This window comes from Acanthochromis polyacanthus, chromosome 10 (assembly GCF_021347895.1).
Source record: "Acanthochromis polyacanthus isolate Apoly-LR-REF ecotype Palm Island chromosome 10, KAUST_Apoly_ChrSc, whole genome shotgun sequence".
NCBI lineage: Eukaryota > Metazoa > Chordata > Actinopteri > Pomacentridae > Acanthochromis > Acanthochromis polyacanthus.
This window is the reverse complement of record NC_067122.1, coordinates 13060115-13265237: the sequence shown is the minus strand read 5'-3', so window position 1 is coordinate 13265237 and position 205123 is coordinate 13060115. Positions and strand designations below refer to the sequence as shown.

Sequence of the window (205123 nt, the reverse complement as noted above, 5' to 3'; positions counted from 1 at the left end):
AACCTAATTTTACAAGCAAAGTGTTGAGATATAGGCTGTAAACTGAAAACACTGACACCCCATTTAAAAGTTAATTTGAAGAATGCATTAGCCGAAGAGCAAACTAAACTCAAAAATGAAGCCAACATGGGAGTGCAGAAAACCTGCAGTTCCTCGTATGGCCACTTGACACTGGCTCCAGGGTGCGTCAGAACCAGTCCAGTACCCAGAGACGTTTGCAACAAAGTCTTTGGTAACTTTTGGATTCAGCGGAGTCGGGTACTGGCAAGATTGTGACACCCAGAACCATCACTCTAACCTTGAAAACCTATGGCTGACATTGCAGATCATTCATCTGTCGTTATATACAGTCATTGGATACCGACTGTAGCACACAGGGTACAGTTTTCTCTTTAGACTAGTCCTGATCACATCCATAGGCCAAAATACACTCTTGGTCGAAACGCCACCTGGTGGACATGCATGGACTCGCCGACCAGCAAGGATGCGAGAACCCATCCAACGCTGCTTGCAGCTTTAATTGCTTTGACTTTTTCACTCCATTAAGAGGCTGCTATCTGTTTCAGGAGCACGGCCAGATGGTTTATCGCCCCGGATCATGGCAGCAGTGTCGCCAATGGACTGGAGAGTAAAATATCAACAGCAAGCATGAGAAAAAGCCCACAGCTGAGCGGCAAGTGTGGAGGTACAGAAAACCTGGCATAGTGTGGAAAGCAGGAGTTCATAAATCAAACTGCTGTTCTTTTGATCACCTGTTGAAAATGGAAAAGAGGAATGACATAAAAATGGATCTCCAAACTTTTGGCCTCACGTACATCAGGTGCGTTTGTTTACAGTATTTCTAAGCTTCCATCGAAGAGCAGCGACGGGACTTCGTTCTAAATATTGGCAGCCATCGACTATGTGCTGAAAATAAGGCTGCTGCATTGAGCAGTAAAGCCAAGAGCAGCGTCAAATGCTAAATTAGAGAAAGCTGGCACTGGGGACACCCAGGGACACCCTCTGCATCCTCACCCCACCCCACCTTCATGCCAAACCTCCATGACCTAGGCCATGATCAGTAACGCAGTTTAAAGAGGATGGACTGTAAATAGAGACGATGGATCCTGCCGAGGAGGAAGTTTTGACCACTGATGGCCTCCGACTGGAGCGGCAGCATCTGATCAAGTCGAATGTCGATGGCTGTCAGTTTGCTGAAAAAAATGCATGTAAAAGAAAAACTGCTGAGCTGACACACTGATTGAATGGGTTAAGTCTCGGTATAATCCAACCCTGCAGCATAAATCTGAGCAAGATTTATATGTTTTTTTGAATGAGAAAACCAACCAGTTTTACACTTTTGTATAAACCACATTAGCAGATAGCATCTTGTCACCTGAGTATATATTTCTTTGGTGAAAACAAAAGCATTACTCACCCACATTTACACAGCGTGCACATCAAACGCAGCACTTGGGGGAAATGCAGAATGTGTAAGTCACAATTCTGCTTATCTCACATGTGTGACAGATCACATTTTAGTATATGAACCGGCCCATTACCACCTCTGTAAGTTATATGCAACATCAGAATGTGCTGAACCTGGAGCCGGCCAGCTGCTCGTATTAATCAAACAGCCCACTTCCCTTTATGACACCAAGCAAATAGTCATAAATGCTCTTATCGGTCTTTCTAATAGTGGACGTTACAATCAGATTCATGGTGGCGTAAACTATTACATTTCATCTTTATCACATCAAGCGATCACTTCTTTTTCACGGGTTTCGTTTATAACGGCCGGACAGCTTCTTGCATAATGAAATTCAAACGACCAGGGAGATCTGGCACTCCGTTTACTTATATTTACATATATTTTGTTTTGCTGGGACACAGAGCTGGTCTGAAATCAGGCAACTTCCAGGCTCTACTGTAAAGTCTGGAGAGTGAACATTTTATTCCGTTTTATCTCATCGTGACAAATAGAGGCTCTTTTCTTTAAAGCGCAGTCTGCAGATGGCAAGAATGTGTTAATTTCTTTGCAAAATAAGGTGTTAAAATATGCAGTCACATGTTTTGTTACAGCCACAGCTTAGGCTGTGAGCTGTGGCAGGGCTCTCTCCTATCTTGGCCTTGCTCTCTCTCTCTTTGCAGGTGTGTGCTGTGCTGATGAGGAGTCTAGGTGGGTGTCATCTGTCATCAGCAGATCATGTACAGGTGGAGGCCAGCTATTCAGGTCCTGGCCTCCTATAAGAACCGTCGTTAGTCGTCGTTTGATGCTGGACTCTCTTTGTCCCTCCATGCTGATCTCTGCTTGCTTTTGGTTACCTGAGTCCTTCTGCTCCTGGTCCTCCGTGGATTCCGCTGGGTCAAGGGAAATCATCACATTTATCTTCTTCTGTCTCCTTATTCTTGTTTTTCTTTTCTTCAGGTGTAAATGGATGCATTACGGCATGTGTTCTCTTCATCTCAACAAAATTGATTTGGAGTAAGAGGGATAAAGATCTGAAAGCAAAAACATTTTCAGTGTTGTTTCAGAAACGCAACACAGACAGTTACTGAAGATCCATTTCACCAGCCAGATTTATAGTAGTAACATTCTTTCCTGAATTATCATAATCCTCCTTTCTGCATACTCGGCTAGCAAGCACACCCATATGTGATGAGTTAACATTCGGAGCACATCTGTTTTACAGCTACTGAATACTGTCTGCAGAGTTTTGCTAATGTGACAGACATGAAACAATTGTCAGCAGACTAAATAGTGTCGCGCTGCTCAAAGGGGCAGAGAGCACGCCAGCTGGTCAGAGCTGCTTCACAGACATAAAAAAAAGTGTTGAAGCCATTATGGTGGATGCAAAACATGTGGTAGCTAATAAAAAGATTTAAGCCTATGCAGAAATTAGCATCTGGCTTATGTTTTAGAGACAGAAAATAACTTTCAGGACTACTTAAAGGATGGAAACAAATCAAATACAATGTGCATGTCAGTGTATGATTGATAATAAATCTTTGTCTGTCTTTAACCACTGGAAAATGCACATTAGAAGGATAGAGCACCCAAATGTATTTTATTTTTTGATTTCCCACCTGAATATGTATGTGTCCTAAACAAAGAATATAGCCCATTGCTTCATCTAGTTCTCCTGTTTCAATTTAGTAGTCTAATATTATAAATCAGTCTGTTAATCCTGTCTATTTAACCCTATTGCCTGTAGCCATAAAACCCTAATAACTAGTATTACATTGCTAAACATGGTCTATCCTTCTTGCTTTAAGGAGGTTAGTCCTTTAATGGGTAATTAGAGCCAGGAAATGAAAGTGGGTTTCAGAAATGACACCACATAACGAAAGGTGACAGGAAGTATAATTTCAAGACCTCATTAATCCTGATGGATGAGATGGTGCATATTATGGTATCAGTCTCACAATCAAGTGTTTATAATATCAGCTTTATTACATCCTGGGGGACAGTGTACACTCCAATCACTGTGCATTTTAATTAACTACTTGGCAATTAATGCCACAATGAGAATTAGGTTGTATAATCGCCTTACCCCTTGGCAATTTATAAAACAAATATCTGGCAAAGCAGTGACGTGAAACAAACAACTCATTCCCTATCATAGCTGTGGTGTATTACTGCTCAGTGCCGACTTTGACTGGGGAGCGAAACAGCCTCTGGCATCTTGAAGTTAAGAGGGAAAAAAGGAGCTATTCTGAATGAAGTTTGGCGTAAATACCCGTCCAAATAAATTAAAGTTATGAACACTAAAGGCAGAGCAGATGGTGAAAACTTTGAGAAACATTCAGTCTATTCTATTATGCATGCTCACATTGCAGCTGATTTACTCCATTGACTCTCTTGCTGTGAATTGCAGCCATTTGCCACAAAGAGTGATGAATTCAGAAATGGTGAGGAAAGCCTTTTTAATGACATCTGACATACAGACTTCCTGTCTCCTTTACCTGTTCCTGCTGGCCTCCTCCAATTTGCTTTGCTTAGTGGAGTGGAAATGAAGAATGATAGGCCTTGTAAGTGTCCGGCCTCGAACCACTCTTTATAAACTGCTCTCTCCACAAGTGTGCCACTTATTTATAGATGACGGGTACGGTGGATTAACAAGAATCCCCAAGACTACAGTTTGGAGAAATGACTTTGAGGGCTTTTTGGCAGGGTCCAGCAGCCCATTTCCCAGCACAAAGCCCAGCTGAGCCTTTGGCCAGGGTTATAGACATGGCACTCATTGGTTTTAGTCAGTACATGACAGACTGATGCCCTTGGAGAGGGGTTTAGGTTTGTGCAAAACCCTGATGGTTACAGTAGAGGTTTATTATTATGCCATGGAGAGGGGGGATTTGTTGTGAGTCACTGTTGTCACATTTGGACGGCACATCATCCTGATATGTTGTATGCATTCTTTCTTTTGATGTCGCTAATGAACAGAGCTGAAAATATGGAAATTAAATACAGTTTTTAGGAGATATCTTCCTGTTCTACAGTAATTTATGGACATACCATCTGTGAAAAACACCCCTGACTGGATGTGCTACTGTTTTGAAACAGTGGTTAGATTCACAGTGAGTCAGCTCCAAAAAGCAGCAGTAAGGCTTGCACTGGATGTGAGTAAATTAGTGAAAACTGTGCCCTGTCCATGCCTGTCTGTGCTAGATTAGTTCTGGGTGACAGTACGTCCTGGCAAAGCTCTGGGTCTTGGCACACGTTGGCAAATCTAAGTAGAGACTTTGTCTGACAGCATTTGGCACAACTGTACAGCATCAACACGCTAGCTGCAACATTTTCACTTCTCTTCAATTTCATTTAAAAAGGACTGAGAGGTTCAAACAGCATTATGGCTGGCCGCAACATAAATCTTGAATTTGCTTTCTGCTTTTCTTCCATGTAGATAAGCAGGGCTGCTCTTGGTCTCACTCGATGCTACACATCCTTTCAGTCCTGAGCAGAGATACAAAGTGCAGCCATGCAAAGCAACCCGGGCGCTTTCAGGTAGTAGGGCGATATTTTATATTTATCAGCTTTCCAAAGAAAGTGCAAGCCTTGCTATATACTTACAGAGCAGGACAAAATAATGCCTTCTTCCACCCCTAAAGATGTTTGGAGGAGCAAATACAGAAAGTCGTTCTCCACTTATTTGTTTATTTATTTTGGATGAAGACTCGTTAGTCTTTGATAGATTTTAGTTTTTAGTGTGTTAGTGAGGAAGATTTGGACAGTGGGAGGGTGATGACAGACGACATTTGAGATACAATCAGACTCAGGTCAGAGCTAAACAAGGCTGTTCTCCTCTAATTGAACTATTATTTCATCGGCTTAGTTTTATCAATTTTCTCTCTCATTAGGCCTGGGGGAAAAACTTGAGTGGTGTAAGTAAACACACTAAAGCCTCACAATTGGCATTTTACGAAAATGTAAAACAACAACTCATAGGTTTAGAGCTTGCCACTCTTATCTCTCTCACTGCTCTGATTAGCATTATTTTTAGCCAAGTGGGCACTGAAAAGAATCTGCTTTCAGTGAAGAGATCAAATAAATGCAATGTTACATAACTATCACAAAAATGGCTGACGAAGTTACACAATCTGACTTTGGAGCTAAACAGCAAATTTCCTCCTGAGCCAGTTTAGACCAAAACAAAAGCAGAGTAAAAAGTCAGATTTACATCCATCGGGTTTATCCAAACATCACAAGTGAACTGTAATGTTGCTCCATACTGGTTTTACTTAAATAAGCATTTGATTGTCTAACAAGTTTACCAGATCAAGTTACAGAACAGTGTATCAGTGGTATGTTTCCAAGTTGTTTTTGCTGCCCCAAAGAAGCAGAAAAAATGAAAAACTGCAGGTTTAAATGTTCTGTAACCACCAGCACCATTGTCGAGGGCAAAGGCAAATGGGCAAAAATGGGCTATACTTCCATTTTCATTTGCAATCTTAAAATGCATTAGACTTGACCAAAATAATCCAGCACCAACCATTAGCTTGTGCTAGCATTGTACGTTACATCAAACGGCCAAAGGAGTTTTTGTGAACCTGAATTATGTGATCTTCACTTCACCACTCTTCTTTTTTGCTAGTGTCTGTTCCACTGTGTGTTTCTCTGCTTCCACAGTCCGCCAGCCCTGTGAAACAGACACATAAAAACTGGCGTGGAATAGACATGCAGTGAAGCAGCACAGTAGAGGCTCATCGCTTCAGTAGAAACTCTTACAATAAACTGAAGTGAAATTAGTGCACATATATTAGGGAAATAACATTTCGAAAACAAGTTATTATTTTAAAATTCCTTCGAGTTTCAGGCCCTTACTGAACAGTGGACTGCCCTTTTCCTTTCCAGCATAGGAGTTCATTCTTGATTTGTTTATCATCACATGGAGGGCCAACACTTTCAGAGGGAGGGACTCATATGCGCTAACATGCACTAACATGCACACACAGCTAAAGCTGCTGTCAAAACATAGAACATAGAAACTCAGATTCCAACACACTCAGAGCTGGATCACTCCACTGTATCTTTACATGGCAGATAGTTGCTATATGTATGTCCACAATCTAACATATTGCACCTTTAAAGTCTTCAGACATTTTGCAGTGAGTTAAAGCTGAACAACTTTCTAATTTTTACCTAATCTTATCCACATTCGTCATTATTTGCACGTCTCAATCCAGCAGCTTTATGTCAGGATGACATTTCACTGTCCAGGATCATTGACTGAAATCTCCAGAATACTTCCTGGATTCCTTCCAATTGAACACTAATGCAACATTTATTCAACACCCCAGTATCATACACTGGCTGTAAGAGAGAATAAGGAGAAGTGCTGCTTCTATTTGATGCAATCATGTTGTGGCGATCAGTGGTGTATCGCACAGCTCAAATCTGTGTGCTGTAGGGAATTCTCATCAAGGCTTTAAGATTATGCTGGTTGGACAGAAGACAGTTTCTGATTTAATCCTCTATGTGATAACTATCAATTTGGAGATAGATCACGCAGTACTCTGGGTGAGTCACTCCACACACACAAAATGTAAAGAAGCACAAGCTCAGACTTTACATTATTTTTACATAAAATGTTTTTCCTCTTCTGAATATTATTGCTTTATCTACTTGGAAATGGTATTTAAATGTTTTACATCTCCAAGATGAATCCCATAGGATCGCTTTAATGGATTTGTCCCCTCAGATTGTACATATGCTGAAACATATGCTTAAAGTACTCCAACCTCACACCTGAGGGAATTCTTCAGTAACCTCAGAATCTCTTTAAACATTTCCTCTTGCCCACAATTAAGACTCAAAGGACATTCCAATGCAGATTCATGCTTCAGCCACTTCTTCTTTGTATTTAATGGGGTCACCAAGAAACTGAGGCTGGAGAAAAAAATCCCATAGAAACTTCAGACCTCTACTATGAGAACTAACTCAATCATTTCCTTCAACTTGCCATCTACTTCACCTCCTTTTGTGAGAAACAGCAGTGGTGCATGTCCCTCCTCCCTCTGGCCTCTCCAGTAGTTTCCTGCACAGAAAACAGTCAGAGCTGAAGATTAGCAAGCCCTATGTGAATGTGCTCATGCTGCACATTTTCCTTTGATTACAGTATAGGGGGAGCAGCCTTGGCTATGGGATATTGCACTAGAGGGGATGGAGAAATACTTTAACTACTCCCTCACAAATTAGTCCACTGCATAAATGAAAAGAGCCTGCGAAGGAATGAAATGAGGCCAGGCTATAGTCCAAGTAATATGTTTGGCATTAATTATTTAGTATTATTTACTGCTGTGGGTTAGCCTAGCCGCGCTAGACAACCCACGAATTTAATTCTCTACCAGGGTGGGTCTAGTTACCCTCCATAAGGCTCGAGGTTGGATGCTCCTAAAACTGGCCGGACCAATCACCATGAAGTGTAGAGTCAGAAGGCGGGCGTAACTAAGTGACGACAGAGGCGCAACGATTCTGACAGAAACAATCGGAAACAACTAGCCTAGCCGTGCTAGACAACCCACGGCAACGAATTTAATTCTCTGCCAGGGTCGACAACAAAAACGACAACAGTCGTTGAGCTCCATTAGCACCGACTCTGAATAATCTTTCTGTTAACATGTCTGTAATATGCTTGAGCTTCACCCATTGACTGTATAAATTGGCTTCACCGAACTCCCGCATCCTCTGATTTCCGGCGCTCTAGGAACTATGTCAGCCTATTTGTTGCGCTGATTGGTTGTATACCTACCCAATTGCTGCAGAGTGATTTGAAAGACAACCTTTTAGCCCGCCTCCCTCCCTGCCGAGGGTATCTAGACCCTTGTGTCTTCAGAGCTGGGTCTAGCGCGGCTAGCTGTGGGTTGTACTAGGACACAATTTTGGAATTGTGCTACTGGTAGAGTTTCTTACTATTTAGCTGCGTACTTAAAATGCAACACAATGCATGTACAAGTGAAGTATCTCATATCTGATTCTGTCCAGCATATTAATCACAAACTACACAGAAACATGTATTACCAGCAAGGATATGGTGTATTCTCTCCAAGCTGATTTGAATGACATCTCCTCTATAAAGTACACCAGGTTGGAAAACCATCGGTGGGGGCAGTCTGTTTCAATAGCAACGGATCCTTGGGGATTTTAGGTGGATTACTACGTTATTCATTCTAGATGTAACCCCAACTGTGTTTGTGTGTATTAAGAAAAGTGAGAGCTTTGCTGCAGCTTGGTTTGTTTCACTTGTCTCTGGTTTCAGGAGATACTTTAATCAGCACTGTATGCGGTGGGGAAATTGCAAAGCTTCGACTCCACAATCCTCATATGAAGATTAATTGGTCTATCAAGCTGGACAAACAATTGCTATCAATATGACATTATCTTCTGCCCTCTCTGTGGGCTGATTGAGCCTTCAGGTCAATCAAATTCATACACAGAACATAGTTGGGATAAATTTAGCAATTCCATCTTTGACAGGGACAGTTGGACAAAACCCACGGACGAGTACATGTTTCAACTCAGAGAGATCAGAGTACTCTCGGCAAACTGGCTGACTGTGCAGACGGCGGCATCATTTGACAAGGACACCAAAACACATGAAGTGAACAAACAGACACAGCACACCACAGGGCCCAATTTATCAGCAGGCATTTAAATATTCTCTTTAAAGTGCTGTGCAGCTGCAACCTTGTTGCACCTTGGTAGCAGGCGGGAGGCCTTGGCTTGCATTCAGAAGACGGCAGTGCCAGAGAGAAGTCTCACACTGCCACAGTGAGTAAAGGCAAAGCAGCCACTTCAGCAGGCATGTTTTTGCCAAGTGCAACTCAGTTTTCCCTGCAGTTTTTCTCCATATGATGCCTTCTGGTTCCAGGCACTGTGAGATGTTATTCACCAAAGTAGTGCCATTCCTTGTAATATTTATTTATTTAGATGAGTACTTAAGTGTTTGAAGTAACAGAGTGCGAAATGAACTTGTAATTTATGCTTCTGGTTTGTCTTGATGAGGTGCCAGCTAAGCATTGACTTTTTTTTTACCATCTCTGTATTCCAAAAGCACAGTCCTGCAATTGATATGTAAGTTCTTTTTAGACATGAAAAATAGTAATTTGTACATAACTGACTGTGAATCGAAGTTAAATGTGTCTCAGTCTGATGATGCCAGAGATCGTCAGTGTGCAATATTTAATGTTATGTTGTTTCTCAGATGTCACTGGGAGGCTGGAAGATAAATATAAAAGAAAACAGTAATAATACTTAAACTTGACCTTGCTGATATGGGTTTGTAGCAGATCTTTCAATATAAAGTTGAGGTCTATTACCAGTTGTTCTAATAATGCCTCAAGACAAACTGCAAACACAACAAACCTTTCAGAATTAGACTTGATTTTAAGATTTCACCTATCATCTTTAAAGCACTCAATAGCTGGGATAGTTACGTTGCTGAATGATGCAGTCTAACTAAACAGAGCTCAGCCTTGGATCCTTGTGCAGGGCTGTTCTGTCTGCTGTGTCCGTAAGACCTGGTTCAAGACCAAAGGAGAGCAGGCTTTTGCCGTCTGCCTGAGAAATCCACCTTGAGATCTAAAGCTTGCAGAGCCAGTGACATAAAAAAATATTTCTTTTTGATTTTTATCTGTTTTGTTGTACGCCATTGATTTTTGTACATGTGTTACCTGGGTGTTTAGTTCATCCATTTATTTCTCCTCACCCTTTGAAATTAAAATGAGTCTTTTTAATGATAGAGGAATTAGGGTCTGGTGAATAACTGAAAATGGATCTGGATAAAATGTTTCATCTCAGTAGATATTGATAATTATTGCTATTTTTAATGACCAATTTTAAATCATTTCTTTTGTAAACACAGTAGAATCATGAAACCTGGATCTACTCCCCCATTCGTCCACATGGCCTTTCCAATGAACCTACCCACGAGTCTGTATGACGACAGGTAGCTGGCATTACCTTGGATCTTTATTTTTTACATATCTCGAGAACGGAAAGTTGGAGAGACTCGGGACCAAGACTGGTGTGTTTAGCATGGCTGAATTATGTCAACGGACCACACTACTAAGTGTCTAGGATGTTCATTTTGGGAGATATTTGCAAACATTTTTGCCCATTCACTTTCAATGGGGATATCCAGAAATTACTTTTAAGTGTGACTCCCCAGGTTCTACTATGGTTTGACAGTTTGACATGTTCAGGCATTCTTTGTGTGAAAACTCAGAGATTTCATGAATCAGAAGGTGGTTTTCAACTTTCTTTGTTAACTATATGCTTCAACTTTAAACTAAATTTACTTCACTAACCAAGCCCTCTGGACTTCCAGTAAGCTGTGTTCCTATTGGCTGTCCAGATGGCTGCTTGGTGTTATCAGGAACACCTGAGCAGCTCAGCGTCTTCCTGCCTTATTTGGCAGCAAAATTCCACTGCTTCTCTTCACTGAACTGGGTTTGAAGTTTGTTCTTTAGGCAGCTTCCAGCAGTCTTTAATGTGTTTCTTGGTGTGTTTTAGGGCTTTGTACCGGATAGTTGTCTTCAGGATTTTATTATCCATCTTATCTGTGATGCAATTTAAATGTAATAACTGTAGTGTTCATCATTACTTTGGACATATTCTGGGAGGTTATTTTTCCAATCTACACTGCAGGAAGACGTACTACAACATGTGAATCAGTCATTAAACAATGTTAACGACTGGAGAGTACAGTTACCGTTTTCTCCAGTTTAACTTAAGAGATTAAGCAGATATTCAGGACTACTGACAACACAGAACCTTAACCTTACTATTTTAAACACATTTAGGTTTTCTAAACCTCACATTAATGTGAACCAGTGTCTCCACTGACAGTTTTATTAACTAAATGTACCACATTACACAAACACAACACACTTCAGCTGTTTACATGAAAACACTACACAAACATCGTTAGCTTAATGCTACTTTAGCTTTAATCAGGCTACCACTGAGCAGCTAGCTCGGTTAGCATCGCTAACATTAAAGCTAATATTTACTGGATGTTAACTTTCTTTTCTGGTCAACACACACTGAAATAAACTCCACCAATATCTGGAGTGCAAATAAACACTTACCGACCAATCAGAGTCCTTTCAGCGTCTGCTGGTAGAATCAGCCGAAGGTAGAAAATTGGTTAAAACAAGCCAACGGGCAGAAAAACTGTGTGTAGAAGAGGTTCTGCTGCTCCACCGATAAATAAACCAACAGTTATTATATCAAAATTAATCCAAACGAGGAGAGCAGAGTCTGGGTTGTCTCCTCCATAGGACCTGTCAATTATTCCAGACCGGGCTCTCAATCCAGTAGCGCCTATAGATATCAGTCTATATGCTGATGTGCTTGTCCAAGCATTGCTTGTTCTTATTTGAGATACACACACCTGCTATTACAGGACATCAATAAGCAAAGTGTTTGTGACGTGAGCATGTGAACATTTTACTGAAACATAGATCGAGGAAGGGGTTGATTGTCCACCCAGCAAACAAAACAGCGCAATGTCAATGATACAATGGTGCGGAAGACAGAGAAGAGTGAAATTACACCTCGCTGTTCAATGAAATCAAATCAATAAGAGACAATGCCAGAATATTGAGCTCATTCATTACGTCTGATTGACCTCAAGCATTTTCCATGGAACAATACATCTGTGGATAATTAAGCTATTGGAACAGAAAAACACGGAGGAAAATAACAGTGAATAAACAACAAGACAAGAGTAATCTGTACTTCTCATGAATGTGTTTGGAATAACATGAGTACTTGGACTAGCACACAGATACGACTTATAAGTGGTCCAAGCTTTGGTATGCATCGAGCTGCCGACTGATTAGCACAGATACAGTGTTGCTGTGCATGAAGACGTGGGTTAATGGAATAACGCGATGTGGCGAGCACTACAGCCTGCAAGCATAATGCAAATATTTACCTTTCCACTTCAGCAGAGCAGGATGAGCCAAATATGCATCTCATTTACATAACAATGCTCAGTTTACAGGAGAGACAACATTTAGGCTGGGACACAAAGGGGGAAAATCAGGTCACTTAATTTATACCCTCAGGAGACACTTTTCTTCCTCATATGGTGCAAAAATTTGCCAAGCACAATGTCGAGCGTTACTTATTGACACCATTTCTTGTGCTGTGCTTGTACTTTAATCCTTTGCTCCTTTTCACAGTAAAAAAAAGAGGATTTCATTCAGTCTCCCCAAGGGTTTCCTAACACTACTGATTTGCACTCAGTATAAAGATATATTTTTTATCCAGTTCTATGGCTTCAGGCAACAACAAATGGCTCCTAGTTTTGCCTGAGGCTGCGTTTATCAAATTACCCATCTGCCTGTGGCTTTCTTTGCAAATGTGGTCTATGGATATGCTGCAGCTTCATTACCTCTATATATCTGTCATTTGTTTGACAGCGTAGAGCTGAAACAAACGCACATTTAATGGCTAAAATCTTAATGAGGGATTGAAAAATTCATGAAAGAGATGACCATTAAGGTTAAATCCTTGCTGAGGTTACCCCTCCAGTGTGCTTCTCCAATCGCTTATTAATAGACCTCTTGCATGTTTTTGACACTGGCTGTCAAAGAAGCCATTTGCACTCTTAATGAAAGGGGAGCTTTTACATTCTGCCAGTTCTGCAGAAAGGTGGCAGAGCACAGGAACAGCACAACATTTCATTTTATTAATCCATCTCAAACAAGAGAAGAGGGACAGAGAGAGAGATGTGAAATGGCTCAAAAAAACTGCAGACACAGAAATGCACAAACTGATAAGACCATTAAAAGTGAATCATATCTATTGCAGCTGCGTCATCTCGGGCTCCATTTTGGTGCTCTTTTGTGCATTTCCTTTTAATCTAGATTAACTTTCTAGAAGTCTGTCACTTTGCTGTGTAAAATGCAGTGAATAGATGTGTTTTCGTACAGTAAACAAAGACGGACAATCCAGTGAGAGAAATTAGTTAATGTAACCACACACTGGCATAAACTGCTGGAGCTTCCCTTCTGTCCTCATTGATATGCAGCACAGGTAATCTGCTTTTCGACACATTCTATTCACTGTCACTTGGATTCAAATTAGTATTGTAATTTCAGGTTACTAAATGACCTATGAACAGTGGCACGCAGAATAAAAAGTTGATCCAGCTTCAAGGATGGGAATCTTGATACAGTAAATCTCCCCCCCCCCCCCCCCCCCACACACACACACACACACGTGTCAGGTGTTATTCCAGCATTAACACTTCCTGCTCCCATTTGTCCTCTTTCTCCTTTACATGTCTTCATTTCTTTCCCAGAACAAACTTCCATGCCGGGACGACTGAAATCCGATGTGACAATCTTGGCGGGATTTGAGGCTCAGAAGTCATTAGAGCGAAACTCGTATTCAGCACAAAGTCATCGGGAATGAAAATTAAACGAGGCCCACATTTGTTCTGTTTCCACCTAAAGAGCACTGTCAGAATCTTTTCCTGTTTGTTTCAGCCTACTCTTCCCAGCATTAGACTCTCAGGAATTCAGTCTGTCAAGCCTACAGTAGCGTAAACTTACCAGCAGAACGTCTCTGCTCCTAAATTAAACTGGATAGCAAACAACAACACTGCTAACAAGAGCAATCCCTGCTGGTTTAATTCAAAGCAAACACTCATCTCATCTTTTTTAAAGCATCTTTTACGCAGAGATGTGGGGGTTTCAGAAAGGAGTCAGTTCAAACAGTCACATAAATGCACGCTTACATGCATATATACTATACATGCACACACAAGACGTGATCCAAAGATGAGTGGCAGACCGATAAGGCAGAGGTGACACTCTGCTAGGCTTGTTAGTCGCACACACGCATGCATGGAGTTCCCAAGCGTGACTCGCCGTCTCCATCCAAGAACATTAAGAGATTTCACCACACCAAGGCCTTTTTCTCGCCGCCACGCTCATAATCGCTTCCCTCATCTCCCAGTCACCGTATTTGTCAGCTCTGTTTTGCTGGTGAGCCTCAGAGAAGGGTCCAAGCTGGCCTCATCTGTTCACACGATTATCTCAGCGAGGGGAAATCTCGCATCTCACCTTTATTTGTCTCTCACATGCACTCTAGCTCGCCCATCTCTTATCTCGGTCCCACTGAGAATGTTAATAACTGTATGCCTTCGCTTCAGGATTTTCGGACTCTGTGTAGAGCCCTTCCTTATTGCTGATTAAAATCATCAAGTACAGAACATGCCAGAAGGGTTAAGAGACAGCATCGCACTGCTCATTTATTTTTACACTGATAGCCCTCTTTTTTTGGAATACAGCTCCTCCGAATCATATTACAACCTTGTTATGCCCGTTCTTTATCTTTGCTCTTATACTCTACATTCATGCAGAATGCACATATTGTACGTGAGGTGTTCAGAGAGGAGCTTCAGTTCTTTCAGAGCAGGTAGGAGTTCATTCTTTCTCAAGGAGACCTCAAGGACACATCGAGTGTCTGCAGAGGAGATGATCCTGTAATTCCTTGAAATTCCCCTTTCACAGACTGCAAGTTTCTGGTAATGCAGTGAAGTGCATATTTGGTGAAGGAGAACACAAAAATTGCTACTAAACCGAAATACCTATGAAGCACTATTCATATAATCTTCTTATAACCAACACGTTTTAAAAAATATGTGTGTGTGTTCTATTTTGAGGTGCAACCTGCATTCTCACCATAAATGCCAGAATCTATCATGAAAGCATGACCCTTTTTCTCATTAGTTCTTCCCAAGGAAAAACAATGAGCTTTGAAGTGCAAAATATGATCCCTCCACATCTGCTGCAGAAGCTCGACTTCATATATAAATAAGATGTTAAAGAGATGAAATCCATTTTTCCTCACTGTATGCTGCAGCACACAATGTGGTGGATCAAAGTAAATGTATGGTTCAACTGAAATCGGTTCATTGACCAGTTCTTTTGGGTTAATATAAAGGGAATTACTCTTCCACAGGTCAGTGACAAGGAGCCCATTTGTCAGTGTTCAATGATTAAGTGCTGACATAAGGTCTATGACCAAGGTGTCCTTACAAATACATTCATTATAACTCAAAAGGTAAAACTGAGTCCAAAAAAGCACATTTCTCGCAAGACATTTTATGAACTTGCTTTCATAGGATTCGGTTACATTGTGTGACTATCGCTTTGCAAAATATACACTCAATCACATCAATCAGTTCCACTGAAAAATGTGGGTTACTTGTTGTTGATTGTCTGTGATGTTTGACCTCCACTGTGCAGGAGTTTGACACTACAAGGAGGACTTTTTACAGCCATCTGCCAAAAGGAAAAGTTGCTCTCTGCTTACTTTAAAGTTAAGTTTAGGACTTATGGTCCCAGGTGGGACTTAACACTTCAACTAAGATGGAATTCAGTATATCGTTTAAAATGAAATTTCCTCCCCTCTTGTTTGTAATCACTAAATGGCTACTCATAAAAAATATAACTGTTTCTTTATTATTACTAATTACATATACCGTCAAGAGCCAACATAAACGATAAACCCTGCAAATGAATTATTGGCTCTGCAGATTTGTTTGGACATTATAAGTACAAAAACAGAAATTCTGCTCCAAACGTTGCAGTATCAAAATATTTCCACAAAAACCTACTAAGCAATTGAAGAAAACCATTTATTTTTTATGCAATTGATGCCTCCAACAACAATGTGCGCTCTCCATAGTTAAGTGCAATGTTAAATTTAAGCTTTATACCACATACAATGAAAAGGTATTTTTAAAGAAAATCATAGTAAAACTATATGTATTAGTTCCATTTTGGACATAAAAATGACCTGCATACTTACACATTCTGTATTTTTCAATAAGGACATAGAAGTAGACGTCATTTTAGGAATGTCAAGCAATGTAATTAAGCTTTTTTTGGGACATTTCATATTCCACAGTTAATTTTCAGAATGCGGAATATTTTTGGAATTCTTAAAAACTCTCTGCACACAAATGTAAATAGCTCTAAACAGTAACCTTCAAACAAACAGAAAAATTCATGATGTGTTTTTGATTATAACTGGATTACTTATTGAACAACTAGCTTCAATTTAGCAAACTAATTACAGGTTAGGGAACCAGCTGAATGTTTCTCGGTGAGCACGGTTAAGGAAGGTGCTCCGGCTTTGCAATCTACCCCAACTGATTTATACAGCAGATAAACGAGACACCTTCAACACTTTTTAAGGTTTCCAGTACAGGATGAAAATCCAGAATATCTAACGAGGCGTCACACGCAACCTTTGTCTGCTCATCCGCTCTCTTACGTAACATTTCACCAGACTGAGGCGGTGACAGAAACTGTCAGAACACAACTGGTCCTGTCAGGCCCAAACATCCAGTCGAGGAAACAAGACGATCAGGACACTCGACGTTTGGGTGTTGGAACTGAGCCTGACAGCCTCCCAGCGAGATTTGGCTCCACTGTAGCACAGTCACCTCTATCTCCTCTCTCTTTTAGGGATAGTTATCTGCTTGTCAGGAGGAGGACAGGACAGACGGAGAAGAGTAGGAGAGAGAGAGGCAGAGAGCTGTGAGGGCCGTCTTCACGTTCTGGGACTCCTCACTTGATTAATGAAACAATTGACTCAGTGATTAACACCTGTGCAACGAGTTACTAAAAAAAGCCCAAAGAGACCTGAAATGGCAAGATATTGATTTCCTCTCTTCCCTAAGCGCAACACCTATCTCCCCGTCTCCTACCCTATGACCATGAGAAGCTGAGCACAATGCAGTCTCTCTAATTAATGAACTCATTTACATAGTCACTGGGGTTACTTTGCGTTTGATCACACTTCAGATCATACAAGACGCCTGGCCCCTGTATTAGCATGAAACTCTAAGGTGTGAAAAAGAGGAAACTGCTCCCGACACAGCCCTGTGTTTGTATAGTTAAATGACAAGAGGGAGTGATGACTTAATTATGAGATGAATGGAATGGAACATTTGCATAGCTCTTAAAAGACGTGGAAAACAAGTGCTCCAGCTAGAACAGTGGATCCTCTGTTCTATGCAGTTTCCTACAACAGCTACTGGGATTTTTGAGGATTTTGGAAAGCTGTAAACTCGCGATTCTCAACAGTATTCTTGCCCACAGTCTGTTTTCTTTTCATAATCTAATTCCTACAGTAGAGACAATAAATAAATGTTATCATGGTCAAGAGTCAGGATGTACATTGCGGCTGTCTTGTTGAAAAAGATAATTCCATTATTTAGTGGTAACAAGAGACTTATTCATTCCACTGATGAAATTTTGAGCAAATTCATGGCAGCAAACCAGAGACAATTACTATTTTAGGCTGCACCCAGACATGTGCCAAGAGATGTGCATGGAATTATGGAATTTTATCCCCTCTACGCATAAAAAAAGGAGTTGTGATTATTATTAATTGCATATACTGTCATGGGTCTATAAATGCAATCAAACCTGCAAATGAACTCTTAGTTCTGCAGATTTGTTTGGACAATATAAGTACTCCCAGAGTTGCAGTATTAAAATATTTCCCCCAAAAACCAACAAAAACATTAAAAAAAAATAAGAAAAACAAGAAGGTGATGCCTCCTGCAACAAAATACTTACTGCACTTTACTACAAAATGAGGATGACATGGAGAAATACAAATAAATATAATAATTACATGATACACAGCAGCAGAAGTTTGGGTTTTAATTCTCATTTAATTCTCTTAACTCAGGTTTTTTTTGTGTTTTTTAACCGTTTTTATGTCACGAATGAGGTGGCAAACCCAAACAGAGACCACACAGCAGAGGCAGAGGTACGGTGTGAAGGACTTTATTTAAGGGAAGGGGTGAGGGAGTGCGAGGGAGGTCTGGAGGGGTTCTTGGAGGGTGAGGTGAGGTGGAGATCAGGGAAGGGGTGACGGAGCTGGGTATGGGTGAACAGAGAGGGGTCCGGTCGGGGAGGTCCGGAGGTCCGGCCAGGGAGATTCGGAGGTCCGGCCAAGGGGATCCGGAGGTCCGGTCAGGGAATGCCGGTCTTGGAGGTCCGGAGGTCCGGTCAGGGAATGCCGGTCTTGGAGGTCCGGAGGTCCGGTTAGGGAGGTCTGGAGGTCCAGCCAAGGGGGGTCCGGAGGTCCGGTCAGGGAGGGCCGGTCGGGGAGGTCCGGAGGTCCGGCCAAGGGGTGTCCGGAGGTCCGGCCAAGGGGAAGCCAGAGGGGAACCACGAAGCAGGAGGGAGCCTCGACAGGGAACCAGAGAGGGACACGGTGCAGGGGGGAACCAAGGTGGGAAGCCAGAGGGGAAGCACAAGCAGGAGGGAGCCGAGGCGGGGAACCAGAGTGGGTCGCGGTCCGGTTGGCAGGGCAGCGCTGGGGAGAGAGAGAGGGAAGGAGAGAGAGGAGAAGGAAGAGAGACAGGAGCAGGAGTGAGGGAGAGAGGAGAAAGAGGAGCACAGAGGGAGAAACAAGGGGGAGACAGATAGGATAGGGGTATTTGGGATGCCAGATGGGGAGGACGAGGGTGAGGAGGGAGCTCTGACAGTTTATGTGTCAATTTATAAATATTCTTCTTTAAAATCTTTTTTTTTTCTAAACACAGAGTTAAATTTCTGAAGTATTATAGCCTGCAACTGTGTAGAATAGAAGGGTAGAATAGTTTGTGTTCGAGCAGGTGTACTCCAACTCCAGCGAGTAGAGGAGAGGTGGGTGGAGAAAGAGGTGGGACTTCACAGAGGAAACAACAGTGTGCAGTTTCATCTGAGCCATTATAAAGGACAATATGTAATTTTAATACATGAAGCCAAGGTTTAAGGGGATTAATCAAGGATCAGAAAGGGACTTTAACTGCATTCATAAAGTATTTTTACACTTTCTAAATCCAACAATGGTTATTTCTGAATTCTTAAAAGGCACTTTAATAAGTGCAAACACGAGCAGTTGTAGCATCTTAAAAAATTTAAACAATCATTGTTGATTCTAAATCATTATGTTTTTAAACTTTCATTTACCCAGGAAGTCCCTTGAATTCAAAATCTCTTTTTTAAGGGAGAGCTGGCCAAGAAAACACACTATAAAACATTTTTGGTGAGGAGCCGGACAGAAAAACTTGTTTAAATGTAAATTGGTTTCAGTATGCTTGAGTTTATAATCAGTGATTGATGGAAAACCCCACAAATCAAACACAAGACGACACTGACAGACAATGACCAAGCCTTATGACACAATGTAAAAGATAGTTTGGTGATTTTCATTTGAAATGTAACGTTAGCAAAAGAATATTATTGTATTTTGTAAACATTTTCTGAGTAATTGAGCTTTTAAACAGTGTTGTGACCACACTGCAGATGTAGTTTAACAAGGTGATCTGCTCCATCTCCACCCCAGTGATGAGGTGATGGATGAAACAGAATGAGGAAGAAGAGGGGGACGGTCGTAGTGCTCACTGCCATCATTTACATTTGCCCATCCCTGAAGGTAAAGCATTATTCTGTCACATGTATAGATCAGAGGGGTCAAAAGTGCCTATCTCTTTACACAGGACCAACACCTCCTCTCTCAGCACTCTCTCATGAGAGACGTAGCAGAAAGTGTGGATTCATTAATTGGAATTCGAGACCTGAGGTGATGTGGGTGCATGGAGGCTTTGAAAGTGAAAGTTACTGGCAAACTTTCAATGTGAAACTTAGTTGTTCTTTGTACTGAGACCTTGGTAAAAAATCCACTGTAAGTCTTTCTTTGCTAGCAAAGTGTGACGACTATGCAATTTAGATATGAAAATTACATATTACAGACTGCATAGTGTGCAAAACAAAATGGTAAATGGCTTTACTATACTTGCAAGGTACCCAAAGAGCTTTACAAGATGCATCACATTCACAGCAGGAGCTGCCATGCAAGGCGCTAACCACGACCCATCAGGAGCAATTAGGGGTTAGGGGTCTTGCTCAGGGACATGACAGGCCGAGGATCAAACCAGTAACCCTCCGGTTGCAAGACGGCCACTCTACCCACTGAGCCATGCCGCCCCCTAAAATATGTGTGACGTTTTTATGTTATATAATGCTTTTTGAACTGATGGATCACAAGAAAATGTGGATTGATGTGAAAAAAGCTACTTTTAGAATGATGGACAATGAATTTCTCCTCCATTACACTTGAAATTTAAATTTGTCGGTGTTCTAAAGAAAAAAATGCATCACCATCTAAGCTTTATTCCAGGATGAACAAAAGGAGTCTGTGTTTGATAATAAGGCAGAGCAAAGCTTTTTAGTCATTTATTTAAAGCTTTAAAAAACGTCTTTGAATAATGAGAGTTGAATTTTGTAGAAGTTTATGTCATTTTAAAAAATACCAATAATAAGACATAAAATGTAAAAAGTTGTTCAATTTTCCTTCCACATTGCAGTTTATTTGGTGCAAATAAAGTCATCAGCCTGTAATGTGGAACACTGTTTCAGAGAATAATTCTCACCAGCCTGCATGGCCTCCAGATACATTTTGTTTCGACACACATACAGCAAACTACGTGCAGTCCTCGAGAGGCAGCGGCAGCAATATCTCTAATGCAGCCACTTCTAAACAGTCAGAGACAATTGCATTTTATTAACTCCGGCATGTTTATTCTAGCTACTTTGATAGAAGGAAACTGAAAGCATCAACAAGAAGCCGGCACATTACATAAAGACAGACCCTCAGTGATCAAATTGAATTGTGACGGGAAATAGGATATAAGCAATTTTGTTTTATTTGGATTTTTCATGAGGAGGGTATCAGTTTGAATATGGAGCAATCATATGAGGAAGCAATTGTTTCTAAAAACGATTTCATCACTGGGTGTTGCTTGTCTATAATGTTTGCCTCCCAAGAAAAGTGGCAGCATTAGTCGTGTCATCAAATCCTCATAAGCGACATTAGGTTCAAGCGTTTCAAGCAACAAAATCCTTTCTGGAGCAAAGAAGGAAGTGGTTTTACAATGTTTTCAAGTCTTACAGTTCATGGAGGGAGGAGGTCAGAATGGACGAATGGGTCAATAAAACATCGAACTTTCAAACTAACATTGGAGACGACTGTTCTTTTTCAGTTTTTTTCAGCCTGGTATCAAAATGTAGCTTAAAATTTGACCAATCATCTATACAAAATGAAGATATGACTCTTGAAATTTGGGTTTTCGCCAATGAATTATCAGAGAACATATGACACACACAGGATAGTGATGCCAGCTTGTACTACTCTATACCAAAGACCCTACACGCGTGGACAAAATTGTTGGTACCCCTCAGTTAAAGAAGGAAAAACCCACAATTCTCATTGAAATCACTTGAAACTCACAAAAGTAACAATAAATAAAAATTTATTGAAAATTAAATAATCAAAATCAGCCATCACTTTTGAATTGTTGATTAACATAATTATTTAAAAAAACAAACTAATGAAATAGGGCTGGACAAAAATGATGGTACCCATAACTTAATATTTTGTAGCACAACCTTTTGAGGCAATCACTGCAATTAAACGATTTCTGTATTTGTCAATGAGCGTTCTGCAGCTGTCAACAGGTATTTTGGCCCGCTCCTCATGAGCAAACAGCTCCAGTTGTCTCAGGTTTGATGGGTGTCTTCTCCAAATGGCATGTTTCAGCTCCTTCCACATATGTTCAATGGGATTCAGATCTGGGCTCATGGAAGGCCACTTTAGAATAGTCCAACGCTTTTCTCTCAGCCATTCTTGGGTGTTTTTGGCTGTGTGTTCTGGATCGTTGTCCTGTTGGAAGACCCATGACCTGCGACTGAGACCAAGCTTTCTGACACTAGGCAGCACATTTCTCTCCAGAATGCCTTGATAGTCTTCAGATTTCATCGTACCTTGCACACTTTCAAGACACCCTGTGCCAGATGCAGCAAAGCAGCCCCAAAACATTACTGAGCCTCCTCCATGTTTCACCGTAGGGACAGTGTTCTTTTCTTCGTATGCTTGGTTTTTGAGTCTATGAACATAGAGTTGATGTGCCTTACCAAAAAGCTCCAGTTTGGTCTCATCTGTCCAAAGGACATTCTCCCAGAAGCTTTGTGGCTTGTCAACATGCATTTTTGCAAATTCCAGTCTCGCTTTTTTATGAGTTTTTTTCAGCAGTGGTGTCCTCCTTGGTCGTCTCCCATGAAGTCCACTTTGGCTCAAACAATGACGAATGGTGCGATCTGACACTGATGTACCTTGGCCTTGGAGTTCACCTTTAATTTCTTTGGAGGTTGCTCTGGGCTTTTTGGATACAATTCGAACGATCCGTCTCTTCAATTTGTCATCAATTTTCCTCTTGCGGCCACGTCCAGGGAGGTTGGCTACTGTCCCGTGGGTCTTGAACTTCTGAATAATATGAGCCACTGTTGTCACAGGAACTTCAAGCTGTTTAGAGATGGTCTTATAGCCTTTACCTTGAAGATGTTTGTCTATCATTTTTTTTCGGATGTCCTGGGACAATTCTCTCCTTCGCTTTCTGTTGTCCATGTTCAGTGTGGTACACACCTTTTCACCAAACAGCAGGGTGACTACTTGTCTCCCTTTAAATAGGCAGACTGACTGATTATGAGTTTGGAAACACCTGTGATGTCAATTAAATGACACACCTGAGTTAATCATGTCACTCTGGTCAAATAGTTTTCAATCTTTTATAGAGGTACCATCATTTTTGTCCAGGCCTGTTTCATTAGTTTGTTTTTTTAAATAATTATGTTAATCAACAATTCAAAAGTAATGGCTGTTTTTGATGATTTAATTTTCAATAAATTTTTATTTATTGTTACTTTTGTGAGTTTCAAGTGATTTCAGTGAGAATTGTGGGTTTTTCCTTCTTTAACTGAGGGGTACCAACAATTTTGTCCACGTGTGTATATTGGTGCAGTTGTGCCACTGAAACTATTACACACATCATGATATTGATTCTCAAAATCGGGTATAGAAAAAATGTGCAGAACCAAAAAGAGATTTTGGTTTTAGATCGTGACATCTCAAGTAGATGTAAAAATTTCTTGGCTGTGGTTTGTAGCAGAGCTCAAATGTGTTTTTCATCTCTGAAAAACTCCATTTGTCTACAGTCTATGGTGTATCTCCTGTGCTAATGTCATAACGAGGACTCAAAACTACTGAAAAACGTAATGTAGGGGGAAAAAAGAGGGATTTTGACCCATTCCTGTGCACTTGAAGGGCCTGTAACTCAAAATATTCATTGTATAAACAGAAAAATTTGCATGGCTTAATTGAATATACTAAATTATATTAAAAAATATTTTAAATATACTAAAGTTAATGTACATAATGTAAGAGAAAAACCTCAAAAATTTGAACACAACAATCAGAAGGGAACAGTGACATTTAATATATACCGAAACTTTCGGAAACTTTTGGTTTGCTGTAAAAACTTCATGAAGAACCTTAGATAGATGGCTACGGCTCAGCAAAATACCAGCAGTGACAGATTGTGAGTTATAAGGCCAAATAACTCAAATTCTTTGATCAGAAGATGGTACTCAAGGAGGAGAAACTAGGCATCACTGCAGCAAAAGTGACAGCTGGACTTTCAGCTGACTCTGGCTCCCACATTGGCAGATAGAGGACAGCCAGCTGCCCAGATGTACCCTAAACAGAGTCCCACATGGCCCCCCTGCCCATGAGGCCTGTTAGCCTCAGATGGTGCTATTCCTGCTGCCCGTCCACACTGTACATCTCCACTAAGCAATGAGCCAGTTACGGTGGGACAGACAGATGTCTGCGATCAATTCATCAAACTGTGCAGATGCACCTCAGTGGACCTGTGGCTCATTGGCCAGCTGACACAGGTATCCGTATACTCTGCATCTTCACACTGACTCCAGGACTTCATATACTGAAGACACCTCATGCTTGACCAGACACACTTTACCTGGTGTTGCTGATGCTCAGTGAAGTAGGAAAAGTGCTCACTCAACAAATAGTCATTTTTCTGCTTCATCTCAGTTGACGTGTCTCTAAAGTGTTGTGGCATTTGAAGACTGAACAAACGATAAAATTAGATGAATAGGATGTATGAAACAAATTTAAGAGCTAACAACGATAAGATCGGAAGACCTAACATGTCAGCTGAAGTTATGAGTACGCTCGATAATCCTGTGGAAAGCAGCAAATCAACTGAAGCCTGTGGAGCCCATATAAGGCATGAGACAGGCAGTTCATGCCATCTCTACGGCTGCTGCACGCTGAGTCAAGCAGAAATAATGCCTACCTAGCAGAAATAAAAAAGAGGAGGTGGTCTAACTTTTGGTAAGATTACATCATATACATTTTGATTGGGTCTTAAGAAAATGGGTTGGGACTTTCCAGAACAGAAGAGGTGTGTTTTGAAGGAATTTGCATAAGTATAAAAGATGATGTATCACTTTGTGTAGTCAGTTAAAATCTCAAGATTTTGCCCATGTTTGTTCTTACAACCTCTGTATTGAATAAGCATTATTCGCATCAGACTCTGAAGACTGTTTGAAGACTCTTTCTTGAAAACTTTTTGAAGACTCCAAGTTTTGATCCAGAATTGATTTTTGATGATGTGTGTGACAAAGCTGCCTGATCATCACTGGCTCTTAGCAAGCAGACTGAATCACAGCAAAAGTCGAGTTCAGACAGCACAGTATCAGTGTGGAAATTACCTGACCCAAAATATGTAGGGGATCAGGACTAAGAATGACCCATTGGATTCTATTCTGTGTTGTGTTTTCATCGGAGACATCAGACACCACATGAGATACTTCAAGACGTCTCAACGTAAAGACTAGCGTGTCCGAATTTTTTGAACCTTTTCTTGTGCCAACTTTCACAACACACCCAGGACCTGTTCTGCACAAAACACAGAGACATAAATGATAACCTAAAAGGATACTGTCCTCACAGCTGTCGCAAAACTACGATGTTCAGGGTTCAGCATGCTGTCTGTCATGTCTCTGAGCCAAGAATGTATGGAGTTGTCTAATGTGAAACAAAGACTGTCTAGACTGACAAAACTATAGAGCAGTCTGAACCTAACACAACCATTTTTTTACCAAATTGTATATCCCAACCTGAATCCAAACTTAGATTTTAGGAGAATATCTTAAAATTCAGTGAACTCACACACATTTGAGAGTAAAATGTCCATCAACATTAAAAGCTCATAAGTATATTAAAGTGTATTTAAAAAAAAAAGAGGAATGAAATCAAGAAACAAAACCATCTCAACAACACGCCTCATTAGTTAAAAAACAAATGTATTTTGTTTTGTTCTATTTACTATTCAGCCAGCTCATTCACTATTTGTACTGCCTTCCATAGCAGGCTGAGATGCAAATCACTTCTGAGAGTGATGGACCCTTCTTGGTTGTGGGTGGGTGAAATGTGGGTGTTTGGGTGTTGATGGTTTATATGTTGATCAACATGTATGTTGTTTCTAAAATCAAAAACATAATAAAAATTACAAATCATAAAAAAACAAAAAAGACCAATATGGCTATTAAATGAATGAAATATGGTTAATGCTATGCTCTGTCATGAAGGCATCAACAAGAATTATGAACATTGAAAACAACAATATAATGAACTAGAATAAAGAATAGTAGATAATAATATAAGTACATCAGTAATCATCACTGACTGTGAATCCTTGCCTAAAACTACACTTACTCTTTTATTAGCAGCCAAAATATGCAAAAATGTTTTGATATAATCTATAAGCCATGAGGAAAAAAGCTTCTCTGCCATTGTATCCTCAATAGAAACAGGCAAATATCGGATGGAGGAGATGAGTCGTGGTTCTAAAATGCAATATAGTTATAAGCTCTATTCAAAAAGGCAACATGACTGCTGCTGTAGAGTTTTACCGTATGTACCATTATTCAGAGTCAGAGCTCACTAAGAAGACTCCATAGAAGACAAATACAACAGATGGTAATAAAATAGTAGTGAAATGAAAAATAATTTTATTAGCTTCACGGAAAGCCTTGAGGCATCAGAATGATCTATATTGCTGTCACGATTTCATCACGTACTGCGAGGTGTGCATTGAATTTTTCTCTGTCTCTCTCCCTCTCTGGCATGGAAACATGACTCTGTCATCTGTGTTTTTGCCTGCAAAAGCAAAATGTACGCTTCAGCAAAACACTCAATATTTTTTGTAGCAGTTGTCCATTTTTTGTGCAACAAACATCCTCGGCATTATGGGTATACTGCAGGTGAATACCAAAGAGGGAAACACTCACAAATCAAAGCTCAATTATTGCTTGAAACCACTTCTGGCATTGCTCATCAGTTTGAGTAACAACACTGTTGTTTTCTCAAGTTTCGGATGAAAACAGACTCAAAGGAGGCGAATGTGTGCCCTCCCAAATTTATGCCTACTTAATGCCGAGCAGCAGCTGAAAAACAAAGCCCACAGCTTTCGCTACCATCAGTACAAGTGCAGAAATCCATGTTTTTTTCCCCCCTCATTATGTCCACGAGTCTTCTCTCAACACAGAGTGAAAATTTAGGAGAGATGATAAATGCTCCTATGTGACATTCTGTGGCTTGGATTTCCACTGGAATTAGGAGAAAATGTATATCTTGAAGCTTTAGAGTTGAAACAAGAAACATGTTGGTTGTTTCCTTTAACACAAAATTAGGAGGCAGTTTTCTTCTTTGTCTGTGTTATTTTGTCTCAGTGTATTAATCAAAGGACTGAATATGTAAAATGACATGCAAACTGACCTATTTGTAATATATGCAGCTTATTCCACCAGAAAAAAAACAGCACTTCCTCCATTTCTATTGTGTTACATATTTGGACAAAGACATTCTTCAGGAGATATTTCCAAATGCTCACATCACAAGATAACAGCTGTTTGTTTGTTTTTTTTATTTAAAAGATGTCTCACCCACCTAATTGTATAAGTAGTTCTTTCAGTGACAAAGCGATTCCCTGATGCTGTTTGTGTTGTTTTTCTCCATGTGACAGAGGGCCACAAAGGGGTCTGTTTGCTGCAGACATGTCACAGTGATTGCAGAAGCTATTAAATGTCGCTACACTGACAGCTGTTCAGGGTCATTCATCAAATGATGGAGTGCGAGAGAAAGTTGGAAAGATGAGGCGAACAGGAGGGGATGCAAATCTGCTGAGGAAGGAAGCGCACAAGTTGATGAAACATTCCTTGGACGATTACCCCCAGGTTCAGCTGCTCCCCGTTGGCCATACAGACATTTCTCGCTTTTCTTTACAGGGAAGTTAGTTTGCGCTTCTGTGCTGTGCCAAACTTCACAAACAGAGAGTGTTTTTAATCTCACCACACAGCAGAAAGTGTCATGTTAATGTCACTTTAACTCTGCCTCCTAAAATTATGTTTCTATTCCTTTTTTAAATAATAAATGAAACCACCACATTTTAACACAGAGTCACATCAAGGTTGTCATTTGCATCCAGAGCTCAGGCTGTGATTAGATTTATTTAACACAAGCAGTTTGTTTACATTTAGGAAAAGGTGTTTAAATGTGTACCAAACCAGACAATGATCTTTTCCTTAACTGTGAATACTTAAACACAATCATAAACAAGTTTTATAATGCTGTGGGCTCCATTTGTGGATGTCGTACTTTGTCAGTGAACGCATTACTGATACAGTCAGTGTCAACATTTGTGTTCATTTGTCTTCAATCTTTCAGGCCGCCAGCAGGTTTGAAAAGGATGTCTTTTAAAAAATTGGCAACACAATTTCATTTTCATTTTTCAGAGCTTGAAACCACAGTGACAGTCAGAATCATTGGATTTTAAACTTTCCAGTGATGTGCGGATTAATCATTTGTGACGTGCCACTCCACAGAGACAATCGATCAAATCTAAGCTTAAAATCATATTTCATCTGTACGTCTCATTAACATATTTACCAAAAACAATGAATTTACAATAACCAGATTCTATTTATGACTACAATTCTGTTCACCTCTTTGTAACTTTTAAGCTATTATTGACTTAGCTGCGACCAAGAGTCACTTTACAAAAACTCAAGGGCTATTTGGCTGAACTGTAATTTATGTTTACACAGCACAGAAAGGTGACAAGTATGGAATCAAATACAAAATGTAAAATAGTTAAAGTAAATTATCCCTAGTGTGTAGAGCCACCATTGCGCACTTGGACAAATGTTGCGCACATTGATTCAAAAAAATTTCCAATTTTTGTAAAAGATATCAAACAATCCCAACAATTTTTTTCTTATTTTATGATTTTTGGGATTCTGTTTGCGTTATACTGCTCAGAATGCATTCTTGAGTTCTCTCTACTTCTAGTCACAGTTGTGCTGTTTCCATAGAGGTGCAGGACTTTACATTGCAGAGAAAAATGAGCCCACAGTGAATAAAAACATAGAAGCAGCACCCAGAACTACTTGGGCGTCCCACATTACATTGACAGAAAGCTTGACCATCCAGATGTGTCTGTTGTGGTTGTGTAGATGTACTGGAACATGTTAATTTCCGGGAGACATTACATTAAACTGTTTTTTTTTTTTTTACCTACATAGAAAATCAGTTTTACTTCCATGGAAGTCTGGTAAAAGTTACCAACCAGTTGTGTCCCATTGGATTAATCAGGTCTAACATTTCGAGTACATCCTGATGACATCTGCCTGGACCACCTTGAACCGCAGCCTGATTAGATGTGGTCGACACTTTCTCTTTCTCTACACAAACACACAGCTGCATGCAGAAATGCTCCCATGTCCATATGACAAAGACGGGGATCATCTCATGCTGTTTACTCTTTATTCACCTCTCAAGGACACAGACCTTTATCAGGGCTGACCAGCGCTGTGTGTCCCACCTTCCTCCCCTCCAATATGCCACTGAGTTATGGAGCGCCTGCTGATGGTCCTTAAAGGGCAGCAGGACGGCAGAGAGATGCAGCGTATGCCTAACACTAAGCCGATGGCTCCAGACACTCCCCATCCATCACTGTCTGCCCCGAGCAACCTCTTTTTTTCCTGCAATTCCACCACTGAATTGCAGGCCCTCCAGGCTATACTTATATTTAGTGAAATTATGCTAACCACTTTTCTGGAAGAGCAGTCATTTAAAGGATTTCTGGTAAATATGAAAGAAAAAAAGAAACATACTGCACTTGCAAACAGCAGATTTCAGGTATGTATGTACAAAAAAAAAAAGAATCTTCAAATGAGCACAAACATCTCTGTTGCCGTAGGCATGAACACCTGACGCCTGAGGGTCTGTGCAAAAATGATGGATTCAGTTTAGTTTGGAGTGACGCTGAGTTCTTCTTTTGAAGATACAAAACCTTTGTTGTTCATAACTGTGTGGGCTTCATTTAGTAAAACTGCTTTTATCTAAAAATGCAAGGAAGCTGCCTTTTCTTTTCTTTTTCTTGTTGATCAACCTACTTGTCTAGACATGAGGTAATACAATTACATAACGTCCCTCATTATATTTTTAAAGCTCCAGTTTCTCAACCTCTCTAATGACCATTGTGCAATTAAAACTATAAGACTGTTAGTGCAGTAACATCGAGGGCCATTCTGAGGTGTTGCAGCAAGGGTAAAATAAAATTACTTGTCAACCGCTCAAGGTTACAGCTCACTTGGCGATGAGGCTAATTTCTGTTTGCTTTCAGAATGTAAGGGAGAACTCAGGCATTCCAATCTCAATAATGTATGTATCGTGGTGATGGCGTAGGCTTACGAGATTATGATCCACCCTAATTGGAGGCCCGTGTCATTCTCACTCTGTGGGTTTGACTCCGCTGGTCAAATAGAATTTTCTCATTAACACTGCTGGACTTCGGTGGGAACTAGTTCAAACCAGTGTGAATCCAAATTAGTTGGAATTAAGAAAATTACTCAGTTAGTGGATATTTATTCACAGCTGCACACTGCCCAGGGAGGCAATTAACCCATTTAATACCAGAGTATGAGTCATAGGTGTATGAAACATCTAAATATGTGCAAGAAGTGAGGAATAAATCATGCATGTGTTTGAGCAGAGAGAAGCTCTGATGACTTGCTGGGATGAGTTTGATAATGAGGAAGGAGAAGCTGCACTGTAGCACTTTTTTTTTTGAAAAGCATGTTGGCTAGATGATCATTTTCACTGCAGTTCTTTACATTTTTTGTTGTTGGACAGTTTGAAAGAAAATTATGGCTTTAAATAACTTTGGATTTATAATGTTGGCCGTTGTGGCAAATAGACTATACTAGGCTGAAATTGGAAATGTGATTCCAGAGGGGAAAAAATGCAGCAAGAGCCACGATTTCAAAATATACTTTTCATAAAGTTTTGCGTTAATTATTTTAAACATTTTCGTATCCAAATAACGGTATTGGAGCTGCTATCCAGAGATCGTCAACTGGTCACCTGACCAAGCTAGAGGCTTGTTTGTCAGCTTGCAAAGTAGCTTCACCTGCAGTCATTCATTAATTGTTTTAATTCAACAAGACAATGGTAGAAAACAGCAAAAGAAAACTTTCACTATACATGAAAATAAAGAGGGACTGAAAAGCATTTAAACAGGCGGATTTGAACCTAAACCATCTTTTTTTAATAAGGGGCCTTAATTTGGGACACGGTGACTGAAAACTAAACTCGAGCCACAAAACAATGCGACCCCATGGGACTCCACTTGCCATGGCTGAAAATTTCTCAACTAAAAACAAAAAAGAAAAGCTAGCTGTCTCCCTAGCTTATGGCTTTTCATGTGAAGTGAATTAGTTTTTGTGCTATGGGCCCATTTGGCTACAAGTATGTGCAAAACTACTCTGTTACCTCAAGAAGAGCTAAAGTAGCATTTGGTAAACCTTCCTCTGGTCTTCTTATTTCCTGCTGTTTTTGGGGAACATCTGTAGGTTTCTTTTGTTTTCTTGGCAACAGCTACAAACATATATAGAAAACTGTGTATTTGGATAAATGTATCGTAACACTTTCCCCTTTCGAGATGAGTTGGATCACGGCTCCTGATACCTCCATTATACCAACCTGCTAATGAAAGGTGCCACGGAACAAATGGCATGTAAATGAAGTACTTTTACATCAGAATGCCTCTTGTAGGTGCCTTTAATGCTACCTTCCTAAGTACCTGGGTAAAAAAACAAAAATATTACATTGTTGCTGCCTGGCGCTATGGGATTATTCACTGCACAAGATCAACATCTTAGTAGTATAGCTGGTTAGGTGCACCTACCCTTTTGTGAGAAAGAACGACACTGGGATCATAATTTGTATGTTAAAGAGCAAACCCTGTGAAAAAGAATCAAACAAAGCTTTTTGGTGTATGTCGCCCTCGTGCTGCAAAAGCAGTTCTCAGTTGTAGGGCCATGGAGGGCCTCTTGGGGTGTCCTGTGGTGTTTGGAATTTGGAGGTCAATCCTTTGGGTCCTGCCGGTTGTGAGGTGGCCTCGGTGGATCACGGATGTTCCAATACATCCCACAGATGCTCAATCAGATTGGGATCTGGGGAGTTTGGAGGTTGAAAATGGTTTTCAACAATGCATAGATATGTGGTACATGTCCAAGTGACATCAACAGGAATGCCAGGACTCAAGGTTTCCCAGCAGAATGAAAAGTACTGCAATAGAAGACAATTGTTATAAACTTCACCTGTTTGTGGTTTTAATGTTGTGTACGTTTGTTGTGTTTGAACTTGAATGTAAAATAGCAAAGCGGCTCATTTACAAGTGAAATTATTTAGGCTAGTCAGATAAAGTTGAGATAGTTTAGCATTTCTGTTATGTATTATGTCATGTTTATGTACTATTTTTGTGGACTTGCGGTTTTGACTCGGTTCAATTTCAGGTTTCCACTCAGTAATAAAACTCCATCTCCTTTTCTCTCTGTTTTCTGTTTACAGTATCAGCATTTTGCAGGGTTTATACTTTTTATTCACTTGGCTGCGGCATGGATGGCAATAGTGCAAACTTTGCCTGGAGTCTGTGTCTTCTTCCAGGTGCTAATTAAAGTGACAAAGTGGATCACTTGCTGCTCGCTCATCTATGCAAGTGAGCGCTGAGTTAATGGGCAGCGGGAAATGGAAAACTTTTGCTGCAGGTCCATGTTAATTTTGACGCTGCAAACATGTGAATGGTTTCACATTTAATGTGTTTTGTCACCGGTGTCACTTTGGATTGTGTTTGGTGTTGAGACGTGGTTTACAGTCATGCCAGAAGCCTGTAAATATACAGGAAACGTAATGTTAGCTCTTGTGGTGTGTTGCTGCGTGTTTGTGTTGTGTTTTCAGTGATGCCAGCCCTCATCTTGTCTCGGCTCTTTATTCACTTACTGGTAACCTACAACCTACAGCAGGCGTCGAGGCAGAACTTCATTGTTGTGCACCCGTCTCAACGTACAAACTGTGGGTAAAATCTGTGCACACGCAGGCGGCTCTGTGGTTGTGATGCCTCCTGCAGACTCAGTGTGTTTGCACATCACAGTCACTGTGCCATTGATAGAAGCAGTGAGAGGGAGGCAGAAAAACATCACTACTATTGATGTGTCTCAAATTCACAAATATATACAGTAAACAAAGGCAGACAGCAAAATACACACTTGCACATGAATGCAACCTTGACCCTCTCCTTCAGCACTGTTTACGAGGCTCCTATAAACCTCCTTTTCACCACCTCCAAGCACACACACTATAGATTTTATGTTATGGGGACCTCTCTGTGATTTATGATAAATGCTGCATGTATATGTAACACATCCATCTCGAAGACCAAAACAGTTGTGTGGCTTCAACATCGCACTAGAGCTCGACAGTTTAAACCTTGTATTGGGCTCTACTGAACACTGAAATGATTTTATAGCAGCTGCATTTCAGGTATTTTAGGGTGAATAAAGCAGCACAGGTTTATACAGCAAAACTCAGGGTGCTAATATTGATACATTTGTCCCTAAATATACACTTGTCAAGGATGAATAAACAACACAGCCCGAGCTTTGAAGCAGATTTTTACGACTTTACTGCTTCTTTGCTCAGGCGTTTTTAAATTATTTCACCCTGCAAAAGCGGAAGCACTGATTTATAATAAAGAAGCTTGATAATTCAATAAAGCTGTCTGCGGGATGATTAGTATAATACCCGAGCTCATCGTCCAAAGGGATTATAAAACATGAGAACAGAGAAGACCTGTTTTCCATTTAGTTCTTTAGAATTTCGCCTTTATCCTCATTTTCCTTCTTGGAAAATGCACACTACGGAGCCAGGCATAAATAACACTTTGGCTACTAAGTTTTACTGGTGCCTCATTATTACAGCTTCCAGGCCCAACCATGAATCACCTTTTACAGTAGCAGAAAATGAAAGCAAACACAAACTAAATATTTGCATCAAGGAGCCAGAACCATCACACGTCCACCAGGATCTACATCACCTCTGGGGTGAAGGTGTCACATAACCATATTTACTATAAACCAACGGGTGTCTGCGGGTCTTGTTTCATGGTCGAGGAAGGCGAAAAGCTCTATTGGACATTCCCCTTCAGGATGTCGCCATCATGACTGCTGGAGTGGAGCACGTATGAATGAAACTGAATTATTCCAAGATTGCATCTCGCCTCTGCTCCTCTCACTACCCCCTTGTGGCCCTTGATGACATTTGGAGCTGCTTGCTGCTCACATTCCCCCAGATATAAATGCAAAGACAAGTCGTCGTTTGAGCTGTAACAACACACACAACCCCATTCAACAACACAGCCTTGTACAAGGTTTAACAACCTAGAGCAGGGCGATTGGCAAAAATGTTGCCTATAGCTATACAAACTGATTGCTTCTTGCAGTTATTTGGTGGTACCACATGTACAGTAATTTGGTCAACGCTGGCTGTTTTGAAATGTGCCATATAAATAAACTTTATTGGATCTTGACTGATTTATGGGTCTGTATGAAAAAGAAAGCAAAAGCACCAGTCAGTGCAGGATACAACACAGGTTTGTGTCCGTGTGCAGCATGTGTGTGTGTGTGTTGTTTTTCTGTTTTTGAGGGAAGGCTTTAAAAGCTCCTGGTTACCATGGAGACCAATACAGAGACTCATGGGTGGAACAGGTGCAAAGGGAGGCATCACTGGTCTTTGTGTGGTTATTGCTACAAGACATTTCCTCCCTTTCTTCTGTTTGTCATCTTATTTGAACATGTTCGGATTCAGACATAACTAACCTCCACGCACCCCTTCCAAACTCCTTTCACTGATCTTTTGTTTTATGGTTTAACACACAGCTTGGTATTCTGTCCATGTGTAACCCCTCCACGCGCTCCGACTTGTGTTCCCATTAACCATATTTATTGGTGTAATTCCTCACTCGTAAGACAGGAGGAGCAATATTGCGTTCCCTGGTGTCATTTGCTATCATTCCATTAATGTCTGCTGGTTTCACTGTAACACAATAGCAGTGAGAACACACAAAACCTATTGCTTGTCCTGAGGAAAGTGAGATTTAAAATTAAATATCCTGGGCTTCAGAGATAGTTTGTGGCAGCAGCTTAAATTTGTCATCCAAAAAAAAAAAGTTGTTGTGCTTTTCCCCCCAAAGAGACAGGAATAAAAAGAAAAGAAAGCTTTCCTCTTTGGCAGAAATAACACAATCCAAACAGAGCAGACCATATCAACAAACACTGCTTTTATTAATCAGAGGAGGAAAACAACTGAGGTGTCAAAAGAATGCCTGAGTTTTTCACAATGCAGCTCCTCATTTCCCCTTTCTGCATGACAAATCTAGCACGTGAGTCATTTCTGCCTTAGTCTTTTATTTTAATTGTTCTATTCACATCCTCACACACTCTCCCCCCTGAATCTATATGGTCATCACAGCAAAAGAAAAAAAATCCAAAAACGAAACACTATGTGGACATCCGGCCTAATTAAGGGATTAGATACACTTCCCTGGTCTTGTAGAAAATCCCCATTTATTTCTTCTTATTGAATTTTCGTTTGTGATGTTTCTGTTTTATTCAGTTGGACGCTGCAGTTTGTATTCATTACAGGGCAGCCGAGAGAGTCAGTGGGCATCCAAAACAATGCCACGCAGAGTTTAAGTAGCTCCATCGAAGCATTGATCGCAAAGCATACATGCATTACCATCTAAATGTTCCTGACTCTCCCTCCATCAAAGACGGCATGCAGGCCTGGCTCACGCAGTGTGTAGAAACATTCCAAGGCTTTTATTTTTGCAATCTGAATTGGCTGCTGGATCAGAGAGCATCAGGTAGTTTGTCGATTACAGTGATATATTCTGGAAACACTGCACTGTATTCTGTGCTCAGATGCCTGTAGGATTGTAGTGCCAACTCTGTGCAGTGCAGCAAAAATCCTTTCATGATAAACTGCAAGCGTGCAAGAGTAACATTTGTCAGTCATTTACGCAAAAAGCCGAAAGCGACACATTTTTATGTCCAAGTGACGGAGGCCGATGAAGGAGTTATGACTCTATTAGCAGAAAAGGAGAAAACGGTGTGCAGTAGAGCTAAGTCTAAATCTGAATAACAAAACACAACAAGTATGGCTGTTTGTTTTGATGATTTAATAGGTGTGCCTTGCTCTTTATTGTTTTTGGGGGATAATGTTGAACTACCATATGGATGTGTCAGAATAATAAGCCAGGCAGCAAACATGTATTTCTGTTCACAGCAAGCTTTTTAGACTTTTTTTTTGTATTTCACTTTGTGTGATTTGACAAACATAAAAAAATTGCTGAGTTTAGAATTAATTCACTGTACTGCCCAATATAACAAAACTGACAACTCTAATCTCTATTAGGGATCAACTGATTGTCAGCCTGGTCAATTATTGGATCCGAAATTAAGAATTTTAACAAATTATTGCAATGAAATGAAAGAGATTAATTTTTAAAAATATGCTACTCTGATACAGAAGCCTCCATCTATACAATATGACTGGTTATATATCACGATTAAGCTGTTTTTTCATTGTAAGTGTGCATGTAAAACATAACTTAACGAAGGCATTTCATTTAAGTTTTGTGTTGGAGTTTTCATTATAAAAAATTCTTGGTGTTAGGGCTTCTTTATCAGTAATCATTGATGTCTACATCAGCCTTAAAAAGCAAAACAGGTTGACCCCTAATTTCTAGGGGTCCTTAATTTACCCATTGTTGCTTAGTTTGCCCTTAGCTTTCCCCGTTCATTACTGTTCTCTCTCACAGAGTTTGTTGTTAACTTTGAAGATTCATTGATTCTGATGCATTATTTTTTATGCCATGTAACATTTACCAAAAAAAAAAGAGCTACAATCACAACCGTAACGGTAAAGGTGTCCTTGTCAGAAAACACACCATAAAAATACATTATTTTCTACTTTCAGAGACATATTTTGTTAATAATTGCCAAATAATCCTTCATTTTTAGGATTTTAACCTTTAAATGTCAGTTTGTTTACATTATGCCACTGATGTTTATTTTTTATTTTTATGAAACAAAATGAAAAAAAAAATATTTTCCATATAATAATTTTCATAAAGATATTTTTGAAATTATTATTACAGGTTGGGATGTGTCAGTTACAAACACCAACATTGATTCTGATGCATTATTATTTTTTTATGATGTACCAGATTTTTTTTAAAGTTACACTCAGGACCTTAAGGATAAAACTGTCCTTTAAAATGTCACATATTAATATTATTATCCACCTTAAGAGGTCGAGTAGTTCACCACTTATCTTGGTAAATACTTCCCTGAAATGCAGTAAAATCTCTTCAAGCCCATTCAGATCTATGACGACTTGCACATACAGCTGCATCACTGAACAACACTCAGCATGCTATACGTCAAAGCATCTCAATGTCCTTGTTACTGCATCTATATGAAGCAAGTCTGCACCTTACAATTCATCTGAAATTCCGATGCTCAATGCCAGTGCTGAAGGAGTCATGAATCCTTTCTGAATAAAAAAGGAGTATGAAATTCATGATCACATTATTCTTGACAAAAAGATATTTTCCAGGATTTTTTTCATTGCTCTACTCTCCATACTGTCAAATTACAGTTGTAGAATATTATGCTTGAATTTGTAGAAATTTAAAAGGTGCATTTCATTCTATTGGAGACAGACGAGAAAAGGAAGCGGCACATTTTTCTTAGTAAGAAAGAGGATACTGTCAGTCAGTTGCCCAGCCTTATCAGTGTATCTCAGCAGGGAGGCCAGAACCAATCTACAGCGACTGGGTTTGTCAGGATCCATGCCACGTCGGGCTTTTGTTTCTTCTGCTTCCCTGGAGAGCTAGCCATGAGCCTGAGAGACACGACTGAATGTCAGCTTCTCTGAAAAGAAGATCCCGCAGGTGTCTCAGCAGGACACTGTTTAAAGAAGGCCTCCAAGACAGTCAAGCACAAAACCCACAAAACCCAGCCTGGAAGTCATATCTAGGCAGGGCATCATGCAATTTTGTGGCCTGAAAGGAAGGTGCTGAGTTTTCGTGAGTCGTAAAATTAAATTGACAGAAGAGTTCATAGAAGCAAAAAGGAGTGAGAAATTAAAAATAGCAGGATATTTTTACACCAAATCAGTCTAAGCTCACCTCATCCTTGTTGCAAGCGGAGACGTGGATTTAAAGATGCAACTTCTTGGAACTTGGGAAGCGGCAAGTGTTTTGCAAATTTGAGAAAGGCTATAGTGAGACAAGTCCCAGAGGGTAGCTGTCATTTATGCGGTATAAAAAAAACACAAAGGTACTTTTGAGGCATGAAAACCACTGTTCAAAGATTTCAAAGGAGGACGGCGATAATTGTGATGAAGATGCAAACATGGCAAACATTCGAGCTGGCAGCAGGGTGTGATTGTCATTAACAAAGACATTTATCTCAGAAGGCAAAAGTACAAGAGTGAGCACTTTTGAATTTTAACAGACGAGTGAAGCAAAACGCTCCAGTTTCTTGCGGTCCTTCTTGAGTGGGTGGTGGATCCTACAATGGAGACATTTGCTGCAGGGCAACCAAAGTCATCTTAACTAAAGAGGGATGAACTAAATGTTCATGTACAGACTTAGTTATTAGAGAGATTCATACATTAGACTGAGTGTATTATTTTGTCTGCAGAAGAAAAACAAAAAGAAAAGTTTTCCTGTCAATATAAGGCGGCAGACACAACAGAAAGCACAACCAAACTACTTCAGAAGGAGAATCTGTAATGTGAAGCCGAGATTATTTTGATATCCACGGAACCTGTACTTATTTCCAGACAGTGTTCTGCATTTAGATTGACTCCCCATTAATTTTCAAAATAAGATGTTGTGCCTTTGCATGTCATAAACCTAATTACTCATGATGGATGTGAGACAAGTTTCTGACAAGAACTAATAACTATGTTGATCATTCCCTGAGAGTCTGCTGCTTCCTCTTCCTCCCACATCCAAACCCTGCCCTTCATCATGTCTGGGGATGCTTTGACAAAATAAACCCACAACATGCTGATGAATTATTCAAATTTGACTCAGTGATGTATGAAGACAGAGTTGCGAGTGAGAGATGCAGTTATCACTACCGGCGAACCCCCTTCCTGCAGCCGACTGAACCTCCAGTCAAACCAATTACCATCCACACCCCTCCAGCTCTTGAGCACCATGTGAGGAGAAGAAATATCAGCGGCTGCCTACATTATTCTAAAGTTGCTGCAGTCAAAAGTGCTGCAGTGCAAAGATGGAGGTGATGGAATTCATCAATTCATAGTGGATCGGAAAGTGAATTACCATTGTTCCAGCAGTTTGTCAGCGGCAATCTTCTCCACTGAGAGGAGCGGGGAAGCTGATATGACGTTTTTCTCACAACATAATTTGTGTTTCCATGGGAAATAATTGTGATTCATATTGACATCTTTTTTTCCAAAGACACTCAGTTTGGTCCCTGGCAGTACAAGTGCACGGCTCTGTTTCGTTTATTAGTTCCTATCCTCTTTGGTTTTGTTTAAAAGCTAATCTCTTAGTGGCTGCTCCAGAGGATTTTATGTCACTTTCCTTACTTTCCTCTGCTTGCCATCTCTGTCACGCTGAAGTCACATCGTGTCCCTACAATTATACCACACAATAACACACAGGACTGTGGATGTTGTTTTCACTGAGGGAGATTTCTGAGCCAATTGGAGGCACTCAGATACCACTGGCAGGGACAATGAACACAATGCAACAGACAGTTAACTCGCTCGAAAACATGAGAAGAAGATCATGATGCCTTACTCATCAGAGAGTTCATGGCACTGACTGAGATTAGGAACTTATTTTGCAGCTTTACTAATTACTGTTGACTTTCATAGGACAACAAAATCATAGAAATATCCCTTTTACCCTCACATTCACAGCCAATTAAAAATCACCAATCAAACCAGTTGAACCTTCTCCCTGTGAGGCGATACACCACTGCACCACTATGCTGTATGTCAGTTGTCCGATAGTTTGAATAGAAAACCCTAAAATCGATCCATTTGAACCGATCTAGTGTAGAGGTGTGAGTGAACAAGCAATCATAATTAAATCATGGCCGGTAGGCAGCAGTACGTGGAGGTCCCACAGGCTGACCTATTGCACCAGTTTACTTTCTCTTAAGCACATGCTGTATCTGCCTCCTGCTGCCCACTGCTCGGCTAAGAATATGACCATCACCACCCAAATCTCTCACTCTGCACTCCTCTAAATTTCAGTTCCTCTCCCATTATCCCAAACTCAGACTGTATGCTTCTCTCTCTCTCTCTCTCTCTCTCTCTCTCTGTCTCTGTCTCTCTCCCTCCACCATGTGCCTCTGGCTGTTGGTCTGAAGCTCTCTTAAATATTCATAACCAGGGAGAGGGGGAAACTGATGAGGAGAGCAAAGAATCACGCTCAGAAAAATATACACCAGAACCGTACCTTGTGCAGTGCTGGAGCAGTAAACTACACTGCCGTTTCTTGCAAACCACCTCTCGGAGCCAAATGTTACATTTATCAAAACATGTCATATGTGACTATATCGAAAATGTGATAACTTCACTTGTCATCTTTAGCAAGAAATTGTACATACTTCTTTTTTGACACAACTACTGGAGAATGAAATTGCAGCTATAAATGATTGATCATTTAAATCAGTCAGCAAAAACTTCGTAGTTTCCAGCTTTTCAAATATGAAAAGTTTTTTTTTTAAATATACCGACTTGGTCTTCAGAGAATTGTTTTTCTTTTTTAGTTTTCCGGATCCAGAGAAACAAAATAATCAGCTGATTCATTAAAAATGAAAGCTGTCTTTGATTGCAGCTTTGATGCTTATTTTACACTAAACCTTAAAAATATATTGTACTTTCGATTCTAAAAAAAAACACCAACAATACACTTTTTAAAGATGTAAACCTTTTGGCTAGAAGTATACGATGTGGTGTGAAATAATCAGTGTAAACACTTAAGCCTCCCATAACTTTCATACAGGCTGAATCTTTACAATATATACAATATGCCACACTATATTTTGTTGTACTTGTGGCTAAAGTACTCTTTTTGGTCTAGTTTTGGTACAAACATGCACTATTCCTGAATCTTTATTTCTGAGTGTGCAGCAGTGAGTGCTCAACTCAAGTGCTAGAGAGCAAGCCTTCCTCCAGATTTTCTTTACTTTCATTAAAATACCAGAGGTCATGAGTACTTGTGTTGTTTACAGTGCTGTTCAATCTCCTGCTGTATTCCAGCTGTGGGCTTATTTTGGTGCCAGTGTGAGAACACAAGCAGGTGAGACAGATGAAGGTCACGCTGCTCAATACTTAAAGAATGTTTGTGTTCATCATTGTCTTCTTAAGAGAACTGAGAGAAAAAAAATAATCATCTTTTTTGGAACTTCAGCTCCTCTGGTTGGTAAACAGTTCAGAATCGTTAATGTGAGCGTTAAAGACAAACTGAAGCTCACCTTTTCTCCGACACCCTCGTGGATTCATAACTTAGAAATATCTCGAGCCTCATACCTTCCCTCTAAGAAACTCACATCTCAGACTAGAAAGAGTCTGAGTCTAAGACTCTGAATTACAGTGTGGATGTAGCCGTTGTAGCTCTTTGTACTTCCTGCAAATCAGACGAATACTATATCAGAGTGAAATGTTTGCTACTGCTCATGAGAAATCCTTATCTTATCCAAAGATAAAACACCCACTAAGCTGTTTCCTCATTTTTTGTTTTTTATCTTTCGAACACAGATTTGCTTTACTAAGGAAAGATTATGATATGGTAGAAATGATTAACAAATTCAGATTGCAGTAAGAAAAGTAATATATGTATACCATAAACTACAAAGTGCAGCGACATGATTGGGTAGTTTGAACTCAGGATATCAGAAGTTTGGAGAAAACTTTTACATTTTCTCCTGCAATAATCTCTTGGAACTGGAATGACCCTATGGGTGACCAGCTGAAACACAATTAATCATGTGAATGATAAAGTACAAAAATCTTTTTAGTATATCTGTAACCTTCAGTGGGGGTCTGGTACATCCCGTACCACCTCACGTAAGCACATTCCTGATACTGCACCATGAATCATCCTCTCTCCATTTACTGCTCTTGGTTTCCTACTCTCTTGTTGCAAGCACAACTGTTAGTTATCCTCTCTTACCTCAGACTATTCTAAAATGAGCAGCATTACTTAACCATCTTTTCTGCTTTTGCCATGAGCAGCAGGTATATAATGAGCAAAACAAAGGATGTCTGGGTAATATCTGAGCTCTGTTACCTGCTAAAATGGAGGACTACAATGCCAACCTTTTCCATTATAAAAAGATAAGGTGCAGTTGCCCCTGGTTTCATCATACTACATGTCAGAAATTTCTTGTTGAACTCTGCAGGTTCTCTCCTCCTTGTCTGGATGTGTCTGGCAGCTTAGAGAAGCTGCTGCCTTGTTTATTTTATGTAACAACTCAAATCCCTCTTAGACCTATTAACTGAGAAACATTTTCACATCCCACTGCATCAATAACAGTTGAGAGCAGACAAATGAACCTGTTAAGATTCAAGGATCCTGACCAGAAAGGGGTCCATCAACTGTGTGTTAACTGGCTCTGTTTTCACCCTGACTAATTTTGCAGCTAATTTGTATTGCAGCTGAGAGTCACTGATCAATTATGAAAACATTTTCAGACTGCATGCACTCATCCATCATTCAAGGTAGAAGATGAATAATAAGAGCCCATCCATTGTGAATTATTAATTTGCATTTAAACAGACAAGTTCATTTTAATTACCCCTGTTGGTTGGTTGTGCTCTGGTCACCATGGAGGATGGCTATGTACCCCATGCAACATCCATCCATTATCTAAACACTGCTTAATCTTCATTAGGGTCATGGGGGAGCTGGAGTCTATCCCAGCTGACTTAGGGTGAAGGCAGGGGACACCCTGGACAGGTCTGCAGTCTATCATAGGGCTACATATACAGACAAACAACTACACTCATATTCCAAACTCCATGTAGAAAGATCCTGGGGAGGCCGAATCAGGGATCTTCTTGCTGCAAGGCGAAAGTGCCCTCATGTAACATTTGTATTTTTTTTTCCTGTCTGAAACGCTGACCACAAAGAAGATGGAACTAAACCAATTTTGGTTGCATTTGCTACAGTGGTTCTTACTGAATCTATGCAGGTTTCCATAAACAAGCAGGACCATTATTCATGTTCAAGCATCACAGCCATCTTCCCAAGGACAACAGCTACTCAATCAGACTGTGCCAGACTAAGTCAAATTTGATATATAACCACATAAAGCCTGAACACCAAAAACAATTTAATGATAAAGCTATGGTAGGCATAAATCTGGAAAAGGCACACAAAGAAACCAAAAAATTCTCCTGCATTCTTACCTCAGGTTTTCTGTTTCTGTCCTAAACTTCTCACACCAGATTAGCATATGCATATGCTGCATACACAACACATGCTCGATTGTAAACATGAACAAAAATTTGAAACTGAAGGAGCCACAGATGCAGTATTGAGCCTTTGTCTATGGTTAGCAGAGAGCTAAACTACGAGCAACATTCAATATGTCCCACATCCCACATCACTTACTTTGTCATTTTCCTTTTAATACACCGTTTTCACAAAGTAATTTCGGTTGCTTATGGCTGGGACATATTACTTCATTATAACTTTATACCTGGCTGTGCGTTCTCAGCGATTCAAGCCTGTTACTGAAGCGAGACATCATGACATATTTTGCACTGCACAAAGGACTGTGGGTCAGAGTGGCCATAAAAGCATGCCAGCTTACAAACTACAAAATGTAACTGGAAATTCTAAGACATTTGGCATTCTACATGTGACATATTATGAACATACTGACTCTTTTACATAGTATGGTATTGCGGGTATTAGAATTCACCCATAGCCTTTTATCATTAGCTTGCATGGTAATTCTACCTACACAACTTAACCAGTTAATCTACACAATAAGATATTGGACAAAGCATCCGTTTACAAGAAAAATGGCAAGCTCCGAGTATAGAAGTTACTGGATAAAACAGCAGTTCTTTAGCACGCAACACCAATACTGACATATGTTTTATTGCCTTTATTGTCACATTTTGTTTCAGACTCTATTTCTGATATGCCCTTCCTTCTGTTCCTGGGTTACTTTTCAGCATCGGTAGTTGTTGCTAGTGCCAGGAGAGCAACATCTCCTGCCGGATTTCCACTATCTGAAGGGATGGGATGTGCATTTGTGTGTGTAGAACAGCCTAAAGGAACAAAACCTTTTCTCAGCAAACACCTGGGATTGGCCCAAGTCTCCCATCATGGGGTGGATTTTCTATGATGGCAAAAAAAAAATCAGCATACTTCAGCTTTAAGTCAGTCCTAATACAATACAATATGCACATTGAAGGAGTTACTGGGCCTTGCGTCAGTAATGTCTTTAAAGTAAATATGGCATCTGGGTATTGTATCTATATAGACAAGAGTGTATTGAATGATTCTTATATATATATATATATATATATATAAATATTCTTTTTTTTACTTTAATACGTGTGTTTTTACTAGAAAAATGAAAAGACCAACCTCATTAAAAGCTATAGTGCATGTGTGTATTTGGAAATCCCAAAACAATACTTGATTATTCAGAGATTTTACAATCAAGAAAAGAATTCTGGTTCCACTGAGCTCCTATATTTATGCTCACTACTTTTTCCACAAAATGCAGATGTTAAAAATTTATACTGTCAGCTGCAGGTATGAATCATACTTCAGAGACTAAGTGAACTTGAGAGCATCCATGATTGATTATAAATCTAATTTCTAAAGATGCACCGGCACAGGTTCATCCCTAGCCTTCAAGAAAACCATACAGAAAATTATGGCACTGTAGATTCCTTACTGTGAGGGAAAATGACAACTGCGAGATTTTCTTAACTCTTCACTGCCTCCGCTAATTAAATTTTAATGCATTACCACTTTACTTTGCATTCTCTTCATTTCCATCACAAACTCAGAGCAGCAACATGAAAGAAGCTACAGGGCACAGTATTGTTGTCTCTCACTGTTTCTATCCCTGCGAGTGTCACAGGCATAGCGGGGAAAATAGGACATCCATTGAACGCTCCTTCAAAATCCACTCCAACAGAAATGAGTCACACAAAAGCGGTTTAAATCTTCAAAAGTTCTTTTATGAGCCGTCTTACATTAAATAAAATAAATAAAAGATCTAAATATTATACTTGAAGAAACGGTTCCATGCTCAATTAAGTACATTTGTGCCTCAGTAAGAGAACAAAGACAGTACGGAGCAACTTATTTATGGCTGCTGCGTGTCTCTGTGCCATAAAGGTGCACACAGCTGCACATTCAAGTCAGCACGGCAGAGTTGTATTTCATGGCTACAACTCTTTGATACAGTGTCATAAAAAGAGATGGCAATTAAAACCCACAGCATCATAGTCAGAACGTGACTCGAAGCGTACCGGATTCAATCTGCTCAGTATACAAATCATTTCAATTGATCTGTGGAGGATGGTGGCCGGGTTGAGTGTTTGTGTTTGTACAATAAAAAAAAACAAAAAAACAAGTGTGTGTGTCTAGTAAAGGATACAAAGACAGAGTGCATTTGCATTCAGTTTAAAGGCACAATTAGAGTTTTTGTTTGTTTGTTTGTTTATAACATATAGTACGTTAGGATGCAACCTTTGTCTAGTTATAAGCAATTTCATCATTCCTCAATTAATCGGAATTAACTGATAAGGAATAAGGAAGAGGGACCTCCTGTGTTAAAATGTGTGACTGATCCATCCACTCTGAACTCTAAATCTCTATTTTAACATATTCTCATTTTGTTTTTAGAAGATTTTGTCTATTTTTTCATAAATATGTCATTTTGAGACACTTACTGGCTAATTTTGTGCTTTTTCCAGACTAATTTTAGGACTAATAATTAAGATTTCATTGTGTTGTTAAAAGTCAATAAAATTGAAACTGATCATAGGGTCTGATCATAGTTAAATACACATTTGTTACTAATTTCTTGCACATCATTTTTGATTTTGTACCTCATATTGTGCCTTGAAATTCCACATGCATGTGTGTTCATGTGTGGCCCACATCGTTTAAAACCGTAGTCAGGAGGCAGGGCTGTAAGGTGAAGGATGAACAAATTAAACATCACCCGGGCTATCTCTGTAAGGCTGTACTGCTTGTTGTTCCACAAAACAGGAGGATGTTGTCGAGTGTGGTGATTTCAAAGGAATGCAAATGCAGGTGCAAGGGGTTACATGGTGTCCAGAACTGTCATTCATTCTCACCCCACATGCAGCTGTTTTATCAGAGGCTGAGAAAGACTCTTCAGCAAGAAATAAGGCTGTAGAAAGAGTGTTAAAGGTACAGGGGAGAGCTTTTCTTCTTTGAAGGACGGAACAGAAGTGCTGCTCAGGTTTGAAGCTCTTATCTGCTACTGAGCAAAGTGTTCACTTCACTATTGTATGCAAGACCAAAGCATCAGTGTCTGTCCACTTGGAGGAATGGACCACAAAACACCTGTGTTGTTGGAAAAAAATAACGCATGTGGGTGTACACATGACTGTAGCATTTAAAATAGTACAAAAATGTCTAATTCTGTCAAACACAATTTCTTCTGATAAAGATAATACACATGAATCAGATACATTATCTAAAGTACATTGGAATGGGTTTGTTATGTGTACATATTATAAGGCAGCCTTTCACTGCAGGAGCTCAGGGGAGGTGCATAGCAGGAGAAAAGTTTACAGGAATGGCCCTTCTGTTTCCATTGTGGTGTAGGATCGGACTGCTTCAACCATAACATTAACTCCTGCGAGCCTCCAAAACAGCAACAAATAGTAGTTATTGGATAAATCTCCAGTTCTATAAGCATGGAAAACAACAGAGGGTTTATTATATAAGTCTACATGGGGAATTTTACATTGACAGTAGCAATGTTTTGGAAATAAAGCCGTGACAAGGACATTGAAAGGGCGGGAAACAAATGGCACTTGACGTCATATCCTAATTCAACTAATAGACATTTGCATTCTATGAGTTTAATCAATCAGCATTGAGACCCACACGGCAGTTTCAGGGTTACCTACTCTGAAGGGGGTACTTTTTTATAACCCTGACAGAGATTCAGGGGTGTCTCTAGTGGTCAAAATAGTCTGCAAGTTCCTGCAGTAGAAAATGGTTTATAGATATCAAACTTTGTGGAGTGAAAATGGTCATTGCATAATTGAAGCATGCGTGGTATTATGATACTGGCCCTCTTATCAGCCAAACGGATTGTTTAAACAACCTGGCAACAATGCCATCCAAACTGGTTGAGTAAGAAGAATTGGCGTAAAGACTTTTTGGACTTGCTATCAATGCTCAGGCTTAATTAATTCTTCAAGGCGAGGACAGGCCATCTGGATTTGATGGACTCTGGAACTTTATGACCTCATCCGACTGTTTTTTGGTTTTTGTGTCTTTATCATTGTATCCATTAGAAAAAAAACACTTATCACTTGAAAATATGCTCCATAGCATACAATATGGACAACACAGGAATGCAAAAGACTGAAAGGAGATATGAGCTGTTTTTGATTAGGCCTCTGGGACCTTTCCTTCAGTGGCCTACCCAACCTGTGCCACCATATTCTCGTCTGTCAAAGTCTGACCTTTTCTTTCCATTTTAGTCTGTTGAGCTATTTATGCCACTGTTAAACATACCAGGGCCGGCCTCTGTTTAGCTCCATACAGTTGTTTGGCAACATCAGTAGATGCTGTGCTCCTCTGACAGGGGTCACAGACTGGCAGCGGATCAGATGGATGAAGCAAGGAGCCTTCAGGACGTATTGTAATCCATTTATTCCATTCATTCATCTTTAAAAGACTGAGTTACAGTGTCTTTGAGTTGAATTACACTGGTGTAATAGGTGCTTAAAAGTTGGTGGTTTGAAGATAGGCTTTCATATTTTGGTCTAATATTAGCCCTTTATGGTCGTAAAACAAGACATGGCAGGAATGGTAAATATAACTGTACAAGAGTGCACAGGAAGGAAGGATGAGCCAATAAAACCTGGGTAAGTAGGTTAGGCTAAAGATTAACCAGGAGGCAGCAGATATGTTTATTTTAAGAACAACACAGCAATCTTTGTTTTCATCTTAGAACTTAAACTTTAGTAAATTTCAGTTAAACTGAAAAGTTATTTCAAAGTTGTACTGTTACTAAGTCAACGATGACATATACATTCATTGTTTTGTTTATTATTGCAGTCCCGAATGTCATCACAACTGATATGATGACCAAGATAATGGAGTTTTGCTGAAAACGGCAAATTTTTGGGAAATATGCTTCTTTGCTTTCTCGTCAAACAATTAGTGCAGTCAATGCCACTCGAATATAGTAACTTTAACTGCAGAGCAAGTTTCAGACTGCTTCACAATAAAGTCATTGTCCAGTTAGACAAATAATGAAACCAAAATCAAGTAATAATATCGCAAATATGCAGCATAATCGTGATAAAATAGTCTTTACCTATCAAGATGTTTTTATGTAGCACATCTATGACAACAGCTGCTCCGCCAAAATGCCTTCTAACAAAAAGGATTACGATTGGTGACCAAACATTGCAGTTAAGACCCTGTAGTGTTAGTTAAGGTGTGATTATGCCCAAGCTATTTACGTACTAGTGATTCAATCTAACAAAAAGATTTAAAATACTACTTTACTTGACTGTAGCATCTGTAGCATACCCTGCAGAGTCATTAATTACAGAGATTAACATAACTACTAATGTAATCTACTACTGCAGTGTGGAACAGCTGGTACAACATTCACCAAAGGGAGTGAGACACTGGGTCAGTGTTGTTTACATACAATTACATGTGCAAACTCAAGATTAAATCAGTCTAAAGGCATTGCTTCATTCTTAAAAAGGTTTCCATTTGTCGCCGTCTAAAGCTGTAGTTTATGCTGACTTGTACCTCGTCTGCAAACTAATACTTAGCAAAACAATTGGAATTTCCTTTTTTTAAAAACAGTCTTTAAGGGAGATTGTGTCCGAATGGAGGGCTGCAGCGCTGCACTGAACTATGTGCTTGGAAATCATAAAAGAGCTTTTGACTACCTCGAATAAGAATAAAATGTAGAGCCCATATTGTGTTAAACTTACTTTGACATTGTAATCTTCCAATAATTTGGCTGACTGACTCTGTATTGCCTTGTCATTTACTTTGTGGCGACCATGTCCCTCTGTCAGAGCCTATCAGCTCCCTTTTGGACCGGCTGTCTTCTTTGGCTTGTAGTACGAATTGAATGGATGCTTTATGCATGCAGACGGATGGTCATGTCTGTCTGGATTATTCCTTCACTTTAGACATCTGTGAAGACCTGGAGAGCGTTATCTCCACACATTTATGTCCACATGAGTGAGTTCATCCTTAAATGTTACAAATAAAATCACACACATTTCTTTTGCATAAAGTTTCAAATCAAGTTTGTGGAGTTGAAAAGACGACTGAGCAAACAGCAAAGGCCATGAGGATTAGACTGAAATGGGTTGAGTCCCATATTTATGTATGAGGGGGTTAGATATGACCAAGCACGTTCTGCATTGAAAGATGGGTAGTTCTTGAATAGGGTTATCCTTGTACCTTATCAAAAAGTTTCCTACACATACATTTTGTTAGCAAAACATTTTTTAAATACATAAATGCTGCTTTTGATTTTAAAGAAAAATTCCACACTGAACTTGCTTCAAAGAGGTATTTGCATCGACATGAGACCAAACATCGCCGTCTGGAAAGAGGTGCAGAAACACTGCATGCCAGACAAACCGGCTGAGGAACAGTTTTTATCCACGGGCAGTTAGACTTTTAAACTCAAAGGAGTAACCCCCATAGATACTTCTAGACAATTTTCTCTTGGCCAAACATGGAACAGGGCAACATGAGTTTGTGTACACGTGGACTTCTATTGGATTATTGTATTTTTTTGAGTGCACCATGGGGAAATGCTCCCACCCATTTAGTTGTACAATTTTTGTGTACAATGACAATAAAGCTATTCTATTTGATAATATCTCTGAAGACTGTATTCTTTAAAAAATGAAGGAAATAGCTTGATGATTGAAAAGAAAAATTTAAAAAGAAGATAAAAAGAAAAGAAATAGAGCACAGTGAAAAACAAATATTTAGAAAGTGGAGAAAATAACTACAAAACTGGCTGTTCAACTCCCTTCTGCTTTCTGAAAATTGTCTATTAGATAGGTGCTGTTTCTGCAATCTATCCTGAAATTCCATTATTAATTAAAAATATACAGTAGATATGAAGAAAATTGTATTCAGGAAAACCATGTAAAATAAAACCTAATAAAAAAAAATCGAAAGTTTCATGCCCATGTTTAAAAACAAACAACAGCCCTCACACAAATTAAAAGTGACGGAGAAGCGGTGAACCAACATGTGTCCTCTCACACTCTGGAACAATTCTGCCTATTATTAGACCAAACAAGCAACTGATCTGTGTAACTGCCTGATCTTCCTTTCTGCTCTTATTCATCTGAAGTGTTTTTGTGCTTCTGTGCTGGTGACAGCTGGAGGCGTAATGCTTCATCCATCTCGTTTTTGTAAAGGGAATATCTCAGGAACACCTTGAGGGAACGTCAATAAATTTGGCTCAGACGTTTGCTTGGACTAAATGATCAACTGATTTTGGTAGTCAAAGGTCACTGAGACCACACAAATAGACTTGTCAACCATACTGCAGGAATTCTTCTGCTAATTATGACATAATTTCATATAAATGTCTAATAGGACTAAATTATAAAGTGATTCAATTTTATATCCGCAAGGTCAAAGTTCAGCTACACTGTCACATTACAATGTTCTGCAAAAACACTTTCCTGGTTATTATTCAACACTATAACTCAGGAACAGAAGCAGAGATTGTTGATTTGTTGACACTAGTCTTGGGTGTTCATCTTGCATAGAACATGTTGGTGAAGCATTAACATTTTAGAATTTGAAGCTTCATTGCAGCAAAAGCCATATTTGATGCACTGTCTTCTGTCATGGCTACAACTTTGCGTTCTAATTAATTTGTAATGACAATCAAATTTTTCCATTTGAAAGCACTTTGGTTTAAAGTGTGTTGTTTGTATGTGTAATATAAATAACAAAACTGACCAAATTTCACCATGCTAAATGTATTTCCTCTGCAGCTCTGTCTCCTGTCCTCTGCAGAGATGGGACCAAGTCACACATGTGCAAGTCTCAAGTAAGTCTCAAGTCTTAGCCTTCAAGTCTCAAGTAAGTCCCAAGTATTTTTTTCTTGGGCAAGTCAAGTCAAGTCACAGGTTATGTCAATTCAAGTCAAGTCAAGTCCTGTAATAGGTCAAGTCAAGTCCAAGTCAAGTCACATTATTGTAATTTTACCTGCAGAATATGATCTTAATAAAGTGAAAAGACAAGATATAAGTAACTATCAGTAAACAACACTGGCTAATGTGTCCAACATGTTAAAAAGACTCTGATATTAATAACAAATTGACAAGCACTTATGAAGAGAATAACATTTTTTTTTAAGTATTATTGATTGTGTGACAGCACACTTTACCCAAGGCAGCAGCTAATCCCCCTACTCCTTACTGTTATATTAGCTAACATTAGCTAAAATGCTAACTAACCAGACAATGTAAATAGGGTCTGATATTAAAAACAAATTGACAAGCACTTACTGGGCCGAATGGGTCTTCAAATGTCGGACGTAATTTGACATTGTCGTCTGACTGTCTGTGATTTTCACGTTGCACGTCTTGCAAACTGCTGTTCGTTGTTTACCGTCTTGATAGAAATCCTGATACCCGAAGGTGACGATTACCTTGGGTACGGCTGACATATTCATATCCGGGAGTGGGCGCTGCCGTGGAGGCCTACTAAGGTAGCCAACATAGAGAGGGCGGGGCTGATTGATACGGCAAGCCGATTTCAAATTAAAAGCCTATGTTCGACTATCCAGCATTTTACATATCAACAACATCATTCAAACTGAAAACATGATGTGAATAATAATAATAATAACACTCAAGTCATTCAAGTCATCATGTCTCAAGTCAAGTCAAGTCCCGAATCTCTAACTTCCAAGTCCAAGTCAAGTCGTAAGTATTTTATTTTTTTCAAGTCAAGTCACAAGTCATTAAAACAGCGACTCGAGTTGACTCGAGTCCAAGTCATCAAGTCTCAAGTCCCCATCTCTGCTCATCTGTACTCCGTTTCTGAGCCATGCTGCATCTATTTTATTGATCAAGTAGAAGTATTGATCTCAGCTTCTCTTGTCATCTCCTCTCTGCTTTGTGTAAACACAAGCTGCAGTTCACCAAAATATCTCAGCTTTTTTTGTTATGTGACAGCTGGTCATAGCTAAGTTAATCATGACTTCTTAGTTGGATCTGGTTACTGCAAACTATTTATTTTGGCAAATTTTGATTGAGGCTTAAAGTAGAAAATCACTTTGATGAAATATCACAATTGTAATCTTATTTTTGATTAAACTTCCTGATCGATCGGCACCTAGTACATGGTACATTCGTAGGCCGTCAGAAAGTTTCCCATCTATCAATTCTCTCCGTTTCAACAGAGTCCATTATTGAACTTTCTCTGTTCAATAATGTAACTGAACACATGATGAATGTAAATAAGACACATGTTGTGTTGTGACAATTCCATTAGCAAAACAGGCCAAACAGTTGCCATCAAAGTCCTGTCAAATCAAAACTGCTCCGATAAAACCACACAGAACGGAACCTTAACCTTGTCTCCATGTAGGTTTCTCTAAACATTTTGAGGATGATCACCTCTTTAGGCCATAAACAGCATGGACCAGTGCACAAAGCTTTTTGTATTCTCCCACACCAACAGCCATGCAGAATGTTATTTACTCTGCGGCTGAGGATAAGGAAGAAGTTAGGTCACAAACAGCCACTCCAGCCACAGGTCTGTCCCCCAGGGGAGACCTTGAGATTGGGATTTTGTGCCAGGCTGAGCAGCCATTTCTCTTGGACTAAGGTGATAAAAACTCTCTAAGGTACAACCTACAGTATGCAGCTGAAAAATTACAATCGGTGAACATGATGGCAGTACAACAGAGTCAGACAATTACATAGAAATTTCAGAGCAATTTCCACTCAACTGCATGGACATGCTCCTAACTAAAAGCACAGTCTCGGTGATTTCTTTCAATTATTACAGACTTCAAGTAATGAAACAAGCGTGCGACGTCACATGGGGAAATATTAGAGCCAATCTACCACACCGTCTCCTTAGGTTACTGTGTTAAAGGTCAAGTTTGGTATGTGACCATGAATAAAACAGAAGCATGGCTCATGGTTCTATTAAGGAAGCGTTGGTTGAAGAAGACTTTCTCTTTGGTTGTGTGGGTGAAGGAGAAGAAGGCTGGAGTGATCGCCACAGCTGGAATGTGGCCATAAGCATGCCCGTGAATTTACAAAGCTAAGATCGGGGCCGTTTGAGAAGTTACAGAGTGACAGGGAAGGTAAAAGCTTAACATTCTCAGGAATCACTTTATAAATCACTTAGGTTGTTGCTTATTATTCTTTTTGCACAGTTGTTTATATTTATTGTGCAGCAATGTGAAGGTGGACACCAGTAATTTCACAATTTTTGAAATAGTGACATCATGCTGTCACTTAGTTTAGTTTTAGGCCGTGATCTTCAATATGATTTGTCAGCTGACTTGGTCTTTCTTGAGTGGGAATGTGGGTGCTATCTTGTGCGTCAACCTGACTCAATGGCAGGTCAATAGTGTAATCCACCACTGAAAACAGTCAGTGTTCTTTAGACACTCTTGAGGGTTAAACTGGGTGAACCAAACACTTAACTTGACTAAAGACTCACTCTAAATAAAGCTGAAAACGCCTGGTAACCTAGCAAAAATAAGGCCACAAACAACTCATAATGCAACACTCTCTGTGTCTGTCTGTCCCTCACTACTCATCTTTCCTATGTCTGTATCTAAAAGGAAGCATTGTAAAGTCTTGATCATGTATCATGTAGTGAACTGAGAGGGCTTATGTTGGGAATTGATGCAAATAAATAAATAAAACTGAAATTAATGAGAATTTCAACCAAAACACTCTCTCCATTCAAAAGGAATATTTGATCTCAACAAGTAATTGTTTTGACCTCTAACCCTCATGATGGCCTTTTCAAACTTAATTTTTAGGAAAAAAAAACACAATCTTAGTTGTGTAAGATACCATACTTGAGACCAACAAAGCAACAAAACCTGTCTCTTTGTTGTCATATCAGTATGAAAGGCAAACATCTACAATTCTACAATTTCATTTAGCAGACGCTTTTGTCCAAAGCGACGTACAACACAAGCAAGCATCTAAAATATTCCAATTTTGCACACTTAAACATTTGGATTAATCTATACAGATTATGTAAAGCTTTAAATAACAGAAATAAAAATGCCAATGGCTCAAATTAATGACTCCTACTGGCACTCGAACTGGCTACAGCTTAATTTGTGATATCCATACCTGTGGACTGAACACAAACGGTGAAGGTGTACATGGTTCCATTTGTACCACAATTTTAGGTACGCATCAGTACGGAAAGTGGATTGCACATGTGCAAAATAGAACAATGATGCAAAGGATGCCAAGCGTCATTAGTACTTTAGGATGTTGGCCTCAAAGTCTAAAGAACCAACGTGCTGCATTGACGCTCACGTTGATCACAGAAAACACAACACCCATGAAGGTTTTCGGCTGCAATCTTTGTGTTTTCTAGCTACAGAGTGTTTCCAGCAGCAAATAGAAGATACCTCCCAGACAAGCATTCACTCGCTTTAATTCTGGGCTTCAGGTGAATGTCGCGTTTGGACCCTTGAGGATTTCAGGAAATGACAAAATTTACAGACCACACAGACATGGAAAGCATTAATTAATGGATTAGTATTCACCTGTATGCGGTGTGCAGTCAGCAGTGTTTCCCTTTGTAAAAAAAACCTCATGGGTGCCAGTGGTCTGTAGGAGGTGACTCTATGCTCCCCAGATGTCAAAACCCACGTTGGAAGTCCTATAAGGTCACCACCGTCTAAGAGAGCAGCAACAGCAGTTTATCTTTTAACAAAAGAATTCTTTATTTTCTCGTGTCCTCTGTTTCTTTCTCAACCATCACCTCCAAATCTACTCACCCCTCTTCACCTTCCTAATCCTTAGCACACTCACTGCACTACCAAGCTGGCATCTCAGATTCCTGCAGCTGGTGGAAAATAAAAAGAAAGGCATGACAGTAGAAAAAAAGCAGATGACTGCACTGGCATCCGAGTATACTTAAACTTTTAATCAATGGAAAACCACGGAAGACATTTCTAATCGACTCAATAAATCTAATATTTCATGCCTCCTGACCTCTTTTAACAATGATCAGTCTGCCTAGCATTTCACATAAAAAGAGTCAAACACGAAAACAGCATCTGAATGCTATTAATAAAAACCGCCGTAAATTAAAAGAGGCTTGTGATTTGTTAGTCCTTCATAAGAACAGAGAAATCCAATGTATCTTTGATGGCCATGCTTTAGAGAAAGAGGAACAAGAAGACTGAGTAATTGCATAAGATGAAGGTTAATCTGCTGTGTTTTCCCACACAAAAAATGAAAAATGGTGATCCCTTTGCCAACCTAAAAAACGCTGGATCTGCTTGGTGGAATAAGTGGGGAAGATGAATGGAGAGAGAAGAAAAGGCAATTTGATGGTCAAACCCTGAGAGTTATGTGTCACATGTGCCCTGTGATTATATGGAGATGTTAATGGCTCCTGAAAATGTGCGTACACTTATCTATAACCTGAGACTCTGCACTGCCTGACAGATACTCAGGAGATTTATTTTCCAATGAGGAACACAGAGTCTATTCATGTAGAATGAATGTACTGCGACTGTGGGCTTGATGTCTAAATAATGTTTCACCACTTATTGAATTACAAGCAAAGAAATTGAAAGATAAAAGTTTAATTAGTGTTTCAATAACATTTAGTAACCACAAACTGTATTTGATTAATTACTAAAAGCTTTTTCTTGGATTCAGAATGCTCCAGAGTAGTTTGGATACAGTGAACATGTAAATTGGTGTATACCTTCTATGTCAAAGACTTGCCATCAAAACATTTCATTGTTGCTTTTCTTTAAGCACACAAATGCCCTGTCTCCAACAAAAAAACATCTTTCGGTGTCAAAACTTACACCCATATTTTTAAGACATTTTGTGGAATTTGAACATTTCTGACTGCTGCTGATAGCATCATTGTGCAGCTGTGGTAGAAATCAATGCACACAGCTCCCACCCAACAGTCAACTTTCTGATTATGTGGTCATTGAGGCACAGTAAAACAAGCTGAGGACCCAATATTGACATGTTATGAAAGGAGAACTCCTGGGGCCCGTTTCAGAAAGCTGGTTCAACAAACTCTGACTCTCACACTGAACTATGAGATGACTGACCCTGAGGTGTGAAACTCAGAGGTTTTCGGTTTGTTCTGCAGTTCAATATTTTTGGTAGCTAGTTCAATAAAAAGCTCACTCTGAGTTAGATGTGTGTATGGCTGAGGGGAAAAAAGCAACTGTCAGTGGAGCTCAGATACTATGATTCACCATCACAACAGATAAATAAAGGGCAGAGACTCCATTTTGTACCAGTGAAGCTAGAAATATGACTATTTGTCATAAAACAGGAGTGGAGGAAGGAGTCAGTAAGTTAACAGTGATGCATTTCATTCAGCATAGTCTACTCATTCATCCTTTAGCCAAAATAAACTTTTCTAAATGGATGGTAAGGGAAGAATCCTGCTGAAATCATGCTGTATATTACATTTAATTTTAAAATATATTTAGCCGTAACCTGATGGGTACAAAATGGAAGTGACAGCAGCAGAAATATGGATCACAGTAAAACCCAGTACAGTCAGACCCAGCAACCCAGATTTAATGGTGTGCAGTTGAAAAGGAAGTAGAGGATCAGAGGATTTAAATATGTTGCTGAATAGTATTTAATGACTTTCAAATGTGTGTAAATATTTCAACATCAACTGTCGTCAGAACACATCAAGACTACATGCAGCCTATATTTAAATACTCACTTTTGCACTACAGTTAATCCAGTTTGAGCATTTAGAGTCTTTTCAGCTGCACCACAATCATAGTCAGATAATCTTCAGCAAGATGTGCTAACTGTGATAGGAATGTTCCATTAGGGCGACTGATCACAACATTACAAATAATTACTTATTGATCAGTGTCTTACGGGTCCAAAGCTTCAAAGTGACTTGTAGTATTTAAACAGTGGCATCTACTTGAATGCATGATAAGTGTTTCAGTGCAGAGCAACTATTTGACACCCTGACAGCTGCTTTCATGTCCACAGAGCACCAGTGGTACATTAAAAGATGATGCATAGATTATATTCTGAGCTGAGAATGAATCCACAATGTCTACAGATGTGTTCTGACGTTGATGACAGATTGAGCAGAAAAACAGCCACATTAAAGCTAGCCCTTCTAATATCTAACTTGGATGTTTATGCTCCTAAAGATGTAAACCTCTGCAAATCAGTGTGTTATGTGGTTTGGTATCGACTGTATGAACAAGAAAATCAAATGGCATGTCAGACAGCTACTTCAGACTCAGCAGGAGGGGAAGAGTCCAAGAGTAGGACAGTTTGTTGAAGAAAACCTGCCAGCAAGCAGGGTAAGATCACAGAGTAACTTCCCATGGTAAGTGGTGAATCAGTTGCTATGGGAACTGATCCAGAATTTTGGTTAGACCTCTCTCTGAAACAGAAAACCCAAGTTTTTCTTCACCTTTAGAATTTACATGCTTAGTGATATACGATGCCCTCTAAAGGAAACAGCTGTCTGTAAAGGGAAGCTAAGCTGAAGTGTGAGGAGTTTGCATGTAAGAAAGCCACAATAAGCTGAGAGATGACACAACACACTGTAGAACTGAGGGAAACTTGTGAGTAATTGAATAATTTTCTGTGTCACGACATTAACGATGGACTGTATATAACAGATGGGCATTGCTGCTTAAAGTGCCCGAAAAAGTAAAGCAAACAGGGAAGTGATTTCAACCTGCATTCTTTCTAATGACCAGCAGTGGGCGAATCCTTTGGTTGCAAAAAGAAGCCTGATTGATCGGTATAATAAAATAATGTTCATTGTTTGTTTTTTAAAAAATGTCACCTGTTTTCATTTGTGGTACAACAATATTCATTAAACACATTTAGAACATAAATTAATGACATCCATTCTCTCCGATGTACAGGAAGCATTTTCTTAATGAGTTTATGCTCTCAATTGCAAGTTTCAAGACTTTCCGAATACGGCATGATGTCTGCTTGGTAAATTATGGTCCCATTCAGCAGAAAATAGACTATAAAGGAGAGCATTATTTAGGGTGGAGCTACCTTGCGATTGACAGGTCACTACAATATCACATTGCGTAGTGTCCTTGAGTTTTCAGTCAGATCCACCCCAACTTATGTCTATTTTTTAAAAAAAAAATCAACATAGCAATGACCAAATTCCAAACTTGAGGCTTCAGAATGGGATTCCACAAACCAAGTGGTGACGTCATGCAGGCTACATGCATCTTTTATACACAGTCTACACAATTTCCTCAAGTCCACTGTTTAAATAAACGCATCAGTGCAGCTTTAAATTCCCTCAGTGCTTAAGCTACATTAACTATTTTAACATGCAGTGCCCTCTAGTGGCTCAAACACCCAACATAAACCAGGAAAATAACAAAAAACACAAAAACTTTATGTCAAGTACCATTTCCACTCCATTCTACAAGCTCTACACAGGCTGCACTGCATCTGAGGACCTCATCCTCCATTTCCTGACTAAATTTTATATTAGAGTTTCACTCCAGATTGGCCATCAGCCACCAGCGTGCATCCAACACTGCAATTTAGCTCACCATCGCAGCCATCCTAATTAGGGCTAATTACACATGAGGCAGCCATCAAAACAAAAGCTACTGTTCCTTTAAATCTTCACCCCTTTTCAATTTTTGGAGCGAGGGAGGGAAATACAGAGAAACAGGAGGCGAAAAAAGAAAATCAGACACACACACATACGCAAACCGACACTCCCCATGAACACAAGCACCAACACACTGACAGACTGACCAGCGCCGTCCAGCCGCCTGAAGCAGAGCCTGCTGTGTGGATGTGTGCAGCCCTCTGGACTTGGTGGGAGGGGGAGAAGTTTCCCCAAAGACAAGCTTGGATCACTGAGAGAGATGATGCCTTCCTCCTCTAACCCAGTCTCACCAGCTGCTCAGTGGATTTGCTGATTCCCGAAATTATTTGTGCAAGTTATTCAGCGGGAGTGGGGAGAGATTTTGAGCCAGAGGATGCTCCCACAGGTCATTCGGATTTTGTATGTCTTGTCTTTCTGCTTTTTCCAAGGAGGCTTTATCAGGTGAGGCGCACTGGCATTTATTATTCTCTCTGTGTGTCTGTGACTTATTTCCTCTCTCATCAGCTGCTCGACAGAAACTTTTCCGGGGTTTGAATCGACGCTACTGTCTGTACATCACATGTGTCGTTTTACTGACTTTTTAAGTTGATTAGTTGACGTGGTTCTGTGGATGAACTTCCAATGTGCGCAAACCATCCTAATGCTGGTGCGAACGTAGAATGTCGGAATATTTTCAACTAATGAATCGCACGAATCTTAAAAAAAATGGTGAGAAAAATTACTTCTCTCAAAGAGGGACAAACGAGCCAACGTTGGCACAATTACGCAAAAAATACGCACAGCTTTTTACGCACAGAGCAAACATGTCACGAACTGGAAAACCACGATTTGATATTGTGGTCGCAGTTTGTAAACTGCCAGCGAAGATCAGTAATAAGCTAACGTGCGTAATTTGTCATGGGAGAAAAAATACAATAAATACCAAACCGTGTCCTTAAGTGCCCCCCAAAAAACCTGCCATATTCACAAACTACCTGTGGATTTTCCGGTTGCGTTGCAGGTTTGATTTGTGGTTAAATGGCAACGTTAAGACTCCATGTGTTTGATGAGATATTCGTGGTGTGATTAGCAATTTAACAGCATGTGATCCACCCTCAAAGATGTATTTCAGAATGAAAACAAACGTATTCATGTTTCGAAAAAAACAAGAAATAATGTACCTATGCAGAGGTGATTCAATATTGTAGAAACATGTGAAAGGACCAGTCAGTGTGTGTTCACCGTGCTTGGTGACATAGAAAACCTCCCTTCCCTCCCTTTTCTCATTCCCTCTTACTTGCTGTTGATCCAACATACTTCATATTTCTTGCTTCCATCCACTCACAATCAGGCTCTCCTTCCTCATACCTCCCTGCACTCCTCCTCCCTCTCTCCCCCTCTTGGTGGCAAAAACTTTTATTTGCAGTGAACCCTTTCCTTATTTCATGCCCTGCCACCCTCAGGTGGCAGGTCGGGAATTAAGATCTGCATAATCCCGGAGCGGAACAGAGCCGTGACTCCGTGAACCCAGGGGCAAGGAGAGCAGCTCTTAGCCTGGAGAGCAGTCAACTGACAGCACCTCCTCTGAGAAATTATATGCTCTCCTACCAGCCTTTCTGCTCACCACGTAGGTAGGGATTGGGAGGGAGGAGAGGCAAGAAGGACAAGGAAAGGATTAAGGAAGCAGGGCAGGTGTAAAAGACAGGCAGAATCTGAGGAAGGTGTGGACACGTTGGGGGGGAATGATGGAAAGTGAAAATGGGAATGGAGCAACCTGGGATGGAGAGAAATGCAAACAAGAAATTGAGAGGGTGATTCATTTAGCTGCAGGCAGTGGGGAGATTAGTAAAGTGGAGAATGGTGCTGGTAGATGGAGAGAAATGGTTCAGATAGGAAAGGGGAGATGAGGGGGAGGAGGAGGAGAAAAGGGGATGGTGGATATGAGAGACATGAAGTGTTGAAAGAGATGTGGAAAAAAAAAGATTGTCATGTAAAAATGGTGTTCAAGCTGGATGGATACGATACGCTTCGGACTGGATAGTTGTCATGGAGAGGAAATGAGAAACAGGAGAGAAGGGTGTGATAAATAACAAAGTTCATATCATGCTCTGAAAGAGTGATGGCTGTAAAAGGTTTAGAGATGTGCATGTGTCAAAGTGTGGGTGTGAAAAAGAGATAGTGTTGTGTCTTGCACTTCAGGTCTATTCGGATTCAATTCATGAAAAACTGAGTCTTTCTGGTTTCCTGAACCTATTCTGCCACCCAGCTCATTTGCTTGTCGGGTATTGCAGTTGATTTTTTCCAAGGGAAAAATAAAAACCTAAATACATTTACGATGAACTGCAAAGTTGTTGATTTATGTTAATTCATGCGTTGAGTCACTGCAGTGTTCACAGATGTTGTTCAGACGAGCTGCAGTGGTCTATTTTGTCCACATTCTCTCAGTTCAACGTTATCAGTCAAATTCGACACCACACTTGTCCAACAAATCTTGATAATAAATATTGAAAAAAATATTAAAAGGGCAGGCCCAAATGATTTTATAATTTATTAGTTAATTATATTTGAATCTGTGTAAAAAATAAAACTGAAATAATTTTTAGCCCAAAGACAATACAAACTATTAATTTCGGACATTTTTGTTAAAAAGGAATTTTAACCATGGTTTATTATCCAATTATCTCAGCATGAATACATCCATCCGCCACAACATTAAAACCACCTGCCTAATAGAGGATAGATCCCTGTCATCAAAACAACTCAGGCCCACTGTGGAATGGATACAGGACCTCTAGGAGTTTCCTGAGGATGATCGCAGTGGATCCTTTAGGACAGGGATCACTAACTGGTGGACCGCAGTCCGGATCCAGACACAGATGCCATCTTATACGGACCTGGACCTGTAGTCAGTAAATTGTAACAGGATTTTAAATTTGACAGGTTCTTTGAATTTGAATTAAATACCTCTGCTTTAGGACTTGTGGGATATGAGGTGGGGCCTCCATGGATCGAACTTGATTTTTGAATAAATTATGATCTGTCTGGTGAACATCCTGGGCTCTTCGTCATGTTCCTCGAGCTGTTCCTGAGCAGCTCTTGTGGTGTGGTGAAATGTATTGCCCAGTTGGTGGAGGCTGCTGTCATGTGGAGGGCTATTGCCATGGAAGGGTCTGCAAAAATGTCTAGTTGGGAGGTGCATGTCAAAGTAACCCCCACACAAAGGCATTGCATTGTAATGAGATTATCAGAGTTATTTATTTTTCTGGTCTGTGGCTTGTTTTGTTCTACAATTCATTTAATAAATAATTGGTTGTTTGAATGTCACAACAGCTAGAGGCAGCATGTTGTAATATGCTGCACTTCAGCGTCTTGCATGTGTTTGGAAGGCACGAAGGACAACAGTTCTTACAACTCACATACGACTCAAAGATAAGAATAATCCACATGCTGCTACAAGTCATACTTTCTGTCAGCAGTGCTGCAAATCCACTACAACAGGTGCCGTGCTTCAGTTTGGTGTTTGTCATACAAAGAACCAACACAGGCCATCCATAGCTTCTGAACCTTTGACGTTCTAAACTTAATAGACACTTTCTCTCAGGATGTTTGAACATGTCACAACAAGAAAAGCTCAGATGTAAATAGCAAACTGAATGACGGCTGTGTTCCATTTAGCTTGCTGTCACACTGTAATGATTTACTGAGATACTTGAATAGAACACCACCATTGTCAATTTTATTACAAACACCTGTTCCAGGGATGGGATCAGCAAGTTCTGATTCTAGCGGAAAGTTGTTGGGGGGGGTTGCGGCGGCGGCGGCGCAGCGACTTCTAATCGCTGGGCCGTTTACAATCGTCGTTAACAAGCTATTGTTAACGTCGTTACCATCGCGCGGGAGTATCAGCGACAATAAAGTGTTCAAACTTGTGAAATCAGCGTTCAAATAAATGAAATCGGCGGAAATCCGCGGATCCGCGGTAAATTCCCATCCCTGTAAAAAAGCAGAATTCCGCGAATTCGTGGAAAAATCACATCCCTGTTGTTCTCGGACAAGTCAAAATGTTGGCTGTGAAAAAGGCCTTTTAGGCACCGGACACATCAGCCCAACAAAAACTTCTAATTTAAAGTTAGAAAAAAACACAAACTATAGTTGAAATGCAGTGTCTACGCCATAAAAATGAAAGATTTTAAAAGTTTAACGTAATTTTTCAAAACAATTTACTGTTATTTTACAGAAAAAACTATGTTGTTGTAAATGGTAATTCATTCTGCCACAACATTTGAGCATAAAATTATAATTTTTACTGTATTCAAATGAGACCAATATGCTGCCCTTGCAGCGCGTGTTCTAGTGCGCAGCTAGACAGCTAGCTAACATTTTAAAGTCTTCAAATAACCACACAGGGCTTGCTTTTCTGTGCTTTACTTGAGCGACAGTTTTCTCTTTTTTCTTTGTAAAACTGAAACAGACAACAGAGAAAAGAAAATAAATCAATATATGAGTGCTGACATATTCATGAACACACGTATTACACATGCTGAAGCCGATTGCTAACTCTGCACTGTATGACACGGTTTAACTACATAACTAATTATAACAACATAAACTTCTAACATGGCAGTCTTATTTGGTGCTTATGTACACATTGTACTCGCAGACAAATAATTTCCAAGGCAGAAGCGTGATAAAACATTTGCAGCAAAGGTTAGCTGTGTCCGTTGTGGCTGTCAGAGACAAGCATGAGGCACGTAGCAATTTCAAAGATAGGTCAGAGCGGTAAAAGCGCTCACACCGCCATCATTTCTGACACCAAACCAAAACAAAGAGTGCTCACTCTGACTCTGTTTTTCAAAACCCAACTGATTTCAATTTTCAACTTAATCATTTAAGTTCAAAGACAGCACAACCAGAGGTGGACAGAGTAGCCAAAAAATCGTACTCAAGTAAGAGTAATGTTACTTCAGAATAATATTGCTCAAGTAGAAGTAAAAAGTAGTCATTCAAAAAATTACTCAAGTAAGAGTAAAAGTATTTGGTGGAAAGACTACTCAAGTACTGAAAGTACTGAGTAACTGTTTGACTGTAATGTCTGATTTATATCTTTAGAAATGATGTGATCAGACAGACAAAAATTTAAAATAATGTGCAAATTCTGGTATTTCCAAATAATAAAATAAAAAATAGCAAAATTAAATAACATCTTTAAAAAATAACGAGTTCAGGCACAAGAAACACAAATTTCCAAATCTTGGTTTTTCATAGCATACAGCCAGTCAAACAGTTACTCAGTACTTCACTACACCATTCATTTACATGTTGACTGTAAAACAAACAAACAAAACAGACCAAAACTGTGCATTATGTGCACATCCAAATGTGCATTTTTCCAAAAAGTAATGGGCTCCTTTACGTGGGACTGTAAACTTAAACAGTTTTATTTCTTACTTCATTAAAAAATTTCATTTTTTGACAAATATTTGCTGTTATTTTCACGGTCTTTCCAGTATGTGTAAATTACAATATTCCATCATTTCTTTTTTACGTTTTAATAGACGCGGTTGCTGCCAGGCTGTCACAAGTTTTGTTTTGTTTGTTTTGTTTTTTACAGTGTAGTTTGCTGCAATTCTACTAACACCAGAATTGCAATTGGAAAATATGAAGACTATTGTGTTATCATATTGTCAGCTCTGATTTGCAGCTTGCTCCCCCATCTGGAGTGTGATGTTATTATCTGACAGCGCTCAAGTTGTGCAATATGCATTTGCTCACAGTTGGATGTCCAGTAGAAAAAGGAATGAGGCTGTTCTAATAAGTTGTTTTAAGAATCCAAAACTATCACACATGCAGACTTTGACAGCATGTGAGCATCACAACAGTGGACACGAAAATTGTGCAAACGTGTCCATCAATGTTCTCTGGTCATCTGCTGTGTTTCTGTTCATTGGCAAATCGAGAGTGAGCCGAAGTGGATTGCATTGAAGTGAAGGGCAGAGAATCGCACCAAGGTTCCCTGCTGTCCTTGCCTCCAGTCAGGGAAAGATCATGAGTCAGAACTGAAAATATCAGAGAATCGGTCATCAGATGGAGCTGGGAACTCACAAGCCTGATTATTGTTTGTGTGCATATACAGACGTGGACAAAATTGTTGGTACCCCTCAGTTAAAGAAGGAAAAACCCACAATTCTCACTGAAATCACTTGAAACTCACAAAAGTAACAATAAATAAAAATTTATTGAAAATTAAATAATCAAAATCAGCCATCACTTTTGAATTGTTGATTAACATAATTATTTAAAAAAACAAACTAATGAAATAGGGCTGGACAAAAATGATGGTACCCATAACTTAATATTTTGTTGCACAACCTTTTGAGGCAATCACTGCAATTAAACGATTTCTGTATTTGTCAATGAGCGTTCTGCAGCTGTCAACAGGTATTTTGGCCCACTCCTCATGAGCAAACAGCTCCAGTTGTCTCAGGTTTGATGGGTGTCTTCTCCAAATGGCATGTTTCAGCTCCTTCCACATATGTTCAATGGGATTCAGATCTGGGCTCATAGAAGGCCACTTTAGAATAGTCCAACGCTTTTCTCTCAGCCATTCTTGGGTGTTTTTGGCTGTGTGTTTTGGATCGTTGTCCTGTTGGAAGACCCATGACCTGTGACTGAGACCAAGCTTTCTGACACCAGGCAGCACATTTCTCTCCAGAATGCCTTGATAGTCTTCAGATTTCATCGTACCTTGCACACTTTCAAGACACCCTGTGCCAGATGCAGCAAAGCAGCCCCAAACATTACTGAGCCTCCTCCATGTTTCACCGTAGGGACAGTGTTCTTTTCTTCGTATGCTTGGTTTTTGAGTCTATGAACATAGAGTTGATGTGCCTTACCAAAAAGCTCCAGTTTGGTCTCATCTGTCCAAAGGACATTCTCCCAGAAGCTTTGTGGCTTGTCAACATGCATTTTTGCAAATTCCATTCTGGCTTTTTATGACTTTTTTTCAGCAGTGGTGTCCTCCTTGGTCGTCTCCCATGAAGTCCACTTTGGCTCAAACAACGACGAATGGTGCGATCTGACACTGATGTACCTTGGCCTTGGAGTTCACCTTTAATTTCTTTGGAGGTTGCTCTGGGCTCTTTGGATACAATTCGAACGATCCGTCTCTTCAATTTGTCATCAATTTTCCTCTTGCGGCCACGTCCAGGGAGGTTGGCTACTGTCCCGTGGGTCTTGAACTTCTGAATAATATGAGCCACTGTTGTCACAGGAACTTCAAGCTGTTTAGAGATGGTCTTATAGCCTTTACCTTGAAGATGTTTGTCTATAATTTTTTTTCGGATGTCCTGGGACAATTCTCTCCTTCGCTTTCTGTTGTCCATGTTCAGTGTGGTACACACCTTTTCACCAAACAGCAGGGTGACTACTTGTCTCCCTTTAAATAGGCAGACTGACTGATTATGAGTTTGGAAACACCTGTGATGTCAATTAAATGACACACCTGAGTTAATCATGTCACTCTGGTCAAATAGTTTTCAATCTTTTATAGAGGTACCATCATTTTTGTCCAGGCCTGTTTCATTAGTTTGTTTGTTTTTAATAATTATGTTAATCAACAATTCAAAAGTAATGGCTGTTTTTGATTATTTAATTTTCAATAAATTTTTATTTATTGTTACTTTTGTGAGTTTCAAGTGATTTCAGTGAGAATTGTGGGTTTTTCCTTCTTTAACTGAGGGGTACCAACAATTTTGTCCACGTGTGTATGAGAGGGAGAGGTAGTTGTAGGGGAGGCAGAGCGTCTCTTCCTCTTAAATGTAATGCATTAATTGAATTAGATAATGACTACTTGATTATAAACTTCATTTTCATATTTAGAAAATAGGTCAGTGGCAGAATCACTGAAAAACTATTTCTGAGTGGCATCTTTGGAGATGAACATTAGCAAAAACACTAACCCAATTAGGGATGTAACAAGGCAAGTTATTTTTTACTTTTAGACTCTTCACTGCACTGCTGACACATTCTGTTTCCCACATTTGGTTTTAAACGTGGAAAAGTTTGAATATATTGTCAGTAGGCTTGCAGGAAAAACCTAATCTGAACACTTCTAAAAAAAACTCCTGCAGATTTGCATTTTTTGGTCCATTTAGTGATTCGTTGGAAAGTTTTCTTGTGTCCCCACGAGTAACTGGCCCAATTAAAATGATGTATACGCCACTGAGCTACTCCAGTTCTATTAAATAAAAGAAAAATATTCACAAGAATGATCAACGATAAATGTCAAACCTGAGAAACACGAGAAGAAATTCCTTTTAGACTCCAGTTGGCAGCAGTGTCCATAAATCTATACTTCACACCAAGAGTTGATTATTTTCAATTTCAGGTTATTTTTTTTCTTGAACTCTGAACAGTTTCTTCTATCAGCATGAAACTCAACATTTTTTTTGACATGTTGGGACATACAGTGCATTATTTCAGGGTGTATTCATGCTTTAAATCAGCTGCATACAGCGATTGTCAGACTTTTTCAGGCTGTAGCAATTTGGAGTCGTGTTTTTGTTTCCAGGTTGTGTCTTTTTTCTTTTGGTCAAAAATTGCATGTCAGAGGGTGCGAAACACAAGAAGAAAAAGACGGTTTAGGAGTAAGTGTAGCCAGTGTGAAATGGTGTGAGTGTTTTGAACCAAATGATGTCTCTCAGGAAACCATTTCCTCATCTTTGCAGTTTTAGCAGAATACACGCAGCATCCACATTATTCCTCCAGAGATGAGGTGGTTAAAATGACTGGTACAGTTCTGTTTTGCCAAAGTCAGTCATTCAAGCATTTAAAGTTCCTCTCCAGTCATTGATTAAAAACAGTTTTCCTCATGAAAATTGTCCCTTCCTGCAACAGTATGACGTAGATGTAACTCAACACCTTTGCTTCATCTTTGAAGACTTTGCCTTCCTCTCCACTCCTCCTCAAGCACACCAGCTCACCTGCCTCTCTTCTCAAACACTGTGAAACCTTTTAAACCTACACAATTGCATGTTTTTATACTGGAGCAGTTCAGTGATGTGGGTTCAGTTACAAAACAATGCCAAAGTAGGAGAGTGAAATGAAAAGTCTCACCCTGCAAGCCGACAGAATTGGTTCCTGAGGTTTCTTATGTATGAAACCCCTGAAGTCAAGCCTGTCATCTATACACCGCAGCTTCAAGGTGCAAACGTTCAGCCATGGTGGTGAATGCTTATTTTGCCAATGACGTGTCGTCTAGAATATAAAAACCAAAACATGGACATGTTTTCAAGGTAGCTAGATTTTAACCAGTGGGGTTTTTTAAAATCTATGTAATAAATCTGTGCAAAGTCATATTCAGCTAGACCAAGATTGGCCAAAAGCAATTGTTGGGACAATGAACTGTGATGGCGCCTCAAAGACCAAATGAGGTCATGGATTGTCAAATGGAGCATCCATCTTTCATTTGACCTTCCTCTATCACAGTATGAACTGCACCAGAATGGTTTAGAGACAAATATGCCTTTTGAATATCCTTTGCACATTTATCAGCTCATTACCAACAGAGATAAATAAATGATATTTACACTCAGAGAGGTTTTCAACAGGGCTACAGCTATCAACTATTTTAGTAATTGAGTATTCTAGCGATTATTCTGGTGATTTAATCAAGTAATCAGATTGCGCGTTTGGCATGCTTTACAATGTCAAAAGCAGAAGTGTGCGTGCTGTGCAACAGAAATAGCGGTGTATTGTCCATATACAGTTTAAACATTAGTGGTAGAATTCTCACTTGTCACGTGGAAGGCCTGGGTTTGATTCTCAGCCAATGCAACGACTTCACTTTACTTCAATATGTTTAAACTGCTGGTACTGCAGCTGAGAGAACACAAATAAGAAAAGTGATCAGCTTATTTGTATTTAATGCAGAGAATATTCAATCAGCAACATTAGTTTCCCTGTGATTTGGCCGCAAATTAAAGTGATTTCCTTCATTATGAAACAGTGTCAGACCTACATGCACTTCAATACGATATCATGTTTGAATATATGAAGCGTGATAGTTTTATTGTGCAGCTGTCAGTTAGAAATAATCAGCTGCACTGATCTGTAAAATAAATGCACAATTAACAGTTTTCTACCAGCATTCCTGTCTTACATAATTTCCAGCTTTTTACCATCGTGGATTTTTATGTTCCTCATTGTTTTCTATTTAAACAACCTGTTGGCTGAAGTAGCTGAGCGTGATAGTTTAATTTTGTTCAGAAAAGGAGTTGAATGATGCTTTAAACGCTCCTGTTCGTGTGGACAAGTTTGAAGCAGAAAGTCTGAGGTAACAAAGAAAGTTGATAACCACCTTCATACCCGTTAACACTGACTGAGGTTTTAGTTTTTGTCGAGCCAATTTACACACAGAAAGCCTAATGATGTTAAACTGGCTTCCCAGTTCAGTGCTCTGATCTGCTAAATGCCATAAACACTAGAAAAGCTGCGCTGATTAAAACAGCAGCGTCCCATCAAATTGAAAATCAACTTACTATTAATTGATTATAGATCTGAGTCTGTATAGGATGAGGTCTGAGTCTAGACTCAGAATGCAGTCAGGCAGTTAGTTACCTCAGGTCTAATATATAGAAGCCTCGAGTCAGAGAATTTTGCCTCGAGGAATTTTAGTAATCAAATTACTCCAATCATTCAAGCAATCACTTCAGCCCTAGTTTTCACTCCTCATTGCATGAACATTGTACATCTCTGAGAACTAAAAGCTAGTACCAAGCTTAGATGGACTGGGACAAGCATGTTTCTGGCTGGTTCGTATCTTAGTCGTTAGCATGTCTGTTCATCAGCTCAACTCTGAGAGCCGTCTGTGACACCGAGCTTCTACAACCACATCCATATTAAAGACACACAGATGAAGATCACAGTGCCACTTTCTGGTGTGACTGGGCCTTAAAGTTGTTGATAAAGAACTTAAGCTGCTGTTGGACTCATTGTGCATCAAGATGGATCATCAAACTCTAATTTAAATTTAAAACAAAGGCTTCTGAAAGATGAAGCATGTACTTAAAATGTCCCATTCAATTTGCTTCTATGAGAAAGTGGTATTTTCTTCCATAGCCCTATCACAAATACCTGTTTAACAACAGCAAAACTGTTCATCACAGGGAACACTCTGGAAAGAAGTAAACACAATTTAGTCAATTGAAACTTCAAAAGCTGAGTTGTTGGGCGAGGACACAATCTTTCTGTGATAGCTTTTAATTAAATTCTGATGGTACTCCCAGCTGGTATGGAAGTATCTGCAATAGCAGAGTAATATCTGGAGGCTAGTAAACAGTCGAGAGGAGGAGGACTGCAAAGATTGTGTGCCTTCATTTTAAACATTTCACAACCCACTGGCTGTCCAAAACAAAACTTGGGTGAGAAAATGCCTGACAACTGGGGGAAAAAAACTAATGTGGAAACTCTTACACACCTTTATGAAGCCACTCTAACTGAAACCTAAGTATATATATATATATAAAAAAGATAATAAAGTACGCAGATGTAGGGTTTTCCATGCCAGTGGAGGGAAAAAAAAGATTGAGTCCATCAGTGATTTCACCTTGACTTGGACTGTCAGACACTGCTAGGTTTCTTCTTCTTTCTAAAAACAAAGGAAATCCCCACACACTTGGTTGATACACAGACTTGAACAGCAAGGAGTGCTGGCAAAAAGAAAGCGTGAAAGGAGAACAGATGGGATGTTTACGTGAGTTAATGACTAAAAAATGAGAGCCAAGCTGGAGACAAGAGTCGAACAGACGGTTTGCTCTCCACAGCCGCCCCCACCACGAACAGTAGTCGTATACTTATCAATGAAATATGAAGACTGGGGACACAAAGAAAATTCATCAAACGGTAAACAAAGAGTTTATGTTTTTGTGCTGGTACGCTTTAAATTCCATTGAGAATATTGGAAAGATTTAATTGTAGCTTGTTTAAAAAAAACAACAACTTCAAAACAACTTATTTATTCAGCTGGTTCTCAGAGGAATGTCTGGATTTAAGTTTGATTTTACATAGAAACTGTATGTGCGACTGGAATAAAGTCATTCTAACATATAGTCTAAGCTAATTTAACATTTTTTTGGAACAACTTTCAATAAAAAGAAGGGAGCTGTGCAGATACATGCCACACAGTCCAATCTAAAAAAAAAAAAAAAAAAGCAGTGTCTGACACAGAGCTGCCCGTTGCTTCAGTGGGCATTAGATTTGTGTGTGGATATATGGTGGAGGTGACAGCTTACTGATGGTCCCTCGCTGTCAGGGCCTTCGGTGTTCGTCTGACACTCAGGCTGAGAGCTGTGACTGATTGTTTTCTGCCCATTTCCATCACACCCCATACGACCTCTCCCTGCTTCTGCTACATTAAATGTACATAACAGCCTCATTTGCTGCATCTTAACACACAGTCGGTTTCACTGACGTCCTCATGCTGGAAGAAAAAAAAAACTGTGGTTTCGTCCTCGGCGAGTTAATCTCCTGAAATATGCCAATTATCTTTATCATCTTTTCTCCTGTTAAAAATCCAACCATGATTTAAGAGGCTACAATCACTGACATCCTAAAATGTCATTTTTCTTTCTGGATGAGAAATGAGTGTGTGTTTTCCCCTTCACACTAAACCATGTATTTGTGACATGCCTTTGCTGCCAGCTGAAATCAAAACCCCAAGCCACGGAATAATAAATGCATCATGAAGTGTAACTGATGTGCATCAGCTCAGGGTAACTCTTAATCTCTGAAGATATGCAGCCAACTAATGCTGGGCTGAAAGAGAATTGAATGCAACATTGTCCATGTTTCATGCAGGGAACCACTAAAAATCTTTCAGGCATGCATCTACATTATTAGAATGGTGAAATAATCACTAATAATATTAAAGGACTCTCATATTGTGGCAAATCCATGGGAGGATGACCAATGAATTCTGCCTTTACCTTCAGGTTTATGGAACTTTATACCATGTGTCAGCCCTTCGTTTTAATTGTGCAGCCCACATTCATCATTGTAATTATTGTTGGCCGCAGCTTCCACTCAAAAACCCACGATAAACTCAATGTGACCTTTGCCACTTTCTCAGCACCCAAGAGAAAATACACAGTTAGCACGTAGTGGAATGAAATATTTACCAGCTGTAGAGCCATTTTCCTCAGGAGTTGATGGAGACCCAAACAGAGCTAAAAAGGAGAGAATATTTGGATTTATATTCATTAGGTGGGCCACAAACACAATATTAGGTACTGTTGCGAGGCTATAATATGCTGTTGGGGTTGAAGGTTTTTGCACATGTAAAAAAAATGGACTAAATAAAAAGTAAATTAAAAGTTTTGCAAATAATTAACACTGCAAAAACATTAAATTGTGGTGATACTTTCAACAGAAGCTAACCAACTTAACCAGACAGTGCGATTCAGTCTCAGAGAAAGCAAAATAATACAACAGCACAGGTGTCCATAAATTATTAAAGCCTCTTCTGGGAAAATCAAGTTTTTTACCTTGATTCTGTCGATAAGGTGTTATTTAAAAAAAAATATGCGGGAAGAAAACAACGTGAGTGAAATAAGCAGTTGAGACCTTGGTTATTCCCTCCAGAACTGGCTTCTAGCTCGAACAGCAGGGTCATAGGTGAGCTGGTGTGTTTGAGCTGCTGCAAGCAGAGAGGAGCAGACTTCATAGATCTGCACATGTTAAGAGTTTGGAGTCATATCTGATTTTAAGGCATGAAAGGATCATTTTTAGGCAAGTTATTTAACTCTGATACACAGAGATGAGTTTTATGGGGTTAATAAATAGAATACAATCAAGTGTTGTGTTTAAACTTGTGCTTCTCACATGATTTATAATTAAACAGACAAATGATTTATTTGTGTACCTGAAGAACCCTCCACAGTACAGTTTCTGCACTTCTCTTCTTACTGCTGAGAGTGGCCCGATTCCACTGTCTGACTGACAGTTTGGAAGAGGACTGTTCAGCACTTGCTGGAGTCACAGGTACTGGCAAAAATGAATTTATTTTCTTCAGCTGGAAGAGGAAGGCCAGACAGACAGACAGCTGAGGTGGAGGGAACTGTGGGTGTGCAGCCTTCAGGTGGCCTCATCAGTGCCATAAAACTACAATTGTCCTACAAACAACGTTGTGCTTCTTTGTTTTAGCATCTTTCACTCACAACCACAACCTTGCAGCGCTTTTTCTCCCGAGTATCTAAGGTAACAAAGTATGTGAGACAGTGGTAAGGTAATGGCAATTAAGTGGACCTCTCCACACTTCTTCTGTGGCCCTGGCAGATTAAAATGGCCACTTATTGACTAGAGCAGCACTTTGGCTCTGAGGTTCACCACTGTAGGTCATTATGTTCTCTGCAATTAGAAACATGAAGTGGGGGCCCATTATGAAACCCTCCATCATGTCATTATTTTCTGATCATGAGGTCCATTGCTGATGAAACCTTGCTTTCCGAGCAAAGGAGTAGTGCGGTCTCAGAAACCCAGACCTCATAACACGGTATTGGACAAAACGAAACAGTGGCCAGTGGGGTCAAACTGAAGAGCTGCTTTGTAATTGAATCAAAATCTCATAACTGAGCCATTTAGATTGACCAGGCTGTAATCAATCAGTAATTACATAGGGCTGTGATTTATCAGCTAAATATTACAGACTACAGCCAACAGTAGTGGAGCATGCTACACATATTAATCATTAACTCAAAGTAGAATTTACACCAACAGCATAAACCATAAGCTTGTATTGTAGTCATTTTGGCTGGTTTGGAGCCAATCTAAACTCGTTCAAATTGCATGTGCTGCAGTACAGTAAATGAATCAGTGAGTGAAGTCATTAGGTTTTGATTCAGGATTAAATTAAATGGATGCTCTTTTCAAAGTAAAACTGTAATTTTATGCAGATTTCTTTCTAAATGTAACTCAGTAATATGTAGGTCTGCAGCTCATTATTTATTATTACCATTGTTTATTAAACCATAGATAGCTTGTTTGGCCTATGAAATATACAAAATAAAAAATAAAATGTTGATCAGTGTTTCCGAAGGCCAAAATGATGGCCTTAAATGCCTTTTTTTTCTTGAACTGAACTTACTTGCCATAGAGGAGTAACACAGAATTAACTAATCAATCAAATCTTGCACTGTATTGTGTCACTGTGATGTTTTGGGGAAAGTAAAGGTACACGTTAAATACAAACCAAAAACAAATTGCTCCTCTTAGTCCATTTTACATTTTTACAGCCGACGTCACGCATGACCAGCGAAGCCGAATCTGTCAGGTAGTAAAGGGGGTTGAGAGCGTGGTTGAGGGGGATTACAGCTGTGTTTGTCAGATAACACAATGGCAGTAAGAGCAGCGTCAAATGAAGGTGGTCTCTGCATCCACAATGCAGGAGCCTGTGTAATTCCACCACACACTGAAAGAATTACCGCCTAATGTTCGGGCTCACCTTAACTCTCAAACACCATAGGAAGAATCAAATTACACGCACTAGCACTAATCACAGTTTTATCTGCAGTAAGCAAGAGGTGCTTTGATGTCTGTGGGTATTCTGTATTCAGATTCAATACGGTCTATAGGGGCAGTTTTCAGAGGAACCACTCTGTGCTGATGGATAGCCACACTGTAGGTGTCCATTATCTGACACTTTGTGATATAAGTGGTCTGTTTGCCATAAGTGGCCTGCAGGTGACTCTTTAATACAGAGTGCAAAGCTGCTTCAAGGGTAAACACCACAGATCATGTACTTTCACAAATCCCTCGTGCTCTGACCTCTGCATCACTGGCACACTCGCTCTTTTCTCCCCACATTAATGAGATGACTAGTTGTCCTTGACAGGTGAAGTACAGTATTGAACTGTAATGATATCACTGTGTACTGAAGTTTAAGGAAAAGTTTCCTGAAGAGGAGAACACAACAGTTTTGAAAGGTGTTGTAGCTAATCTCAAGGATATTCTAGGTTGCATCGGTGCACAGCTTTACAAAGAGAATAAATGCAGCTTTGACTGTGGCTCTACCAAGGAGGCTTTCTCAAAATAATTGCTGAGACGTCCTGGAGAATAAACCTTAATTTGGTGTAGGTATTTTGGTTTTCGCAGTCTTATTGTTTCACTGTCATTTAAAGCAGGAAAAAAAGAAATCAATGTCTTTGAGGATTCCCGACACAGAGACAGTGATTAAGCCTCACGTTGCACAAAGACTGCTTAATATGTATCTATTTGAACCAATTTATTAAACCTAGTGAGTTTATTCATTTACAGAGCAAATATTGCTGACAGAAATTTTCTGGGTTATTCAAGAGTACACCGTTAATCTCATTGTAAAAAGAGACAGTTCCTGCCACCATGCTTAGCTGATTCAAATGTGCTAAATAGTGCTGTGTAGAGATTTTAGTTATGAACAGAATCAACATGTGGGCGGAAATCTGGAACAAAAGCAGGACATCTTTGTTTCAAAACCTCTTCATTAAACGGAAACAAACATGTTAGCAATATGATGGGCTTTGTGCAAAATTTTCACCCTCTTAAAGTATAGTCAGGGGCTTATTTTTTGCAAAGTATGTGAGTCCATTAGAGTCTGTCTGAGGCCTTTAATTAACTCTTTCCCCTTTCCTGGATTCAATCGCTGCCTGTCAATCATTTGTCTTTCCTTAAAGGACAAGGTCATGTTAGTTTGTGAAATCATGTGGGTGGAGTCAGGTTGATGGTTGTCTAAACTTTGACAACTATTTACTGCTTTATTAATCAAGAGTTGCATTTAAAGTTTCGTATTAATATCGAAATTTTAAGCCTGAACCAGATTGAACTTCTCAGGAAGCACGAGAAAATATGCACAAATCCAACCTGACATTCAGTGTAAGCTTGTCCAGTCCCATCAGAGTTAATATGTTAATCTACATAATTAAAAAATTCCAACGGCAAAACTAGATCAATTAATTCTTCCGACCTTTCACAAAGGAAGTTTTTAAAGTTAAAAAAAATGTGTCTTTGTTCATAAACTTAAATTTTCCACTCAGCTGGTTCTGGAACACATTGAACATATCGTTACTGCCACATATAAGATATAAAATAAACAGAACCTGCTTTGTGTTTACCAGCAAAATAAGCTTCATTGGTCTTAAGCAAGTAATATTAACATGCTAGTAAATTCATTTAAAGCCACTTAGCATTGGTCATTTCAAGGTAAGCTGGCTCGTATTTCAGAGACCTTCATGATGTCAACTCTGGGAGTCACATTGGCTAAAAACAATTCATGATGTCCAAGCCAAGGGAAACGTCCTCTAATATTCGATTAGGGCTCTTTGGAGGACACGACATTGATGTCTGGCTGGATTTTCAAAAGATTGTCATGATGATTTGTACCTGGTGATGCTTACTATTATGCACGGCCATACCTTGGTTATCTCAGACCACACAGTCGGCCCAGAGCTTCCTAACCATCCATAACGGGGCTGCAGACACATCTCTTAATTGTGTCCAGCAGACTCGGTGCGAGTCCTGAATGTATTCTTTCTGTTACCTTGCTGCCTGACCACTGAGACTCCCTCCATTTTTCTGTCCATCCCCACAAGACGCCCACATTGTTTCCTGAAATAGTGTGTCAAATCCTGTGGTTCTCTTTGGTTGAGAATTTTTTTTTTTTTATCAATAACCGGGAGGTACGCTCAATAAATGTGTCACATGAAGGCACGGGGTTATGCTGTTGTTTATTCCTTCACTAATACCCAGAAAATTCTATTTATATTTCCTTGTGTCTGCAGTGAAAGACACATCACACCTAAAAATTTAATCCAATATGAAGAGGTTTGCTTCTCTCTCATACAATGGAGCAATTAAATCCACTTGATAGGAAGACGTGAAGAAAGCACAAAAGTGTATGTCAAAAGGGATTAGTTCATAGTCTGCCTGAACTTGTTTTTTCTTAACAGGCGAAAGGATTACCATAGCCACATGCCTTTGTTCTTTGGAAAAACTGCAAGACATGTAATGCATGTCCAGCAGCCCAAGAGGCTCTTGTGAATAAGACATCACCCTGGAAAAAGTGCACAAAGCAAATGGAGCTGTGCCTGAGTTGTGTCTTGGACTGGAGCCTCTGAGGGAATCTCACCGAGTCAGTGTCTGTCTCGCCTGTGGGTTTTTTAAAATCTGTGAGAAGGGACACGCAGACATTTATACCTACCATCTGTTTTCTGCCATTATGGACGTGTTTACTGAGACTGTTGTGAAGTCAGTCACAGTTAAAGCTTTTGCTACACTATGTTTAAACAGAAAGAAGAGACATATTAAAACACGACAAATTAGCTTTCTATTGCTCTAAATATCCTTTTTCATTTAATCCAACAATCTCACCTTATGGTCTGTTTAGTTGAATGTCTGTTCTTGGAATTTTATAATCATTTTGAAAGGTCTTCATCAGCACATTGACAGTTGCACATAAGACATGGGAGGAAGGGGTAATCATAGCTTCCACACCCGTTTATTTTGGTCTGAGATGTTGGTGCTCTAGTGATATCCAGTGGCTCCGAGTGTCGCATACAGGACCATTAAGAGTTTTGACTTTACCCATTAGATTCAGCTGTGATTTCAAAAATGTTGACCTGAAAAACAGCTATGGCTTATGCCTTGTTATTCTCAGAGTTACTCGAAGCATTGTAATATCATCGCAATTTTCTGAAACCAATTTTATTCATTTTACCTGCAATAACCTGCATTTTATCTGAAGTAACTTCTGCTGACTAATAACATTACCCACTAGTCTTGCAGTTTTAGGGATACAAGTAATAATATACTGAAAACAAACAAATAAATACTTGTTCTTTTTTAATCCAAAATAAAAGCTACAACTCTCCCCCTTCATAGAGAACATCTATTAAAATGTAAATTCTGTGACTTTAATCATTAAGCATCAGTGCACATTAAAAAAATATTGTTTCATTCCAAAAACACTATGCTGTGTTTTTGGAAAGTGTGTTTACTGTTTAAAAATTCAAGTGCTTGCATTTTTAGGTGCTCTGGGGTTGGGAAGCTACACTGGCTTATTAACATTAACTGCTGCCTGGCTGTGGTGGCTAGTTACAACAATTTACATTTACATAGAACTTTTAAAGATAGGGCTATTTATTTTTTATTAATTAAAACCTGTATTTAGTTACAATAATGACAAAAAGGCAGCATGGGGTTTTCACTTTAGGAAATGCATAAAAGTGCATAATAAATACCTCTTGCTAGTGATTATTTTCAGGATTATATAGCTTGACAAAGACATGAACTTCTTAGCAGTGATAAAATGAATTAAAATATGTGCAAAGATTAAAACAGCAGAAAACAACAGAATCTATGCAGTATTGCTCAGTTACAGCAATTGTCTTGCATGAAAAAGTTATGTTTTCATGGTTAATATGACATTTTCCTCCATTAGTGCCACAACACAGTCTATCATTGCAGACCTGTTCATTATATATCTTTCTGTGGGCTCAAATGCAACCATAAAGACCTCAAACAGTGCAGTAAAAAAGATAGCATTAAAGGGTAAAAACAAAGTTCTACCTTTAGTCAAACTAAAATTCTAAATTACCAGCGTAACTGAAATGAAAACTTGCATTTCACAAAGCATTGCTAGACTGCCTTCGTTTCGATTCAGAAAATCCCCGATAGACCCAGCTCCATGGTGGCTTCGTGGAGACGTTGTTGGTTCCAGCCAGCAGCTTGATCAAGCGAAACAGGCCAGCGGCGATGCCTAGAACTTCCTTCCTCTTCAGTGTCATGTCTGAAATATGGGTCATGTAGAGTGCAGTGACTGTCTTTGTGTGCCTGGATTTTGTGTGATTTTATGGGAACGCCGTTTTTGTAAGACAACCTGCTTTACCTCTTCTGGGCTGAAATCTCACTTCAATATACACTGATTGACAGGAAAACCCCAGTAGGCCTGTTTGCTTTTGTTTAAGGCACAAGTGGACCACAATTTGGCCACCACACAGTGACTCATGTGCTGGCCGTCAGCTTTCTTATGTTTCTTTTTTAAAGCAGGGACTGTAGTGTTGATCTCTGGGGCAAAATGAGAGGCTTTTCCAACCTTACTTCACTGCTTATGGGGAAGTCAGAAACGTGGACTGAACAAGAGCTCACACCATGTAAGGGGAAAATGCCATTGCATAAGAGGTTTAAAGCGGTTAGCAAATGGCTAATAAAATAAAAAGATTATGTTAGCTGGAAATGAGCTGGGGATGACAGGAAAACAAGCATATGCTATCAGAGGATGTGATTTATACCGAGACTGATGGAAGCTGACACTTGTATCCATATTCATATAGGTGCAGCAGCAAATGGAAGATATTAATCATCGCAGTAAAGCAGTCTGCAGCTTCTAATTACATGTTCACTGTACACTATTAGCCTGTAGTCTGTTGGAATCCAGCTGGAGAGATTTCCCAGTGGCCTTTAAATCTGGAGGATGATAGGAGGGGTGTGGGGCAATGAAGAGTCCAACATGTGGAGGCATGCACAGCTGATGAAACCCTCTTTTTATATGCTAAAATTGCACATATGCACACGTTCACACACTTCATAATGCCGTGCAATTACCATTAAAGTTCGGATGCATCAGGAAATCCTGTCTTTCCTTTCTAATCTGGGCATTTCACTACCTTGAAAACAGTACATGGAAAGGATGTGAGAGACGTGTCCTGCTTTGATGATGATGTTTAGCTTTCAGCTTACAAGATAAATTAATGACAATATAACTTAAATATACACAAACACTGTACTGTATTTGTGATGTGTCAGCCTCTGAGCTGTATTATGTATGAGGACAAAGGCACGGTCCGTTTTAAGCCCCTAAGCAGACACATCAAAGCAATTTTTTGCCGTATCATTCCTTCTCTGTATCAGAAATCCTGCTAGCTCTGTTTCACAGAGACTGACAGGAGGCAATCCGCACTGATATCAGATCTTAGATGTGGAAAAGGTGGTCTGAATACAGAGTGACTAGAAGAAGCATCTGGGAGGATCGGTAGGTCTGACGAGGTTCTCTGTTAGATTCATCTCCCTTGGGGTGCAAGGTCCGTTCCTCAGGTTTATTGCAGAGATTGCCATTTTATCTTCCACTGTTGGAAGCCTTTAGTTTGTTTGATTTACCCTTGGGGAAAGCCAAAAGGCTGAACTATTCATACACAAATAAATGCATATTTTTCTGTTCAAAATTCAATGCTAATGGTCAGTTGGAAGGGGGGCTGTAATTGAAAGCCTTGGTTGAGTCACTATTGATTCAAATGTCAGTGATGACTGGAGGCTATAGCTGAGAAAGTGCATTTGATAGCATCTGTAGCTTTATCATGATGGACAGAAGGACTGAATACAACAGGGACCTCTCTTCAAGGCTAGTATGTGTTGAGCTAACCAAGTATCATAACTCCTCGATCATTCACACGTACATATTTAAGGAGGCAGTAACTGTCTCCTGTTGTCACTATAACACTGTATAAAGTGATTTCTATCCTCAGCAATGTGTTTCTGTGGATCATTCTTTAAATTCAGGTTCCAGCAGCTTGTTAAACTTATATTGCAGACAAGTGTGGAAATGCTCACTGTAAGCTTTTACTTCATTTTGTCTCATGTAGTTAAAATCAGCTATAGTTTGTGCTTCAGTTTTATCACAACAAACATGGTTGGTTGTGAGGTGGCTGTCACTCCCAAAAGCAAGAAGATGTTTGTAAAAATCTTTTACGTCTCTTCAGTTTACCATATTGTACTGTTGCAGTGGGTGGCACCCACCCACTAACTGTATAAAGGTGGAAAAACATTATGTGACATCACCCGTAGGTTTACTGAAGGGGGCTCCTGCCATCGCTGTCTTGACAGTGCAGACTTCGCCTGACTCTCGACTAATGAAAAGAATGAGCAAGGAAGTCAAGCATGAGTGGAATTGAGGCGAGCTGTGCAAAGGTCTCTGGGCCATGGACTGTCCACCCACCTGTCAGTCAAATCAGCCAAGCCCTTAATTATGCCCAACATTAAGCCTTAATGCAGTTTGAAGAGTGAGTTATATAAAAATAAGCCTATTTTGTTGGATAATTTTGCATTTATAACAACAGAGGTTCGCTGTGAGTGTTCTTTGTTGTTTTTTGCAAGCACTTATTTTATTAAGTTGCTATTAACTTAATAATAATACAAAGGTATAGCACATAGTCACAAGCAGTGGCAGAGACCTTATCAGAAAACAAAAACAAAGGCACACTGCTACAGTCTTCTCATGATCACTTTTCACAGTTCCTATGCAATGTAGACTACACAAAGCAGATATGGATAAGCTGTAGCGTTCCCATTGACCTGTGATGTTTAAGATGCTTCACAGTTATGCATGTCTGCACAGGAAACTGAACAGACACGTGCCTCATATTCTGTGGGAAGCAGTGAGAATTCAAATGGAGATATCTTGGTGAAAGTTAAGTTGCGCTAAACACCAAGTTCCTTGTTCAGTCGGTATATGACAACACTGGCGCACCTTTACAGAAAGCTCTGCGAGAAGACTGCTATCTTTAGTGCCAACTCAAGGTGGCGGGGACAGTGGCTTACACCATTTGCTTGACTATCTTTCATTAAAAAACAGTGCCAACCAGCACGATAGACCACCTCCATTGTTAAGGCCGCAAAGAGGGTCAAAGAACCAGAGTTCCTCGCACTCAGACCAGACATAGTTCTGCAGTCAGAATCATTGAGGATGCAAACCAGGTACATGGACTTGGTTGAAAGGTGCCATGGGCAAGGTTGGAGGATATGGTGCCCGTTCACTGGAGTGGGCTGCAGAGAATTTGCTGGTCAGGCCCTCTGTAAGGCAGTGAGAAAAAAAACACAACTGACCATCAAGTACAGTGCCTAGGCCACCAAGAAGGCCTAAAGATGGCTGCTGAGAGGAGAAGTGAGCTGTAGCAGCTGTTACTCAAGCACAAGTCAGGATCTGATCAGCCTCAGCTGGGTCTCCTGGGTGAGAGTGTCTGACCCAAAACACCTAATCACTCCGGGTATATCAGTGATGATGTGTGTGAGTGGATAGCAAGATGCATTTGCATCATGACATTTTGATGTTAGATTTAACAATGGCGGGGTTGGAGTTTAGGTACACTTTCTTCAGATTTAACAAAGTGTGATTCTGTCAGGTAAACGTATTAAGTCATCAAGAGAAGAAAATTATATTTCACACTGATGTGAATTTCAAGTCACTGGACTATAATGCATTAGACCACTGCAGATTTGTTTAGGGCTGCACGGGAAAAGCCCGGGGTGGTAGTTGGAGTTCAGTGTTGTAGAAACATGAACATAAATCTGTCATCAAGCCACATCTCATTGTGCCCTTGTCATTACTGTGGCACAAACCTGGAAACATCATTTCTGCTGGGTACTCCAGAGATGTCAAGCTTCACTCCCACAAGATTAAAGATTGCATTACAAATTAGTATGCATGAGCGATGGCACAGAGTTGTGATTTACTCTGGTTTAGCATGGATTAATCTAAATCATTAAACCCTGGGGTTTTGCATTACTGCTAAATATACTTTAACTGGAAGTATATTACACCATTAGCATTGGCTCATGGCTGAGCTAATTATCCTTTACTACATAACAAAAAGATCAAAGATAAGGCTGAGGAGAGCAGAAACAGTTCAAAGATAAGGTTGGAATTGAAAGCAGGCCTATAAACACATCAATATCTAGTGAGAATGAGGCGTCTGTTACTGTATAAAATGCATTGAATCCACCAACTACCTTTGTTCTTCTGTTCTCTCAGCTGCATATGTAACCACTGATGTGAAAACGAGTAGTGATAAGGTTGCTAAACCAATCCATTATACATTATATTTAATTATACATCTACTCTTTTCACTTTTATGTGCGTACACTGTAAAGCAAAATTACTTTAAAGGGCAAATGAATGAACCCTATTAAAAGGGAAAAAATTAAAAATTAAAAAACATTTGTTATATTTCTAATATTTAAACATATGTCGTAAAACTTTAGATTTTAACTTTTCATGAGCTTTATCAAAAATTCAGAAATGTTTTCCGCCTTATCTTTTAACAGAAAACAAAATGTAGCCCACTGTCTTTCAGTCGAAGACAATAGTCTTGCTCGCAAGCCTCATGGCTGCATAACGACATCTGCATAATGACACATTACTCTAAAGATGGAGGTCATTTTCTAAAATGAACTGGCTGAAAAATTCAAGAGTAATTTCAAATCCATCCATCTTCCCTTTTATCCACATAGAATATACATCTATGCCCCGTAGGTTTCTCCCATGACATCATAAACTGAGTTGAACTGTCTCTAGTACCCTCTGTGCTGAATGCGTAATCTGCACATTTCGCCTCAATCCTGCCTAACTCCGGTTTATTGCTGACACCACCAAGTAAGTCAGTGCATGTTTTGTCACCAAGTTACAGTAGTCCTGTGTGCATTTTGGCCTCTGTGCTGTTTTAATCTGTTCATCCATCCTTGCTTTGTCACTGAGTTGGGATGGTTCCAATATTCACTGGACATCTAGATCTGGTTCACTTCATAATGGTCGGATTAAGTGAGAAACCTTCCACTTGAGGAAGCTCGGCTCTGTATCTGTGGTTCCATACCTAGAGGTGTCACAGTGCAGGAGTGGCAGTGGTCATGAAGATGAATGTGGAAGGTTAAATTGCACTGTGCTCCAAATCCCATTCCCCAATGAGCCTATTGATCAAAAGTGGACAGCGGTAGCTATAGGCCATCATACACAGTAGTGAGTAGATACTGGCTACACAAGTCATTAAAGACAAAAAAAACCCCAACATATCATTGTATTACCTTAAAAGCATGGCATGGTTGGGTGTATTTTGATGAAAGGCCTGTCGCTGGCATCAATTTGTGTGGTTTGGTAGGTCAGGATAGAAAGTTGTGTCAATTGTCTAAAAGTCCTGCGTTCAACCTCAAAGTGAGAGCTCTTCAAGGAGAGCAATACCTAAGGCTCAAGTGGATGTCAAGGACAATTTGGCACGTAGGAAATTAGAGCGACGTGTTTCAACGGGCAGAGAGAGAAATTTTGCTCCATTTCCCTTTAGGCTAATGGAAGTAAAAAGTTAGTATGCTCATGTATGGATGTCTAATGGCCCTGACATCTCCCAGTGCTTCCTTGTAGGAAACCAGGGAACAACCATACTGTGAAATGATGTGCTTTTCTGATCACCAGCTTCTTAATGAAAAAGCAATTAGCAGAATGTTTGTACTCCATGTGAAGACTTCTGTCTCGTATAATTAGGTGTAATTCTGATCTGTTACTTTCAAATCTGGGGCTCGGCAAGGTTGAGATCATACAGAATAAGATCTTGTTTAGTTAAAAACCAATCAACTAGCCTTGTGAACTGAATATGAATGTTGTATTTGGTGAATGGCTGCATTTATATGATACGGTCTTAGAATTAGTGGATGACTCACTCTGCCTCTTCAGTAACAGTGGATTTATGTAGGGCTGCGACTAACTACACATCGGCTAATCGTCTGAGCACGATACGTCATCAAAAGCGGAAGTGAGTGTGCAATGCAACAGAAATCACCGTCCGAACACAGATGGACATCGGCGCTGCATCGTGCATATACTATGTATGCACGATGCAGCGCGGATGTCTGCGTTTAGATACAGCTGTATAGTAAACGCTGACATCCGCGTTTACGATAGATCGTGGATGTCCGCGCTGTATCGTGCATACAGAATATATGCACGATGCAGCGCTGATGTCCATCTGTGTTCCGCGCTCCGGTGGGACGGTGATTTCTGTTGCATTGCGCGCTCACTTCCGCTTCTGAAGATGTATCGCACTCAGACGATTAGCCGACGAGTCGTTAGTTGCAGCCCTAGATTTATGTTGTGAGAAAAAGGGGAAGCAATGAATTTTGCAGAAAAGAATTGTTGGTTTCTTGCTGACCTTGCCTCCCCCACAGTCCATTTATGTCCTTATACATTTGAACCGTATGTAATATATACAGAATGACACCTCTGGCTTCTTTCACTGTGCTTATGCAGTGTATGCCCTGTAACTAAATCATGCTCTACACTGGAAACGGACACCACTTCTCAGGTTATGCTCCTATTCAGTCTTTGCCTGAGCACTTTGGTCACTGAAATGCAACATTACACATTTTTACAGGATTTTGTACTTTTCATACCTGCAACAGCACAGTATCCCTGGAAATGATATCAATATTGGACAATTCTGCATACCCCTCATGGTTTAAATCCAGTGCCAAGATTCAAGGAAAATGCAGGAAGGAGAGTGCATTGAATGTGAGCTGGAAAGTAAGGATGTGGAAGCCACAAAAGGCCAATTAAACAATAAAATACACTGTCCATTCCCCCGAGAGCAGCACACAAAGGCATTGTCTTATCCATTGCCCTTATCAGCAGGACAATAACATTTGTTGGTACTGGTTTAAAAATAAATTTATTTAATGATGTTACAACACTATGAAAGATTTGAACAGGCTTATCCAGTAGTAGGCAAAGATCATAAAGATCATAGTTTGGAAAAAGTAAATACTAGAACCTACCAAAAATGAGTTGAAAAAAGATTTTTCAAATACAAATTGTGAACACAACATTGATGCATCACTGCTCAATATGAAATGATAAATTTGTTTGCAAGTGGTTGCCTATTTTGATTTCCAGCAGGACCCAGCAGCATTTATTTGAAGTCAGGTTTCTGTCTAGTAAACAAATGCAAGTCCAATATTTGCTCTCTTTCTGGTACATTTTTGGTCTCCTCCAACCACTGAGTGAAATATCTATCTGCTAAATCCTCCACCGTGTTCATTAGGTAACTACATCTATCTCCCATTTGGAAAGCAAACAGTGTACAGTGGGTTTATTAAGTTTATTTGTTTATTAAAAACAGTTAACTACTGTTGTTGCAAATGTTGATATGAGAGTGAAAGACAACAGTAAAATTGCAGGCTATGCAGATAACAGTGACCTCAAAACTGCCAATAAAGGTCTGTGAAACTGAGAGGAGATGCAAATTCAGGTTATTTTTACTCTGTAGGCTCATTGCTTTAAGCAGCCTTTTTCACTTTTTAGATATTTAATTTCTTTTAACAAAAACCCCCAAAAGATTCGAACCACTTTGAGGTTCGATCAAAATCATCATGATTTGGGTTAAAATAACAATTTCTCTTTCCCCTTTTATTGAAACATTAATTATAAAACACATGGATAAGATGATGCAGTCATCATTATCATGCTTTTTTGGAAACATAAAATCCAAAATTTTGTTGACCCATTCATCCGTCCCATCTTTCTACCTACTCAGATGTTGTTCCGAAACATTGTTACCCGACTTCCTCCTTCACTACCATCAAAATAACTCAGGCTACATCACTTTAACAGAGGCAAGTCCTTTTAGTTCACATGCTAAAATAACATGAAATTCCACTTGAGTTCACAGTGTTCAATGCTCATAATGTTTTTCAGCTCGCTCTGATCAAGTCTTTACAAAAGGATTTTAGATAAATACCTTTTCTAAAATATTACCACGCATAATAGTGCATTTCTATTATTACAGACAAAGCCACCCACTACTTAAGAAGCATTTTCCTGTGAGGAAAAATTGCAAAACAAGAAAACCATGTCCAGCACTGGTCCATGCATCTATGTCTTCAGAAAATTAATGACGACATGTTGTTCTCCTGAACCGCTGGTCATGCGTACACATGGTGAGCCTGTTACTTTGATCAAAATGAATGGCTGACTGAATTTTTTTGTTTAGGGCCAGGTGGAGTGGAACAGTAATCAAATGCTGACTAGCTCTTCAGATTAGTTGCACATGCAGTAGGTTCCCATGGCTGATCTGCTGACAGCAAAGTCCTGACAGGTTTGTCATAACAGCGTTTCCCTCTTGCAGGTTGCATTGACTTGAGTTCATGTGAGAACAGGATGATGAATAGCTGCCATACAAATGTCATCCAGAACAAAAGTGCTGAATCTTTGGGTCTAATTACTTTGCATGGACAAGTCCTGGGATTAAAACCATGTTTCCCATGTCAATATAACCTTCCTCTTACAGAGGTTCAATACATAAAGAAGTAATGGTTTGTCAATGAAACCAATAAAGATGCACAGTATTATGTTGCATTTCAGCTTTGAATTAGCTTTACTTTCAAAGCTAAATGAAGTCACTTGCTAACAAGCGTGTGACAGTCAAAACTCGCTCTCTAATGGAAGAGCAGAAAGAGTTGTTACGTATTCTCGACAGCAGTCTGGCACGGATGCTGAAATGAAACGGATGCAGGGGGAAGCAAAAGGTCAGGCTAATTAAATGTCAGCAAAGAGCATCTTAATAATTGAATCATTCAGACAAAGAATCACATAATTTAGTTTTGAAAGGTTCTGAGGAGACTCTTGCAGTTCCGCTTGTAGTTTTATAATCAATAGAACCTGTAGGAATCGTTTTAAGAGTGACTGCTGTACAGTACATTAACCTCAAAAGACTTAACGTCCAAAAATAATTGTGTGAGACAGTGTAGACTGTTTGCCAATAAAGATGTCAATCTTTGGAAGGAGTTCAGTTTTTCCTAAACCTCCTTCACTATAGCTAAAATCTCTGTCAGGAGTTATTAGTCTGAACACAAGTGGCATTTTCAAATGGGTGGATTTGTGCCAGAAACTTAAAGATAAAATTGTTTTGACACTCGTGGTCTTGGGCTGTTTTTTCCTTCACCCTCCCTGTGATATAAGGTCCCATTGTGGCTTAATACACAATAGGAAGGAGTCCAATTAGAAATGCATGAGGGCTGATGGAGAGGTGATACAGGCCCTGAGGGATAGCATAAACCCACAGCTCTGCCTACAGCTGAGGGTGAGAAGTTCAGCGGTAGATCTCACCGCAAAGCATTTACTTACACTGCGATTATTCTCTGAATAGCATTATGGAAGTAAAATGGTCTTTTTATTCACATAACCAAAATATTTGTACTTTTGGCCTTTGCGTTCCTCTGGTAATATCAGTGATGTTGAATTTATAGAAACTGTTGCGTATGACAAGATATTTGCCAATGTTTTCTAAATGTTATGAATTTATCCGTTTGTATCCTAAAGACCTGGCTTGATGACCAGGCTGGGTCAACCCAAAATTTCTGCTCTTGAGGCACGGTGGAGGAAAATTACAGGAAGCCAAAAATATTAGTTCTATAAGTAGGAATGCAGATATTGTGCCATGTGGGTGTATTGTTGACGGCAAGGACAAGAAGAAGATGCGCATATAAGACATGTTTTTGTTGGAAAGCAGCTCTATTAGCTCTCTATATGATGCAATGAACCTGGAAATTGAAGATTCTGCCTTGTGATTGCGTTTGACTGAATTGATAGTAAGCATGGAGGAAAAAAGCAACTAGTGGTGGTTATGATTCTCATAAAAATGCTATTTAATCAAATAATAATCAGCAAACATCAATAATCTAGACAAGAGAGAAACACTGATAGATGTAGAGAATATGTTTTCATCACAGTCACTGAATAAATATTTACTGCACTGACCATATGCAGATCACTGTCTTGAGCCATTAATATAAAGTGAATTTTGTAGCGGAGGAATCTCATACTGTGATTGTTACCGTCAACAAGAAGACATGACTCGCACTCAGCTCCACAGATCGACACTGTTTCACTAGAATACAATGTGGAAGTCTTGGTAAACAGTTTAGACTTCGTTGCACTGACTCATGTTATTATAGGAGGAAGCAGTGAACCTTTTCTTATAGACTTACTGGAGGCTTTCCATGTTAAGACTGAGCGCTGACTATGATTAACCCCTTTATGATTTTCTTGCCACAAATGCCATCTAACGGACCCATTCATCCGTGATCAGAAAGCATTATGAAATCAACACGTGCCATAGAATCATTTTTCTTATGTCAGGATTTCTTAAAGACGAAACTGTTTACTGTCACATTCATTTTTCTTCCAATGCTTGTGACCACCTGTGAGAGAAAAATCACACTTTTCTCCAAGCAGGACGTCTTATTGTTCTGTATTGGTTTGTGAAAGAGACACAATCCAAGAAAGACTGTTTGTGATTAGTGGCTCACTGCAAGTAGGAGTCTGACCATCAATCCATCTCCCTGTGTGCTCCCCATGTGTTTGTAGCCGAGTGTGTGTGAGAAGGATGAAAGTGGCACCAATATACTGTAACATCAGGATCACTACACAGCGGAAGAAGAGCAGAGTAGAGTCAGGGGACCAACGAGAGTGGAGTTTTAAAGTACGAGAAAGACTGACTTGCACAGCCAGCCCTGTCTCCAATAAACTATGTTCCTGTAGAGCTAAACTTCATTCTCAATCATATTTTGAAAGAAGGATTTTCTTCCACTTCAGTGAGCCATAAAGTCTGTGTAAAGAGGATGAAGTGTAGGTGGTGACACCAGACTTTCACCCTGAAGACTAGTCTAGACTTAAGTTCCATTTTCCTCGGCTGCTTGGTTAATTTTAGGCACCAAAGCTACAGCAGTATTAGTTTCACTTAGCCAGCCCATTCTGCAGAAAAGAATGTTCTGACTGCACATTATTATCATTCTGATATTGTTGGAAAAAACCTCTCTAGCTTGTTTGTCTTTCTCTAAACCAATCACAATCGTATTGAGAGGAGCTAAAATAAGGCTGCGGTAGTGTTCAAAATAGTGATGTGGAAATTGTTTTGATGGAACATTTGCATGCAGGGAGGTAAGAACTGTAATTTAAAAAATAGCTAATGCACTTCCCATCCTCACTGCACAATCTAAGTTCTCTACTAAACTTTAAATTTTCAGTCTGGCAGGTTGCAGCCTGGAGGTTGTTGTTGTTATTTCCTGTTGTAAAGTGGGTTTGAAACCAGTAAAACACAGATAGCGGAAGTGGAGGAGAAATGCGGAGTCAGTGACAAGTTTAGATCTGGTGAGTCATACTACAGTGAGAGTACAAACATAAATGTAGCAGGTTGAGCTGAAGTTGCTAGCAGTTGCTAGCAACTTGAAGTATATCATCATATCTGTAAAACAACTCATACATTTAGACTTTAAATTGCAGCTGCTATGGATCTGTGCAGGAAGTGGTTTTTACATGAATGTTTAACTGAAGCCAACAACCAGCAGCAGTTCAAGAATGACAACAGTGTTTGCAGTTAACTTATGTTGACAATCTAAAGACTCAGGCTAAACACAAAGTGCATGTGAGAGCTTTTTTTGCCGTCTGTGTTGCTTTGTCATAAACAGCATTGTTAAGATGTACTAACTAGATGTATTAACATCTACAATGACTGTATATGTGTGAAGTGAGCCTTTGTATTTGTCTGACAGCTTAGACTTTGCCCCCGACGTTCCCCCCCACCCGATTGTCCTTTCTTCTCTTGTCAAAAATTTGTGGCTAAGATTTTTTTTTTTTTTTTAGCAGTGTAGATTCCTGAAACAAATCTGTATCTATTCACTCCCACTTTTCATTGTATAAAGTGGGAACACACTTTAAATAAGGCATGGCAATGTGCTAACATGTTAATAAAAGATTCCACCCTCACTAGAAACAAACTTCTGTTTAATTTTACTTTACAAGGAGCTTATTCAGCCCCTGAAATTACGCCTCTTCTCTCATTAGGAGCAAAAGGCACAAGCAGTATCTCATTATAATTGCACTGCCTCTTATAGTCCATCCAAGTGGGAATTTGTGCTGAAAACATCCAACTCTGACACAGAAGACCATATCTCATAATGTACCAGCAATCAACATTGTGTTCTTTAAACAGTGACCACAATCCTTTTCTGACCTTACAGTTTCCTTTAAATCAAGCCCACCATTTTTTCCAAACCTTAAAGTAGTGCATGTGTCTAAACATAAACCAGCTTTAACTATAGTGGTGACACATGATAAAGAATTTGATGAATTCTTTATTCAATTTAAATTTAATTATCATATGAATTATGCATGTATGGCATGTTTTGTCCTGTGGAGAAATGATAAATTAAAGAAATAAGAGGTCATCTTGATGCAACCTGCAGCTTTGCCGTCAGTGTTTAGAGCTTGTGTTCTGTGCCAATAACAGTACAGTGATTACAGTATAATCACTGCCGATGCAATACTTAACAATTAGTCGGCTGATACGTACAGCTGGCTGTGTTCATTAAAATTCAGACACTGAAAAATGTCAGTTCCTCTTGAAGGAAACTGAGGAATTGGCAGCATGCTGGTTTCTATCTGAAGGCTGAGAATCATTAGCCAATCACGAACGAGCAGAGGAAGGATAAATGTGTGTCAGTAAAAAGTCTGTATCGAATATAAACACGAAATATGCCCAAGTATTGTTGCTGGTATGATAAAATATCAAGTACAAGTGGATGTCTGGTTTTGGAAAGTGGACTTCATAAATCTAACACGATACACAGCAATAGCCATCACTATAGCTTCATTTTCAATTCCTAACTCGAGCCTCCTGTATCACAAATTGAATATATCTCAGGATCACCTCAGGTTCACTCTTGAAAATCCAAAAATATCCTCCACAAACTCCCCCATCCTGTAGCCCCTGACTGTGCGGTTTATGTGAGTCTAAATACAGCTAAGAGGCCGTAAGATTGGTGGATCAGTGACTGTCCCACACACACACACACACACACTCATGAGAACACAGCACATCAGCAGAGCTGTGCCTCAGAGGGGATTGAACCTGCTATTTGTACTCCAGAGCTTTAGATCATGACAGATCGTGAACTGTTTACAGTTGTATAAAAACCATGGGGTGCAATATGCTGCGCAACAGCAGGGGCCAGACAGAAATCAAATGTATTATGAACCAGAGTTTCCTCGTTTAAAGAGCATTCTGTCTTCCTTTGCTTTTTCCTTAAGATCACCCTCTGTCGCTCGTCTTGTCTTTACTTTCACTCTGGCCTGTTGGTTATTCCTGTCAGTGGCTGCCGGAGCCTCACTGGAGCTCGTATGAACTCCTTCCTCTCCCCGGTGTGACATTCACAGCATTACAATTGAGCCATCAATCTGTCAAGCTTTACCACTGCTAAGCCGCGAGCAGTGGGAAGCACAGAAAAGGGACAAGTTTACCTCTGTTTCTTTTTTGCGTCTCTGTAGTTAGGGCCGAACAACCACAATAATTCTCAGACATGATGCGAAATAGATAAGCTTTTAGTTGCCAGCTGAGGCAAGCCGTTCGGTCATCATTTTTCACCCTCATTTCCCACCTACTACTGGGTATTTTTTGCTGATGGCTGACTAGCAGTTTGCTCCTCATTCTGTTGGATTCTCATTATTTTTTCCCACCACCCCCACTGCTACCTCTCATACATACATGCACTCCTGCTCTACTGTTTTTCAAATCCTCTCTCTTTGTATTTTTTCCCCATGTCTCTGCCTCCTTCCCTGGGTATTTTCAGACTGAGCTCCTGTAAGGAGGAGATAAAGCCCCCCAGCAGGGCAGGACCACAGCTGTCACCTTCCGACTTCCTGGACAAGCTCATGGGGAAAACGTCAGGATATGATGCCCGCATCAGACCCAACTTCAAAGGTACAGAGTTTGCCAAGGCAGACCATCACAGTAGCCCTCAAGAAAATCCAGCAGAAAGCACAGGCACTAGAGAGCAAAACAAACACCAGTGGATCTGTGCTGTGAAAGCAAAAAAGCTGTGGAATCTCATGTGCAGGAGATGTATGTTGTTCTGTCAGAACTCGAGCATGATCCAGAGATTTCCAGCTTTCTAGTATGCACATTAAATATTACCCTTCACTGTAATTGCCAGATATTTTTGTAGTCTTAATTTAGGTACAGGATATTTAACCAAGCTGTACAAATACATTGCAATGCTGTCTCGAAGAAATAACATGTATATACTGAACTTTTTAATTGCTTTAGTAACTGCTGCCTGAATTAGATTATGCTCACTGGCAACATTTCCTCCTGTATAGGGACAGTTTGTACCACATGTAAGTCACAGGGAGGGGGTTTGGGTAGATGGTGTGCATATAAAGCACAGGACTTCTAACACCAGAGAGCAGGATTCTCATTCTGAGACTTTTAAACTGCGAGGTACTTCTTCCAGGCATGGTGGAGGAGCTGAGTTGACAGGAGGCGTGGAAAGAGATCTGAGGCAAAGATACTGTTGATTTGGCCTGCTTTCAGCAGCTGGACAGCTGTGACCCACAGCTGATGGAGGCAATTAAGATATCTTAAAACATTTATGGCACAACTGCCACAATTTGCATCAAATTTCAAAGATTTCTCATAGCCCCGAAATTATTGGAAGAGGAGCTCCGAAACACACAATATTCTTATTCCCCAAGTGATTGTGACATTATATAGTGACTACTTTCTGAATGGAATTAGAAGTCAAATAAAATAAATAGTAAAATTGATTAGTTAAATGAATAATTAGCTAGACTAGCACACATATCAAACAAAGGAACAAGACAGTTTAAGAATTAAAGAAGAAGACTGAAGGTTAAAGTTAAAAATTAAAAATAAAAAAAAATAGAGAATTAAAGAATTAAAGATGACATGGCCTCCAAACTAACCTTTCAGCTTTTCTTTTCACATTGCTGTGAAGGATCCGACAGTTTGGGCCACACAGTTAACGCAGCAAAACAATATCATAAAAATACTAGTTACTGGACATCACTCCAGTTTTTTGGAAAAGGTAGAGAACAAACCAGTGGAAGGTTTGAGCACTTTTTGTCTCTGAGTTATTAAATCTGTTATTTTAACCAGACCTGCACAGCAATTTTTTGAAGCCACTCAGAAGCACTTACCCAAGAGAGTTAATTTTTTGTTCTCAGAAAATGGCTCTAAAAGAGCTTCTACAGGGGCAGTTCCAGTAGTTGGAACACACATTAAGGTTTGGTCTGACCTAAAACAGGCTGCAAGTTCCAGTGCACTACCTCATGCTTGTCCTGAGTTTCTGCAGCTAGTAAATGATTTTAGTTCCTATTACTATTTCCATTTCTTATTATCCTAATTATGTTTGGGGGATGATCTTGCTTTAAATTGTGGAACATCTGAGGTGGATGGTCTTGGTACAAAAACAGATTATTCTAAATATAACATTTTATTACTTCTGAAGCTATTGTTACACAAATATTGCAGCAAAGAGGAATCTTTAGTTTTGATGCAAATGGTGACAGTTGCGTGGTAAAGGTTTTAAAATACTAGAATTGTTTCCACAAACTGGGTGGTACAGCTGCTCCTGCTGCCAAACCAACTGCATCTTTGCCTCACATCTCTTCTTCTGACTGACTCGTCTGCACCAAGCTTGGAAAGCGTGCTTTTGAGTTTGACAATCTCAGGATTTAGGCAACAGACATGATTTAATGTTAAACCTTCACATCAACATTGATTTTGTTCAGTTTTAAACCGAGACCACAATCTTGCCTAAACTTAACTGAGGTCTTTGGTTGCCCTAAACATAACCTTATAAAATATTATCCATGACGTATTCGACAGGATTGTAGAAAGGATTGAATACATTTTCTCAGACATTAAAATGTGGGCAAGTACATCTCTATGACCTTCCCTATTCATATTTTTAACAATCCCAATGTTATCTATTCCTCTAGAGTTTTTCTTAACACTTTTCCACTGTAATTACAGTTGAAGTGAAGGGCCTGAAAAGAGCAGACACTTTGTGTGCCGTTAAATAGCAGCCTCTTTAACATCAGAACTGGCACAATTTGCACTGAGGCAACACTTTCAGTCAAACACTGTACGAGAATGACAAGTAATGAACTAACTGCTGAAAATTTTCAGAAGCCTCAGGAGATAAGGACTAAAATAGGTATTTTTTTAAAGTGGTGTAATCTTAGAAATCCCATCTGAAAGGAGCATGTGTTCATTCTGTCTGTTGTTTCTTCCCTCAGGCCCACCTGTGAATGTCACCTGTAATATTTTCATCAACAGCTTTGGGTCGATCACAGAAACTACCATGGTAAGAAGACCTTGAGGATTACCAGTGCTACACATATGTTCCAAATGCAAATGTTTTTTGCTAAAAAACAAAACAAAAAACAGACACACATACAACAAACTTAAATTACCCATAAAAGTTCCACTGTACTTTTAATTCATTTGTTTATGGAACTGATGGTTTGTAATATTTTCACTGTATCACTCCACTTGCATCATAATATATACAAAATCTTCAAATACTACATTTTCCCCCGTTTTCTAAGATCTTCTGTCCTCTTAGTGCTGAAGCCATTCCCTCATTTCTGTTTCCTGGAGCATAACAGTGCAACCTTCAGAGACCAATGGGTCACTGACATGCCGATAATGAACTGTCCACTCTGCAATTAAAATGAAAAATTGAGAAAAAGTGAGTGAAAAGGGGGGAAGGGAGAGAGGATGGGAAAGATGTCTTAAGTCTGCATTTACAGTGTTGTGGCTGCTGGGTCAGCGCAATACAGCAGCAAAGTGTTTAAGGGTAACTGAGGGAGTTCCAGAGAGCCGGCCCTCCAGTCAGGTTAGCCCAGAGAAGAGCGACACTAATGATGTCATTGTACATGCTGGTGAAGCTTTTTATTTAAAAAAAATTTCTGATAAATGAGGTGAACAAGTCAGGAAAGCAAAAATCTACAGTGCCCAAAGATGAATTGTGACTTAATGATACTGATTAGAATTCTAATTTAATTACTCATGTATGTTGGCTGCAAGCAGGATTATGTTCAGTGCGTGTCCTTGGCATTGTCAACCCTCAGCTCACCAGCAGCACATGGTTGAACCGACAGCACACCATTATATTCAACCCGTCACTTTTGGTAAAATCTGATGAATATGGTAGAGTAACTCTAGTGGTTCAAACAGTGCAACTAAGTTTATTTGCACAATTGTCACTAAAAAAATGGGCGCAATGGACATAGTCAGTTTTTTTTAAGCATTGAGGAATATATCCTTGCATATAGGACTGTCTGATAAAGTTTTCATTTCAGTCAATATCAATTTTAATAAATACAAGGGAAAACAAGGTTTACTATTATTTATCAAAAGTACACAGGTAATAATATAAAATGCAGAAAACACTACATAGATAAATGTACACATATAAGACTTTGAAAGTGGACACATGCAGTTCTATTCATGCTAAAATAGGCATGCATAGGTCTGCACAGACAGCTGTTTGCTCGCTATACTGAACACAGAAAAAGACATGAGCTCCTGAGTCAGTAATTTGTCCTGAGGTTTGCCAAGCTCAGTGGGCAGACATAGCACAAAACCTCTGGAGAATTCAGAACGTCCTACTATGTCTAGGATCCATCGCTAAACAGCACGTTCAAATCAATGGAACTCCATGATCTTGGAGCGACTACTTCAATTACAAGTTATTCAGTGATGAATTCTAAAAGTGGCTCCTTATAACAACCACACACTTGCAGTGCTGACAGTCTGGATCACAAATTCTGAGCTGGACGCAGAGATCTGCAGAGGGATCAACGTAAACCCTTGCAGACTTGGGTTGGTGACAAAATTCATGTCACATGGAAAGCATGACTTAGCCTTTAGGTGGAGGATCTGGGGTTGTAGGTTGTTTTTAGACCGCAGAGCCTGTCTTGCAAGGGGAAACACTGAACCCCACTGACTGTAAACTCCACCAGGGGAGTTCTAGCTCAGACTACCATGCCTCAGGAGACATGCATGCCATCCACAGGGAAAGTTTTGGAGGGTGAAGTGGCTCCATTATCAAGGGATATGATAGACAGATAGAAGACAGGGAGGGGGCACGCTTGGGGTTTGTTCCTGCAACTGAACTGGTCCTTTTCATTAGCTGCTTTCATGTCACTTTGCATCTATTGCATCTAATTCAAACTATTAAACCTTCTATTGAACAACTTCCTTCCTTACTTCTGTTGCTGTAGTTTTATCACACATGTCCATATGCACATAAAATACATTTTCACACTGCTTAAAATCAGTTTTGGTTATCTAAAGTTTAAAGTAAGATTCCATCCAAAAACAAAAACTCTTTTGTTATTACTTTCTTCTTCCATTAAGTGCAGTGGCTTCGATTCATATAAGAATGCACCAACAGTGACTAGTATCACACCAATCCCAGAAAGTTCTCAACACCACAGGAGAATAATCCCTTTCTAAGCTCTACATCTACACTACAACCTCCACTGGTGATATATTTTCCATTAACTACTCTGAGTTCTTCCACAGGACTACAGGCTCAATGTATTTCTACGGCAAAAATGGAATGACCCTCGTCTGGCATATAGCGAATACCCAGACGACTCCCTTGATCTGGATCCATCCATGTTGGACTCTATCTGGAAACCTGATTTATTCTTTGCAAACGAGAAAGGAGCCAATTTCCACGAGGTCACCACTGATAACAAGCTGCTGCGGATTTTCCAAGATGGCAGTGTTCTTTATAGCATCAGGTAACGCAGAGCTGCTGAGTGCTGAGTTATGAGTAGTTGGAGAATACCTTCAGGGGCTTAATCAACCTCCAGCTGCAGTATGATATGTAAAACCTGTGTTTTGATATTATACCTGCTTATAAGAGGCTACTGGTAAATAAGTATTTCTTTATAAACTGCTTCAATATGCACTAATTAGATGTTACAGTAAGAATGGGCATTAATTTGTATCTCAGTACAGGCTACCTTAACAAAAAAAAATAGAATTCTGTGACGCCTTAAAATGTGTCTGAGGTTTAATTCATATGATCGACATGAAACAAGAGACAATATTCTCTCGAGAAGTCTGTGTCTGCCAAACAAAGTGAACAAAATAGCTGAAAATATGATTTCTATTCGGCCTGGCAGAAAGTAAACAAATCCCAAACATACATGACCTCTCGACTACAATGGCAGCAGAATGCTAAATTGCCAGTCACATGCACCCCCCCACTGCACCTTTCCACCCAGTTAGGTGCACTACAGGTCACCGAAATACTAATAGGGTGCAAGCAAGGAAGAAAAAAAAGACGGAAATGTCAGGCGGCAAGTATGTGACAGAGGCTTTGAAGTCAGTTTGTTTAATGACACTCTGCACCAGATGGGAATTTTGCAGATGGCTTATTAAACCATAGCTGCTCGCTTGTCACTTAAGTTCCTATTTTACTGAATTAAACATCTTGGAAATGTAAACAAATTGATGCGCAGACTAAAGGTGTACAAAATGTATTCTTACAACCTAGTCCTTGCTTTTTTTTCCAGGCATGAAAGCAACTGCAGGAAATTGTTTTTGGTCCAAAGTAGTAATTTTGTCTGTGAAAACACAAGATTTATCTCTTTATGAAAGCTCTTCCTTGTGCCCGTCTGTGGTCTCAATATTTTTCAATACATGACAGTATTTTTAACGTTTAAGTTTTCATTTTTTATATGCTTGATTTATTTCAAGCGGCAACATCTTTGGGAAGAGAGAGAGACATACAACAAAAGTCTGCTCACAGAGTCACAATATCGCAAACACAGATAATCACACCGCCTCATTCCACCGATTTACTGCATCTTCGAGATTTGCTTACTAACTACCTTTGGCAATTATGGATGAAACCTCTCTGCGCGCTGTAAGCACATGATACAATTTAGGCAATGTTAGAAGAGTCAGTCACTGGAGTATTTGTAGTTTGTTCTTGTGCTGGTGAATAAAATATTGTGTCATCATAACAGTAGCAAATGGGTGCCTGTGTGTATATTGCTGGCGGCTCTTGTCTCGCCTCTGGGCAATGCATTACAGCAGGTAATTACACAGCTTTCCTCCAGACAGACTCTCAAATAGCTCTCTCTCTCTTTCTTCTCTAAGAATTCTTGAAGGCTCAATGCATCAACACCACAACAAATAAAAGGAAGGATGCCTACACCAATTACTTTGCTATTACTGTGGCGCGCAGAGTCATCAAACAGCACAGTAACTGAACATGCCTTCCAATCTACTGTTCTTACATTTATCCAATTTTTTAGATTGAACAATTTCATACAGACTCCTATATTATATCATGCAAAGCAAAGCAACTTGACACTGATTTATTTCTCTGTTCTTTTTTTTATCTGTTAACCTATCATTCCTCCTTATGTTTGGCGTCTTTTCCCTGAGCCCTTTTGTGCCTTTTGACATCCCCTTTTGGCTTCTATTCTCTCTTCCAATCTGTTTTTCTATCTCAGGCTGACTCTTACCCTGTCCTGCCCTATGGACTTGAAGAATTTCCCAATGGACATTCAGACCTGTACCATGCAGCTTGAAAGCTGTGAGTTTTCATTTCTTCCTCTTCCTTTTGTCTCACACTTCTCTTTTTATCTCCCTTTGGTTTCCTCTATTCTACCTTTTGTCTGTCTTGCAAAGTGTCTGTACTGGCTATATTCCAAAGAGTCATGAACACTATCATATCTAATTGCTACCTTTGTGTTTGTGGTAATTTATTACCGATACTGGGAAGTTAATTATAACAATCAAGCTCATAAGGATGTATCGTGGTGTTGAAGCATTTCCTCCCAACAGCAATTGTCCAAGAGTAACAAACAATAGTCAGTAGTTGTGTTTTTACACTAATGTGAGGTTAATATGCTCCATCAGCTTAAGTCTGATGTCCAATATGACATAATAGCTATTTCCAGGTCCAAATGCTATTTAAGACCCCAAATGCAATGGGCAAATTTCTTTCCTTTCTGTCTTTAATGAGGCTCCACTGAGGGTTGAAAAATGAAGATTAGTGAGCTGTTCAAGTGGACTAATCAAGGGTCAACTCCAGGCATCAATGAAATGGAGGATTTAGGAGGCTGAAATAAGTTAGCGGTAAGCAGCCCTCTAGCTAGCTAGATGACATTTAAAGACAACGTACCATGTTCTGGCTTAGGTATTTCTAAATAAAACTAAATGAAAAACATACATTCATGCTTTAACTTTGGATTTAAACAAAGATGATAAAGTAAATATGTACAGTCTCCAAGTTTTAAAGCTTTAGTGTGGTTAGCTTGTAAGTTTCTGTACCCTAACACCTAACCCAAACCCTAACCCTTGCTAGCTACAGATATATTGTTAGGATAAAGAGAACTAGAGATGTCGCTCTGGCTCAGCTCCAGCAAAGTCTTTTTCAAGTGTTATAGTGAAATTGTCAGGTAGAACTGCGAGTGCCCAAATCAACAGATCACATCTATTCAAGTAACACACCACTGCATTATGAGTAAATGATGAGAGCCTTGGACCTCAAAACATACAAAGTCGACAAAAGCAGATGAGCCTAAAACCGTGGAAGTATGCAGAACAACTCCATCTTGCAATCTGGCATTCCTCTTAATGTATCCATGTCAGCAACAAACTGAAGCCAGAGGAATTTTTATGCCACATTAGTTTGTGGAGTGACATGTTATGTGAAAAATGCCCCATAACAAGCACATCTACGGTTTAGTGTGTCCCCATGTAGAGGCTGGTAATGGATGCTGCTGTATCATCGCAGCTCCGTCTCTTCGTTGGAGGATTTGGGGAATTTTCCACTTCAACAACACCAGGCAAACCTGCTCTGTGAGATAGCATTACATTTACCAAACACTAGTCCACTCTCATCCCTAAAAGGCTTTTCTCATCTAATGTTAAAAGAGAAGACATGCTCTCTAAAAGTCAAGCGCAAATCTCTGCTTTGCCTTTCAAAGTATGTAAACTAAGCAGCTACGTGTATCATCAGTGGTGAGGATGCGGACTTTTTTCACCAGAGAAATATAGCGTCTTTGTATCTTTTAACACAATATTGCTACTGACAGCTGTCATTTCATCCAGCAAAACTGATGGCCACTGGCTAGAGATGAGAAACCTGTACGCATGTACCTTTATGTGAAAACCAAGCAGCCATTGTTTCAAAAAATGCTGAGAATTTAGAGCAGTAAATCTGCTACCCTGAACAGCAGAAAGGTCACAGACTAGAAAGCTTGACAGGTATAATAGTAACTAAGGGGCATGGGGCTTAGGAAAAGTCAAGCGTTTTTGCCTTCACATTTTCTGCTCATTTATCAAAAGTAAACAGTCCATGACATGTACAAAAGACAATGAAAATCATTTAAAATGTTGCACTAATAAAACACTGGGTAGGAATAGTATTCTCCTCCTTCAGTCTTTGCTTGCCTTTAGCAGAGATAGTATCTGCCCTCATGGAACCAATTTCCAGGATATAAATAATAAAACTTTAATTTAGTGGCCCTTTTATTATATGTGACCCACCCCCTGTGCCTAGAGGTGACCCAATTTCCCACCATGGGGACGGAAGAATTTAAGTCGAGTGAAGGGTGAAAGAGACAGCCCTTGGACCGTAAAGCTATCTTTTCAGTAACATTTATTCCAAATAAATAAGTCAAGTTTAACGCTTGTTTCACTACCTACATCCTTATCTAAGACAATGGAAACAACAGGTATTAGTTTTTATAGAACAACTCCCCTCTTTGTCCACCAAGTAACATGATTCATTGCTGCAAATTAACACAGGGGCAGATGACAAAATCCAATAGACTAAAACCAAAAATATGAAGCCATTTCACCCTTTAGGAGAGTGAGCAGAAGAAAGACTCAGATAAACAGATGTGTGTCTGGAGCGACAGTGTGTATGTGTGATGTTTTTGTGTTTGGGTAACCGTATCGCATCACACTGCCATTAGAGGAGATGCAATCATTTCTGATTAAAGGCCTGGTGAGGATACTTGGCCTTGTGTTGACAAGTGCTGGTACACCACCCAAGGGTGTGATCACCTTGGCCAGGGCTTAATGTTAAGAGGACATTATTGGTTTTACCACCACTACTGGAGCTGTGGCAACACCATCTGTTAAACATGAAAAAGTGTGAGAGGGAAGGCTGATGAAATAAGGAAAAAAAAGGAGCTATCTTTGGGGTTTGAGAGAGCCAAGGCCAATCTTCTTTCCTGGCCTTTCATGCCACTGGCTTATACAGATGCATAAATAGAGTCAACTATAGGATTCTGCCTTATTCTTAAACATCAAAGCCCCATATATGCAGCTTATACCACTTTGCTTTGCCTTGAGCCATTAGTGTCCAGCAACCGCAATTCTACTTGGGAACTTAAACGATAAGTGGAAAAGCAAGACTAAGACACCACAGCAGAACAGTAGCTGCATTGAGATAGTAGCCTTCATTAGGAGAATGACTTTTTAACATGAAAAGGGTGATGGCATGTGACGAATGGCCATTGCTCTACCTTGCTGAGATATTCTAGACACTCTGGCTCATGAATTTCATTTTTACTGCACCTTGAACACTACGTCGGTTATGTTTTGACGCTGAGCTGCCGAAGACGACCATTTCATTATGTTTGGACAGCATTGGTATTCCCCTTGGCTGTTGCAGCAGGATGTGTGAATGACGGTGAATTCTCCTCGTGAACAAGATAACTGTGTTTTAGCGGTGGTGTTTTTCAGACTGGCTTCACGGGGCTGGGTACAGTATCTTGAATAATTAATATCTTTGTAAGTCAGGCCCTAAAGGGTCCCAGTAGACGTCCATATTATTCAGATATGCAACTCCACATTGTTGTCGCGTGCAGCATGCATTTTTAATACAGTTATAATCAGGCAGCTGTGATAGGGAGCACAAGCCTTGAGATCATGCAAATCAACACATGTATTCATTTGTGTTTTGAGCCTGCGAGCAAAATAATAACTGGCACCTCCTGACTGATCATATCTAAGTGCTTCACTAAGCTTTAAAATCCACAATAAAAATATGCTATGACATACAGTATATATATTCTTTTATGTTTTAGTTTGTGCTTAACTGGTACACTGGCTTGAATACACTAATCAGCTCAGTGTGTGTGTGAACACATACAATATCTCCCACTGTTTTAGGCAGATATGCTCCTCGTGTCCTCTCGTACTCTGTAACCTTCAAACAACCATGACAACACCAGTGTAGCTGTGCTGTGTGTGACCTTTACTGTGACAAACAGGATGGCAGAGGGTAGCTGGTAGCTGGACAGATGGGCAGAGGAACATTACATCACCACGGTCTTCCAAGTTGCATTTTCTCTCTGCCTCTGTCCAAAGTCTCACTTGCCAAGGATTCTGATGTTTTCCCATGCACAGATTTTATACTGTGGTAACAAGCTCCCAGTGAAAAAATGAGGTTAAGGAAGAGAGGAGGAACAACAGTAGTGAGGGGAATATTTATCAGCTACCTGTGCTAGTTACTTGATTTTATCCAGTTTTTTAAAACTATAAACAGACTGTTCTGCCTTTAGTAAATACAGAGTGATGAATGATGCATTTTGCAATGACGCAACCTTGTTTTGATATCTTCTTCTCAGATCTTGTGACAGCATTGTTCATATATTGGTGAAAACGATGCTCTGTAATTGCAATCTCGTCATAGTTTTCCCAACTACAGTGGTGATGTTGAAATATAATCAGGGTTGTTGAAAACTGGACACATTTTAAATATTTTATGTCAGATATTGAATGAGTGAAGTAATGAACAACAGGATATCACATTTCTCCCTTTAGCTCCAGCATGTAATTTTGAAACGCACTGAATGCCGGCCTGACAGAATAGTGAGAAGCATCACCCCACAATGATTTCAAACATTTTGTAATACTGCATTTGTAATATTGTGGATTAATGATATACACCATAAAAAAATATTTTTCCACAGCATTTTTTTTAACAATTTAGTGTTAAAGTGCTTACAGATTTTCCATGTTTTGCTAAATTATAGATTTTAAAAAACCTGTAAATCATAGGAAATCTGTCAGTTAAAACTGTAAATAATGTCCTGTACCAAAATCGGTATATTTTATAAATGACTCTATTAATGCTTCATAAAATTACACTATATTTACTGTTTAAATCACACACACACACACACACACACACACACACACACACACACACACACACACACACACACACACACACACACACCCCAAAAAAAAAAAAAAATTGCACTTTACTGATATTATTTATGTTTGGGGAAAAGAAAACGTATATTAAGCATTTAAAAATGGTGACTTTTTTTTACATTTTGTTAAATTCTGTATATTAGTGTCTGGGCTTTTTTTGTAAAACTTGATAAAAACAGAATTGTTTTACAGATATTTGGCATCATTTCACTGTTTTTGCAGATTTAGAATGTTGAAGTATTTTTGTACAGTGTAGAATTGACTAAGGCAATGTAAGACAGGCACATTTTCCACCATTTCTTCTTTGTATAAAAAATGTTCTCTCTCCCGTCTTTATGCTCTTTTCACAGTTGGTTACACCATGAATGACTTGATCTTTGAGTGGCTGTCTGAGAACCCTGTTCAGGTGGCTGATGATCTTACTCTCCCCCAGTTTGTGCTAAAAGAAGAGAAGGATTTGGGCTACTGCACCAAATACTACAACACAGGTGCATTATAAGTTCCATTTAAAGTGTTGTGAAACCAAGGACGTCATGCTACAATTCCAAATTGTTTTTGTGTGTTTCAGCTGATCATTTCTCCAGAGACACGTAAAGGTTGAGTCAGTTTCCCTTCAGTGACAACAGTAGTTGTTGTGGTTGCTTTATCTGCAATCTGCTGGATAACTATGATTACATGAAATAGAGCTGCTTTTAACAAAAAAATGTACTTTTACACACTTGATCTGCTTCCTTTGCCTATATTTGCATTCTACCTCATCACACACTATTCTGAAAAACTTAATAAAAATGAACTTTTTAAGCAAAACACATTTGAATTGCATGTCTGACATTGTGTGTCTGCAGGTAAATTCACCTGCATTGAGGTGAAGTTCCACCTGGAGCGTCAGATGGGTTACTACTTGATCCAGATGTACATCCCCTCCCTCCTCATTGTAATCCTCTCCTGGGTGTCTTTCTGGATAAACATGGACGCTGCACCAGCCAGAGTTGGTCTGGGCATCACCACTGTACTGACAATGACCACTCAGAGCTCTGGTTCAAGAGCCTCCCTGCCCAAGGTGAGCCCACAGTCGAGCAACAGGCATTGGGGGAAACACATTACAAAGCAACACACCTCTGCTGTCACATTACATGCATCTATGGAGCAGCAATAGAACTCATTTCTTTTCCTAAATTCAACTATAGCATTACAATCCTGTAGCATAACAACACTCACACATGACATGCATTGATAATAACACAATGTACATGTAATAACTAATGCTGCTAACAATAACTCAACAATGACAACATGCTAACTGCACGTGCAAAAACAATATATGACTGACTGAATGCAGGAGCATTTCCTGGCTTTGAAACTATGTGACAGGTAAGCAAACTGCGTGACTAGCTGTGTTCATCATTTTCTTATGCGTTGTTTGTTTTCTCTCTGCTATCCTTTTCTCTCTCCCCTTTATCCTAACCCCAACTGGTCGAGGCAGGTGGCCACCCTCCCTGAGCCTGGTTTTTCCGGAGGTTTCTTCCTGTTAAAGGGGAGTTTTTTCTTCCCACTGTCACCAAAGAGCTTGCTCAAAGGGAATCTTTCTGGGGTTTCTCTCTATAGTTTGACATTTTAAGAACTTCACCTTACTATGTGAAGGGCCCTGAGGTGACTTGTGTGAAATGGTGATTTCTAAAAATTTAATCAATAGTCACTGGAAGCTGTAGTGAAAAATCCAGAATTTCACTGAAAGGAAGTGCTACTTGCATTTGCAATAGCTGCAGTTATCGTGCCAATAGGGCTGGCACTTTTGCCCTGTAACAAAGGAGATGACAACCAAATGAAAGCCGTTGTCAGAGCAAAACTGACTTTTACCAGTGACAAACAGAAATTCAGAACTGAATTCCAGTGACTATCTTTTATCAGGAATGTTTTATCCAGCCATGGATTAATCACTTCCAGGGATCTCACTACAGATACACAGTCCATAGGAGGTCAGATGCCAATTATTGTTAAAGCTAACTTTAGGATCCTTTCTCAATATCCATATCTGGTTACTAAATACCTACAAGGAGGGAAGATCTGCGTTCCAGGTGCCCAGGTGAATAAAATGAGATCAAACATGATGTTTATCTCATATGGTTCCTCAAATAATAACAAATGGTTTAAGCATGCATATAACTTCTGTAATTTATATGCATGCATGTGTATTTTAAAAAAATGTGAATTTTAAAACATTGACAATACAAATGTCGAAGAAGTGTGCAATGCATATGAATGAATATGGTGAATGTGATAAAGAGGAGGTGTTTGTGTGTCTCAATACTGAACCTGCTGGATGACAAAGTGACCTGGATCCCTAAGTTCAGATTTTTAGTCATCACTCTGGTGGTGTTAGATTTCCTTAGTCTTAGGTTTAAAATCTGCAGTTCTTTCAGCTTTAAAAATCAAGATGTAGAGAAGATCTGGAGGTGAGCTGCAGGTCTAAAGAGGACTGAAGAGGCTCAGAACTGACACTTAAAGCATTTATCAGTTCTTACAGGAGGTGGGAAGCATCTCCTGTTGTCTCCAAGAGGACATGAAGTTGTCTTTTGGCTGTAAACATCTGTCTGGTTTGTTAATTGGTGCTCGGCGCAGATGGTCACATGAACAGAAGCCTTGTTAGAGTGACCCAAATGGCTTCATAGGCGAATCTGCAGATGTGAGGAAGGGTCTTACTGTGACATTTTTCTGTGAAGTTCTCCTTAGATTGTTTTCCACAAACTTTGCTGTTGACTTTGTGGTAAAACTTTATAAAAGAGCATAAAAGAAAGGTTTTGTCTATGTCCTTCGTATTAGTTGGGGTGTCTGTGCTGCTGTGTGAGCAGATGTAAGGTTCAACATTATATTGGTACAATGCTTCTCCGGTGATGTTGTGAAGTTACATAAAGATAAATGAATAATTACAGTAACTCATTACTTTCTACAGTGGCTAAATTAGTAAATGAATTACTTTTTGGAGTAACAACATCAACAATGCTACTGATTGTTTTGCGTGACGGTTTGTACATAATGGCAGCCACTGATGCATGATGTAATCAGACACAAACTAGTCAGCCAGGACCGAGAGATGAAGGCATTAGAAAAATCAGTGAAGCACAAAGTGTAATTTCTCTGCCATAGAACCTAAAATATCAGTCACAGAAACCGAAAAAAAGTTATTTTGTAACCAATCTTATGCCCTTCCTTCTCCAAAAGTGGAGTACGTATTAGAGGAAATAGCATTACATAATGCTATCAGCTCAAGAAAAAGGTCAGCAACTAAATAAAAAATATAAACAGGAGCTTGGCCTGAGTTTGAAACTTGTAGACTATTCTGACATTTTGCTTTGACATGTCCCTCCAAAAATGATACATGATTTAGAAATACCATTACCTTTTGTTGCTGATATTTCCTGACGAGGCCAACACAAAGGCACCACGAAACGCTGAATGTCTGAAAATGATTTTGTAAAAGGTATACTGGTGGTGAAACAAGCATTTAAAGGATGGTCTGAATTTGGATGACGTACTGGCGTGTATTTAGTCATGACATAGTGATTTTACATGAGGCTGATACTTATCCAGGACAAACATCGAGACTAATTAGGGAGAATGTGATACGCGAGTCGCTGCCTGTTTGTTTTTCCACGTTTCTCTGCTTGTAACGTATCTGTAACAGTCAGCAAACTGCTGCACAATTGAGTGAAGTTTCCACACAATGTCTGCTCAGTGGGCGTTGCTGATGTGCTGTGACATATCTTCTCTCATGAATGACACGGTCGGGGCGCTGCCCAAGTCTTAGCTGTGGCCTGTCTCATGGCTACGTGTCAGCAGCACACAACCCACTGACTCATTCCAATTCTAGGCCATCACAAAGATGTGTGTCATCGTAGGCCACGGCTGAGGAAGCGTGTGCATTGTGAACGACCCACGAATTATCCATCAGCCTTATTGATCGGCTATTGATTACCCTGTGACCTTGTCTGTTCCCAGGTGTCCTATGTGAAGGCCATTGACATCTGGATGGCAGTGTGCCTTCTATTTGTGTTCGCCGCCCTGCTGGAGTACGCAGCAGTTAATTTTGTCTCGAGGCAACACAAGGAGTTCATCAGGCTGAGGAAAAAGCAGCGGCAGCAGAGAATAGTGAGTGTAAATCACAAACACGCACACAAAAGGGAAACAAGCACATTGAAACACTGTCACACATGAAAAGTAAGCACAAGGAACACACACACATAAGTCCTTGTCAGGCCACATAACATTGACTTATGCCTCTTGTTATTCTGGGATGCTGTATATTCAGGAATAGACAACATCAGCACGCTACAGCTGGCTGTCATATTACATGAGGAAGATCTGCTCATTTCAGTTCAGCTCGTTTCCATGGCAAGCGATGACCTGTGAGGTGCCTTGCGATCCTTTACCTCTGTCACTACATTTGAGAAACAGTTTTTCCACCAGCGTTGTGGCACCAGGAGTCCCTCAACATCTCTATTAATTATCTCTCTATTTGACATGTTTGGACAGTGTGGCAGAGGTCTCTTCTAGTACTTATACATCTTTAAAATGCTTCTCTGCCCTGTGCTCTAATAAGGAATATTTGAAAGGAAAAAAATTTAACTTTGGAAAATAGGCTTATTTGTCTGTGAAATTTGAAGCTACAGCCGGCAGCTGGTCAGCTTAACATAGCATAAAGGCTGAAAACAGGGGAAATCATCTAGCGCAGCTGTGTCCAAAAGAAGAAATAAATCTGTCCATCATCAACTCTCGAGTTTACCAATTTAGGTTACACTTCATTTGCGTAATTCATACCAAAAAAGAAAGTCCTGGATGCCATTTTGTGACTACCCAGTGTTATATATGTCAGACTACTTTTTGGCTGGGAGCAGTAAATTTCTGGAGCTTCTTCTTACAAGTTTTAGAGCCCCTCTGCTTCTAATCATAATGCCAAGCTAAGTTAACTGGCTGCTGACTGTAGCTTCATATCTCATGGACAGAAATGACAGTAGTAACCACACAGCATTTTTTATAGGACGCTATTAGACTCCAAAACAATTTCCAACAATGATTTATAAGTTCGAGGTAACTATTTGGATTTATAAATGTTAATAAACCGGTTAACAACAGACCTATTTGTATGCAGAGTGTTATGATTACAAGGTTGTGAAAACAGTCTATGTCTAAAACTTGCCTCACTGTGTCTCATTTTATTCATGACAAACATTTATGACAGAAAACGTGGCTATTATGAAGTGACAAAACAAGCACCTTTTATTTATGTCCATTTTCCAGTAAATGAGCAAGTCTGCAATTATACTCTCTTAATGTTTGTGAAACATGAATGAAGGTCTTTCTAATACACAATAAAGTCTGCAAACGTAAATACAAACAAGTTACTTGGAAATGGATGCCTAGATGTACAGATTGTGCATAAAGCAAATGATAATGTCAAAGAAAACACCAGAAAAGGGGATTTTTATAGCCTTGCAACTTACTTTTTCGACTCAATATTGACTTATTAATCGCCAACATATTAATACCTGGTTTATTAACATTAATTAATCATCAATTCCAACTCTAACCTTCTAAAAAGTATTCATTAGTAATTTTGGCTTTTGTTTTGGACTTTGGCATCATTTTTTATGCAAACTTACACCTGCTAAACTACATCAGAGCAACAACTAGCCAACAGCTTGTAAGTTGACAAATAAAAACGTTCAAAGAGAGGTGAGAGACACTGTGGTGTTTGCCTGAAGAGAAACAGACAGGACATCTTGAAAATCCCATTACACAGCTCAGAGACTGGGCTGCCTCCCAGACTCATGGCAAAGTTCCCTGTAAATGCAGAAGAGTCCAGCAGATTTACTGGGCAGTCTGCCCTCCAGCATCGATACAGCAGAGAGAAAATGATGGTCTGTAGAGGGAAGGACTTCCCCCTGTCCACATCAGCTGCACAATTACTCCCACTGAGGAGTCTGAGGTCACTAACTATCCATCTGAGAGGTATTGACGCATGGCCCAATCTGTTGTACTAAAGGAGACGTCGGGAATCGGATGGAGCCGACAAATCCCAGCCCTACCGAGGCTTAATCAATGCAATTTTCCATCCCTGTTCAGCTTAAAAAACACCTGAGATTTCAAACAGCCACTCTATAGCAAGTACTGTTGATCTACCAGCCTTCAGAAAGACAAAAAAATAATCTGTCCTTCCATTTATAGCCTTTACAGAAATAGCTTGAACCGGCTCCTTGAGGATTCTTTCTTTGTCTTCAAAGCCAGTTCTCTTAACTCACAGCTGCAGATAATGTCCTGTATTATCAGACTCACAGTGCCTCTTTAATTAAAAGCCGAGAACGTCTGCTTGAGTTTGTTGTTTGGATTTGAAGTTTGCATATTTTATCGCTGCATTTTTGCCATGGCGCAGGTTCTTTTTATTATTTAAATGAAGCCCTGGCAAGTCTTGTTTCCTGCAAAATGAGAAGTCCTGTGTCCAAAATAGATTGTGAATTTAACACAAATTAATTTCTTCTTAAATAAAGAAACTAACAACCTCTTGTTTTACAATAAATGATGGGATAAGAAGCGATAATTACTGTTTCATTTTGTCCACCTTCCTTTCCACTGGAGGCCAGTCAGCCTGGGAGTGTTGAGTCGTTACGGAAAGCCAATGACATCCCCGGTAACAACTCAACCTACAGGAATCTGAATCAGCACTGCAGCGCCTGTGTCAGGGTAAAAAAAAAAACCCTGTGTCAACCCTGACCTTCCAACCCAATTTTTGTCCATGCCTCCAGCCTCCCAAATTGATTGTGTTGTGCAACTTTCACCTCATATATGAATTTATTCTGGCCTCTCTCCCACAACCAAACCCGTCTCTACAGCCTCTGTAGCCGTCTCCCTCTGACCTCCTGCTCCTCTATACCAGTGTGGCTTACTTGGAACTTTCCCCTATGTGTGACCTGTTTTAAGGCTAATTTAAATTCAACATGAATTCTTTCCCTTCTTTCCTCTCCTTGTCATTAAATATTTTACCTCCTTCTCGGGGATGCTCTGCGAAAGTTTTGACATTTACTTAGACAGCACGATATTTTATGTTCTACCTAATTGTCTAATTTTAAGCAGAAGTCTCGCAACTTGGGAACTACTTGTATTTACTCCCTTGCTTTTGTTGAGAATGTTGCTACCACTCTCACATGTGTAGGGTAATAATGAAGCTACAGCCAGTAGCTAGTTAGCTTCACGTATCAAAACATAGCTTGCCTGGCTTTACTGCAACAAAAACACCTTAGAACCTCTAAGTGTTCCAGTTATTTTTTTGTGTGTATAGACTAAGTGGAAAAATTAAATATTTTTTAACAAACATTTTCCTTACTGTGAGCTCATTTTTCTGTGCAATATAAAGTCCTGCACCTCTATTGAAACAGAACAACCATGACAAGAAATGCATAATTCTCAGAAATGTGTCTTGCACAATTTGACACAGTTATAATGCAATGTGTCATTAAAAAAGAGAGGAAAAGACAAAATTAAATATGTTTAATTGTTCATTTTACAAAAACTCTGGAATCAACATGCAAGACATTTTCCAGTTTTTCCAACAGTGGTTTAACATGTTGGCTCTACACATTTCACTACATCCATACTTGTACCCATACGTGCTCCTATCTGCTTTGTGTGGCGTCGCCTGAAAAGCCCCTGAATTTTTGTCATGCGATTGCTGGTGACAGCTAAGTCACTGATGGCTCGTGGTTCCATCATGAAGAGCAATGAGTACATTTTTTTTGTTTCAATACACACTAGTATTGTATTTTTATTAAATGAGACATGAGAAAAAAGTGATTTTAATGAAGTAAGACAATTTTTAGCAGAATTTTTTCCCCAAGTGAACTCTACATCGCACATCATTAGTTAAAAGCTCAAAATCCAATGATTTTTGCTATTTTTGACTGTCTCTGGCTCTGATAAACCCATTCAGATGGGAGACTGGTATCAATATCATCTAACTCTCAGCTAGTGAATAAGCACAGCTCCCAAAATGTCAAATGTTTTAATGATCTTTAGTTACACCTAAACATGAACACTCAAATGATTGGATTATGCTGCAGGTGTCGACTGTTTTTACTGAACTTGGAAAATCTAGTTTCACTCACTGTGCACCTGTAACATGGAAAAACATGCAGAACAATGTAAAGCTTGATTCATTTTACCCTTAGGGCAGGTCTGGTTTTTAATTTCATCTTTTTTTTTTAACCTTGTTTTGTTCTTGTTTGAATTTATATATTTTTAATGAAATGTTCTAATTATTCTACATGTTTAAAATTAAATACGTTCTGGTCATTTTTATCCAAGTTTCCTACATGCGTGTCGACATCTTTTATTTATTTACTCTGCTTTATTGTAAATGAGACCTCCGTGCCTCTGTATATTCTGAGTTTAAGTAAAGATTTACCTTGTCATCGACTAAAAACAACCGTTTTCACTATAACTTTATCCTCCACAGAGCACAATGTGCTAATCAGAGCAGGTTTAACTGATCTTAAGCCAACAAACCAAAGTCTGTAGCTGCTACTGAGGACACCGAGCAGAAACGATGAGCACCTATTATCTTTAGGGAAACGCACCATTAGACTTTCGCACATGATGTACTGTATCGTTTAAGAAAAACCAAAGGGATAATTAAGCTGCGCTAGAAGAGCTACAACTCCCCATCCTCCTGTTGTACCGTGCAATTTGTCACCGGGGCAACAGATAGTTAGCAATCGTAAAGTTATTCACAACCAGGCGACTGCGAGAAGGAGGAAATTTGTAGTAAATTAAGTTAGCAGCTCCCTTCAGCTGAACTGTGAAGGTCCAAGCAAAGGGCAGCTGGCAGAGATCAGAGGGAGGGAAAGTGTTTTTAAGGACTAAATGAATATACTCTGCAAGAGAAGTTTAACAGTATGAGACAGGTGGAGACAGGTGGGAAATACATAAGTAGCACTCGATGTGTGACAGGAGGTGTTGGTGTCTTTCTGCCAAGTCTGTCCGGCACCGAGATGCGAAGGTCGGCAGAGAACCAGAGAGCTGCCAGGGTCAGCAAGACAGAAACAGAGAGAGGCGGGATGCAGGGATCAGAGCTTTCAGGGCCCTTCACACCGACTACTAATCATCCAATTTAGATCCCACATCTTCACTTTCCGCTGCTAAAGTGAATCTCTCAAAGTGTCAGAGGGCTGTCAGAGTTAAGCTGCATGTCTATTAATATTCTCTTCAAAGGGCGGGAGCTGTGTCTCATTCACTGTAAAGAAAAAAAAAAGTGCAGCACCATTCATCAAAGCATAATGCCAAGTGGAAGCTTTTTTTTGGTGAGATCATGACTTTATTAATATTTTGAACCGTTTTATTAACATTTTGAAAGGTCTATCATTATGCAACTTTGAGAGGAGCTGCAAAGGAGAGATGGAGGTTAATTTTTTGATTAACTTTCAGAATGACAAATTTTCTTTTTCCTCCTAATGAAGATGCCCTCTGATGCCCCTTTTTTTTAGTGGTGCAGGAACTTTAAAAAGCCAGACTGATTAAAGAAAATTTACATAAAAGGTAATAACTGCTCGAGCACCCTTCACCTTCCTCTTATCAAGCATCTGTTTTCATGAAAAAGATATGTCTGGTGATGTTTGAAAAAGCCATAAGGTCATTTAACAACACTTATACGTACATTTCCATAATGTTGAAATACTACTAATAAAGCTGCACTGCAGAAAAAGAAGCCATAATGTTATATAATTATGTTATATTTGTCTATTTTGGCATCCAGTTGTATCATTTTCTATTTTCATATAATATAAATTCATTAGTATTTTTCTTGTTTTGCAGCACAAGGCATTTTTGTCATTTGTGTCAAAACAAATATATTACAAAATATAGCTGCTCCTTAGGTAAAAGTTGGGTTTTTTTGGTGCTTTTTAAAATATTAAGGGAGTGTGAGGACTTTTCAAATGCGCTCAGAACTTCCTACTTCAACGTCTCCAGTAGTTCAAAAAGACTCAGGTGCTTACAGCTGTGACCCAAATTTATGTACATATGTCAGAAGTTGACACATCATCTGAAAGATTAATTCTCAAAGTCAAACATTTCAAGGGTGGTTTTTGCCTCCTCTTCGTGCGGATGTTCTCACTCTGTTGCACTCTGCTGCCCTTTCGTGCCGCGACACCCCAAACGCATTTGGGAATCAGCCACCGAGCGGAAATGTAAGAAGCTGTATGCTAATTATTGTTGACAGCAAGAAGCCAATCTGTTTGTCCCTGTGCTTCGCTCCGCAGGAGGAAGAACTGGTGAGGGAGAGCCGCGGTTTTTACTTCCGGGGTTACGGACTGGGTCACTGCCTGCAGACCAAGGACGGCGCCGCTGTGGAGGGGGCCACCGTCTTCACACCCCCACCGCCGCCCGTCACCATGTACGACGGAGAAGTACTCCACAAGCGTTTCGTGGACCGAGCCAAACGCATCGACACCATCTCCAGAGCCGTCTTCCCCCTGAGCTTCCTCATATTCAACATCTTCTACTGGGTCACCTATAAAGTGCTGCGACACGAGGACATCCATGCAAATTTGTAAAACGCTCTTTGCCGATACCAGATGTTACATTTTACTTTGTTTTTTTTTCCTTCTCTCAGAACCAAAACTGCCTGTCAGATCTACATTACAGTGAGGAAACGTGTCAAGGGGCATATAGTATGTGCCTCTCAGAACCACTGCTAAAAAATTTTAAAAAACACTCTGTGCTCAGGTGCGTCTTCAGGATCTCAGATAAGGAGTGATTAAGAGGAAAGACTGGGTTAAGCTGCGCAGATTCAGACTGGTGTTGTTTGTTATTACCCTCTCCTATCTGTCTTGGTTGGACTCGTCTGGATTACAACAAAGACAAAACACTGCTGGTACTCGTGCGTTCGTGACCTTTGGTTCAGATGATGGAGCTCAGAGAAGATGATCCTGGCTGAATGAGACATACTGACTTGAATTTTGACACTACGCAGCTTTGAATGAATGTTTTTGACAACTAAAAAAAAATAGTAATAATGTTTTTTTTACAACTTTAGACTATTCAAATGGGTGCATATGGCTGTGGGGGAGGGGGGAGGAGTGGGTCTTTGATATTTATGAATATTCAATAAGTGATGACGACTCAATTTAGCTATGTGTAACAAGAGATTATATATCTAAAAACAGTGTATAAAAGTGTACATAAACAAAGCTGTTCATTAAACTGCACAAAGCACAAATATGTATTTCCTTTTGTCTAAATTTAAATAAATTGATATTCTGCCAGGAAACAAGAAATGATTTTGCTTCTCTTTAACCTGAATATTCAGCTGATTACTTTTAAAATAGATGCGCTCAAAGATGCTTGTGCGAAGTGCATTAGAAATGTGGTCACTGGATAACTGCATGGCACACAATTACTTTCCCATTTCAGTTCTTTAATAGCCCCCATCAGCTCAAAAATCCCAAGAGGAAAGAAACCTTAAAGCACGAGAGGAAATCAAATTCTGCAATAATACACATTGTAAATGTTGCAGATGTAAAATAAGTAACCAGTTCACATCCGCACTTTTGGCTCTTTATAAAGCCATTTTATCGCGGCCGCAGTTCTTCCCTGTTAAAATACACACTTGCATAATAAATCTAAGAGGAACTTACTGGGAAAAAAATTGCATAAGAGCTGCCGTTTCTTTCCCAGTCTCAGGAGTGGCTTTGAAGGTGTGGAAATGCAGGGATGCGGTGGAGGGGGAGCATCGCCAGTGATGGAGGACGAATGGGTTTTTTAATGGGAAATCAGAGGGTTGTTTTATCAACTAATGAGTTTGAAAAGGGCTTGGTGTTCCACTGCTAATGACAATGAATTCAGAGAGGCAGCTGGAGCCTACTGTCCCTTTGTCGGCAATCCTAATCAACTCCTCTGTATTGTATGGCTCCCCTGGTAATGAAAAAGAGTGTGTGGGAATCTGTAAGTGTATATATGTGTGTGATTTCATGCTATTCTTTGTTTCTGCTCTGTTATCTCGCTGTTCTTATACTGATCCAGATTTTTAAACTTTATCCTGCTTTATATTTTTTGTTGATCGTCTTTTTTCCCCCATATGTAAGATGGTGGCGTTTACATCTTGGCCGCATAGATACAGAAAAAAAACAAGAGGATCCCGCTCACTGCTTTGGATGGCTGAAGGACATAGTAGCTTGACACATTCCCTGAAGTCCTTCATACTTGGCCCTGACAGCTTAAGTAGATTTCTAAAACAGAAAGTAAGGGCAAGCAAATGTCAAAAATATTGGCTGTTTCATGTCACTGGCATTTCATTCCCCATCCTTTAATCCCCAACTCTTAAGGCCTTCAGTTCGACATTTGGAGAAATATCCTTATTTGCTTTCTTGCATTGAATTAGTGGAGACTATCCTAATGTCTGACTGTCTCTATCCAAAGGTGACCAAAGCTATCTATTCACAAGTGTAAAGCTCACTAATTTACACTGTACAGCTCATTTGTTTGATCCATATAAAAAACAAAAGGAAAAAAAGTACATTGTGGTGTTACTGGGGGTTATGTTAGATGACCAGCAACCACTTTGTGTCTTTGAACCACTGCGAGCATTTTGTTACCTCTGGACAGAACCAGCTTCTCATGTTTCCACTGAGTTTATGTCAAGACACTCTGTGACAGTGCCAATGCATTTCTTGTGTAATGACTCCAACTGTCACCATCTTGGCCGTGAATAACTCCTCCTAACTCCAAAAATGAGCAGAGGCAGAGTATGAGTGGAGCTGAGGTGGGCCATGAATGGACTTTCCTGTGATGGCACCCACCTTTTAAACAAAGGAGCCATTCTATCAATTACGTATTTAAAGAAATGAGCTCTATAAAAATCCACCCCCAGTACAGTTATCACTAGAAGGGAAATAAGCTGTGGAGACCAAAAAAGTTTTTCACACAGGCTGTGAACTTGTGTATTTCTGCTGCAAAGTTGAACATTTTAATATGAAAATCAGTGGTCATTGGCTCACTTTTTGAGTCAACTTCAAGTGGCCATTTGTGGAACTGCAGTTCTGGCATTTCCACAATGGCTTTACTTTATCAGCCCCAGAGACTAACGGTCACTGGTTTCCAGTCTTAAAGCCAATTCATGCTTTCTGCCTCCACAAAGGTACACATCACTTAAATATTGTTACCCACTCAAATCAATGAGGGTCCATGCAGACCATCCACACTACAAGTGCATGTGTCAACAAAACAAGTGCTGCTTAAAACAGATACTTGGTATGAAGAGAAACTGTACAAGAAGATTCTTGCCCATCCACACCTTTCTAATTCATGAACATAGGTGTAATTCATGTAGTCACTGCTGGACTTTGGAGGTGCTTTGGATTTTACATGCTTCCCTTCCCAGATATAGGACAGACAAAATGGGAAGCTCTAAGTTCTCCAGAAATCTTGTGCTATGCCCAATCAATGTACTCGGCACACCTCAGGAATAATCAGAGTAACGTGCAACAAAAGTTACAGCCAAACTTTCAGAATTATCCTGTGTGTTTTTGGGGTTTGACAGGCGAGGCATTAAGACCTATGGTAGTATGAACACAGACTTTCTGATTTCGGCTTATTGACCTGTGCACACAGAAGCATGAGTTAGCCTTGAATGCTAACCAGCCAGCTGTTGCCTTCAAATTGAACAGACAGACAGACATGAGATTTTGTCATTTCATTCATTTCATACGTGCCAGCGCACAAGAGAGTCCTTCAGGATCACAACAAACCATTGCCAAACTTAAGCAAATACCCTATGACAATCACCATGACTACATTTTCCCAATAGGCTTCATCTCATCACACTGCAGGAAAATTGTTTTTGTAACAGAAACAAACAGACATAGAAGGAAAAAGAGCAAATATTTCACTACAATTAGACTTATAATCTGCACAGATCCACAAATTTGAAATGTGCAGCATCTCTTCCCCCACAATTCATGTTATCCACACGGTCATCATGACATGGGCTATTATGAACAGGTAATTCAAACGCATGATCCTTGACCACGTAGGCTGATAATATTTCATAAAGACCACTGCTATCACCACACAAAAAAACAATTATCAACAGAGCGACAAAAATGAAAATCCACAACACTTGAACTGAGGTAGCAACAATAGAAACTGCACTCACAAAGCTGCTATTCAAAGGTTAACAGCAGAGATGATATGACAGTGTGGGCGGTTTGTGTGGACATCTGTGAGAGAGCAAGAGAGAAAGACTGTGTTTAGGCTTGCTTTCTTTATTTGAAGAGGCATCTCTCCTTCTTGACAAAGATGTTAGTGTCAGCATTATAAAACTCATTTGTCTGGCCCTTCAGTTTTATGAGTCTCTCATTCTCAATTGATATGAAAGCCAGAGATGACAGTCTTCCTCAGTACTTCCTTCTGTGTTTGTAAGTCTTTAGGTGTTTGAACACAAAAAATGGCCTTGAATGACATTGTAGTAGCTGAAATACCAGTTTTAGGAATTTGATGCTTCTGAAACAGGCTATTGAGGATCATTTTCATTGTCTTTGAGCATGTGAACTTCCAGCCCGATCTCACGGGGATTCGTGAAACTGTCACGTAAGTTTTAGTTTCGGTTTCGTGTGCACCAACACGATTTCGTCATGTTTTTCGTGCCGCTCACCACGAAATGCACACCAATGTATTTTAAACGGCGGACTTTTCGTGCCACTCAGAACGTATTTCAAAAGAATGTGTATATTATATTTTTAATGTAAAACCGTGGCGAATCCAACGCTATATTTTGCATGACATCGTCCCTAAACATAACCCTAACCATAACCCTAACCATAACCTAACCATAAGCCGGTGGTACACTTACCAATTTGCATAGGAATTTCAAGAATGTCCGGCGGCCGGCGGCCGCAAACGCGATCACACAAGCAGTATACGCCGATGGACAGCTTAGATCGTCATGAATCCGCCGGTATAAACCACTTTCAGATGTGATTACCACAGCGAAAAACATTTCGTGGTGAGCGGCACGAAAAACATGACGAAATCGTGTTGGTGCGCACGAAACCGAAACCGAAACTAAAACTTACGTGACAGTTTCACGAATCCCCGTGAGACCGGGTTGAGCATCTAATAAGGCTAGCTTTTAGTCTGACAAGCCAAAGTACTTGCTGTATTTCACACCGCTTCTCAATTTGGCGTCAAAGCTCACTTTTTACAGACTTTAACAAGCGTTTTACAGTCAAGGATGTTGTAGGTTGTGGAAAAACTTCATAGATTGGAACCACTCCTAGAAAAGGTTTTTAAAACGAGTCACACAACTGGCAGTAGATGCTTAAGGCTTTCAAAGTGTCACTGAAACAAAAGGAACCGAATCCAATGTTCATTACTTTGGTGTGGAGATTATAGAACAATGAATCTGCTTTGGTGAAAATCACATTGCATTCAATGCCATAAATTGAATCCAGAGGCCATAGTTAGTGCCTCTCCATCCGAATCATCTGGGTTTTGTAGGATAAGATTGAGCACAAAGTTCTGCATGGTAGAACATGATGGTCTGAACAAGCCTCGAGTTCCATCTGCTCGCTGCTGCCTTAAGAATGCAGTAAATTGGCGCTTTTCATAAAAGTGCTAAAAGAAGTTTTAAGGCTTTCTACATTCTAAAACATGATCATTTAAATATAGAAGTTAATCAAAGGTTCGTAGATCCATTGGTATCTCTCAACTCAAATGTAATCTCTAATCAATATACCAAAGCAAAATAGTGTTACTAGTAGTGTCCTCACCATTAACAATTACCTTCCCTTCGCTGAGAGTCAGTGATTTGTTCTGATACTGATGAGGAAAAAAAAGAGCATATTTGTTGCAAAATAAGAAGCTTGTCTAAATCCACAAACCCTGACTGACACATGCAAAAAAAATTCCAAAAAATTAAATGGTTTTGGCACATTACTCTTCACCGCCTCTTGCAGAAAACAGCATGTCCCCTCAGAATGAGCGTTATTTTTGAGGGAACAGGAAGACTAATGGGTTCCAATAACACAACATCTTCACTCTCCTGACCAGATTCACACGCTAACTTTCATTACCACAGAAAATCCCAAGAGTGTAATGACTTTAATAAACACACCCCCACAGCTCTTAACCCATCTCCTGTCACGAGACGACAAAAGGAAACCAAAGCTATCAAACTGTCCGATTTGTAAATTAATCCCAACAGAAGGATGGACCCAAATGAGAACATTAAATATTCATTGTTCTGACTGGCTGTAGACGCCTGCAGTGCTGTGTTGTGTGTAGGTGCTTTTGAGGGCCTTCTCTGGGGAATGCTTTATGCTGATAAATGACATAGACACATTTAAGCCACGCGGTTGTGTATAAATAAGCATACAATGAGCACACGAGAAAAGAATGTGCATTTGATGAAGCGGCTGGTCACCATGTCCAAAGCATGCCCCTGCTGTCTCCCTTGGGGGTAATCAACATGCTTTCCTCCTCCTCCTCATTTCAGCTGAATGTCAATGGTGTCAGAGCTAGAACTGATGTGCGAGCTTTAAAGAGAGCAGCCTAAGACCTGTATTCAATACTGCTGTCCCTTACAGCACCGACTTCTTACCCTTTTACCGACATTAAAACATAGAAACACACACGCAGACGCAAAATTCAGAATTCTACAACAATCAGCAATTCACTGTATGAGCCGTTATCTTTCAGTTCGTCTACATTTTTTCTGATCAGTCTTTAGATTTTTTTTCTTTAAATTTTGCCCTGAACCAGTTTCTGTAATGACAACGATCCTGATTTTATTTTATTTTTTTAAATATTTCAACTAAAAGAAAAAAGCATATATAAAAGAATAGGTCAAAAAAACATTATCAGAATTTTAATCTGTCAAATCAGTAAAACCACACATTAAATCCAAGAAAAACACCTCTGCATTTCTAGGAAACTGTGCAGCCTATTAGATGACTGCTGGGTGAAGAAATAGCAGCTAAGGGGGAAATATCAGCGTCTTTTGACAGTGATGAATTAATGAAACAATGCTACTCATGTCACCGTTAAATATATGAGTGTAAACAGAAGAAACTGCTTGCTCCACACAGCATTGTGGATGCAATCCTCGTGAATGTCACCCAGCACATGGAAAGACATATCCTGCTGTGTAAACACACTTTTTTCCCCCCGTGAGGCTACTTGAGACATCACTGCCGTGTGGGCGCTGCAAAGGTTTAATGCAAATATCCTGTTGATTCCATAATGCTATGACACATAAGTATGCATGTAGTCGCGTCCTCGTGTTTTTCTTGGGTTTTCTGTTGGATTTTTATTGTAGACACATATTTATCTGAAATTGTTTGTTACAGCACTACTTAAATATTACAGAAAATACGTAGTCACAGTCCTATTTCTGATAACAGCATTCGGTCACATTCATGTGCAAAATTGCCATGTGCATCACTGTAAACATAGGTCACTGCTGCCACGTTACAGTATAGTTCAGTTTCTGCTTACTGTGTGTAGAACGCTATAGCTGTAATTTACTTAAAAGTCTGCCCAGTTAAAAGATTTGCTTTTGTTTTAAAATGGCTCTTCCATATTTACATTTGAGCATTTATTTGCAGTTTAACAAATTCTCTCCATGCTCTGCCTAAAAAGGATTACAGTTTATTAGTGATGCCGCTAATAAACTATATAAATAATAAATAAGAACCTTTGAATTATCTGTGAGAGTTTTGTATATGTTGTGTAAAATATTCAGTTCTTAGCATACACTGTGCTCCTGTATTTCTCTCTTCTGGACTAACCTCGACTTCTGCAAGTCAGCCAGACTTCTCCTGGGAATTGGACTGAAACATAAAATGCATGGTGAGGTTCAGCAGTTCGTACGGGCTTCAGCTGAAGTTAATGGTAGATGTAACGAATATTAATCAAGATATAAGTGGAATGTATCCAAATCTGGAAATATTAACCCTATTTACCTTCATATTCCACCACTGAATGTGACACAAATGACCCAGTTTACTCATTCATATTTGTTAAAGGCTGATAAACACATTTTTCACTTGTGTAGATGTGAGTCTGTGTTTACTGCATACTGCGTCAAAAAGCAATGAGGCCTCATGTAAAGCAAAACAACGCAGAAGTATCTCTTTCTCGTTTTCAAGGATTTTCACCACACCTCATTTCACATTCATACTCTATGTGCAAGACAATTTTCTACTGAATATTTTCAACATGGAGTCATCTCTTTTGGAGCCACCAGCCCAAAATGTGATGTGGTGAATCAAAACCACCGATTAATGTACGATAATGAAAAAGTCACATTCCTGAAGCTGAGTGCACTGTAGGCTGAAAAAGACATGAGAAAGGAGTGGACCCAATGTTGCTACGGCGAGCAATGCAAAAGATGAAGCCATCGACAAACATTTCTGCTGTTCTTCTTGCACCTACAGCATTCGCTGCATTTGAGCTCCGTTGGCATTTTTGCATATGCACCTCTGACAGACAACCTTTTAACATCAGCCAGATAACCGAGGCAAAGGCAAATGTAAGCAAACGCATGAAGCTGAGAGGAGCTGACAAGTCCACCCTCTTTGCATGAGTCAAGAAGGTTGATGCAGCATTGATGCACAAGCAGCCGGATTTTTCAAAGGCGGTCAGATAGGCATCCAGGCAAGTTAACTTTGAGGAATTTAAATCATATCTTTGAATACCTGCTATAAATATGCTTTCCTTTTTATTAAATTTGAAAAATGGAGTTGCGTTGCTTCTTCAAAACACACGCTTTCAAGAACGCAGCGGGAAAAACCTGCACTTCAAGCAGCGCTGAAAAACTCATCCTACTGTATACTTGTACAGAAAACCCTATGCGGATTCATTTCCGTTAATCCCTCGCGGTGCTTCTACATTTCTGTAATTCCAACATCTGAGAGAAGCCCCACAGCTGGGAAGACTGCAGCTCAGGGTTTACATGGATAATGGTTATGGACGTATATGTGCGCACTGTATCTTCTTTGTGTGCGAACAGGAGAAACAAGGAATTAGTCCCTTCCCAGTCAGTCTATAGAGAGAATAGGCACCAGTCAAAATTATGTCAACCTCCTTTGCTTTCAAAGACCTTCACCAATTCTTGGGGAGAGCTAAGTAGAAGATTGAATTAGGAATGACAGCAATTCTTCAAACAAGATGCCAGAAAAATTGCAATCACTTTCATGTAGCACAGTGTAGCCTGCAGAATATAAGTCTACTGTGTAAGGCCTCTTGTGATCTGTTCCACCAAATAGGTTCTTTTTTCTCAGAATATTTCCAGTGGTGTCTATTTAAATAACTGTTTACAGCCTACAGGGATTAAACTGGCAAATATTACATCAAATGTAAAATTTTAAACATTTCTTTTGGGTCTGTTTAGCAGCAAAATAATAAGCAGAGCACTTGCGGCTTAAGTCCACCGGCACAATTAAAACCATATGTTGGATGTGTGCTGCAATAAGACGAGAACGCTATCCAAGTGTAGTGGTGGACTCAGCTGGGCTGCAGGAACCAGCTTCTGCTGTATTTAGGTAAAACCTCAGTAATTTTACTTGAACGGGATGTTTTAATGCACTGATTTTACTTCTAATGAAACCTCTTTTCATTCAGATATTGGTTCCTTTATGCAGCTAAATGATCTGAATACTTCTTACAACGCTCATAAAAAGAACTTCATCATGACAGAATCCCTTCCCTGTATCTTCTCTTCCGTGCACTTCATCTCATTTCTCGTCTTTGTCAAGACTAAATGCAATGAAGAATTCTGTAAGTGAGTAGCCACTGACCCGAGGACTGATATGTGAGGAGATAGTGCGTCACCACCTTTCTCTCCTCGTTTCTTGCTGCTCTTGAAGTAAATCGCCCACCTTTTTTTCTGCCCTGTCCATCTGACATGACTGTCGCTACCTTTAATGCCCAAGAGAGCGAGGGAGGAAGAGAGTTCACATCCTTTTTCCTCTGCTGCTCTGACACTGATTCAGTGTTTGAGTTTGGTTCCAAGAGGTGAGCGAGGAGGGAAAAGAATTATTTCCCCAGGAGACAAAACATGTATGTGCACACGTGTGTAGCCGTGTACATGAAGTTAAAACCGCTAAATGTCTCTTTGGCTTCGTACCAAAGAGAAGTCAAAATGGGGAGCAAAAGGGTCTAAGGAAGGACCACTGTTTCCACTGCTGTCCCGTCTGTGACTCATAATCACAGCCAGACAGGCACCGGAGACGTCGACTCTTTGATTGTGTTTGGTAATGTTTCTGATTCATTATTTCTGTAGACAGGCATACGAGCAGCATGCATACACAGAAATGCTGGTTTGATGTCACTTTTCAATTAGTTTTGGGGATTACTTTTTACAGTCATGCTGCCATTTCTGTGAAAATATTTTTATCACAAGAAACAGAAAAGAAAAAACCCTCCTGGAGGCCTCCTTCTCCTGAGGACATTTATGAAGTCACTGTGAGGATCTTGGGAACTTGGATGATGCAACTCTACAGTTCAACTCAAAGCCACTCTTACTTCTGAGTTCACTCTGTCTTAGTTAAAAAAAAAAAAAAAAAAAAACAGTAGCCAAAAGGCTAAAAATCCAGTTCAACACCATTTCAGCAGATTTTTGTTCACCTCAAAATGGCTCCACGTGTTTGAAAAGCCTGGATTTATCTGTGCCTGCTTGAGTTTTCAAAATGCGTTTAGACACTGAGTTTAGATGTAATCATACTTTCAGTAGGGGTTACCAGCACACATCATTCCCACACATACAGACAGGTACGGCTCTCCTCCAAGTTCGAGTAGGCTCAGTTGGACATTATCACCCATTTGATGGCAGTGTAGAGGTGATTTAGTACTCACAAAAAGGAACAAAAGGTCATGTTGAGTCTGGAAATGGATGGAGGAGGCATAAGTCTGTGGATTTTCACCATAAAGGTTAAATTGTAGTTTTAATTGACCTTTGAATTTTGTCTTCTTTAGTCTTTTGATAAAACCACTTGACTTAGAAGGTCTAGCATGATGGTATTAATTTATCTGTCCTTTCCAGTTTCAACAGATTTGACATTTAAAACTGATTTTGTGTGTTTATGTGACTCATCAAAAGAAGACAAAAAGCAGATGCCTACTCTTCACCAGAAATGCCTACTGCATCTGTCATGCGTTTGTAAAAACCTACCTTATCAGCTGACATTGGTCCACTTTCATCATGCAGAAAGGCAGCAATGAGTTCACATTTCTTAATGAAACCTTCTCAAAAGTCTGTAGGTGCAGATATAATCCTCTGGAATTTGGGAAATCCAGCTGGATCTTTAAGAATCCAGTATCCCACTTGGATCTTCTGTGAAGCAACATGTCTGCAGTGTCCCTACGAATTCTTCGATATCATCTTCACAGACCAGGTAGGGCAGCAGTATTCTCCTAGCCTAGCCATGCTAGACCCATGTTCTGAAGACGCAAGGGTCTAGGCACACTTGACAGGGAGGGAGGCGGGCTAAAAGGTTGTCTATCAAATCACTCTGCAGCAATTGGGTAGGTATACAACCAATCGGCGCAAGGAATAGGCTCCTCGAGCGCCGGAAATCAGAGGACGTGGTAGTTCGGTGAAGCCTTATTTATACAGTCAATGGGTGAAGCTCAAGTATATTACAGACATGTTAACAGAAAGATTATTTAGAGTCGGTGCTAATGGAGCTCAACAACTGTTGTCGTTTTTGTTGTTGACCCTGGCAGAGAATTTAAATTCGTTGCCGTGGGTTGTCTAGCGCGGCTAGGCTAGTTGTTTCCGGTTGTTTCTGCCAGAATCGTCGCGCCTCTGTCGTCACTTAGTTACACCCGCCTTCTGACTCTACACTTAATGGTGATTCGTCCGGCCAGTTTTAGGAGCATCCAACCTCGAGCCTTATGGAGGTAACTAGACCCACCCTGGCAGAGAATTAAATTCGTTGCCGTGGGTTGTCTAGCACGGCTAGGCTAGTATTCTCCAGCACGTGACCACCAACACAGTCTCCAGTTTGAAGATACATCAACATCTCTGGTGGAATTTTGTCTTGGCCCCATTTTTGCATCACTTAGCAAAGACATCCAGAACAAAATCTTTTTGGTTTCCAACTTTTTCCTCTGTTACATGCATCCTCATCAACAAACTGAGGTGCTATCTCAAACACCATGAACAATGGAGGTAATGATCCACAGGTGGAAACTTCTTCCTTCTTCTGTTTCGGGTTTTATTGGCAGTTGACAAGCTGCTTACAGGTACATTACTGCCCCCTGCTGAACTGGAGCATGGTTCAGTGGACAGACAGAAAACATGATATTGTAATCCCTAAAACTGTCTCCTTTAAGTGCTTGATCAGAACACCAAGCTGTTTCCATTAGACTTTTCTGAACAAATTCCTTACAGTAAAGCTTTTCTTCCTCATTATATCTGTTGCACTCAAGCAGTACATGTTTGAATGTTTCTGGTTGATTGCAGGTCCCACTCACGGCCCAGTTGGGTGCTGTCTTCTTCTGCAAATTGCATGGTCGAGCCTTGTGTGTCCTAACCTCAGGCAAGTTATGACTATTTATTCCCTCCGGCTGCTGCCCTGTATTTCACTCCTACCAGCATGACTTTCCCTTCTTCTCATTCCTCAGTTTGTGCATCCTTCCTTGTTTTCCTCACCATCTCTCCTCCCACCTGAGATGCCAGAGGAGGTAAAGAACGAGGAGAGAAAGAAGCTGAAGCAAGAGGCATTTAATAAAATGAAACATTCTTGCTTCAGAGGCATCATTTTAAAGCAACACCAATTAAAGGGAACAACTGCATCGTCTGTGCATTGTTTTGTTATAGCTTCTTTTATGATCTCTCAGATGAGCAGATGTGTTCATGATAACTTACAGTATAAATTATCTTTTAATTCAAATGTGACAACAATAACAGTGTCAAATATTTTTATTTTTTTATTTAACACACAAGCTGTGAAGTATAAAAGAGACATGACACACAAAAGAGTGTCATACTAATAAGAAGGGATGTGCATATGATTGAGTGATGTATAATATATAGGCTGCACACATTTGTCTGATCTGCTCCTGTCATGTTTATGTTTTCAACTGTAGCTCTCTGTCAATGCTTGTCTCTTCTCGAGATGCCAGATGAGATGAATTTCTGGTTTACAGACAAGAAAACGAAGGAGGCGAAGTGCGTAGAAATAGAGAAATGTTATGAGCTTACTGTATGTTGTTACCAGGTGTAGGTTTCCTTTAAGATCCATATCAGAAGAAATCATGATGTTGGTTGATAGATCATCCCTCAACACACCCAGCCCCGGCTCCATATGTTTTCAACAGTTTTAACCGTAATATTTAAAAGAATTTATTGTTATTCTACAGATTATCCCCTGCTTTGTTAAATTACAGGTAAATATTAGCAAAATTACAGTCAAAAAGGCATCAATTTACATGTTAACATAAAAAAAACAACAGAAAACACAGGCCAAGACTGTAAATGTCTTCATTCTTCACAACATTTAACCATAAAATGACACTATTTTTTTTACTGTATTTAAATAATATAATTATTCTGCAGATAGTTGACAAAATCTGAAAGAAAAAAATATATTAAGGATTTTTTTTAAAAAAAAGCTAAATAATTTGTTAAATAATTGTATTAAATTATCTGTTATCTAGTACAGTGGTTCTCAACCCTGTTCCTCAGGACCCCATGTCCTGCATGTTTTAGATGCTTCCCTGCTCCAACACACCTGATTCAAATGATCAGCTCGTCAGCAAGCCTCTGCAGAAGCCTGATGACGAGCTGATCATTTGAGTCAGGTGTGTTGGAGCAGGGAAGCATCTAAAACATGCAGGACATGGGGTCCTGAGGAACAGGGTTGAGAACCACTGATCTAGTAAAATTGACATTATTAATTATCATTATTAATTTAAATGTTGGCCATCAAAAAGGTCAAAACTGTACATGATGTCCACATCAAAAATCTGCATTTTTACAAATATTGACGTGTTCTTTTACATATCGCCATAAAATTACACTGTTGTACAGACTTAGATATATAGGTAATATCTAAAAACAGATTTCCTCCACTTTCCTCTTTGACGGTGGCACAGGCTCTGACAACTCAAAAAGGTCATTTTCCTCCGTGTTAATTAAAAGCAGGGCAAGGAAAAGTCTCTTTGTTAAATATCACGTATCCCAGAGAATGCCAAAGACAGCATGATAATGAATGCTTGTGATGTCTCTTAAGGTTAGCCTTTCCATCTTCATCTGGCTTGTTTTCAGTGGCAGGCCAAAAGCAAAGCTGAGCCTGCAAGACCCTGTCAGTCTGCTAATTCTTCGACTTTTTCCTCTGAATCAGTATGCAAGAAAACAATTCAACTTCACAGATGTTAGAGACACTTATTTTCTCTGAATGACATCCATATGCTGTGCATTGTTCTCAGTAATTCCTAACATTTCATTGATTTAACAACTCTCTAAAAATATATGTTCAATCGTGTTATTCAGTGACCTTTGAGTAAGGACTTAGGTGGTCGTCAAAGAGATTTCCTTTTATGCATGATCTCAGTTTACATAAAAGGTTGACCAGATACTGTCAATTTATCAAACGCTTTCTCCCTCTGTCATCCCTATTTCCTTTGACTACTTCTATAAAGGACTCTGTTGTTTATGGGTATATTTTTTTTAATAAAACAAACATACATTTCCCGGAAAAGTACAATGGTTACTTTGTTGTTGTCACCATGCTGAAGTTTTAATTCATACCCACACACTCTGTACTTCAGCGCCCTTATTGTCTTGGGCTAAATTCTTCCTTTAGTTTGCTGAAATGTATGCAGAGGTGGCGACAGCGGTGGAAACATTTTCAGTGCTTGAGCTCCTGGAGTCATATGATTACTGTGAGCGTGGTGGTGGGTCTCCCAAGCCCAGTCGTGCTGCCCTAATGTCTGATCTCACACTGCAGGTCCATTCTCTTCCTGCTGAGGTCAGTGATCTGATGCTGCTGGAGGAAACTAAAGTTTATGACCTGTCTTTTTTTTTTCTGACAGACTAGAATCATGCACCTCAACCTCTTGACTCCGCTATTCTACTCTTGTTCCGTATGCTTTACTGTGTGTCGAGGAAGTTAATAAGGCTGATGCACCCAGGCTATAGGTACACTGCAGTAAATTACAAAAAAAAGGCTAATTTTGTGTTTCTGTGGTTTGAAAATGCATGTGGATGTAGTGCTTTGCCTTTCAGGAGAAAGCGAAGTACTTTAATTTAGTTGTACTTTTTCCAAGTGTGTCAAAGCAGTGCTTAAAACTGAAAATTTTCCTTCTAGTGAAGAGGAAATTATATTTGTTTTACATGTTTTATAATGCCCAGTTGGTACACACTGAAACAAGCTACGACAGGATCCGTTGAAGAAAATAGGACACCTGCTATTGTTGTGTGCAGCTGGATTCCAGTAGATGTTGGTTGAAATAATCAGACATCTGAGGCAGTTTAGTGGATCAAAGCAGAGCAATGACAATTTTTCAACATACTTGAGATGCAGCGGTGGCCTAATGGGCCACGTTTGTGCCGACCTTATCAAAGATTGTCATTTGCAGGTCCCAGACAGGATGTGAACTACAGTCTGGTGCATGCAGCAGCACACATTGCTGTTTGCACTGACACTGAACATTGGACCTAAAAACATACACACAACTCCCAGGATGCTTGAATAGTTGAAGCAACCGTAATGATTCTTAAATATTGCCAGCACTAAACCCAGTTGAGGAGGACAGGAGTGAACACAAATACGTCCCGGACAGGTTGAGAGGTGACCTGCCTTCAGAGGTGATGTGCTGTCCTCAAGGTTGAGTCGTCACATCAGCTCGCTTCAACTGTCACCGCTGTTGTTGGTCCTGTGACACCTCGAGTCAGCGATAAGTAGGGAGGACGTGCTGGCGAGAATCTGCACCTCTGTGGTCAGTATGGTGGAGTCCAAGCAGCCTGAAGGACACATAAAGAAAGCAGGGACCAACATTATGTTTGAACCATTCTGTTTCATTTGTAGTTGTGAGTGCCACGGCCAGGAAAGCAGAAGACTCAAATCATCACATTTTTAGATTCATTTCTGCTCAACCATCACAGATTTGTCTGACATTTTTACATCATAAAATATGGATATTTATATATTTTTTATTTTTATTTTTTTAGATCGATTTATCAGATATTTTCTGAAAAACATGCACGTCAACCCACTTTCAGCATGTTATTTCACACATTGAAATTTAAAGCTATATTTGGATAACAGTGTCTCAGGAACTGTTTAGGATAAAAGCCTGAATTTTTACTATTATTTCTCAATAACATACTTGATTCAGAATATATCTGTATATATATTATATGATTATATTATATGAACAGTCTCTAAATTTGGGTTAATATAGTTTAGAAAAATTGAAACTGTCATGAAAATTCCCGCCTTTAGAGTGCACACTGACAAAAAATAATAAAGCATTTTTTTCTGAACCATATCTAGTTGCATGACACAATAATACAAAATATACAGAATATTTTTAAATATGAAATACTTGGATCTACTTATCCAATATTGCAAAAATTGCAGATTCTGAATCAATGGCATGATGAGAAATAACAGTGAAAATGTCAGGCTTTTTTCTTAAACAGTTCCTGAGATATTCTCATCCAAATGTACCCTCAAATTTCAACATGTTAAAAAAAATGCTGAAAGTGGGTTGATACAATTTGGGGGGGGAAATTACATTATCTCATAAAATACCACAGATTGTGATAAAAATAAGCAAATCAGAGATGGTAGAGCATAAAGCCTGTGTTGTAGAGCTTCCTGGTTTTAGTCCACCATTCTGAGCAATAAATTCCTGGGTTTCCAGACATGGAAATGATTAATAAGTGACATTGTTCAAGTTTTTCTCCTCTCAAGCTTCTCATTTGATGTGAGTTGTGTTTTACGTGTCAGTATCCGATCACTCAGGGTTCACCTCTAGCCTTTTTAAAGGGAGGAGTCACCTTCTGTTTACAGGCCTCGTTACTGGCGTCTGCATGTCAATTTCAATGTGCAAAGAAGCCGGTAGAGCGTCTCAAGAGGACCTGCAATAAGTGAACAAGTGTGACGGTGGTGTCAGTCAGTATTGTGTGAAGCATAATCAATAAACAGCATGAAACACGAAAAGCAATAAAAAAAACTTACCGTTCTCACCGGGATGACCACGTGGTATGTTGTTCAGCACCTGGAAAGCAACAAAAAAAGTTCCTACATCCGGTCAACTTTTTTTTAATCAAGCTTGGGAAGCTTTAAAAAGCTGACGGACGAGAATATAGCAAGTCCAATACTTCCTCTAAGTCTTGTTGCCTTGGAAACAAAGGGCCTGCTGAGGAGCTAAGAGTGAGTAATTCTGTGAGACACGGGGACGTAATTGAAGGAGAAGCAAACAGTCTACGGGGGCTGAAGCATGAAGGTGTGCATATATGAATGTGTCTGTTTGAGCATACGTGATGCACAATGCATACGCTCGAGCCGGAGGGAAGAGACTCTGGTGTTTGAAGGTGATGCACCGGGATCAACGGCAGAGATTCGAGCTTGTGTGCTCTCCCCTCACCCTTTTTTCTCTCCCAACATCACTGCTGTGAGCATCCTCTGCAGGAGCCTCAAAAATAAACATCACATCCTTCTTTGTTACCTCCGTGTTGAGCTTTTGCATCACAACGCTGTTTTTGCATCACAAAAACGTGAAAGACGAGCCTCAGGAGGGGGCATTCAGCAGGTGATACCACACCCTTTTATTTACTGTCCACTTCCTGCTGAGTAATAGTCTGTCCGATCTAGTTACCCCGCGCTACACACACCTTACCCAATGTGTCACTGCATGGGCTTGAAAAATGTTGTACCTACTTGCATTTTACCATTCTCTGCCACTGTTCGTGATATATAGATATTAACTGTATAGCTGAATGTCATAAAATGTCCTCACTCATGGCCATTTGTCAACTGTTCAACCTTATGGTGAGCGCTGAAAGCTTTTATACCTCGTCACTCTGAAGACAAAACACTGCATGTGAACAGGGAAAACATTTTACTAGTTGAATTTACCTGCTGATTACTTAAATGAAATAATTATTTGCATTCCAAGTTTTCAGAAATGTTGTCTTTAAATATGCAAATGAGGTAATAACATATTCAATATGTGATTATATACAAGCAATATAAACATTGGATAACATTAATTTTCTTGACAAATTTAAGTGTAGAGACTTTACACATGGAACCAGAAAATATTGTCAGCTACAGGGTAGAAAAAAAGATTTTTCAGCATGTTTTTAGGTATAAAATGCTCCATAAATTAGCCTATAAATGATATGTGAGCACATCTCTGTGTAGAAAGCTTCAGAACAGAGACAGGAATGAAACAGCAAACTGCAACTGAAGAGGAGATTTCAACTCAGAGCAGGAGAAAAACAATAATTTTCAGAAAATAAACTTCAGCGAGATGTTGTAGTTGATATGTATAGAAGCAAATAGATGAAGTGCAGTGAAATAAACACATTCATGGTTACTTTGGATATTTTCTTTCCACTAGTTTACAAGAAGCAAAATGGAAACAAAGTATCCCATAATCATTGACCACTGCATGAGAAAATGATGTTTTTTGTCTGCAGTCTCTCAGCTATAAGGAAAATGTCTATGGAAAAGAACATGCATCAAAAAATCTGATGAAGAACTACACATGATTAAAAGTAATTGTTTTTACATGGAAAATGGGTTGAAACAAGATGTGTGATGTGCAAAGACTTGTTTGCGTGATGACCCTAGAGAGCATTATGGTGGGATTCTTCACTTTTCCTCATCTGTACAGAGAGTTTTATCATCTTTCAGCTCATTGTTTTGTCTGCATCCAGCTCTGTTCTTTCAGTTCACATTCATACATTGTCAGTACAGTTTTCAGCTACGTCAGACTCAGTTAGTTAAAGACCAAAGTAGAGGTTAAAAAAAGAGAATGTCTAAATAGGTACCTGTTTGTGGCACATGCAATATGTCAACATTGTATTAAGATGTTGTCCTTCAAAAGGCCTAGTTGATTCATGTCAAAATATCGGTTAATTTTGTATTAACTTTCAAGCAAAATTTCCATATCTCCACATGACTGGTGTGTCTTAACAAAAATAGACGCCTCCTGAGAATAACATCCTTTTATGCCCCTTTTTTTGTTTGTGCTCTAAACTTGAGGGTTTTTTTTTTATGTTGCAAATGAACTGTTTTGAAACAAAGCAGGTTGAAGTTGCTCAAGGTGAAAATGTCTTTGCATGTCTGTTTTGTTTAATCTGTTTTAAATAATTCAATCACATTACATGAATAATGATGCCCTGCGCTAAAACAGTCTAAAAAACCAGGACAAAGACCTTCTTCAAACATTATTAAAAAAAAAGTTACACACTGTTAAAACATTTTTTTTTCCTGCGAGTAATAGCAGCCACAACCTTTAATCTCTGTCTGATAATTAAAGAGCTGCGGAAAAGCTTTGCCCTAACCTACAAATTCCTCATTAGCATTTAATATGAAAAGCATTAAAATTTTTAGCATCTTCCAACACAGAGAAATTCATTCTAATAGGTTAAAATCTCATTTGAATCCAATTATGTCTTTGCCATTTGATTCAAGTGTTGCAAAGCTTACCAGCCGAGTGTAACGGAGGTAATGAGCTAAAGCCTCCATTTTCACAGGTCTGTAAACAACATGGGGATGTTTAGAGCACGGGAACATGGACATGGAATTGCAATCATGGGATCTCCTGATTGTGACATTACCTTGTTACCATGGCGACGCTGTTTCTAAAATCCTGACTATGTTTTCATGTGCACACCCTCGAAAAAATCCACAAGAAACCAAGTTTTCTTGCTTACACTTTTTTACTCTATTAAGGTCACAAGTGGCGTTTTGCTGTCACAAAAGATTACTGGTAGTTTAACTAAAGGGGAAAGAGGACTTCACTGGCTTTTTGCAAAACCTTTTCCTTAGCTCTGGTGCACTCTGCATGACCAGGTGGAATAATATGACTGAAAGACCTGTTCCCTTTGGGCTATCGCTTCTTTCCCATCACAAAATATAGCAATACATTTCAAGTGATAACAAAGTAGAATGGTGCACGTGACATTATTTGTTTTTCTTCTCAAAGCAAAGAGAATAAAAGATGCGCTCCAGGCTGCAACTTCGCCCAGAGAAATCAATTTGCAGGTTCACGGTAACCTGAGACATATTGAACTCCTATACAGAATAATGCCTTCAGGTAATACAAAAGTAGCTCTCAAAGAAAACACAAACTGAATTTTTCTACCTCAAATTAAAAATTTAACACAAAGTTAAGCCTGAGAAAAGTCAAAACTGCATTTTTGGAAACAGCTGGAGGTACTCGGCTACAAACTGGTGCACAAAAAAACTTTAAGGTCTTTAATCTGATGTACAGGTGGAAGCTTTCAAGTTGAAAACTGCTTCGTTGATGTGGCTCATTGAAGCTGCAGGGGGCAATTTTGGCACCTCAGTTTATCACGATGTGAAAAGGTCAAAGCTGCATCCATTACACAGATGCAACATGTGAACCATGAATGATGAGTTTGAACTGATAAAAAGGTGGGCTTCATTCTCACTTTATGCATGGCAAGGTGCTTTTATTTTGTGCTGTCCAGTGCAGCTGTTGTATTAAAAAAAAAAAAAAAAAAACTTACCTTGCAATCACAAATAACCTGCAAATGTTATTGACTCTATATATGAGAAAACAGCCAAACAAAGGTCACTCTGTCTGGGACTTACACAGCAAAAACCAGTCAAGTAAAACACAATGAGTGGCAGTGATGGAGGGCTAAAAAAACTGCTCCCAGCTGTTCATGCAGCAGTTGACCAAACAATTCTCTCTTAAATCACAGCTTTCAACATGATTGCTGTGTTTTCAAGTAAAAATGTGTTGCTCTGTAACTACTAATGAACCTAAGTTCAACCCAAAAAGTGCCTCACTTCACAGCGTTTTCTTTGCAGACAGCCAATTAGTCACCAAGTAAGAAAAGTGTGCATTCACACTCAAAATAATGACTAATTATATCTCCTAAGCTGTGAGATGTGACACAGACAGGTGACAAATTAAAGGAAAAAAACAATATAAAGTGTTTTGTAACGTGTTGGGCTGGCATGTGCTGACAGAACAGAGTCAGTGTGACTTGGCATTGATTCTCTAAGTCTCTGAAACTCTGTGGAAGGAATGAAAATCATTCTTTCAAATGCGATCCCCTAGTCTGATGTTTTGATGATGGTCATGAACAGCTTCCTAATAAGTCGGTCAAAAATCTTTCATATGTGTTCATTTGGATCGAGATGTAGTGACTGACAAAGCCATAACATATGATTCATATCATTTCTATACTTATGTCAAACCATTCAGTGACTTCTTTTGGACTATAGATGGCAGTCTTACCTACAGTAGGCTTGCGCTAGCCGATTGCCACAGCGCCATTGGCACATCGTTTTGCTGGACGGCGCAGTCATTCTGAACCGTGTGAGCTACAGTGGCGCTCTATTTTTCTTGTAAAAAGCAACAAAAAAGGGTTTGACTTACTTTTTCATCGAAACGCCCAAACGATAATATAAGAAAAACAAACTTTTTCTCTCGGCAGGCGTCGGAAATGGTGGGAGCCACCCGAATCTTGATCACGCGCCCGGATCATTGCCCGCTCTCGGCCAGTCACAGAAAAGCATGCTATTTTTACTGCGCGAAATCTCTGAACGGTGTGCCACAAGGAGTCATTTGCGATCAGGAAAAGCGAGAAAGAAGAGGTTTTTGTTGAGTTTATGCTACAGTTGTGAAATATGGTACATAGTGAGGGTTGAAGAATTGGACATAGGAGGAAAAGAAGGTAAATTGGACATGAAATTGACATTTTTATGGGTCAAAAAGTTTTGATCATGAACATGTTTCAGGTACAGGTTTTTAAATCGCCAAATGCATATACACATGGGAATGTGTCTTCACCCCTGACTGCCTGTTTTTACAAAAAGAACATTAAATTTGGAAAAACAGGCAGTCACATTTCACGTTGTGTGTGTGTGTGTGTGTGTGTGTGTGTGTGTGTGGGGGGGGGCAGCCGAGGAGGAGTAAAAACGTGTAAAAACTATGAAAATAACAACATACATACATATAAGTAGAAATAAAAGTTAAATAGAACTGTTTAATTGAGCATTTTTTACCTCAAAATGTACCAGAATGCAGGAAAATGACTCAATTTTTTCCACTATCACTGACACAGACATTTGTGGCTTTTTGTGGCTCATTGTTATTCTTATGAGTGAGCCACAGTGGCTCTTCATTTCAAATTCCTAGTGCAAGCATAGCTTACCCTGGGAGAGACCACTCCCATCAGGATAGAAATGTATCATCATCGGAAAAAGAACAACTTTTTATTGATTTATTGCCCTCTACAGGGACCCAAACCATCCCAGCAAAATCTCTTGTTCAGTTGCCATTAATGAATAAATTATCTGTAGAAATGAAAACTGTCTCTGTACCAGGATGTAAACATGTTAATTTCTACGGTAAAGTTGGATATTTTGAGACTGGGGTCTAGTGGCCGATTGGCGAGCTGCAGTTTTTGGTATTTCCACATTGCTGTCACTTTTGGTTGCAGCATGGCAGGAAACATAAATGTCGATCTAAGAAAATGAGAACTAAAGTCTTTGGGAATTATCATCTGAGCACCACACATCTTAGAACCATATTTCCATCTAGTAGCAGTCTAGATTTTCAGTTTGGACCAAAGTGGTAAAACAGCTCAGTGACTGACATTGCAATTCCTTGAGCAAAGCCTCCAGTAGGACTCAAAATCAATCACCTCTCAATCAATACAACAATAAAACCAACATTACTCAGTACTGGTCTAAATGACTCCCTAATCATCTGGTTTGCAACTAATTGCTAAATTAGGTGAAGTGGCCTACTCCTGACTGGAACAGCATGTCCTAGTTGGGAAGTGGTAAAGGAGCAGTTTTTAAGACTTGGAGAAAAGCTGCAACACAAGTGTCCTTTAACTGTCTAGTTTGACATGAATAGACGCAGACAAGATGAATGCCACAGAAACAGACATCAAGGAGAGAGCTTCAAAATATATCTGAGTCAGTGTTCATTGTATTGACCTGAGCATTCACAGATTTCACCAAAAATGCCTCTCTTAACTTGCTATTGATTTTGCAGTGCACTTCACCAGCTACACTACACAATGGTTATGTCTATCTAATTACTGTACAAAATGTGCGTCATCAGGACTCCTCAAAGGTGAGATTAGTCCTGGCAGGTTTTCAGTGCTTTTGTAAAATCAGCCAGAGCAAAGGTCAGTCTTTGTGTACTCCTTGACTTTTTTAAGGACTACAAACTGAATCATGTATTGATTATACTATTAAAATTGATTTTCTCAAAATATACTGAAGGAACCTCTGCTGTGGCGCTCTAACTCCCCGTCTCTGCAGGGGTAGCTGCTCCTGTAAGATCATTAGTAGTAATAATTCAGATGTAATCACTCGGAGACTATTATTGAACATCGCTTTCACATTGGCAAAAGAGTAAAATCATAATTAGGCACATAATTTCCAGGATGGAAAAATGACAAATGTTTGATGCAGTGTCTGGGCAGGGGAACTGATGATACTGAAGGTTCTCTTTCCTCTCAGAAAAATCACAATCCTCAGAAAAGCAAATATATTTGAAAGGAACAAACAAGAGGGAACGGGGACTTCTTTCGATTAAAGCCTTTAGCCATGAGGCAGTGAATAATGTATTTGGTGAATAATTTATTATGAGGGTTTATTGATAAAAACGACTTGCCCCCAAAGCAGTGCCTAAACATCTGCAGGGGAGCTGCAGAGAAGCAGAAACCAAAGTGTTGACATTTGCTACATTTGAAATCAAATGAATTCTCTGCCTTATTTTTTTTTTGTATGTGTCAAATATAATGTCATATAATTAATGAGACTCAGACAGAACAGCAGTAAGGGGAGAATTAAGAACTCTGTAATGAGCTGGTTACAGAATGTATGTCATTCTTCCAGATTGCTCCAGATGTCTTATTTTGTTAGAATACAGAATGCATGCAGCTATGATCCCCTTCTGTGTGCCAAGAGAGATTTAATCTGATTCGTAAACAGCTTAGAAATTCAACGTCGTACAACACGGTTATATCTGTGTAAATTTTGGAAATGAAAATCAGTGAACAGTAACATGACAGTACGTAGAGCAAGTGGACTTAAGGTACAGTGTATTAGACTGACAGGACATACATTTCCATAAGATATGCACACTACATTATGACTTTCTAATTACATTTTGACTTATATGAATAAAGCACTCCATTGTATAGAGAATCTAATTAAAGATATCTACAATTCCGTTTGAATAAGCATACGATTTAATGGCTCATTCTTTCTAATCACAATGTAATTAGAGATATCAGAATATTCAATTAAATATTAAACATTTTAAGTATATAAGGGAGTCTGCTGACAGCGTGCTTAAAATTCATGCCACTGCAGCATCCTGTCATCTCTCAACTATCCAGTGTTAAGTAAAGAAAAAATTGCTGAAACAAAGCTGATTATATGCTCATACATGCATTGCAGATATCTGTGAAGTCAATCTTGTCAATCAGTAAGTGTCGTTATAAACTGTAAAGTACTTCTGACCTCACAGATCTGGCAGGAGATAACAAGATAACAACACATGGTTGGAGGTATAATCGTCATTGCGATTATTTAAAATGTATTTGTATAGGAAACCAAAATGATGTGTTCACTAAACCAGGAAACTGTATGCTTTAAGTCACTCTCCAGTCATAAAAACTAATCTCTCTGGACCAAAGTTACACATTTAGAGCTTTTTTTCATGAACTTAACTCTTTTCTGCCTTAAAATGGGTTTGACAGAATTGCTGTTATCTCTACAATGTGGCGACCTGTGAGGGATCCAGGTCACCTATGACTTAATCTGGTACAATTTGTTCCTGAGATTCAGTCATTTGGAGAATTTGATGTGTGAGAAATTAGCATGTGATGAAATAAACTAAATGAGTACTTTATTTTAAAAAAAAAAACAAACTATAAAATAAAATAAAATTGAAAGCAGACAGACGTGCACAAGAAATCTCTATAGTAATTTATGAGGGTGGGCTGTACTGCTAGAAAAAAAGACACAAAAATAGCATCAAGAGAAAAATTACATAAAGAAAAGCACTGATGTATATATAAATTAAACACAGCTGCTACAAAAAACAATTTCCATTATCAGTCAGACGGCTGAGTTCTCTCTCAGTTAATTAATCGCTTGGTCTATAAAGCATTAAAAAGCAAAAAAAAAAAATATATATATATATATCAGTATTTCTCAAAACCCAGATGTCTTGTTTTGTTCAGCAAACAGTCCAGAACTCAGAAATACTCATTTTACTACTATAACACTGGAGAAGAAAAGTAAAAAATCCTCAGATTTAAAAAGCTGGAACCAACAAATCTTTGGCACTTTTTTTCTGTGTTTTTTTTATTTAACCTCCAAAAACTCTTCATAAAGTCAAAGTTTAATATTTACAAGTTTTTCTTCCATTAAAATAGCCCATTCCTGGTGTAAAAATATTTAGATTTAACTGCAAATCTATAAAGTCCCCACCTCTTTCTACACCCACTCGCTGCAACTCGAGCACACCTGCTCACCCGTGGACTAAAACTTCACAACTACTCTGCAGTACACAAAGGCAAGTTGTAATATTACAGCAATTCAGTCATACATGTTCAAACTGCTTCCAGAGACAAACAATAATAAGAACAGCAGCTCTTTAGGTTTGTAATGTGTGCAACTCATTACAAACCAAATGCTGTCCAAATGCTGCAATTTAAAAGTGAAAATACTCTGGATGACTGCTTGTTTTGCCCATGAAGTGTCTTCTAGATACAAGAATTACTATAAGGATATGTCAACAAAGTAAAAAAAAAAAACATTTAAGGAAGTTTTCACTTCTAAATCCATTTGGACAGAACCATATTGTAACACATAGCATGAGGTATGACTCTGACTCTCACACTGTAATCATGTCAAATTAAAATGCACTTGCATATCCATAAAATGCAGTTATTATGGACATACACGAGCCTTATATATACCAAACGTGCTTGTCATATATCATCAACCCACTGAGAATAAAGCAGCTCTCAAAAACAAAATGGAAAAGCAAAATTAATTCCATCATCAGTAAACAGGGAAATGTTTTGCTTGAATTAATCTTTAACTCATTAGCAAAATGCTTGCACGACCTTTTTGAATTTGAAAAACATAACTGAGCAGAGAAGTATTGTCAATAAACAGGCTAATTTACAGGTCCTCAGCTTACCTCTAAAGGTTATTACCAGAAAGCATTTCAGACGCACTCAGTCCAACAAGGACCTAATTAAAGTAGCAACATCAGCACATGTAGGCCTATTCTCCTGTGACACTCGGATAAACAACTTAAGCAGCTAATTATACGACAATAAATGATTTCCCAGTGACGGCATGAGAGCCATATAGCGTTAGCTGTTGCATTTATGGAGGCACAAGTTTTTGATAGCATTTACTCACAGTGCCACCTGTCCCTATAGATCAATACAATAATGAAACTCTATGGCAAGAAGGCACACTGTAGCACAGCTTTCCTTTTTTTATTTTACCCCCCGTACACTCCATAACAAAGCTGCCACCATAAGTCAGCCATGACAGTCTCTTCAATTATGTGACAGTGGGGATGAAAGGAACATGATGGATCGGTGTCAAACCTCCGGGGAGCCGTACGAGCCAGACAGCAAGCACAGCTTTCCCATCTGTCAACAATCTCAATTAACTACTGTAAAGATAGGAGGCACGCTGCTCTTTTATGCAGGGCAGCGAAAAAACAACAAGGGTCTCTATCACAACAGGGGGCGACATCCCATTTTTACAATGAGAAAACTGTGTATTTTGATGAGCTGGATTGGTCCATCCATCAGCAGGGGGGCGAGTCAAATTGAAATCTGACATTTAGAGCCTCAATGCCTTTGCTCACTGGCTCTGATATGAACTATAGCATGTGACAAATTGTTTGTATCAGGCCTGTCCCTGGGTGAAGCCTCTGATAATGTTTAGGGTTGATATAGGCACCCTTGACATTTTGCTCAAAGGTCAGGTTTTGTGTTCATTTATGCTCCCTTTTTACATACAGCCAGCAGTGGGGATTTGAGTATTATTGTCATAACGTGAGTGCGTGCCAGGTCACGAATGCTGCTTCATTTGTTTTGACTCCTCTCAATAACAGGACACAAGGCATCATGTGCAGCAAAGGTAAACTGTCAGGAGCAAGATCACAGGAGGGCCTTACTGAGCCAGTCTGCTGATTCAAACAGCGTCGCCTCTCTAAAGTTTCAGCTCCTTTGTAACTCTGTGCAAACTCTAAAATAGCTGACTTGATCTGCAAATAAACTATCTGCAGACGTCCCCTAATACTTCTCTAAAAGAGCAAAGCACTACAATAAACGCAAAACTCATCACTCTCTCTGCGTGCGTGAGACAATCTCTGACAATTTTACAAGCAAAAACATCCAGGATTAATTTCGTTCTGTAGCAGGGTGTCCGTTTACAGCTGAATTAAGGAAGCTATCTGTAATTCATTTAGCGTCAGCGCCAGACAAATTAGTGTCTCGCATACGGAGCTAATAAACAGTTTGAAGCGGCATCGATATGTACACAGCCTACATTGCTGCTGATAATGTGTGAGGCATTTTTGATGAGCCAGGCTACTCAGGAAACAAGGGGCCATTGTCTTCCATTGTTAGTGTTTGTTGGAAAGCAGATGCAAATCGATATTCATGGTGTCTGCCAAGGGTTTTCACTTAAATCTGACAATCTCATGCATGAAACATAACTTTGTTTTAGAGACAAGATGATGGTTCGCTCTCATAATTTACCCTGAACTCAATGAATGTTGACATTTTGGTGCATTTTCAGGTCCAAAAGTCTGAAATCATCCAAATGCATTTTGATTAGTCACAATCACAATTACATCTCAAGTTATGTGTCACAGTCTTATTGTCTCCAAAGAGACACTTTGAATCACTTTTTGAGCATTTGAATAAGTTGTTAAAGCCTCACAAATGTAAGCTAACCAAACATATACTGCACAGTTATTTTAGTATCATCAAAACTATCCACAATAACTGCAAGTGTCAATGACAGTTTCCTTGAAAGGTGTGAAGGTAGAGACTTAATATTACTAACATCCATCATGGAGAACATTGTTTACATCATCATGTCATGAAACAACCATGAATTAATTTAACAAACATTAAAGATAGAAAGTTTTCATCATGCCTGTTTTCTTTAAATTGCAAAGAGCTGAACCTGTATGAAAATTAAAAAAACAAACATCTTAGGTTGAATTAGAGACTGAATACTGACATTAGATTAAAAAGAAAACATCTGATTTCACAAAACCCTGGTATGATGTTTTGCAGCGCAGGACAGAAAACACGTCAACTTTTCTGAAAAATGTGTTCTACTAGATGAAATTATCCATGAACGTATCTCTGGTGAATCATATTCGTGCTACATATCAAATTCTGAGTAATATTTGCTCATTATCACTGTAGAAGATTGACAGCTTGTCTAGTTAGCCAGGAAGCTGCCCCAGAAAGAGATCCCCATGTATTTAGCTATACCAGCTAAACCAGCAGGACATGGAGACATGATTTTTAATGAGTTATGTTAAATCAAAGTTTATTTTAAAACTTTCTGGAGGCTCTTTCTGTTTTTCCTTGTTACAGTGGAACTACCTACACATCTACAGTGGAGGTGGTGAGGGAAAAGTGAGCATGAACCACAGTCAGAATGAACACAGTGAGGACAAAAATCATTTAAAAAAAATATTTGTGTGAAAATTTGTGGATCAAAACTTCTTAAGACCTAAGAATTTCTGCTCATAGCACAATTACCCTTTTCCCCTAAATTAATCAGTGTTAGCTATAGCATAGGAAAACTGAACACTTGGGAGAGACGAGGAGTGAGCAGGAGCCGAAGGAGTTAAAGGGCTTGTTCAACATTTTTGGGAAAAGTACTGAGTGTTAGATGAGAGGATTGCCACAACTCTCATGTCTGACTTAAAATATAGAGGTAAAGTCAGCAGCTGGTTAGCTTAGCTTAGCAGAAAGACTGCTTAACAGAGAGAAATAGCTCCCCTGGTTCAGTCCTAAAGTAATAAATCAAAAACGGGCACCTCTAAAGCTCAATAAATCACTTGTTAGTTTAATTCACACAAGACTAAAGTGCTAAACCAAGAAGCTTTGGTTTTATGGTTTCTTGGCTGGGAGCAGTGACAACCTGAAAATGCTCCTTTAAAGCTAAAGTATGTGGCATCACAGAAACAGTCAGCATAAGCTAGATTTTGAAAGCATACAGCAAAACAAAACAAAAACAAAACTACCCTATCCCGTCAGGCTCCATCCCAAGATACTTCTCTAAAATACATGGTGTATGAGTACAGTGGAGGACTGCGACAGAAAACATCATTGGGCATCAAAACTACCTCATGTCCAAAAACACACAGATAGGCCATGTGACCACATTAGAAGCATCCCATTCAAAGTCAACATGCACTAACATATGACAGATACCATCAAACCAAGCTTGCTCACAACTGGTCTACAATACAGAAATGCAGTGAAGAGATACACAGATACATCATGTAAATATATGTTATGGAAACTAGAGGAAGATCAAAGAGCATTGAAGCAGACACACACATAAAGGAAGCCATAATCTGATAGGCTTAGCAATGAAGATGTTGTAGGTATAGGTGAGAATGTAAAATGTGGATTGTCTGCCAGTCTTTTGCTATGTGCTCGCTTGCTCTAACAATGTCTCTGCATCGCCTTGTGGAGGACTCTAGTGATACACAAGCACACAGGCAGGAAGGTATGAGGGTACTTCACTTGGAAACAAGGGGCCTGACTCCCATTTTGGGGCATTACTGTATACTACAAAGTCTTATATCATTGTCCACAAAAACCAAGTCTTTGAAGCAATCAAAGAAAAATGGGGCGAAAGGTTTCAGGCTGGAGTGCTTTTGCTCTCTGACATGCACATGTTCACTCAGCACAGGTGGCAGAAACAGAAAAATGTGGCTTTGAATGGTTGCCTCATGAGACTTACTCACCTGAACAGCACTGTGTAAATTCCACTTGCTTGATCACCATTTTCATAGTGATGAGGAAGTCATCCATGCTGTTGAGGAGTATCTGGTGGCTCAAGATGTGACCTTCTTCTGCAATGGACAGCAAAGCTTGAATATCAGTGGATCAAACACACTGAAGCTGAAGGAGACTATGTTGAAGAATAAGGCAAGAACAATCTTTCTCCTGTGATATTTTTTAGGTGAGGCCGAGAAGTTTTTAAAGTACGTTTGTACATAGCTGGACAAACAGGTGGGCCATCCAATCATCTCATGGAAACCAAATGAAATGACTGGACATGCTTTTTACAGGCTTGTGACTGCAACTGATATATCTGAATTTGATTTATTAATTGCTGTCAAATGTCCACAAATATAACTAAAATGCTACTTGAATAAACTGCATACTCTAGTTTTACAAGTCCACTTATTTTGGCTGATATTGGTATGTCTTACTTAATTTGTGTGAAATACTGGTGTATCCTAATACCTAAGTGATTCGGGTGCCAAGCATTTGATTGTTTTGTGCTCCTTATATACAGGTTTTTGCACTCCTCGCTGCATTGGACTGCATACGGCATTACTCACCTTGTGTATAAGTGTGTGCACCAGGAGCACATGACGCAACACAGCAAAGCCAGTAGTCAGGATTCAGCAGTCCACCTGCATCTGAAGGATAAGAGACATTGCTTTGAGGACAACAATGTTCACATTCAGGATAGAAAAGACAAGTGGACTGAGAGACAAATGGATGTTAAATGGGAGCATCCATCTTTAAAAAGAAAAAGGGGGTCTACAATGCAACTTATCAGGTATTTATAACCTAACGACGTGTCATATTTGAGCACGATGAATTAGTAAACATTGTTAGCGCTTTTAGTCCCAAACCACTGCTCTGATCTGTGTCTCATGGACATTGCTTTACACTAGCAAGGACTCGACTTTATTTAGCTGCTCATTTAAACACTATTAGGCCATCGATTTAAAGCAAGGCCTTTGGCGTGACAAAGCTCATCTAATTGTGAAAAAACCTGACACGTCTTGACATCCCTCCCCAGAAAGTTTCACTACTATTATCACCTTTAGTCACCCCTGAACTAGCAGTTTCCTCGAGGCATGTTGTTATTCGGGGGTGATAACATATATATCTGGATCTCCTCATCAGTTATCATCCGAGTCTTAGATGAGAGGTTAAAGGTTATGACTATGATCAATGTCGAGCAGGGTAAAGAATCAAGTCGTCAGCTGCTCTTTGTGTGGTGTACAATAAAACTACAAGTGGACTGAAGATCATCGACTTTGCTCTGTTTGTCTTTTTCTCAAATCTGTTAGGATAATTTGGTGTTGGAGTAACTCTGTGAGAGTGGTGGTAAGATTAAAAAATCACCACACAATAATGGTGAAAAGCTTCAAAAATGTAATGTTTGCCTTGTGCATGATCTAGCTATATTATTGTCTAGTATACAGTAGGAAAACTGCATATCACGTTACACACACAGTGGGAGGAATAATAAAGGGAGAAGAGAATCATAAATAAGGGTCAGACAGCTCATTTTTCCTCACGAGCCCCCATATAGCAGGTTAATAAAGCCACAGCTGTCATAATAAAATGAGTCTCATCGTCTGTTATGCTCATTTTCAGTCACGTTATTGGTTATAGTTGTAGCAATTTTCCAAATTTACATGATGTATGAAAATACCTGAGGTTGTTTTCAAGCTATAACCATCACCTTATTACGCCATGTCATCTGACTTCCGATATGTCTCACCTGACTTCTCACACATTTCACCTGTGCTTCCTCGTTTGTCGTGAGGAAAAATCTGCGTGGAACGTGATTGGACGGTTACAGACGCATTTCGATTCTATTGGTCCAGACCCGCGTCAATCATCCGAGGGAGGCGGGCCCGACAGCGGTTGGAAAGAGGAAAAAGAAGCGCAAGAAAAGACGGTGGCTTGTTGTGATTGTCTGCACGAACAGGGTGAAAATGTTTAGAGTCGTGTGTCTCCTCGCCTCGTCAGTGTGCTGAGTCCTGCTGCTGAAGCTCTGGACAATGGTCTGGCGCTGAAACCCACTATGGGCTGGCTGCACTGGGAGAGGTTCATGTGTAACATCGACTGTCAGAGAGACCCGGAGAACTGCATCAGGTAAGAAAATCTGTCAGCCTGCGGTGATCCAACGCATCTGACGTGTGTGAGAGCTAAAAAATAACAACAACAACAACAACAACAAAACCACTGAAAACAATCCTACTGATGCTGCTTAAAAGACCCACACCACCTCAGTACTCCTATAGAAATACATACATACACACATAATCAAACTTAAAAGTTTAATTTTCCTGTGAAATAATCACCAGAAACCCCCACTGTATATAGTTTTTTTTTAATCATACACTATAATTAGCCAAATATATTGGCAAATTAAAGACAAAGAAGAAAATGCTTGGTAAATATAATAACAATCACGAACTGTATCTTAAACCTGTCTTGAAATTGAGCGATCTTTATTTAAGAACACAGAACTCATTAAGAGAAACTGTAATAAGACTGAGATCAGAAACAAAACAGTTGCTGACAGCTGATTTAATTTGCTTATATTTATTCTCCAGATTCAGGCGCGATGAGACACTGATGTCTGACATATTGGTGTCACCAAGTCATGCCACAAAGATTAAATTTACAAAGGACTTCACAAACACACAACACAAAGCCATTTCTTGTTTGATTCCGGCAGCATAAACAGGAAATAGGGTCATTTACAAGAGTGGACTGGGCTGGTGGAAAAAATTAAAACCGAGATTAACACTGATAAACAGACCAAATTACATAGAGCTACAACCATGCATGTAATTTCGTTTGAACACTTCATGTCCTCTACCAAGAAATGATCATCAAAATATAATTTTATGCATTCTGGTGAACCTTTCCACTTTAATGTGTGCTATTTCTGCTATCAATTTATGGCAAAGGAATGTTTTATTTATGTAAAGGAAAACACAAAATTCACCAGACACCAGATACAAACAACTGCTTTTATTGTCAGACATACTACAGCTTTCTCCCTTAATCAGTTCATGATTTGTACTGGGGAAGCATTAAAAAACAAGGTGTTTTACTTTTTCTTTTCAACTAGCAGCCATTTTGCTATGGTGTAGGCCAAGGAAAGTGAAATATAACCAACAGATGTTTGACATTTTTGTTTAAAATTGATCTCTGATTATTGATTTGACCCCTAAAACTCATCTCTGTGAATTAGTTACGTACTTTTTCTGTTAAAATATCCTCTTCTGTCTTGACTGGCTTGTATATTTGCTACACTGTAGCTTCTAAATGTGCAGATGTATGAAATCCCTACCACTTCTCCATCCACCCTCCGCTACATGCCTGTAGCTCGAGCCACACCAGCTCACCTATAACTCAAGTGGCTCAAACGCTGTACAACTACTCAGTGCTACATAATGGCAAGCTGTAAAATTGGAAGAAATTGAGCCATAGTTTGCTCTTACCAGAATCCAGTTCAGAGGATTGATGAAACCCCAGAACTCTGAATAAAAACACCATGCGTACATGTTGACAGATAAAGTATCTAAATTTCATTGGATGGGGAACTTTAAAAAATGAAAACGATCAGAATTTTTCTGGCAGTAATCTACTAGAAGTTTACACTTTAGTTCAGATTTCTCTCATAATCACAAAATGTTAAGTCCATAATTGCACATTAGCCTATCAGTTTTTTTCCTTTGCCTTTTATTTGGTAAATGCAAATGCTATCTGCAAAAATTGGATTTTCTGATTAATTTGGACACCTCCCTGTGCACAGCAGATTTTTTTTCTCCCCAACAGAGCACCAAATGTCAGTCTGTTGGATGCATCATCGTTGTTTGTGTAACTCAGCAGTGAGCAGCAGCAAACCTGGCGTTCCCTGTTGTAGTAATTCCCTTAACATGTATATAGTTGTGTGTGCCATATTGCATTGCACATGACATTTGAACACTGGCCATCTAACTGATACTATCAGCCCCGCCTGTCTCCTCCTGTTGCCCTGGCAGTGAGCGTCTGTACGTGCCAGATGGCAGATGTGATGGTGAAGGAGGGCTGGAAAAAGGCCGGTTACGAGTATGTTCTGCATCGATGACTGCTGGCCCTCCCACAGCCGCGATGCCCAGGGCCGCCTGCAGGCAGACCCCAAAAGATTCCCCAGCGGCATCAAGAAACTGGCCGACTATGTGAGTAGTAGGTATAAAAGAGGAATGAAAACTCTGAATGTGAATATTGTATCAATGCCATAATTCCTCCATGGACATCAAAGAGGAAGAAGTTCAGAAGACTTTAAGGAAGTGAGAAATTTTTTAATTCAGTTTGCTTGAGGAGGGTGTGATATGATATGGCACTGATTTTTATATATTCCAGGTCTTTGAGCTGCATTAGGGAATCGAATTACACAGTTTATATAACAATAACCTGATGTTCATACTGAACACATATTAAATACTGATGTGATTCTACAGGATGCAGTGTTATAAATTCCTTCATGCGTCATGTCTAAAGTTTGCAAATTTTAAAAAGTTTCACTGAAGCTCTAGTTAAAAAAAATCGAGGAGTAAAAGTGATTACACAGTCAGATTACGTATTCATTATACATCCATCCAAACCGCCTGCAATTATTTACATAATGAAGGGGAAAGGACCAGATGTGGAACCCAGGACTCAGATTTCCTACGAGTGGAAATGCAGCACCTGCAGTCGAGGGGAATACATATTCTGTTGTCTCAGGTAGGAGTGTGCTGCCTCTTTTGCTTGACAGTGGAGAGGAGCTGGAAGCCATCATGACAGGTTGATTCCTAAACCAGGCTTCACATACAGGAGCAGCACAGACAGCTAAAAAAGTGATGTTCACCAGGAAAGGGGTATATTTAGGCCCACTGTGTCCTGTACCAGAAACATCTAGTTTTCAGCTGTGCAATATCGCCATCTACTGTACAAATACTCACTCGCTCATTCAACCCAAATGAATGCATTTTAAGAGTATTTTCTGCCTTTAGGTCCACTCTAAGGGTCTGAAATGGGCATTCTACGCAGATGTGGGGAAGAGTACATGTGTCTGGATACCTGGCAGTCTGGGTTACTATGAGACAGACGCTCAGACTTTTGGCTGACTGGGGCGTGGATCTGCTCAAATTTGACGGCTGCTTTATGGATTGGACTTTGCTGGGAGAAGGTGAGCTTTTAATTCAGAATGGAAAACAAATCAAACATTGCAGTGCCGATGCCTATCCCCACATAAGCTGTAGATGTTATTCCTTATTACCGCTAGTTCATCTCACATAATAAGGCCCACAGAGGTGTTGTAAATCAAATCTTTTTGAGGTTAGATCCCCGGTTCAAGTCCCTGCCTGGGATCTTCTCTGTGTGGAATTTGCATGTTCTCCATGTGCCATGCGAGGGTTAAGCGGTGTATAGATAATGGATTTGTTTATTATTTTAACTTTTATTTAACTAGGTAGGTTAATTGGAGAATCATATCTCATTTAAAATGCAACCCTGGATGGATGGGACAGCTTTTTAAAGTTACATAATATCAATGTTGTGGGACCATTTTCTGCTTCTTCTCTCCTGAACCATATTAGTCTCATTAGACATGGTGATCTAAGAGTTAACAACTTATTTGTTCTGGTTAAGGCTACATAAACATGTCACAAGCACTGAACAAAACTGGAAGAAGCATCCTGTATTCCTGTGAGTGGCCGCTGTATGAGTGGCATTTCACGAAGGTGAGAAAGAACATCTTATTATTTTTATTAAACAATCAATCTCTGCAAGATATTGCAAAAATAAAGAATCCTTGCTGTTCATTAACTGCATGACCATACATCATGTATTGTGCAACATAAAAAGAGCATCTCTGTGCCTCCAGCCTAACTACACAGCCATTCGTGAGACGTGTAACCACTGGCGCAACTTCCATGACGTGTACGACTCGTGGAGCTCTGTCAAATCCATCTTGGAATGGACTGCTTCTCATCAGGACATCATCGTGCCCTCGGCTGGACCTGGAGGCTGGAATGACCCCGATATGGTATTCTGCTCTTTTCCAGCTCTTACAGGCTGCTCTCTTTGACCTCAGACTAAGCATAGAACCAGAGGCTTTCCAGCACCAAGCTGTTTGAAATCACTGGCCGATTGCTATTTTAAAGGCAACGATTTGTTTCTGAATCTGAACTTGATGTCTACTTGCGCACAAAGAAATAGCTTGATATTTTGGAAAAAAATGCACTTTTTTACTCAGATGATATGAGAAGATTTATACCACACACATATCTGTACACTAAATATGGAACTACAGCCAGCTGGCTGACTTGGCACAAAACAAAAATTGGAGAACAGGAGGAAACAGCCTGGTAGCAAGAAAAATCCACCTGCCAAAGCCTCAAAACTTTGCCAAGACCACAATGTATCGTATTTACACTTAATTCTTTGTGCAAATTTAACAAAGGAGATACAATAAGACCAACTTTTCCCCCTTCCTTCCAAACCACACAAACATCATTAGGATCCATTTTCTCATCTAATATTAATATGCCTACCGGTATTTCCCAAAATGTCAATCCATTCATCGGAGTAGTTGGTGTTTGAGTTTTGCAACCAAAAGTTATAATAGGTTTAATTATTCCCATAAAAGGGTTTAAACAAATTTTGTTTTAAAATAACATTTCTTAACAGTGGATTGTTGCTGCACACAGCCGACTGTCAATAATCCTGAGTTGCTTTCTGAATTTACATATTTATGACATTGGTTCGTTTCTCCAGCTCGTAATTGGGAACTTTGGCCTGAGTCACGACCAGCAGGAGTCTCAGATGGCATTATGGGCCATCATGGCAGCGCCTCTGCTCATGTCTAATGATCTAAGGAACATTTGTCCTCGCTCCAAAGAGCTGCTGCAGAACAGACGCATCATAGACATCAACCAGGACCCATTGGGCAAGCAGGGATACTGCAGTGCCAAGGTGGGTGAGGCAACTCTAGAGCAAGATCTCCTGCTGTAGGGGCAGCTGTCCGTGTTTACGGTGTCTGTTTAGAAATGCTAAATGCTTTGCAAGTGAAAGTGACAATTTAAGTTATTGCTAAAGTGCAACTTGTTCCACAGGTGGACAGTTTTGAAGTGTGGGAGAGGCCCCTGTCAGAGAACCGTCTGGCTGTCGCTTTGCTGAACATGCAGGAGATCGGTGGTCCTCGAGGGTTTGTCATCAGAGCCGTTCCTGGCTGGAAGATCTGTGACCCCAAATGTAACGTGACGCAGATCCTGCCTCAGTACAAGGAGATGGGTGTTCAGACTCAACAAAGCAGAGTGGTGATACCTGTCAACCCTTCAGGCACCGCTCTGCTGACTGTCACTCCTATCACCGGTGACTTTACGGGGATTCACAGGCTGCACTGGGAGAACATGCCCAAAACATTTTATAGTCTGTTGGCTATGCCTTTGTTTGATTCAAATGGGACAGATGTTAATCCTTTATTTTTTAAATTAGTTTTGCCTTCATATAATTGTAAATTCAAAAAGGGAGTGTGATTTATAGTCTTGGGTTTGCTTGAATCGATGCTGTGCTGTGGACAGTACATCTGCTACTTTTTAACATGTTGAGTAAAATCACTGGAGAGTAATTGTGACTGTCTCGACGAGGCTGTTTAAAGGTTAAATTAACATAAGAGATGAGGGCTGAATTTCCCACCTCTAACAAGAATAATGAAAAAGGTTAAAAGAAAGGACTTAACTCCAGAATATGTTCTGAGACATTTATTGAAAATAATGACAGCTCAGGAAGTCTGGACCACAGCTTAGAACTGGATGACCTGGCCCTGTAAGACAACAAAGAAAATGTGTCAATGATACACAGTTCACTTTAAATACTGCTGGAAATTTATTAAATTATGATTATGAATGACTTCTGCATTATCATGAATTAAATAGTTTGCAGATTATCTTCATATTTTTTGCCTTCACTCTACTCAAGCACAAATGCAGCTAAATTGACCATTTTCTGATGCAAGAAAAAACTTTTTCCCTACAAAATAGACCAAGTACAAATGAGCACAGATGCATCCACATGTGGAACAATTTGAAAAGTCAAATATTTAGGATGTTTGAGGCAAGCTCCAATGTTGACCTACAGATTTAAGAGGGACTCTGAATGGCACCCATTAAAATACACAAGGAGAATGCACATGGAGACCTTACAAATTACACATGACGCAAGTGATTCCTACCTTTCTCTTCTTGTCACCACCCAACTCGAAGTGTTTGCATCTCTGATGGCCAGCATTCTCTTGATCTGCAGTTGGCCTCCAAACACTCAAGCCTCAACACAATTTTCTTTGTAGTCTTGGCCTGAAACGACAACGAATCAGTGAGTCTTCTCGCAGATTGCTCCTAGAGCTGCACAACATGTGATCACAAGCATCAACACTGCAATGTGCACATGAGCAGTAGTCACTAGTCTAAGACGTTAGGCTCCAACTTCTTTCACTGCTTAACAGAGAAAGAAAACTCATGTTTTTTTTGATTAATGGTTAATCTAAAAGTGTCAGAATGACACTTACTCTGATTTAAAGTTTCTTGGATGCTCCATTTTATTCTTTTACTGTATTAAACAGATAGTTTGCAGCATTCAGTCTTCACAGCAAAATGAACTAGGAAAAGAGATATACAGAAAAAGATCTGGTTGCCAAAGAGTTGCAACATCAGTTTGATTGAAACATTTGAGCCACAGAAAGGATGATGTTGCCAAAAAACCCATGTTGCATTGTCAGCTCAAGGCAAAACAATCGATTTTTTTCATCATTTTAATCAGCACCAAAAAGCTCTGTATGATGAATGCAAAACAAGATCTGAATGCCATCCAATGCCAAAAACTGTCTTAGATGTTTCTGCTCGTGCTAAATTATATCAGAAAGGCTCTTTACTGATGCATATCCCCCTACAAAATCACCCCAATTCTTCAAGAATGTAATCTGGTTAGAATTCGTTGTTTCTACACATCACACAAATCACCAAGCTTTCTCAATACTGTGCAGCCAAACAGATCACACACTGAAAAGCTGGGGTTACCTTTTTGTGGAAGATGGGCTTTGTTTGACCACCATACCCTGACTGCTTCCTGGTGTATCTCCTCTTACCTGCAGAACATTTACAGTTTAGCTACAGCTCATTGCATTCACACATATGGATTTTACGTATGAGCAGAAGGTCGACATATTTACCCTGTGCATAGAGGGAGTCCTTTCCCTTCTTGTACTGGGTAACTTTGTGGGGCTGGTGCTTCTTGCACTTCTTGCAGTAGGTCCTGCGGGTCTTCGGGACGTTCACCTGCACAACAAAGATAGAAACCTTTGAGAATACATTCATAAACAAATGTGGAATATTTAAGTACAAAGTCCCTGCCATAATTGAAGTGACGAGGAAACACCGTCATTGTGAACAGGCCCAACTGGTGCTGATAACCAAAGCCTAACCGGATAATTTAACTACAGCGGGCAACCAGTAAAAACACAAAAGTCACACAAGTCACGTTAACATATGATTAAACTTGACATTACAGAAGAGAAAGCTTGTGCTTATCATGCTAACTTTCAGAATCCCGGTCTGCTAGCAAGCTAACGTGTTAGCATCGCGTCTATTTAACGATAATAAGAGTGTAAACATGCAACGCTGGAATTAGGTAAAACAGTAAAACACTACTTGAAATGAGTTTTCACCCCAGAGATTTTACTTAAAATTTTCTTAGGAGAAAGGCCGGTTGGAGTGGCAGCACCACGTACAGCGGCATTTCTCCAGTAAGGTAGCAGCCATCCCTTAATGCTAATCTAACAGCGTTAAACGTACATACGACGGCTAATACTGCCATCGGCGCGTCTATCCGAATATTATCTACATATCTGAGCTAAGCAGATATAGAAATTGTGTTTTAGTCGGCAAGATTGAGTTAGATTTTTCAAAGTGTATTCGTGTAATCATTTCATACCATGGCTGCGACCCGATGCAGAGGAAAAGAGGAAGGCTGAGGCCGGAAGCAGTTCTTTAAATGGAACTGAGCAGTGAGCGACCAGTCTGCCCCCTAGTGGCGGGACACGGCAGGAGGACAAACACTAAACACACACCAGGGAGATCATCTTTAAAGAAAATACAGTTAGAAAGTGCAGAGTTTTGAATCTAGGCTTTGTAAAACACAATGAGCAGACTTTTAGTATGTGCAGAAGTTAGAGGGTGAAGTCTGCGTGTCTCTTCCCCCTGCAAATTCAATTATGGTGGCCCAAAATAAGAAGAAACCCCCTAAAATTAAGCTTCACAGCACACCTACGTGCCAGTACCAAAATGGTTTAATGTTTAAGCCCACTTCCACCTATCAGCAAAACTGTCCAGGGAGCTGATATGAAAATGAGCAGGAAGAAAAAGGGGAAGTAAGCAGAGTCGATTCCTCTCTGTGGGTGTGTTTAAGCTTCTTGCATCACAGACTATAGACACATTTTATGGAAAGCGAGTTACTGAGGCAAAGGTTCATGCCCAAGCTTCAAGCCTCAGCATCTGTCTGTCCGATGCTGGTCTTTTTCTGGCTGTCCGGGTAAGTGACAACACTCTCTGAATGTAGGCTGTACGGTCAACGAGTATTTTTAGTCATTTGTTTACAGAAGTAGAAATGACAGAAGTAGTCTGTGAGGGCATTTTTGAAGATTATGGACAGAAGTAGAAGTAAGTATCATGTGCAAGGGCTCAGCTGAAACCCACATACATTTGGTTTGCATAAGAAAACTACTTTTAGTGACTGTATCAGCTAATAGCCAACAATGTTTGATCAGATTTTGACAGTGATGCACAACTGTGTTTCTGCTGTACTTGGAGGTACTGAGAATTTCTTGCATTTTTTTCATGGAACTACATTTTTGCAGTGGTTAGATATATGGTGACTTGATAAGCAGATAGTAGTCTCATGAGGTTACCTACTCATATTCATGCACGACCAGCGTCATGCATAAACCTTCAGAATTTATTTGGTAACTTAACTTGTGGAAGAGTATTTGTTGCGATTAGAATAGCTCTTATAACTTGACTGTCTTTTTTTCATTGTTTCTTTTACACACTCACACATTTTGTTGCACAAACTGCTTATCTGTCAGGAAACGCCAGGAAAGAGAGCATCTTGATAGGTTCCCATTGAGCCATGTCTTTGGTGATATGGTTTCTGTTTGCTGTGTCCTAAACAGTGAAGGCTATGCAGTTAAAAGAATAAATGCATGCAATGTCACAACATAAATTTATCAGTATTTACAATTATTTCTGTGCAAGCCTTTCACACACATTGCTTTGACACGTAGCTACCACAGCGCATATGTACATAGAATATATAGATTATTTGCTGCTCACTCTTACAGACACACACAGCAGTCACACATGGGCTTAAATATGTACAAATATATATTCTGTAGAAGTTAGATGGTTCTATGAGACTGAAACAACTACATCTGGAATGCTCTGTGCTGTTTCTGAATGTTTCTGTTACTTTTTTTTGGCACTTTTCATACATTTAAACATTTAGACAGCGAACTGAAGAAATGGTATATAGAATTTCACTGCACAAGCACCTGGCAACTTCAGCATGAGAAAGTGAGAAAATACTTCTTCTTACAAAGTGAAACAGTGAATATATTGTATCGTTGTCAGTGGTGAGGTGGCATGTAGAGGCTTACTGACATGTATCATACATTTTAAATATGCAAATGATAGATAACCACAGTTGATAAAGAGATAGTGTCAGGTAGAAGTGCTATAGGGTACTGGGTTTCTTCTCCCTTCATATTGCAGTGCAACACTGATGCAACTTCCCTATGAGTTTGTCTGTGTCAGCCACCATGAGTCAACTCCCTTCAGAAAAGACAAAAAAAAATCTTCTTTTGGTGGCCATGTTACATTGAATTATAACCGCACAGCTTCGGTTGAGAGACTCCAATAATCCGGGGCAAAGACACTGGATGGTATTGTACGTCAGCGTTTCATCCATTATCAGTTTGTTGACCTTCACTGAAGTTAGTGATGTGAGAGAACAGAGGTGGTGACAAATGAGGAATGAGTAAACAATGTTTCGCAGAATAGGGAACACCGCTGCCTGTTTGTGACGGCACAAACAAAACTAGCAGGTATTGTCAGTGTAGTGTGAAGAAATGTCACAGGTTTGGTGAGCTGCGAATGACAGAAGCTTCTGGTAGTGTTACAGTTGAGATGATAGAAGGAAGTGCTCACAGGCTGAAAATAGGATGAGCTGAAGTGCAAACACATTTGACAGAGACTAACAGACAGTGAGCATTCAGCTGTGTGACCAGGGTGAGTTTGAGAATTTGATAGTCCATATTTTACTGGACACCGTGATGCTGTGACTTTCTGCCTTTGGTGGTTTTTCTTGATGAGAATACATCCGTAAACAGTGGTTTTTGCTAAACATGATCGTTTCATGTGATTTGACTTCTAGTTGTGCAACAGCTGCAGCTTTACTTGCTGTTTCACAGGAGCCTCTATATCTACATGCTGGTGGAACTATTGATATTCAATCATTAAAAATGAATGCCTTTCAGCTATTTTTCAGACAGTAGCTGTGTTTTTCTTTCTGTACTGTCAGGAAATAATGAAGGAAAGTGAATTATGTTTCTTATCGCTATCTTTGTTTTCCAAAAATATCAACATATTCATGTTTGAGATGTTCCATTACTGCCGTCCATTAACAGCCATTAGTGTTTCTTTGACTCACTTCACTCTCATCTAGCTGTCACATTATTATTGGATTGTCTTGTGTTGGAGGTGTGAGTTTTATTTTAGCGCTTGTGGTTAGGAGGTGCTGAAAAAATTACAGTTTCTACTGCTTCAAACTAAAACGACAGCCTTTTTCATTTGCCTACTTATCTTATAATGTAGGTGAAATGTAAATATGTGTGAGTGAACAGCAGGCGTGTGACAGTGAGACTGGTATAGTATAAGATATGACTGCCAATAAACAAATTTCATTTAGATGTCATGTCTGTAAACACCGAATACAGAAGAATCAACATTATAATGTGTTACATAAACTTCAGTTTACTGTATTCATAACCAAATGCTGAAAAAGCATTCAAAACCAAGGTCATAAAAGGAACAGTGTGCGTCTGTTTTATTATTAAATATCAAATAATCTCCTCCTATTACATAATCTGACAAAGAATACATTTTAGGATTTGATGGACACCTTTCACCTTAACTGTACAAAGGCAAGCTGTACATTTAGGTTACCAGGATGATAAGCAGGATATTAATAATAGTTGGGGAAAACGCTGTACCACAAGGGGAAATGTTGGAAACAGGGAATGTTGCTGGCATGAAAAGCAGGGCTTATGCAAACTACAGCTAATCACACACCGATATGTGCTCACACTGCATCTCTGTTCATCTTTTTCCAGATCTGCCCTCTCATCTGTTACAGTGGCTTTGCTCTGACTCTATGAACAGTGGGTAGGTATTCACTTCAATTCTGCTAAAACAGTTTTTAGAAGACATGAAAACACTGAATAATTCAGTGTAGAGTGCAATAAAACCTAGGGCCGAACAAGTCACAGCCCTCAGTTATGATGTGAAAGTGTTTAGTGTTGTTCTGCCAAAAAGAAGCTGGGTGTTAAGATGCTACCATGCTTTAGAAAGCTATTCGTTGATTACTTGTTCTCGTTTAGATTAATCCTGACTGAATCATGTCCGAAAACATACTGGAAGAAATCTTCATTAAGCGATCTCAGCAGAAGAAAAAGACCTCCCCTCTGAACTACAAGGAGAGATGGTTCATTCTCACCCAGGAAAAAATAGCCTATTACGATTTCGATCCTGACAAGCGGGTACGTATGTGGCCCTGCGGCGAGCCTTTATTGAAGCAGCATTTGTCTCAGATTAATGCTTACTGGCACCGTTACACAAACATTTTTCTGTTCATTCCTGAGTTACCTGACTGTTTCCTCATCTGCTAAGCAGAAGCGAAAAAGTCTCAGAGGGTCAGTTGACATTGAGAAGATCAAGTGTGTAGAAACGGTCCAGCCGGAGAGCAACACCCCACAGGAGCGCATGTATGCATTCCAGGTACACATATTTTTTTCAATTTACTTTTCAGACAGAGAAGAACATCTGAAAATGTCCAGAGAGTCAATTCTCTGTGATGGAGAGACATCTTAGCTCAGATTGGTTAACAGAAAGATTGACCTGTATCAATGTTAATCTAGCAGTGTGGTAGAATGATAATGGTGGGTTCAATAGTTTCCCCAACATTACTGTAAGTTTATTTAAAAATCATGCACAAGCTTGAAGATGTAACATGAGGGAGGCTTGTAACAGTGTTTTTCCTTGGCAGACAGAAACTTTCCAATCTACCCGTAGTTGATATTGTGAAAGTCCATTGTTAAGAAGTGAAACCATCTCTCACACTCAGATGAACTTGGGACTTTCGGTGACAGTGCAGGTGTTGTCATTGCCATAATTTAGGGTAGCAAGGTAAAAATGTGTCTGTGGATTTATGGTTTTAACTTTAGTGACGACATTTGAAACAATATATCCAGCAATACTGCGCATAGGAGTGTCACATGCAGTTACAAACTTTTAACAGCTTAAGAGTAAAATTTACTCAATGTGTTGATGGAATATGGATTTTGCCACAGGTCATTTACGATGAAGGGCCGCTGTATATCTTTGCAAAGACTGAAGATGTTCGGGCTCAGTGGATAAAGAAGCTGAAAGAATGTAAGTATTTGCATTCAGATTTCCATCAGTATTCCATACTGACTTTGCAATATTTGAGCATATCTTAACTTTGTCCAATGCCTGTCTATGCAAATGTTGTGTGTGTGTGTGTGTGTGTGTGTGTGTGTGTGTGTGTGTGTGTGTGTGTGTGTGTGTGTGTGCGCCTATAGTGGTGCGCTTCAACAAAGATCTGATGCAGAAGTACCATCCTTGTTTCTGGGTCGATGGGATGTGGCTATGCTGCCAGCAGGAAGTTAAACAAGCTATGGGTTGCAAAGTGCTGGATAGTAAAAACGGTAAGGAGGCTCTCTTCAGTTTGAAATCTGCAAAAATCAACTGCTAAACTTTTAAATGAATCAATTTAGGTTTTACATCTAAAGAATCACGGCGAAGGGGATCCAGGAAACCTCTTCCTCCAACTCCTACAGAGGTATGCACTCAGTCCTTTTAGATTAATATTCCCCAGTTACAGACAATTCTGTGCTATGTTAAATCCACTTATTTTCTATTGTATCAGGAAAAGCCTGGTCGTCCTTTACCTCCACAGCCTGCTGAGCCACTCGGCCCCTCTGTAGGCATGACGGTCATAGCTGAGTATGATTACACACCCATGACACCCCAAGATCTGGAGCTGAGGAAGGATGAGGAGTACACCATCCTGGAGATGTCTGACACCAATTGGTGGAGAGCCCGAGATAAATATGGGTGAGCTGACCTGGATGCAAAAATGAGGAGATCTAGGACCCAAAACAAAGCAAGAGCACTCAAATGTATATGGGATGTTTACGATCCTGCATTCATTCTGCAAGCAGTGGTGAAATAAACTTGAATAAGTGAATAAAGAGCAGGAGAACCTTCAAGGTTCAAGGTTTCTTTATCTTTGCATGTATCATATCATATCCTTGCAGATATGAACATCTGTGGGTTTTTTTTTTACTATATCTGACAAAATGAAGTTTCAGTGGGACTTCATCTGTTGTGCCATTTAAATTGGACACTGAGAATATTTCATAGCAGGATTTGTACAAAATCATTTTGATACTCAGAATATGTTTAATTAATCTGAAAGACAGAAAACTGCATATAGTTTTCTAAGAGCGAGAAATTGTTGATGAAATTGTTCCAGTGTTGGTGAGCACTTCACAGTCCAGCCAAGATGCCCACAGTAGTGTATTTATGAGATGTTATTTTTAATGTACAATGTTGTGCTTTGTTTTACAGAAAAGAGGGTTACATACCAAGTAATTATGTTGTGGAAGCAGAAAATGGGCTAGAAAAGTTTGAGTGAGTATGAGCACTATTGTTGCACTAAGATGTTGCTGTCTGTATGTGAGTTTATTTTTAATTGTGGAATTGATAAATGCTGACAAAATAATATAAAAAAATACAAGATGATTACGTTTATTTTCACAGCTGGTACTGCAAGAATATGAACCGAAGTCAAGCAGAACAGCTGTTAAAATCTGAGGTAAACTCTGGCATACACAATGTTATAGGAAAACGTGTTTTGCATGTTTGAGCATCTACAAGTTAGTGAAACTTCTGAAAGATAAGCTGTACATTGTTCCCTCAGAACAAAGATGGAGGCTTCCTGGTACGGGACTCAAGCAAGGCCGGGAAATACACTGTGTCTTTGCTCACTAAGGGCGGCGGGTGAGTAAGCTCAGTGGTGTTAAACACTGATACCATTTATATAATGTAGCCACTGGCTCCAGTCATGTGTGAACGTATGAAAAGAAGAACTGTTTGTAATGAAAGCGGAAACAGTGGGCCACAGAGGGACAGAGATGTAAATTATCCATGCAAAACCTGGACTAATCTGCCTACTGAACCTGTTAATCTCAGACTGAACTGAATTGTGAATAACACAGAGGAGATATTTCTCCCATGCATTCATGATAAAAGACAGGATCCTGTCTCAATGAAAAACTGTTGACTAAATCTACCAAAAGTTACTCTTGTTATTCTCCCCACAGGGAAACTACTGGAAGCTGCAGACATTATAACATCTGCACCACCCCGCAGGGCCAGTTTTACCTGGCAGAGAAGCATAATTTCAACACCATAGCGGAGCTCATCAACTATCACCAGCACAATTCAGCAGGTTAATAGATATTTAATAAAGAATTATTCAAGTTTCAATTCTCTCATACGTGTTATGGGATAAAATATAATGTAGTCATGGTAACGGGAAAAGGGAAATGAGAAAAGGGGGGGACACTGTAAAACTTTACAGAAAAATCTAGTGAAATCAGTTGAAGTTTCCTCCTCAGTTTGATGTGTTTGATTTTTTTCAACTTGAAATTTCTAGTCTTTAATTGCACACCAGCTCAAAACCAAAACTCCTAAGTTATCATCAGGACAATCCAGCAGATTAATGCAAGAGCCCTGAATATATAGATACGTAATAAAGCATATTGCAGGTTTTAATTCTCTGGTATTTGTTACAGAAAAATATACAACGAAAATCTAGTCATGATACCACGGAAAGGGAAATGACTCAGCAGGGGGGAAATACTGTAAAGCTTTACACAGAAATTTAGTAGAATCAACAAATGTTGTCCAACACTTCTTCTTCCTTAACTTGGTGTAAATATGTCAGTTTAATTAATCCAAAGTTAAGATTTGTAGTTTTTATTTTCAGAACTTCGCAACATGGCTTGTTCTTCTTAAGGTTTTCTGATTTCAAATCATGAGTCAAATGTATGCAGAATTTCACTAAATTAACACCATCAGATCATAATTCTGTCTCCAGTTTGGCGTCCTTGTTGTCTTTGTACTTATTCTGGACTCCAATAGATTCAGCATGTTAGAAGGGGGAAAAAAACGCTTTAAAGGGTCAAAGGTTTTCAAAACAGACTTTTTTAATTAGGTTGAAATAATTTTGCACATGAAAACAACTACCTATGCGATTCAGTAGACAATGGGTTTACACAACAGAGGATGTTTGTTACTGGTAAGACATGCAAAGTATATTTTTTGACTAAACCTAAAATTTTGAGGCAGCCAGTTCACTCCTATTTTAAAGTTCAAATAAATAGTTAAGTTTTACAGTAAAAGTGGCAAACTGTACGTATACACCATCCTACTCATAAAAAAGCTGCTCATACTTGGTAATGTGTTTTTGTTTTCTTTTATTACCAGGTATGGTTTGCAGGCTGAAACACATTGTATCGAACCGGGCACGGCCTCCATCAACACCGGGGCTCGGCTATGGTGAGAGCATGACTGCTTTCTATAAATATGAGCATGGCATCAGTCTTCACATCTAACTCTCAGCAAAGGGCTATAAAGACATGTCCCAAAATGTCAAACTTATTTTTCATTGTGGTTTCTGCAAGTGTTTAAAGTGCCCCTCCGTGTTCTTTTGTCGACTCAGGCGTGTGGGAGATCGACCCCCGCTACCTCACCTTCATCAAGGAGTTGGGCACAGGTCAGTTTGGAGTGGTGAAATACGGAAAGTGGCAGGGCAAGCATGACGTGGCCATTAAGATGATTAAAGAGGGCTCCATGTCTGAAGACGACTTCATAGAAGAAGCCAAAATCATGATGTAAGTGCAAATAAATGAGGCTGAATCTCTGGATTGATCATTAGTCAACTCAGTGACCCCAGTTGAATATCTAAACTGTGTTGACTTTGTGCCCGAGACTCATAAAACTGACGTGTCACACTGGGAAGGGTAGCACCGGCAACTTCTTTGACAGAAAACCATAATACTAAACTTCCTTCTCTTATTGCTCAAACCAGGAAGCTTCGCCATGAGAATCTGGTCCAGCTGTACGGTGTCTGCACCAAACAGAGGCCCATTTATATAGTGACTGAGTTCCTTTCCAATGGCTGCCTGCTGACATACCTGAGGGAGGGCCTGAAGCAGCACCCAACAGCCGTCCAGCTCCTAGAGATGTGCAAAGACGTCTCTGAGGGCATGACCTATCTTGAGTCAAAGCAGTACATCCACAGAGACCTGGTGAGAGACAAAGATCTGCTGTGTGTCAGTGCAAAACAAATGTTAACACAGCCCTACATCACTCTAGCAAGATACACTGTGGTTTGGTATTCAAAGATAACACTAGTAGTTTAATGATTATGCTCAAATCGAAGGTGTTGTTTGTTTTATCTTAAGGCTGCCCGGAACTGCTTAGTAGATGGAAATGGCACCGTCAAAGTGACTGACTTTGGCCTGTCAAGGTAAAATTTTAAGCTACAATATATAGAAAGCACATTGGTGGCTCACAGAGGATATTTTAATCTTCTTCCTCCATTGTCAGGTATGTTTTAGATGATGAGTATACAAGCTCAGCTGGTTCAAAGTTTCCTGTTCGCTGGTCACCTCCTGAAGTCCTTCTCTACTGCAAATTCAGTAGCAAGTCAGACATCTGGGCATATGGTGAGTAATACGTTACATTAAATTAGATTCAACTTTGTCATTGCACAGTGTGCAAGTACCCAGAAAACAAAATGCAGTTTAGCAAACAAAGTGCAAAAGAAACAGAAGTGCAAAAGAAGCTGTAAAAGTGCAGTGCGATGAAAAAAAAAAAGTGTGGTTGAAGTACAGATGTGCTGACATAGACACAGTATGAGTAACACTACAAGTATAAATGTATGCAAAATATATGAATATCTAAGATGTTTAAGTAATATACACTAGTAAACTGTACATGCAGTACCAGTGTATGTAGTATTAACAGAATGAACAGTATGAACATGCTAAGTACATAAACAGAATAATCTGTAGAGTTTAGAATACACTGTAATACATACTTTTTATTTTGGATCAATTGTCAATTCATTTATGCATTTCTGGTCAGTTATAAGAGCAATTAATACTTAAGATTTTACAAAATGCCACCTTATATGCGTATTAAGCATCATGCCTTTACATATTAACTGTTTATATACTTTATCAGGGGTTTTAATGTGGGAAGTGTACACTTTGGGACGGCTGCCATATGAGCGTCTCAACAATACGGAAATCGTGGATCAGGTGTCCCGGGGCCTGCGCCTCTACCGCCCCCAGCTGGCCAATGAAAAGGTCTACAGCATTATGTCAAGCTGCTGGCAGGATGTAAGTGAATTTTTTCCTGCGTTGTAAGACTCACTCATCTATAGACTGATAATAGTACGTGAAAATATTTTCTGAAACCAGTCTCAAGGTTTCTCTTTGTTTTGTTTTCAGAAAGCGGATGAGAGACCCACGTTTCAGGAACTGGCGCTGACTGTACAGGATTTGCTTTATGAGCTCCAATAGATCTCTAAATAAAACAAAAACAACGCACCATCTCCTCATAATGTCCATGGAAAGGTGATAAAACCCATAAAACAGTTAACAGTCTGCATGAGGAGCTACACAGTCATTCCAAGGTGCTCTTTAATGTTAATATGTGTAAAGTAAATGTCACAGTTACTCATTAATTACAGCCATCGCATTTATAGAAGTACAGCCAAATAGACTAGCATTTAATAGGTGTATATTTTATTGAAGGTTACTGGATTAAAAATGTGTGTTTTTACTGTATTGTGTGTATTTTATTTTGTGGAATCATTGTGGAATGTAGACACTTTTGCATGTGAAAACAAGCTTTGTAAGATGTATGTATTGCACAAATAAAAGCCAAGTATACCAGGCTTTGAAATGACTGAAGCATCATGTGAAAAGAAATGGCAGTCGAAACATCTGAGAGACCTGTTATTCTTCAGTTGTAAACAAATAAAAGCTGCTTCTTGTCTGCAATGTAGAAGCTAGTTTTCACTTTGACAGAAAAGTTGAGGGAAGCCTAACTTACAGCTCTGAGCGACCAATTCTCTCCATTTTTCCCCTCCACATTTTACTGATGTAAAACCACGTTAGACATTTCAGGATAAACCCCAATGATGTCTGAAACACACTTTCAAATTTGTGAAACATTTATTCTATTGGTAAAAATGCCAAAAACAGAGCTATTGCTGCCTTCTTTACTGTAAACAACATTCAATAAGGTCCAGTTCTAAAAGAACTAAATATAGACTCTGTGAAACCTTTATTCAATATGTCACAATAAAAAAGGGAGATTTTGCAGCTTTTTTATGTAGAGCAAATTAAGCCAGACAAGAGGTTAAATACATTGTCTCACAGAAGCTAAATATTGTTTAAAATATAATTAATGATCTGTGATACCTCTAGTAATTTTGTGAGAAAAAAAACAGAGGCTAAAGACAATTTTAAACACAATTTTTGTGATACATTTACTGAAAATGAGATAAATTCTTTATTTCATTTATTTATTTTATAAGGTCCAGAAATAAAAAAACACTTTGTAAAGCTTGATCAAATCTGGACTAGATTATATATTTATATCACAATTTCTGGTTTGTGAAACAAACGACTATTTGTGAAAATGCAAAATAGTGTGATATAGTTAATGGTTTATGAAATCGATATGGTCGCATGTGGTCTACAAGAAAAAAAACAGTGAAACCTCTTATTTTTTGCCATTTCACAGAGCAAAGCGTATACACTTTTTAAAATGGATTTAGGCAGAAATAGGCATTTATCTAAATGTCCAACATTTATCATTAAAATGTGGGAAAAATGAGATTCTACAGATGTGGCTTAAGTTTTTCTTAACTTTTCCTTTCAGCGCCGTTTTGTGGTTGCAGTTATACTTCTGTTTAAGTTGGTATTATCTTAACAAGCCATAGTGATTTTTAAAAAATAAATCATATCAAGTGGCTATGGCTGTTGTAAAAGGTTACGTGCGCATGATGACGACAGTTGTCTCACAAACGTGCCCTCTGATTGGCTGATCTACTTCCCGTTTCCCGTCGTTCATATACATACACGTGAAGGTCAGCAATAAACCCGTAAGGCTTTGATAAACAGTAAAATATTGCTCTTACGACATAATTTTTAGCAAATATGGACGGCCAGGGAGCGACAGCTGACCCTCAGCTTCAACACTTCATCGAAATTGAGTCTCAAAAGCAAAGATTTCAGCAGCTGGTGCATCAAATGACTGAGGTTTGCTGGGTAAGATCAGCTTCAAGCTAGCAGCACAACTATGTACTTTGCTTTCAACGTGTGTGTCAGTAGCGTGTAATTGATCGCTATGTTGTATAGACAAAACGTTACAGATGCGTGTTGTCTTTGCTGTAACCGTACATAGTTATATCTAAGTGTAAACACGGCTCTGAACGTAGTTTTTGCTAAGACCTCAGACATAATGGTCCCTACCGAAACCTTATGCAAATAATCAAACGCTAGTTTTACATGTTATTCAGCCCTGCGTTTTATCATCGCAGAACTACAACCTGATGGCTGTCTGTCTGTACTGTAAAATGTTTGCGAAACAAACTATTGAATCTATTTTCAATAATTGTTATGGCTACCATCACAGTCCTGACCTAGCTAGCGCTCCCCGAAGAAGAGTGGAGTGAAACGACAATTTGGGGAAAAGTTGGATTTAGACATTAATTACAGCGTATAAAAACAATAATGTCATACCAGAGTGAAAGTAGCAATTTCTCAGATCCCAAAAATACATCTAAAGATGCGAGCTGGTGCTCAATATCAGGTTAAAGTACAATTTCTTTAAATGTTTGCATTTCGGACGTTACGTTACTGAATCACGTACGACGTGCTGATGTCACAGCTGCTGGGGCAACGGCACGCGCTACTACATTAAAGTCATTATAGGCAAGTTTTATCACATGGCGGCCATCTTGGTAAATGGCAGTTATTTTGGAGAGCATGGATGTGGAGAGCGCCGTAGCTGCAATGTAAATGGTCATTTGGACACAATAAATGCATGTGTATAAACACCTCTCAAATATGAAAACCTGTGTAAATAATTTGTTGACTTTGCCCCTAAAAAGTTTTAAAAAGTGTACTTTGTCCATAAGTTAGGCTCCCTCTTTTCACACTTAGACTTTCAAGATACTCACTTGAGTCAGTGCAGCAACACAGTTGGCTGAATATTTCCTGATTTGGCTGTTACAAAGCAATTGATTGACTTTTGGGGGGAAGGGCGGGACATGTCATACAGAGTTCTTCTTTAGATTTCTATTCCAGATTCTTTAAGTTGCTTTCCTTGTAATGTCTCTCACAATATTAGCAGTACCTGTTGTGGTGAAGTCATCATCCCTTTGCATGAACCTCAAATTTTGCAACCTAATTCCGCATTACAAATGATTTGAACAGTTATTTGATTTTAAATGAGAATTGTGGTTTCAAAGAATGCAATTCACAAATTTGAGACTGTAATTGAACATATATGCCACATGGTGTGTCTGACCCTGTGTTTAAACTGTTATTTTACAAATTCATGCATGTGTAAGAATCATTTGTTTGGTGGTAGTTCATGTGGTAATGTGGATATTGAACTGAAGATTGACTTTAAATTGTTCTGTATTTTTCACAAATGGTTCAACACTAATTTGAAACAAAAATTTACATTTACTCTGGTCTATCATGTTGCTACCGAGTAAGTCACCATACATTCTTGTACATGATTTGATGAGCTGGTGACGTATATACAGAAATAAGGTGGACTTAAATGCTCCTCCGACTTAGGGGGTGTCGACCCAGATTTTTCTGTTAAGGAACACATTTTTTTTTAGTTATATATAATTGAATTTAACATCACATGAATGCACTTTATGTGATGATCTGCTTATAAGACGTTATATGTTCTATTGCATCTCTTCTAAATTGGTGTCTTTGTCTTCAGGAGAAATGTATGGATAAACCTGGTCCAAAGCTGGACTCGAGGACAGAAATCTGCTTCGTTAACTGTGTGGAGCGATTTATTGACACCAGCCAGTTCATCCTAAACAGACTGGAACAGACTCAGAAGACCAGGGGGTCATTCTCTGAGACCATGTTAGACTAGAAACTGACACTGAAAGGACTGACGAGGCACACATACAGGACCACTGCTCAGAGAGAAGGCCGTTTGGTCCTGACACAGCTGTCTGTACAGTATGGCGAAGAGCTGTCCAATCAACCGGGAAAAGGAACAACATCCAGTGTTACTTTTGATACAAGTGCCTGAAATTAACACCATGTACGAACTGGTGTACAAGTCTAGGGTTTTGTTTGTGGTCTGCTGGAATGTGAGTGTTGCAAATTGCTTCCACTGTGATCTGTTGCTAGCAGTTACCTTATGTTGGTTTTGTCAGGTCGTTGAATTCAAATAACTTAACACTTAAACTGTAAAACTGATATTGAATGCATTAGCATTCACTGCTGTAACTCGTGGGTTAAGTGCAGGAGATTGCAGAAGGACTGTCACATCTGGGGCATTCTGCTACCAGCCACAAGGACTTCACTACCCACTGGTATAATATAAAACAACTAATGATGTCTTGACTGAATCAGCATAATCAACAGCTAAAGGTTCTGGACTGTACATATGCAATAAACAAAATGCCAAATAATTGTGCCTGTCATTTGGAAAAGCCTTGTCAAATATTGTTGCATAGTTATGTTTTAATCAGTATTATCAAACACACAAAAAAAGTACAGTTATATCAGGAATATGTTACAGCTCGGCAAATGTTGGGAATTAATTTATACATTGAAAGAACATTCTTTGGTGCAGTTTGTGTATAATATTGAGGTAATATAGTACCATCAAAGAAATTATTCAAACTTGAATTCAGGGCAATTTAAGTTTTTGCCTTAACACTGGTTGCAAATCATTTCATTCACCTGTATGTACAATCAAAGTTAAAAGTGCTATGAGGATGTAATAGTTTTCTGTAACAGAAGGCACAATCTGGTTTATGTAGGCTAATATAACAAATTTTTTTTGTAAAACTCAATACAGCGTAACAGACATTCACATTGATATAAATTATACTACATACATTTTTTTTTAAAACTGAAGAAACTAAGAACGTACACTGTAAGTAAAATCCAGAGTACTGATGGTATGTTTACGGCACCTTTGTTCATCCAGTGCATTCTGCATTGTTTAAGACAGATTGAGTTCAGATTTAGTAAACTTGTCACATTGTAAAGCTGTGATGTGCATTAAGGCTTCAGAATTGCAAAAAGCAATTTTTCTAAGTGGTCACAGACTTTGGTCCTCGTTAAGGAGCTCTCTGGTGTATACCCCACCCCCCTTTCGAGCCTCCTTCTCTGGGCAGCTTCATCTCACCCTCTGTTTGGGAGTCGTGGTTGGGAAGAGCCACATAGGGCTGGTGGCCCCATGGAAAGCCCTGAGGACCCTTCCTCAGATAGAGTGGCAGGGAATCCCAGGTAAATGTAATATCCTTGAAGGCATGGAGGAGGAAAATTCCCAAAATGATGGTGAGGAACCCACTAATCGTTCCAACAACTCCGTCAGTGGTCATACGCAACCATTCCTTGAAGAGGATAGCTGAGCAGGCCATGACTGATGTGGTGAAGAATACATAGTAAATAGGAGTAACTATAGAGGTGTTAAATATGTCAAGGGCTTTGTTCAGGTAGTTGATTTGAACGCTGACACAGATTACCAGGCAGACGACTAAGCACCAGAACAGCGGCTCCTTCAGCACTGCTGTCCCAGCAAACAGCTCCTTAATGCCAATGCCCAGGCCCTTGACACAAGACACAGAGAGGGAGCCAATCACAGAGCAGATCAGGATGTAGACCAGCACATTCTTCTGTCCGAACCGCGGAGCCACAGCAAAGATAAGAACCAGGCTGCTTCCCACAACGCACACAGCAAACACAATGAAACCTAGTGGGAGCATTCAAGAAGGAGTTAGTACCCTGAAAAAAAACAAACAGCAAACCCTTATCTGGGATTCAGTTTCTAAAGCGTGGTTAATCACATCACATCAATGAAGGTGTGGGCCCTACCTGGGTCCTTAAGCTTCTCAGCCATTGCACTGAGGGAGGCAACCTCTTCTTCCTGCGGTGCATGGATCACCATGACTGTGGAGCCCAGGATGCACAGCAAACAACCAGTCTTCCCATGCACATTCAGCCTCTCATTCAGAAAGTAAGAGGAGAGCACAGCACTGGGAAAGAAGCACACAACACATACATATTTAAAAGGATGATATATTTTTCTTTTTATGAAAACCATAGAAAGGAGGTTTTCGTCACTCTGGTTGATTCATCCTCAGTGAAAGGGCACTTGTGTATATAGTTTACCCATACATACTGCTCAAACAAAAGTAAATAGTATTTTCACAAATATTGACACTCTATTGCAGTTTATATTACATTACTGCATCACACTACCAGCATGCCACAATCATCCAGTGGCAGAACAATAAACTTGAGGACAATTACCTGATGAGTACACTCAGTGCTCCAAGAGGAGTCACCAGTGTAGCTGGTGCAAATGCATATGCAGCAAAGTTAGCAGCTTCTCCAGCTCCCACTACAACATATCAAAATCACAATCAGTATGCACATATTAATAGCTGTGGCATCTGCCTAGGTTAAACGGTGAAAAAAATATTTTTCTTCCAACCCACATGTGCAAATGTGCTCTTTAGAGGAATGTGTATTTCAACAATATGGTGTGGGTGCTGCATTTACTGCGACGTCATCAGCAAAATACCAAACCCACAAGAAGCTCATTTCTGCTTTAAAAAAAAACGCAAACAAAGACCACAGTGTTTGTGGGCATGGCTGGCCAGCTGGGCAACCAAGTAACAGCTGACCACATCTCCCATTTTAATGGCAGAATTAATTCCGTAAATCATTCACTTACTTGAGATTAGTCCTGCCCACCATAGCCATTCTTTCAGGTAAGCATACCCCCCTTGACCTAGGAGATAAAGAAAGGAAACATAAATTAGACAACAATAATAGTCTGACTTTAAGTTTAAGCATCATTATCTTTCACCAGCATATGATCCTTTAGAAGAGCTTTATTAATCTTAATTTACATGCTGTAATCAGGTATTAAATATAAAATATTAAGACTGCATAGGTCTTCTGACCCCTACACCTCCTTGAAATATACTTTTAGTATTGTGATATATGCTTTCCTTTGCAGGAATGAAGCTACAGTTATTAGTTTCTGTTTGGATTAATATTATACATAAAAAATATATTAAATATAAAACGTTGCTATGGATTACACAGCAAAAAAATACAAAAATTATTTGAAATTAGTGCCACATAAACCTACTCAAGCAGCAAACTGTGGCTTACACTTCAGTTCATCAGTAACATATCAAAAATATAATGGATTATGATAGAGCTGCAACTAATAGTTAATCAATTAGTTCATGGACAGAAAACTAAGATCCATGTGATCTGTGAATCATTTTTTATAGAAAATTAATTGGTGCTACTCAAAGACTTCATGCTTGTCTTTAAAATGTAGTTGAGACGCTAAAATGTAGTTGAGAAGGGTTTTTGTGATCGTTAATATCTAGGTTTTAGATGCTTGGCTGGACAAAACAAATAATGCAAGTACAGAGCATTAGCATTAGTGTTTCTATTCTATATCTAAAACATAATTTACTTTTGCTTTTTCATCCTCAAATCCCCTTAAAAAAACTAATAGTGCGTTCCTTTCTTCCCCATGGTTGGAGCTCTAAGTCCATGTGTTGTTTGAGAAGAAATGCATCATTTAGCACACATACTTTTACTTTCTTTTCTTTTACTGAAACAACTGGGTGCTTGTTGTCACACTGGAGAAAATTTAGCATTTTTGTTGATATTCTACATTGCAGATTTGGTACTCAAGTGCAGTGGTTCCAAACATACATGTTAATACCCTCAAAAATCACAAGGAAAGGGTATTTTTAGTACACAAAATTGACTTTTTTTTCTTGGCATTTTAAATAGTGAGGTATTGGATACTTCAGCATTTTTAAGGCTCTTAATTAAGTTGTCTAAGTCATATATTATTGGAATTATTTTACAAGTCAGAAATTATGGCATTCAACAGCATATTTATTACTAATGGAAAAAAAAGTCGTTTGCAGCGAGAACTGTATGCTAACAACAACGATCTGCTGCTTCTATATTTAATAGGCTACTTTGACTTGACACTTTCATACCGTGTGCACGAATTTTTCAGCATGATTTGTAAAAGTTTCTTGCTATCTAATTACACAAAAACGAAAGATTTTGATTATTTCTTCCACCACTAACATTTTCAGTTAGCTGCAGTTTAGTTATTAATAAAAACTCCCTTCACCTGCTCGCATTGAACCCTTGCTGGCCAATCGCAGCAGGCCTTTCTTCTTCAGGATGAAACTTGAGCCGATAAACACACTGGAGCTCACAGCCAGAGACAGACCAATGTAGAAGTCCAAACGGTTCACTTCCATCTGAAACAGCACAAAATGGCGTATGAAATCATAAAACGTGTGAACTTCTATCGTGAACTATTAAGCGAGTCATGCAACAAGCGCCCCGTGTTGAACATCACATGATAGGGTGAGTCTGTTCTGCGACGACTTTAAACTAGCTTTACAGACGACGAGAGACGCCGAGAAAAGGTAAAATACGAACCGTTTTAACTTGGTTTTGTTTTAGTTAAGCTTAAAACACTATTTAGCTGCCTTCTTAACGCTATTGTTAGTAAAGTGTCGTACCTCGGTTGTCACGTCAGGTCCATCCGTCGCCGTTGACGCACCACAGGAAACGGAGCAGCTGATTGGCTAGCTGTCACCGCGCTACTTCCTGGTGGTTGTCCTGGAAACCGGGGTGGGGGTGGGGGCGGGCTTTTTTGTTTGTTCCAGTCAAGCTACCGCTTTCTGTTGTCCTGCTCATTTACGGGCACGGTATTCAGTCATAGATTATATTTAGCGTGAATTTGTTGTGAGTGTATCAGAAGTACAAGGTGCTTATTATACAGCCCTTATCTGTCCTGATGGCACATAGATATACAGGGCTGCCAACTTGTGACCAGACCTTAGAGTGAGACTTGGTTTGTGCGGGATGCTGACAGGGGGTCTGGGGGCCCTCTCCCAGAATTTTTTTTACATTATTGATCCTATTTCCTGCATTCTGGTATAATCTACAAGCATTTTTGCCTGTTAAAATCTTATTATAGAGATAACATTAGGGCTTAATTAAAAAACACTGAGCAGAAAATAAAAACAGAGCAAGGGCAAGCAGTGTTGAAAATGGTTCTTCATGTAAAATATGGATGAAAGTTCTGTGGCTGGATGTGCACAACACATTTCAGTATTTTCCATAAATATATGCATAATTGAAATAACTCCAGCAACCACTTTGTAACATTTGTCTTGGAGGATTTTAATGCGCACACTCAACAGCTTCAAGTTGACCACATCAGCCAACTACACAATAAAAAGTGCTTAAGCAAAAACAAAACATATCTTAATAACTTAAATTATCCATTCACCGAAAAGAATTACAATCAGATGCTGAACTCTCTATTTAATGTCAAAACAATCCATGTGACTCTAAAAACTCAACAGCTTTACAAACTCTAAGACTAAACTCTCCACAAGGATCTAAAATAAGTTGGTCTTCTACATGAGAGCTATAATTATATAAAAAAAATTAAAAATATTAAGGCCACGTTTGGCCTGGATTGTATATAAATATATACAATCCAGCCCAAACGTGGGGAAGCCAGATCAAATTTATGCAAAAAAGATTAATCATGGGTTCACTGGTACAGCAAAACAAACATGATTATTATATAAAGAATCGCTCATCACCAGAATAGATCTTTACTGTCATCGTCAGGTACCTGTCAGTGAGGGGTGGATGAGAGCCGCTGCGGCGCCTAATTAGCCTGACAACATGCGCAATGACTGGGGAGGGTGCAGGACGGAAAGACGGACCGGATTTTCACAAACCTGGCGTTCTCTGGAGTAAAAAGGCGAAGTGGATTTCCTCAAAGGTTGCATATTCCCATAACAGCAAAGTGAAACTTTTTTTTTTTTTTTTTTTTTTTTGCCCGTGTGATATTTGGAGTTTGGCGTGAGAGCGTGTGAAGGGACTGAGTTGCGTGTGTCTCACGGCCAAAGCGTGAGAGTTGGCAGCCCTGGATATATAGCTATTATTTTCATCATTACCGTAATTGTTGCTGGGTACCGTTAACTAGTATACATAAGACAAAAACAAGAAGCAGATCATTGAATGAAATGAGGTTAAATGACATAATGTTTTGCTTTCTTGGTGAAAACTACTTAAATTCTCAATGATTACATAATTTATGATGGAGCATTGCATGTGTCAATGCATCTAATATGTCATTTGTAAAAACATAACAAAACAAAACTTAAATTTGTGAAACAAAAAGTTTTTTCATTTTATTTTTGGGGAACCATCGGAGTACCAAATCTGCAATATCTGTTAATGTTTGTCAAATGCTTCTCTGAAAGTAGCACACATCTGTTTCAGTTTTTTTGTGTGTTTGTTTTGTTTTCCACAAGTATATGTTTATTGGCCTATCCCCTCTGTAAGAACAAATGGATGTCAGTCAATTGGGGAAAAAAGAACACGTGATTAGTTTTGCTCTTTTGTAGGGATATTTGTAAAACAAAAATATATTATACTTTACAGTCTATATACAATATTCAGTAGCAATACATGTGCTGACACTGCACATGGAAGGTACAATTATATGAAAATAAATCTACAGACATCAGGCCATGACCGAAATCAAAACTTGATAGCTTTAACATCTTAAAACGTGATATAATCATAATATATTTTTGCTTAATTTTGCAGAGAGACTTTGCAATCTGATTGGTGGTTTGTGTTCACAATGCAGCGTTGTGATTGGACGAGCGGTTGTCACTCATAGAATCCGGAAGAAGGGCTAACCTTGACAAGCTAGTAGGAAAACACATGGGCTCAGGCTTACAAAAACTGTTGAAAATTGGTTGATTTCTGCCAGTTCAAGTGAAAATATTTAACAGGAGCAGTCCGAGATCTCCAATGCATTTTTCATACTGTGGTGCCGTTTTTCCAGTGAACTATTTAAAACGAAAATCTTTCAGCGTTTTGATAGATTAACTGTATGACAAACATTAGCATTTCCCTCGGCTCCCTGGATTAAGTATCGTTTGGTGATTTACATGTGGACGTGAGCTGGTGTCCAGCGATGAGGTTACCGTTTCTATTTGTCACAAGAGCCCGTGGAAGTGTTCTCAGACTCCAGCTAAGACAGTTTCTATCACCAGTTCCAGCCCTGTGGAAACCTCAGAGCAGCGCTGCTTTGAGATTCACCAGCACTCAGCTGAGCAAAGAGGACAGGAGCTTCTACATAACCACCCCCATCTTCTATGTCAACGCTTCTCCTCACCTCGGACATCTGTACTCCGCTGTGATAGCTGACTGTTTACACAGGTATAAAGTACTGCAGGGATTCAACTCAAAGTTTGCAACAGGTAAATCCTCCTTTTATAAAAAATGTGTAAATGTACAGGTAACTTTTGGTGCCAGAAGTTGCATGTAAAATGTACAATCTGTAAATTCTGCTATTGTGTTATTGTCAATGTCTTAAATAAAGTCACAACAGACCTGATAAAATGATCTACTAAATCCTTCAGTTATTTTTGTTTTCAAGCACAATGATGGAAAAAAAATCGTTGCAGTGTCTTAAATGTGAGGGATTTTGTGAGATGCAAGACAAATAAATACTTCACCCTGAGATTTTTTTTTCCTTTTGTCATTTCATAGACTAAAAAAATAATGATATATTTTACAATTCTGCACATCAGGCACTGATGAACATGGCCTGAAAATCCAACAAGCTGCCGAAGCTGCAGGAAAAGATCCTCTGACCTTCTGTACTGATGTGTCAGAGCGATTCAAACATCTCTTCAGCAGCTGCAGCATTTCGTACAGCGACTACATCCGAACCACTCAGCAGAGGCACCGTCAGGCCGTGGAGCATTTCTGGTCGGTGCTCCAGAACAAAGGGCTCATCTACAAGGGTAGTTACGAGGGCTGGTACTCCACACAGGATGAAAGCTTCCTGATGCCGTCGCAGGTCGGTGATGCTCTGGACTCATCGGGGAAGGAGATCAAAGTGTCGCTGGAGAGTGGACACAAGGTAATTCTGGTCATACCTGACTGAAGGCAAACTTTAAAGAATCACACTTTGATAATGACAAGGAATACGACTCATCCTGTGAAAACAGTTGTATCTTCTGCTTCTCTGGAGGAGCCCAGAAACAAATTTGAAGACTTAAGTTTGTCAATCTTCAGATTTCATGTGGAAGGATGTTGTAGAGTTGCAGAAGAGGAATGTTGGGGGAAAAAAAATAGGATATCCTATCACCCAAGGCTTAGTATATAGAAGTGCTACACTTGATTCTTAGAGCATTTTAGAAAGTATAAGTTATTTTCTTTCTGAGAGTCCAATGATAAGATCAACTTCTTCCTCTAAAACATTTCGTATCTTGTTAGTTTGATCCACTGCAGTGTAAAAACAGGTTGTGGTTTCACAAGTGGTTAAGTGCTGAACTACTTGGTCAAAAGCACACAGCAGAGACTCCAGAACAGCTTCCTCATTTCTAGTCTTTACGCTGAGCTTTTTCACTCCACTAACACAGCTTCACTAGCAGATCTTCTCTCCACTTTTTTTACAGGTGGAGTGGATGAAAGAGGAAAACTACATGTTTCGTCTGTCTGCGTTTCGGACTCAGCTGCTTGACTGGCTCACAGGAAATCCCCAGGCTGTGCAGCCTGAGCGTTTCCACCAGGCTGTTCTCCAGTGGTTGCAGGAAGACCTTCCCGACCTCTCAGTGTCCCGTCAGAGAAGTCGTCTTCAGTGGGGGATCCCGGTCCCGGGAGATGCTGAGCAAACCATCTATGTGTGGCTCGATGCCCTTGTGAACTATCTCACAGTAGCTGGCTATCCAGATAAACACGACCAGTGGTGGCATGTGGCCCACCACGTTATAGGAAAGGACATCTTAAAATTTCATGCCATCTACTGGCCGGCTTTTCTTCTCGGAGCTGGACTGCCGCTGCCTCAGGTGATACATGTGCACTCTCACTGGACAGTCGAAGGAAGAAAGATGTCTAAAAGTTTAGGTAATGTGGTAGATCCTCTTGAACGCTCACAGATGTTCACAACTGATGGCATGAGGTATTTTCTCCTGCGTCAGGGTGTCCCGGACTCAGACTGCGATTACACAGACGACAAAGTTATCAAGGTGCTCAATGCAGAGCTCACCGACTCTCTGGGTGGTCTGCTCAACCGCTGCACAGCTCCAGCTCTCAACCCAGCTCAGATCTATCCCTCCTTCTGCCCTCAGTCCTTCCCCAAAGAACGGGGAGGCAGAGCTGTGGTTGAAGACTACCACATGCTGGATGCTGTTAAAGGTCTACCGGCCGTGGTAGAGATGCACTATGAGAGCCTGAATGTATACAAAGCTCTGGAGGCCATCAGTGCCTGCGTAAGGCAGACCAACGGCTTTGTTCAGCGCCACACACCTTGGAAGCTGGACACAAGGGACAGCAAAGACCAACGCTGGCTAGACACTATCGTCCATGTCTCACTTGAATGTCTGAGGATTTATGGCACACTCCTCCAGCCAATTGTGCCAGAAATTTCTGACCGGCTGCTGTCCAGACTCGGTGTGCAACCCAACGAGAGGAGCTGGGCAGCTCTGAACTTCCTACCGAGATATGGGGGAACGGACTGTCCTTTTGAAGGGAGAGCACTGGGATCGGACTCTGGAGTGCTTTTTAGTCGCTTGGAAAGTCAAAAAGGAGATAAACACAAACCTAAGAAAGCAAAAAAATCCGCAAATTTGAAATAAGTAAGGTGTTTGCACTCTGAGGTGTAAAGACTAGAGATGAAGGTCGTGGAAGAAAAGTCATCATCATTAGTTTGACAGATATTGCTGTATTAGTTATGAAATTAATGGGAATGTTTTTTTTATTTCCTGACCAAAAATAAATAACATGATTTTTGTTGCAGTCTGGGCCAAAACAAGCATGTTCCCTTAGATCTGGACAATGTGATTTTAAGAATGGGGCATTTCTGTTGCACTACAATGCTTCATTTAAATGGCATGTTGTGACAGATTTTTACTGCTGTCCAAAAAAATGACAGCTTCTGTAGTTTGGATATTGCACTTTGCCGTATCTCAATTCCAATTATGTTACAATTAGGTGTTCAGCTCTTATACCAACTCTGCTACAGCCAGTTTTTTTTTTTAAGCAGACAGAAACAGCACAAACATACCTCCTAGTCATGACTGTGTCCCATAAGTACTTCAGCAAACATTACTCCCACATATAAATGGAATGCTGTCATATTTGGTGTCTGTTTAACACGTACTTTATCTACAATGCCATGCCAAACATCAAGTGCAGCTTTGTGAGGCATCAAACTAGAACAAGTGAACACACCTGTATGGGCCTAAACATGTTGCTGTTGATCTTGTTACCTTTTCATTGAAATTATTGAAGGGGAATTTAATTTTCCCCACACTTATGTTACATAAAGACTTCTGCAGAGTCTGGAACACCACAAATTTGTAGCTATAAGATAATGTCCCTTGAAGCACCTCATGGGCTTCAGTAATCTGGATTTTCAAGCGTCATTCAATATCCACAGTTACTGTCACTTACCAGGAATTATCCCACACCGAGGACACACACTTTGACATTTACAGCAGGTCTTCTTTTCTTTCCGACATTGTGACAGGAGAATCCAAGCTCTGAGTAAAAGAAGTAATGATGCCTGAATTCTATTTAACTGCTGGTTGCTGGGAATTGGCTTGAACAGAGCGATCCTCTGACATTAGCAACACCCGTGCTTTTTCTGAGTCAAAATACCGGCTCTGAAAAGTGTCAGACTTTTCTTAGTCAGTCAGTGACGCCCCCCTTCTACATTGAGTCATCCACTTAAATTATAAGTGTAAAAGTCGTTCCAACCTCTGCTATAAGCTCATCTACAGCTGCACATCGTGTTGGGATTGTTTCACAGTCATAGCCAACATAATAGAAATGCTCCCTATTGATGCATTTGTTCCCCAGAACAAAAGAAAAAACAGTGAAAGCTCAAAATCTTCGCCAACAGGCAGCCAACGCAAAGTACAAGACATAAAAACTGATGTGATTTTTTTAATGAGAAATACACGAAACTGAAAAAATTGTACAAATTGAAATAAAATAAAAAATTGCATTATTCTTATAATTTGTGGTACTTTTTTTTGTACATAGACTTTTCCATCATTTACCATTACGTGTTTACTTCAGATCAGGATCCCTCCATTGATAATCCACAATTACACAACTGAAGTCAAAATATTTTCGGATCGTTGCCTCAGTGGTCAAGCTGGGATTTGGTTCATCTGTTTGGTGGTCCTTGGTGCCTTGAACTGCCGTCCCTCCAAACCTCCAAACCACCTTCCTGGGACTGGACACATTCATTTGCCAATCTGCAGAGCTGGGCCTCCCCACAAAACGAGGACCTATTCTCTGCGTTCTACCATCAACAAGCACGATCAGTAATATGAATTGGTGCCCTGTCCTGGTTGTGTATCTGAAAAAAAGGGGAAAAGGTTCGTTAAAAACTTGGAACCTGAAAACAACAGACACATTGTAAATCCAAAAAAAAATGCCACAAACGTGTCTGACTTACTTGAAAGTTGCTGTTGCAGCTGTCTGACCAGAGCTGCAGTCTGCTGCTGCTGCTGAGTCTGCTGCATTCCCGTTCGTGGGAACTAAAATGAAAATGCACAAACAGTATTAAAAGCAGTTTTTAAAGTTCTTAGGGAATGGATGTTTTTGCATGATTAACTCTCTCGTGAAATACACCAAAAATTAGCATTTAGATTGATTCTCTATATGAATATTTTCAACAAGCATTTCAACTACAAGGTGCTGTCAGAAAAATTGAACTCTGAAGACAAAGATGAATATTTTGAAAATGACTCATGAATTATGTCATTCGTTGGATAAAAACAGTAGCCACAAAGAAAATGACTGAACTGCTGGGTGCTGGAATGTTTAAGTGCACCAAAAAGGAGTTTCCATAAATGTTTAAAAAAATGACCAATGTAATTAAGAAGCTTATCAGTAATAAAAGGAATCTGTGTGCGTGCGGATTTCAACCGTACATCTAATCTGCTTCAAACTTGGGTGCATTGCTGGGAATCTGGTATTGCAGTATGAAGTTTGAAGATCAGATGTCTGTTTTTGGGGTCTTTTTGCAGTCACAGAGTTGTACTCCTCTGACATCTTAACAGTGTTACCACTTCAAATGACATGAACTTTATTTGGATTTCCTACTTGCTCACTATACAGTGAATTAGCCATTTCTTCCAGAGCAAAGAAAAAATCCCACACAGGTATAACTGACTGGACCTGTTGTCTTTTAGATATTGTGCACTTCAAAAGCGACAACTTTCAAGGTAATAAAATAACATGATTTAGCCCTCTAAACTACATTTTTCTGACAGCAACATCTACAGCAATCTACAGCTTCTATAAATACTTGCTAATATGAGTTCGTAAATTCAGGCCTCCTTATACAAATATCCTGCAAATGAACAGACTACTGAATTGGTCTCACCTGGTTTGGACCTACCAAGGGTTGCTGTGGGGGTAGCGGCTGCATGCTCAGGCCCTGGTTCTGTGCCTGACCTGGGGGAGGCACCGCTGACACCTGCTGCTGCTGCTGCTGCGGAACTTGTTGTTGAGGAGGAACCTGCTGTGGTTGGACCTGTTGCTGCTGCTGCTGCTGCTGCTGTTGTTGTTGTTGTTGTTGTTGAACTTGTTGGGCCTGCTGCAGTTGGAGATACAAAAAAAGAGATAAAGGAGACTACATGAAGTCTTGTCACATTTTAATTTCAAAAAGGTATTGAAAGAGTTGAAAAAAGGTCTGAACTTCTCAGCGTGAGGCCGGTACCCTTTATAGCCTCTCATTGAATGTTTTGGTCTGTTAGCAGAATAAATGTGATGTGGAAGATGAAAACACTGGTCAGTCAGAGAAGCTGAAGAAGTTCAGGTCAGAGATCATGCATGAAACATACAATAAAGAGAAGAACTGTGTTTGATTTCATTTTTGAAGTTTCAAACACTAGCCCTAACCCTAACCCAGCAATTGGGAAGTGAGGGATCCTTAAATAATGTAAGGATAATTCAGCCATTACAGTCTGAATATCTGATAGTGGAAGTTTTAACTTCTTTCCACTGTATTTGACCAGAATTGTTCTCATTTTATTTATATGGTTTGAGCGGGACTGGTCTGGTCAGCGGATTTCTGTACAGAAGCAAAGCTGAGAATGTATTTAAAACAGAAACTAAACCATGAACAGAGATTTTAACAAGCAAGTGTTAAGTAAAACATTTGCCACATTGGTGTGATAACATTTTGTTAAATCAGAATCAGTTTGAATGGGATTTGAGTCTTTTTGCTGCCTGCTCTGGTTGGTTTTTCAGCTGAGGCACAGTTCATCTCAAACAAGCATATTCTTTGAGGTGATTATGCTTTTGTTGGCCAAGCACTTTAAAACATCAAGCTTTTCATGACCTCACTCAAGTCATTCTTGCAGCCATACTTACTCTCACCTTAACCTTCACACTGTGATTTATGAAGCACTAACAATGGCAGCCGAAGCAGTCAGTACTGTCTGCATCTCTTTCCCTTTACTTCTATTTGCGGTTTTGAGGTTGTCAGATGCTGATGTTTAGTCCTGAAAACCTCAGGTTAGAGTTATACACCTACATATCTCTACATACACTGACAGGTTTCAGCTGATCAATCACTCGTTAATATAATCAAACAACCTGAATTTACAGTCCACATTATGTTCAGTAACCTAATGTGTGTACACATATTTATTTGCCAGAATCCATTTTACCAATAACAATAAAGAAGTCACAGTTAGGACCTTGATAAATGAATGATCAGTGACGTACTCTGAGTGCTTGCTGTCTGAGGTGGTACTGCTGCTGTTGCTGTGCTGCTTGTTGCTGCTGCTGTTGCTGTTGCTGCTGTTGTTGTTCTGCCAACATCTGATTGGGCCTCAAGCTCGGATGGACAGCCTGACCTCCCATGAGGCCGTGGATTATGGGGTTCTGTTGAATGGGCTGGTGGGCAAACCTGAGGTTTCGAAAACAAGGAAAGAAATTAGTAGGTATCGATGCATCCACAATGTAATGAAGGAGAAACGTTTACAAAGCAAAAGCAGCTGCCTCCGCTGTACATTGCTGACCTCTGCGTGTTCTGCATATTGTGTGCGTAGCCTGGAGCATGCTGGTGAACGTAACCACTGGGCTTCTGCTGCATTTGCCTAAGAGGATCCACCACAGCCGGGTTGGCTCCAGGATGAGTGCCCTGGAAGGTTTGGTTCCCATAGGAGGAAGGAACTATACCACCACCTTGGGACGGATGCTGCTGCATGCCCATGTGTGATCCGTATGAGGTATAGCCCTGAGATATGTTCTGAACAAACAATTAGAACAAACGCAAGACAGAGAAGGAGACCGTTATTGATGAATTCATAACGTTCGTCTATTTATGTGGTGAACAAGACCAGGAAAGTGTTCATGGGCAAGTACAAAAAGGTGTGGGTCTTATTTAGAAAATGATGTAATAATGCTGCCATCCTGTTTAAACAGCTTGTTTTAATTCTTTAGCATAGTGTGTATAAATCAATGTGCGAGATGACATATTTCCTAAGAACAGTTAAGTCAGCTGAAAAATTCACTTCAAAATGAAATAAAAACAGACTTACCTGAGATGTCTGCATTGAAGTGTATGGTTGGTTGGGTGTTATTTGTCTAATCTGTTGCCCCATCATGCTCTGATTCTGAAAACAGAATGAAAAGTCAGCAAAGAGCAAAGATTCTACCAGCAGTAAGAGAGGACTCTGATTTTTTTTCTCAGCTAAACTTGACTAGAAGGCGTTGCTCGATCTGTCAGGGTGGACTGACTTACCAGTCTGACCTGTAGTTGGTGTCGCAGTATCTGGCTCTGTGGCATGGCTGGTTGGGGCTTATAACTTATTGGATACTGCTTGTCTATTCCCATCATACCGGGCATGCTCCCCTGCATTCCAGGCATCATGCCTTGGTAGCTGGGCCGAGTGGGCATCATTTTGTTCATCTGTGGGTTGCGGGTAGGTCTGTATGGAGGTTCTAAACCTGGACCTCCTGACAAAAACAAAACAAAACAAAACTCCAGATATCTAAGAAGGCAAGTTCTTGAAAACCGCTGAACCAATGTGTGCAATATTGATAAGAGAGTCCTGTGAACTGACCTGGAGGTAGAGGCTGGTTCTGTGTATACATGCTCATGGTCTGTTGGGGGTAGGAAAGCCTGCTATACTGGTGACTTTGCATCAGGTCTGGTGGCATATTAGGCCCATAGTTCACACCGCTCGGTGTACGGTTTACGTAGTCCTACAGAGGAAAAATCAATGACTTTTTAAAATTGGAAATCAGTGTATAGTGTGCATCAGTAAAAGCACAAACTATAGAGACAGCTGACCTGGTCTGTCTTTGCAGATTGTGTTTTCTTTTTCTTGTTAGATTTCTTCTTGTTTGAGTCAGAGGGCACAGCGGGCACATTCTTTTCTGGCTTCACTGCCTCCATCATCTTCTTCTCTTGTTCTGGGGGGACTGGTGTCAGGGGCTCCTCCTCTTCAGGGGGCAGGGGGAGCGGCTCCAGGTAATAGCTACGAGGTTTGGGTTTCAGGTGTGTGTGGTAAAGCAGAAAACGCTGCTGCTCTTCAAATTTAGTGACCTTGCGGTCCACGCGCACTGTGCCGAACCAGCCCCAGGAAAGAGGGGCGGAGTGCTTCAGACCCTCAAAGACATCCCACGGAGAAATCTTCTGCTTGGTCGATACTTGGAGACCCTGATAGAACGGAGATACAACAGCATTAACTCAAAATCAACTTATCTAGGTAACATTAACCTCAGTTTATTGCTTTTGTTAATGAAAAGGACTTTGCATCAGTTTTTATTGTCTGAGTTTGTCAACCCTGGACTAAGGCAAATAGTTTCACTCTGGTTTCTCTGCGACTCATTTATGTCTTTACAAGTTGCACTTTTCTTCCTCTAAACCTCTTGGGACACAGAGTGTAATGTATGTCCATTTAGCAATAATAATTTTCTAGATACAACACAAGCGATGTGACAAACAAGGTATCATACACATGAGATATTTCATTTTGGCAAATAACATCTTGGTTTAACTAGGAGGCAAAGAATAAATCAGTAAGAAACAACTCATATCACTTTGCATTCAGAAGTTAAGGTATGTCAGCATATGGCACAGTGGTTACCTCTTTCTCAAAGCCAGCAATCTTGTTGCCCTTGGTGTCTATCAGCGAGCCCTGAGGTTCACACGTTATGACATCGCGGGTCTGCTTGGGCAGCGGCAGAAGCTGGCGAACCTTTTCCAAACTTTCTGACTGCCGATCTCCAAGCTCTTTCTGTAGAAATGTAACAGATAGAGAGCAACGATTGAGAAAATGGTACTCACAACTTTTCTTCTAGTTGCGTTCACATACAAACCAATCAACCAACCGAAACTGGATGTAGCTAAAATTAACCTTGACCTTTTTCTGCAGGTCCATTACCCTGTGGGCCACAGTGCAATTGTTTCACTTCTATCACCTTGACATTTGTGGTTTCTCATATTTTTAGCCAGAAACACGTTTCATGAAAGAGTGCAAAAGCATGTGATGATGGTGTAAACCTTCATCTGGTATATTTTTGCCTTTAGGGCCCTTTATCAACATTCAAATGTCAATAAACAAACATTAAGTCTACAGATGACCCATTTTAAACATGCCTAAGAAAGGAGTGCAGTTCTTACCCTGAGCTTCTTGACCAGGTTCATGTAGGCCCTCTTGTTCTCCTCCATGCTGCCCTGAGAGATGCTGGACATGTCAGCAGCTAGTGTGCCATTAATCAGCACACTCAGCATGTCCAACACTGTTGTAAAGAGCTCGCTGTTGGAAAGAAGCAAATATAAGAGCCTGGCAAATCAAGTGACTGATTGTTGCACAACCAAGTTAGGTTTGTGAGTAATTACTCCAGTCAGAGGAATAATGTGTGGATTGCACTTTGGGACACTCACTTATTAGACTGCATGTCCACTGTGCCGCTGCTGATGATGTCGAGGAGTAGTACCGCCCACTCAGTGGTCTGCTGGGTGCTGCGCTGCACAGTGTCAAACATGCCACCAACCTTATTAGGAAAGGAAAAAAAAATACTGCTCATGACATGTTTACCCAAAATGAATGCTGGGTTTAAAATACTATGGCAGTAGGAAAGCAAATTTTTTCCTTGTTATATTGTTTTTTTGTTATTTGTTAAATATTATAATACAAAGCAGTACTGGTCTTTTGTGAGCTACAGCTAAAAGTCAACATGGACAGCTTAGACCCACAAATCACAATTTGCTCGAGTTACTGTCCTATAAGGCTGGTTATCATTTTAAAGAAGGGCTTACAAGATTCAGTCGTAGCTTCAGAGCCTCGTGCATCATTTGTTTCGCTTTGCAGTCATCCTGGTACTGGTCTTCTCTCCAGTTGGTAACGATCTGCTGCACTTGGCTGTACAGGGAGGTGAGAAGTCCTTCCCTCTGTTCATCCTGCCCCTTCAAGCAGGTCAGTACCAACGACAGGAAAGGCTGCTGGCTTAGCAGAGACATGCTGTGGAAGGAAAACAATTTGAAATATGCACAAATAAGAAAGAAGTCATGTTCAGATAGTGGGAAGATTGAGTTTCTGGAGTTTCTATAACCTGTGAAAGTGGCACTGAATGAGAACACCCTTCTTGCCATACAGTAATATCAGAACAAACAAAATTAACTTTGTTCTAGTTTGAAAGAAATGTGAGTTACCTTTTCTGTTTCTGCCTGTCCCTCTCCTTACGTGAGGAGGAGCCAAGGTGTTGTCCTTTTTCCAGCTCTTCTCCAGCTGCCTTCAGCACATGGCCCTGAACTGAGGTGGGCAGCTTGGCTATCAACGGAGCCACCAGCCAAACGCCTGATCGCTCTGAAGAGCTGCAAATCAGAGCGAAAAGAACAAATGCTAGACTTCAGCATCGCTGAATTCAAACCTAAGAGCAATGATGGCGATTTAACACTACCCCTTGACTGCAGCATTTAAGAGCAAAATCTAAAATCAGATACACACCTTAAAATAGGCTTCATTTTGCTTGTCGTGCTGTTATTATTGGATGCAGAGCCCCCTTGGACCGTTGCTCCATTCCCTGAGGGGTTACTGGAGTTCATCTCAGCTGATTTCTGAAACACTTCTATAGTGGCTTTAGCTATGTTCTCCAGGAGAGAGTAGAGCTCCTAAAGAAAAACAAACAAGTAATAATCAGATATGTTTAACAGAGTAACAAAAACTACACACCTGTATTTGTTCCCTATAGAATTTAGTTCTTTAGCAGCATCTACAGATGATACTTACATTGTTTGTGCTCTGTTTGATCATCAGTTGCAGCTCCAGAGACGACTGTCTCATCGTCCATTGGTCCATATTCTACATCAGTGACAGGATTAGGGTTATTTTTGCCTTGTGGTTGACAAAAGCACATGCTCTCAACCCCTCATTTAGCCAGCAGAGGGCAGCAAAACACCACAATACCAGCAGCAGGTTACATGGACTAAACAAGATGCCAAAGTTAACACGATTCTTCTTAAAATCCAAAAAATGCTTTATATTTTATCCAACCCTAAAAATACTCCAAAACAAATGATTCACACAGAACTGAAACACAATGTGAGTTTGTATTGTTTCTCTACCTGTAGGATGCGTTTGATACGCTGCCTCTGAGGGTTGTCACCATCATCACTGTCCAGCTGGCGGTGCGGATAGCAAATGAGCTGCAGTAGCCGCTGGGCCTGAATGTTTACCAGCACTGGGTCCTGCAGGGCACTACTGTCCTCAGACAGAGACTTCAGGCAACGTTCGCCAACCCATTCCTGCAAGACACAGCAAGCGGGAAAGCAGCGAAAGAAGCGTCAACAACTTTAGTGATCCTCAAGTTCAAGTATCAAGATGAGCTCTGTCATCCAAAACAAGCTTGACTAAAGCTGGGTGATTGATGATGAAAACAAGGTCATGGATCATTTGTCAGAAATAGAACTGCACATGTCTCAGTCACGCTGACTAGGAAATGTGCTTGAAGTCTCATGAGGCCTCAGAGCACGTCTGGCATGTCAGGCATCTTGGGCCTTCATATCTATGTGGCCTAAGTGATATCTGGTGCCGAAAACGATCACATTCATGCACCTATGACACGCTCCATTTAGAAGAAGCTCAGACAAGGAAACAGAAGCTTCATTGCTTCTTTGTGTGCACTAACAAAACACCACTTTCTGACAGAAAACACAATGCCACTGATGATACTAAACATGAAAAGGAAGAATGGACGCACAGATCCACACAGTAGAAAGCCACTTTCATTGATCAGTTATCTCAGCACTTTCATTTTCATCATTTCCATTTCACACTGTGTGAACTGTGATTGCCAGTTTCGCTGCTTTCACGAGTTATTCAACTAACATCCTCACCTGCTGGCAGATCGTCTTCAGAACATACTTTGCATACACATCCAAGCTGGCCGTTTCTATGGAGACATTGCGTCCCTCAGATATGTCGTCGAGGCCAGCTGGGTGTGACAGTCCTGAGCCTCTTAGCTCTGCATCACCTGCAAGAAACAAGGAGGGAGCAGTAAAACCAACCAGTAGAGACTCAGTGAAATCATCGACATCATTTAACAGTGAGAGCCTAAACTTGTCTTGAGCACAATCGTGTTTGAAATCGTTTTTTCTTTTTTTTTAAGATGACACATTTTTCACTGACGTGAAAACAATGCAAAGATTCATACCGAGCATGAACACGGCTTTGAGGACAGCAAACACTGCTCCAACAACGATGCTGTTCTGAGAAGCAGCAAGAAGGTGGCGATCACATGACGACCGGATACCAACAGAGGATCTATCTGCAAGGCCACAACATCAATAAAAGAGAAAAAGTCACACCTCTGACTATCAGGAAGGAACAAAAAAAAAAAAAAAAAAAAAAACTGTGAAAACATTGCTGAGAGGATTTCTGGTTGTGTTTGCTACCTGACTTCATACCATGTTGCGGGACAGGGTTGCGTTGCGGCGTCTTAAAAAGGTGCAACAGAACTCTGCAGGTAAGTCTGGCTCCAGGCTCAGAGTCTTGCTCACTGCAGGCTGTTGTTAAGATCAGACACGTATGTATTGATTAGCATGGAGTTCCTTCACATTTCATTAGAGAGGTTGACATGTTTTGGATGGGCTATGTAATCCATTACATGAAAGTCACATCTAAATATAAACCTTGTCCTAGATAGACTTCTCATCGGGCAGGATGAAGTGGAATTTTTATAAAGCTCCTGTTGTGAAAGAGGAAATGAGAACAAAGCATTTACCACAAGTGAGAAAGCTGTTGGCATTTGGCATATGGAGTAGAGTTACAAAATGTGCCAAACCCGACCAAACAGCGTGGCTGAATGAGGCTTTGTCTCCACACTGGGGGGAAAAAAGATTAGCAATGGGGGGAGAGAGACACACTTCTCTGGCGAAGGCGCAAATTGCACCGAGGCTTCATGGATCCGGATCAAATATGTCACTTTTACTCTCCTCTCTGATAGAAATAATGCATTATACAGCTTGATCTTCCTTCCTATGAGCCAAACTGCAATGCGCTGCACACTCATTATAGCTGCCTAATGCCTGTGAGATTATGTTATAGATGCTGGGAAGCTGGGTGTTAGCTATACCAGAGAGGAAAATTTTCAGTCAGGGATCTGGTGGTCAAACTGAAACAACATTTTAAAGGTTTGACTTCAACCCACGTGCACTGGGAAAGACAGACTGTTATGATAGAAATAAACTGTAAATAAAAGTTAAAATCAGGCGCTGTAAGAAGATAAGAAGGTGGTTTAAATGGATGCCTAAAAGTGACGACGAAGCAAGTAAGATATGTGAAAGTAATAAGTAAATGCTTGAAATAATTTGTGTTAAGAATTAATGCTAAATTACAATGGTAGAAGTGGTTGAAAAGGGTAAAAATAACACACAGATGAAAAAAAATTCAATTTCTGTCAATCCAAGAGGAAGGAATCTGAATGCCAACTACATCAGAATGACCAAGGATGACTTGGTTGCCATTTTTTAAGTGATTTATCTGACCTGACTAGTTGAAAGAATGCACAGATTTGGCTTAAAATATTTCTCTGTGACAGTATGCTTGAGATTAAATAACACTTACCTGCATTGAGGAGGGAGGGAATGGCCACACAGCGAACCAAGTCTTCTAGGAGCAAGCACTGTCTAGCAATGAGAATGGCTACGAAGGTTGCGAGGGAATCGTGGAAGGACAAATCACTAACCTGAAGGAAAAGAGTTCAGAGATCAACGTTAAAATTCTGTGTGATAAGAAAAGCTGCTTTCATTTCGAGAAAACAAACCAAATGGCTTAGAGACAAATTGAAAAGTAGGTAAGAGTGGAAATGTATTTGAGAAGGAACCAGTGAGAATTGGTCATTTAAGAGAAAAGGTGCCACTAAGAGAATGGAGAAGAAACCGCAACTTACATCTACATTACACAGCAAATCATTGAAGCCACAGTTGCCATTGTTAGAAGAGCAGCAGAGAGCCTTGAGGATGCCGAGCCACTCGGCACTCAAGGAGCGACAATATGCTGTCAGTTCTGCACACAGGATCCCAATATCGTTTACCCTGTAAGCACATTACATGACATTAAACGGCAGTCCAACAAAGACAAGTAAAATATGGCAGTCTGAGCCATGCACCAATACAGCTTAACCACAGCAAGAATTACCCACCTCTCAGGGTCTCGGTGGTCCACACACACATCCATGAGCACATTACAGACAAAGCTGTAGCGGTTGGCTGGGCTGTCGTTGAGGATTTTGCCCACCATGGAGTGGTTGAAGTTGTTGGCTGAGGGGTTGGCAATGGCCTCCATCATGAACACAGGATCCCAAAGCATGTTGGAGTCTGACGGGTCGATGTTGCAGTAGATGGAGTTTTTCACTTTAGAGCAGAACTCACTGTGATGGAACATGGGAAATCAGAGGTTATGTTGGCACGGAAAACAAACAACTATCAGTTAGATAAGGTGAAGCACATGTGGGGAGAGGTAATGTACTGCACTTAAGTGCTTGATTCTTCTGTTTGACAACGCCAACTAAAAGCACACTGGAATAGAATATAAAAAGAGCTGCAAGTAATATAATATGCATGTGATTCTGATTTAACATGATTCACTATCTGACATAGTCCCTCCTCCAAAAAACTAACAAAAATACATCAACACTGGAAGAATTGGTCAAAAAAGGCTCCGTGTCAGAGCTCAATATGTCTATTTTGATTTTGCTTCATTTTCCAATATGCTGATGTAATCCTACCTAAAGATTTCTCCAAACTTGTTCTTGAGGTGACTGCAGGAGGTGTAGAGGTCATACAAGTAGGCCAAGATGCAGCGCTCAGCAGAGGAACAGTCTGCTGGGTTCACACCTGACTTCACCACAATGCGTAACCTGTGAACACACACACGATTCAAAAGCAATCCTTCAGCTACATACTTAAAGCTGTTGCTTTGCTAGACACTTTTGCTTGGAATAAAGACTGAGAACACGGAAAAATAATGAGCCTGAATCATCGACAACTCAACAAAGTCCACCTATCAGCACTTTTAAAAGGTCACTTTTTATCATGCTGGATTGTAAAAATAACAATTTTCAGTTTTATAGGGGGTTGTGTGCGTCCTCTTAGACGGCACCAGAAACATCCTGCAGAAACTGTCCACCAACTTCCAGAACAACCAATCTGATTTTTACACAAGGATAAAGAGAAACATAGTGTGGTAATAACTAAGCTTTACAGGTACCATTAAGAGGCTTTTGTTCCTTATTTTAGGGAGACAGCATTTAAGAATTAAGCGCAGTGTCAGCATCCCTGTGATATAAAAATTCTAATTAAAGTCAGTAGAATGAGTTTCAGAAAAAGTGCAAACTACTAACAATTCTTTAACTTGCTGTTACAAGCCAAAATATCCTTTTTACTACTTTAATTACAAATTTAACCTACGTCTTAACCCTGTAAATACCCCCTTGGGGATGAGATCAAATCTCTATTTCAGTTCATTTAATTGTAATGACTACAAAACCCACACTTGGGCCTCCAATTAATATCAAAGCAACTCTTTCACAAAGCGATATGCAGCTGAGCTTTTGAGGCATCCTGCTGACAAACACAGTAAATGACATACCCATCGAAAACTTGTGCTGTCTGCTCAGGATTGAGAATGAGGCAGGAGTGGTACCTCCTCAGCACAGCTACAATACACAGACACAGGCTGGTGGTGTAGCTGCCCACCAGGCTGGATGACTTCAGCAGCAGCTCGGCTTCCACCAAACTCAACTCATTCAGAAGCTGCAAAACACAAACAGTCTACAGATATTTACAAACGCTGCTTAATAAAAACAGACTAATCTGGATGCTGAATGCGATGACAGCAGCGATAAAACAAAACCGTACCTGAATGGCAAAGTCTATGAGGCCACTGATGTTGAGCGAGTACTCCATGAGGTCAAAGATGAACTGGATGTGCTGGACGAGAGGCAGGTGATAGGACATCCCTAAGGCAAAGCTGGTGATCTGTTCCAGCACATTTCTGGACACCTGCAGAACGACAAAATATCAGATGTGAACTTAAGGCAAAAAAAAAAAAAAAAAGTTTTAATCTCTTAAAAATTTCTTCCAGTCATAAAACTGTATTCTATGAACCAAAATAATGGATTAAACATGGTTTTTATGATTTGACTGAATTCAAGTGTGTGAGGAATACAAATAAAATGATGCAAAACAAGCATACTTGGTTTAGTTATTAACACAGGAGGTAAACTAATAAATGCCTTAAGTTTCTTGCAGAGTATGACGAATGAGAAACATGACTGATCCATTGTATATGAAGCTCTAGAACATGGGTGATTAACTTGGCTTATCATAAAGACCACAAGTTGGAGAAACAGCCAGCCTTGATCTGTATTTCAGTTTAAAAAAACAGCTTAATATTCAGCAGACATGAGAGTGGTATCAGTCGTCTTACCTAACTCAATCTTCAAGAAAAGGAATAAGCGTGTTTCTTAAAATGTCACAGGATTTCTTTCATAAAAATATGGGTGCACTTCAGTTGCAGTGGTGTTGCAAAGTTATCCATGTATATGAAACTGAAAATCCCTGAATGTTATGAAACAGATTTTAGCCTCTTGAGACAGAACCTGTATTCAGACTTGACTCTGGGATTGGATATTGCTGACACTTGAATCCAAATGAAGTTTTCAAATGCAAAAGTGTCATGGGCTATTACTGAGTGTATTGTGATTGAGATCAACTGTGTCTGTTCCAGTCTGTACGAACTAAAATGGAAATATGTCATGCTCTGCTGGGTTTTCAGGTTACAGCCCACTGAGTGTATTATCCATTCAAACTGTATTCCGACACCTCACCAGAGACAACAAATTACACTTAAATTACATTTATATTCAAATGAGTCATTCAGGAGGTCATTTGTTTTGGGTGTTGGCAGGATTCACACTAATAAAGCTGTTAGTTGGTCATCAAACAACTGATTCCAAGATACTACGATACATGAAAAAGAATGAGGCTTCCTGGTCTGACCTGGGAGGTGACCTGGTGCTGGTCAAAGTGGGAGAGGTGCTGGAATTTGGAGAAGATATCTTCTGCGGTGGGAAAGGCCTCCGGCTTGCTCCGCTTCCTCTTTTGTCCCTCCTCCCCTCCTGCACATGTGGGAAAGAAAGGAGGAAAACAATAAGAGGGGAAAGCAGCAACTCACAACTGGTCAGTGGTATTCTTTCCAGTCTGCTGAAAGGGCCAGCCATGAAATCTAGTTAAGCCAACGGTCCGTTATCTTATTTCCAGCCTTGTTCGATTTAACACTTTAAGGAAAAAAAACGTTGTAGCTTTCATTTAAGAGAAACACAGTTATGAGCTGAAGGTCATCACAAGCTTGCAGGAACGTGCCACAAAACAATTCAGCCCGCGCAATTATAACCCTGAAAACCTTAAATCACCTTAATAAGGTCACATGTATCTGAGATAAAGCAGCTGTGAACAGATGAAAGCTATTAGCATAGAAATTGGCTGGAAAGAACATTGAGTGATGCAACCCCCCTAGGGTTTGATAGAGAAGGGGGAAAAAAAGCTTGTTCTCTTAAGAAGGGCAGAAGAAAGGGGATACAAATGTAAAGTATTCAAAGAGGAGAGTTATTAGGAGGATAACAGCTGGGACGACCACAGTGGGAGAGGAACCAATCAGTCGACATGTGAGCAACGTTTCACAAACATCCAAACATGATAAAAGTTCTGCTTTCCACACTGCTGCCGGGCAAAGCGTTATCTTTCCTATGACAAACGTGGATTGTTCTCCAAAGAGCAGGAAAAAACATCAGCAATAAATTGGGGAACACATGAAAATTTACAGCAATGACTCCATTTTCCTCCCTAAAGATGACAAATAGGCAAAATAACACTGAACCGGAATCTGAAATGACTTCCAGGCAAACTACATGCGCACAGCAAAGATAATGTAAAGCGTATGTGAGGCAGTGGGAAATGTGAAGCATCAGTCAAAAGATGATAAAACAGAGTTAAGCCCGTTACCTGTCTCTGCTGTGCTTTTGCGGTTGAGCACCTTCAAGATGTCTTTGGTGATTTTCTTGATGGTGTGCCGCGCCTCATCTCTCAGTTTGCCTACACCGTAGAGAACCACTAAACGCTGGTTGCATTCATGACTGGCACTTTCCTCCTGTGGACACGGACAAAAGATACTCATAAACTGAGCAGCACAGTAAGAAACAATACTAAACAGATGGTGTACGACCAGGTTTGAGGAGTAATTTTACTTCATTTATTTTACATTTTCACTTATTGTTTTAGAATTGCGAGCAAATTTATCAGGTTTAAACCTAAAGGAAATCAAATCTAACTGAACTACACCAGGAAACATAACCGCATCAGCACAATATGCGTTTGCATTAATGACATTACCATGAAGTCACATACACTAATTTGGTTTTATTGCATTAAAATGTAGTGGCTTTTATGTATAGTTTCTATTTTAATACTTCAGGCTACATTTAATCAAATCGGAAAATGAAAAAGGTGGGAATGTGGCTCTGACAAAAGGAGAATCTTCAACTCAGACAGAAGGTTTTCTTGTATGAATCATACTGGATCCTTTATTCTTCACTGCACCGCCACATTCAGTCATTCTGCATATTTCATAGATCAGGAGTTAAAGACATGCATAACCCTGTAAGCCCTAGGATATTTTCAGGGTAAGTTCACTACCTTTATTTTATGACCTTATCTTAATCATTTTAAGGGCAGTATCTTGCACTTTTTCAAAACAATCCAGGCTATCAGAATCTTTCATCAGTTGATAGGATATCTATTGTAGATTTTGTATTTAGTCATTAATATTGAGGAAAAATATTTAGTTTTATTACTATTGCTACTTTTATTATTTTACATGTATCTTCCCATGTAAAATAGAAACATATTTCCATGATGATGGAATACCTTATGACTTAGAGATCTGGAAAAATGTGTACTTCATGCTAAACAAAACTAAGTCATGATTCTGTTTAATGAAGGGATCATATATAGAACCCTACTTGCACAGATGGAAAACTGGATAGATGATACATACAATAAATATGTTAATATCTCTGCAATGATTACACTGAATAGACATTAAGATAACGAGGTATTAGCACATCTATGTAATGACAAGTTCATAAATAATTCAAACAAGAGCAGCAACTACAACTGTTGTGGTGCATTTGATATGCGCTACATCTCGCTGCTGGAAATACTTTGAGAGCAATTCAATTGAGAAGAATGGATCTGAACTTGGACAAAAAGTGCATCCATCGGGCTCTAAAAGTTAACTTCCAGGTGAAAAAAAAGCCATAATGTTGAATGCTGAGGAAGCCTCTATAGCACAGAAGTGTATTTCCTGGGTTTCCTTTTATAAAGCCAGACTGCGAGAGCTCTTACCTGAGGAATAGGGAAGTGAGTGGCATACTGAATGTGGCGGGGCTGCTCGTACAGCTGAGGGAAGGCAGGGTCCATGCCCTTGTCCTTACAGCCGGCCTTGCTGTCCTGCTCTGCGGCAGGCTTCTCGGGAGAGGGGCTGCCCTTGGACTCACAGTGCATCGGAGGGGAGAACATCTGCAAGGCAAAACAGCCAGAAATTACTTCAAGCAATAAAAAGATGCCAGAATGTTCAAGAAAGGGCTGCTATATGCCAGTGAAGACATTTATAGCAAACTACACTGTGTTTACCTCGTCAAAATTAGCACTGGAGTTGTGATCAGTTTCCATCGACTCTGACAGACCAGCATCCTGTGGAACAAACAATAACGGCAAGTTACCCTTGTGCGTCTTTTTACTTTGTCACACATGAAATACCAACAGCAGAAGCCTCCAACGTGCCTCCATCTTGACACTGCTGCCTGTATCCTGCTCTTTGCGCTCTGACTCATCGGACGGCTCGTCGCTCGGAGAACGTGGGCGCGGCAGGTGGGAGTCAGAAGCCAGGTCGCCACGCGATATCAGCGTGCACATGTAGATGTTGTGGGAAAAGACGTCGTGACGGATGAGCTCGCAGAACAGAAGGACCAGGTTGGAGAACTCCACTCGTTCGCTTTCATTCCCAGGCTCCGCTATAAAGCAGAAAAGAGGATTTGAATAATTTAATAGCAGGTTTCCCTTGACAAATCAGGAAGAATAAATATGCAGCGGGTAATGATATAAAAGGCAAAGACAAAAGGACATAAAGTTCTTTCAACATTGGAATGAGATCAAGTTTGACACATTTGAGAATCACAGTTGAAGGAAATTAAGAAAAAATAGAGATTCACTGAGTGTGGGGGCCTGAGTATCAAGAAACTGCAGCAGCACATCCTGAAAGACTGGTAGTGTGGCAGCCGAGAGGGAGCCCGATGACACAGAGCCCTTCTCATCCACCACCTCCGACTCACCACACCTCTGCAAACACACACACCAGACAGACAACACACAGCAAACAGTTTATGAGTGTTAAATATAGAAAACCTATTTACAAACCTTCCTAACGAGCATGCTGATTTTGGGTTTACAGCTCTGCCGCAAAAGATGTCAATAATATGAGTTATGCAGTAGGGATATTTTAACCCCATTGAATCTCAAAGCCCACTGGCAAGTTTTTATGGAATCTTTTTAAAAATATATATATATTACCACACATAAATGATTTACCAGAGCCAGAAGCATTAATAACAAGACAACCTTCAGATTTTCCTTGAACTCATGTTGGGTTTCGTCAGGAAAATGAACAGAATCTAAGGTTTAAGTTGCTATATTTCATCAAAATCACACGCTTCCACATGTCTTATTTCAAATTTGCCAAAAATGAACCAAAAGCACAAAGCAGCTTTTGTAAAAACTAAAACTTCTGGGTTTCTATGGCGCAATCGTGAAGCCAATTGTTGCTCAGCTGCGCCCAGCAGTCGCATGACAAAAAAGATTATTTTCAGCTAAGCTGCAGGCTGTGTTTGCACAGAGCAGACAGATGACAAGTATGGAAGCATTATACGTTTAAGCAGTACAATCTGTCGTCTGTAGAATTACTATTTTTTTCCAGAGCTTGATAACACCTGTGGGCACTTGGAAAAAATGTTGTGCAAGTTTATTCGAGGCTTTTTTTTTTCTCCATTGCACCAAAAAACATTTTTACATTCTTTCTGCTTTTCGCCATGGTTGTACAGTTTCCACAGAGCTGCAGGACTTTAAACTGCTGTGAAAAATGAACCCAAACTCAGTAAAAATGTCCAAAAACTTCTTGGGGTTGAGAGGGTAAAATATTTGTGGAACATGATGACTCTGTTGAACCATTCCAGTAGCAAAAACTGCCACATAAGGTGAAGGAAAACAAATATTTATATATGCATTTTAATATAAAAGAGCATTAGAGGATCTGTAATATAAAAACTCAATGAAGACTATGAGGCTTATATTTTCAGACATAACATTGTTGCTGTGACTGAGGTCAGTGGTGAGCAAAACTCATGGGATCCTCAGATAAATCCAAGGGTGCAAAAGATAAACAAAGAGTTAAGGGAAAAAAATACATTTTTTCAGAATTTTCTTTAAAATGTAGCTTTTCCTTATAAAATATTTAAAACCTCCATCCCTTTAGGCATCTCCAAAATCATTTAAATGAAACAACCAGGCTAAGAAAAACTTCTTCAAGTAGATATTTCTATATTTGAAAGGGCCACAAGTCAAAAAAGGTTGGGTACCACTGGGAGGAGATGTAATGAGGTTGAATCGTGCTGAGATTAAACATACAGCAGTTCTCAGTTGAGGGTGGCGAGTCTCTTACCTCTGCTTCTATTTCAGCCTGTCTCTTTTCCAGCAGCTTAGCCACCACCATGGCCCTGTGTCTGCCTGACCGCTTGCAGCACACCGCCCATTCACAGAGCAAGGTTACCACCGCATCATCATCAGGTGACATCTGGGCAGAAACATGCATTATGAGACAATGCAGCTAAAAATAGAACCGCTTTATTTAATAATCTGATTACGAGTAACCAAATGGACGGCTCAGCACAGACGCCAGTATCAAAATATTTCTAAATACAGTTTTCTAGCTTTACAGTCTATTCATGCTTTGTGCATAATAAAAATAATAGGGACTTAGTTCTTACCTCGTGGCCATCTTTACTCTGGCCTGAACCAAATATCCTGTTGTATAGTGAATCCAGTGAGTTGTTAAAGTCTGACTTCTCGAAGCTGTGGTTGTCTAGAACCTCCAGGGTGTGGAGAACCCTCCCGATGGTGAACCCTGGCAACAGATAACAGACCACATCCTCTCAAACTGTTCTCACGAGCTGTGAACACGTGTCTGCAGACATACAGAGCAGTTGTCTTACCTGCTGTGGTCTCCTGGCACTTATCAAACGACCACCTGAATTCCACCGCCTGGCCTCGCTCCTTAACTTGCTCCTCGATTTCTCGCAACTTTGCCCGAACCTGCCATGAAAGAAAAGTTCACGGGGGAAAAAAATAAGTCATTCAGCCATCTATGAAACAGAAATGCATCAAATCCAATAGGACAATCAACCATGTCTTTGGTTAATAGGAACTAATTAACAAATCAAAAGTCCTCGTTTCCTCAGCTGTCTGTTTACTGCAAAAAAATCTCTTTGTACATGTAAACAAGAATTTCAATTTGCACAGGCGAGGTTTGTTGCAACTTCAGGGATTGTCTTCACTTTTCTCTCAATTTGTCTTGTTTTTCCTGCATCTACGTGCCCATATTCGTTTTACTCGGCTTCTTGTTCTTCATTGATTTACTGTAATGTTCTGTCTTGTGTTTCAGTGATTTAACATATTGGAAAAGGTAACTAAAGCAACCTCAGGGACGACATACACAGCTACAAGTTGAAATAAAGACAACAAATAAACACAATACCACTATTAACAGAAGCACCTGCTGTGTGAAGGCAGTATTGCCTCCTGGCATTGGCAAATTGGAAGGGGCGATGGGCAATAGGTCCAGAGGTGAGCCGGTCTTGTTTCTGCTGTCTGTCAGAGAGTAATGCCACACCAGAGCACTGGGGCAGCACAACACTATGCTCTGATGAGACAATAGCAAGACACAAACAGAGGGGGAATAAGAATCCAATCTAAGAATAATCATTGATGACATTTTCTGAAACATTACAGTTCTGGAATCTATGAGAAATATATTTCACATATCGGTCAAATTGAACCTATAATACCTGCAACATGCAGCTGAGGCCAAACACCAGAGGCCTGTGCTGTGGGCAGATGTAGAAATCTGTGAAAGGTGTCTGGGGCTGGTTCCCTCCTGCTGGCTGGGAGGTTGGGGTGGGCGGCAGGGCATTGCCTTGCTGTGTCAAGATACCATGAGCTGGATGTCCTCCTGCGCCGGGGCCCAGGCTCCCGTCACTTAGCAACAAGTTGAGGCGCCGTGTGCAGAAGTAAGCCAGTCTTCGTGACAAGTAAGCAGACTGTACAAATTCCCCTGAGTACTGTGGCACAGAGGAGAGATTCACAGCATTACCCACAGCACTCAGTGTCCATTAACATCAGTCAGCTTTGGAAACAGAAGCAAAATGAGTGCCTGCGGGCCCCGATGGGCACCGTCAGCAAAGGTCAGCGCCGCCACATGAAGACACAAAACATGATAAAAGTGTTGACAGCTGTAGACGCCTGTCACAACACAGAGCAGCTTGTGTGTCTAACTGCGTACAGCTGCATTCATGCTAAACAAGAGTGCATGTTTCCCAAATGTAATCCATTAGTGCCTAACTGTTTACGTAAGAGTGAGTCTGACGTGCAGAGGAGGGGATTAAGCAGATGTGTTTACCTGTAGTAAAAGGGGCAGGAGAAGCCTGAGAAGCTCGTCTTCACCGGGTCGGACCTTCTCAAAACACTCCAGCACCCATGTCAGGAACTCATGTCTGTCTAACATACCATCCTGAACACAGAAACACAAGCACATTTCATCATCAAGCAGACAAACAAAATGACTGCTTCATTTGTGCTTCACTGTATCAAAGATGCAGTGACCTCCATCTTCACTTCAAGGAATCCTTCAATTCTTCTCCTGACTCACTCTCCCCAGGTGCAATCTGGTCATTTTAATAATTACTTGACTGAAATCATTTTATACTTTGTTGTTGTGTGTGGTTCAAAATTTGTCTGAAAGACAGTTTGTACAACAGACAAAAGCAGCATTTTCTCTGGCAGGTGGCACACTCAAGACAGTTCTCTCTGTGATACTTGCTGTTCATCTAATTAAAAATGACCTCCGCCTGTTTATTAAGCAGACTAAGATCACTTCACTTAACACAGCTACCACCCCGTCTGTTGTTTTGTAGTCTATAACAAGCTAAATGGGAAGCAGAATAGACAGTAGGTCCAGTGAAAAGCATCTTCTTTGAAAGCAAAATGTTGTCACAGCACACCACTAATTTGATTTAATATTTATCTTGAAATGTGACATAATGTCCTCAACACAGCAGTAACTGGTGTGATTAAAGTCAAATGTAAACCCAAACCTTGTTCAGCATTACGAGAGTGAACTGACCTGAAACATGAACATAGCCAGCTTCTCGTTGTACTCCCACTGCTTCATGGCCGTCTCCACATCGGCAGGGGTGGCTGGTAGAGGTGAGCTACAGCCCTGACTGGGAAACTGTCTGTAAAACTCAGCCACCTTCTGAAGCTGCTCCCAAAGATACTTAGTAATAATCTGGGTCCATTCTGCACACAGACATGGGCAAAAATGAATTTCACAGAAAAAAACGAACAAAAGGCAGGACAATATCTACTGCATAATACATAATAAGATTATATAATAAGAGACATTTATCAAAGAAAAACCTGCCTACCTATACAAGGGTCAATCACATGCCTCTTCTTGACTTTAGTTTCAGTGATAGCCGCGTGATATGCACAGGTCATCTTAATCATCCATGCTGAACGCATAACAGGGACTGAGTACTTAGCCAAGTATCCAAAAACCTCCTCCTTTTTGCTGAAGATTGGTACCTGCGATGAAGACATTTCAAGCACATCAGTGATTTGAAGTTAAACACCGAAACCATGTCGGTGAAAACAGCACAAATGGCAAGAAAGTGGACTCTTTGGGAAAACAACGGTCAAAGTAATCTCAAAAAAATTGCTTTGATTGCAATGCCAAGAACGGTGGTTATGACTTCTTTCCCCAACAGCTCAACACACAGACTGCACAAGGATTAGACTAAGCTATAATACAATCAAGAATGCTACGTAAAAATAATGGAATGGACTGTATCTATTTGTCGTACATAGGCTTCAGACCTCCTTCCTGTTGATACGAAACAAAATATTTTAACTAGACTGATTTCCTACATTGCCCGATCTGCTTTCTAAATGAATGCACAGGAGGAAGTGCACACATCTAGTCCACAGTGTCATCCACTGTGTTTTCATTCTGTCCTTTAGGCTGAGAGAAAACCTGAACTGTTGTATTTCTAGAAGAGCTATCTGTCAAAGTAATTTATGTATCCAGTTAGTTTATGTTAGTGAGAACATTATGAAATGTTTATGTATTCATGCAAGCAGGAATACAATAAAGCACGTAAGAAATTACAATGTAACTGCAAAATGATAAAGGGATTTCACTTATGAAGAGAAAGCTCACCTTTAATGTATTTCTAAGAGCACTTACTGCGAGAACAATTGTTGCGAGGGCACAAAAACACTTCAGACAATCTATAAATAATACATTTTCTAGTTTTAAAAAAATAACTAAACAGCAATAAGAGCCTTGCCATTTACAAACAATGACATTAATTGTGTTTTGGTTCAATACACCCAAACAAGACTAACAATAGAGCTGATTTACACAGAGGCAGGAATTGGGTTGTTTTCACAAGGGCATTTACAAAACACGGCATTACTTTCCGTTTCTGAATTGTTCTTGTTTTGTAATGTCAGACTGAATCAACGAGGAGAGCTCTGCACAATTTAGGGATCTTTTTATCACCACAGCCATTAAAACCACGGCTATTTGTTCTTTGTTTTCAGCCTTCACAAAAACAAGGCACACAAATCCATACTTAATATGTTTACTTGTTCTCCATGGTCTGTCCTGGCAGAAAAAGTCTATCATAATTAGCCAGATCAATAATCAGAGTGAGATTTGTCTGTGTGAAGCCATCAGTTGTTTGCGCATCTCATTTAAACGTGCACTGACATCTAATATCTGCATTCAATTAGCGTCACATTCAATATTAGCTTTAAACAGAAAAATATAAGTATACAGCTAGCTAGCAGCCTTGTGAGGCTAAAACACCCATTAATGCAGAAAACAAGATCCTTTTTGGACTAAAGTTGAAGATACAACTTTATAGCTCGTATCACTGTTAGAAATAGAACAAAAAGGGTAATATCTGGTCATAATGAGTGATCCAAGCAGGCCATCCTAAAAAAACGTTTGTCAGGTTTAGAGCTACTGTGTCAGAACTTCCTTCCTTCCTTGTATTTTATCATCCTCTGCCAGGCTATGATTTGCTCAGACCTCAGTATTCAACCCAAGATCACATTAACAGAATAATATGGTAGCATGTTTCAGTCAGCTTTCTAGCAGTTATGAAACATTCAGCTGAAAATTTGCTTAACTTGCTTCTTTCCAGTATGTCAACCAAGTACAAAAGATATTCACACTTGACTTTTTCAGTTATACTAATGTGGGTCAATGTTAAATGGTGTAGCTGCAACAAGGACTTGTATTTTGATGATTTCATAAAGCAACATGCTTTAAATTATCGGGAAGTTTCAGTTCCTTTCCTGTGGACACAGCCACATGAGGTTTGGGTGACAGCCCAAAAAATCCATACCAGGAATACAGGCTCAAAACAAATAAACAGAAAACAAACACTGCAGAATGATGCACAATCAATTCAATAACAGCTTCTTACACTATCTGTATCCCTGGTGTTTTTTATTGACTTCTATCAATCTAATTTCAACACTGTATTGCTTAATACTTGTCCTATTTAGTTTTACAGAATTGCATTAATTCTGGTCTTTTTTGGTGTTGTTTTCATTTCACTATGCAAAGTCCTTTAAGCTGGATGCCTGTATAAAAGCTGCCATTTAAATATAGCTGACCTGAGCTGATTATTCAGGCTGTTAATGCAAAATACAGAGGGGAAAGCTAATTTGGCACCTTTTTTGTTTGTTTGTTTTTAACACACATCCTTTTAAAACCATGTAGATGACTTTTGTTTCCCAGGCAATTATACAACCACTTAAACCACTTGGAAGAAAACATAATTTAGCAAAGAAGGCGTTTAGAAGCTTACAACCGGGGCTTACCTTTTTAGCAAGCTGTGTCAGAGGTTTAGTCCCTGCTAAATCCGTGAACCAATTATTGATGGAGCTCTGTGACCTTGCTGTGACGAGCCAGAAGTTATCTTTCTGGTTGACCTGGGGTTTACGTTTCCCTGTGTCTGGAAACGTGTTCCAGCGCAGCTTCTCTGCAATGATGCTGCTGAAGTTTGAACTGATCTGTAAAGCATTGAGAGAAACATGTATGATGGCCAAATCTTTTTTAAAAAAATGAAAAAAGTCAATCCGCAATTGTGAGTATTATGCAGGGCAGAATCTCTACTAAGGATCTGAACCCACTGCCCGCTGGTGGGTTTGAAAGATATGCCATCTTGCATTAAAATTACAGTATTTTTTATGTCTCATTTAAAAAAAAAAATTGCATGAATGAGATTCTGTGAAAAGCACAAAACTCTGCAGTGCAACTGAGAAGCCATGAGTGACTCGGCTGCAATCAACAGCCACTCGCCAAAAATTCAAAAACTGCAGGCTGTGTTTTCACAGGGCAGAGAATAGACAAAAATGGGAACAAATTAGAGCAACTGTGAGAAAAATAAAACATACTAGAGCTGTAAAATAAACACAGCATGGTTAAAAAGTGTAGCCTGGCGAAACAACTTTCTAAAGCTAGTGTCAGAGAACGTAAAAATCTAAATAATAAAACATCTATAATATGGGGAGGCACCATTTTTTCCAGCATTGGTATTACCTGCAGGCACTTACAAAATGTTGGACATTTTCAATGGTGGATTTTGGATTTGCTATTTTGCACAAATTTCAGTTTTTACTATTACTGCATTGTGAATAGTGGTGCATCAGTTGATATCACAATGGAAAATGAGCCCAAAGTGAGTAAATATGGGACACTCCAAAGCTGAATGGGGTTCACAGGGTTTACATTAAAGTATCCTTACCTTTGAGGGGTTGAAGTTGACATTTTTGGCACTGCCATGTTCATCACCAGACACAGCCGGCTGGTTATTGAATCCTTGCTTCACATTCAGTGCAGTCAACTCATCCTGCAACAAACATTTCAGTGTATTTTCACATTAAATTACAATGCAAAGAGACTTGTGTCAATCTCAGGATGAAGCCTGAGAAGGTCAGGATATGTGCTGGATTGGTTTTGGTGACACCCGTGTAAAACAGACATGGCTATAATGAAATAATAATTATTGAAGATAACAGAGCAGCCCAGGGCTAAAGCAGCCCATTTTCCATCTACAGATTAGATTAGGTTAATAATAGATCAGGAACAAACAGCATAAGTACCTAGCTAGGCCAAACTCCAGACTTAAAACAGAGTAGACAGCACAGCTCGCATTTAATAAAGGTTAGCTGTGCAGATTTAGCTAATTCGCTGGACCAAAACATCAAGCTAACAATTACCAGTCACGCATCTAAAAATAACTCAACGCATATTGTCCAACATTATGAGGAAAAAAGCTGCTAACAGTTCACATCAAACTGCAAAGCATCCGTCAGCCGAAGAGCTAGCTTAGCAAAACTCTGCTATCAAACGCACCGGTTGTTTTCCAAGTCAGCAGCCCAGCTAGCTCACAAACTGACAACTCGCTGCTGTTCATTGTTATTGCTAGGCCCAAACAGGGCAGCGACACGGGCTAGCTGCTGTTAGCTCGTACAGCTTCTCTGCTGACAATTTTCCCCACAAAAAAACGCCACTACTGGACTTTCTGAATGAACATCGCAAAACCTGACCTCTTTTTGTTTCGGATCTTGAGGATAAACGTCCGGAGGGCCGAGCCGGGGCCGCTTTAGTGGCCGGTGTTCGTAACTTAGGATCCCGAAAGCAGCCATCATCCAGCGGCATCACAGCCGAGGCTTCCCTCCTCCTGCAGCTCGAGCCTGAACTTCACAATAAAAGTCACCGAGAGCACACTGGCAAGGAGGCTTTTATTTTCCTATTAACTGTCGTTTCTGCAACAAAACTAGAATGACATCAACACTATTAAAGCTTTAACGCTGTAGAAGGCGCTATATTTATTTATTAATTCTACATTGTTTTTAGGTTTTCTATATAAAAGGCGATGCATTTATTTATTTATTTATAAGAAATATTGCTGCCATTTTTATAACATGTTTGGCTCACTGTTAAATGTTGTGAAATGCTAGTTATCAATAGTGTTACACAAACATCTTGACTCCTTGCATGTACAGCGTCAGTGAAATATTTTTTTCCATTTAGTAGATTAATTCTGACCTCTATGTTCTCAGAAAATGCTCACAGTAGTAGGTAGTGATTCCATT

General features: G+C 39.8%; 8 protein-coding genes and 1 long non-coding RNA gene across 15 annotated transcripts; 5 read left to right on the top strand and 4 right to left on the bottom strand.

Annotated features, from left to right (window-relative positions):
- Window positions 1-58859: 58859 nt before the first annotated feature.
- glra4a (glycine receptor, alpha 4a) lies at window positions 58860-115966 on the top strand. The gene is made up of 9 exons (XM_022214095.2): window positions 58860-59429; window positions 92427-92557; window positions 94900-94967; window positions 97196-97419; window positions 99148-99230; window positions 104227-104364; window positions 104722-104936; window positions 107873-108022; window positions 114181-115966. Exons 1-9 carry the CDS (start codon window positions 59362-59364, stop codon window positions 114472-114474), a joined length of 1371 nt encoding a protein of 456 aa, XP_022069787.1. The 5' UTR covers window positions 58860-59361; the 3' UTR covers window positions 114475-115966.
- Window positions 115967-127619: 11653 nt separating this feature from the next.
- LOC127535793 (uncharacterized) lies at window positions 127620-145961 on the bottom strand. Of its 2 annotated transcripts, none has more exons than XR_007944676.1 (4): window positions 145867-145961; window positions 144755-144835; window positions 144152-144259; window positions 127620-129890 (listed from the first exon to the last, which is right to left on the bottom strand). It is a non-coding gene; the product is annotated as an uncharacterized LOC127535793 (long non-coding RNA). The 2 variants fall into 2 exon arrangements; XR_007944677.1 differs by lacking the exon at window positions 127620-129890 and adding an exon at window positions 131058-131152.
- Window positions 145962-146048: 87 nt separating this feature from the next.
- Window positions 146049-152108, top strand: gla (galactosidase, alpha). The gene is given in 11 exon segments (XM_022214046.2): window positions 146049-146177; window positions 146180-146312; window positions 148217-148232; window positions 148234-148290; window positions 148292-148393; window positions 149210-149317; window positions 149319-149385; window positions 149847-149938; window positions 150082-150243; window positions 150975-151172; window positions 151313-152108. Coding segments are annotated over 11 exon segments (1383 nt in total). The 5' UTR covers window positions 146049-146152; the 3' UTR covers window positions 151736-152108.
- Window positions 151946-154308, bottom strand: rpl36a (ribosomal protein L36A). The gene is given in 6 exon segments (XM_022214076.2): window positions 151946-152022; window positions 152431-152485; window positions 152487-152551; window positions 153272-153339; window positions 153424-153529; window positions 154185-154308. Coding segments are annotated over 6 exon segments (318 nt in total). The 5' UTR covers window positions 154188-154308; the 3' UTR covers window positions 151946-152001.
- An 11-nt stretch (window positions 154309-154319) lies between these two features.
- Window positions 154320-164695, top strand: btk (Bruton agammaglobulinemia tyrosine kinase). 2 transcript variants are annotated; one of them, XM_022214027.2, is made up of 19 exons: window positions 154320-154781; window positions 157639-157690; window positions 157906-158064; window positions 158198-158302; window positions 158875-158956; window positions 159127-159252; window positions 159322-159386; window positions 159474-159661; window positions 160178-160240; window positions 160370-160424; window positions 160530-160609; window positions 160933-161060; window positions 162101-162172; window positions 162336-162507; window positions 162705-162924; window positions 163081-163145; window positions 163226-163344; window positions 163865-164022; window positions 164134-164695. In XM_022214027.2, the coding sequence occupies exons 3-19, from the start codon at window positions 157924-157926 to the stop codon at window positions 164203-164205; spliced, it is 1911 nt and encodes a 636-aa protein (XP_022069719.1). In that variant the 5' UTR covers window positions 154320-154781; window positions 157639-157690; window positions 157906-157923; the 3' UTR covers window positions 164206-164695. The 2 variants fall into 2 exon arrangements, with proteins under 2 accessions (XP_022069719.1, XP_022069726.1); XM_022214034.2 differs by lacking the exon at window positions 154320-154781 and adding an exon at window positions 156055-156535.
- A 1040-nt stretch (window positions 164696-165735) lies between these two features.
- Window positions 165736-168371, top strand: timm8a (translocase of inner mitochondrial membrane 8 homolog A (yeast)). The gene is made up of 2 exons (XM_022214085.2): window positions 165736-165963; window positions 167663-168371. The coding sequence occupies exons 1-2, from the start codon at window positions 165853-165855 to the stop codon at window positions 167822-167824; spliced, it is 273 nt and encodes a 90-aa protein (XP_022069777.1). The 5' UTR covers window positions 165736-165852; the 3' UTR covers window positions 167825-168371.
- Window positions 168372-168403: 32 nt separating this feature from the next.
- On the bottom strand, window positions 168404-172614 carry zgc:101583 (uncharacterized protein LOC494104 homolog). The gene is made up of 6 exons (XM_022214055.2): window positions 172494-172614; window positions 172094-172226; window positions 170651-170707; window positions 170224-170314; window positions 169786-169946; window positions 168404-169663 (listed from the first exon to the last, which is right to left on the bottom strand). Exons 2-6 carry the CDS (start codon window positions 172224-172226, stop codon window positions 169029-169031), a joined length of 1077 nt encoding a protein of 358 aa, XP_022069747.1. The 5' UTR covers window positions 172494-172614; the 3' UTR covers window positions 168404-169028.
- A 2046-nt stretch (window positions 172615-174660) lies between these two features.
- mars2 (methionyl-tRNA synthetase 2, mitochondrial) lies at window positions 174661-179041 on the top strand. The gene is made up of 3 exons (XM_022214016.2): window positions 174661-175271; window positions 175605-175939; window positions 176478-179041. The coding sequence occupies exons 1-3, from the start codon at window positions 174986-174988 to the stop codon at window positions 177654-177656; spliced, it is 1800 nt and encodes a 599-aa protein (XP_022069708.1). The 5' UTR covers window positions 174661-174985; the 3' UTR covers window positions 177657-179041.
- med12 (mediator complex subunit 12) lies at window positions 178956-204717 on the bottom strand. Of its 5 annotated transcripts, none has more exons than XM_051954504.1 (43): window positions 204575-204717; window positions 203770-203874; window positions 202844-203035; window positions 200371-200530; window positions 200067-200242; window positions 199344-199454; window positions 198733-199005; window positions 198441-198587; window positions 197881-197980; window positions 197656-197792; window positions 197331-197462; window positions 195829-195955; window positions 195401-195630; window positions 195251-195310; window positions 194963-195136; window positions 193562-193706; window positions 192560-192678; window positions 191417-191560; window positions 191148-191329; window positions 190285-190416; window positions 189700-189927; window positions 189448-189592; window positions 189123-189243; window positions 187952-188062; window positions 187711-187824; window positions 187394-187530; window positions 186623-186802; window positions 186288-186359; window positions 186006-186169; window positions 185711-185872; window positions 185318-185519; window positions 184943-185052; window positions 184679-184814; window positions 184143-184292; window positions 183344-183712; window positions 183114-183255; window positions 182792-183006; window positions 182589-182663; window positions 182067-182296; window positions 181771-181954; window positions 180422-180634; window positions 179489-179570; window positions 178956-179389 (listed from the first exon to the last, which is right to left on the bottom strand). In XM_051954504.1, the coding sequence occupies exons 1-43, from the start codon at window positions 204674-204676 to the stop codon at window positions 179352-179354; spliced, it is 6528 nt and encodes a 2175-aa protein (XP_051810464.1). In that variant the 5' UTR covers window positions 204677-204717; the 3' UTR covers window positions 178956-179351. The 5 variants fall into 5 exon arrangements, with proteins under 5 accessions (XP_051810464.1, XP_051810466.1, XP_051810465.1 ...); XM_051954506.1 differs by having other exon boundaries at window positions 180437-180634; XM_051954505.1 differs by having other exon boundaries at window positions 187964-188062.
- Between the last annotated feature and the right edge of the window lie 406 nt (window positions 204718-205123).

Coding starts and splice junctions, on each gene's coding strand:
- zgc:101583 (XM_022214055.2), bottom strand. CDS start 172,226: ATGGAAGTGAACCGTTTGGACTTCTACATTGGTCTGTCTCTGGCTGTG. Junction 170,708..172,093: donor CAAGGGTTCAATGCGAGCAG/GTGAAGGGAGTT, acceptor TTTATCTCCTAG/GTCAAGGGGGGTATGCTTAC. Junction 169,947..170,223: donor GCACTGAGTGTACTCATCAG/GTAATTGTCCTC, acceptor CTTCTTTCCCAG/TGCTGTGCTCTCCTCTTACT.
- med12 (XM_051954504.1), bottom strand. CDS start 204,676: ATGATGGCTGCTTTCGGGATCCTAAGTTACGAACACCGGCCACTAAAG. Junction 183,007..183,113: donor GAACCAGCCTCTACCTCCAG/GTCAGTTCACAG, acceptor TGTTTTTGTCAG/GAGGTCCAGGTTTAGAACCT. Junction 179,571..180,421: donor CCTTGGTAGGTCCAAACCAG/GTGAGACCAATT, acceptor TTTTCATTTTAG/TTCCCACGAACGGGAATGCA.
- glra4a (XM_022214095.2), top strand. CDS start 59,362: ATGCTCCCACAGGTCATTCGGATTTTGTATGTCTTGTCTTTCTGCTTT. Junction 59,430..92,426: donor TTCCAAGGAGGCTTTATCAG/GTGAGGCGCACT, acceptor GGGTATTTTCAG/ACTGAGCTCCTGTAAGGAGG. Junction 108,023..114,180: donor AGCAGCGGCAGCAGAGAATA/GTGAGTGTAAAT, acceptor TTCGCTCCGCAG/GAGGAAGAACTGGTGAGGGA.
- btk (XM_022214027.2), top strand. CDS start 157,924: ATGTCCGAAAACATACTGGAAGAAATCTTCATTAAGCGATCTCAGCAG. Junction 158,303..158,874: donor AGCGCATGTATGCATTCCAG/GTACACATATTT, acceptor ATTTTGCCACAG/GTCATTTACGATGAAGGGCC. Junction 160,241..160,369: donor AATGGGCTAGAAAAGTTTGA/GTGAGTATGAGC, acceptor TTATTTTCACAG/CTGGTACTGCAAGAATATGA.
- timm8a (XM_022214085.2), top strand. CDS start 165,853: ATGGACGGCCAGGGAGCGACAGCTGACCCTCAGCTTCAACACTTCATC. Junction 165,964..167,662: donor AAATGACTGAGGTTTGCTGG/GTAAGATCAGCT, acceptor CTTTGTCTTCAG/GAGAAATGTATGGATAAACC.
- mars2 (XM_022214016.2), top strand. CDS start 174,986: ATGAGGTTACCGTTTCTATTTGTCACAAGAGCCCGTGGAAGTGTTCTC. Junction 175,272..175,604: donor CAACTCAAAGTTTGCAACAG/GTAAATCCTCCT, acceptor TCTGCACATCAG/GCACTGATGAACATGGCCTG. Junction 175,940..176,477: donor CGCTGGAGAGTGGACACAAG/GTAATTCTGGTC, acceptor CTTTTTTTACAG/GTGGAGTGGATGAAAGAGGA.